The following is a 288,358-nucleotide window of genomic DNA, read 5'->3' as shown; positions in this document are numbered from 1 at the left end:
AGTTTCCAGATACCTACATCTAAATCAGCATTGGAAAGTTCCTCTGCCTCCTTTCTCCTGCATGAAGCACAATTATATATTTTGTTTGAGGTATACCATTGTACATTTTTATACTGTAGCCATTGCCATGTAGAAGAAATGTCATCCTGTGATTCTGAAATGTGTCTGTGCAGAATGACGTTGCAAAATTTAGAGAAGATAATTAAAATAAAATAAAGGACAACAACAACAACAAATAAACCAGACACGTGGTAGATATCAGTAGTTGTTTGGGATATTTTTTGGTGGTTTTCCGGTCTTGCTCAGAATAGTTAGACACCAAAAATCACAGGTTCACATAAGCTGACCATCCTAAGCAGTGATTTGCCATAACGGATTATCACATGCTATATAGAGAGGGAGAAGGAGGTATTTATTACACCTGCAGAAACATTCTGCCAACAATAGCATGTGTGGATCCAGGTTTGATCTGGCCACTCATATTTCTTCAGTGCCTTAAAAATTCATATTCTGTGAATGGCACTCAGTCTGTGAAAGAACCTTTTGTATCAACAGCCAAATAAATGTTCTGATAAGTGATCTGAGAATTCCTTGTGGGCAGAATTGCTGGGACTGGAAGATGTTTTTGTTCACACTCTGGGGAAATGCTATAGCACCTGAAGTGGATTCCAGGATGTGAAGGTTGACTGTATGTGGGCAATCCCATGCGGGGCTTGATACTAAATTATTTGCATGCACAAATTCCCTGTGAATTTGAACACAGGACTCATAAAAAATTTAAGTTTCTGCCACAAAAAAGAAAAATTGCCCTTTAAAATTTATAATAGTCCTGTTGCCAATGTCATAACCTTGTGATCAAGTCAACATAAAATCAGCAAATATGGTGATGATCAGTACTGAAATGCAAGCTCTTCTTATGGATCACACCCTTTCTGCTTTTCAGTTCTCTCTGCACCATAAGCATAGTTTATTTACAAAATACCACTGTTCCCATATATTCCTTTTTGAGTTTATGGGCAAATGATACTTTGACGTTTTTGTCTTTAGCATTTCTTTTCCCTTTCTGGTCAACAATAGCACAAAACTGCCTTAGAAGATAATTTTATTGCTTTCTTTCTGAATGGCAGTAAAAATAATCAAAAAGTAGTTGACTCACCTGTAAGGCACATCAGCAGCTATAGAGGGTCACACTAACCCAAACGCAGCTTACAACAAATCATTTCAGTGCAAAAAGGAGCAATGAATAATGGCATGAATGTCATTAACATTATCGTAATTTCAAATGTTAATACACTTTTCCAGTTTCGTTTATGGAGCTATAGAACAGCATGCCAAGACTCTGCTGAAATGCTACAACTTTAAAGACAAAAAACTAAGGACAAGGAACCTGATTCTGTTAGATACTGAAGTCATTCAGCCCACCGGTTGTTGTGGATGCTGAGCACCTTTCCAAGGGATGCCTAGTGCTTGATAGGATCAGTCCATAGAAGCACTGCTGCAGTAAGCTCTTGGAGTTTCTGTCATATAGGCAATAGAAAAATGTGATAAAGTGTGTTTAGATGAAATATAGCAACCTAGTCAGCTGTTAATACTGGCAGTGGTGAGTCAATTTGAACTCATAGCTGAAAGGATTCCAGCACTAAAATTGAAAAAGTTTTGGATCGATATAGGTAAATAAGAACACAGTAGACTTACAGAGGAACAGACCTTCCAGTTTTAAGTCTATGAAAAGTAAAGGAATTGGAATGTCAAGATTACTCTGTTTAGTTGGCCCTGCAAAGTCTTCCAGTGTTCTAAAAACTATTTGTCCTCTTTAGGCGAGATGTGTAAAACGGCATTGGCTAGCATTTTTATTTTCATTATATTTGTTTTCTTTATGCTTGACTGCTCTATACAATGCCATTCCCTATAATACTGAGCAATCTAGCTTGCAATTTTAAAAGCATCATTCACAATAAATAAATGTATCTGTCAGATCTCAGAGAGAAACACAAATGTGCCGTGTTTTCTATGAGAGAAATGTACAATTGAAAAACTCCCCAAAGTAATTTTCTCCCAGGTCTATCATATACTCTTATTTAATAGGCTTTTTGACCCAGATGGCTATAGTTAGGCCTTGGATTTTTGTATTAGAAATTCTGCATAGCATATATAGGAAACAAATTTACTAGAACAATGATATGAACTTTGTATCAAAAACATAGCATATCTGATTTTCACATGGTATTTCTTTTCTTTCTAACTTTACTTCCAAATCTCCTTGACCCAAATATGCCGAGCATGCGCCCAAGAGTAACCAGCTGCCAAGTGCCTAATGTATACATGCCTGTATATCACCTGAGCCCTTCTTTCTGCTGGCAAACACTTGTAAAAAGAAAAACAAATAAACATCCTAATTTTGGGTCCACGGTATATTAGATCCAGAATAAAGTAGAATTCAAGATGATAACAATACTTTCTTCCTTTAAATATGAATTCAAAGCAAACACTGAGTTAAGGATCACCTGGAAGAGAAAACAACAACAAAAACAAGACATGAACACTGTAGTTCCCCCTGTACTGCTGAATATAGATGGAGTTCTTCTCAGTTTTAATTGAGATGTGTTCTTTGTTTCAGAACCGATAGCAATGACACAGTCTTCCGTATGTACTCGTTCAGGGAACTTCCACCTCTCTGCTGCCCTGAGCAAAGAGACGTTGGACCCATGAAATAGTAAAGGGATTTGACATCCTAAATCTTTTAGTCACATTAGGAACTGCAAGGTTTCCAGGAATCCATCACCATGACCTTAATCCTTACTGAGAATCTGACAAGACCCACCGAAAGGAACCACTATTGTGGCACTTTTTGTACACTTTGTGTCCTCTCCCATTATCTAAGTGGTCTGGCACTGAGGTGACTGAACAAGTAGCAAGAGAATTATTCTCACAGGTATGATAAGTACTGCTACTTCTCTTTTGCAGTTGAGGATCTGAATGACAGGCAGAGATAGCCATAAAGCAGTGAAACACTTAAATATATGCTAACCTTCACACATCTGAGAAGCCTGGTTTGCAAAAATGAAAGCCAAGAATACATTTGAGAATGATGATGGTAAACGAATGAATGATGGTAAAATGTTTTAACCACAGGTTCCCCTTCTGCAAGTATGTAGAAAGCTCTTTATAAGACCAAATCTTTACAATAAAACTGTTAAAATCCATTGAATTTCTTGTCTGACAGGTGTTTTATAACCTAGAGACAGAATTTGATTGATAGCTGAAACAAAATCTAAAGTTATCTGGCAAAGAAAGATGAGGAAAATTCCATTATATAAAGTAATGCCCTTCTGTTGGCCATTTTTCTGTTACAGGTATTATTGTCTCACTTTCCAGTGATGGGAAAAACATATACGTCTTGCTATATGTGTCAGATATAAGGACTTATTTGATATCACTTTATCTCACTTTTTATAAAAAAATTAAATTCTGCAGAAGAAAAAAAAAATTCTCTTTTATTTTGAATAAACATCATAGTAAAGGTAAAATGCACAAGGATTAAAACAGACTTGAAAAGTTACTTTTAACAGTATTTCATTGTAAGCAATCTAAGGGGTTTTGGATAAGGAACGAATAGCAGATTTCAGTTTGGGTTAAGATGACTATATTTTCCCCTCCTGACCACATTACATGCCAACAAAAGATAAATGTTTCAGGGGTAATCATTATTTTAAAAATCTTTATTCAAAACTGTTTAGCCGAAGATCATTTTGCTTTTAGCAATCAATGTCTCAATCCCTTCAAGATATGCTGAAAAATACTGATGAGCTTTCATAGATGTCAAAAGGTTACAAGTCACTTGGACATCAAAATTCAATTGGTAAGCCAACATTTGAGTATATTCATAATAAAATATGTTTTATATACATTCAAACATGAAACTTGAACCACAGATGGTCTGCGTAACAAATCTTTTCCTTAAATGTCCTGGTTTGAGGTAAAACAGAACCAATTTTCTATTCAGTAATTTTACTTTTTAGCTCAGCCTCTTTTAACCAATGAAGCTCTCTGAAATTAACAGCATATCGTAGAGAGTTTCATGAACCTTACCCTAAACAAAAGTCCTCGCATTCAGGGAATAGCTTAGCTTTATAATTGATTGTGGTTAGAAATATTAAGAAAGAGAACAGATTCTGTGGCTTTTCATCAGAAAAAAACATTAGAGAATCAACTACAGCAGACTATTTCCTTCCAAGATTAAAAATGTGTTGACACTAAGAAATAATAAATGAATGAGTTGTATGTATCTATGTCATCTTGTTACTCCTCGTATAGTATCTCCAATCTTTCCTGTGTTCTTGCTTGTCATATTGCATCTCTCTCTGTGCTTTGAGAGGACCAAATTTCCTTATATTCCCAGGTATGCACGCCATGGGAAAGTTTTGAGAAAGTTTGTAGTTTGGTGACCTATTTTCCACATACCTTTTCCTACTGATGATTTGTCAACACAGTGTGAAAAGCAAGGGTCAGAACTCGCAGTGAATATATCTTGTTCTTTGCTGTTTAAGTTTAACCAAAGGTATCAAATTAACCGCAACTGGAAAGAAGAATACTGAATAAAAAGAGTTCAAGTGAATTTCATATGTGACTGCTATGAAAGTCAGGGCTTTATTTATTTTTCTTACTTTGGGACATTTTTATAAAAAGAAACTACTTAACAGAAAAAAAAAGAACCCACAGAACCAAACCCTTAAAAATTCACAGCAACCTGATCTATAATGTGTTTTCTTTTGCTGAAAAATATTACAAGTTAAATTATGAAATATAATAAGCTGTGTTTAAAGAGGGACTGTTAAATGTAGTAGTTTTATGACAAAAATGAGACCTATAGAAAGAAATTTTGCTTTGCACTTACTTTTTTTTCCTTGTATTTATTTACTCTGTAGTAACAGAAATTTAATAACATTACCTCTCTTCCTTTTACATACTGATCACTTGACGTGATATAGATATAAAAAGTTAAAATAGTCTTCACCTGTGATGAAGTAATCTGAGAGTCCTGTGGATTCTTAGCTATTAGTAGCACAGTCTGAGTTTCCAAAGATGATGCTGTTGGAAATCTCTATTGCCCTAGAAACAGTGTGTTTCTGTTGCTGTTGTCAGGCCTTGACATAACACATCCTGGGCTGCATCAAAAGACGAATGGCTGAAAGCAGGTCGACGGAGGTGATTCTACCCCTCCACTCTGGTGAGCCCCACCTGGAGTACTGCGTCCAGCTCTGGAGTCCTCAGCACAAGAAGGACATGGACCTGTTGGAACAGGTCCAGAGGAGGGCCATGAAGATGATCAGAGGCCTGGAGCACCTCTGCTGTGAAGACAGGCTGAGAGAGCTGGCGTTGTTCAGCCTGGAGAAGAGAAAGCTCCTGGGAGACCTTATAGCAACCTTCCAGTACCTAAAGGGGGCTCACAGAAAATGAGGAGAGGGATTCTTTATGAGGGAGGATAGTGATAGGATGAGGGTTTTAAACTGAAAGAGGGGAGATTTAGATTAGGTATTAGGAAGAAATTATTTACTGTGAGGGTGGTGAAGCACTGTTAACAGTTGCCCAGAGAAGTTGTCAATGCCCCATCCCTGGAATGGGGATGTTACCTCTGTGCTGTTTATTGGGAAAGGTCCTTGGCCTGAACTATCTCCTGAAAAAGGTGGGGAAAATGCCATAATTTCGTGATATACAAATTTCCAATTGTTTCTGACTGCACTGCAGAACCCAGTCGTTCGTCCTAGTCCTGCTTAGCCACTCCAACACACATACAATAGTGTTTTTCTTCGTGTATGTTATGCTGAACCCCTTCAGGAAAAAAACCCACCAAACCTGAAACAGATGAAAAAACCCGAACAAACCTTACACACATTTTTGAATGTGGCTAGAAAGATTCTTGGAAACATGACTAGTCCTCCTTTCATAAGCTGAAATAGCTGGAAGCACATGGCATCAATGGCCAAGGATTCTCTTACTCTACCTTATACCGCTTTGGATCTGCAATATGTAACAATTTTTAGGTGTTTTTAAAATTCGTCTTGGGCATGTTATGAGAAAAATATATTAATAATGAATAATGACAGAAAACCTGTTTATTTATACTGAAAAATACAGGTACAGATAGCCCCTGAAAGGCCGTAAAGTTGTGTGAAAAGTAAGGTTTGTTGGAATGTCACTGATGCAGAGAAAAGAAACCAAAATGGCACAAACATGTTCCTACCACTGACTGAACTGGTCAATAAACTGATCTATTAGCAAACCACTGCCAAACACTGCTTCGGGAGAGACCATTTTGTCTGTGCCAGGAACAGTCTAGCATGCACGGAGTACGGACAATGGACTAACAAGGTTTGGGAGCAGAACAGCAGGTGATTCAAACAGCCCATGTAGATGCACAAACATTTAAACATTTAGCTGTGTATCTCTTTTTTTTTTCCTTTTTTTTTTTTTTTTTAAATCTGCCACTTGACAGCTTAATTGGATGCTTCTACTTCTTGTATCCTATAACCCCTTATGATTCTCTTTGTGAATCAGCATGGAGGCAGGACTTTATCTGTCACTGCTAGTCACCATAAGGCTTTCCTCTATGCATCTGTGCAAACTGTATTCATTCAGATGCAATTTGGTTAGTGGACTATGGAGGCTTATACAGATACAGGATATACAGACCTGATATTTCTGGCAGAATCTAATGTTAATTCCTTTTCTTCTGTTCTCTATCGTTCCTTTGTGTCGAATGAAGCAGATGCTTATGATGTTTGTGTTGTGAGTAGGAGCTGTAGAAACTCAACTGCTCGACTTCTTGTCAATGCTTTAGTCTCTGTATACTTCCAGATGAATACATCACATTCTGGAATTCTATGGCTTCTTTTGGGTACTTGTGTATTACAACAGTCAAGTGACAGATATATCTTTTCCAGAACTATCTTTCCCCTGCAAACACTGAGACGTTCTCACTGTGTAATAAAAATAGGGAGAAGAGAGAAAATTTTAGTTTAGTACAGTAAATGGAAAGCATAAAATAAAAAAAATGAAATCATTGTGGTCTGAAGCTTTTTAGAAGATGCTATAAACAATGATGAACACTACAAACATATACACTGATACATAAATGTCTGACAAAGCCATCTTAAGAAGTTATTTGGACTTCACACTGACCTGCAGTAAAATGATGGCACACAATTTATGAAATATTGAAGAAGTTCAGATGTGAACAACTGAAGAGGATTAAATCCAGGGCAACAAAAGAGTCAGCAAATAAAAATGAACTAGACATTCTTTCAATTTAGTGGAACACAATATATTTTTTTTTTCAAATAAAGCTAAGTTTCACTCTAACTTAGTATTTCTAGAGCATATTTTACACTGCATTCATCCTATGTGGTGTTTCATCAGCTTAGGCTACCCTTATGCCCCATATGATTCTCGTTTACAGTAAATCCTGTTGTCAAGTGTAAAGAGGCGTTACTGTTTAGTAAATGTAATAACCAGGTTATTTTAAATTGCCAAAATAGAATGTAAAATGAATAAACAAGAACATCTTAAAATTGCTTCATTTATAAGCGGGAGCAACCCCTTTATCAAGAAATAATGCAAAAGATAGAGCTAATAATCTTCTGTCATCATAAATTATATGAAGCATCTGCTAGTACCAAGAATCAGTGTAACAGAGATTTTCTTTCCTTATAATATTGCGAAGATACAGTTAATACCTTGAGTAACTAATAACAAAACTGTAGCCAAATATTTCTTCAGGGAAAAAAAAGGGCCTTATTTTCACACTGTTCTTGTGATTGGATTAAGGGTATCAAGAAAGGAAACAAGGCTGGCTTTAAGCCACTTCGGGGCTTCCTAGGGCTTTCCAAGAATCTATTGCCTACATAAATGTCAGCGGCTTTGGAGTATCTCTATATTCTGCTTTCTACAGTTTTGTGAGAAAAATAATGACAATCTAGATTCCTATGTCCTTGACGTAGACTGGTTTGTTACCTGCACTGAAGTTCAACCCTACTGATTTCGTGGTAGCTGACAGCTGTTGGGGATACTCTGAGTGATGTGGATGGCTAAAAAAGACCTCAGTACAACTAAGTATTAAAAATTCAATACAAAAATTATTTCATTTGTCAGACTTACGGTTTGAAAACTTAAGGTTTTTTAGTTTCTGCCTGTAAGATGCAGATTTAAGTGTCAAAATTACCTACTGACTACTAATGTTCCTCTCTGGAAGGTTTCTGTTTGATGATGAATTTTCTCGTCATGCTTTTCCTCTATGAACAGCTGTAAATTTGGCAAAGACGTATATTTACAGCCCTGAAGAGTTTATTTGGCAGCTGGCTTTTTTTTTTTTTACAGCTTGCTCTCTCTTAGACAGTAAATATTCCTCTGTCTTCTTTCCCTCTGTGATTCTGTATGTGACACAGATATCTATTTTGTAAATTCAAATTAATATTATGTCCACTTTGTATATATGTAGTTCTCTGTAATTGCTCTTACTGAAATTTCTGAATATTAACAGTATTATCCTTTAAAGTCTGCCAGTTGTTTTTTTCTTATACATACTCACCATGCCTTACTCTAAATGTTAAGACTAGAAATGTTGGACTATCTGATTCAGAGGAGTCTACACCCTTCCTTCTCTCTTGCCTTGTAGTAGAAACACTAGTGAAGCAGATGGTCCAAATGCACCCAGCATACCTCAGTGAAACAGTGCAAGTGGCCTCATGAGGGGCACACCCACCCAAGATTTGCTATCACATAACCTCAGAGAATATCACAGCCACCTTCACCAAATTATGTTTCCTGCTCATGGCAAAAAACAATTCAGCAAATCTGACATCCAGTTCACAGCCTTATACCAGCATCACACAAACTTAATTGAAGAATATTTGTTTTCTAATCTATGTTTTTGAAGATACCTACCAGTATACACAATAGGATAGGTGTCACCATATTGCCAGTTCTTTGGTTATATCTCTTTCCATCTCTCCCAAAGACTAAACAAAGAGATAATATGAATGAAATAATCTTTTTTTGATTCAACAGTGATGATTACAAAGAAAGAAAAAAAAAATCTTAGATAGTATTAAACACCATTGTGAATACAACTTCAAAATGAACAGGTGTCCTTGAAGTTACACAGTGGAAGCCATGTTCTACACCATAAAAATTGTTTTTGCACAACTGGATGCTCATTATCATGGCATATTCTGGACAGTGCATTTTCTCAGATTAGTCTCCAGTGATCCCCTTTACTTACAAAACTGATGCCATTTGCATCTGGCATGATAACTACTCTATACTGTGGCATGTAAAGACAGTTATTATTCTGTATTTATACTGATTTCGGAAAGGTAGAGTTGTGCTGTTGTATCTTGAGGCAAAAATGTATGTCTCTTGAATCGGTTTTGTAAAACTTTTCACTAAAACTAGAATGACATCGTAAACATTAGTGCTCTGAAACATGATTTTTTGTGTCATAATTCATATACGTTTACAGTAAAATAGAGAAATAGATTCATGTAGTGAAACAGGTTTATATATTCATATTTGAGCTTGGGATTATGAATAAAAAACAGTTTGGATCATGAAACATCCAATCCCCATGAATCTTTTGGGACAACTTCAGTGTCAGAGCTTTATTTTCCACAGGCTTTTACTAAATCAGCTAAAGAAGAGGCAAAGCGACTCATATCACAAACACAGCTACAGAGCTCCAGGTAGGAAAAGACCTGCTCCCTAGAATACTATTCACCTGTGATTGCAGAAATATTTTGAGAGACCTGCACCTGGCACATTTATGCGGCTGGAATTCACATCAATGTATTTCAATTTCTGTTCACATTTTGCATTGTTCAGATTTTAATTAAATCAGTTTTCAGCTATTTCTAAATAATTTTTGAAGGGTGTTGTAATGACAGGTTAAATCCACTGCATAATAAGACTGAGAAATATTCTCTAGTACAATAGTATGTCCCTGATAGAGTTTAATATCCACCACTTTCACTGGTTTATACATAGTGGTGATTGAATTTCACTCTTAACTCAGGTAACTCCAAGTTGCTTAATGCAGTTGATGCAGAATCTGTTGAAACATATCCGTAAGAAATCATAATATAAATCCCAAGAGTTATATAAATATGAGAAAGCCCATTCATAGTCTCACATGAACTGGCATAAGGAAAGTCACTGTAAGGTAAGTAGTGAATTTGTATCAAATTACTGCAAAGTAACCACTTTCCTGGTTTGTTTTCTCATGGCAAACGGGAGGTACAGCAATTTACTCCCTTTGGCTGATGGGTATTCTACTGCACCTTTGCTAAGGAGTAAAATGATGCATATAGATATTCTAACAGAGTAGATTGCATGATGTAAGTCCACACTTATCACACCATAACCCTGCGACAGACCTTGAAGTTAATAGAAGTGTTCCTCCTTTATTAGGTATAATTTTGATACCCAGGTTAATGCCGATTTTCAGTCAATTAGATCCTGGTACCAGCTTTGGTGAACTTCTGACAAAGTATATATTTTCAGCAAAGTAGAACTGGCCCAATATCTTATGTTATTCATATAATGCTTTTACCTGCCTCTTCCTACCTGCCTCCCTCCCTACCAACAAGGTCACTGACACAGGCAAGGCAACGAGAAAGGGATCATGACTGCTCCAGAAACCATCTCTCAGCTATTCCGATGGAGACAGCTGCAGGAAGTCAAACTGGCTGAGCATCAGTGTCCTTTACAATATCAAGTTCTTTGAATGTTCCAGGTTTACCAGATATGCAGTACAATTTTTCTTATATAAAATTGTATTTAATTCTTTGGAATCGTGTTGATTTCTGACACAAATTAGTTAGCCACACCTGAGGGAAAATCTACCCAGACTTAGCTAAACTTCCATTTCAGTGGCAGATATAATTCAAATTGAATTCCAAAATTTCCTTTAAATCAGGACCGAGAAGTGCAACCCTGATCTTAATGAAGTCAAAACAAAATACCTCTTGCCTTCCAGGTGGAGCCTGGGTTTCACACACGGTAGTAGTTTTGAACCAAATGGGTAAATTAAAACTTAAAATAACTTTTATCTTCTGTTTGTTTCTTTGGTACTTTTTCCTCCTGGCTTTGTTGCTTTGTGTCATTAGGGGATGACTTTGGGAACTTCTCTCATGTGTTTAAGGAAAGTTTTCCAGGGTTTTTACACATACCATAGCAATATTAGTTAACACATCATCCTTCCCCAGCCATAGAAAGGAGCAGGGAATTGGCTCTGCATTGGAATTCATTCAAATCTTTTCTAGCTAACAAGTCTTCCAGCTCCACCTACTCCCCTGTCTCCTGGCAGAGATGACAAAAACGCTGAGATCCAAACACAGAAAAATATAAGCAGAACTAAAGGGATCTCAGAGGGAAACGGAATCCTAACATATTTAGTCTAGGATTGATGTCTTGTTATATTTGAAAAGAGATCAGAAAATATAGGAATGAAAATATAAAAACAGAGCACTGTACACACATTGTAAAAATTGAAAAAGATTCAGCAATAGAACTGAGAAAATAGAACTTTTTCCCTTATATAGTCTTACAATGACTCGAGTATGATATGAAGTTAACCTCACTATGCCTGAGATAATAAAAAAAATAATTTTTTACTGTGATACCTTTGTGACTGACAAAGAATTTGAACCTCTTTTCTTTTCTTTTTTTTTTTTTCTGTTAGAAATTGTTCCCCTCATAAAGCCTGCATCTTGCCAAGAGATTTCTTTGGGCTTGGATGTCGTCAGTTTGTTTGCTTGCTTTTTTTGTTTGGTTGGTTGGTTTTTGTTTTGTTTGCTTGTTTGTTTTCAGTGTGTTATTAGTGTAGAGATTTTCTTACATATTGTCAGTTCCAGGCTACTTAAACTTATTTCCACCTTTATACAAGCATTCAGTATATAGCTGGATAAGAAATTACCAAAATTCATAACCTCCCAGAAGGAAGAAATATTTTAAATACATGTGAAAAAGCTACTATTATACATTAATTTTTTTTTTCAATAAATATTCAGAATACTAGAATACACTACACCCAAATGAATTAATGGCAGGTGATTTGTTTCTTTTCCAATTGGTTCCTTAGCTTTATTATGCATTAAGGATATTCCATGGTAATTACTAATACAGCTTCTTTCTGTATGATTACACATTGTCTACGTCTGAGCAAGTATACATAACACATTCTGAATATTGTGAGAGCTGCCTGTTCTTATGACTCATCTGAATATGGCAGTCTGAATTCCCATAAAGTTGTTCACTGATCCGTGCTTAGCCCATGCAAATCACAGGAAGTCACAACAACATTGATGTTGCTGCATCTTCATGCCAGAATGCTCTGTTGAGCCTTGGCTTGTTTACCACTGAATTCCCTTCAAAGAGCAGACTTGAGTATATAAACAATGAAGACCTTAATATATAATTAATGTGCTTTCTAATTAAATAGTAACCAAGTACGTTGTAACATTTCAATTAAGAGTATTGAAAATAATTAATTATCATCTTAAATACTTAATGTGAGCATACCAATTAACAAAATGCCACTACTATAATTTAAAAATTGTGCTTGGCCCAATTTCAAACTAACTATAAATTTTTAGTGGTAAATTTTATGGTTTTTTTCAAGGCAGGGCTTGTTTTTTTCAAGACAGGGCTTTTTTTTTTTTTTTTTTCCAGGACAGGGACGTGTTAAGTTTATCAATATAGATACAGTCTTTTGAGTCTAACTAATTTCATACACAGTAAACCAGTATAATTTAAACAACTATAATAATTTTACTTTAAAAAAACCCCACCAACTATTATTTTTATCATAAAACTTATTTGGAAGTGAATGGTGTAAAATTCCCTTGTTAGTTATTATTTCAATGATATTTACTGTTTGTAAAAAGTGGTATGCTTTAGGTATATGATCAATGCATTTCATTTCCTCTGCCTAACAAGAGGTAAAATGGTATTAAAGTCCCTGGAACTAAAGTATCAGTTCCAGACGGATTTTAGCCTTTGAAGGAATCTTTTGAGTCTCAGCTTTAAACATTGCATGTCACTGGAGACAACTCAAAGCCACAACAATTTAGCAGGAGCAGGGCAGAAGACACATTACAATATTTGGATTTCTTCAAGAGGTGTTACTTTAAATTCATTGCTGCCTTTTTTCTTCTTTTTTTAGTGTTAGCAGTGAGGTATTCCAATGCCCCAAAATGAGTAATAACAGCAGTTCAACTCACACTCTGCATAAAGACCTACACAGAAAGGTAGGATGGGTAGCAGTGTTTGCAGTCACCGTCTGTCTCTATGAAAATAAGCTTGGCATTTTCCACTCATTGCATTCAAAGGTAATAAACATTTCCTGCAATGCAATATAGAATTGGTAAAGTTTAGAGATGGGTAGATTCTTTGGATCATTGTGGTGATAGTGTTGATTGAAAAATAGAGTCTGGAAGCACATTTTAAGAATCACCACAACGCTGCCATTGGTGTCTAAAATAAGAATAGAATGCCATATTTAGGCACTCCACTGGAAGGCAGCTTGACTATTACTTGTCCCATTTCCTTATATTTAGAGAAAGTCAATGGAAGCCCGAGTTTTGTGAGCTCTGTAATGTCTAGAAAACATGTGTTTGAAGCTTCTATGCAAGATTCCTCCAAAAGAGTCTAGCCTGAAGTTTTTAATCCTGAATGGAAAGAATGCAACAGAAAAGAATAAAAAAAAAATTGTTGGGTACTCATCTTGTGAAGTTCTGAAACTACAAAGTTTGGAGAGTTGTGTGATCATCCACCACTTAAATGGATCTCTGAAATGTAATGCAAAAAAGTTATTGAAAGCAAAACATAGGTTAGCCCTTCACTTATTCTGTAAAACAGTTTATTACTTGCTTATTTCTGTAAATATAATATAGACAGATTGTTTATCTTGAGGATTGTCATGCACTATTTCAAGGCATAAAGTCTAACAGTATTAATTATAAATGCCACCTTAAATTAATAATAGGCCTAACAATAATGGTAAACAAACCAAGTATTTAATATACTTCTGTATTTCAATGGAGCATAATGCATCAGTACATAGGTTACTGCCTTTTATAGTTATTTAACATTGACCAAGGTTATATACGTTATAACTGTTATGAAATAATGTAATTATATCATAGTTTTAGCGCAACCACAGTACCTATGTTTAGAGGATAATTTAAATGACAGTTCGTTTGCACATTATGAATACTCTAGCCCTCCTTTTGTGTCATTCTAATTTACCGCAGAAAAGCCTTCATATGTAAGAAGTATTCAAATGCACATGGGATTTCTTTTCATATCATATATGTCTTATTTTCCAGTGCTTAATACTGAACTGTGTAGCACGAAACATTACCCATTATGCTTGGTTTCCTGTACAAGGTTCCCTTTAACTTTTCACTGCATGACTGGTTGGAATGTGCAAATTATAACTTGCAGCAGAGTATTCTGAGGGAATAATATTTGCCTTAGGAGTAGTGTGGTCACATTTTATTTTCAAGGCAGAATGCAACACTGAACTACCTGCCCCGACAGAGTTCATTCATTACCAGGAGCTATGCTATGGTAGAGGTCAGAGCAGTAGCAATTCCCCATTTTACAAAGAGGCGGCACAGTTCTTTAACGACACTTAAACAAAGTGCTGAAATTCTATTCTCAGGGTTTATGTTCTTTATCTTCAGGGAAAATTAATATGTTTAACATCTAAAGATAGGAATTCATATTCGTCTAGTTACTTGAAGACATAAACCAAGGTCCAATTAATCAACTTGAAAAGTTCCATACAGAAAAATTGTTCTTTTTCTGTCCACTGCTTGATTTTTGTGTCTTCCTGTCAAGTATCTCTTGTATACTTCTGTCAGAGATCAGTTATTGAGACAAGTAGATGGATCAGTGGCCCTTCACACTGTAATGTTTGTAATAATTTAAGGGTATGATTCCTTTCATGTAATGTTAATGATTACAGTTAGGTGTCAAGCTAATCATCTAGGTTCCCTCTGCAGTCCCTGAAGCTAAGACCCTCTGAAGGCAAATTACAAACTCCCAAAAGGCAATTCATCACCACTGCCTTTGATATCTGTTCTGGGATAGACAGAAACACCCTCTGGAAGAATGTGTCTCTTCATTGTCTACACAGAAAGCTAAGACATTTCATTTTTGATGGCCAAATTTACATAAAAGCAATCTCAGGCTTAATCAATTACTTAATATAAATCTATCACTTGAAGAAGGAAGTACTTTAGAGTAATGAATACAACAAGTTTTCATAAGGACATTGAGTACAAACAAGACCCAGCAGGTCTGAGATCCTTCTCAGTTCTCACATGTATGAAATCTGTGTTGCATAGAAGTCAGTAATATCTCTTGTCCAGATTTTTAACTTATATTGGGTATCTGCAATGCAGACAGGTACATTGTGAAATTTTTAAAAAATAGATTTAGTCATATTAAAAACCCAAAGAAAACATATTTATGTCTTCAGGCTCATAAATATCCTTATATAGTGATCCTTAGATGAACAAAAATATTAGGAAAAAACCAGCTTCTACACTATCACTGAAATAGTTTGCTTGAAAATGGTCTGAAAGAATACTAATCTGTCTTCGTATGTGTCCATGGGTCTTTGGATTCCCTACAATAACGGGAACAGTGAACATCTGGAAGTCATTTACTAAGAGAATTTGAGGACTTTATCATTATCAATTCATTCAGCATTCATTGCAAAGTCACTAATAAATCTCTTTAGTGTTCTTAGGGATCTCACTTAACATTCAATTGTTCTTATGGATCTAGCTTGCCATTCAATCGCAGTACATTTGTGCTCAGATTTGTCTCTAGATAACAAATTCATTTGCCACTTTGGGGTTTCTTATTTTCTTTGCCTTTTTATTTGGTTTGGGGACTTTCTTGAATTTTAGAGTTGTTCTTGTGCTGCTGCTTTTTTAAACTGAGCAGTTCCCACAGAGACTCTAGTCTTTACACCAAACACATTGTTAATAATCTTTTAACATAACCTTTTAAAGGATGCCATGTAGCTTTCTCTCTTCTTCGCCACTTTTTCACAAAATTGGAAAAGAACATGAAGGCAGAAGGTTAGTTTCCAACTCAAGAGAAGCAGCATGATTTTTTTTTTCTTTAACACCACTGCCAGAAGTAATTATAAGTATGTTTAATTCTTAGGAGTTTAGCACTTTCAACTGTTAGTCTCTCTGCAAAGTTTAAACTCACAGAAGAAAAAAACCCAATGAATAACATTTTACAGGCTCCCTAAAACTTGGCATATACTACACATTTTATGCTGTCAGGAAGTTCCTCTAAAATATTTAATTTCAGAATTTTCCTTCATAGGAGATGGAACAGTCTTGGAAAAAAAATGAAAACAACTATATTTTTTTTACTTTCTGTGTGCTGAGAACACAGGAGATTTAAGGCCCTGTTTCAAAATTGTTACAGTTCATCTTTTTTTTATTTACGTACTGCATTTCGTATACATAGTTCACACTCTGCAAATTCTTTTGTATATGAACAATCTATTTCTCTGATCTTAGCACTCCTGCTGGAAGCTGTGTAATGGGACCAGTTGTGTTATATTGCCATATGGAAAAGAATTGGGGAAAGGACAGTGTAGGCAGAGAGGACAGACGAGGTTCTTTTCTCTCCTTCAGCCTCTGAACCCAGTTTCTAGTTGGCTCTCATTACAAAAATATTAAGTTCTAAGCTAGTTTTTGTCTCATTTCTCGTAAGTCGCTCACTTTTGTGTCTACAAAACTGTAATTGCTTCTACCCTTATGCCCACTGCAAGCCCACACCTCCTGCATTAGCATATGGCCACTCTCCTACCCATTATAGTGGATGTTCCAGATAACCTTACAGGTGTTTTTTTAATAGACTATGATTTTAAAACGTAATGTAGTGTCCATTTTATTTTTAATTCCAAGTTACTTAAAAATAAAACTTTATCCACTATGGTGAAGTAACTTGGGTGTCATAAATTGAAAAACTTGACATTCTGCAGAATATTAAGTACCTCATTATTCAGCAGTGCATGGCACTACCTTTGCAAAACACATCCAGTATCATGAAGCCTTATATGTTCCTATGGAGAATCTGCAGCAGACTGTCACTGAAATGATAAGACAGTTTAGCAGCAGTAACAAAGGCTTTATAAATAAGCTTTTTAAAAATGTAATCAGGAAATATTTCAAGAAAGATATTTTTTTTAATCCACTGTAGAATGAGGCTATGTACTGAAATGTTAGTAATGTGGCTATTTATTGCTGTAGATATACTATTAATTTGTGTATATTATGTGTGAAAATGCACTAAAAAATACTGAAAGTGAAAATAGTGTATCATTTGTCTTTACAACTGTCAGACAAAATTCCGGCATAACCATTGTCTCAGGCAACAACAGCAACAACAAAACATTTTAAAAAAACCCATGCTATGTGTGTCAATCACAACAATGGTTGTGGCTTATTGCCACAAGAGGGAGTGAATCCCAAAGACAATGATCCTATGATCCTCCTTTGATAGCCCAACTTCCAGGACACCAACTGGAGGGACTGAGAGCCAAAGTATTCAAGCTGGTCATAATAGCACATATTAGAAAAGATAAATGACATCTGAGATAGTCTGGTCAATGCCACTGAGGGGTTTTATATGGTCTACAACACCTACAGTTGCATTAGAAACGAAATTGGATGATAGCTTTTTTTGTTACCAGCTTCCCCTGCTGAAGTGCTCTGAAAAGTTATTACAACAAGGCCTGAAAATGATTCTCTACAGTGAATTATTCAACCACTAAATCCAAAAAATAAGTGGACTGTCAGATTTGTAAAAGACCCTCTACAGTGAAGAGCAGACTGCAACTATCCAATTATCTGCTCCCTTGGTTACCTAACTGATCTATGAAATCAAATTAAACACCAATCTGCAGACTTAATATTTCAGTGCTAAAGGACCTGGACCAAATTTACTGAAACAATGAGGAATACCTAAGTCCTCTTGTGGTTTCCAAATGGAAGTTAGGCAATCTTGAGTGGTTAAAATCTAGAATTAGTTATTCCGTTTTCTACAATTGACCGTTAATAACCTGAATAACACTTTATAACACTTTATTTACTAAATAACACTTTATTTACTAAAATCACAACTCTATTCACTCTATCCCATCTGCAGCAATAAGCAAGCAATGGAGCATACCAAAGAGGATAGTTAACAGTCCTGTTTATTTTTGTACAAGCTGTTATGGGTTTCCTTTTCTTGTTGTTGTTTGTTTTGCTTTTGTTTTTGGTTTTTCCTTGCCTTAAATTAGTCAGATATTTGCAGGGACCAGATACTGTAGTGATGAGGAAACTGAGAACTATTCTGTCCTCTCTTCACCGACTTTCTTTTCTCTCTGTTCCCTTCTTCTACCTATTTTTCCTTATGTGTGTTCTGCCAAGAAAAAACTGCTAAGCATTTTCAGCAGCAACTAGAATCAAGGTGAAATCCTTAGGCATTCTCTGTTATTCCAGCTTTACAGGAACATCACGGAACAATACTTTTCCCTTGAGGACGTTTTCACTCGAAAGGGAAAAGGGAAAAGGGAAAACGGAAAACGGAAAACGGAAAATGGAAAAGACTGATTTAAGAAAATATATGACTAAGCATCTCTCTCTTTATGTGTATAGTCATTTCCAGTGTGTCTTTTCTCAATATTTCCCTACTAGTGAGGGAGGTTGTAAAATATCCCTTCCAACTCTCTCTTATTCCCTCTTCTTGTCAGAATGTGGCACTCACAGGTTGAGGTTATTACGCTGAAAGGAATTAGTATTTTTGTTCTTCCGATTATCTGAGATCTCAGCACCCCTCTTCTTTAAGGAGAGGAGACTGGAGACAGTCTTCAATTTTGCTGTCAGTATGCAGTCTCCAGCTGCTGCTACATCACTGCTTATGCCAAGACTAGACCTCAGTCACCACCACTTCAGCTAACTACAATCATTTAAGCTGTGTGAGCAACAGTGAACACATGCAATGGAAAGGATGATGTATTCTAGATTTAGCTAGATGAAGGAACTTTTCTACCACATTCTCGGCCCTTTAGGGTACCTCTGTGGGGAGTCTGTCAGTGATGAAGATGATAGATTGTTGCCCAGAAGCTCTCCTATACCCATTTGAGCTAGATGTACCTGGAGAACTGCTGTCATATTCAGGGTAGAAATCAGCTTCAAAGTTAGATACCTAAATTTGGGTGGCTGCATATATATTATGGACACAGATGTCCATGTATGGTTTTCTTCTGCTATTAGAATGGCACAGGGTATTTGAGACATTTACAAAAGTCTGGTAGATAAAACATGTAATCTATGAGAGCCTCATGCCCTTCTGCAGAAGCATAGAGGCTAAGCATTCTCCAGCCTTTGAACATTATGAGATTCTAGCATATAGCACCTGTCAGCACCTCTCTAAAGGCATCCAAATCTAGGTATGTTAGTTTTAAACTGAACTTCAGACTCGACATCTGGCAGGAAATTGGGATCCTGTTAGACATGAACTATGCTGCACTTAGTACAAGAGAGGCATACTTGGCTTCTTATGGGGTGTATTCTATGCTGAACATCTGAAAAATGCCCTGAGATGCAGATCATATAGGTCAAATTGTAATATTTAGCAAATCCTGTACATACTTATTTGTAGGACTCTTCCTAGCATATCCATTTTCAGCATTGTACCATTTCCCTGCCATCTGTGATGACAAAATTTGGTCTAGGTCTTAAAAACTTTTGAACTAGAAACAGAAAATTTAGCTATTATTGAGTACCGGCAGCACAGTTCTGGGCCTTTGGACTTTTTTGTCTTAAACACAGAAATAATATATACCAGACATCATAAGTACTTAGTCTGCTTCTTATTTAATTCAGTTTCATCATTAAATTGTGAAAGGCGATTGCTTAAGGTTTTGGATGGTGCTGGAGTCCTTGCAATTGGTATTTGGTCCTTCTAATAAATAAGAATTCATGAAGTTTTTTCAACCCCCATACCATCTTGCTTCTATCTGAGACCTGCTACCAAATACACACAACTGAAGTTTAAACATCTGAGCTCTTCATTTAGAAGATATTAAGTTCAGTTCTACAGCTTGTTAGTCACACAGATTAATGACAGTACTTGTAGAGATCATTTGTCACTAAAATATAAACTTTAATCAAAATAATCAAAACCTTTGCACAAGACATAGTGTATGTCGGCAGATAACGCCTATCTGCTGAAAGCAATATTGCTTATGAGATCAGTTTTGACAAATCTATTCCTTTGGATATTTTAATTGCAAAAATGTCTTGTTGGTTTGAAAACAAAAATAATATTTGTTTTCTGTTTTAATATGTTTTTTCCAAGAAGTCAAATAATTAAACTGATTTTTTAAAATGAAAGGCTTAATTAAAAAAAACATAAAAATATTTTTAACATATTGAATGACCAAATGGCTTTACTTTGCATGGACAGTTGTTGAGCATTTTTTTTTCTTAAAAATTTGGATGTTTGGCCTCATTTAGGATTAGGGAAAAAAAATAATTTCTGAGTATTTTTCCAAAAGGGCAAAGACTTTTTTCCCAAGTCTAATAACGGCATTTATGAAAAAGTTTTCCAAGGGCACACTAATGACATAATGACTGTTGTTGCTGAGAAAGAGGTAGAAAGGAGGTAGAAATGGATGACAACTCCCCATGGATTCCACTGCTCTGTTATCCCAGCAACTGTGGTATCTTAAATATACAGTTCAATTTACTGGGATGCTGATCTCCATCGAAACATTCTTTAAGAAGTAAAACAAGCAAATAAATATGACCTGGACTGTTTACAGAAATAACCTTTCACAAGCTCTTTGTTGAAGGTAGATTTGTGTTCTGTTCTGCACAGTTGTTGCAAGGAAGAATATGCTTCCAATTGTGATATTAAAATATGATTTATTTGATTTTAAACCTTAAATTTCTAGTCTATACAATAATCATACCTACAAGTGAACCATCTACACTGGGGTTTTGTTTTGATTTGTTGTGTTTTGTTTTGTTTAGAAATGCCCATTTTACTGTGATGTTTATTTGGAAATTAGTATATTAAGAACTGCATGAGTGAAATAGCCAATGGCACAAAGACACAGTCATTACTCAGTTCAATTATCACTTTAACTGTGCGTGCCCATATAATATGAAGAGTATACACATTTAATCACAGTTCCATTCCCCTGTTGCTTACCTGTTCTGATCTGTTGTCCCTAATAGCCAGGTTTTTCTGCAATGAGGCCATGGATTGCCTGTCTCTGGGAAGGGAACATATTTTTGTGTATGACTTCATAATACATAGCAGAAATGTAACAGGACTGTTGAAATAATCTTGCTGTGGATAAACTTGCCTTTCCTCTGACCCAAATAATATTCTTTGAAAGATACAGATTTTCCCTATGATTTTAAGGAAAAAATTCCCATCATTTTCTGCTGCTATATTATTCTTCTGAATTTTTAACCTGATGTCAAGATAGCTGGTTGTCTAACCCTTGAAGACAGAACCTCCAGAGTAACAGGCTACGTTTTTTCTTCCTTTTCCGTTCTACTTGGTTACTGAAAATTACTGTTACTTCACATCACCTTCTTTATTTGAGAGTATTTCTAGTTCTAATTGATTGATTATTCTGGAATCACAGAATCACAGTATCACAGAATTATAGGGGTTGGAAGGGACCTTTGGAGATCATATAGTCCAACTCCCCTACCAAAGCAGGTTCACCTAGAGTAGGCTGGATGGGAACATATCCAGGCAGGTTATGAATATCTCCAGAGGAGGAGACTCAACAGCCTCTCTGGGCAGTCTGTTCCAGTGCTCTGGCACCCTCAAAGTAAAAAAAGTTTTTCCTTATGTTGAGGTGGAATTTCCTGTGCTCCGGTTTGTGTCCATTACCTCTTGTCCTGTCACCAGGCACCACTGAAAAGAGTCTGGCTCCATCCTCCTGGGAGAAGATCTTTGAAGAGGCCAAAGTCAACTCTCCTAAAGTTCAGGATTGTAATTTTACTTTTTGGCCTTCTTCTTCCACACAGGATCCTGAACTCCACCATCTCATGGTTACTGCAGCCAAGGCTACCCTTGACCTTCCCATCCCCAATTTCTTTGTTTATTAGCACAAGGTCCAGCAGAGCACCTCTCCTCATTCGTTCCTCCACCACCTGTGTCAAGAAGTTATCATCAATACCCTGCAGAAACATCCCTGAATTGTGCATGCCTGGCTGTGTTGTCTTTCCAGGAAATATAAGGGTAGTTGAAGTCACCCATGAGAACCACAGCCTGTGATTGTGAGGCTATCTCCAGCTTTTTGTAGAAGGCCTCATCAACTTCCTCTTCCTAATCCAATGGTGTATAGTAAACACCCACAAGCTGGACCTGGACAAGCTAGAGAGGTGGGCCCATGCAAACCTCATGAAGTTCAACAAGGCCAAGTGCAAGGCCCTGAACTTGGGTCGGGAGCATCCTCATTATCACTATAGGCTGGGGGATGATGTGATAGAGAACAGCCCTGCGGAAAAGGACTTGGAGGTACTGGTAAATGAAAAGCTGGACATGAGCCAACAATGTGCACTTGTAGCCCAGAAGGTCAATAGCATCCTGGGCTGCATCAAAAGAACTGTGGCCAGCAGATTGAGAGAGGTGATTCTCCCCCTCTGCTCTGCTCTCGTGAGACCCCACCTGGAGTACTGCATCCAGCTCTGGAGTACTCAGCACAAGAAGGACATGGACCTGTTGGAGTGAGTCCAGAGGAGGGCCACGAAGATGATCAAAGAGCTGGAGCACCTCTCCTATGAGGACAGGCTGAGAAAGTTGTGGTTGTTCAGCCTGGAGAAGAGAAGGCTCCGGGGAGACCTCATAGTGGCCTTCCAGTACCTGAAGGGGGCCTCTAAGAAAGCTGGAGAGGGGCTGTTTGCAAGGGCATGTAGTGATAGGATGAGGGGAAATGGTTTTAAACTAGAGCAGGGTAGGTTTAGATTAGACATTAGGATGAAGTTCTTTACAATGAGGGTGGCGAGACACTGGCACAGGTGGCCCAGAGAGGTGGTGGAGGCCCCATCCCTGGAGACATTCAAGGCCGGGCTTGATGAGGCTCTGAGCAACCTGATCTAGTTGACCTTTAAAGGTCCCTTCCAACCCAACACATGCTATGATTCTATGATTCTAATAGTGTCTCCCATATTGGCCTGTCCCTTAATTCTCAATCCGTCCCTTAATCTCTCAACATGTTCTTCATCCACCCATAGACAGAACCCACTGCATTCCATTTCCTTTCTCACATAGAGAACAACTCCACCACCAGTGGTCTCCCCTGCTTTTTATTATGTGTCTTCTCACACCTTGTGAATAATAAATTGCAAACAGAATCATATACCTTTGAATATGTGTTTTTACATTATTTACTGTCAGTGGGAACATGTCTGTGGTAAACTTCCACATGTAGCTCTTATTCACAGAGTTTCTGTCAAAGCAAAGTGCAATGCCTGCAGCAGCACAGCACTAAAGTGTGCCCTAAAATTCTCTGACTTGTTTAGTTTTTCTGTTTTTCTTGCCCTGTATTACGCATAAACACACACACAGCTAAGAAAATCTTGAGGTATATTTGGTCCTGCAACATTATATAAAAAGATGAAGAATGCATTATTTCTTAAATATCTGAACTATGGTGATTCTGGGTTTGTGTGTTCTTTTTTCCCAAACGAAAGCTTTTGTATACAGTCCATAATTACATTCAGATGCAAATCTTTGAAAATAATTCCATATATTTAAAAACTATCTTCATAATACTTTGTATCTAGCAATAAAAAGAAAAATATCTCATGCTACAAATCAGGATTTAAAAACAAAAGCAAAACAAAATCTTCTGTACAATTGCGTTAATTATACATAGATTAGTAACTTTCACCACAATTACTCTGGGTTTAGGCTAATACCATAGCAAAAATGACTTTGCTTAATGTTAAGTGGACCACCAAGGTGCCTGTTCCCCTTCTTAATCAGAGATTGAGTAATTACAAAAGATTGTAGTACAGAGTTGAGAGTTCTTCCTGTGGAATGCTTTTCTTTTAATTTTACAGCACAAACCAGGATAATATTTTCTGACGCTACTTTTCATTTGAAAAACAAAAAAAAATCCCTGGTAATTTATAGTTGATGTGATTTTCTAGGTTCTTAGATTCTATTATAAGAAAAAAATATGTCTATATCTATTTAAAGATAGTCTGCAAAAGATTCAAATAAATTTGGAACATTAACTTTTATTATTAATCACTTAAGACAGGAGAACATTTTCCCGTTCTACCAGATGACTTGGGTAAGTATATATGAAATTTAAAGTTAAATTAAGGTTATAAGTAGTACCTGTTGAAGTTAATGGAAGAGCTGCCAATTGGTTTCAGAGAGGTTGAGACTGCATTCTTGATGACCATTTGAACATCATACAGATCTGATTTGGATAGTCATATTAAGATCCTTGAGAGGGATTTTTCAGAACTAAGCTTTGACATAATAACAAGGTATCATATTTTCACATTTGCATAAGGTGGGATATATACTCTGGATGTATATATATATTTAGATATACACAGAGTAAAATTTTTACATGTAATGAGATGATGTAGTAAAAATATGTTATTGCGATTCATTTGGGATAAGAAAATTACTGATGAATCTGCATCACTCACAGATTCATAAATACAAGCTTTCAGAACAGGAAGGATTTATGGTCACATACTATGACCTTCCACTTAACTCAGGCCATAGATTTCATATATGTCAACCAAGAGTTATCAACTCTTTGTTTAAGGTGGAAAAGGAGAATTCAATACATCGCTGGATAAGGTTATTTAAATTCATGATAGGAAAATCTACACCTTATACATTAAAAAAGCCCAAACAGATAAAAAAAGGCAAAGTGAAAAAACAACCCAAACCAAAGCCAAGCCCTTTTATCAATTCCCCACTACAAGTTTTTATTTTCCTTTGAAAGAAAACTGGTAATCATAAAGAATAAGTGCGAAAGGAAACCTGCTCTCCCCATAGACATGTGTTGAACATGCTGAATTGCCTCACAGACTTATCTGTGATAAGTAAAGTAGGTAGTTCATCTCACTGTAATGTGTTTTTTTTCACGTTTTGAATTGTACTTATATATGATTCTGCTGAGCTCTTTCCAACTTGTCAGGAACATATTTAAAATACAGCTTATCTCAAGCGGTTATCAATAAAGCCTTTCTGACATTTGCAGAGGCATTTTTTTTTATGTTGATGTTTTATTTTTATTTCCCACAGCTGAAAAAGCCATCTACTTCAGTTTAATGAGTACCATTTTCCAGCTTTGAAAGGAGAGGGAAAATTCTAAACAATTTAAAAATATTTCCTCCTTTTAACAAGAATGTTGAACGTTAAAGGCAGAAACCTTTTAGAATACACATACAGTAAGAAATACCTTATTCCATTGTAGAAGAAGCTTTCAAATTGTAATCAAACAACTCTTATTTTAGACAGTCATGACATATTGTACCTTTTTACCTAAAATCCAGTGTTCAAGCCCTAGGTTTCAGGCAACTCCACATTTCTTTGTTGAAACTTCTAACATTCCAGTCCACTGAGCAGCTGCAATCATCCATCAAAAAAATAATAAAACAAAGACAGGGTAGGGCGCTAAAACATATGAGGCGATCAAAGGTACATGATATATGAAATTTACCACAAAAGACTTAAGTGTGCACCATGCACATCAACACCGTACATATGTTAAACATCATAATAGTTATATTCAGATGCTTATGTCATCTTTGAGATTTAGATGCCTTTCTAAACATAAAGTTGTATGTTTATCTTCTAATTGTCCTATTCATATATAACTCAGACTTTATAACAAAAGCATGACTAATTTTCTCCAGCTTTGTACAAACAAAGAAGCAACTTGTAAAAGCTGTGGGCGAAAAAAGGGATTTTTTGATAGAGAGAGAAACTGGCATGCCTGATACAAAGCATCTGCATCTGCCATTCAGACTGCTGTTTGAGAACCTGGAAGAGTGGATTTGGAGAACAAATAAGAAATGGAAACTTTTGAATTATTTTGATTTATTTGTCATTTTCAGAACGCAACATTACAGACCACCTTCTAGAAGCACACATAAGGCTCCATGTCATTAAGCACTCTCTGAATAAGCTTTCCAACTCAGCAGTAATGATTCCAGTGAATTGCATGTCCTAAGTAAATTAATGCCTACTATTCATACTTGTTGAATTCTGATGTTCCATTATACATCATTCCTCAAAAAAAAAAAAAGTGCTAATGTTTAACTCAGATATGGTAGTGCTAACTTTTTAATCAGTTCCATTTCCTTCTCTCTTATAAACTCTCAAGATTTTTTATTTAAAATAAAATACCATTTATGGATGGAGATACATGACATTTTTCAGGGATCCCATTTCCGTCTGAGTCTTCTAAATTGCATGCAGGGCTCTATGAAAAAGGGGAGATAATATGAGGGTATGAAGGTTTATTTCAGACAAAACACAAAAAGAAGATTATATGCCAGACTGATGAAATCAACGTTGTTTATGGTTATCTGATTTCTATTTTTTTTGACATTTTGTTTTTAAAATGTTAGTTATTTAAAGATCATAAATTGCAGGGAATTAGTAACTCATATGTTAACTATCTGATTGGTGTCTAAAGAATATTGTTAGCAATGGGATAACGACAGGAGCAACCAAGGTTTAGTAAAAGAATAATCATGCCTGGAAGTTATAGACCCATCAAAAGAGGTGATCAAGACATAAAAACATTGGATTGCTAAAAACAGAAACCAGACAAAACATAGAAGTGGAATTAAGAAATTTAACTAATACATTAAATACAGGAACAATCTTCTAGCAAAGCAGTGCATCAACCATGACCTAGGGCCAATAACATCTGTCATTCTTTAAAAAAACCAACAACCTGACATAATCCAGGTATAAGTTTGGCCACCGCAGTAGTCTTCCCAGGCTTTAGAGTCTATGTGATACATATAAATCACACGTTCATAATCTATGAAGATAAAAGTATGTTCTTCAGTGCCCTCAATATACTAGTAGTGCAATTCTGCATACAACCAATTATTGTCATTCAGTGTTCTTCAAGAATTTTTTGCCTTCAGGAGTCAGAAAATTTGGAAATAGGGATAAATTTTTGTCCACAGCCAGATGACAGAAATGTTGCAGTCTTTTTTTTTTTTTTCTTTTTGAAGCAAAGTACAAAAATCACCTTGTACATTCCTCAACTATTTTTCATCAACTTTGTTGGCCAGTGCCAGTCTGTGACACTTACCACTTCAGGCACCCAAGTACCAAAATGCTTGGTTTAACTCAAGTTACATGGCTCCAAAGAGTACATGGGTGAAAGTTAACAATTTATGACATGCCATAGATTAGTATAGAAGATTTATTGGGTTCCTGTGGCCTTAAATACTCTAAAGTACAAAACATAAACTTGTACCTGTTGGCTTGTGAGGTTGCCCATATGAGTAAACTGACTTACAAGTTAAGTACTGGCATAGCTGGGGGACTCCAGAGACTCGCTAGATAAAATCATCAGTACACCTGAAGCCACTGTCAAAGTCCCTACTGGACTCAGTAAGCTCAATTTACTATATAAGTGGGAACCTCTCTGAGAGGTATTTATCTGGGTACTGAGTCCTGGCAGTCCCAGCTGCGGTTTCTTCCTGGCCGGAGTACTCAGAGCACCTCAGGGCCAAGCCTTTCACACAGCATGCAATGAACACCACCTTCGTTCACCAGAGAAGTTTGAGAGCTGTGTGAAAAAACTCCTCATGTAAATTGAAACCAGTGCAATTCATTTTTTGACTTCCAAAGAATGGAGAGAGTAAAAATGAAAAGAAATTCCCTTGTGTCTTTGCATGTGATCAAAACCAGTTTTTGACAGTAAACACTGTCTCTCATTGGCAATCTGGGTAGGGAGAAGAGGTGGAAGATAATGGTCACAGTTCAAACTCTGTCTCAATGTTTCCCACATGATTGTTAACAGTAACCCAACTATTACCAGTATGATTAGCATAATTCCTTCAAAATGGGCAAACCTTTAATAAGTAGGAGGGTGTTTTAAGGTTAAAAGAAAGCTCAAAACCGAGCAGCATCCCTATCACTCTGTTGTCCCCCGCCACACAACATACACACTCAGAGTCTTTTTTTCCCTCAGTATAGCAGTGGCTGAGATTCCCTGTGCCTCTCGTCTGCATAATCCCTGCTAACTTTTGCCAGGGACAAGCATCTGACAAACAGCAGCTTCTGGAAACGTGTAAAGAACCAAATGGAGACGGCAACAACCTTCAGGCCAGATCCTCAGCCAAGGCAGAGTTACCCCTAACAGACTGCTTAGGAATCTGACTTCCGGTGTCTGCTTATATTAAATCATTCAACACGAGAGAGAGATAGATTTGGAGGAGACCTTTTCAATGCACAAGCCACCAGTGCACCATATGTTATTTAATAATTCCTAGATGCGATTTATTTTAAGCAGTAGCCATTCAGAACTCTGGGTTTCCTGTAGCCCAACTCATAATTTATGGTTAAGAGCTCTTCTCATTCCTGTTCTTCTTTGTACCCCACTACTACATTATAATCTTATACCACTGCAGCGTGTAACCCTGCAGTACCACCCCCTTTCCAAATTCAGCCACCTGCCTCAAAATAAAGAAAAAAGGAGTAAAGAAAAAAGCATAAAGATAAAAGGATCCCCATAGTGAATAATAAAGGATAACAAATCAAAGATCCGAAGGATTGGTGAGGAAAGGCACCATATTTAGCATCTGGAGCTTTTTCACTAGGAATATTGTACTGGCAGATTCCTCTGCTGATCCCAGAGAGCTGCAGCTCTTGACGCAAGGTGAAAGGAATCCAAGTAACTTACTTTCAATTAATAGGACTACAGAAGGTCATTACATTGAACTCTGCTGAGAAGTGAACCAGACTAAGGCTTGAAAAAAGCTGCGTTTCTGACCCTCACATTCTGATCTTTAAGCTGGAAAGGTAAATCATCTGGGTAACTAACTTTTAAATAGTGCATGAAGTGGATTGCACATATTCTCTTTCAGTTTTGCTGGCAACAGGATTTGATGTAATTGAAGATATTAGAAGAGATATGTAACGAAAAGTATGGAGAATAACTATGAAAATGAACAGCTCAAAGCTCTTTTGAGACCGAAATGTTTAAAAAACAGGGACATATTCTGACTCAGTGCAAATTTAAAGTCAGTGCACTCAACTTGGATTGATCCACATTTGCACTGGAGAGCGTGAAGGAGATCAAAACCTGGAACCGGAGATCACTGCAGTAATCCATTGCAGACACGGGCAGGATGACTTCCCTCGTTACTGTGGGCACAAGCTTATCATCATGTGAAATCGATCATCTGCTCTATAAGAACGTCATCTGAGTTCTTTGGCCTCTCTCCTTACCTTCAGTGAGGAGCAATTTCTACAGAAGAAAAGCTAAAAAAGAAGAAAGGCAGCAAAGCCACCTGGTTAAAGAATACATATAACCTACAACTGAAGGATGCCTCTTTTACGTATCTCTATTGTTTCATTTTAAAGAGGAAATAGTTTAAGATTATTTTTTTTTAAATGGAGGTGTTTCTTTATTTCTTTTTATTTATTGAGATCACAAATATACAGTATTAAAATACATAGCACATTTGTCTTGTATATGCTTTTAATTGCATTATAACTATATTTAGTGGGTTTATATGTGTGTGTAGCTAACAAAGATCCAATTCTCAATGGTAACAAATGTGAAAAGAAAAACAAAAAACAAAACCAAACAAAGGCCAACTAATGCTAGTTCCAGAGAAAATTTGCAGACTCTGAACCATCAGTTTTCCATTTTAGTTACTTGCCCAGGGCTAGGTAAAGGCTATTTATTTTAGCATGGGATTCTTTTTTAATCGTTGTTTTTAAGTTTGGTATGGAGTGGAACAGCATATTTCATTGTCATTTTGTCTTAATGAAGGTGTGTTTCAGTTCTCCTCTGACTGCCTCCTCCTTCCGAAACACCTACACACATATTCACACACTCCTGAAAGAGGAAATCCTGCCTGAGTACTCAAGTCGTAATTCATCTCAAGAAAGGGGTGAGGGGACTGAGAGTATTCTTTCACAAGAGGAAGAAAAACCTGATTAACATTTTAGAGAAATTATTATCCTTGTATTTGTTGCAAGTTTAGGCAAAAGATTGTGAGCACCATATGACATTCAGGACATTGAGAGTCTAGAGCAGCCATCTCATGGAAATAATAGACACAAAAGCAGCAAAGGCTTGGCTGAGTTGTCTACACACAGCTGCTTACTCTAATTTGACATACCTGCATGTGGACACCTAAATCTAGGTGGCTTGATCTTGAATTTAATTTTACCCTTGCAGTTGTCTACAGGTGTGACAGATGCTTATTGTAGACACTTAGGCCACTATTCAGTTGTCTGTGATGACCACACATGGGATTTCTCAGGGTATCTGAGACGTCTGCACAGTAGGGACAGATATGACACAAAACCTGTGGGAGATTAGAGTCCTTCTGGGAGAGTAGCTGCAGGCATTCCAAATGGCACTGGATGCCTGTGTGTGGGCAACTGGACAACCTCCAACTCAGCTGCTCCACTGAGTCTCTCTGATGAAAAAGTATTTATTGTCTGAGTCAGTCACTTAATCTGATTTAGCCAATTCAATACTCCTCACAACTTCAAATTATACTAAGCCTTTGAACTCAAAGAATGGTGCCACCAGTCATAAAAATTATTAAGATCTAGACTCAGATCCAAATGTTTATGGCACCTGCATGTGTCCAGTCCAAGGTTTTGCTTCGGTCACGGAGAGAGGAAACTGAGTCAGGTATAAATACTGGATCTGAACTGAGACTTTCCAAAGGGTAGATGAACTTCAGGTTTTGTTTCAGGTTTATTGCCGGTTTGATATCTTTTGTTCTGAAAATCAGTGGGTGGAGGCATTTGCACAAAGAGGCATGAACCGAAGGAGAATAACACAGCAAACACAGGGCATGTCTGCACTAGGTAACATACCGATGACACAGCACCTGCTGGCAAGCTCCGAGCTGTTGGATGCTAGGCAGATGCGCCAGCTTGCTCAAAGACAGTACAGAGGTCCTTGCACAACACTCCACCATGTGAGGTAGACATGCCTCTTGGGGGAAAATTTTCAGCAGATATAAATAGCTTTTGTGAACGGCTGGTGAGTTTTGTATCCAAGGGATTTGGAGTTCTAAAATGTAAGTTTTAAAACAAAGAAATGGTAGGAGACACATTCTTTCTCTGCCTTTTGCTCTTTTTTTCTACATTGTGAGGTGAATATAAAGGGATATATACTCAGACAGCTCAAGAAGAGTTTATAAGCAGAAATTCACATATTAATCTAGAAATATTTCCCTGCAAATCAGCTTTAGATTTGGAAATCTGGGAGTTAGATGGGTCAGTACCTTGACATATAACCTGTAATTTCTCTGCTATTGTTTTAAATCTTGTATCTGTTACTTAAGGAAAACTCTTCCACTATGGTTTACTAAATGCATTGAAACATTTAACTTTTGTAAATATATATGCATTCTTTAAATGGGAAACTCTGGATTTTCACACGTGAAAACTGAATATTAGGCACCTAAATAAAAGGAAATGGCCTGTTTCAAAGGCATTAATTACCATAAACATGTTATATAGTAGATTAAAATTTAATTTATATTTGACATATTTGGCTTGGAATGTTATTTACTTCTTAACAGACACAATTTTTACACACACTTATATTGAAAATACATGGAAATAATTTTATCATAATTTACTATCAGAATGTATCAGTGTGTTAAAATCAAGACAGGCTATATCATTTTTTAGGCTATTGACGACAATTTTTGTGCAAAGGCTAATGTTGATGAAGGAAATTATTTATTCATTAGACATAACATTTTCTTACCCACAATAGTTTATTCTGGCATTGGTTCTGCCAGTAGTGGTACACATGCAGAACTTACTTAAGACCGAGAAACTACCCACTGAAATATGTGCATGGAATTATTTCAGTTGAATTTCTGCTACTCTATTAATTTGGATGATACTACTCAGGGAAAACAAACAGCATGATGACTGAAATCCACTTACCTTTTGTGTTAAGAAGTAGGATTTTTGACACATGCCTGGTAATACTTAATTTTGGCAAGGAATGTCAGCAAGGCAGATCTTGCTACGAAACAATTACTAGTCACTTCTTGTGGGAGAAGGGTAGGAGAGGTGATCCTTGGGAAATAAGTCTTAAGAAAAAAATACTATTCCCCTCAGTAAATGAAAAATTTTGGTAAGAAAAAGAGTATCAGGTGAATTCCATGCACACAATTTATAACATCACTTAGTATCATAGAATAGAGTCATAGAATAACCTAGGTTGCAAGGGACCTTTAAGACCATTGAGTTCAACCATAAACCTAACACTGCCAAAAACGCCACTGAACCATGTCCCTAAGCACCACATCTACCTATCTTTTAGATACCTCCAGGGATGATAATTCCACTGCTTCCCTGGACAGCCTATTCCAGTGTTTGATAACCATTTCTGTGAAGAAATTTTTCATAATATCCAATCTAAACCTCTCCTGGCACAATTTGAGGCCATTTCCTCTTGTTCTAATTTCCTGTTGCTTGGGAGAAGAGACCAATCCCTGCCTCTCTACATCCTCCTTTCAGGTAGTTGTAGTGATAAGGTCTCCCCTCAGCCTCCTTTTCTGCAGACTAAACAACCACAACTCCCTCAGCCACTCCTCATAAGATTTGTGCTCTAGACCCCTCACCAGCTTTGTTGCCCTTCTCTGGACATGCTTGATTGACCTTTAGTTTTCTTTCCTTTTCTACTAAGAGATGTAGTTTCCTTAATGTAGGATGACAACATTTTAAGACTTCAAAAATAAAAATATTAAGTCTCCTTTTAATAACATTTGCAATCATCAGCATAGGAGCAGCCTGTACCATGAATGAACTTCAAAAGTGGAAAACCAAAGTAGCTCAAATAGTACTAGTCTTTCTCTAATTTGTGCCAAGAGAACTGACTTTAAATAAGGACCGTTATAAAGTATTAATAAATCAGGACAATACAAAATTAGGAATTTAATGTTAAATAACGAGGAGATTATTTCATGCTATTTATTTCTTTTTGTCAAGCTTTGGTTTTGCCCTCATCTTTTGAAACAGTTCCTAAAAGTAGTGTTCTGACCACCACTCTTAGTATCTGAAACAAAGTACTAACGAACATGATTAGTCAATATTGTGATGAAGTTCCTTTGACTTTAGTCATTACATGCAAAAAAAAGATGCAGACAAAGTGTTAAATCTGAGTCATGGTTTTAAATTTTACTAAATCTAGGTTTAACCAGGAATTTGTATTTTATCCTATTTTCTTGGCCAGAAAATTTGTTACAGGTGCAGACTGTGGCTCAGTAGGATTCTCCCTTCATTCAATTTTACAGGAGGTCTCTTAATTTATTCATAAATTTACCTTTACACAGTATCTTCCAGTGATAAAGACACCTTTTTATCCATCGGAATGAAAAACACTTATTTACCTTGAAACAAAATATGACTTTGCCTTTTTGCTCTATAATCCCGAAATAAGTTTTGGTGTTTGGTGCTCTTCCATCTTATTCCACCTATACAAGACTCTAATTTATAAGGGGTTTCGTGATGTGCACAAAATAATGTTTTATTGACAATTAAGCATTTAAATTCATAGAATCATAGAATACCTGGTTGGAAGGGACCTCAAGGGTCCTCTGGTCCAATCTTTCTTGTCAAAAGCACAGTCCAGGTAAGATGGCCCAGCACCCTGTCTACCTGAATCTTAAAAGTGTCCAATAATGGGGAATCCACCACTTCCCTGGGGAGATTATTCCAATGGCTGACTGTTCACATTGTGAAAAATTTTCCTCTTGTGTCCAATCAGAATGTCCCCAGCAGTAACTTGTACCCATTACCCCTCATCTTTTCTATATGAATCCTTGTAAAAAGGGAATCTCCATCTTCTTTGTAACCACTCTTTAAATACTGGAACAAGGTGATAAGGTCTCCCCTAAGCCTTCTTTTCTCATGGCTGAAAAAAACTAATTCTCTCAGCCTTTCCTCATACGGCAGCCTTCCCAGTCCTTTGATCAACTCTTTGGCCCTTCTGTGGACCCTCTCCAGCTTGTCCACATCTTTTTTGTATAGCAGGGACCAAAACTGAACACTGTATTCCAGGTGTGGCCTGCCAATTGCTGAATTGAGTGGGAAAATTACTTCTTTATTTCTGCTGGTGATGCCCTTGTTGGTGCAACCCAGCACGCTGTTGGCTTTCTTTGCCGCAGCAGTACTCTGTTCGCTCATATTGAGCTTGCTGTCCCCCAGGTCCCTTTCCACAGAGCTGCACCCCAGCCAGGTACACCCCAGCCTGTGTTGCACTCATAGATTATGCTTTCCCAGCTGCAAGACCTTACGCTTGTCCTTGTTGAACTTCATAAGGTTCTTGTTAGTGTGCTCTTCCAGCCTATCCAGGTCTTCCTGCAGGGTGGTTCTCTCTTCCGAAGTGTCCACTTACCCACTCAGTTTGGTGTCATCAGCAAACTTTGTCAGGGTACATTTGATCGCATCATTCAGATCACTTATGATCACAAATTATTTTAAGATAAAAGATACCCACAGGCCAGTCTTAGTTGTTGTTACAGCTTGTTTCCCAAGATGATGTGACCTTTCTCTTCTTTTGAATGTTATGTATCTATTTGTTTAATAACACTAAATCCCTGCTACACTGCATTACAGAAACTTGAAGAATTAACATTGTCTCAATTTAGGTTTCTCTGGTGATATCAAAAAACTAAAAGATATAAAAGTATGTAAATTACCTAACATTGGATGTTCTGATTCTCAAAATTACTGCATTATCATGTCTTTAGTACTTATGGGCATCCCAAAAATCCAAAGAAAAACATGTTCCAGTGCAGTGTACTCTGTTTACTTCTTTATAACTTCATTCTTCTGTCCTATTTTTCCCATCTGTAAAAAAAGAATTATAAAATTCGTTTCATTTTAAAGCACTATCTATATGGCCCAGGAATTACATTAAACAGTAAATACTAACTTCAATAATTTTAGCAAGTCATAATACCTTCCACACTTTCTTTACTTACTATTGCCAATTTTTCTTTTCCTTCTCAATTATATCAGTATTTTTATAACACTATCCAAGCGCTCTAAATTGCAGGTCTTATACACTAAATGGAGCAAGGTATTTGCAAAAAGTGAAGGCAGAGCAGGTGTTTAGTAGCTTGAAAAATCAGACAGCCACAAGTGGGATAAGCAAAATCTTTATTATTCCCATTTTATGGACCAAAAGCTGAGGTCAAAAGGATTAAATTATTTGCTTAACATTCACAAAGTTTTGCTAAAAAAGCTGAAAAAAGGGATGTTCACAGCCACCTTTAAAGAACCAAACATCTTTGTTATCTTACTGACATGCCAAAGATATTTTCCAGGAACAGTCAAAACTTTCTCATTTCAGTAATTCTGCCTTAAAACAGAGGGAAGATTCCTCTTTTTATAAAGCACTAAAATTATCTATAATAAAATCCATATCAGACATCTTATATGAACCAGAGGACATGTTTTATTACTATTATTATTTTCTATAGCACACTGAGGAAAAATAAGAGAATAAAGAAAGAAACTGAGGCTACAGCCTGCTGAATAGGCAGTGCATTAATCCTACATAATCTCCCATTCAGTAGAGGATTTATACTGATTACACTGACAGAGATGCTGAATGGATATCATATAGAGCAAAGGAGGAAAAGAAGATACCAGAATAACATAGTAGAAACCTGAAGGAGATTTCATATGCACTGATCATGAGTTTACCACTCCCTCACTGCTTTCCTCCTGGCTAAATCTTGTTAGTAAATTAAATTGTATGAGGAATCATTCCCTGGCTTTGAAATCATACTAATATCCGGTCATTCACCCAGTTACTTCTCTGAAGTGACCCCTAGCATGCTTTTGTCCTCAGAGAAGTAGGACTATCAAACTATTTCCAGGTACCTTTCAGAAGTTAGCATGGGGTGGGGACAATTGCTAACAGGCAATTTGCATGCGGACAGTGATTATGACTTTGTAGTGTAATAAGACAGTGTTTAAGATATTGTTCTTACGTTTGCCTCACCGCGTCTGAAAGGAAATAGCAGTTTAACCATCAGATGTTAGAATAAGTGGTCAATGTGAGCTCATGATCAATTATTTTCAATGAAATATCTGTGAACACTGCATGTGGTAGCGTTAGTAAGGTGTCTGTATGTACTTAGTTGATGAGTATTTCAGAGTACAGCTGAAAGACAGGGAAGCGAAAAACATCTGACCTTCTGAAAATCTTGGTACACCAAGCAGCCTCTTTTGGGGTCTAAAAACAATCATTTCTCTTGGCTTTACTCCTACTGTCCTTGGACCGTAATGTTAGCTGTTCTCTCGGTTAAACCAAAGACTGTTTTCCCATTAAGTCAGGACTCTTTAGTCTAGTCATTCCCTGGCTTCTACTAGTAGCAATGAATAAATTGAGTTACCATTTCCATGGAATCTCATGAATTCAATTCACTATCCCTGTGGAAGAGGAAAAGATAATACAGTAGTTCTACATAAATGGCCCAAGACATTAGTTTAAAGACATTATTTCGTTTATTGGTACTCTGAGACTCCTTTATACTTACATACAATAATACAAGTCTGCAACTGTTATCAAATACTATTTGTCCCACTTTTCTGTGTGCATAAGCATCATTTCTCCTTTTGAAAAGAAAATACCTTCTTGGTTACCTTTATATTTACAAGCTTCTTAGTTTTTAATCTCATCTGGAAACAGGACCTTAATCCAGTTTAGTAGTGACAAGGATCCTGAGGGTTTAACTGAAACATTATAGAGAAAGGAAAGAAAGAAAGAAAGTAAGAAAAAATCTTAATCATAGAAGCATTTTTGTAGTAAATACTGAATCCTGACAAGTTCTAGCGGGATTTGTACATCCAATATCTCTATGTAGCATAAGCATAAGGGTTATATTCTACACATTCTGAAGGCATTAGCACCCGAAAAATTCCACTTTGATTTAAAGTGAAAATATTAGTTGGCCTATAGTAGGGTGACTGACCTAAATCAAATCTAATTGTATGCACTTAGAGCAGCTTGAGTCTAAATTATCTACGCTGTACTGCACCAAAAGGCACTAAAAAAAAAGGGTTTAGAAGCATTTAGTTTTACTCTCTCACATTTTAAATCTGCAATTTACATGTAAATCTTTGCTGTGAATAATATCAGACAAATGAAGAATTAAGAGCAGGATGGAAAAGAATACTTGGTTTCTTGTGATTTTATATGGATAATTTTAAATTACTCTGAAACATTGCCACAGATGGTCTTCTGAAATGGCTAGTTGCTGTTTTCCTATACTCTTTTTATTTGCTGTTGTACTTGTTCTTTTATTGAGTAATAGCTCACAAGTGTGATAGGCAATTGACTGAATTGATTATTAGCATAGAACAGAGGTTTTTAACTCTAAAATGTTGTCACTAATGGGATAATATATGTTTATTTTTTACTTTGAAAGTTAGTGGGTTCATGTTCATGAAAAATACTGACACACATTAATATTTAAACAACCAAGACACTAAGATAATAATTAAGAAACTTTGTTGGCAAAGTACGATATGAAATAGGCTATTTGTGTGGCACATTTCTAGTGGCTTTCAAAAGTCAGAAGCCCTGGAAGTAGGTAAGAATATCTGTAGCTGTACTTTCTGTCTCCTTCCTATCGTTCCTTTGCCTTTCCTTTTCTTTTACTCTTTCACACATATACCTTTATTTCTATATAACTTCTTCTTCAATGTATGATTAGATATTTTTTCTTTTAAGCACGTATATGGAGAGGCAAAGCTTTCAAATGTATACATTGATACATATAAGTGCACATGCATCCTTATTCATCTCTATTAATATTTTCATACATACACAAATCGAAACAAGGAGAGGAACTGAGGTCTTACTCCTTACTGGGAAATTTAAAGAATGTATTCATCTCCTCAGAAGTGACCCAAGGCCTTGCAGTCATCCCAAATCATAAATGTTCCCTCTAGTTTGAAGAAATCAAGAGAAGTTACTACACTCAGAATTAAAAAAAAACATTATAATGAATCAGATAATGAAACTAAATAAAAAACATGATGACTCTTTTTAAATCTTAGCAATGTTGCAATAATGCAATGAGTTGTGTTTATTGCATAGCTGAATTAAAATAAAAACGTCCCTTTCGGTGGTTAAAATGGAAGTTTAGCTTCTTAAGAAAAAAAAGCATGTCATTTCTGAAGTTGAAGGAAGTGACAAGTTATGCTTATTGTTTTAAAGACAAGTGTTTCTGCCTAGAGAGGGTAGTAGATGTACCCATCAGCTTTCGTAATAATACCAATTGCATAACAGATTTGTTATTTAATTGAGAATATTTGATACATTGTATTAAAACCACAAAGCATGGTGTCAAAAAAAAGTATTTTGGAACATAATTATAGCTTTACCGACATTTGGAATTTTTAAAATGTGAAATCCAAGCTAATGCAGAACACCTACACACATCTTTTAATACATATTTTAAGTGTTAAAAAGGTGGTTGTGTGCTTTGTTCCAATGTTAGTTTCAGCTGAATTTATTTACAAAGTTCTTATTCTAGTTTCTTTTCCATCCCTGAATACAGTGGCAAAATCACTTAATAGGTGAAAAATATTTTCATTATGGTCTAGTAATGTAAGCAGGCATTTTAGGTGGCTTATGTGACTCTCCCATCCAAAACAGAGAGACAGATTTTATTTCTATAGCCCTAGGCAAAACTGAAAGGAATGAAGGAGGACAGGTCCATAAGGCAACCAACATGGCTACATCAGAGGAAACACCGTGATTTGGAAGCCTGTGCCTGTGTGCCTGGGCAAAGTCGAACAGGAGGAAGGCCAGCAGAGGTGGGAGGGAGTAAAGCTCCCACACCTCTGCCTGCTCAGCCCACTCCCTGCATAAGGAAATTTACTCCCTCCTTTCCTTTTCCATCTCTGGTTTACATAATAGCATTGCAGGTAATTAACATAAGTCAGTTTAAAATGCATTTACTTAGGGTGATACAAATGCTGAGGCAGATCATCTCATTTTAGTCTAACTCTTTTAAGAATTAATTTTTATTTGGGTTAAGTTTGAGGAACCCATGGAACCTACAGAAGTCTTATGTTAGACAAGCACAAACACCTACCCTTGCTGGAAAAGGTTATGTGTAGACATCACCTTGTTTCTTACTGAAAGCAGTTAAGATAAATTATGGGATCCAAAAATGGTAATCAATTGTCTGCTCATGATTACTTTCTCATAGAAGCAATAGATCACAAGTGTCTAACTCTGTTTGCATGAGGCATTTAAATTATGTAGTGAGACTGAGGCCATACTGAATACCATGACTACCATGATATCATTAATAATCATTCGCGCTGTGGTTAGGAATGACAGGATTGCCAAGAAAAGTAGTTAAGCAAATAGCATTATTTGTTGGCCTGTAAAGTAATCGGATAACTTCTCAGGATTTTTAAGTAATCCATTAATGTAAGCCATTGCTTAACAGTTATTTGACTCCATGTAACCATCATTTAATTTCTTCACAACACTTAAAAGGGCGGGGAGTGCAATGCTGCCTTGGTGCCAAATGTCAGTCACTGTATATTTTAATCAGTACCTTTTACACTCTAGCACCAACCATAATAAGCAGACTCAGTCACCTACCTGCACAGCCACCTTTTAGAAACCGACATTCAGAATGCCATTTTTGCAGATCCTTCGTATGTTAATTTACCCGTATAAGTGTACATGTGTCCATACATACACATATGTATTTATGTACATGCATTTTTGAAAGCTCTGTTTCCATATCTCTGCACTATGGAGAAATGGAGAAGGTATCTAACATGTATTAAGGAAGCTTCCAAGTTGGGGAAGAGAGAAAGAGTGGAAAAGGGAAAAAGAAGTTAAAGTGTATGGTGGAAAGATAAATATGAAGTGATGAGAATAGGAAAGGATAAAGAGATACGCCACAGTACATATGACTTCTTAGGTTCTCAGCAATCCTGAAGCCAGACTTTCACTTCAATCAGCCTGCATAACTGAAGGAATCACTTCATACTGATAGCTTTTATTCAGACCAAGCCTGTTCAGCATCTTAGACTCAGTAAAATATCTGCCTTGCATCCACATTATTGTTTATAAGCAGCATTTTGTTGGGAAGCAGCAATGATTTACAAAAGGCTTTACATTTTTTCTTAGAACTTTCTTAAGATCCTTTGCATTCTTTCTTTCAACAGGCTTCAATATGGAGAGCTGGTAGAGAAGGATTATCATAGTTTAACAAAGTGAAAAACTAATTGAATCATTAACTGGCCATTCAGATTCAAATATCTTCCTCTCATTTGCACCCTTGTTTATACTTCTGCTTTGCTCCTGCACATATCTCTTTATTTTGCCTTGTTTGTAAAACTCCTTAGATTGTAGCTCTACCCTAAAGAGGTCATGTGAAAATGCACATCAAAACGCGAGTGAAAGTCAAGGCTTTCTATGTTATTAGTCGTACGGTTTTTTTTCCAGTAAGACTTTTGCTCTTAGTGATTGAAAACACACCAAAAAAAGTGCTTAAGATTTTACAACTCTATTAATTTATACAACTTTTTGCTTCATACAGTTCTCCACTTCCCATGAATAATGTACATCGTTGAACAAAATGTATGATTAAAAACAATATTCATATGAATCAAACAAATAATGATTATGATTTTGCAAATTAAAAATGTTCCCTTTCAGTGTACATTAAGTTCTTGCTTATTATCTACCTTGGTTGTTGCAGTGATAAATTGCAGAACGGTTTTCTCTTTTCATTCCAAATCATCCCTTAACAACAGCAATAAAAAAAATAATAATAAAAAAGATTTATATATACAGTTAAGGGATCTTATTGGTAGAGTTCTAACATGTTTCTGCAATGGTCTGACAACAATTTTTGTTTCAAGTTTCAGATCTCTTGTCTAAATACCCTGTTAAATCTCCCACTGTGAGATTTTTTAGTGCCTAAAACCAAGTCAACCTAGTATATTAGTCAACATACAGATTAAAGAGTAGGTTCTATGATTCTCAGATTTGAGATGCAAACTTATGTAGACTTTTTTCGCTATGGTCAAGTGCTATTTTGGATTTGAAAGTGAAAATAAACTTTGGTTCTCTAATGTGACAATGGCTGGATGAATTAACAGCTGGTCAAATTTCAAGGGCACTATTAACTCTACTTTTATGAAATATGTTAATGTACTTAGGGTTAGCAGCAAACATCAGTCTGGGGTCAATATGTGTATGAACATACATGCAAAGGCAGAAACTACAGTGCATTTCCTTTCAGAAATGCAGCATGATTTTCTTCCAGGAGTCATCAACATTACTGGAAAAGCAAATATTGATTGTATCTTTGTATTTGCCTACATGCAGAATGCATTTATATGTCTTTTCAATTTTACTTTCTTAACTTGCTCTGTCATTCGTACATGAAAGAGACAGAAACTGTAGACGTAAGAAGGTTGATGCCAGAACAGCGTATCCATTCACACATACATAGGTGTGCATATTTTAATCCAGTTGACTCATATTTAATTACTTCTGTAGCCCTTGTGGTGGATCAAAGGAAAGCTCTAAGTATAAAGGTTAAGATGCAACATGCACTGCAATTTCACTTAAAAAAAAAATTAAAAAATCAGGCATATTCAAGTAAAATTTCATTCATTTTTAGGGTAAGAACAACTTTCTGAAAAATGGTCATTTTTTTTTTTTTTAAAGACAAGAAATTAATTAGGTTAGAGAGCTGAGAAGAGGAAAAAACAGATCTATAGTATCCAGCTGAGGCTACTGCAGTACCCTGAAAATTCCCTACCCCCCAGTCCAAACCATTGGGCTCTCTTCAACCCTTCTTGCAAACCTGCCTAAAAGGTGACCAACTTCACCCAGTTTACCTACCTCTGATGGCTGTCTGCTGCTCCTACCTACCCGTAGCCTTTTCCACCACCACTGACCAGCCTCGGTTCTCTAGAGCTCCTGCTGTACTGTTATTTTGTATTACAAGTACCAATACAGAAGGAAAACCCTTGAATTTAACCATAATAAATTTTCGTTAAAGACAAAGAGCAGTTTGATCACTCTTTCTTGTGTGATAATGTCCATTTAGCTTAAACAGGCCAATATTTTGCATAGCACCTGTCACCCATGTAGATGAGGGCCCCTTGGCTGTCCTCTCCTTATACTTGCCAAGTACTATGGGGCAGGGAGCTCCTTCACTTCCCGTTTGCAGGTCACATACTTCTTCTCAATATTGAGGCTATGCTGGAAAGGATTTTTGGTCAGCAAAATCATAAATTATTCCTGATGGGGCAGCTAAGAATGGATGTCTTGCCCCTCATCACCTCTTTTCTTTCTCCATCCGAGGAGCTGTATCACCCATGTGCAACTTACACACACATACACAAATCTATCTCTCACACTCCCTATGTGCACCCCAGAGGTTCCCCGATCACAGGATGGGTTTCTTATTGGTTCAGCAGTGTAGGCTGGGTCAATGTAACAGCTATGTGAAAAGGCAAAATCAAAGCCCATCGTCTTGTAAGAATTTGGTCCTCAGTAAAGACACTATATCCATGGTGAATTTGTCATATTGCACATATTTCCCAGTTACTCCTGGTTTCTGTAGCAAGATAATAACATATAACATTGTGGGCATTTTCAGGGACCAATATATTACAGACAGGTTCAGATCTATGTAACGGCGAAGTCTGGAAAATCCATATCTACCCATCTATCCATCTATCTATCCACCTATCTATCTATCCAAGTCCACAAGACAAATTTCAGTTTCTAAAGAACAAAAGATCAGGTATAATGTCTGCAATTTTGACTTAAAGGAATGGGTTTCACTATTTTTCATCTTATATTTTTTAAGCTGAACTCATGATGTCTTAAATAAATCATAAAAGATAAGAAATTAAAAGTCAGGGTTTTTTTTCATGGGCTAATGAATATGATGCGAATGGCAGTTAATACATTCTTATCAACTAATTATACAGGATTTTGAAATTCCTCACAAAATTCATCAGTATCAGAAGTAGGCAGCTATTTTAACATGAGAAAAATGGCCTTTTCCCAGTGAACAATTAATCCTAAAATAAAATGAAAAGTTTGTGAAGTCTGTAACAGCTTTTCATAATGCTGTTTAAAAGTTTAAAAGTCCTTGTCACTTGATAACCTACAAGGTTTAAATTTGCTGCATGCTCTTATACTTTATTAAGATGCAGTCTTGCTGGCATTTACATATTGTTGTTTTTTAATCCTTATATAGCACTTGGAGTAGGAAAAGAAATTTTAAAGGGGACAGCAGACCAAGTGAGAATTATGTTTGGGACCATGTAAGCAGTTACATGGAAATTGTAAGTTATGTGTCCTCTCTGTCCTTCAAAGGTGTTTTCAGGGCAATGTATGATTCTGTCTGACTTGATTCTCACTCACCACATTTTGCACTTGTGGCAGGGTGAGGGCAGAGAATTTGGGACGTGGCAGAGAGTAGTAGTCCAGTTTATCTGGCTTTCACTTCCTTGCAGCAACTTCCACAGTCAGTTAAAAACATAAGAATTGAAATCAAACAAATGAAGAAACTAAAATTTCCAAGGAAATCGGAGTGGTTTTATTTTTTTTACTTCAAGAGGTTCATAGAATCATAGAATGGTTAGAGTTTGAAGGGAACTTAAAAATCATCTAATTCTAACCCCCCTGCCATGGGCAGAGACATCTTCCACTAGATCAGGTTGCTCAAAGCCCCATCCAACCTGCCCTTGAAGACTTCCAGGGAAAGGGCACCTACAGCTTCTCTGGGCAACCTGTTCCAGTGTCTCACCACCCTCACAGTAAAGAATTTCTTCCTAAGATCTAATCTAAATCTCCCCTCTTTCAGTTAAAAACTGTTACCCATCATCCTATCACTCCACTCCCTGGTAAATAGTCCCTCCCCATCTCTCCTGTAGGCCCCCTTTAGGTACTGGAAGGCCTCTGTAAGGTCTCCCCGGAGCCTTCTCTTCTCCAGGCTGAACAACCCCAACTCTCTCAGCCTGTCCTCATAGGAGAGGTGCTCCAGGCCTCCGATCATCTTCGTGGCCCTCCTCTGGACTCGCTCTAATGTTTTTCGGTCAAAACCCACTTTTCCATTATAGACCAGATTAAAGGAAGATAATAATCATAATGAAAAAAAAAGACTATCCTAACTGGGCAAATTGGATTTATCCAACATAACAAATATTTTTACTTTTCCTTTAACCCAGCTATCGCAATAGAAAAAATGGAAATCTCTTTGCATTATCTGAGTAGACATCTGTTGCACAGACTCTGAAATGAAAGAATTTTAAAAGTTTTATTTTCATGCTAAATTTTCCTTTTTCCTAGAAAATCTGTGAACCTGAAAAGATGGGAAAATTATTTTAAATGAGCCATTTAAAAAAAAAAAAAAGTTTTATAAAAACAATTCACTGTTAGTCATGTTACCACACCTTTAAGTTGAAATGACTGTCAATGAATCTTTCCTACAAACTGTTCTAAGAGAAAAAAAAAGTTATTTGGATCATTCTTATTACTATCATCTAAAGCACAGTAACACCTTGAATAGCATCAAACCATTCTTCCTAACTGCATTCAAACAAATAAGAAGGAAATTCTCCCTGCTGCAAAGAACTTGCCATCTCATTATAAGACGATAGACAACAGATGGATGCAGCAAACAGATGGAGGAAGAATAAGGTAGCAATGAGATGATTATAATCAGCATGATAAGCAGTGATGCATACCAGCAAACTGGCTGCCTAGCTATTATCTATGTGTGTGCGCATGCATGTAAAATTAACATAACTACCATTTGTGTGATATTAACTAGTTCAGAATGTCTGATATTGTCAGCTTAGAACAACAAGGAATGCAGACTCAGGCAGCAAGACCTTGATGATCCTCAAGTAACATTAGGAAAAAGTATTAGAGATGCCTGATGACACTAGCTGATGAAAGGGCCAAAAGGACTTTGTGTCAGTAACTGGTTTGCTGAGCTTTTGCAAAGTGATCGTTTCCTTGTTACTGTGAATTATAAGGTGAAGAAGGGAGCTCAGGTCAGAAAGACTCATCCTTCTAGGTTTTGTGTTAGTATTCTTTCTAAATCAAAGTAAAGGAAATGAGTACTAGAGATAGATAAATGTGTCTTGGATAGGAGATAGGAGGCACAGTCTGAAAGGCCTGATTGCTAAACATCTGAGCCCATTTTCCTCACAGTTAAAACAGAATTTCAAACAGATTATTCTACTCATAACAGCAGAATTATTTTGGACGAAACTGGAATAGCCTTGGGAAATATTTGATCCATATTCTCTCTCTCAGAAAAACAAAAAAAAAGTTTAAAAAAGTTTCTTCTAATATTTAAGACCTGATCTTCCACAAATATTCAGAGGGCAAATACTAGTGGAGAAATACAGTTGTATCTCATGCTCTTTGTTGTTGCAAAGGTATATGTCTAAAGGTGGAAATATAAATTTAAATGTAAATGTATATTTAAATTTATATTTATATGAAGCAGATAATTCTGCTTACTCAATTGATTTCTCTGTGTTATACAAGTAATTGTCAGGAACAGTGAGCTGTAGCCACCTCTGGCCTCATGACAGCTTTACTATCAGAGGATGGCTGAGCATCAAAAAATATTATGAAAATGGCAAAGTTCTGCAAACTGCAGCACATATTTTTGTAATTAATTAAACAGTGAAAACCTACATTGAAAGTGCACTACAGAAATTATTTGCAAAAGGTGTTCCATGCTGAAGTAGACTATATTTTTCCCAGTGTGGCATTCAAGGAATGACTTGAAGGGTGTTACTGTTACTTTTTTTTTTTTCATTCCTATACAAATATGCAATAATATAGATTTGAAACAGACCTTCTGGTGATTAAAGTATTGTATTTGTATTTCCAAGATGGATGGCAATGAACAGAAGAAGAGCTACTTTTAATTTTTCACACAGTTTTAATTCTGACTGCTTAAACAAGCAAATATTCTCATAGGTACTTTAGGACTCTGAGTGTTAATGTTGTTAAACTTCATCCCTTTACTTAAATTAAGCCAGGTTATTCATTAAAAAAAAAAAAAAAAAAAAGAGACTATATGGAAATTAATTTCTAGTCCATTGCAAACAAATTAAAAGCAAACTTTTCAAATGGATTGTTATTAATATTGTTTTATTAATGTAATCTGTTGCCAGTGATTGTATTTTTTATCAAGATTCTTTATCCAAAAATTATCATTTTTTCTACAGTGTATTTAATTTTACCTGTAGATATAGGTATAACTGATTTTAATAGCCATAACTACAAAGAAATAATTACTTTCAAACAAAGGGATTCTTTAAAGAAGTGTCGCTTTAATAAAGTCTTCACAGATTAACATGATGGGGACATGTGAACACCTACTAAAAGCACAAAGGTATTAAGAAAGCTTTCTGTAAAAAAAAAAAAAAGGTAGGTAGTTGCTTCCTTTACACATGCAAATGAAAGTAACTCAGTCATCCTGCCACAGTTATTTGACTTCACTGAATTAAATAGATAATTATGCATACCCTAGCAGCCACTGATCTGAAGGAGGGCAAGCTGGAAATTGCAAAAGGTGGCCCAGACCTACCTGAACACCGTGAATGGTTCTTTGCTTATGACAGGATTGTATCCACTAGAGTCTTCTGTAAATGTCCATAGCATTTCTGAAGACATGTAGGTTAATTAAGCAGGTTCTTTAATGAAGCTTTCAGTTTCTTGCCTGATACATTTACTAGATTATTATGCTTGATGGCTTTGAGATCCAGATGTCAGTCATTATTCAGGTGAAGTGAAAAGATCATTAGAAGTATTAAAAGTTAAGAAGATGTTAATGTCAAAATTTTGTAATGCTCACACAATTTCACTAAAATAAAAATTACCTTATTTTTTGATGTAGTGGTATCCAAAGTAATAGGCTATATTAGAAAACAGCACCATGTCTTTTATTTGAAAAATTAAAACACTTTTACCACTTCATTGCTTTGACATTTTGCTTTCCATGTTTTCAATATTTATGTCCTTTTAGAACACTAAATATTAATATGACTTTTGTAAATGCCTCTTGTTCCCCAAACCCAGAGAATATAATCAAAGATCTTATACCACAAAAAAAAAAAAAAAAAAAAAAAAGGAAGGAAAAACTAATAACTGGTAAAGAAAGTAGATGAATGAATAACAGTAAGGATGAAAAAATACACTTTTTTTCAGTAAGGAAGAGAAGGACAGGAACATTCCTGAATATTCAGTTTTATGGAAATACTGTACAAGAGACTACTGTAACATCCAGGTTTTTAATTCCAGCTGCTGCTACAGTTTGAATATACATTGCTGAAATGGATGATTGCCTTCTCTATGAAGGGGATACAATACTATAAAGCATTCCACCATTTCTGGATTGTGTTGAAGGAGGAAGAATATTTTTAGTTGAAGCAATATACCTCTCTACTGTTCAGGGATGTTGTAAAAAGTAGTGGGTTTTTAACCCTTCTCTACATACATAGTTCATGCCATCCAGGTGAAATAAATCCCAAGTCATTCCAGACCAAGGAACTGAAGTGGAATGGAACAGTGTCTTTTCTCACAATGTCTCTGGCATATCTTTATGGATTAACATTTTAGGTTAATTTCCTTGTGACTCTGCTGAGAGACAGTAGAATTGTGAGTGCCCTTTAGTAAGCATAACACATCCTTTCTGAAGTTATTCATAGTTATAGATCCTTCATAACTTTTCTTGTCAGATATTTCTGAAGGTAAATTTAATAAATTAAAATATTTCATTGATAATTTCCGTTATTCACGTAAGTCTAATATCAGTTGTAGTTAATTCAAACTTGATTTTCTGTTTCAAATCTCTCGAAGAATTCTCATCTTTTGTATATCTGAAGAAAGAGAAAAGATAGAAGGTAATGAAAAACTTATCAAGATTTTCTCATATGTTTTCTCTCTCACATTTTAAAACTTATTTTACAGATTATTGACTTTTTAAAAATTCATCAGCTTGAACAAGAACAAATTAACTCAATTGGAAATATTTGATATCTTACAGTTTTGCTGACTACATTGCTTACATGTCATGTTTCTGACTGTTTGATATAAATCTGATAAAATCAGATCACCTAAAGAGTCTATTAATTACCATGGCTAACGTATTGCAAAGAATAAAAGGTACCAAATGAAAGGAAGCAATTGCAGATATTCAAACATGAATGAAAAATGTTTTGCAATATTCAACCAGGGCTACAGAGGTTTGTTTTGCTTTTGCTTTCTAAAGGGAGCACTAAAACTGCTGTAAAAATGTTAATCTGATGAACATTTGGTTTAGTGACATAAACCACAGCGTCTGGAGATTTAGGACATTAAGATGACAAACCATTTCATGGACACTTAGAATAGAAGCTAGAACAACAGTTCTGAGTGCTGTATATTCAATTATGTTTTCCTTCTCTATTTTTTATTGTTCCTAATGACATACTCAGTCTATTGATATTCCACAGTGATATCTGAGAAATTCTTTTTCTTTCTATTTTTTTTTAAATTTGAGAGTATTTTAATTATTCCAGACTAATTTGGAATATAAATCTAATTTGCCTATTCTAAGCAAGTACCATCATGTGTTTCCTCTTGTTAATTTTTGTCGATAGTAAGCATATGATTATAATAAAAAATGGAAGAACAGGAACACAAACAGGAAAACATACCCCGTCTGTTGTCAGGTCTGAGCATTGACAGATTAAAAAGATAACTGGACAGTGCTGAGAGTCATGACACCTAGCAGTTAAATGTCTCAAACTCTTAACACCAAGTTAGGCTCTCAGGCTGCCTATATATTGTAGGATTGTTGCTGGGTACCTAGGAATGAAACGTACAGCTGATACGTCAAGCAGAGAAATGACCAGGTGAGACAACAAAGCCATGTCTATAATTCTGCCTTTGCTGGACTGTTCTGTAGATGGAGCCCTCAGTAAGACGTCCGTGGGAAACTGAAAATCCCTTCTGAAAATGGAGATCTCTTCTCAGAGTAAGGACTTAAATCATGCTACTGAGCAGAACTGAGCAACACTTACTTTCTGTGGAAAAATAGTACGAGAAAAGAAGGGAGTGGCTGAGTGACAACTACTGCCTGATAGGTGAGTATAGAGAAAACCTGCTGTGAGAGCAGGGAGTTGAAATATTACATGCTATTTGTCCCAAGGATGTACGACCAGCTGCAGAAGGATGAGTTAGCATACTCTACCTGGCTCACCATACTGCATGCACTGCCTGCTAAAGCTTGGGAGCCAAGGAAGAGAAGGTCACAGGAGCAGCGAGGATAGCTCTACATCCTCATAATCAGGACTTTCACTTCAGAGACAGGAAACCTCTCAGTTTTGTCAGAAATGCTCCTTCACCAAAGGAGCCTGAACCTAAAAAAGTGGTGCCTGACCTGTGAATGCACTGTGGCGCAGATATTGCAAGACAAGGGCAGTAGTGGGCCCTGCCCAGCCCCTCCCAAGGGCTTCCCTCACTCTGCCCATGGCCGAGGACCCCATTTCAGCTCTCCAGAGCCATCAGCCCCTGCCCCAGCCATGCCACAGCAGGGCCCATCTCCAGCTACCCACAACCCTGCCCTGCCTGGACACAGGCCCTGTCAAGCTGGGCCCATCTGGAGGCCCCCATGCCAGCTGGGCCTTGGCCCATGCCCTTCCCCAACCAGGGAGGTGCCCAGTGACCATGGCTGTGGCTGCTCTGGTGCCCCCAGCTGCCCTGCTCCCGGCTGGGCTAGTGGGACAGGCCATGGCTGGTATCCCTTGGACACCCCAGCGTCCAGAAGGCCCTGATGGGGAGCACATCTGGACTAGGTTATACTTTAAGTGAAACAGCTGTCAAACACCAGCTGGCCTTGGAATGTCTATAAAATTGGATATCGGTAACTATTTTTAATGTCGGTTTTGTGCTGTTTTGAAAGTGAAAGTTGAGAATTTGTGACCCCATGTGCCAAGAAGGGAACTGCCCTAGTCATCCTTCCCAGAGGAGCATGCCGGATAGATACACGAAGCTCCTACACTGAAGTCAGACTTCCTTCACCGGACTTCTCTTTTTGGTGAATTTGACCATGGCTGCTGTATTTTGTACTGCTGGAGTGCATTAGTCCAGGTCACCCGAGGAGTGTGCTGGGCACAAGGCTGAAGAGCTGTAGATCTCAGACGGCTTAAGCAGCTGGTGAGCACCTAGATACTCACATCCGATAAGAGGCAAATGCTTCAGGGCCTGATTTGTAGCAGAATCTTAAGTGCCTAAGCAATTTGTGAGGTAAAAATATGCTCCCTGAACAGGATAAGTGGTGGTTTTACAGACTTAGAGATCTAAATCTTGTTTTGGATTTTGCCCTCAATTCATACCTTTAAAACACTAAATGGTCTGTATCCAGGATAGCTGTTCTTCAAGAGACACATCACTGCTGACAACTCTAATCCTCATGTCCAGACAAAAATCTCCAAAAAGAAAACTCTGCTCTCCTAGAGAGATAAAACTTGAACAAAGCTGATCAAGTTAATTACTGTAATTATTCTTCAAAAGGAGTTTGCTAGAACCATTTCCCATGGGAAAGAAAACTCACTTTTTCAGCCTTCTCCTTCTTAACATAAATATGCATAGTGATAATATACTTAAATGGGAAAAATATCCCCACATAGTTTTGTTCTTGAGAGGCAGATGGTGAAACAAAGGTGATTTCTAACTTAATGCACTTATAGAAGTTTCTCAGTTGTTGTACTTAGTCTGTGTAACTGTCTCAGTTGGATGCAACAGCCGTAATGATTTATCTACTGAACAGTGATCTAAACCAAGTGTATCTGGTAAATGTATTTGTATACAGGCAGATGTAAAAGGGAAGAGAAGAGAAGAGAAGAGAAGAGAAGAGAAGAGAAGAGAAGAGAAGAGAAGAGAAGAGAAGAGAAGAGAAGAGAAGAGAAGAGAAGAGAAGAGAAGAGAAGAGAAGAGAAGAGAAGAGAAGAGAAGAGAAGAGAAGAGAAGAGAAGAGAAGAGAAGACTATTTTAGTTGGAAGGGATCTATGATGATCATCTAGTCCAACTGCCTGACCAATTCAGGGCTGACCAAAAGTTAAAGCATAGTAAGGGTGTTGTCCAAATGCTTCTAAAACGCTGACAGGCATGGGGCTTTGACCACCTGTCAAGGAAGCCTGTTCCAGTGTCTGACCACCCTGTCAGTAAAGAAATGCTTCCTAATGTCTAGCCTAAACCTCCCCAAGTGCAGTTTTGAACCATTCCTACATGTCCTATCACTGGATACCAGGTGAAAGAGCTCAGCATCTGTCTCTCCACTTCTCCTGAGGAATCTGTAGAGAGCTATGAAGTTGGCCCTCAGTCTCCTTTTCTCCAAACCAGATAAGACCAAAACCACTCCTCATAGGACACCCCTTCCAGCCTTTTCTCCATATTTGTTGCTTTAAGGTGGATGTATAAGAATAAATGCCTCAATGAGACTGGCAGATTGGTGGATTTAGAATCAGAGAATCACAGAATCACAGAATGGTAGGATTTGGAAGGGACCTTCAGAGATCATCTGCTAAAGCAGGTTCACCTAGACCAGGCTGGACAGGAATGCATCCAGGCAGGCTATGAATATCTCCAGAGAAGGAGACACCACAACCTCTCTGGGCAGCCTGTTCCAGTGCTCTGGCACCCTCGAAGTTAAAAAAGTTTTTCCTCATGTTGAGACAGAATTTCCTGTGTTCCTGTTTGTGCCCATTACCTGTTGTTCTGTCACCAGGCACCACTGAAAAGAGTCTGGCCCCATCCTCCTGCCACCCGCCCTTTAGATATTTATAAGCATCGATGAGATCCCCTCTCAGTCTTCTCTTCTCCAGGCTAAACACACCCAGGTCTCTCAGCCTTTCCTCATAAGAGAGGTGCTCCAGTCCCTTGACCAGATTTGTAGCCCTCTCCTGGACTCTCTCCAGTAGTTCCCTGTCCTTCTTGAACTGGGGAGACCAGATCTGGACACAGTACTCCAGATGTGGCCTCACCAAGGCAGAGTAGAGGGGGAGGATGACCTCCCTTGACTTGCTGACCATGCTCTTTTTAATGCACCTCAGGAGACCATTGGCCTTCTTGGCCACAAGGCCACATTGCTGCCTCTTTATCAACTTGTTGTCCAACAGGACTCCCAGGTCCCTCTCTGCAGAGCTGCTTTCCAGCAGGTCAGGCCCTAACCGGTATTGGTGCATGGGGTTGTTCCTCCCTAGGTGCAGGACCCTACACTTGCCTTTGTTGAATTTCGTTAGGTTCCTTCCGCCCAACTCTCCAGCCCGTCCAGTTCTCACTGTATGGCAGCACAGCCTTCTGGTGTGTCAGTCGCTCCTCCCAGATTTGTAGCATCAAACCTGATGAGGGTACACTCTGTCCCCGCATCCGGGTCATCAATGAATATATTGAACAAGACTGGACCCAGTACTGACACCTGGGGAACACCACTAGTTACAGGCCTCCAACTGGACTCTGGCCACTGATCACAACCCTCTGAGCTCTGCCGTTCAGCCAGTTCTCAATCCACCTCGCTATCCACTCCTCCAACCCACATTCCCTAAGCTTACCTATGAGGTAGTTATGGGAGACAGTGTCAAGCTGGGCAATGTTTCAAAAAGTTAATTGTTTCAACAACTACTGAACCCTGTGGATGCCTTTGGAAAGTTGGTAGATCATAGGATCATTTCAGGCGTGAATAAGAGGATGGGAATTAGTCAAATCCAGGTGACAGGTAAACAGAAGCCTGTTAAAACAGTGGTATAAGGCATAGAAACATAGGAAATGGAGTAGAGGGAGAAAAGAAATCTCTGCAGTGTTTGTTCCCTGGAATATGATCCAAACTGCTAGAGGAAATGAAACTTCAAGCCTTTCAGTACTTGTTTATTGCTGTTACTAGTGACAGGATAGAGGCAGAATGATCAGTAAAGGAAAATATTACTAGCTCAGATATTTGTTTAATTTAAAGATGCAAAGATTTATCTAAAAAAGCATTCTCTTTCATGTACACTCCAGGTAGTTTAAATCTTTGCTAAAGAAGAAAGCTTTTCTTCAGGCAATCTTTCTTTAGACATAACCATACCTTCTGTCATCCTTTTAGACAGAGCCTCAGCAAGAGAAAAGTTTGCTTCTGAACCTCCTAACATATTCTTCACCCTTATTAAAAAAAAACAAAACAAACAAACAAAAAAATAATTAGGAGCTGAAATTCTTAAACAACACAAAAGGGTTTCTTTTTTTATAGTAATAACCTCATGTGTAAATGCAGACTAGTGAGCAAAAAGCCCATTAAGAAGCTGAGTGCTAAGAAGATTTGTGATCGACTCCATTTACCCTTGAAGGACAGATGATTCTCCACAGAATACATTGACCCCTTCTAGGCTCCAGAAGCTCATTCAGCAGTCTTAAACATGTCTGTTTGGAAGTTCCTTCCCACCAATATAGCTTAGGAGCTGAGGGGGAAAAGGCAAGGCATCTTTGTCTAAGGCTTCGATGCACTTAGACTTACCACAATTATTTTCCTATTTAGTTTGTTCAGTTGTTAGATAGCTCAGTAGGTAAAGCCAAGGATTAAAAAGCAAGAAAGAAAATAAGAGGTGGTCTGAGATAGGCTGAGCTGTAGTCTAAACAAGGAGAGAGTGACTGTGCATTATCATCATGTGAATGGAGATTCCTGGGATAATGCTTATGGCTCTTAACTGCAAAAAAAAGACTTTACCAATAGCCACCCATTGTCCTGCTTTTGTCAAGACTGAAATAAGAGAAGACGGGCTTTTCAGGTCCAGTCTGTGAGGATGGCAGGATGGAATGCAGTTGGATTCCAGCTGAGTGTTTGATGTCTTCATTTTTGAGCCCTACTCTGAAAAAGAGCTGGCAGGAAAGTGTGGCCTTACATAGAAAAAGGGCAAGTCCTGGAGCAAGTCGCTTCCCTAGTAATGAGTAGACATCCAATTCTATTATAATAATGTGCTTTCATTGCCACAGTGGAGCTAATAGAGTTGTGGTGACTTCACACCTGCTGCAGCCTGGCAAAAAAAAAAAAAGTCACCATGAAATCTCCCAGAAGGCTACTGCTGTCTACGGGCAAGAGTGCAAGTGACAGATAAAGTGTCTGGCAATGACATATTGCTTCAGGACTGCAGCGAAACGACTATAATGCTGTAGTATAATCTCCAACTTCCCTGCCTCTGAAAAATAAGAAAAAGGCAAAGAAATGATACATACAATGAAACGTTACCATTTCTTTTCCTGATTATCTGTGGAAGCACTGGTACTCCACCTGAGAAGTTTAATTGAGATTTGAACTCCTCAAGACCATGTATCCCTATTCAATTCCATACCTGCTTTTATTACTGTTAGAAAAAACCCTGTTCCAGTCTTATAGTTTAGATTCACTTTCAAATAACAATTTGTTTTTAAAAAATGTTGAGATCAATGGAAATGTTTCCAATGGCACAGGGCTGCTTTGTTGCTTTTCTCCAGATTCCACTGATAAACACGAGCTTGGTTTTCTTAAACAGTAAGATGCCATCTTTTTGACAGATACAATATGTAGTTATGTCACAGTATTATGATAAACCTTATAGGCAAGACACAGCAGGGTCAGAGAGTTTCTACATTCCCAGCACAGTTTCCATGAAAGGAATGTTTACATGACCTGCAGCGCAAAGTTTAAATATATGCAGCAGTTTTGCTGTTAACTCCCTGAACTTGCTTGCTGAGCAGCCCGCGACCAGCAAAATTCTGCTCGACTTGTTGTTACGGTGTTAGTGTTAACATTTTCCTGTCTTGTCAGCTGTTTTGGACATCTGCTGTGCTCTATAAAATGTCTGCACAGGGGTGGTTGGGGGGTTTTGTTTGGTCTGTTTGAGCGGCTGAGGAACATAAATATTAGTCTGTCCTTTTGTTTATGTTGGTTGAGGGTAGATGAGAGAAGAGGAGGAAATCTTGGATATCAAGCCAATGAAAATGAGCAAGATTCTTGCTTGACAAGTGCTGTATTTGCCTTTTGCGACTCCTTTTCAAATCTGTAACATATACGTACACAAAGCACAGGGTAGGTATGACCTAATGTTTTGTTAACATGTGGTTTTACAGGACTGATTCAGAACTCATTTTAGTCATACAGGTTTTTCATAATCACAGTTAATATCTTTTGGCTTAGATGGGATTGCTTTATGCATCAGGAGCCTGCTATACACTGGAGAAATTAAACTGGCTGAAGTGCCTTGAATGCTTACAGAGCATTTTACATTATTCTCAACAAGGCCTATTAAAGCAAGAAGGCAGAATAGATAGGATACTAACCAGTGACTGCTTGAAATTTATGCACAGAACATAGCCCACACCCAATTGTGTTTGCTCCTCATGCTAGAAAATCTTATTTTCCCCTCAAACGTTCTGAGAATATTCTGTCAGTTTATATCCGTAGCCTTTAAAGCAATTTTACAAGGGATCTGCTTGTTCCTAGTCTACAAATGGCAAAACTGGAAAATGGCACGGAGAAAAGCAATTATTTCTCAATTCTGAATGGTAGACCTAAGAGAGCAATTCAACACTAAGTCTGAAGTGTTGGCCACAGTAGGATCAAGTCCATATTCACTGACTAGTTTAAAACTGGTTAAAGCATTAGAAGCCACAAGAACACATAGATGAGTGTGGGCTTCAAAACTGCCAATAAATCATGGCTGTAAGCTCAAAATAGCTTTGTTATTGCTGTGGTTAAACTATTAGAGGTGCCTACATTACCCTGTTTAAAGCTAACCTGATTATGCTTATAACATATTACCCTTGCTTTTTGTGACTGATATTCCAATTACTGTCCACAGAAGAATGTTGCTTCCTTAGGAGCTTTAATTAGATTGCAAGTTTTGAAGGACTTCTGGAACAAAACTCTGGGGAACTGCTCATCACAACCCTAATTTTGTGTCATTGTTCAAAACTTTCAAAAGTTTTTTAAAAGAAAGACTGATTACGATTGCAAATAACTAACAGAGCATACTTGAAGACTAAAACATTATGGCTTTGTTTTATTAGAAGTTTCTCAGTTGAAGCATTTGACCTTACTTGGAGGCTTTTTTTTTTTTTTTACTTGCTGGCCTGCAGTTAAATTCAAGTGTGTTTCATGCATTTGCAAATACTGATATGATAAGGGTGGTATTCATAGGGTGATGTCTAGTGTCTTAGATGTGCCTATTAAAGAAGGGTGAGTTTTCAAAATGTGATCTCTGTTGCCTCTTTAAAGTAGTTTGTTTTCAAATATGAAGTAAATTCTTCCTGTTTCCTTTTCCTTTGCATGACTTTATATGGTAATTATCTCAAACAAGACAAGCTACATGCAATTTTTTCCCCTTTTTGCATTGACTGTATTTGAAGCGTCTTCAGTAGCTATATAGAAACTGCAACTCAGCTAATCAAACACATTGTGTTGATCCTTCTCTCCAAACATAAATTTCACTAGGATTGTCTCTTTAGTTATTAGGAGCTCTCTCTATATGCATATTATTACTCCATTGCAGGCTTGAGGTCTTTAACAACTTAAAATAAATTAAAAAAATGTGCTCCATGACTCACCTTTTTAAACATTCTGCACTGAATCAGCCATATCTGAAGTAATGAAAATTAAACAAACATTTATTCATCTGAATGCAAATTCTGAACGAATGTCAATGGATACATTCTTCCCCACAGTAAAAATTGTAAGGTAGCAACTCAGTCGTGCAGTCAAGATATTGACAAGATAGGCTGAAAGCTCAGCAGTCAGATATGAGGGAAATGAGGCAGAGGATAAATCTCAGTCTTGAGAATGAATTAGCTTAGCAACAGAAGGGAGGGACTGGCTATTCTTTATGACAAAAATGTCAGAGATGGTCAAAGGAATGCTGCCAAGGAGCATTCCTACAGACGGCACAGCACAACAGTAGCGACACTGAGACAACTGCCTGGCCAGTTGCTAAAGGTGAGCAGAAAGCACAACAGGAAAAATGAACATTTTTCACAATCACTTTTGAAAGAAAAGCATAAATGTTTTTCTTGCTCTGCAATGTTTCCTGCCATACGCCTGTCTCAGACCTGCCAAATTACCTGGATTCATCCTGTGCTCACTTAGATTTGTTCATTTAGATCTCTGGTACTTCAGGGACTGTTAATCCTGGAAGCTCACAGGGAATCTCAGGTTTTGATCTCTCCACCCTTTCAGCATGTCCTACAGATGGATATGACAGCTGTTTGCATCTGACAGATTAAATCTGGTAACTGAACTTGCTGTGTGTGCACTCAGCCAGTCCTCGAACCAGAACCCTGGGGGTGTATAGAAAGCAGGTTTACCAAGTGAGTCAAAAGGGAGCCTTCCACTAATAGCTGTGCTAAGCTTCTCTCAGTTTGAAGTCAGTTATTTGCAAGTCTTACAGCAGTTCTTTGACAAGGGAGATTTTTTTCCTGTGATGAAACAAGAAACAGAGCCGATGTTAATAAGAGAGATGCTACACTTTGCCACACTGAAATTATGTGTCTGGTTTATTGCAGCAGGCTCATGGCTACAAATGATGTCATTAGTGCCTCACTATAGAGATGTGACTTGTAACAGGACTTGAGAAGGAAAGAGGTTGAGGGGTTGCTTTTTTTTCCTCCATTTAATTAAGTGAACTCAGTCATAGAATTTTTAAACAAGACAAAGAGCTTCTGTCTTTCTTATCTGATAAAATCTGGACAAGGCTGGTAGAAACCCAAACTATTCGCTACAGAGGTGCAGCTATCTACCTTAGTTGAAGCAATACTGGGGCCAAGAAGAAATTAATAATTTTAAAAAATAAAGCCTACTGCTAATTCCCTGAAATTGTCCTTTCAGGTGCGTTTTGGCATCTCTGTCAGAGCTTTAAAGGAAAATGTTTCCTCTAACCTAGGAAGAAATGCCAATGTTTTGACCTAACACCTTCAGTGATGAACGCTGTTGGGTTATCCACCCTATTCTCACATTTTACATACATGAAAAGCATCTAAAATATGACGATGTTGCTTAAATTTTTCCAAGAAAAATACATGCTCAACTCCAGCCAAAGCAATGTTGCCTTTTTTTATCTTTGGCCTCACCTGCCTGACAAGGAAGCTACATGTTATAGAAGAGCAGGAAGCTTAACTGGAATGATTTCTCTCTCTGCATTCTTCTCGTAGTTAATGTAAACTCAGGGCAGGGTATCTGAACAGTGCCTCTGTAGCAGCCGTGTAGTTGTGAACCTAGCTTCTCCTTAAAGGTCTTGCTTTACCTCATAAAATCTGCAGGAATTGGCTTATGCTTCTAAACAGATTTCTGGCAACTAATAAGATGGACTTTTGTGACTATTTTGATGTTTTTCAACTATCCACTTAGGAATGTTTCTTAGGGGTTTGAGTTTTATGTTGTATAATCCCTAGACACTAAACTGGTGAATGGACAAATATTTTTTAGTAGTTTGTTTTGTTTGTTTTGTTTTATTTTGTGTTGGTTTTTAACTGGTATAAAAAAAAAAAAGAAAGGAAATAGAAAATACAGTTTTCTGGGAGTACATAGCTACATACAGCATTGGTAAGGCTGGTATTAGAAAACTGTGTGCAATTTCAGTATTCACAACTTTGAAAGGGGGTTAAGAGTGAAGATGAGGTAGCTAAATCCATAGAAACTACTTGCAGTCTAGAGAAAATGTCTCACAGGGAGAAATGTACAGCAAGAGATGTGCTGAATTTTTTTTTTAAGGGCTTTTTTAACTTACAGATATCATCATAGATGGGGAATATAGAGTACTGAGGACTTTAAAATCTAGTAAAGAAAGCCATAACAAGATTTATGTCTGCAAGAAGAAGCCAGACAAATAAAAATTAGGAATAAGGCATTTTTTTAAAAAACAAATGGCCATGATTAATGAATGGAATAACTCAGCAGAGAAATGAATTCTCTGCCTCTCAACATCTTCAAATCAAGAGAGTATACCTTTTGGAATCTATGCTTTTACTAAATACAGGGCACGTTTTAGTCAAGCAAGGACTGTTGGCTTCAGTACAGGGGTAAAGGGTGAAATTTAATGACCTGTAATAAATGAGTAAGGCTAGATGATCCAATGTTCCCTCCAGCCTAGTTTTTATTAATCTCTTATTCTCTCCGATTTGTGTTTAAGAAAAAAAAGATAGATCAAACTATGCTTCTAAATCTCATTCTGGTTTTTTATTTTATTACGAGCATCTTCTGGAACTAGGTGTAACTCTTTTTTTTTTTTTTCTTTTTTTTTATATGTATACACACTGTATTTCAGTAGATGTAATAGAACAAAACTGAGTTTTGATTTTCCCAAACCAAAAACAAATTCAGAAAATACAGCATCTCTTTGCTCACACATATTTTTTAATCTGCAATCTGCAGACAATTATTATCTGGAACAATAGAGACAGTCATAATATGTGCAAGTTGTTGGGTTTTTGTGTTTTTTGTTTTAATTTGTGAAATGCTGGATGCTTGCTCTCCTCATTATTGCATTAAGTTGTCTAGTGTAGATGTACATTCAACATCAGGTCATAGTCAGATCTACAGCTGACTTGTCACATCATTAGGTTTGCTAAACCTCTGCTGTGTTTTTAAGCATGGCCACTGTGCAGAGGATTCAAAAAGATGAAGACAAAGCCTGATGGCCAGGATTTTCTAAAGTACACTACAGTGTTGGCCTAACTGTGGTTTGTTTGAAGTCAATTGAAGTTGTACTATTGATATCATAGACAGTATCTTCAGGCTGATGCCGAATACTTTTAATAATCTTAAACAGCAGTTCTGCAGCATCTTCCTTATTTTTGAACTGTATAGTATTAAATGACAATAACGTATTAGAGGGAAATTATGACTAACTGTAAATGAGTACATTTATTGAATTAAAAGGAACTAGAGTAGTGATACGATGGCAAGCACAAATGTAAACCAGTAATTCCACACTGACTCTCTGAGATTGAAACCACTATTACTGTAAGCACCAGAACAATGTCTTCTTTTCCCCTGAGTTTTAAGTGGAGGGAGACTGAAAAGTTATCACCACTAATTCAAAAACACCTTACCTTTTTCTCTCCTCTCTATTGTTCTCCTATACAGTCAGCAGGAGAGATAATAACATGGAAGCTTGCCTCTATGACAAGAAATCCTTTTAAAGACAGTTAATTGATGATACAAGTCAAGAGATAAACATTGCCCTGTTCCTCTCAACTTTGGGTTATAGATAACTCTTATTAGATACTTACTATCCCACAAAACTCTGGCTTTCACCTGTTTTCTAGGCCAGACATTTCTTCCTGTGCTCCTCTGTTAACTTTCTTTTGTCACAGTAAAATTCTCAGAGCACTGGATTCATCATTCTTGACAATTTTAATAATAAGCAATTATTGCCAATGAGTAGAAATTGCTCTGTGTTCATGAACTTGCTTTTTGATGCTCTCATCTCGCTAAATGAATGTGTGCTTTTTATGTCAGTTCTGGTCGCAGGTCATCCTGATAAAGACTGTGATATGAAAGCAAGAAATCTTAAGAATAAAATGTATACAGAATCCTTATTAGCAACAACAAAAATACAATATCAACAAGGAAAAAAATTGAGCTACTTCTATCTATTTTTAAGGTGTAATGAAGGGTGACATTTTAATGCTTTACAGTTCAGTTACACAGGTAAAGATGTTCTGATCAGCTGTGGCTCGATAAGGCATAAAGGCATAAAAAGAAATTATTCTGCAGAGAAATAGATAATGTGCAATCTATTTAGGAAGAGCAATCAGTTGGGTAAGGCCTTGATCATTGATTATAATTCAGCAAAAATCTAATTTAGGTATTTCATTTGAGGGGCAAAATTGTTCTCTCAAGGTTTTTCTGTGAAATTAATTTTTTGGAAGTGACCAAATCACCTACGAACCCAAATCTCTTGGTTTATGTAACTAAACAACCCATGTGCCTCTGAAAATATTAGCCAGGGATGTTAAGGAAGTGCCTTTTCTGTATTTGTTATACATTTCAGTTCAGCTTCTTTTTCTTTAATATGCCCATACTGAGACACAAGTACTGAATTCTATAAGCCTTTTGTTATTGCCAGGGCAAATATAATAAGATTTAATAATACTTGGAAACCAATTTTTATGTATGTGGCAACATAAAAGAACAAATTTTTACATAAAAGGCAGCATGTTTAAAATAAAAACACAAATAGTAAGAGTAGATTATAATGAAGTGTCTGGAGGGAATCATGCTTCCTTTTGATCATTTTTTAGATGAGGCTTTCCTCTGAATCACAAATAAAAATATTTGAATTGTTATTCTGTGGTCCTCCTTCACTAGCCTCATGGTCAGTCACATTTAAATATTCCAACCTCTTGTCAGCACTTCAGCTGAACACTTCCGTTGCATCTGCGAACAGCGAGGATGATAATCATTTGCTTACATGCCCTATCAACAGAAAAAAATGTCAGACGTTTCCCTGCATCTGGGGTAAGGGACACAGGGGACCTATGCATACTACTTTCTGCTGATGATGTTAATGCTAAATGATTAATGAAGAGATTAGTCACGCATCTATCGGGAATGGGGTAAATACATTTGGAGCTGAAAGATAGCGTAGGTGATTCCTCAAGGTTCTTTCCAGATCTATCTTCTGTTGTTCTATGATAACACATAAGTCCTTCCTCTCTTGCTGTTTTAGGCTTTTCTCTAAGGGAACTTTTCTCTAAGGGGATTTTTCTCAAGGTCACTTCTCTAGAATGGTATGCCCCATGATTAATTGCCCTTAAATAGTACTAAACTGGCTGAAAGTGGAAGTATATAGGCCAAGAAATTCAGCTACAAAGTAGGGTGCTTCTGCTCACTTCCCTGGAGCTGTTGCAGTTCATAGCAACTGAGGATATGGTTCTCATACTTCAACTTTCACCTCCAAAATGTAGTGAGCTCATTCTCAACATTTCAAGTGCCAGTGTGGATGAATTCCAACACTGGAAGCACATTTGAACTGGCAAACAGTAAATGGCTGCCATCAGGCATAAGCACTTGTTATATCAAAGCTTTGGCACATTATTTATGGAAGACTTACTCTAATGAATTCCATCCACACCTACCAGATGTGCAATCCAGGATTATGCCAGCTGTTTACCAGAATACTTGATGTCCAATAACATCATGACTATAACATGACATTCAATTTCAATGTTGCTGAATAAGGAAACTTTGTCTTAATATCTTTGTAGAAAATGAAAAAGCAAGGTTCTCACATATCCTGATTCAAAATGTTAGCGAAATGTAAGCTGGCCCAGCCCTTGTGTAAACACATGCGTTTCTGTGCATACGGCCAACCCCAATTGAGTCTGCACAAGGCTCTCTGGTACTCATAACAAACAAACCTCATATATAAAATCTGGGGAACAATAAACCACCAAACAAACGATAAAGGAATCTGACTAGCTGAACAGCATTCACCATGATCTGCTTATTTAAAGGTACTTGCAGGAACAAAAGCACGATTTCTATTAATATTGAATGATTTTGATTCACATCGGGAAGTCTTCCTCTCCATCAGTGATCCCATTAAAATTAGTGGTATCTCTGACAAATTCTAGTGTTACCAAACATCTGTGAAGACAACAGAAACTAATTCTGCCTTTTTTATTATGTGATACATACAGAAAAATTATTTCCTTATTTTTATCTTGTTTATTTGTTTTGTATAGAACTATGCCCTACCTAAAATGGTATTCTGTCATAGAACACTGAAATAAATTGATATTAATCATTTAGCTTCTTGGGCAGGAGGATTTCATTTTCATGTTCATCGCTTGTGATGCATTGGCTTCTTGGTCAGCGTGTTTACAAATACAATAATTTACCAATGAGAAGAATAATTCATTATTTTAAGATCTATTTAAAGCTGGGAAAGCACCAAAGACTTCTTGAAAGTGTTATGCTTTCTGGGATGATAAATATTTGTCATAACTTGTTTGGCTTTATAACCACATAAGCCACTGACATATCAAATTAGGAAGAAATATAATGTGTTGATAACAACACAAATATACACATATGTTAAAACTTTACAACTTATTTGCAAAAAAATTTGTTTATACATCTTTATTTAGATAATGAAAAATACAAACAATTCACACAAGAACTGCTCTCACAGGAAAAAATCAAAGCATGGTGTCAGTTTACTGTACTCCTTTTGTAAAAGTGAATTTATTTTTAATTAGCTATGAGGCAGGTCTTTTAAAATTTTATTTTCCCTCAAACTGCTTATCAAATTACGACTTAGTAAGTCTCGATCTCAGAAAATAGTCACACAATTCATCTTTTGTGGTTCAAGTATCGCTAAATGTGCTAACATTTCCTGCCCGGGTCTTCGATTTGTTAAATTATCTACTGCTCTGAATACATATTGTTAATGAGAAATACTAACTCTGATGATGATGAAAATTCTAGTTTCTAATATTCCAGCTTGCTATTCCTAGAAGTAAAGCATCACACAATGTAATGCTGTAGCAGTGTGGTGGGTGTATGTGTATTGTAGTTGTTCAAAGACAGGGCATGAAGACAGTTATAAAATATTACTTTGTTTATCTTTTCTTGTAGAATAGTAGTAATACTTGTAATCTATTTTTCAAGTCTTCTTTATTTCCCCTGTGGGTCTGATTCTATATCAGACCCGTAGGTTGGTATCTCGAAAACAGCTTCAGATTAACATTTCTGTGTTGAAGTATACCATTCCTAGTCTTTCATCTGTAAAAGCATTGTTAGAATTCCTGCATTTCAATGGTGTTTGATAGATGGACAATACTTGGCAATGCGTATCAACGTCTTTTATTCTGCTTCTTGTTGCAAATATACATGCGGAAAAAAGTAAGAGATCTTGGCATGAAAAATATCTTTCATTGTCAAAACAGAATTTCCTCACCCCTCTCTGAATGAGCTTTATTCATCAGTCTTTTCCATTGTTTCATTGACAGCTCTGGTCCAAAACTTACTGAAGTCAGTAGGTTTTGAACTGCTTCTTAATGTTCCAAGGTCATGAACATCTTTTCTATTTTTAAATCTCATTTAAAAAAAAAAAAAGAGTACTGTATATTAAAAAAAATCTTAACCAAAACCCAAAATAAATAAACAAAAAGATTGAAGGTAAACGTAAATCCACTCATCGGAAAATTCAGTTAAACTATACATTATACTTCACTCTCCAGTGTTACCATCTTAGAGAAAGTACTTACTTCTACCACTACCACTTCTACCTGCTTTTCAGTCATAATTAAATAGTTATGTTTGTTCAATTTCTGCAAAGCACTTTGAAATATGACATCAGTGCTTTCAGGCTTATTGGAGAATGTTATGATTTCCCTACTTTGTTGAATAAGGAGCACTGTGCCTTTCCTGAGGAAACATCCAAAAATATGGATGCGTATATGATCTTAGTAGAATAACATTTGCGTTTAACAGTGAATGCATTTTTATTGCTTGAGTTTTGGTTAACATCATTGGTCTTTTAAGAACAAGATGACACCCAGGATAATAAATTCTGAATAAAAAAGTAAGAGCAGGTTGAATAACATCTTGCTGGTAGATTTTGAGAACAGAAACTGAGTGAATGAAGACTGGGGGGAGGGAGGGTAGGGGAAGGGAATGTGGTTTGCAAGGTATTTCCTATTACTATTATTAGTGCACCCATGTAATGAGTTCCTGATTGTCTCTATCCATTTCAGCAGGTTGCCTGGAGACAACTTAACCCGTCCTAAAGACCTATATACGATCTGTGTCCAAACACAAAAGCTTCAAGCTCACTTCGAACTCTCCAGGAATACTGGCAGGCAGTCCTTATTTGCTAATCATACCATATGCAGGTAAAAAGTTGCCAAGAGCTAGACCAGAGCAGAAGTATCTCCCAGTCAATTATGTGCTTTCACAGCACTCATTTTTAGAAGCCAAATTTTAATAAACAAATTGTTTTGCCATTTGTCCCCATCGACTTTGCTCAGTCTTAACAATGCGAAAACTATCCCTTTCCTAAAACTTCTCTCTTTGGACACATCTCCAGATCTCTGACATGTAATAGCAACTCATTATTCATTCTTGTTTCATTGGCAAGTACATCTGCTGACAGCAGCCAGGGAGAACTGGAGCTTCCTGTCCTCATGAACTTTCCAAGTGTCTGCTGAAAGACAGCATACTCTCCCATATTTAGATATTACCAATCATATCCAAGAATATAATAAAAAATAATGAGTGTAACAACAAACAGGAGGAACTGTTGTACCTTATATGACCTTAGTTAAAAAGTTGTTCTGTCTTCTTCTTGAAAGGGTTACAAAAGGTAATGCAATTTAATAGGCTTCGGAATGTTTTTGCCACTTCATGGTGGAGACAAAGTTGACTTAATAAGTTAGGTGTATCACTGCGCATTTTAACTAGATACAAAATTGTTGTGATCAACAGAAAAACATCTAGCCTTTTGACAGTAAGATATATAGTGTGGACTTAAAAGTAGTGCACTTGAAACCTGAAAGCAGGCTCACAGCTTTATGGCATATCTATATAGATACAACCAGTGCTTCTAAGAATTGTCACCAGGACACTGTTTATATGTGCTTTTATCTAGCTTTTATCTGTTATTTATAGCACCTTTATCTTTGTATATGCATGTATGTGTGTGGTATGTGTATAGAGAAGAAGAGAGAGAAAGAATATGGTCTAAGCTTACACAGTTACACAGTTACAGTGAAGTCTCATAATCTTTTATTAATATCTCAGCAGTTATATATTTCCCAAAGGTACTTGTATCAAAAAAAAAGAAAAAAAAGAAGGAAAACAGGAAAGCAGCAAGAAAGAAAGCAAACAGACACACTATGACAATTTTTATAAAAACTTAGAGGAGGCTCTGTCTTCCATAAAAATGAAACAATAACTTGATAGAAACTACATGCCTGTCGACACTTAACATTTCCAAGGAAGTATTTATTGTATAGTCACTGTGAAAACTTCATTTGTATATTCATTTGCTCTGTCATGAGTCTGAGCTGCAGCTTACTATAGAAAAGAAACATTCTCTGCCCATTTATTTAGATTACATTGTGCCTCCTTTGTATGCAGCCCAGTCATATAAATATCATGATTCTAGAGTTAAAGTATTGCCAATAAGTATGAATTGTGTCACCTATAACGAAGAAGGTTAATCTTTTTTAGAAGAAGGAATGTATTAAGCCCTCCATAAAGCCAGTGTTAAACACAAAAAGCAAAGTAGTACACCTGAAAGTAGCTTCCTAAGCTTGGGGCTGGATCAGGGTTAAGTTGATGCTGTTTCCAGGCTTAACCAAAACCCACTGATGAGTGGGATATGTGTAGTCATTCACAAATTAATATAGACACTTCTTCACTATCTTTTTCTCTTACATAGGGAAAAAGAGGTTTACAGATTTGTAAACGTTAACAGCTTCACAGGTGAAGAGGATTGCAGTTTTTCACTACCATCTAACCTCTCTGCACCATTTTCACCACTTTCATTTAATATGCAGCTGATTAGAGAAATATTTACTTGGTTTAGGAATGGACCAGTGAGGAAGTATTGATTTATTTATTATTTTAGTTGCTGGGGAAAAAAAAAAAAAAAAGAAATCTGAAAGTGATTCCAAAGGAAAAATAATTCTTTTGTGTGGTGAAATTTAAAGCTTAAAAAATGTTCCTTATCATGCAGATTGACACTTAGACTGCCTAATTCCCTCTAAACTGATACTCAGATAGAATATAAAGCATTTATGTCTAAACTCGATCCATTCCACCTGAGCTGGTGGCATGAAAATCTGGACACCTTTGTTTTGGAAGATAAAGCTCATAATGTGCTTAAAACTAAGCTCTAACATATGTTCGAAAGTAGCACCTGGTTTCCACCTAACCCCCTTTATGATTCACAGATGGGCTGGGAAACAGCTACTCATTTGGAATTCCCAATATGTAAGATATGATCTTTGCAAGACAATACACTCAGACAGTCTAGAGTTTTAATTAAAAGCTACAGCCAGATGAAGAATCTTATAGCAATTAATTCTGATAATTCAAATGCTTACCCAGAAAGATATGAATGCGCATACTATAACTTCAGCACTGTGAGTGATGTCAGAGCTACAGCTGCTGCAACCAGGAGAGGGACTTAAGCACCGAAGAGCAGGGTAGGCAGGACCAGCTTCATCTGCATCCACCTGATGAGACTGAGCTACTCTGGGGGAATGACTGCAAGAACTAGTGATTCAAAGAGCAAAACAGAAAGTGTGGTCGGTAGTCTAATCCTTAAGGCACTTACTTCAGGTTAGGGACACCTGGGCTCAAATCCGTTTCCAAAGAACATTTATATATTTTAAAGAATGATTCTGTAATGTAAGAAAAGTATGAATCCTTAAATATATGTTAAAATTTAAGTCACTACTTTCTATCCTTACTCCACTAAAGCAGACTCTTTAATGATTTCACAGTTGTGTTCAGATTTACGCCTTGGCTACTGTGCAGAAGAAAGTTATTGTAATAGGATTACCTCTTTAGTTTTTTCCTCCCGCATCTGGGTTTTCAAAGAAAATGGCAGACACTTCTGCATTCTCTGAAGTGCAGGTTTCCTAATATAGCTGTACAGTGGACTCAAGCAGAGAAAAAAATTGCTTTCTAGATTTTGATTGGGTTTAAGAAGTAAAGCTGCTCTGGCACATAAAAATAGAAACTATGCTGGGAATGCAGAGGCACCTGAGGAATGTTCATTTCAAGCACTAACGTGTCTATACGCTTTGGCACTCCAACAATCAGGTATCAGTTGAATGTGGGTTTTCAGCATCATAAATTTGGACCTAGACACACCATTCCTGGTTTATAGCCTTTTCACGTCTTACCTTGTGAAAACGTTGCCCACAGCTGTAAGGAAAAAAAAACCACAAAACTTTCCCTGACATTTATATCCCAGTATTATTAGGAATGTTGATTAAAGTGATTCTCCAGTTCGATTTTTTAAAAAACCTTTCTTTTAATTAATTAAACACATTTACCCTTTTTGTTTCCAGTCATATAAAGTTTCTTTCTTAGATAAATAACATGTCATCTTACATGTTTATTTACAAGAAGATATTACTGACCACCTCATTTCATCAATGAATACTATTATGAAGTCAAATCTGAAAATAGTTGAATTACTTGAAACGAAGAGTCCAATTTAGCACTTAATATACTACTGTGCAAGTTTCTTTGATGAAAAATATTTTGCTTTCTCTGAAAGAAAAACGTATAATCCCAAACTGCAATCACTGAAAATTACTACAATTCCATTTAATGCACTTAGTTTCAAAGCTGGAAAAATGAAAGAGATTCCTTTCGACAGGTTCTATTCTAAGTTAAAAGACTTATTCCAATTTAGAAAACATGAGCATTCTTTCAGAAGGAAAGGAAGAGCTCAGAGAAAAAGCACAACATATCATGCCATAATGCACCATTGTCTTAATACCATCAAAATAATACCAGAAGCCACTCGAGGATACTCTGCTGAGCTGAAGAGGCTTGCTCACCCATCGCTAAACATTCAAATGGAAGAAAGAAATCCCTCTAAGACCAGCTAAAAGGCTGTGAATTATCCTTCCTTTCATCTGACAGACTTGTCTTGGACAGGAAATGCTGAAATGGATCTGAAAAATAACAGAAAGCTGCACCCTTACCTTTGAAAGTTACATATGTACGTATATATTATATGTGCATGTAGGTATATATATATGGAAGCTGGGTCAGGCATCGCACTGAACTGCCTCTCTGCCTGCCTTACCTTGGCTACTGAGCTAGATTTTGTGACCTCCAAAAGTGCTATGTGCTTTCTTGAAGGTCTTGTCTGTGGAAATACAAAGGGAAAGAGGGAACAGATTTATCAAATACATGAACTGAAAGCACACAAGGGCACTGGGCTGATACTCTCATCTCAGACAAAACTTGGTCTTTGCTGTCAACCAACTGAGATGATGTCGAAGCCAATGTTTCAAGCAAATCAGTTAGCAGACAGTGTATAGGCACTGGTCAACAGCTTCCTAGTCATGCTTCCCTCATCAGCCCACATATCATCATTCTGCCCTTGGCTTTGCTAGCTTTTTTACTACAGGCTGGGGGTAAGGGAAGTTCTAGACGTACCGCTCTGTTTTCCAGCCTGGAAGCAGTCAAATGCGGGTAAGTCTGTGGGGAAAAGCACTATGGCTTCTTGTTTCATCGCGAGCCATGATACAGCTCTGCGTTTTGGACATAAACGATAAGTGTGTCAAACACATTTGTAAGCATGCCTTCGCAGCTCGCTTGAGAACTTAAAAGCTACTTGACGCCTGTATATGGAATAGCCTTTTTTCATTATTTGTACCATTGGCCTTAATCCAGTTCCCTGCTGTTACCTTTCTTTTCCCTTCCTGACTGTTGGACAGATATTTACAGATAATGTCTTCTGATGGTATACTAGCTCTTGCAGTTCATTTTAATGTTGATCTTAGGAATCCCTGACCATACAAGCAGTTAAAAGTCTGATAAGGACACACAACGGGGGCAGAAAATGGGAATACTCACTTCCACAATGCTACCTGCTCACTTTGCTGTTATTAAATTGCTTTATACAAGTTTTTTCCAAATAATTCTGTGATGAACTTATAATGGAATCATATTCTTAAGTCCCTTCAGACTTGGAAATAATTGTCATCTGTGAAGTTTTTTAATGAAATTTAACCAGTCTAAAAGTCTGTGTTCTTCCTTTCTTTTTTTTTTTGTTTTTTCCCCAGTCAGATTTTTATAAGAGTAAGACTTACGAGTGGTGGTAGAGAAAACTTTTATTTTTTAATAGAAGGGGAAGAAAAGAATAAATTGAATGAACTACCTTTGCAAACAGATCTCTCATTACAGTTGATGCTCTGGGACTATCACTAGTGTTAAGACTAATAAACAATTTGCCAATACTAAGGCAAGTTCTAACTCTCTAGCTGCTAATTTTAGGTAGAAAAATTGTTTTCATTTCTAATATACTTTTCTTTCACTTATGTGCTTTTGATATCCTTTGCTGAGTGAAAAGGTAAAAATGTGCTCCATTTAAGTCTAAATAGGTAATTTTACTGTATTTTTAATCCTTTGCTCAGTATTTATTGCCTAATTTTCACTTTAATTATCTTGTTTCATATTTGAATAAGAGAAGAAGTAAAATAAATTCCAACATTAAGACTAGAGTTATCTTACGTGATACTAAGGGAAAAAAGCTTTATTTAGATCTCACATTTTTTAACCATGTGACTGGAGCTAGGCTTTTTTTTTTTTTTTTAATATAGTTTCAGTTAGCTATATTTGTACTGTGGGGAAAAATACTAAAAGAAACACATCAACAACAGTCTTCAGATTTAGGTTCCTCAATTTTTCAATGCCTCGTGAAATCTCAGCTATTTTTCAGATATGCTGAGCTTCCAGTAAATCAGTAACAGGGTAACCTGTGAACACCAAAAAAAAAAAAAATTTACTTGAATGATGTCTTCCCACTAACATAGAAACCAGTTTTGTATCATTTGTTGTCTCCTTGTCTGTGTTCACTTTTAAAAACAATAATAATGAAATAAAGCATAAAAACAGACAAAAAAAATGTTTACTTGCAGTAACTAGAAGGTGTTGTTTATATTTAGAATAAGAAATTCTCTTGTACATAGTCTGTAAAACGGTGTCAGGAACATTAGTTAGCTGATGTTTGTAAAGCTCTATACAAGTGCTGGGTGTTATCTAAATATTCATAGTCATAGAGAGCCTGATGAATTTTTGGTTTTAGAAAAAAAATGAAGATTTATTAATGACTCAGATATCTAACCTGGCAGAGAGACTGCAAGGTAGATCTACAGAAGAATGGTTTTCTGACACATTTTTAATGGACTGGGAAGGACAACATACCTCAAAAAGGGAATGCATAGCCAGGGAAGGCATTGTGGTGGAGACAAAGAAGGACAAAATCATGGAGTTGTTCCTCAGAATAATAATGCACATTGCCATTGGCCCCCCCCCCCGGCCCTGTACTCCCGCCATCGTTGGTGGGAATGCCACTGTGCTTGATGACAGTTGCAAAATGTGCAACTGCGACAATAGCCAACTGAAGGAGTCCAGGATACTTTCCTGCAGACAAGCATCCAGAACCATTTGAGAAGCCGTATTTTTGCTCATACCCAGCTTCCATCCACTGCTGCAGGAAGGCATGTGTTTTCCATGGACGCTGTGTTACATCTGACAGCAGATGTGAGTGTCTCAGCTAAAGAGAGAAATAGTGTATTACATATCCAATGCATTTGCATGGGCTGGCAGATATGTCATGAGACCTATGGATTATCATATTCCTGAATGGTTACTAGGTACTCCAGTGCTCCTAAAGTGCCTCCAGACACCTGTATTTTAGCAATAGCTAGCAATCTAGTCTAAACTTAGCAGAATCATTCAGCTCCTCTAAGTGCACTCACAAGATTTCCATTGAGTGTAATACAGTCTTGTGGTCTACATGTGATATAAACACCTCAAGACAGACACCTAGATTTAGGTGTCTTAGTCCCAAAATGAATCCCACCCAAAGAGTTTCTTCCTTGACTGAATGATCCATTGGATATCCAGTACACAGTTACTCACGCAGACACAGATTTTTTGTCTCATCTTTGTTGTTGAATCATAATAAAAGAATAAGTGTTATTAATAGAGCTCCCCTATGCAGCTTTTTTCCTGCTGGCTGCTGGCAGAGTTGTCCTGCACAGCATTTTCTGTTTAGCTGACCACCTAAGGTTTCTGTGTAATCTCCAAATCTGCTGGGTACTATAGTTCTTGGCTGCTCTGTGTGAATACTTTCTTGGTTGAACACCAGGACATGCATGAAGTCAAAGGATTTCACAATGGGTTCCTGGGCACCAGCCATGCTAGCTTATCTGCTCAATGTATTTTTTTTTTTTTTTTTTTAAATTCTTTGTGGAGAATTATCAGCTATAGCAGCCTTTAGTAAGAGTCAAGTTGCTTGCAAAAATGCTGTCATATTCTTATAGTGTTCTTACAGGTATGAAAAATGTTTCCAGAGGTTCTGTTTTCATCTTTTTGTCCACTATTATTTTGTCAGCACTTCTGGGCTTTGACTTGCCTATTGGGGCTGCTTTCAAAGTACCTATATGCTTCAACTATTCAAACAATATTTTATAGAAGTCTGGCTTCTAATTATTCTTCTTGAGATATGCCTGCTCATGATGGCAATCTTTGGCTAATTATAAGATTATATATAACTATTTGGGAGGATGAAGCTGCTAGAATGGGTAAGCCCTGTATTATTCACTCATGTCATATATTATAAAGGACCTGGACCTAAAAATTTGTAAGCAAAGGAACTACATCGAAAGATGAATAGGCTAAAGTGAATGTGCAGTGCGAGAGAAAGGAGAGGCTGGAGGTCTGACAAAAGTTGAATAGTTAGGAATATGTCTGCACATACCTTAGAACAAACAAACTCATTTTGAGGCGCCCATGCTCTTACTCCAATATATAAACTAATTTAAAAAAAATATTAAAAAAAAAGTTATGTGTAATAGCAAGACAGTGACTATCTAAAAAAGACTTAAACATTTTTAAATAGATCTGTAATTATCCTATTAGTCTTCACACAGATATTAAAGCCTTATCTTTGTTGTTGTGTATGTGTAAATAGGAAGTAAAAAATCTCTTTTTTTTTTTTTTTAAATAGATCATAAGCAATCACCTTTTGTGTGGAGTAGGGAGAAGGTGTGTGAAGAGGTATGAAGAGGGAGAAGGCATAGAGGTGAGGAAGAGGAATCTACCAGAAACAGAGATACAGCCAAAGAATTATATGTAGAAAGAGTAATGTAGAAATGCTGAGACAGTGAAAAAACAGAGGAATTATTTTTTTTCTTCTCTTTCGCTAACTGAAAAAAACACCTCTCTAGTTAATTAGAAGAGAGGCACAACATCTAATAGCCAAAAACTCCCAAGTTCCAAACCTGTATCTGAAAATGACTTTGCTGCAGCAATGGGTAATTCACTTTACTCTCTGAGTTTTCCCACGTGTAATTTTGAGATAAGTATTTATCCACCTCCTAAGAGTTGTATGAGGAAAATTAGTAAATATATGTGTGTAGCTTGATGTTGAAAACTATTTTGATTTTTAAGCAGGAGTTTGTTATTTTGTCTTATACGTATTGTCTTATACGTATTGAATGTTTTTACTGTGGTTGGTGTAAACATAGTTGTGGTGTCAGACATTCTGAACCAAAACCCTCCCACAGGAACTTTTAAATGAGATTTAAATTAACTAAAGGGGATCAAACATTGTCCTCTGAATGTAATAATCTCTGCCTTGTAGAATTATGGAAAAGTAATTAAAAAGCTGAATATAAGGATCCCACATCATGTTTCCCAGTTCATTCTTGCATGTAACATTTCATGCAAATCAGATTATGTTGTTTGATTTAAAAATTACTGGGCCAGATTCTCAGCTGAACTGAAATCAGTGGAGTGGAGCTGATTTACACAAGCTGTTGGTCTGATCCATGGCATTTATTTAACTTATTCAGAAGTCAAAAAAAAAAAAAAATAAAGGGAATTTTCTTTTAATTTTACGTTTTTCTTTTTCCCCTTCAAAGTAAGATTATAGCTGTCATTCACGTAAGCAACTTTTAACTAATGAGATCCATGCAAAACTGCAAAGGGCTGGAATTTGACTTCAGGCATAACTCTGAGTAAAGAGTGTGCCCACTCCCCCCACAGCCACAGGAGGCATTGTACCTCACAGACCCAATTCCTTCCCTGTTTCCTTTTACATCCTAGGGGTTCATAACTTATTACTAGTGAGGCTCAAAACCCAATACCTTTGCTCCCACTGTGTGTTGGCTTATTTTGGCTAGGGAAAAGGGGAACTGAACCACTCTACTTCATCATGCTGTCATCATATATCACTAGTTGAGAACCAGGCTCAGGAACGATGTAGAAAAATCAGTCGGAAAAAGGGAATTTGACCCTGACTGTTCTTCAGCTTCTCTGGGTTTTATTGTCGTCTTCAGATTCTATTGAAATTGAAGGATCATTATCATAGAGATTTTGGAGGGAAACAGCAAATTAGGGTCAAGTTCCCTACATGTTCCTAGAATTTAAACTCCATTTCGAAATTTGCTTTCATAATTACTGTGACTTTAATTATCATAATTTAATGGAAGAAACAAGGGGGTCCATATTGGTTAGGTGAGTTACAGAGAGAGCAAAAAAATCACATTTTGGCTTCTGGAAAATGAATAAATTCTTTATTGGATACATGTATTTCTACCTCACTTACCCAACCCACCTCCAGTGGGATATCTTAATTATCAAAAACCACTTTTAATAAAATGTTTGTCATCCAAACATTTCCTAGTTTTGCTTTTTTTTACCTTTTTTTTTTTCCTATGGGGCATCTCTTTCTCTAAGTTTGACTGTGTTGTTTTAGCTAACAGCTAGAGACAAGTTCAACAGCTGGTGAGCAAATTTTATTTTGTGGAACATCATGTAAGTATTGTTCTTGCTTTGCTTCTGCATAAAAGTTACATGGCAATAACTCCTATTAAACCACAGTGAGGAGCATCTACATTTGTTCATCAGATGGCAGTGAAAAGCAGGAGGACCTCAAATCCATTAACTGAAGAAATGAATGTATAAAATTTACTCAGAAACTACTCACTGGTTTTTTGATCAATTTAAAAGGAACATTTATAGAAGCAGACATTTCTAGCTCAGAAACAGGGAAGCCTAATGAATCAAACATAAGATGCAGAGATAGAAGTTCATAAATTCGAATCCATGTTTTCTTGAGACAAATTAAAGAAAATTAGACAGGTATCTGTCCAGACTTCATTTGGAAAATATATTTTTGAAGATTCTGGGTCTTCCTGTATTCCACTTACTCTGCTGTATTTGGATTAAGACAAGTAGAAAATCTTTTGTTCCAAATTATTCAACATGTCCATATGTTCTCTCCACAAAATCTTAGCGTTTCTGTATTTTACTATTGTGGGAAAACTGGGAAGTACTTCTTATTAGTTTTATCCTAAAATGGGGGATTGCACTGGGAAAGGAAATCAATATATATAGGTATGAATCTTCACGTAAATCTGTTAGAATAGAGAACAATCTGCATGTATATTTTCACGTTGAGAGCTATGGAGTTCACACAGCTGAATGAAATACTTCTGGAATGTATTTGTAAATAAAAACAATTTTCTTATGAACTGTATGTCAAGTAGTAGCTTGAATGTAATTATACTGATTGCTACCTCTGGAATTTAATTTCCCTGAAATATATTTTTTTTTTTCTGTCAGACTGTGAAGTACAGTTGCAGCACCAAGAAGGAATGATTTCTGGACCATGTCTGAACCTAGGGACCGATCGGTGCATCTGAGCTCATGGTGCATGCTGTGGCCATGTCACCCACCCACCCTCTATATCCTGGCTGTTACAAGAAAGAAACATGGATATCATTGACTCATAGAATCATGGAATAGTTTGGGTTGGAAGGGACCTTTAGAGGTCATCTAGTCCAACCTCCCCTGCAATGAGCAGGGACATCTGCAACTAGATCAGGCTGCTCAGAGCCCTGTCCAGTCTGACTGAATGTTTCCAGGGGTGGCGTGTCTACCATCTCTCTGGGAAACTCATTCCAGTGTTCAAGGCTTTTTCTTAAGCAGGTCCTCATGGAGACAGCCAGCCTGGTTCATCAGGAAAGTTTCCAGGGTTGTTCCTGTAATTTGGAGGTGAATGAAAATCTCAAATCCACTAGACAGGGACGTAGAATAGTTGTAGTTGTTTAGATTTGCTCTGAAACACCAATTAAGTAATTGTAACCTCTTCATGTCTTAATTGTAACCTCTTCATGTCTCAAAGTTCAACGCAGAAATAGGAATAGCAGTAATAGCTTTCTCTCTGTTTTGTCTTTTCTCTGTATTTAAACAGTTACCTTAAGATTTTGTATCCAGAGGAGCATGCATATGTGTGTGTATGCTCATATGCGTGCATAGGGCTAGAATAATAGTGCTGCAGCAGACATTTTTAGAAATCAAATTAGATAGAAATATTTATTAGTATGGGAAACAAATAATTTTTGTCCAATTGTAAAAAGTGCTTTTTGTACTGACTGTTGGTACTTTGGCCACATGAGGTAGATCCATGTTAGTAAGATGAACATGGCACAGACTTGTGCAGTGGTGTTGAATCATGCATATAGGTTTCTTAAAGACCTTGTAAGGATTCATCCTTACACATTTGTGGAACCATATACTGTTCTAATGGCACTGTCCTTGCTTTAGGTAAAAATAGTAGAAAAAAAAAAATACATCTTTTGAAGAGTATTTATTATCTTGTTTGTCTTGGAAAACAATTTTTCCTACAGCCGTCACAGTTACAAAAATAGTAAATGATTGTACTCATACCACCTACTAGAGGTGTCAAATATAAGCATTACAGATATTTTTTCACCCCAAGTCAAATTAAGAATGAGATTTCTGGATTGCCTTGGCTAATATTTGCATACCTGGCCTGCTATACTCTACTGTCAGTGAAAAGAAAAACATTCAAAACCTAAATCAAGCAAACAGCAAACAGCTTACTTTGGGAGTCTAACTTAAATATCACTCTTGTTCTCTCCATTGACTCCAGAGTCAGTAGATAAGCCAAGTTGAAAGACTTTTTTCCCAGAAATCTGTCATCAGATGCTTAACTAAAACATCTTCAAAAGACTAAATACCATCTATGACAACTTTTCTTCCTGCCTAAGGGCTTTTTGAGTTTTGTTTTAAATTATTTTTTAATAATCTGGTTATGGCATGCCTCATATTAGCTGGAACACTGACAAATGCCCAGTTCCTGAGTTTTAATCTTCCCAGGCAAATCACTGGTATGTACAGGAAAAAATAGCACAGTTATTTTCTTATTTATAGTAAAGCAATAATTTCATTCAATACAGAATGATTTGCATTTAACTAAAAATGTTTTAAAATGTGTAAATTCTACTGACATTTCTCTTCTTAATTTTGATGTTAAAACCTTGTCTTTAGGAGAATCACATAGCTCGTTTCCTCCTATTTTTGTGGAGTACACACTATTGTTTGCTACTAAAAAGAAAAGCTGGATGGTTGATCCAGCTGTTAAATCATGTCTACAACGTATCATAAACAGCCAAAAGACATAAAGCAAGAATCTAATTGACCAATACTTGGGTAGTGTGTGACATTATGTAGCTGTTTTAGCTGGCCTTGTAACATCATAGAAATCTATAACTTCATACTTCATGAGTCAGAATCAATAAACTTGCCATTACAGACTCCAAAATCAATCTTGCCTTACATGCTCCCCTCCTTTACTTCTTCCTCTTTTTCCTTTTACTTCCAGCAAAAAATTCAATCTGCTATGAGAATTTAAAATCTTTTGATCCAAGTAAAACAGATTAATTAGGAAAGTGGTTTCTATGGGCAAAATCACTTACCACCCTCTTCAGGGCAGAGTGTTGAAACAATACTTCAGAGCTGGCATCTGCTCCCAATTCCATTGTAGCCATAGGTCCTCATTCCTCTTTCATTTTTTATGCTATTGTGGCTTAAGTTTAACATTCTCAGCTTTAGGCAAATGAAGATTTCAAGTAAAACTGAGAAGCCAAGCCCTAATTTATCCTGTAATGTCTGCAATTTCTCTGTTCTTTCTGAGAACTCATTTTACAATCCTGATCTCCAATATTATGATCTCTATCTTTCCCATACTACTGTACTTTTTACCCTCCCCCCTCTGCCTCCCCCAGTTCAGGACTCCAACCTGAAGGTGTTACACTTCATCTACTTACCTCCTTAACAATGTACCCAGATGTCTTAAAGCCTCTACCATACAAATGCCATTGATCTACCCCAAGAATTTCATAGGCTCATTGAAAAAGCAACGCTTTTCAAAAGTATTGAAAAGCTGCTGTCATTCTAAAAATGTTACTACAGTAGTTGTGTCATGAGAACAATTTGTGTAATGTCTCTTTGACCTTGTAGCACATGCTAGATGATTTTAAATCCTTACCCTTTCAGGAAGGAGTAAGCTCCTTCAGAGCTATAGAGAAAGAGGACATTCATGGGAAGAGCATCCCTGGATCTTTGGAAGTCCAAGAATTCACTTACCCCCATATTCTTAAGGTTTGTCCTGGTTATCAAAGAAAAAGGGAAAGAAAAAAGTGAATATTGCCACCATTTAAATGACTAAAATGATGGTAAAAACTACACGTATGTTCCTTTCATAGGGGATTTTGCTGTTCACTCAGAGCAAATCTAGTTATTTTGTTGCTAATGGCTTGGCTTGCCATTTAAGTGTCTGAAAGAATAAGCTCCAAGGAAGTATATGAACTATATATGAAAACAGTTTTAACAGGTATAAATGTGGTTAAAAAAAAGGTAACCTGTTTGAATAGGATAAGCCAAAATCTAAAAAGCAGACAAGAAAGATGATATGATCTTCGATTTGATTTACTTATAAAGTATGTAATTTCAGTATTCTTCACTAAAGCAATTCTGATAACGGATCTAAGATTTTATCTTGCACAATGAATTTACAAATAGTATGCTTTGTACATCATATAGCTCCTGGCACTAACTGAACCCCAACAATCTGAATACTAATCTCTTCTCAGCACAGATTTCCTGTATTTTCCTCATTATTTATTTATATTTCCAAATAGCCCAGGCACCACTTGGGATGTGGTTTAATAACCCTAGCTCATACTATTGAGCTATTAGTGTTCTTGTAGAGAGCGTTTTTTGGCATCCATTTTGCTGTGTCAACCCACTGGAGCACTTAACAAAGGTTGGTAAATGAGAAGTTTGAGAAGGGAAGGAGAACAGTTAGCAGGTGTCATGCATTTGCAGAACTGCACTTGCTACACTGAACATGTAATCTGAGAAAGATATTTGCTTAAAATGGCAGAGAAGAATGAAAAAAATTATGATATATGGCAATTATATTTTTTTCTTGGCATTTTTTCACAGGTTCTGGCATCAATTTTGACCATTTATAGGGAGGGCAGAGCAGTTCCTCCACACAAGATGCCGTGTCATCCTTAATTGGCTTTTCTGATCTTTCCGAAAAGGGGATGTGGATTCTTTCCAAGATTAATGACTGTGCATCTGTTAGTATAACACTGAGGCAGATTTGTGATCAATAGACCTACACATGTATCTGAAGAGATCAGTGAATGAATCTAATCACATAATTACAAAAAATGGGCCATTCTACAAGTCATCTGTGTCTCTTAATTTTGATGGTATTTGATTCTGCTATGATGTTTTAAATGCTCGAAATATCATCCTTCCCTTCCCTTCCCTTCCCTTCCCTTCCCTCCCCCTCCTCCTTCCCCTTCCCCTTCCCATTCCCCTTCCCCTTCTCCTTCCCCTTCCCCTTTCCTTCCCTTTCTCCAAAGCTATTTCTTAACGAGAGAGAATAACTAATGAAAGAACAGTCATAAATCATGACTTCCTATAGCTGAACAAACAATTGAAAGAAAATTGCAGAGCATTTAATGAATTTTTGAAATTCTCTCTCCTGTCTGATAGAAAGATTGCCTTGAGAATGGCTCCATGTCTTATAATTTCTGGATTGTCTGACTTCCCTTCCTCTAATTGTACACCAATAGTAGTACTGGGGTTGCTATACAGATTTCTAAAAGTGAAAACTATATTGACAAAAGACTCTGATGTGTTTTGAGCTTTCTTTATTGTGACAATATCTGAAAGCTAGAGGAAGTATGATTCTAGTCAAATTAAATGAAAGATCTCTACTTAATTGCATGAACACAGAGCAGAACTTGTACCAACCAGTCCTCAGTGGACCACAAGCAGGTTCTCCTTTAAACCACTATGGAAGCTCTTCGGATTATAGAAAAATTTTAGTACAGACCACGTTTGTTCTATTTTCAGTTGTGCTACCAAATACTGGCAATGCAAGCATAGAAAAAGAAGGAACAGTGTAACACTGTACATTTTAACAGCAACGTATGCAACAAGATTAATTTTAAAAAATGACGAGAAGTCTTGCTCTCTTATGTATGATACTATGGACTCTGTGCAAATAAAATTGCCACTGAAGTACACTGCCTGAGAAACAACTTCAGAGAACTTCACTGCCAACTCACACCTATACTTCCATTTGGTATGAATCATTCCTTTCTTGCACAGAAGAGGAAAGTGCTAAAATAAAGTTTTGTCTTAATGCTGTAGGGATGAACTAATTGTCTACATTGGATTAAAAATCTGAGCTCAAAGAGAGCAAAAGGCGCTTGCAGATCTCAATATTTTCCCTTCACACCAAAACACAAACCATCACTAGTTATGGTCACCAGACAATAACTTTAGATGTTTTCCCACTCTGTTAGTAATGTGAGAAAAAGCCTTTGAAAACACATCTCTAACCTTACACGTACATACTAAAGGCAATGAACCAACATGGCTAAGCAATAGGTATTTTGTTTCTTTCAAGACACTTAATGGTTTTGTGAAAAAAAATACCGTCATCTCACTTTGCACAGGAGGAGGAGGCAATTATGCTTTTCAGTCAATGAATACATGAGAAACTGCATATGTATATGAATTCTGATATTCCTTGTGAGTTGTTTTGGCCACAGAAAAGGGTTAATTTATACCCAAATGAACATACTATGCCACTAACAGTGACTTATCTGCTTGTAAGAAACAATAATTCAAAGGAGGCAAAGAACAGGTCCAGCCGAGCATTCTGAAGCTGTTATCACTAATTAAATAATAGTATTAAGCTAGAGTCATTTGTCAGATTATAAAACGGTAAACCCACTGACATAACACCAGTAAGAAAAAGGTCAACGGGACAAGTAAAACTGAATTATAAGGGAGTAGTTTGTTTTTTTTCTCCAGTACTACACAGCAAGGCTTTTCAGTGAGGCTAATCTTTATCATCTTTTCACAACATGAGGAACCTTTTATTTTTATGCCAGCTGTACTGATACCTTGTACCAAGGTTTGATAAAACCTTAACTACTTTCAAGAACAGCAAGCATTTGGCCTCTGTGCGTTATTTTTTTGACCCCTTGTGGTGGCCGGCTTTTAACTTATAACCACGGTTCTTCAGAGTAGTGTATCAGTTTTCTTATGTTTGGGGGAGAATCTTGATGAGAGTGAAGTTTCATCACTTCTCCCTGAGGATCTGGCTTTTTTCAAAATGTAAGTTATAATGCTTCACACGTTGTCCCTGGCAGGACATTTCCTGAAGAAAAATGTCAAGATTTGCAATATGAAAACAGTTTCCCACCTATTGAAATTGCAGTGTTGAAGACATGAAAAATATTTCACTTGTCAGAGAAATCATATAGAGAGATTCTCTTTGCCAGTGGTAGGTTCAGATTTGTAAGCGTGTGAGTAACTGCTGCTGACCTTCCTGAGCCTGCTCAGGAACTCAAAGGTCAGCATGGGTTTATGTGCTACACAGAGTAACTGATACCTACCAAGATAACTGTAGCGGCTTATTTTTTACTTAATACCTACAACTTGTACTCTATATCTTCATTTTTTTCAGAACAGTATCCCTGCACAACTGTATGAAAAGAGGAACTGCCTCTCTGATTCTCATCTGGGAGGAGTTAATATTTTCATTCTTCCTCCCGCATCATTTTGTCAAATGAGCCATTAAAATGACATGCAAGAGCTTAAAGTTAGAAGTGCTCTAAATTATGTATTTCCAGTGATACTGCTCTGCACAGCTGCCTGGGAGATATGAGCTTGATTTCACATCCCAGTCTCATATTCCTGCCCATTTAAACAGAAAACCCATGAATAGTAACTAGTAATTAATAATCCTCTCCAACTTGTCATCTCCCTCAGTCCCTGAGAGAGATATTGCTTCCCCCATCAGCACAATAGAAACTGTAAAGAAACAAAAATACAGTTGTGGATGGTATTATCTTTTCTGTGGCACAAGTTATTGCTTGAAGTTGAAGAAAAACCTCTGACCATAAAATGAGTTAATGTGTCCTCCCTTCTTCTCCCCTATTACCCCTCCGCCTCCCTACTAAGACCCTCATTGGGTCTGAAGAGTTAATATAGAAGAAAACTCCACACTTTTTTTCTCAGAGAAGCAGGTTTTGGGTGCCATTTATGGTAATGAGAGACCGGGTTTTGATCTGCCTCATTGATCTACCCATTCTTGTTCCAGTATTAGATATTGGTCCCCAGCACCAATGTCTGTGGTATCCTGCAACTATGCAACTATGTCATCATGGGAGAAACTCTATTCCAGAATATAAAACAGACCCAGAACAGACCAAACACTTTCTGTCCAAGTATGGTAAGACTAAAACTCCAAATATGTCACTGACTACCCTACTTTTCTGAAGACCACCAAATCCGAAGGAAGGTTTGAGCTTGTATTGCTAGTTCACAAAAACAGTAGCTTGCAATACTGAATGATTATTCTTCATAGGTAGATGTAAGCACATTTGAACATTGCAAGGTAATTATTATGTTTTTAAAGGAAAAAAACTTCTTTGTTGTATGCAATATAAATACTTATATATATTGGTTTTTATATATAAATATTTATTAATGTGTATAAAGGTCGTAGGATGCTGGCTTGTGCTGTCATCAGGTTCATTCTTATCATGTTGCATGGTCCACAACTGAATTTTCAATAGATTTCTCTGCTGAATGTTTTGAGCCATGTACCACTGGGATTCCATATGTATACAGCAGTCTGCCAATGCACAGTGAATTGCAAATTTGGGAATTTAATAAGACCATCATGAAATTGCAGGGAATATTTCATGAAAAAGACTCACTATTTAAGAACCACATCATGCCCACAATATTTTACATATTTGTGAAAAAGGTGATTTGGGTATGAAAATATATCATGCTGTAACATTTTGAAAAATTCTGACTGAAAAAAGTATGAGTTGAATAGATAGTCCTAAATTTAGCAATAATATATAGATTTTTGGCAAAAAATGGAGCAAAGAAAAAGAGTGTACCTTTAAGAATATTTATCACATCTGCCTTATTTTTCATTTCAAGGTCTCAAAGTGGTTTATAAACATCAATTAAATCACACTTGTCTCCTCGTCTACTTCAAATGACTAAAGTGAAGTTCAGAGAGACTAAAGGGTTTATTTATAATAAAATAGTAAATCAGTGGTAGAGCTAAAAATAGAATTCAAGAGTTTGGATGAGAAGAACGTATTATGCAAAATTTTCATAATGAAATAAAAAATGTCTTAAATAACAAGGAGTTTGTTTGTTATAGATTCGTAATTGGATCCAATCTAGTGAAAACAACATTTACATGCTAGTGGGAACAAAATTTATCTTTGTGATGGAAGTATTCAAATCATATTTGGGACTGTTTTCCAGTAATAACATGCCTGTTTGTGGGTGAAAATAGATTCTTGAAACTAGTTTGTACATCAAAGAACAAGTGAGAATTTATGGGTTTATATATCCATATCTATGTATATATGTACCAATATATTTATAATTATATATACATATAGCCAATAAAATCCTGTTAGTAAAGCTACAAATACAGAAAGAACAATGGGACTGAAAATGTTACAAGACAAGGACGATTTTCATGCAAAACTACATCAAATCAAAACGGCAAATGTAATCCAGCTGTAATCCTGACCATGAACCCAGAGAGAGAAACTGATAAACTGCGTTATTTCAATTGAAAACTTATTTCAGTTTTCAGACATGTGACCAGTTGTTTTGTAATAGCTATGATTTCTTTTTAGAGAGAGCATTCGTTCTGCAAGTAATGGCAAGTAATGGCTGAAATTAAAACAATATTTAGAAAAAAAACCCCAATATTTAGGATAAAAAAATATTTAGAATATTTATTGTTTTCTATACTGACAACACCAAAACCCACTGAAACCTTTGGTGAACTTAAAACTAAAGTTTCAGCATTTCACAAGCTTCATGATGTTTTTGTTCTTGGAGATTTATTTGGCTATATTATATCTGGCACTAGGTGGTGAACAACTAACAACATAGCACAGTGGTGACTGCACGACGCTGTCTCTGTTCTCACTGTGAGCTGGGCAAAGATTCCTATTTTATGCATCCTTGACAATTTATTCCGGTGTTGGAAAAATAGTCTACTAAACTTGTCACACACTGACAACAACGAAAATAATATTCATCAAGAAATCTTTCCGTCTTGTTAGTTTTGGAAAGTTATCTGAGAAGTTAGATGTGTAAAGCGGACGTCTTGGTGATTGTGTGGGCTTATCTCATCGAGGCCTCCCGGAGTCAGCTCAGCACCCGAGTGTCAATGGCCTCAGCTGCAGATACTGGGTAAGGATTTCAGTGTGTTATATTACAATCTCCCTTACACCTTGTCATTTCTATCTTTCACACATTTTGCTTGTTTCATATCTCAGTAAAATTTCAGCTTCCCAGGCAAGTGCCAGCTGCTGCTGCAATATGGCTGGCACCGTCAGCCTGATCCCACCACAGTCAATGAGAAGATTCTCATTGATTTCATGAAAATCTGGATCAAGGTTTTAGTGTGGAACAAAGCTCATTCGAGACCATCTTCTGTAACACCCCCAGTAAATTCCTCTGCCATACTCTTGGTTAGATAGCAAGCTCAAAATCAAATTCCTGCTTCCCAGACCCAAACAGCTGGACACAAGACATTTCTGATCCACCTGCAAAACTCAGCAGAAGTCAGTAACGTTTCTTTACAGGGGCAGGAAAGTGAACAGATGTGTTGGTTTTTTGGTTTTGTTTTTCTTTGCTGCTGCCTGCAAGTCTTTGTCAATTTAATCAACTAATTATTATTATAGGTTATTTGATAATATCCAGAAGAAGAGGTTGGTATGTTTCAAGGGTCCCAGGTGAGTCTTGTTCTACATGAAGGGAAATATATAGAATCATAGAACGGTTCGGGTTGGAAGGGACCTTAAAGATCACCTAGTTCCAACCCCCTGCCACAGGCAGGGACACCTCCCACTAGACCAGGCTGCTCAAAGCCTCATCCAGCCTGGCCTTGAACACGTCCAGGGATGGGGCATTGACAATTTCCCTGGGCAACCTGTTCCAGCGCCTCACCACCCTTACCGTAAAGAATTTCTTCCTGATATCCAATCTAAATCTACCTTCTTTCAGTTTAAAACTGTTACCCTGTGTCCTATCATTACACTCCCTGAACACACACTTCTACCATGACAGTCCTTCCATTAGCAAAGAATGAGGAGGTAACTTTCTTCATAAGAAAGCATTGGGAATTCTCACTCTGAAACTTGCTGTGTCTTTCATTCATGTGGGCAGAATTATTTTCATCTACCTTCAGCCATCTACAAGCTTAGCCAAGTCACCTGGGGTTATCTATAGCCACAAGAAAGAAAAGCAATGCATCCAGTTCTAAAACAAGAAACTCAGGTAAATGGAATGAATTAACCTCACCTTTTAATAACCCTTGTCTTTCTGCATTAATTATAGTGCCTAAATAATTAATTTAAGCTAAACACATAGATTCTTTGTCCCACTACTCATTTTTTCTTCAAAAGAATTCTAAAGACAAACTTCAATAAAGCTATGAATGCATAAATGTACGTATATGCCTAAAAGTATACGTAAACATGAAATATATAATACATAAGTGTGTACATAGATGTGCAAATACAAAATACACATAAATGCACATATACATAGATTTATATACACATATACACACATATTACACCCATACCTTCCGTGTGTCATCAGGTTTTTCAGATTATTTTCTAAACCAGTCATTCAGTTTCCTTAAATACCAGTAAATAACCTATGCACCTGTCCTTGTGGCCTCCTAGATATTGCATTAAGAAAATTATATCAACAATTAAGAAAGTCTGAACTTGTTATCTTTTTCAACTGATCTTTTAAAAAATAAATTAACTCACAATTTATTACTTGTCTGTTTGCTTCCTCACTATATTGTATTCAAAATTATCAGCTACGTTTGTCTTTAAAAAAAAAAAAAGATTTAAAATCTTGGAAAGTTTTCCTTTCAATTTTCTAATATTCAGTACATTTTAAAAAATATGATTTGCTACTTTTTGTAGAGACGTCAACAGATAAAGTGTTGCTAGATTCATTTTAATGACACCTGTGCTCTTAAGCAGCCATAATAAGGTCTTAAAGTTCATCTTTTGTTGAGGAAATTCTCATGACAGTGGAAGAAACAGCTCATTAGCAGGATGATAGAGAGGGAGAGTAAATGCACTGTAAAATAGCAGTCAGTTTTACTTTCAAATTGGTATTAATTTTGTACCAGAGAAAATGATTCCTTTCAAAGTGATTTTATCCAGTGGTTTTTCATTTTCAGTTTTGTATTTGGGTTAGATTTGAACCTGACATACCAGAGAGTTGCTGAGACACTGCAGTTAAAATTTCCTGTAAATGTATTTAAATTCAGTCTTGCATCTTTTTTTGGCTTGCATTTTTTCCTCCAGATAAATGCTAACCTTTTACGAGATTGTTATCGTTACCAGTAATTGTTAACAATAATATTGTTAATACTAATTAGCAAAAATGCTCCTACACCCAGAGGAAAAGTAGGCACAGCTAAAAATGCAGGCGAGGTGCTTGTTAGAAACCTGATCAAACAAGCTTAATTATGACCCCCAGATAAAGGCACTGCCATTAAGCCATTAAATTATCACAGATAAGACAGACTCTCAGTCACTGTCTGATGATAAATCGCAGCTAACAACAGCAAGGAAATCAGAGCTTCAGCTGCTAATCCTTTTGAGGTTTGTGATGAGCACCAGTTCCCCTACTGTTTTGCATCTATTTATATTGCACTTCGAACCCCCAAATGGCCGCTGCTTATCTGCAGCTCTAGATAATTTATGCCTATTGGTGTGTCACCTCACAGCAGAGGCTGTTATCAGGAAAGAGGAGTTTTAGGAAATCTGATCCCTTGAAATGCTACTCCTCTGGAGATCACTGCACATAAACAAGTTTTCTGCCGTGATTTACTTTTGTTTATTGGTAGCAGAGATTAGCACTTTACGATTGCCATTTAAGACAGCTACTTAGTTCGGGAATAAACTGATCGTTTAATGTGCAAGATTTTCACATTTGAAGCTGTCCTGAGTCTAGCACTCAAAAGGCAAGATAATAATTTTTATTTATATGTCATCTCTTAAAAAGATTTGTAAATATTTTTACTGCATGAAAGGCTGGTCTTAAATACCTCATTCCCTAGACCCTAAATCAGAAAAGCACCTACATTTCTGTGTAATTTTAATCATGTGGGTGATCATAGTAACTTTGATGGGATATTCTTGTATTTACATTCTAGGTGTGCTTAAGCGCTTTGCTGGATCAGACCCCAGCAATGAGACATTCTCTGGTCTCATTCAGCTACGATGGGTACTTTCTATGCTGAAATGGTTACTAATGAGAAAGGATATACGATTAGGAATTTTATTAAAAAGCTTTTCCCCTGTCTTAATGCTGTTGAACTGCTAAGAAATCTTGTCTTTTAGCATTCGATGGGGTTATTTGGCTGGTAGTTAAATGTCTTGCTTCTTCGTGCTACAGAATATTCCTAAAAGAATAACTACCAAAACCATCAAATTCAAACATGTCTATTGGTGTAGCATAATGAAAGCTTGAACTGCAAGCACATCATGCTGCTGAAAATAAGTGGACTAAAAGCACAGTTGCTAAGAGTTTCCAATTTCCTTTTTTGTTGTACTCAGGTCCGATAGTCAGACTGGATGAGATCACACCAAGTGACATGACTGATTACTAATTAGCCAGGCGTTCTGATGGTAGCTGTTGGTGGCAGCTACTGAGATACGGTACTATGTGTCAGAGAGATAAGGAGAGGCAAGAAATTAAGCTGACCTTGAGATTTCATTACATTTAATGTCACCTAATAGCACCTGATATTTTTAATCCTTGTTACATTACCCTTACCAAATCCATTCCTACTGGCAATCATGATTAAAAAAAAAAAAAAAAAAAAAAAGAGTTTCAGGACTTCTGCACTGTTTTCTTCCTTGGGAATACTTCAGTATAAAACACATATGAGGGCAGCCTGGAGGGAAGGAAGCGTGGAAAGTAGTGCCCCTTATTTTCAAGGGTGACAGAGGGACTATTTCATTACTTTAAAACACACACATTAATATATGATTTTGAGGTTTTTTCCTAGGTCCCTTGGGGGAATGCAGGTAATCAGCGATTCTGTTAGTTTTCTCCAAAAGCACAGGAGCGAGGGAGTGGAAAGTAAAGATATTCTCAAAATAAAAGCAAAAGACGGACATGCAGATAGGCAAGTAAAAATGCAGATTACATCTCTGAGTGCTTGGTTTTGTTGGATTTCAGAAAATTACACATGAAGGTTTCTGTGTAATTTCAATTCAGATATCATGCAAAGGCAAAGTTTTCCTTAAAAAGTTGTTTAAGTCCGAACATGCCTCCAGTTCCTGAGTAGAAGAAACAAAGATAAGACCTTTTGACTGGCGTCTGCACATCTATTTGTACATATGTGCTTGAATATCTGTGTGCACCCAGGGTAGGTAGAGAAATATTCTGGTAAACTTAGAGCCAGACCTTTTTAGCTTTTGCCCAAGAATTTGGTCTAGACCTACCTAAAGATTTATGCACAGCTTTGGTGATAAATAGAATATGATGACACAAGTATCTAAATCCTTCATTTTCTTTTCTCTATTCAGCCATCAAAATGGATGTATGCTTGTTGATCACTGTACAGATAAATTATTATATTGAATGGACTAGTATAACAATTCCTATCTTTTTATTTGGCAGAGATGGACAATGTTAATATGTTGTACTACCTTTAGATTTAATTTGATTCATCTACAGAAGTCTGCTCTTTTCTTTCACTGTAAACCTTGTCTATTGTTTCTATAAGTTATGCTTAAACTGTGTTTTCAACAGATGTTAGAAAATACTCCAGCATGAAGTTTTCAGAAAGAATGTGCTCCAAGTTATTTTTAGATTAGTTGTAAAGTTCTTAACAATATAAATATTTTACAGTAAGAAAATTGGAGATCTTAAGTTGCTTAAAGAAATTTCTGCTGGCTTTAGTTATTGAGATACAATGTTGAAAAACGGTATTATTGTTCTGTGGATAGTTATTTCAACAGTGAACCACAGCAGGGTTAGAAATATTCTTGTCCAAATTAGTATTAATTATCGTTGATAACACTGCATCTTCTTTTAAGTTTCACTTAGCTGAAATATTTAATGAAGCATATAACCAACTCCTTGTATTTATCAGAAAACCTGCTTCCAAACTGACCATTTCAATTTGTTTTCCTTGATACTTCAGCTTTGATAGGAATTTCTGTCCACTTGAAAGTTTATTTGTAATATTAAAATGGTGACTGCCCTGGCTAGTCAGGAAAGTGCAGACATATGTGTATGCTTTTATAAGAAAGACAGAGCTTGAGCACAAAATAAAATAAGGCCCTAAAATGTCAAAGAAATGGCACTGAGTTAGGCTGTTTCTTTTTTTTTAAATACTTTTTTTTTTTTTTAAATACTTTTTTTTTTTTTTTTTTAAAGATATCTCCACAGTTTGTAATAAACTGAGAATTCCTGCATTTCAGAGGTTTGGAAATCAGTACTTAAAAAAAAATATTTATATTTCCATAATGGGTTTCAAGTTAAGTTCCAAACTTTTGGAAACCTTGGTGGGTGCAAAGTTAACTTACGGGAGGAGATTTCATTTTACAGAACTAGAGAAGATGATTCTTTTTTTTTTTTTTTCCTTTAAAAATCCAATCATTTCTCACTTCCTAAATTCTAGGGGTTTGGAATAGAAGAAAAGATTGAACAAAGTCTATCTTTCATTAATGTAAGTATAGTCTACATTCAAAATGCAACTAAAAAAATAAAAAAATATTAAATAAACCTAAGGCCAACAACCAACAACCTGAAGCAAGAACAAGTCCAAGTGAAGGTAAAAGAAGGGCCAGAGGCTGTACTGAGTAAGGCAGTGGATAACCCAGTCTACTTAGAAAGAAAAGAGCTAGAAAGGACTGGTGAGATGGGCTGTGAACAAGGAGTGAGCATTCCTAAAGGACCTGGTGTGAACACGCAACTCCAGAACTGGCAAAAAAGTTCATCAACTTGAAGTCAGTACGTAGAATTTTTTGACCAAGTTTAAAGCCACAACCTTTCTATCTGTTTCTTCCTTTGTGTCACTGAGTGTCTTAGATCTCCTAGAAATAGCTTTACTGTTATTTGGTATCAGTGCATAAAAAAACACTCTCTTTGCCATTTTGGCATTGTATATAAAAAGACCTGTACCTGCCCAGTACATACCAGGAAAGACTGTCTGACCTGGGATTTGCTATGAATTTTCCTGTAATTCTAGATTTCCGTTCACTGCTTTTTATTTTATTGCTGCCTGCCATTGTTACTCAATATCTGTCCATTAAAAAGCAGAACCCAGTAAAGTTAATGGCAGCAATACAAAAAAATGCTGACGCAGTGGAGACACTGGGATGACATGTATGTCTAATAAACTGAGAAAGTAAGAAATTAATTATAAATATAGGAACTAGCCTATATCAATATAGATACTTAAATATAGGTGATGATAGAGATAGCAGTCTTTCAGGGTTTACTCATTTTTAAAACATTGCATGGCAGTTTGATTTGATAGTTTCAGAAGTCTCTTAATTTTTGGCTTATTAGTTCCCAAAGTTCTACTGATTCAGAGAAAGATTTACAGGCATCTACACTGTAATGGAACAGATGCAAATTCATAACACTTTCAAGAGGAACATCACAAATCTCCTCTGACAGCTAGTTCTCTTTCGTCACTGACCAGCTGAGTATAGCTATAGCTTTTCAAAAAATTACTTCTATAATTACAGAAAAATATTTCTGTATTTTTTTAATACAGGCAAGTGGAGTTGTTTCTAAAAAATCAAATAAATAAATACAAAAGCTCTTAATTCCTCCTCTCAAATATCCAAGATGTAACTCAGTTTGGGAAACACTGAATGTCAGTCATCATCCACTTATTTCCCTTATTTCCCCCCACTGTGTAAGATTTCTGGTATGTTATGAATACTAACAGATAACAGGTTTTGGAGAATTACTAAATCGCCATTTCAGTGAAGCTAAGATATGGGACAAACAGAAGTGATTTCTTTTTACACAAGCAAGTTTAAGAGATTTGCTAAGTCAGGGTTCAAATTGTTCTCACTGCTTTCACTGGCATCGTAACACAGACCCCACCTTAGACCTGCAATGAAGCAGAAGTGGCTAAATGCAGCTTTGGGTGCTCACACTGACAGGGCAGTTCCCCAAACTCCACTCAGTTGCTGCTTAACCCTGAAAGTTCAATATTTACTGGGACAGAGAGAAAGAAAGGGGTTGGCACTTCAGCGTTGTAGTTTGAGGCTAGAACTCACTGCAGGGAAGAGTGGGATAAATAAGAGGAACAGCTACTGTGGGAGAGATGCCCACCTCACAACACCCTCTAGTCCCATGAGTAAGGCAGTGTTGAAAAATATACCAATATCAGTACACCATTCGCTTGTTTTATTTCCCCCATCTGGCTGTTTCTCCAGTTCACTCAGGCTGTTCCCTGCTCGGTATGCCAGAGCTGTGGAAGCTGTTGCTGAATACCCAGCTGTCCTCTTGCGGTGTAGAGGGATGTGCCTAATCTGGGTTTATAGCTTCCACGAGAAGGCAGGACATCTAAGAGGCTAAAGGCTATTCCTAAATGCACTTTATGGATCTAGCCCTTTGCCATTTTTCACTCTGAAGGTAGTAAAACCACTCTGTCAGAACCAATAGGCAATAAGAAGGTCTAAATTCTACTTTTAAGGTTTCCAATTAATAAAATGTAAATGACAACAGCTTGAAGGCCTCCCTCCCCCATCCTGAAAAATGCAGAAGTGAATTATAGCAACTGGGCACTTAAGTGTGTGCAAAGCTTTCTGGAGTGAGGCATGAATTAAAACGAAGGATTTAAGCAAAAGTACTTTTATTAGTAGTAAAGGGAAATGTGATATCTAAGAACTGTCAGATGAGAAAGTTTGATACAAAATGATTTTTAAAAGTTAAATCAGAAGCTGCCTGTAAGGAACTGTAAAATGATTTCACAATTTTGAATGCCATTTGCAATAAAGTGGTGATGAAATTTGATAAAACAGAAAGAAATGCACAAGAGAAAAGTAAGTCTAACCATACATTCACAGGCAGGGACTACAAATTAACTATTGCTTGAGAAGAAAAAATTATGAATTAATATTAGACAGCTCTCTGAAAACATCAAGTCAAGCACTCAGTATCAAGTAAAAATGTGAAACAGGATATTTGGATGATTAAGAAAGAAACTGTAAACAAAATAGAAAACATATATATATCACCGTATAAATACACTGTATCGCTATATCACTGTATAAATACATCGTACACTCTTATGTTGAATAATTCATGCAGCCCTGGTCATTCTATTTCAGAAGAAAGAAGGGCAAGACAGAGAGAGAAAGAGAGACAGAAGGAGAAAGTAAATTCACAGGATCTAGGACAAATTCAGACTATTAAACATAGCGCACCCCCTGGATTAGGAAGCATTTGAACTGTACATATTGGATACAGAGCCCTGAAGATGACTGGAAGTCAACAGCTGAAGGTGTCCCTAATCTGTAGGGGACAGTGGAGGCCTTATAACAGCATGACTGTACCCCTATCGAGGCAGGGCACCTGCCAGGTACGCAGGGCTACGTGGACTTGTGGTTTGAGTCAGTGCAGCTATTCTTACTTTATGCACAACCAAGTGTCTTCTTGGAAAAGCTGATAGATAACAATAGGAAAGGACTGGCAGGAAAAGTATAGGCAAGGTTTAAAAATAAATAAATAAAATTGTAGGCAAAATAACCATGCTGTCCTTCACTCCCAGGATACATTATAATACTCTTTTTTTTTTTTTTTTTTTCTCTCCTCTCCTCCCCCAGCCTTTTCCTTTAACACCACATGGCTACTGAGGTAGCTGGTATTAAATGCCTTCCCAAATCATGCATCCAGTTCAATGTCTGAACTCAGAAGGTAGGTCAAACTGCAGTTTTCGGAGGATATGCCACCTTTTCCAATGGAAATTATCTTTTTTTTTTTTTCGGTAGCAGGTGGTGGGAAGATGCCACACAGTGGAGTCCTCTCCCAGGGCCAAAAAATAGGTACACACATCTTCTATATCTGCTATCATGCCAGAAGCAGGTGCAAAATTACGCAAAATCTGGAGCTTGGCTAAATGTAATTGGTAGAAATATTAACTGTGTTTTGATATTGCTTTATGCTGAGTCTATTATTGCAAAAAGTTGTAGGCATGTATGACTTAATGGACTTCTTTCAAATATCTAAAAATTATATGTAAAAAATTCTGTATTATGGGGAGACACCATGACACGGTTTTGCAAACTCTTTTTTTTATTTTTTTAAATGATATGTGGACTGTTATAAAACGTTGAGCTACATTTGATTATAAAAGGAATTTAAGCAGGGTAGATTTTGTAAATTGACACCATGGCTATATGATTTGAATCCAGTATTATTTCAATAACGATGGAGATAAATTACTGAGGTGGGCCTGATTGTTCAAGCACTGCTAGGCATTGTGTCAACTCTCTAGACCTGGTATGTTCTTTAGTAGCTGAAGTTTCTACATTGGCAGAATAGGTCCTGTAAACCTCATTGCTAAAATGGCATCCTCAGGTGATGAGAGTTTAATTAACTTAAGCAAAGTTCAAACTGAAGACGATAAAAAAAATTGTACTCGGCGGTGCTGCCATTTGAGAATCCAGTAAGCCACCATTTAACAAAATCTTAAAGCAAATAATGGACAAACCCAACCAGTTAAGGATTTTTGGTAATATTTCAGTTATGACTTTCAATTGTCTCCTCCTCACCTAGTTGAATTATTTGAAACCTATCCAGAGTCACCAAGATGTTCTTAAACGAGGCCGTTGTCTCCACTAGAAAGTACTTAAATCATTCCACTGCTAGGAGACTAAAAATGGGCATCATATTGATAAGGTGTCACAACAACTAACTTGATATCACGATGGTGTACATTCAAGATGAATGACTCATGCAAAGCTGCGTTACCCTGAAGGAGAAGAAAAATTTATCCAGTGCTATCCTCTAAAACTTATAAGAAAAAATAGAACGGCTAAGTACCTGTGGTACCCTAAACATAAATACTTTGTAGTCAGAAGTACCAAGCAAAAAGTGCCTATATATGCCAAAGTAATAGAGTACTCCATTACCAGCAATAGTCTCTCAGATGTCATACCAGTACATCTGCCACTCTATAACTATGTCTAAAAACAGTTTCACTGCAGACAGAAAGATCCGAGCCTTTCCAGTGTGCTTTCTGATAAACTTTCCCAGGGAAAATGGAAGAGCTGTGAGGAGGATTTAAATGGAGACATAGTCTGCAGAAAAAAAAAAAAAAAAAAAAAAAAAAAAGAAGTGGCTTCCTGTAAGCAGATCTAGTTAATAATTCTTAAAGAAATTGGCAAAATGCCTTTTCTCAGGGAGACATAGCAACTGGTTTTGCTCTTTGCAGCCTAATCATTAGACATGTCTGATCACTGAAGCAGAGGAGAAGGAAGTGAGGAAGAGATTAGACTGGCTGCTTTGCCGCTTTCTTACTCCTGAAGAATTCTTACCTTGGAAATCAGGGTAGTTTAAAACATCTGACAGACTGAAAATGGCAGTTTTCCAGTTTCCTTCTAAAAACAACACTGATTTTCTAGGGGGAAAAAAAAGCCAATCCAATATAAGTAAACAATTCCCAAACTTATTAGAAATTTTCATGAAAAGTTATAAAATATATTTTTTTTCAATGAGAAAAATCCCCCTTATATTTTTCTGTAATATTGAAATGATTATTTTCAGCTTTAAAAGAAACTGGTCAAATATTTTTCTTCCCTGTTTCCATTTCACTGTGATTGTTATCATTTCTGCTTCTTTCTGATCTAGAATGTAAGAACATTTTAAAATGTCCTGGATTGGCTGGATTGTCATAATTTTGCTGAGTAATTCTCAGCAAGGCCTATTTGTACGTAGTGGTAATGGCTCCCATTGACTTGTCTGTATGAGAAAGTCTAACAGGATGCTCTCTGCCACTTGCTACCAGCAGCAGCATCAGTAGGAGTAAATCTGTATCATCCCAGTTTAAACTTCTTCCCCAGCAGGACCTTTGGAAATGTTTGACTTAGCTGCTTCTCCTTCTCCTTTGCTCTTCTATATACATATTTTGTGTATTAGAGGGGAGCTAGAAGGAAGATGGGGAAGCAGGGTTATATTAGTGTGAGGAGCTTCCAGGGCAGGCTTCCAGGGCAGCTTTGCTGGCTCTTCTCTCCCTAGCAGCATCGCCATGTCCTGTTTCGCCATCCTCCTGAAATCATCATGCTCTTCAGATGTGGTCTTTCATTCTTGGCATTAGTCATAATCCTCAGTTTGTCAGGTGTGTGTTCTGGCCTCTCCCATACACCTCTGTTTACTCTTCCTCCTGTTGCCAGTCTGTTCCTCCCTTCTTCTCCATTCCTTTCCATGCTTCTTTTCTACATTTCCATTCTCTAATCCCAACTACAGTCCTTATGCGCTTTAAAAAAATGCCTCATAGCGTTCACTGTGCCTCCAAACCAATCTCATGATCTTATGGTTATAACTCTTGTTTTGCTTCCCCTTTCTGCTTCCTTTGTCTCCTGACATTATGTCATTTCTATTCAGGCTGTCATCTCTTCTGGAAAGGGATTTTTCTTGTTCTCTGTTTTGCAAAGCACCTGGCATGTTTTTGATTCTGTCAAACAAATAATAACAACAGATATGAAATTGGCAGTGCAGCAGAATCCTGGTATCAGGAAGTAATAGAGGCAAATTACACTCTCATTGTCATTGCCATGTATACACCACTACTTGACAAAAATTCTCATCGACTAGCTAGGTAAACATCAATAAACCCCAAGATTCCCAAGCAAACACCTCTAACGTAAAGGAAATGTACTTGTGTTTCACGTTGGATCTCAATGAGCTACAGGGTTATACTTGAACATTTCAGTATTCGAAATAAAGGAAATAAATGAATGAGGTGCAGTTTTTCAGATGGGTGTCTGGGTACAAAAATAAGGACTGGGAGAAGATGTAGATAACTCTTTGAAACAGAGAAGCAGGAAAAGGGTGGAATGGGTGTGTTCAATTTCACCTCTGCTTAATTAAAAAAGCATACACATGGTAGGTAGCTCCTAGCACGTAAACTAATAAAGCAGACTCTCCTTTAGCCTAACTGACGTTATCAGAAGCTCTCAGTATTGTGAAGAAGCTTATAAAACATTTTAACTGACTTGTCTCAGTCATTACATGACATCAGGCACCCCAAGACAATGTTTATGTTATCTGTGTTGCCAAAAAAATCCCCAAAGCTTAACACAAAAAAAAAAGGAAAGAAAAAAATGTAGATTTTACTGTACATTTAGTGATAGGCTAGCCATATGAAATCTTTAAAACAATATAGCTTCAGGACTAATGGATGCAGGCCAGGACTGAGCAGAAATTATTTTACATATAGTTAGTAATATCTTAACGAAATTATTTGAAAATTCCTGAGAGAAAAGCAATTTGTTACAAACGTTGAGACAAGCCAATATAACGCTAATACTAAAGAAAAATAAACTGGCAGAGGAATGTCCCCCTGCCATACCAACCAATATTCTTAAAGTTGATTCCGAAGTAGTATCTGTCATTTCGGCACATGGATTAGATTATTTAACAGTGTGAATCAAAGGGAAGATACTCATTCAAGAGAAGAGCATTATTAATACCTTGTAGCATGCCATACATCTCTGTCACCAAAGTGGACAAAATGGGAGCAGATGTTTTATGATAAACTGAGAAGAGGATCTGACAATATTAATAGCCATAATATCTGAGGTTTAGCAAAAAAAAAAAAAAAAGTTAGAGGAAGCAATCTAATGGAGGGACAGAATGCTTTTTTTCTGTCTCTAGTGTGTTGTCCTAGGCACTAATTTTAAATGAAGGGAAGATATTAACTAAGCTAAATCTCGCTTCTATGAGGTTTTTTTGCACCTGCCCTTTGAAACCCTAGTAATGCAAAGAATGCGTGAGAAAAGAATGCAGCAAAAAAGAACTCTGAGGAGAAATCCTTTCCAAAAGGAAGACTTTTTTGACTCTGATGGTTTCTTTTTACTATTTCGAAGGCAAGTAAATCTTTGAATTAGCAAAAATGATTGACGTGTGAATTTATTCAAAACTAAAGGCAAATGGTAGTCACAAATAGCACTTAGATACATAGGTATTTAAATCCTCAGGTTACATTTATATTGGCTGTGTCTCTACTGACATTTTTCAGACAGCACCCGGGTGAAGGTCTCCAGATCAAGAGATTCCTGAGATAGTGTACATATACCCTGGACTGTAGCATGGCTTTGCTCTGGGCTGCAGCTGGCTCACGTTGCCAAGTACTGGGTTCACCAGAGCAGAGACCAGGTGCAAGCTAACAAGTATGAAACATCAAGAAATGGGAGATGAGGATCCCTGTGTGACACATGGTAAATTGATTTGATACTTTTCTTGCATCTGTATGACCTAGCTATTCATTATCGTAACTCTTCATTTCTAGCTGCCCTGCTGTGTGTTGCCATTCCAGGCCTGAATTAGATATTCTGTCTTCCTGGGAAGAGATAGAAACCTAAAATGGTTATGAGAAATTGAGGGACAGTCAAAGACAGTGGATAAGCCAGCTGACAAGCTCTGCTGAGGTGAGGATAGGGCTTGGTTGGGATATCTGTATAGTCGGATTTAGTACTCATTTATCCAGTCTCTGATGCATGCCAAGGCCATACCTGTGGTCAACAGTGGGACAAAACCAAAACACACATGAGTTACCACCCACACCTTAACTTCCACAGCAAGGAAACTCAACAAGAACTAGTACTCAACGCACTTAGGAGGGTCCTGGGTATACAACCACGTATCCCAGAAGTAAATCTGGACAAGGACAGTCCTGAGGAAACTATTTTCAGGAACTCACAGCCCCAAACCTTCTCTGAAAGTAGATGCCTAAATTCACCTTTTCAACAGGAAACACACTTAAAAGAAGCATACAAGAGATTACACACATTTTACCTACCAGTGGAGCAATGGCAGAATGACATGGGAAAATATGGTGCCTGCAGACCAAAGTATTAGCTCTTCTGGGACATAACAGGCACCACAACCTCTTCCATGAAAAAAAGTCCATTTTACTCAGGACAACAGCCTCCTTGTTCCCTGAGAAGTGGTCTAAACACCAATTTCAGAGTAAGAGGGAGGGGACTGTTGGAAGGGAAAGGTGCTTCAGGAAGGGAAGAGACTACACAGTGCAGGTGGGAATTACGGAGGTAATTTTGGATTAGGTTTAGCCTAACCAACTTTTCTCCCAGGCAAGCAGCTACAGCTCAAAGTGTTTGGCAATATATGAGTACCTACAGAGTATCTCCCTTCCCACACAGAGGTTGAAAGTATCATGTCAGTCTTCTTGTACTACCTTCCCACAGCCCAAAGCTGTAGAGTCAGTCTTACTCTGTCTATGCCTTTCTCACCCAAGAAATATGTAAAATTTCCATGTGTTCTCCGAAAAGGAGTAGGCCATTCATCAAATCACAAAACAAATAAGGTGACCCTTCCTAGAAACAGAGGTAAAAGAATGCCAGTGAGGTGTTACATTTCCATGTATCCTGAACTATGGGTAGCCATGATTCAGCTGTCAATAAGCCTGAGGTTAGTCAGTCTGTTGGGTTGCTCTGGCATTTACGGTAGACAAGGAGAAAGAGTGAGTTCAGTAACAGGTCTGTGAGATATCTCCATACTTTCAGCAAATGGCTTCTACCAATTTACATCATGTTCTTCTGCTTACTAAAGCTCACTGACCTTAGCTAACAAGGACTTCCATCACCAAAAGGTCTTAAATAGAAAAACAATAGCAACGACACAATAAAACTCATGATCTAAGTGCTACCAAATAAAATACCCTGTTTTGCAAAAGTTTGCTACAATAGCTCAATGACAGACATGCAGATGCATAACTGTACGGTAAGATACGTGGTTTCTGTTTCTCTGTTATCTAAAGTGAAGTATTCTTAATTTAGACCTGAAAATTCAACCTTAAATATCATGCAACCACTTGTAAAAGCATTATGGAATATATAATATCCATTCCTCTAGGATTTTAAATAACTTGTGAGCATCCAAAGTTAAAAAAAAAAAAAAACGAAAAAACATAAATTCAGCTTTACACAATCCTGTTTCAATTACAAGTGTAAAAATGGTATTAGCTGCTTTGAAGGCTTACTTTATAAGGAGATTATTTTTCCTTTTCCATAATTATTAAGACATTTTGCTATACTGAAAGCAGGTAATATTTCCAGGGACTATTTTCACTCTTTTTCAGCAAATAATTCAGAAGCAGATAACACAGGTAAAGTATTAGTTTCCATATGGTTTTCATTAATCCAGCTATATTAATTTAATAAAATCCATAAGAAATGTGTTTATAATAGTATAAAAGAATGAGAAGAGACTTTTCTCCCATTCATTATGGGGAGTATAAAACCACAGAAGGTACCTCTTTCATCCCACTGCCCTGAAACAGTCCCCTCACCAGGTGTTTTGATTTCTGCCATTCAGGTCCCTCTTAGATTGTACTGCCAATAGAAAGATTTTTATATTATTTTAAACGTACTCCATTAGCTTGTATCATTGGTGTTACTGGGCAGTTCAGATGTAAGCCTGGCTGATTCAGCTTTTCTGTATTCAACCCCCTCCTCTCCCACTTTTTGCTTTGTTTTGACCAACGCTAATGACTTCTGCGCTCAGAGTGCAGACCACTTGGAGTGATCTCCCTGACCTGTAGTTTGTTGGTCGTTGATAGACGTTGCATTTGTTGTTGCTGCGGTACTAAATGTTCCTTCCTCAGTGTCATCTTCTACTTACCTCCCAATGAAGCACGGGTGCTGCTAGGTAGGTTTTAATGGGTAATGCCAGCTGGGGAGAAAGGGAGGCAGAACAAAGCACAAAAAATAGTTTCCCTCCTCATGGCTGGGGAAACATCCCTCAAAAGCCAGAGATATCACTGCACAAGGAAACAAACATGGACACCTACAGAGGGACTTTGGTGTGATACTCAAGTAACCACCACAAGAAAGATACCGTTTGGGGGTATGTTAGACAAGCAGTTTCATGGGAGAGGAGGCAGTTTATGACAGATTTGCTGCAGGAAGCACACAGTCCATCTGGGATGCGTTTGCCAGCAAGTAGGAAGCATCAAAGAGGATTTGTTTCTTGCACAAGTTTAGGTAATGTGAGCATTGAGACAATTATTTCTCTTGAAAAGAGCACTACAAAGAAGTGCCTGAAAGCTTTTTTTTTTCCCTCTTCCCCACTCCCCTTCCTGCTCTTGGCAGTAGATGAACCAGAGTGTGTCGGGCATAGTAAGGTGCAGCCTTTTTCTCCACAATAGCAATCACTCGTCCATAGTACCGGTGGCCAGTAATATTAAAGAAAAAATCTCATTAGGAATCCCTCTCAGTGCCTCACTGGCCCAGTTTCTTCCTGTAGGCATATTGGCCTGTATTTGAATCCTCCTGTCTTCATCTCCAGCAGCCAATGAGGCTACAAACACTGGCTACTGGGAAAGAAGATGCTGCTCTTTTGTACAGAGTAATATAAGGGAGGACTTAAAGGGCTACTCCAGTAAAGGAGCCAGGAGATAGACCTAGGATGAAATGGGCTGAAGGCAAGGGCTCTGCACCACAAAGATCCTGAAAGAGAAATACAAAGATTGCCCAAAGTCAGATCCAACACCTCGTCTCAGCCTCTAGCTCCATCCAATCCCATTCTCCTCTTCTATTGCCTGGACCCACTTTGCTCTTCCACTGACCTCACATGGGAGCACCAGTGCTGCCAAGACCAAACCAAATAAATGGTAAAGTCTTGGTTTAATTCTGTTACAGAATTAATTTCTTATTTGTTTACTCTTATGAACTCATAAATTTTGCTTTTGCGGTCTAGTTTCAATGACAGTGACAGAGAATACCTGCCACCCAGAAAGCTCCATACTTTGGTAAGTAGAGTTTTTTACGGGGTGTGAAGGCTGCAAACACAGACTGCCCATAGACCCACCTCTTTAACTTTCTGAACAAAATCCTAACCACCGCTTAAAAACTGTCATTTCTGAGTGGTCTTCAGGAGGTATTCGGACGATTTTACTAGAGTTTATTTCAAGCAAGTCAGGCTTCTTATGCAATTTACTATGTGCGACTTCAGTGGGAAAACACATTTAATTTATGACTACGGCTGAAAATAACACCCTGGAGAGAACTAATCTGAGATTCCTGCACCTTCTTACTCTCATGCTACACATGCATTCTTGGCATAGGGTGGTTGGTCCCTGAGGAAAGGAAATTGAAACATGTTTTCCTGCAGTCATTTTAAAAATGGACATGCAGCCCTTAAGGAAGCCAGTGGCAGCTGGCATAGTAAGACAGGTTGAATGATAGTCAAGAAATTGCCTGAGTAATGTTTCTACAGACATGAAATGTGAGGGATCAACGTGAATGCATTCTATCTATCATTCTTCAGTCTAGCCTTTTTCAAGCCAAATTTGGATGTCCTAGTAAAACTAACAGACTATGTTCCTTCTCAGTGAGACTGTATCTTTGGAGCACAGAGTTTGTTTCCTAATGTAAGAGATAAACTCATGGTTTTCTTGGTAATTCTAAGGAAATAATCAGAAGATAATTTCTATTGCACTCGATAGACCTTATGGACTCCTCAGCACTCTTTTTTTTTTATTATTTGTCAGAGAAGAGGAAGGCTTTAGTTATGGATTTTGGGTTACAATGTCTCCGGTTTATAAATGACTTGAAATGCTCAGAGTCATGGAACTCTAATAGCAATAGCACACATAAGTCTTTGGGCATAGCTATGGCTTAAGCACTGAGTGTGTTTTTCAGTGTTATCTATATTACAATTCATCACATGACCCCTAAGTTGTGGTTTTTCATTATTAGTATTAATTATCATTAGCAGCAGAGTTCTACAATTGGTTATTCAGTTGAATTAAATACAGAAGTCTTGGTCCATGGATGAATAGATTTTCTGCTCCTGATTTAGCTTTCTGGCACTAGGCATTACGTCTTGTTTTGTCCAAGATTCATTTGGCTGGCTACACAAGTTTCGCATGGCTGTATCACATCTTTTTCACAGTCTATCAAGACATCAACTATTTTTTGACTTGTGGTTCTTTTTGGTCACTCTAATTAGACATTAATTTCACCCATTTTATATAGAATCAGTGCAAAAATCTGCTATCATTACCCTAGACTTAAAGAAAGCTACTCTAAAGCCTTCTGAGAGTAAATATCATCAGAGTTCATGTTTTATTTTCAGGCTTTTAATGTAAAATTCTCCTTTCATGTCTCTTTCAAGTCTGCTCGAATGAGCTGTGTATTACCAGTTGCTTTCCCATCTGTCTCAATTTAGTCTCTTTGACAAATTCCAATCTGGCCCGAGGAAAAATCACAGTACTGAAACCACTCCACGCTAGATTATTAGGTATATTTTATTAACACTGTCTCTTTACTTAAACAAAAAAAATTCGACACTCTTTAACTCCCTTGCCAGCCATGTCTTGCAGAGCCCTACGACTTAGACTCACACATTCTGGATGGCTTCACACCCCTCTCTTTCCATGTGCTCCCATCTTCTGACTTTTCACTAGGTACAAAAGTGCGGGTTTTCCTCTTTAACCTTGATCCTTTCATAATCTCGCTGGACATAACCTACACGGTCTGTACAGCATATAAACTCCACACGACTCCTTTCACTTTCAAGCTGCCTGACCCACACCCACCCTGAAAGTGCACTGAGAATTTCATGGATATTATAGACCCACTAATTTTTTCTCTTAGCCTGTCCCAACAGACTTTACTCTAAATGCATGCGTTAATTATCCTAACTTAAAAACCTCACAAAACCAAATCCAGAGAGGAAAAAACTCTCACAAATGTAGCTTGCATTCTGCCATTACTCTTTTGTCAGGATATTGAAGATTTTATGCCTATGATTTAATCTCTTCTATTTTTCGAATTCCTATATGGAATGTGTTAGAAAAATGATGAGCCCAGTCATACTTTAGGTTTCACAGGTCATTTGCTGGATTGGGTTTTTCTTTCTTTGTTCTTTTTTTTTTTTTTCCCCAAACTTTTGTATTCCCTCCCCTCTCCCTCATCCCTCCCCAATCCTTTCTGCAGGAAATTTAATTACAGGACTGCCTATTCCCAAGTAAATAGAGGGCTGCACTATGCAAACAATAAAGATCTCTGTTTAAAAGTAGTTGTTGGCTGCACTTGACAACCCTTAAGGGAATAGGAGAGAAAATATAGGCTGCTGCCCAGAATTTCTTGTTTTACTAGAAATTAGTTTGAGGATAAGACTTTTGAACAGCCTTATGAATCCTGTCTACCATCTGCAAGTCCATTCCAAGTTAGGGGGGGAAAAAATTCGCCTGTTTCTACATATCAGTTAATTCACCAGAAGTACAATCCTAACAGGTCCCGAACATGCAGAAACCCTGCCGAGCTGGTTGCTCAGCGAATCATAGCACCAACTGCCTCAATACCCCTGCAGCACCTGCTGCCAGTATCACTGTTAGGCAAGAATTTTTATTGTACTTCTCTTAAACAGGCTTGTCATCCTGTCTGGGAACTGTTCTCTTCCACAAGCACCCCAAATGTTACTCATTTAAAATAAAACAAATAAACAAACAAACAAACAAATGAACAAAACCCACCAAGAAACCATATGCATATAATAAACATAACAGTTTCTATCTGCATGCAGGGAATGAATGCATTAAGGATACGTTAGCTCTAACATGTCACATATATATTTTTAAAAGGTGAAATGACCCTTTTTTGGCTGAGTTGGCCTTCACTCCTCGCACACAGCCAGTGGACTGCTTCATGCCATTACTGGGCAACAGAATGCCAGCTGAACCCACCCCTGTGGCAGGGCGTCTCAGCATCACTTGGTATTATGGCTGGAGAGACATGATCACCATCTCAGTAATAACCCGAAAGTCGCAGAATTTAAATAATTCTCAAAATTGCTATATATGAATTATTTAGAAAGTTAAGGACAAATTATTATTTTTTTTTATTTCAACTACTAACCAATAAATGTAAAAAAATACCAACAACAAAACAAAAATAAACCCCTTCATCCCCCACATTAAAGCAATAGTTTTTGTAACATTCAAAACAGTGGAAACTATTTACCGTATATTACTATTAGTGGAGAAAAGCAAATTTAATTTAAAATCATTTTTTTCAAACTCCCTCAGTGGATGCCAGATAACTCCAGCTTAAACAAATAAAACCCCCTCATTTTAAATGGAGAATAATACAGACAGAGCTCAATTATTGAGATATTAAGGGCAACATTCAATTTGAGATACATTTAAGCATCTTTGCCTCCTGGAGATTTTTACATGACAAGGCTTTAGATAAACATGGTTTTGCAAACAGCAACTATCATATCTGATCACATAACCTCTGGACTGAAGCAGTATGTCAGCAAAAATTTCTGATTATTTAAAATAGCAAATAACTGTAATTTACTAGGCAGGTCTTCCTCAGAACAATCACAATTTTTTTCAAGAATTAATACTTATATACAAAAAGCATTTAGATGGTCTGTTACAAATCTCCAAATATTAAAAAAAAAAACCAACAAAAGTCACCTCTCTGTAATAAAGCCCAGTTTAAATACATTCTGGGGCATTCTAGTAGTGGAGGAGCTGCCTTTCTACGACACTCAGCTTGCGGGGGAAACTGTAGCAGCCAAGGACATACAGGGTAGGAATCACCTCACCTAACTTTAACTAGATATTTAATTAGATATTAGACGCCTAATTTAAGCTCATCATCTGGGTTCCCTCTACAGGTAATGGAGATAAGCATTCCCAGAGGGAGATTCATCCTGCTTGTCTTAGGCATCTCTCTTTTAGATGCTTGTAGATGGATAAAATCAAGAAAGATCAACCTCACTGACAGCCTGATAATCTGTCTTCGTTAGCAATGCACAATTTCCAGATTCAATGAAATTAAGCTAGAATTGAGATGTTTTCTTTGTTTCACCATTCAGCCTTTAATTCTCCCTCTGACCCAACTTTTTCTTCGGTTCCTCCCATGACCATCAATTTTCTCTGGCACTCGACTTTTCTTACACTGGACTGTGTTTTCCTGGAACCCGGGGAACTGCAACCGATGTCAATATGTTGCTGCTCTACCAGTTACAAATCCGTTTACATGCATGTGCTCTAAATCGCAGTAATGTTCTGAACAGATAGATACGACAGGAGTATTGATAGCGATTGTGCTTTCCGGGTCTACTCTACCACTTTCAAATATGTAAAAATCTGTGGCAACATTAAGGCAGTCAAGGTATATAAATGAATGCTAAAATATATTTACTATTCAAAGAAGATGGCTTAAATCAAACCAGGAAAAATAAGGAAGAAATACCATTAGGGCCCTCACCTTTACATGTGTGAGCCCAGGTCACCACACATGCTTCGAGGCCTCTGTGCTTCAGAATATTGAACAAATCCTAAAGGCGAAGCCTGGCCTCAGCTCTCTTGCATTTCTGGTTTGTAGGTTCTCAGCAATACCAGCATTGCTGCATCGCACCTTTAATCACCAAGCCCTTAGAAACAATAGCCGAGATTTATAAGGAAGCAGGTGTCTGAACTTAGACTCCTAAATTCATAGCTGGGTGCCTAGAGCAGCAGCAAAACTGACAAGCACCCTGTGCAGTAGCCCACAGATGCTACCCCAGTAGTGAGGCACTTAGCATTTATTATAACACAAAATGGATGTTTATTAATTAAGAGTGTTCCAACGGCTACTTGAAGTGCCTTGGCCGAGTGCTTGCGTGCACTAATTTCAATATTGGGCATGCAGTCTACTCTGTGTCTTACTTCTACGGCATTTCTAGAAAATTAATTTTAATAGTTAAAAAACCATCTTGAGCTGCATACATGAAAATAACTCCATTTCTACTGAATGACAATCTAATACGAAATAAGAATATTCACCTTTTTTTCTTACTTTGCCCAAATCCAGGCAATAAATTAGGCTTCTCAGCATGACTGTAAAGTGCTGTGAATTGTATAAACAATCATATATGGACACTGAAAAATAACCCTTATGCACATTGCATTATAGTTCCAAAAATATATTTACAGTCTATTACAAAGATTACAAATGGAAGTGTCTATGTAACGGGATTATGCTAGTTAAAAGCTTTTTACAGATTTTCTTCAACAAAGGCAGGGGGGGGACAAAAAATTAGTATAACCAAACTGATTTTTCTAATGAAACAAATAAATAAAATGACAAATATAACACTGTACAGTGATCTAAAAAGGGGGAGAAAAAAGGAGGGGGAAAATGATGCATTTAAGTTTTTGATAACTATCTTTGGTCCTAAATGTGGGAAAACACATTATGTAGCACTGAATATACATGTTTGTTTGTGATGCTCTGCAAGTAAAATAGAAAAATATAGTGCATTTTCAATGTATTCAGAGCTCACTACACATAAATGTGTGTACAAAACAAGACAGTATAAATAAAATTTACAAGTTTTACAAAGGAACATTTACAGGGTTTCTCTTTTGTTTTTATTTTTTTTGTGTGGATGCCCACATTATCAAACAAGACCAATTTATGACTGATCCCTGGGATCTTTCTCTATCAAAATCAATAGAAGCAGCCCAATTCTCTTTGGAAGTACAGCATTTCATTGCTGGGGTAGTTCACAATTTTCAGATTTTTTTTAAAGCATTTCTCTCTGGTTCATATACATTCCTGCAATATCTGTAAAGACACCTTTCATTATTGCTTATGGTAGTTAAATATTTTAATCAAACAAAATTCATATATAAGAAAATGGTGTAAAAAGATATTCCATTGAGTAACTACTCTTGCATCTGTGTTCCTGATGAATGACTGTTGTGTCTGTGTGAGCACACACACGCGTGTTTGTTCAGAGCAGCAAAAGCTTGTAAAAAACTTGAAAATTCTGAACTGCCCCTTGCCTCATGCTCTACAGTTCTCATATAAAAATCTATGTCTTTATTCTGACAGCTGGACTGCATACGGCTTAAACTCATATAAAAGATGTGCCAGCTATTTCTCTCAGATTTGCTAATGCAGAGTATTGAAAAAAATGTGATGTGCTCAGATTAAATGGTTTAGGTAACACTGGAGAACTGCACCCATGTTCTGAGACACTCCTACAATCACTCGTCCATTCAATGCAGTGTCTCAACAGGTTTACAGTTGTAGATCTATGTCTTAGAATATATCTCACTTTAACTGTAGTCCATTAAAATCATCTTGCAAATAATTTGCTAAAAGTGCCTAGAACTACTTAGGGGTCATTATTGCTTTTCTTTTTTCTTTTCTTTTTTTTTTTTTTCTCTTTTATTTTCTTTTAAAAGATAGTATATGTGTAACCTTAAAAAATTCTTTAAAAAATATCAGAGCTCTTGGCAACTTGCATTTTCCTGACTCCCTGCCAATTAGCTAGCCATGTCAATACGGTGTTGATTTAACAAAAGTAAATGGCACAAAAGGATACCAAACTTCGGACAGATATACATTGCTTGGTCATGCTTCTTATATCTCTAGGAACTCAAATAATCCTTCAGAGGTACCCAGTGTAGTAATGTGTCATAGAATTAGCACTAAAAAGGTCCAAAGATATAAACATCATACTAAAAGAAAGTCTTTATGAAGAATAAACACAAATGATTAAAAAAAGATTCAGAAATCACAGATTTAAGGAAAATATTTTGTTGAATTCAACAATAATATCATGATTTTATCTGACAAATATATTCTTTTTTAAATTTTTATGTACAATTAAAAAGTCTATTAGATAAAAAGGAGGTTAGAGAGCTCAAGGTGTTTGTATGTTTATTCAGGTAGTACTTTGTTTATTGTCACTGCTGTTTTCCTTGCCACCACTGGTGGATCCTAATTCCCTTTTCATAAATTCTGGTGGCACTTAGGAGTTCAAGTCTGTAGGTGCTTCTTGTAGCTCTTCTATTCACTGCAGGAAGGACCCAGGAAATCAAGTGTCTTCTAGCAGCACTTCATATATACTGAAGGCCAGTGCTGTTCTCTCAGTCTGTCACCTCCCTCATAAGGGAGAAATGTCTATCACACTTGGATGCCAGTGCCGTGTAAATGTAGCATTTGTGCTCTCATAGTCTGAATGCTGCTCATGATTTTCTTTTGATGACCAACCAACGTGATCCCTAAACTCATCACATCCCTGGGGAAGATAAATGCGTACATTGTTAATTTTTCAACTTAGACTGCTATTGTATGGTATTCAACTGTGAGTCAAAGCTACATAGTGGTCTGGGCTACAGGTTTCTAATATTGAAACCTGGAACTATTCTAACATTGACACACTGGAACCTCAGCTCAGTACTGTGAAGTTCATATAGGTGCTCTTCAACTCAGCGAGGAGTGCAATTACATGGCAAATGTCATGTAATTACACGGCAAGTGTCATGTAATTACACTGCATGTGTCTCCACATCTGAGAATGAGGCTAGTATGTTTCGCACTACGATAATCTTTTATCGTGGCTTTTAAGAACACCCGAAGAAAGAGACACCTCACTTGTAAAATACTTTGGGTGGCTTTAAGGACAAAGTTATGTATAAATACAAGATTTTGGGGATCACATTCTGCTTCCTAAAAAGATGCCTAGAGAAACCCTTTGCATATTGACCCATCATCCAAACGAAAGAGGAGCAGCTGTTTCAATTCTGCTACTAGTGCTACTGATCTAGTAGGAGTTTGTGGGCTCTGATGACAGATCCCAAGCTACAGGCTGAGACCCCTAGTGATACCAGGCAGATAAGATTAGGGTTGCAAACTCAAGAATATTGTTTAGAAACTTGTTTAGGAAAACACTGCTCTCTGTAAGAGGTATTACCTGTGTTTGGCAACCACCAGGACAAAAACATTGTTTGCAGGGTGCCAAGAAGACCTGTTTAATATGGCGGTACCAGTACAGGCCACGCTCGCCTTCAGAAAATTGCTTTGCTTCTATAGACTTTTATCTTGATGCAAAATCATTTCTTGCAAGATAAAGACAGCCCCCAGCCAATTAGAAGAAAATTCCACATCTTCCTAGTACATGTCTGGAAAAAGGTACCAATTAGATAGTGGAGGTAAAGTTGTTCTTTTCCTCTACATACATACTTTGAAATGAGCCACATTCTCCCTCAAATTCTAGCCCCTTGGTGTTATTTCAATTGGTCTCAAAAGCAGGGTAAAAAAGTGATGCCACACATAGGTAGCAGGGCATTTGCCCTTTCATGGGATGCTCTGGTACAACATCATCAGTTTCTAAACCATCTGGCTTAACCCCAAGTACCATGTTTGTACTCAGAGTAGAGGTTTGGAATTTAACGTTGTGTATTATTTTACCTAGAAATTCCCTAAATGCAAGTTAAACATGTCCAGTACTAACTTACTCAATAGTCATCCTGGCAACTGATTCAAGAGAGTTGTAGCCTGCTGCTGTGAAATTATCCTTATATCTTTCCATCTTAATAGCTTGTAACCATTCGCCTACGGAGCAGAAAGTGGTAAAATCGGGAGTGTTCTGGTCCAGAAGAGGGCTAATTGGTCTACGGAGAAGGAAAAAGGAAAGTAAGTTGTTTCCAAAGAGAGCAAAACATCAGGGAGTATTTAGCAAGGTGAGAGTCAAATAAGTTTGGGGTATTAAAAATGTTAAGAGTATAAAGTAATAGGCCTTTATACACAGTTTGGATTATGCTGTGAATAGCTCTTAACTACTCTATAGCTCACAATATGTATTTCCTAAGTTTATTCACATAAAAGATGAAAGGTCAGAGTGAGCAAAATCAGCCTAATGGAATATTGTTACCAACGGAAAACCAGCCTTATTACCTAGCATGACAGCAGCTGCAACTGAAGTTGCTAAGTAAAATAAAGATGCTATTCTTTTAAGCATCTTAGAAAATACAGTAGTAGCTATTCCCATTATTCAATCAGATGGGACAAAACAAAGACAAGGAAGAGCAGAGACACAAAATCAGTTGTTTAAGGTCACACAGCAAATCAGTCAGGAGAAGAACCAGGAGCAGAACACGGGCCAGTTGACTCCCTAGTGCAGTGATCTAACTAGCGGATCAAAGATTACCATGATTAAATAATTCACCTGAAATTTATGAAGAAGTCATTAAAAGCTACACCATGAAACACAATGAGATGCAATCGCTGAAAGGAGTTAAAGCCAGAAAAATGAAAGATAAAAATCTAGAGTGTAGCGATGTCAAAGTACATTGGCCAAGCATGAGCATTATTAATTACTATTTCTACTGTAGCAGTTCCTAGGGCAAGGGATGCATCATATAAAACTACAGTAGATGATGATCCTTGCCCTCCAGACTTCATAATTTTAAGAAACAAGGAAAACAAAGACTGCTAGTGATGAGAGTGTGGAAAGAGTGACGAGCAGGCAGCAGTTTACTGAGAAGTGTGTTAGTTCCATGATATTTAATTTCTTTATTTTGGTTATTTTTTAAGAAAGTCCTTTTGGGCTTTGTTCAGCATGGTAAAAAAGAAGGGCAGATGAGGGAAGGGAAGAAGGGGGAACAGGAGGAAGGAGGAACTGAGAGACACATGGAGTAAGTGTGAACTGGAACCAGCCACCAAGCAGAACATCCAGAACCCAGCCACGCACACCATCACACGAATGCACACTAAAGCTTTTCTTACCTGCTACAGGTTCCCAGTGGGGTTTTCAAGCTGTTTGGGTTTCTAATCATTTTGTCCAGAATACCAACTATCTGCTCAAACTTCGGCCTTTCACCACGTTCCTTCTGCCAACAATCTAGCATCAGCTGGTGCAGTCCTGCTGGGCAATCCATGGGTGCTGGCAAACGATAGCCTTCTTCGATTGCTTTTATAACCTAGTAGCCAACATAGTTAATCATTTTTCATCAAGGAATATTTAAGAAATATACAGTGCCACCAAGTTCAAGAAATAAAAGAAGGAAAAAAAAAAATCAATAAACTTAAATTTGCCATTTGTAGTGTTGCAAAAATATGAGTCTGTTGTTTTGACACTAGCCTTCACGTTTTCAAATTATTTCCCTGACTTTATCTTTGGGATTATTAAGCATATTGTTCTATATGTGCAGAACATAGCTATATTACCTAGTCAAGTGAGCAGCAGGGAGCAACAATTAAATTCACCAGAGGAGCAACAGATAGATTGATAAATGGAGTTATTTCAGAAAGCATTATTACTTGCCCCAAGGCTTTTATGAAAGAGTGTGTGGTAGAAGCAACTGACTTGTAAATGGATAGGGATCTGTGCATGCACATGTAAAATAAAAAAAGCCTGAACAGATTATAAAAGGATCCAAGAAAAATGTTTAGCAGCCAGAAATTGTTAGGGAAAAAAGTTGTGTTCTATGCCTAGCCATGTTACAGTAATGATAAAGTAGCAGAAATGTGCCACATGAGAGAGGAAGACCTGGCTGAATGGTATTTTAATATATCACCTAAACAGAAAGTTAGATGTAATAAGAGATGCTGCTAGATGATGATATGATCAAAGGAGAGCATAAATGTCTGAACCAAGAATTACACCCACCCGTTGACTTCCTTAGCAAGTCCATTTGGATTTAAGTAAAAAATAAAAATGGGTAAAGTAAAATCACAGGAAACTGCTGTAAACCTTGAGGGCAGGATAAAAAAGCACATCAGGAAGCAAGGCAGATAAGAAAGGCTTGCGAAAAAGGGCTAAAACACTGTTCATGAGGGATTTCAAGTATACTGACATTGACTGACATAGCAGTATTAGAATTGCTAAGGAAGGGTGCTTGTTCCTGAAGGGCGGGCAGTGCATAGGACTGTCTTCTCCCTCAGTTTGTACAGAAAGCAAGATCAGAAGCTGTTCTGGATGTAGCCCTAGGAAGTAGATCTGGTATGATAAATGAAGTTGGTGAATATCCAGGGTTTACTGAAAATAATAACCTCAGATAAAAAAATATTCCACAGGTTGTGTGAGAAAATGCAAAAGCAGTGGATTGCAAAGGAGATAGAACTGCAAAGAATACAAAATGACCTTCAAAAAGCTGGCTGAAATCCATGCTTGTATCAAAACCTTTTGCAGAAAAGAATCTTTGTGAAAAGAGGCGACATAGCCCAGTGGTAGGGCACTTGCTGCAGGTTTGTGTCACAGAATGTCCTTCCGACCTCAAGGAAGTTGCCTCATCTCCCTGGCTCTCAGCTTTCTATCTGAACATTTAGAATGACAGTACTGTTCTACAACTCAAAAATGACTGACAAATATTCAGTTCCTGCTGTAACATCCACACCTTGAAGAATGAGTGCAGTGACCTTTTAGAGACAGTGAAATTATCTGTCAGATAGGGTGGGGAGAGAGGATTTCTGTAGAAGAACAGGGAATTTGAAAAAACAGTACCATATAGGAAAGAAAACATGAAAAGTAAAATGTACTAAGAGGAAAAACAAAGGAACAGCTCCTTACGCTTAGAAGTAGCGGTGGAATAAAAGTAAAAAATAAGCTACAGTGTGTATAGGACAACTGGTGTGCTATCAAAAGTAATGCAGAAATTTATGATCTTCTAAAAGGTAAAAGGTATTTTACCTTTATGCATACTAGATATGATTTACTACAAACGAAGCAGTCACTTAAGAGGTCAGAATGCAAAGACAACCAATGAGGAATGAAAAAGTAGATAACAGACTGAGAGAGTTGGGGTTGTTCAGTCTGGACAAAAGAAGGCTCTGAGGAGACCTTATAGTGGCCTACCAGTACCTTAAAGGGGCCTACAAGAAAGCTGGTGAGGGACTTTTTAGGATGTTGGGTAATGGCAGGACTAGAGGGAATGGATTAAAACTAGAGATGGGTCAATTCAGACTGGATGTTAGGACGAAGTTCTTCACCATGAGGGTGGTGAGGCACTGGAACAGGTTGCCCAGAGAGGTGGTGGAAGCCCCATCCCTGGAAGTTTTTAAGGGCTTTGGATGGGGCTTTGAGCAGCCTGGTCTAGTGGGAGGTGTCCCTGCCCACAGCAGGGGGGCTGGAACTAGATGATCTTTAAGGTCCCTTCCAAACCTAACAATTCTATGATTATATGATTCTGACATCAACAGCAACATAACCACCAAAATAGCTAAGACCCTTAGAACTGGCAAACCATCTACATAAGACTATACAAGAACGTAAGGGATAGTGAAAACATGAATGAACAGATCATGAACAGGACTTTTCCACGTTCACTACAATCTGCAGAGAAACTGGAGAAGAGGTGGGAATCAAGTTGATGACATTATTTTTAAAAGGCTTTGGGGATACTGCAGAATCGCCTTCTTTGATGTGTGTTCTGAGTAAGAAGGATCAAACTGGGAAATAAAAAATAATGAGTTAGCTAGAGATGGATGAAATTGCTTGGAATATCCCAATCATTTAAAAACCTTTCAAAAAAACATTGATAAGGAAAGTGTTTTGGGTTTTTGGGTTGGTTTTTTTGTGTGTTTTTTTTTTTTTTTTTTAATTTATACAAAATTCAGGCACTATGAAGGCTACTACAAGTGTCTACTCTGCTAAGAAAGGTTTGGGGGTGGGTTTGCAGAAATGAGTACTTGGAGATAACGAAATAGATGCAGGAAATTGTTTTTTTAAATAAGCAAAGCTACAAAGAGAACACAGCTGCAGTTCTTACTAATAGAATTGATTTATATTATTTACAACTCCCACAATTTGTTTTTCAAATTCTGCTTTCGCTGTAAAAAAAAGAAAAAAGGAATACTGTTAAAAGTCAAGTATGCTTTTATCACAATCAGGCTATCTGGGGATGTAAAGTAGATTAGAAGAGTGACAGATCTGTTAACTGTATGTACTGGTTGCCAACAAAGAAGTATTAAATACGGGTAACTGGACAATGTAATGTTATCTCTCTGGTTCTGGGTATATAATAATAATACAAATTAATAATCATAAGAAAGGTCATAAATACAGGACTACACCAAAGAAAAAAAATATGCAAACCTAAGCTCTTGCCCTTTTCTGAAGAACTAATCTGCACTAAGGTCAGTAACCGAATGAGAGCAAGAACTAGCAAACACCAGCAGCATAATAGGGGAACAGGGTAAAGTGCCGCGGTTTGCAGGCTACTGTTACCAGCAAGGATTGAGCTGAGGGGAGCCCACTGCTCAGAGAAATTGGGGGGAATCTGTGTATCATCTGTGCTGAGTCCACTGTGCCTCTGCAGGGAGCTTGTAGGACAAGCGTTCTGGTGCACCCTAGCTCCAGGTTGCTGCTAAAAGGAGGACTTTTGCTTAAAAAGAGATCACAGCACAAATTTCTATCCTTCATCAATCTGAAACACTGACTTAAAGGAAGAGGGACAGAATTAAAGATGTGCCATCTAAAGATACAAAGTCAGGGAGACATACTTTTTAGGAGATCTGTTCTGGTCTGTCATTACACCCACATCCACTTTTAGGCAAAATGATACACTTAAGATATATAAACTGCCTGAGTGTATATGCAAAATTAGAAGAGACACATCTAGCATTTTTTTATTCCAGTTAAATACTCCCATTGGTAACTTTGAAGGAGAATAAATAACAAATCATAAGATGATTCTAAATTTTTGCATCACAGCTTTATCTATGGGATTGGTAGGATGCCTTTATGTTTTGGGAGGAATGTTTCAGGACACACTTGAAGATCACAGCATACTAAAATATTTGAAATTACTTTACCAAGCAATTGATGCATCTTTTAACTATATGCTATTGAAGATTATTATGTAAGATGCTAAAAAGAGATGAAACTGCAAGAAGCGGTAATTAGCTGTTTTATGAAAAAGGTTCATTCATGCACTTTGCTTGCAGTTTTTGATAGAGGAAATACTTTTCAAAATCCAACAAGAAGCCTGAAGATAACAAAATTTCTCCCCTATTTAAAAGTTTTCCCTTATTGTTCCCTGAAAGATAGGTAAGGTTTGCCTTTGAGGCATCTTATATTCCTGTCAGACTACTTTTATGTTTGAATTTAGTACAGAAGGAAGGTGTCAAAAGAAATGAAACTCTACTGGGTGTCTAGGGAATGTAAATATTTCTCTTTCTCTGCCCCAAGGACTTGTTTGCCCATATTTTGACAGTCCATGAAATCTTTGACACTGAGACCTGTCAAATATTAACAACTTTGCACTGTGCCAAACTGACTCATCATTTACACTTTTATCTTTTTTTTTTCAACTTTGATGTCGATCACTCAATCAAAAAATAAAATAATAATAAAAAAACCTCTCAAGTCCCCGACCTGAAGAACTTTAAATGAGAGTCTTTCTGACGTCTTTCTCACCTGCATGGCTTTTTCCTATGTACTTTCTCTACTTTTGTCAGAAATCAAGATTAACACCCATCTGTTCTATTACTGCTGACCTGTTGCCCTGGGTCATATTTTATGCAAACAAGGGTATTGTTAAATCAGCATAATTAACTTGAAAAAGCCAAAGTAGGTCATTAACTGCCACTCAGATTTTTAACAACTTTTTTCAACTGATTAATCATTGCTCTGAGGTCAGAAACCTCAGAATTATTTTTATTGGAAAAAATTAATTCCTTCTATGCCTAAGTGTAATAAAGTGAAGAGCACATATTACTATTTTTGATGTTCCAATTTTACTTAATACTTGGGACAGAAACCTACAACATTCACATGGCAGAAGAACAATTTAGATACTTATGTAAAAAGTGAACTCTCCGTAACTTTTTAATTTTGTGAGAACCTTACAGTACTTTGATAAATCTTATGTCTAAACCAACATTTTATGCATGTACAGTGAAACACATCTGTGCATGTTTACAATATGTAATTTTTGTTCTTCTGACACGCGCACACACACGCTCACAAACAGATAAAGTATAACCTACATCTTGATTTGACATGTCCCAGTAAGGCCTCTCTCCATAAGACATTACTTCCCACATAACTATTCCATAACTCCACACATCGCTGGCTGATGTAAATTTGCGGTACTGGATGGCCTCTGGAGCTGTCCATCTCACTGGAATTTTGCCACCCTATGGAAAAAAAAAAAAGGAAAGAAGAAAGTTTTATTTTTTTCTCCACAAAATTTCAAATCATCTTCCATGGAGTGCATTTATAATCATTTCCATCAACATCAAAAGCAGCACTTATAACATCTACTACAGTTGACCGATCGTGGAATTTTCAAAGGAGTCTAAGGAAGTTTAGGCTCTTAAAACACTTGGACCATAGAAAATTAGACACGTGCCTAAGCTAAGTTGGATTCATTTCTCCGGAAGTGCTCATCTCTGCATTGATTTTAAGGGGCTGCTTAGATGTCTGATTTACACTAGTCATTTAACTCCCAGCTGGCTGAAGGCAGGGGAGGGGGATCTCACCCTGTGCATATAAATCCCATTGAACTGTCATACAGCTCCTCTGAAATCTCGGTCTGACATTTTTAAACGAGGATCTCACTTACAGCCCAGCAGCAGGACTGACAGCTGTGAACGCTGGTGTGGTTTCCCGGATCCTGCCTGTTGGAGCAGATTCCAGGGGCCCCTCCTTCCCTCAGCATGAGAAAATAGGTATAGCGAGGCCCCATGGGTGGGAAAGGGGAGCTGGCTCAACAAAAGAATAAAGAGCATAGTGTGCCCAATGAATGCTTATTTAAGAAAACCGTCCCACCCAAAAGCAAGGGAGCCGAGCTTTGTCACTGTCTAGCCTCAAGCTAGTCAACTTTTTGGTGAGATAAAATCTAGTCTGAAAAACAGTAATAGCCTACAAATATTTTAATTGACTGATAGTAAATGAGATGATTATAATTTTTATGGGTAAAACTTCCATATTTGTTCAAAAAGAAAATCATGAGGAAGGGAATAATGAAGATACTGTGCAAAATGTTTCGAACTTTACCAAATAAAAATGCAGGTTCTTACAAAAATATTAATCCCTAATTAGAGCCAGATTTCTGCAGAGACTCGTTTCCTTTTGACTGGTTAACATTTCTCAAGCAATGAATAGATTTCTCTTATCTATAGTCTCTAGAAGATATGCTGCTTCTTAATAACCACATCTCAAAACTACTAAAACCCATCGATTTCTCTTACGGTAGTAGTGTAGACAGCCTCTGGATCATCTTCTATAACTCTGGAAAGGCCAAAATCTGACACTTTACAAACAAGGTTGCTGTTGACAAGAATATTGCGTGCTGCAAGATCCCTGTGTACATATCCCATATCGGCCAAATATCTCATTCCAGCAGCAATTCCTCTCAACATTCCCACTAGCTGAATGACTGTAAATTGCCCATCATGTTTCTGGAGGGAAGAAAGGAGCAGCAATTCTTGTTAGTATAGCTGAGAAGAGAAATAAGAATTAGTTTTACAACTTTAGCTTTCTACTTATTTACTGCTTCTGTGGCAATTCATCCTGGGGCAAAGCAACTCACTTCAAACACAAGTTTTATTTTCTTCAGAGATAAAGCAGTACATCCAGTTAGGAAATGTGTGAGTAGTTAATGTACTAGAAGTAACAAAACTTATTAATCACTATAAATTTCTGGCTAAGTTGTGGCAAGTCTCTTCTAAGAGAGATTACCTGATGCACAGCTGTTTATAGTTTGCCTCTACCCCCTTCATCTCTCAACATAATTATTTGTATCAAGAAAATAAGAACTATTTCCTTTTGGAACCTTAGCTAATTTCATTCATAGCTTGGAGATTGTCAAACAAACATAATCTTTCTGTTCTCTATAGAGTGTTTATACATCATCTCATACCATCTTGTACAGCTGGTAAGGAGTCAGAACTGGCAGTTCAGAACATGCACTCAAAAATTGCTAAATTGTTGTGAACTTGCATTTCTTTTTCCTTATAGTGGCCTTCCAGTACCAACAGGAAAGATGGGGAGGGACTCCTTACAAGGGAGTATAGCAATAGGACAAGGGGTAACAGTTTTAAACTGAAAGAGGGTAGATTTAGATTAGCTATTAGGAAAACATTCTCTGCTTTGAGGATGGTGAGACACTGGAATGGGCTGCCCGGAGAAGTTGTGGATGCCCCATCCCTGTAAGTCTTCAAGGCCAAGTTGGATGGTGCCTTGAGCAACCTGGTCTAGTGGGAGGTGTCCCTGCCAATGGCAGGGGGGTTGGAATGAGATGATCTTTAAGGTCCCTTCCAACTCTAATCACTGTATGATTCTATGATTTGTTCTCTTAAACACAACCTTCATTCATTTAGGAATTGTTGTATGCTGATTTCAGCTATGCTGACACAATAAAATTCTGCTTCCAAAAGACAGAAGATTGGGCTTCAGGTATCAGTGGTTTTAACTTCAGCTGGTGGCAATAATAAAACCCACCATGTCTATGCCACATTAAATGACTTAAACTCCTAGAATGTTCCCGTGTGATCCTGCCTGGTCCTCTCATTTCTGATCCGGTTTTGCTGAAATAATGTAGATCATTACCAGTATTTGTCAGGATCCATTTCAGCCTGAAAACCATTTTAATTACATGAATATCATGCATGTATACATATATGTACACACATATATAAAATCATATCTTAAAATGTGACAATATGTAACATAATATATATGTCACATGTTTATATATGTTTTCATTTTGGTACTCACCCTAAGAAATGCATCTAAGGCCCCATTCTCCATGTATTCTATTACTATCATGACTGGTTTCCCTGAAAGAAAAGAAGACAGATTTTGTCTGAGAAACTGTAACACAAATGGAGTGCCTTTTTTGATAAAACACATGTTATTCCTTTGAAGGACTGAATCATTGAGACAACGAACATTTCTGTGGCTGCCAGCACTGTTACTGAGCTCTAATAAGTTCTTAAATGCCCGCATGGAACGTGGTCATGATTCACAAAATTAAACCATACAAATCAAAATGTCAGTGTGTTCTCCTAACTCCTGCTGTGTGAACAGGACTCTGGAATAATGACACTTCAGATAATATGAAAGGACATAAGAAACCTTATCTCTCTGCATGGTCTTTGAGGCTAAATGAAACTAGAAAAATAATATATTTCAAAGTACTTCATCTTTTAATCATGCATGCATCTTAATTTTTTTCCTCAGGTTGTAGAATAAAGTAAGTATTGTTTTAGTTAGTTACGCATCAGGAGAAAATCCATTAGGAGTGTGCAGCCTGTTTATAATTTGAATCTTTGACCATGAATAAGCTAAAGTAATTTCTGCCATTATGTTGTTATTTGACTGACAGATCGAGCCGCTGCTTACCTCTGGTAACGACCCCTTCTAAGTGAACAACATTGGGGTGGTCAAACTGTCCCATGATGCTTGCTTCACACAGGAAATCTCTCCTTTGCTTTTCAGTGTAGCCAACTTTCAGAGTTTTTATGGCTACTGCAACATCTCTTTTGCCAGGAAGCTTTAGACGCCCACTGCACACTTCACCAAACTCTCCTAAAATGAAGTATATCAATGCTGAATTACTCCAACTATAATACCAATATTCTTTCTAGGCCTTGATTCAACTAGCCGCCTAAGTGTGTGTTTAAATTTAATATGTGAATGTTCACACTTTAAATGGGTTACTTAGAAACACAAAGACAGGCACGTACCTTAAATGAATTGCTGATTGAGTACCTTACGGAGTAAACACTTCACGTTAAGCCAATCTATAGGACTGTTATTTGAATCTTTTAAAAGACTTTTTAATAATTTGTTACATTTTTTCATAAATGGGAAATAAATATGAAGTAGCTTTCATAAGAAAATACTATTACAGAAATAGTAATACTGTTTCCAAGTGAAAATGACATTCTGTTCTACGGGCTTCCATGCTATCTTTAGATCCAATGGGTTTTTTTCTTTCAAAAGGCAGCTCTTTCAGAGCTGCTTTTAATTTAACATCATTATGGTGTTAAATGAAGCACTACATTATTACCTTCAAGCAGGATAATTTACTTTGCAGATTATGAAATGAAAGGTGTGACTTATAATAATTTTGTAACATTAAACAAACACAAGCAAACACTGGAAGTTTGTAAAAGGCTTCTAAACTAACAGACAATTGGAACTTGAAGAAGCATGTGAAAAAAATGGCCAAAAAGCCAGCAAGAATACAAAAAAAGCCTCAACAACCATAATCTGGGAGAGAAGAAATTGGACTCCATCAGACAAGAAAGAGGATGGAAGCATGCAAGATGTGGAGCTGAATGGCAAAACATCTCCCTCATTATTATTGAGATTGTGAAAGTTTTAAGGATTGTCCCTTGTCTCACAGCCATGCCAGCAGAGAGAGAGAGAGAGAGACCTCCTATTCTGTATCCAGGAGAAAAAATCTCTTGGGATGTATAGGAGAAAAGAGTAGTAATATATCTTGTAACATCTCTTTAAAAAAAGAAAGATTCATTGCAAAAGAACATCTTTTTAAAAAGAGAAAGATTCATCACAAAAATATTTAATAATCTGGTATTTTGCAAATTTATCTGGAGTATGGGAGATACAGATCCAAGTCCCTCCTCCAAATCAAATCAAGTCTGAAATTTATCTCCTGCATACCTGTGGAGTGCCTTAACTTTAAGCTATTGAGTATACCCAAGTATGCAGGCACACCTACATGCAAGACACGTTTTAGGGTGAGTGCTGAAAAAAAGGATTGAATTAGGAAAGACTGACACAGAGTTTGATTAGTGAATCCCTTTAGGACATATACTGAGGTTCTGAGAAACCTGTTGGGATCAGGACTTAAGTGCACATACACACTGGCAAGGCATCTGGCTGTCAGTGGGGAGAGGTATGCTTGGAAAAGGGGGTGAATGCCTGAAGAGGTAGATGTAATTGTCCTAATGGATGAGTTCTGAGAAACCTTGTTTAGGACACTGTCACCATACCAACACTACTGTTCTCCTGTCACCCCAACAGCAGAGGTTAGAGAAGGAAAAAAAGCAGTACCTGGGCCTCAGCTTCACAGTTCTCCAAGCGTAGAACTTTGACCAGATGTTAATATTGCCAGCTGACTTGTTTGGGCAAATCTCCACTCAGCATGGCTCATTTTACGGATCTCACAGAAGATGACTGCATATTGAATCAAATTCCTCTTGCTCCTGTTCTATGCTAGCTGAATTAAGGTTAGCACCAATCAGCTCCATATACCTCTTTTAACACTGTACTGTACCTGAGCTGATTGGCCAGGCAGAGTACAACTGTTCCTGCCAGCACAGGTGAGGCATTAGCCCCAACCATCCTTGGGCACCGGAGTCGTGGTCTGAATATACACATCATAGCTATGAATACCATGAGGCAAGGACATACGTAACAACCAGCTGCTCATGCCCTTAGCTTGGTGCCTTAACCTCCTTCCTGCACTTCAGCGGCAATATGGGTGACTATTAATGAATTCACCACTCACCTCACTCACTGCTCCTAGCCACAAGAACTTACTAAAGGATAAAAATTTTCTCTAGCGGTACCTTACAAAATTATTTTTGTTACACACTGAAAACAAGACGTGAGTATAAGTGTGTGTGTCTATGCAATACTTCAGAGCCAGGTAATTAGGTTACTTGGCACAGGAGACACTAAGGCTTAACTCCTTTCCAGCTCCCTGTGATCTGATTTTGATTGATTTCCAAAAGCAGATCACTCACACTCAGGCAAACCAGAAACTTGAACTCGTATGCTATGCCTTTCAGGCCGGGATGCTAGCCAATGAACTACTTTTATTCACAAGAAAATAGTATATTCATCTGAAATGATGCCCAGAAAGGATCCAGAAAATATGACAACAAGAGTGGGAATAGTGCGCAGCTACACAGCCACTAGCTCAGCATGTCAACAAGGAAGAGGCATAAACAAAGGATGTGTGATACGAACCAGGACTCAACATAGTGGACACCATATTCTGTATCTGACAGGTGGCCGCAGCAGGATGGTAATGAAAATGTTGGCAAGGAAAGCACATATCCCTCATGTAAATTGAGCACAAGCATACTTGCACCCTGTTTGTCTGAGAGAGACATGGCATTACTCAATAGTTGATGTGGCCAGCATTGCTGGTGCGTATTGAGACTGCTAAGTGGCTTTTCTGGTGCTGTCACTAGTAGAAATTCTATATTCTTCTTTGATGTATGAGTTTCAGCTGCTTCTTTGGGTCTTTAACATTCTGTTGTTCCTGAACTACATTTCATTGCACTCCTATTTGCTACCTACATAAACAGGTTAAAGCCATAGCTAAACCACATACACAACACGCTTTCATGACAGCACTTCTAATTAACTTTCTGCAGAAGGACCACTAACACACGTTAGTTTTTTTGCTATCAGTTATACTCATTAAAAACAAGAACAAATTAATCTGCAGTCAACAAGATTAACATTCTGGAATTAGTCTGTCATAACAGTGAAAATACGTTTTAAACTGTATACTCTGCAACTGAAGCGTTTTCAGTGTTTTGCTCAGAAGGCATTGGCAAAGTCCAACTGAATATGTCTTTGTGCTCTGAATTGTTGCTATGCTGGTAGTTTTTTAACCCAAAGCAAAAGATAAAGCTCAGTGTTTTTTCTGTGCTAATCTTGAGTTTAAATCTTATATGTTGTGTACTTGTTAGAAGAGACGCTGCCATTCTAGCATCACAAAAATTACTAGTTAGCAAGGGCTGGATTCTTATGCTCTTACGCATCTGAAGAAATAATTTGCTCAGCAGTGTCATTAATTTCAATGCTACTACTCCTTGATTAACACATGATTCAACATGAGTGAGATTACTTTAAAGAGGCATTGTGAATTCTAAGAGTGAAGATTTCTTTACAGGTAAACTAGCTTATTTTAGAGAAACTTCTCTTTTAAAATAATACCACAGTATGTAATTTACAGTGCATGCCAAACTACAGGGTGATTTTAAAAGTATTCTACTAATACTTTTATAAAACAACAGGAAAGCAAAAGAACATTTCCTCCAGGAATCCAAAGTATTTGATATTTTTCTTACCCACGGAAACTTAATTTCACTACATGGAGTGGTGCAATAAAAATGTCACATATCTTATTAATGCAAACAAATGAAACTGCCTTTTTAGAGCATGAACACCATGGCTTAAGTAGGTGGTAGACAGTTCAAGAGGAAGAAAAGCAATGTAATGCTGGTGCAATTACAATCAGTCATGAGAAGTTAAACAATAACTTTTTGTATTCATAAAATATCAAAAAGAAAAATGGTAGAACAAAAAACAGCCTTAGGGAAGATTTTGTTATACAGAAACAAGACCTTCCAAGTCTCTATTTAAGATTTTGTGCTGCAGCCAGTTTTTCTTACTCACATGAACAAAAATTCCGAGGTCAAAAAGCCCTCTTGCAAAAGGAAAGCGAGCAGAATTTGCACTCATGCCTAACGCCTTTACTCTGACAGTAAATAATAGGCAGCAAAACTGCCCCCCTCCCCGCAATTACATTTTTAACAGCAGACACAGAATTAGAAACCCACAAGCTTTCAATGTCAAGCAAGACTCTTCATTTACTTATTTATTTGGGGGTTTTATTGGTTTTTTTTCCCCCTATTTGTTTCTACATTTTAGAAGCCAGTGCAGCTTCATTGCTCTTAACCACTCTGGCAAATGCAAAAATTCTTCTATACTCGAGGTATAATTATTCGCCTGTCATTATGATGTATGAGTTTCGATCCCGGCTAAATGGAACAGTTGAATCAGGAAGCCACGGCAGCCTTACCTGCACCGATCACACGCTCGATTTTAATACAAGAGGCATCTAGCTCCTTGGCGAATTGATGGACAGCTCTATTTGGGTCCTCGTAGGTTTCAGGGTCAATGTAGGTTTTGGTGCCTGGAAATTTAACTGTAATGATGTAAGAAAGCATGACTGTGATGAAGCAAAGGCACTTATTGTGCAGTCAGCCCAGGAATTTCATTATGCAGAGTGCTCCTTGGAAGACTGAACCTGCTTCCACACTGCCTGAGTCAGAGCCGTTCTGAGAGGCAACTTTAGTTTTAGGCATCATCTGCAAGCATGCTGACACAAGTACACAACCCCATCTCTAAAAATGACTAACATTAGCACCTGCATCTCCACCTTGAAGTGAAAGAAATAATAAATATTAAGTAGTGCTCAATGGAATAAAATGCAAGGGTTGAGTGGGAGTGAAAATAAAGCAGGGGAAGGGGTAAAGGACCAACAGAGGAAGGTGAAACTTTCTCTTCTGTGTAAGGACAGCTTATTCTCTTTTCCCAGGTTGCGTAACCATCATTTTTTTATGTTATCTCTGTCTTCTCGCAGGATTAGAAAGGCTTCTCCACCTACTTCAATTTGCTTAAACTGCTGAATATTATTTACAGACTGTGTCAATAGCCAAGCTAAATGTTTCTTGCACTAAAATATGAACATGAGAAACACTTGTAGCCAACTTCTAAAGGCTGTTGGGAAGGGAAACTGGGCTCTGTGGCACAATTATTCCCTCTCTCAAGCACCTAAGTGAATAATACGCAGCAGTCTGGGTTTTGCTCCCTCTTTCTGTCTTCCACTTGGTGCAACTCAGGCACTCTCTGGCACTCCGGCCAGCATGTAGGTTTTTTCCCTCAGTTTGCTGCAGAGTCAGGAAATTTACTTTTTGCTCTTCTGGTGAAAGTAGCAACTTCTGGTGAAAGTAGAGCAACCCTGGAAATCTATTAATCAAGCATTTTTTATGAAATAAATTCAGCTCACAAGGATTACAGTCCTGAGCTTTAATTAAATCAGTGAATTAAAACTCAACTTGAAAATGCAAGAATGTTCCTCTGCTAATTGATATACTGATACACACGAATAGGATCAAAAGTCAATACAAAACATATATCATTATGGTTGCTTTGTAATCTTTTAATTGAACAAAAAATATTTTAAATTTGAAAATATATTGAAAACTAGCTTAGTAATCATGTGTATTTATGCTTCAGATGATATTACTGACTGAAAAATCCTCAAACCCTCATAAGAAGGAAAAAGCCAGAGAAATTGTTTGAGTAATCTAATGAATTTACATCCAGAGAAATTATTTGAAGTGTTGCCCAGATGTTATTATCTGCCATATTATGTATTTTAATAGTTGTTCTTCCAATTGCTTTGATAATACCACACATTTTTAAAGTGACAGATATTTATTTCTTAAAACCAAAAATGACTAGAGAAAACGAGAAGAAAGCAATAGGTTAACCTCCTATAATAGTGCTTTTAGGCAGGGAGATGGAGAAGGAACCATCCTCTTGTGTTTGTGATAAGGGGCTTGGATTGGAGGTAACCTTGCGAATCTCAAGTGGCCCTCTGATGGTTCGTTATTCAAGCTGTCACAAAACATTTTGACAGGCCAGGGCTATCCTGGCATACCAACGTGAAATAATGCTGGCCTAGATTTGAAGACATTGTTAGAAGAAAATGGTAGGAGGAAACCAAATATAAATCTGAATTGCTTGACTAAACTCCTCCATTGTACTTGTATCTTCAAGTGTAGCGCTCGAGGTCACAGAGAGTTGAGGGGGACTGAAATTAAATATATGATACTCTATTAAATACAGTGCTTTGGAACCTGGTTTAAAAAAAATGGTTACTTGTAAGTTTTTATGTTAAGTAAGTGCTTCTTGTAAGTTACGTTTTTGAGAATCCAATCTGGTACCTCAGCACGGAAGGTTGTCTAGATGTTACAGAGCAAAAGGACGCGGCACTGGTGTTTACAGCTCAGTGACCAATCTGGTGACCACAGCACTGGGTTCCATCTAATTCTGTACGTGGTTGCCCAATAAAATTAAACACTATACCTTCAATCAGCAGATGATGAAAAAGTAGCTTGACAAACAGTGACTTATATTTTGTACTATGATTTTAAGAAGACTGTGTATGCTAACTGTTCTGAGTGATTTGCTGGATAACCAGATTTCTTGAAAGCAAAACGAGGGAAATGAGCACTTATAAAATCTCACCATTTCTAGATCAACTATTAATCATCAAGTAGAAGCTTTCATATTAATTCATTTACACTTTCACTGAAACAAAAAATGTCACAGATAATGGAGACGAGGCAAGGAATTATTTAGCTAGCATATTCCTTTTGTTTGTATACTGAAATACAGGAATACGTAGCTGATCTTTTCTTTCAAGGACATAATGAGGACTTTAACAGTGAAAGCAGTAGCTCTTCTGAAGACATGAAAAGCTTATAATGCATCCATGAGAGCAAATTTCAAATCCATCACTCCCAGAATAATAACATTTAAGTAACATCAGATTTTTTGATGAATTCTTTAAAATCAGCTGCACTGCAAAGTGCACGATAAATAATTCTTATCCCATTATTATTTTCCACCTTTCTTGCACAGATTATGAATTGATTGACTAAAGCTGCAATAATGTCACTACTAAGTTTAACACACTGCATTTAAACGAAATCATTTAGGTAGCAACACACCCAAACTCAGGGAGCATGAACAAATACCAGCTGATCTGATTTTTTCAGGGCAGAAAGGTGAAACAGAAACCTTGATCCGAATTTGAGTGGAGCTTTGGCTAGAACTACTCATTTAAAGAGACATGCATTGAGAAGATGCTACAAATTTCTGACTAGTGGCTACTTCGCTCTCCATGTGACATTACTTTCTGAAAATAGCTCATGATTTTAAAGTATGTAAAATAAGATAAACCATATTGCTTTCATTAAAAAAATCCAAACTGATGGATTTAAGCTACAGCTGCAATTATCGTTAGACAACAAAGGCTACATACAGCATAGCATGACTAAATTGCAAGTTCTGTTGATATCTGGAAACCCATACATTGTTCTGTGTCAGAATTTAGATTCAGTTTAATTCTATTTACGTGATTTTGCAATTTTGGATGCTCAAAGTCATTCTGCAACTTAGTTTTACCATATTTCCTGAGTTAATGACTGATTCTAGGAGAAATGAAAACGCTTTCAAATTCTTATGTCAAAATGATATTACAACTGAAATGAGAAAAGGCTAAAATAAGAAAGTTTTTAAACAATATTTTGATAAAACTGAAACTATTTTTGCATAAGTCTTCCTCTCCCCTTTAATTTTCAATTGTAATTAACGCAAGAAAGATGTTTTTTTATTGAATTTTCCCAGGGTTCTAGCACAAATTCATATGGTAGCTGTGATTTTAACAAGAGAGGCTTTAGGTGCTATTCTTCGCTAGGCAAGTGGTCTAGAATAGAGAACAGTAACGAAGTAGCTGACCTTTCTTCTCATATTAAATATTCTGGTTTTAAGGACATTATGTTTTGTAAATATTGATGCTATGGTATTCACAGTAGCAGAAAGCAGCTTCTGAGCAGATTGGCTTCATTGTTAGGGTGATGCAGGGACCCACACTTTCTTAATCTAAAGTTTGCCTGAGGTAAAGATCATCTAGTCACTTAGCCAAAGGTCTCTCAAATGCTGCACCTCAGAGGGATCATTAGGACAGTGTGAAACATATTCAAAGCAACCAAAAGAACAAAAAAAAAAAAGCAGAATGAAAACAACAGTATATTATACACATGTATAGAAATAAAACTGTCTGTGTGAGAAACATTGACTTTAATCTGCATTCGTTTTTTGTAGGTCACATTTTTACACTGCTTAACTTCCCACTTGTTGTTTACACAGCATTTTTAAATTTTTTATGGCTTTGTCTTTCATAGAGGGTTGTTTTTATATTGTTTACACAATTGCAGTTGGGAATTTTTGAAAGGGGGGAAAAAAAAGCAAAACACTTACAATGAAAGTAAAGTTCTTCATCCCCTTCTTGATCAGCTTTGCTGTAGCCACAATGCCTGAAAAGAAAGACTCCAGTTTTACTGGTAAATAATGATTTACTTCCTCACATCTAAAGTCCTGACATCAGCTTTGCAGGATGGGATTTTCAGGCACTGAGCACCTAACTCCTGTAGGCCCTTTGAAAGTTTCAGCTATAATTCTCTTGACAGCAGAGTTTTAAATAAATCATGAACAGATGCAATCAAAAGGCTTTTGTATCAAATACCAGTTGGGACAGGTTCTAAAGAGAAAATTCTAGTTCTGGTGAAAAGCTTCTATGGATAAAACAGAGGATTAAAGAACTTGAAAGTAGAACACTGTTTTACATGAGGATATTCTTAAACTTACTGCTGTGCCTCTTTTTCTTGAATGTAAAGTCATTTAAAGGCTGATCAGATAAAGTGTCAGACTTCTCCATATGAGAAAACTGAACAGAAAGAGGGACTTTGAGGAGTACAGGTAAAGAACCTGCTAGGGGTTCCTTTTACAGCACATTTACATAGGACAAAAAGAACACCTTGATTTAAGTGTGTCTTGCCAAAGTAAGACGACGAACTGAATAATTGATAACAGGATTTAAATAAAAATTGTCCGTACTAAAAACGACTTCTGTTTCAGTTTTGCAAATTACTATCCCAGATTAGACTGTGTCTCAAGAGTTCACAAGAGTGGGGCCAGATGTGCTTATGCCAATGTAAGGTGCAATACCTTCGCCCAATGATGAATCCAAACACCATGAAGACCAGAATGATGGTTCCTGCCACAGCAACCACAGCTATGATAATAACAGGATTCTGTTCACTGGAAACAGCCGTGGCTACAAACACAACACAGAGCAGAGATTAGTTTAAAATTATTCCCTACAAAGGAGCTGCAAAAAACTAAGTCAACTGCCAGGATTTGCAGACTGTTAGTTTACCTTTGCCTGAAACTATTACATTGATAAAGTTCATCTAAAGAAGGGCCTCCACTGGAAATTAATCCAAGTGCTGGATGAGTTAACGATCTTCTACAGGGAATAAAAAGGAGCTACGCTGTAACTGACTTGGTCAAAATGGTACAGCCATTAGCCGAAAGCCAGCACCGGCCAATTCCACTCCCTCCTATTGCTGCCCTGCCTTCTGTTCTGCTCAGTGGTTGAGTCCTTCCTAAAAGGGAATACCTGGATATCCCTGTAAGGGGGGACAGTAGGAGAATAATCCCCAAAGAGCTCTGCTTGTAGCCTCCCCTCTAAAACTGTTTGATATGACTTTGGTGACACCCAAGGAAATAGTATCTTCAGTATAAGAATGTTAGAGATGAAACACTACCTATTAACACAGCTTTCTTAGCATATTTCTATCTCTTACTGCTATTAATCATTGTAAATTGCTATATTAATTATCATTTGTTTCTGTTAGCAACAAAAAGGTACTTCCACATATACAAAATGGAATTCTCCACGCTTCAGAGAATTTACATGCTAAAATATCCACCCATTATCGCTCTTTTTATTCAGATATGCCAATGCTATTAATATATGCAAATGTATGCATGTCACATTAATATAAACTGAGGATGTAAATACTTAGCCTGAGAAACCTCGAGGTTTGTTAAATACATTGCTTGCCCAACATCTAATGAGGGCGGCCATGTACTCAGTTGCGTTAAATGAGCACAGCTCTACTGAACTCTATGGAGCTACGCTGGTTTGTAACAGTGAGGATCTAGCCCACGAGACTGAGAATAGAGGAGGACACATCAGGCAGCGATGCTGAGCAAGGGACTGTGAAAGTGTGAGTCATCTGGAAGCAGCAGAGAGATGAAAGGGAAAAAAAATAAAATAGGAAACTGAACTGATAGCTGATTAACTGAATTGTAGATGGTATGTTAATATGGTTAACTGCTGGTAGTGGTAACTGAACAGGAATGTCTACACGAGGATTTTATGAATTCCACAGAATCAGGTTCCTGTTGCAGACTTCACAGGTTCCCATAGAAACAAGTAAGCCAGTCTTTTCTTTGCTCTGTCTTGGGAGGAGTGAGCTAATCAACACGATTTATTTTGTCACCGACACTGACCTGTACCAACTGCTTCCCCCTCAAAATAACTAACCCCTTTCTATACTGCACAGATATCGTATAATCTGCACTGGAGGGAAATCCCCCGCCTCCACTTCCTCCCCATCCCACCCCCTCAATTTTATTTCCTAAAGAAACTGTGTAATTTTTCTGTGTTCTATCCCATGCAGGTGAGGAAGATCTCATTATTCATATTGGTCTTTAACTGAAAAGAACAAATGCTTATCTTTGAGTAGCTATAACTTTCTGAGATACCCAGGTCAGCAGGATGCTACCGCAGACCTGCATATATCCCACCTGTGGAACTTTTAGGAAATCAGTGGTCACTATCTCATGCAATAAGTAATGTCTCAGGCATAACTAGTATAACTCAGTTCCTGTAGCATCATCAGGCCATCAAAGCAGACAATCCTAAGCATGGGAATGTCAAATTTATGTAAAATACAGCATTTCCTAAAACTGTTCCCTTATGTCTTTGAACTTCAGTGCAAACCTCACTTGGAAGTCGAGAAGAGGCAGCATCCTGTCACAAGGGCCAGGGCGCAAAGCTGCATCCATCTAAGAGAGTCTGGAAAAATATCCATCCCAGCCTGTCACCTAATCTAGCAGCCAAATTGAATGCATAGGGGTTGACATATGTGAGGGGGTTGCTCTGCATAAGTGCCTCACAGATTCTGGTTACTGGCACATTCTGGAAGCAGGCCGAGAATGAAATGTGGTCTCTGGAAAATCCTGGGTGCATGGTACACTGGGCAACCGGTAAAATAGGCAGCATGCAATGTGTGATGTATTTTTACGTCTTCTAGAAAAAAAGGGCATGATTGTGGGCATGGTCTGGTATGATTTCAGTGACAGCAGTGTAAGACATCTGCCCCTGTTGAGGTACTCTGTGCTGCTTCTCCCTTCTGTGTGACGAACTCATTCTGTTAGTGTGTGATTCAAAAACCAACTTCTGTAATGATCATTGGGGTTTGGCAGAAATAAAGACCCTAGATTGTCCTTAGAGGAACTATTTTGGGGTGCAGATGATCCTTTCAGGGGGTCCACGGCATGGTTACCTGTCACTGGTGCTGCCACACCGTTGATGGCAAGGAACCACCAGCAGGACAGGGAAGTCTGCCCTTACCTCTGCTTACGCTGTGCTCAGACCCAGAGGGCGAGACAGGGACCTAGTACTCGGGCAATCAGCTACAGGTGATACCTAATCTTATGATTATGTTGTTCGCATATCCAAATAGCATAATGTTATGGTATTTGCATATCCAAATGAATGAGGCAATACTCATAATACTCAATAAAGGAGTCAAACCCACTTTTTAAGTACATGGTTGGAGGGATGGGGAATGGATATCCAAACACCCTGGAGGATTTAAAAAAGGAGATCAGGTCTGAAAGCTGCGCAGCTCCTCCAGCAACATTTTCTCATGCAAGCAGCCTGAAATGTATGATTTGCAGAAAAGAATTCCTGATGAAGTCCACCATGAAAGTTTTAATGATAAACTGGATTCATGTAGGCCAAATATCACTTTCTTAAATATTATTCTTTGTGTTTTCTATAAAAATTTGTAGTAGTGTTATTTCAGGCATTAGGAATAAATTTTTACATTTACATATTACTTCAACCTTTCTTGATTTAAACCGATTAATGGCAAAAGGAAAAAGCAAAATCTTCACGACAGGTTGTGCTAACAGTGAGAGCTGTAACGAGTGGCAAACCCTTTCAATTACAAAAAGCGCAGGATCATCTTTAGATCCACTGGCTACAAGTCATTTAACACAACTTTTAAATACTTCAGTGAATCTAAAGATAACATTACCACTTAAGTGCTATTCTATGGATTTATATTTTCTTCCTTGAGGAACTTGTGCCTCTAATAACCAGCAATGATTCCAGTAAAAAAAAAAAAAAGTAATGATTAAAGTACTTTGATCTGTGGCAAACACAGAATGGAATAGAAATATCCTGCCTTATAAAGCATTTTTACTTCATAAATTTGAAAGTTTTACATAAATATGTATGCAATGCATGTACAATATGTGCAAATACAGGTATAAAATATGCATATTTTACATATCAGGAAATATTAATATAAAAGACATCGTTCCTCAAATATTGAAAAGTGGCCATGCCACAATTCAGAATCACAATTCAGAAACCAGAGCATAATACGAAAATCTACTTAATCAACAGCACCAACCTAAAGGTGCCAACCAGTTGAAGTGCCAGGAGAAATTCGGGTAGGCAACATGACTAGCTGACTGAGATGGTCACTATATACATGTTTTTACATATATATATAAACATATTCTTAAAATACTTTGTCATATTTAAAAGCTACATTCAGAAATTCACTGGAATAATGAAAAGCCAATGCCTCTTAACTGTAGCATAACACTGGTTTACTGCTCACCTGTACAGTACTTCACTTGAGGTATATTTCCTAAAAATGACCCAATAAAGGTCTTCCTTTAAAATGTTAACAAAAGCCTAATTTGATTAGCCTGCAGGTTCTGATAAAACTATAAATAACGTATGAGAAACAAATATTTTTGTGTAAAAGAATTCTGGAAGAATTTAATGAAAATTTAATGAATATTTTACCAACATTTCAATTATTTCTGAAGACCATGTACAGAAAATTGTGGATGTTTATCCTTGATGGGAATTATATTCTATAGTGTCCTATCAAGATAATGGAAAATATTCCCCTTTTAAAATTTTCTGTGACAAGAGAAAAATCTGCTGTGCATACTGGCTGGTATGTCATTGGTTTATATGCAATTTTTCATCACCCAAGTCAGAAAAAGGCTACGTGAGCATGGTCAGTGATGGATTTATTCTAGGATTTCCTGATCTTCCATATGTTTACCTCTGAAATTATCTTTGCTACTCCTGGTGGCTACCAGTATGCTTACTGTCATTATATAAAAAATACTCAGGTAATTAAGGAAACGTTGGGAAAACATTTTGGTTTACTAATTTTAAACCACTATGGACAACAAATTAGCTAATTAGCAGAAACTTATGACTTATTATGACAGACTTCCAATTTGTTTTCCAGAAATCTACTCAAAATAAGAAGTGTACCTCAGGCTGTACCTCAGGTTCCCATGCTGCAAAATGGGGATTCTGCTACTGACTCTTTCTAAAGCAGAACTCGATGGATGGAAAGCATGTTATCAGACACAGAGCTAATAATATTAGTAATAACAGTTTATTGCTGCTATTATGATAATTACTATTTCAATTATGTCTGTTAGATATGTGGTATTATTCATTATTGATAGTTTTCATATTCCATGTGGAACCAAGGTGGAATCAAGACCTAACTACTTTGTTTTGAGAATACCCACAAATTGTTCAGGCGGCACCTGGCTGCAATTAATAAGAAGCACTAGTGTGTGTCCGCACCTTAGATATGCTGCATAAAGTGCTGAGAGCAGAGTTGGCATCCGTACCCTTTGAACCTGTAGGCTGTGTACTCTCAGCTCCAAATCTGGTTGACCTGCTGTCAGGCAGCTCAACCTGAAGGAAATGACTCAAATCAGAGTAACCAAATTTGGGTCTGCAACAAAGCAGTGAAGCAGGCGGGGACACAGGCAGTTCCCGTAAATGGGCTCACGGCTGCCAGGTCTCAGGGATGTAAGAGTTTCTTTCTGAAGACCCAAAATGCGGCAGATTTTCTCTAAGCATGCATGCACATATCTACCTTGATGAGGAAAAAAGGTATCAGTGTGATTTTTAGACAAATAAGGGCACAAGATTGGTTTCAGCATCGAGGAAAGAGCAAGCTCTCACAAAATGTCATCCCTCTGTTGAGATGTCACAGCCAGATTCTCTGGTGTACTGTACTGAGAGAGCTTGTACTTCAGCTTCATACTTTCCATTGTGGGGGTTTTTGAGAGGTTGTTTTTCCCTTACACAACTCACAACTTATTATGTGAGCCTTGAAGAAACCTAGTATCTTTGCGACTTCTGTTTCTTTACTAAATCAAGTTGAAACTAGCCAATGAACTCAAAAAACACTAAGGATGGACATACAGCTTATGTATACAGCTTACAACAAGACACACAAATAAAAAAAACCCCAAACTATAAAGTTTTTTTTTTCAGGGAGAAAATGACCTGTAGAAACCTCTGTGGGCTGAAATCTCCTCTTCCTTCCTCTTCCCTGTTAGAGAAGAATCTAGTAAGGTTATTTGCTACTACTCGCTTCTCTTGTGGGGGGAAAAGAGGTGTGTATTTGAATGAAAAAAATAATAAATTCTTTGTGTTTCAAGGACATCAGAAGAAAATAACCTCACATGTTACATATATGGCTAATTTTAAGAGTGTAATTTGTAGTTCTATGGTAAAACAACAAATTGAAGCTCATCCTTCAAAATACAATGCCAAAAATCTACCTTCACATAGAATTTCATTCTTTCTAGTTTTAATAATATTGCCTATGTCTATTTCCTTTCTTGCTTACTTACTACTTCTACTGAAAGTGTTAATTTCCTATACATCTAACCATTTACCTGTGGCTTCTTCTAGCGTGGCAACGTCCAGTCTGGGGCTATAATTTCCATAACCAGCAGCAGTAAAAGCACGGATCTGGAAAACATACACTGTTCCTGGCTTTAGGTTATTAATAGAAGCCGAAGTGGACTTGGTTTTCACTGTTGAATAGGTCCTCTCCCTTTGATCCTGGAAACAATAAGACAAAAGATTAAATGACATTTACAGGTCAGATTTTATCGTGGTTGCACATCAGCAACTGACAGCCAGCCTGGGTAGTTTATTCTAATTTGTTGAATGCTTTTTTCACCAACGTTAAAAATAAAGGATACTCTGTGGAGTATTACAAAACACTGTCAATGCAATGAGGAGCTCTAAGTGTAACATAAAATTCAAATGGGATGCTCGTGTTGTTATTCATAAAACACCCAGACATAAAATGATTGCTTCTTTGGCTCTGATTACATTTTGTGAAATTTGGAAGAGAAAATAGCTTGACCACAGCTTTCCAGGGGAATCTGCAGGGTCTAAATAGTTCAAGGACAGGGAAATCTGTTTTTTCATGATCAGAACACCTTCCCTTGTTAGCTTCCAACACCAATACAATACTGCCAATGTATAACTGGCTTGATTTTGCACCAAATTCTGAGGTACTTAACTCAGTTTTCACTTAGATTTTTTCGTCTGGCTTTTAGTCTTTTCTCAGGTTTTGACTCTAAAGCATCAAGAATAATCCAGGGAAAGAAGCTCAGTGTGACACCCCCAAAATTTGAAGCTGCAAGATTACAAACCCTATGAGTAATAACTCACTTTCAAATACTACAAAAGCTGTATCACAGATCATTACAGTATTCAAAAAGCTCTACTTATTCATCACATTTACTGATCCAGATTATCTTTCAGCATAGATATGTGCAGCCCTGTTGATTTTCGGTGCCAGATGCAACCCTGATTTGAAGGGCAGAGAGATGAATTAACTAACCATCTGAATGCACCACATGACCAGAGAAGCAGGAGCCGTACGAGACAGTGCTAATGAGACAGATACAGAAGGAAGGAATAAATCTGTAACTCATTTCAATAGCACTTCACCAGCTAAAAATGATGGAGAACCTTCCCCTTCGCAGCCAGTAAAGCAGCAAAGGCTTTTGCTGAACTACAGGGTTAAATACAACATATATGATTTCTTTTCTGAGATTCAGTAATGGCTTCTCCTGGGTCTTGCCCAGTCTGTCATTTGAGCAAGCCTGTCGGCTCCTCTAGCAGCAATTTTTCATATCTTCTCCAAGAGGGTTTAAATCATCCGTAAGTGAGGACCATGGTGGAATGTATGTTGGTATGTGAGAAAGAACAAGAATGCTTGAGAGATGAGAAACAAGTGTTAAGAAAAGTGTAAACAGTCAGGTTTGGGATTGTAAGCCACAGTGGAATTTCAGAGTTTGGGTTCTGATGCATAAATGAGGCTTATTTGAATTTTCAACAGTTCTTGCATTCAAAATAAATAAATAAAAAAAGAAACAAAAATAACCTGCACTAGAAATCTCACAGGACAGGCTTACTTGGGAGATCTCAGGCAGTTTCCATTCCAGCCCTAGCCAGAAGTGAGAGGTGAAAAAAGCACTTATCAGAATATTTCAAAACCACAAAAATGTTTGATTTAATTTGGCTCTAAAAAGAGCTGAAAGTTCTGAACTTTTTTTTTTCTTTTAAACTAATGGAACGAAACTTAAGCTGCCTCTCTCATTCTGAGCAAGAAGCTTATGAAGTACTTTTCAAGCCAAACAGCATTATTTTGGAAGGAAGGCAAGCATTTAAGCATTTGTGTTAAAATTGTCTCACTGAATTAAAGGTATATAGTTCAGTTTATTCGTGACTGTTCATAGGATAAGCTTCTTTTCTTTTATTAATTTCACTGTAATAATAAGTGAAATTAATTTCACTATAATAAGTATAATACTGGTAGGTTTCCTTCCATTACAAAAGAAGTTTAACATCTGTTCTTGTCTTTGCAAACATCGGAAACTGGCAATGAAATTCTGCTGATTATTTCAAGTAATAAGAATGTATAGGGAAAATATTAAAAGCTACATTCTAAAAGTTATAATTTTATGAAAAGTCTATCTTGTGCATTTTTCTGTCATCTTCCGGTACCTATTTAAATTATGTATTTCATTTTAACAGACTAAGAACTATTTCGCATATAAAAAGAAACATCTTTTTTTTGTTTGAAATTTGGGTTTTGAGGTTGATATTGTGTGGAGAATTGTTTTGCTCTTGGTAAATATATAATTTTTTTTTTTTAAATGCATGGACTTTATTTGTGTGCGTGTGTGCATAAATAAATGCTTGAGGAAGAAAAATGTCCTGCTAAAATTAGTAAAATTCTTTAAAAATATTGTTTAGCTATCTGTACATATCTGGTAAATTTTGTTATAAGAGTCATTGAAGTGAACAACTTAAACTGGGACAATTTATTGACAAATAAACATTTTATTCCCTTCCCAAATCATATGAAGATCTTTTGATAATTATATTTGTGTAATTCAATACTGAGAATTAGATGTGACACTTGATATTAGATCCAATCTGGTTTGAATTTACCTAATTCTACGTTACCTAGTAAGCTGACGTGCTCTTTTTGATATAGAGGTACTATTACCTTGTTTGAAGAGATGAAATGTCTTCACAAATGATCACAAAGGAGCTCCTTTGTTCATTTCTTTGCATTTTAATTCTTTCTTTTTTCTCACAGAATGTTTTTTTTAAAAATTAGGAATATGTTATGTGCTACAGAAAATTTCCCAGGGAATGTGGAGGAGCCACACTTAGTCCGGGTCCCATGACAAACATGTAGCTACACAACCTGCCTTCACTCTGCTTTCATCCAGCTTACGGTTGCATGTGGCCCTACTTATATGCTTGTCAGAATTTTTTTATTCCGGAGTACTTCAAAGTTATCCTGAATGAAGCCCTAGACACGCTGAAATGAATGGGAAAACTCTGACTGACATCAATAAGATTGCAATTTCACTCTACCAGAAACAGAGATCACTTCATGTACTATTGAAAAGCAGCCCTCGATTCATTATTGTGTTGAGAGAACAATTGGAAAATAAATTTCCCAATGCTGGGACTTCTTAAAAGGACAAATAAGGACTATTTATCAGCTGAAACTGTAGGAAGTGCTTTGGAAGTTTTCAAACATCAGGTCGAAGCTGCCCAGCTCATAAGGAAATACCAAATGCAGACAAGAGTTGTATTTGATATATCATCTCAAGACTGGATTACAGTGACAGAGAAGTAAATGAAAGAAGCTTTAAACACAATGTAGAAAAGACAGAAAAATCACAACTATCATGGTAAAATATCTAAGTCCAACTTAATAATTAAACAAAAAAAGTGGAAAAAAAAAGCAGATTTCAAGTGCATGTTTCATTTTTAGGATGCCAAAATACAACATATGAGATATATGACAACAATAATAATTGCAGGGATTCGCTAGTTATTAAAAACGAGCAAAATCACTGTGACTTTGAAGAGACAGGATAGTTGATAGCTGATGGCTTTAACATTGTTCCACAACACAGCAAGGCAACACGAAGCACACAGCACATTGTTGTACATTACAGATAATCTTAGCACTTACTTTCTCATAATACTTGATTTCATATTCAGTAATGACTCCATTGGGATGTTCTGGTTCCTGCCAGGAAAGCTCCACGCTCCTCTGCAGCACTCTCTCTTTCATTACTCCACTAACTTGCGAGGGAGCTGTTTGGACAAGAAGTGTCAATAAATAAAAAGCAAATTTGTTGGATGCTAAAATCAAATGTCATTACTGATCTGCCCCATGCTGAGCCACTTTCATTAAGGTAAAAGAAAGCACCTTTTCATAGCTCACAATTCAAAGCTAATGAATATTCAAGCAGGACCCTATTACTGTTCATAAACTTAGAATAGAAATCAAATTAAAGTGCAAACAGCAAAAACTGGCATTGTTCAACTTGGTGCAAAACTGAGATTGATGGGATAGGAATAACAACTAAGCAAATTAATTCTGATTAAGATAGGAAAGTAGATTTTTAGATTGATGTGTGGTAAATTAAGAGTCTAAATATTTATTGCATATGCTTCTGAAATGCGCATAACAAGAAAAATAATGTTTTAGAGACAAAATCACGTTTTATGCTGATTTCATGTAACTGATTCCAATTCTGTTTAAAAAATAATCTGTCACACTGATTATTACACGACTGGGTGATGAAAACAACTTTGTTAAGAGACTAAACCCCCTCTTTTTCATTAGTTCGAACCTTTCCAGGACATTGTCTCTTTAGAGCTGAAGTTTCCATATTTGGTCTTGGCATTTTTTGAAAGTGTGAGACAATTTAAGACATAGATCTTATGAAATAAATGAGACACTGTCTTCCTCTACCTTACTTTACAGAGATATACATACATGCACACTTGCATTCATGCACATATACACACAGAATTTCCTAATAAACATCACCCACAAACAAGAACCTTTTGAAATTAAAAACAAACAAACAAACAAACCACAATGTACCAGCATTATAGAGCCATTGACTCTTGTTTAAAAGACTGTGTAATAAAATGTCAGAGACTTCAAAAGTAACTTGCTTTATCAGTTTAGCTCATGTTTAATAAAAAAGAAAGACAGCAGATTTCCTGCTGATGTGAAGTTCCAAAGGAGGCCCAACATCAACACTTTTCTTCAAACATACATAAATGCCTATATGCCTACTGGAGCACAGAAGTCCTGTAAAACTATAGCTCTTCAAAAAACAACTAATGCATTGAAACCATGCAAACTTTGCCTTGTTCACTTTCAATTCAATAGAAATAAATCCAGGGTGTAACACTGTTCATGCAAAAGATAGATAAAGAGAGGACCTGATCCGCAGGCCCCTGCAGTTAAAAGCAGGAATTTGATCATACTCAGAGAGCAGATTCGGACACAGGAGAGGAAATGAAAATTAGAGATAAATTTATTTATATCTTTTTCAAGTATATAATCTAGTACTGATTCTATACTTGAATGTTTGAACAAAAATTTGGAAAATTTTAATTTTTTTCTAGGTTAAAAAAAAGAACAACCTTATTTCAGAACTGTATATAAAGCTTTCACTATGTAAAATGATGTGCAGTCTTCAGATAATGGGATTCCTATCCCATGCTAAAAGCAGGTGAAGTTTCTCTGTTATTTAAATATGGGATATTTTTATATGGGATTATTATATATAGGATATATTTATTTATGGGATTCCTATCCCATGCAAAAAGCAGGTGAACTTTCTCTGTTATTTTTCACTTTCTCTGTTACCATTCACCTTGAAGTCTAATTAGAATAATTACTATTCTAATATTCTTTAGCACATGCACTTTCCTCTATTTAATTTAAAGAGCATAGAAATAAAACACCTAGAATGCACACTCCTTTAACATTAAGGATAAAAATATAATGATAAAAAAATATGTAGAACACAATCAAGACAATAATCCTCTAAAACCATAAAATGTGATTGTTAACTTCTTATTTGAATTCTGAAGTTTCTAGCCTTTTTTATTATAACATGTATATTCATGTAGGTTCTTAAATTAAATTTATTTACATTTCATTAGAGGCTCCAAGAGTCCATGAAAATTAAGAATTGAAACCATGCATGATAATTTTCATTATGAACCATTACGCTGTATATAATCAATACAATCAAAGTTGAAGACCCCTTAATGTAGGCTGCCTAACTGATAAAAATAATAAAATTATATCATGAAAACCCCATGGGTTGATACACCATTCCAAAGCCAGGATCTCTCTCTTTCGCTCTTCTTGCATTCTCTTTCTAAAAGCTTAGACTATTTTCACTCTCTAATTAGTGAAATATATTCTTTTTCGTAGCTATGAGTCTGGAATGCAGCAAACTAATTTACTCTGTCTAGTTTTCTTTGCCGTGATTAACTAGTTGTCTTCTTTGTCTAAATGAGTACCACAGCATCCTGGCTGAATTTCAGAGAGCTCATTATGTTTCATGTATAATGTTCTATCTCATCCAGATAAATGTTTTCAAATTGCTAATTTTACGTTTTTAGATGTCCAAAATTGTTAATGTTCAGACTTATCTTGAAACAGTTTTATATTACCTAGGTCAGTGGAGTTTGTTCTCAACATTTGCTGCCTTTTGTTTTAGCTTATCAAATTTTTTCATTCCGTTGGTCATAGCATTCTTTTTTTTAAGCAGTGAAGCACAATGAACTCGCTTCCTCTGTGTTAGTTAACTCTGCGTATGTGGGGAAGGAACAGCATGCAGGGAAGGTGGAACAGAGAAAGGGGAAGATTTTAAGCATGTAAATGAAATACACTGTGTGAGATTCCTACTTAATATCTGTACAAAGTACACCACAAACAAGCATATTGCATTCTTAAGGAATTTCCTTTCAACACAAAATCTCAGTGATTTATCAACATTGCAAGACAGTATTCAAAAATCCTAAATAAATGCAGTCTTAAATACATTTCCTGTCAATTAATATTTTTTTTATTCAAGAGGGGTCAGATTAAAAACTGGTTTGGGGTTTTTTTTTGTTTGTTTTGTCTTCCCCTCCCCCCCCCCAACTAAAAATGTTGTGCAACTTTTCATTGGTAGAAGAACCACATGAGGAAGAAGAGAAAGTTCAGCCCTGCAGTCTGTATACGTTGGTAGCTCTGAAGATCTTAAAGATGTATACAATTACCATACCACATGATATTCCTAAAATGCAGTAATGTAAGCTTATTTTGTGTCCCCATAAGAAGGGAATCATCAAATTGGTTAAAGCCAGAGCATCCTCCTCTGGCAAGGTACGCCAGCCTGTTGTTACTGCAAGGAAATCTCTGCAAACTAGAGCAAACACGTAAGACAATTTATTGACGTGAGAGGCTAGATGTATGTGCTATCTTTATCCTGCCTTTTGGGTTGCATTTCTTGATCTGTGCTTAATGAGAGCATACAGGTCAGAAGCATTTTGTTCTTTATTCTAGTATAATCGTTTATTCCGTATTCTCTCTGTGACTTTCTTACAGACTGGTTTGCATTCATGTTTTATTTCTTCTGGCTTCCTGACACCTCCATTTAAACCTTTAGCCCGCTTCTCATTGCCTATACGAGTTAATTAATTGACAACCTATTTATGGTTTTGAAACAACTATGTCTGATCAAGCTTGAAAATTAGTTAAAGCATACAATTCATCCACAAATACAAGATAAAATATGGTATTAAATTATACACAAAAAGATAACTCTATAAAAACAGAACTAAAAATATAATTTTTGTTCCCATTGCTAGCTAAACCATAATAATAATAATAACACCAATATCACAATAATAATAAGAGGCAACTGTTCCAGGTATTTTTTTCTTTCAGTAACCTAGTTCTTGTCACTGCATCTGTAACAAAGTTGCTCGTGATGAAGACACTTCTTACAGCATTTCTAGACAACTAAGTACCCAGTCCTGAATGACTTGAGCATGCATAATCCCTACTGTATCACTTCAGGTTACAAAGAAGCGTCACTTGTCAGAATCATTATTTCCATAATAGATTACACTGGGGGATACAGGCTGTTCAAAACACCATTTGCTATCAACTTTCTTTCTGATATACCTCATCTCTTCTTTTTCTCCTTCCTGCTGACACAACATCCAATGCATCAAACACACACAGCCTCTCAGGGCTAACAGGCGGGTGTACCTACACATGCTGCATAAGAAAGTACTTCGAGAATGACAGGCCCTCAGCACACTCATTCACCTTTTTTAAATGCTTCAAATATACCATTCAGCAAAAGGAAAAATTGATTTTTCACCAGGTTTCAACATCACAGCAACAGAGAAATATAACTGTGCTGGGCTTTACTGATAAAGCCTTCAAGTTATATAGATTTCAAGCTGGTCATCATTTTCAGATCAAGCTATAGAAAAAGTTAAAACTGAGGTGTCAAAAAGAGCAGGATATTCCAAGGAAATATTCTGGTCCAGAGAGAATATTGCATCTGGTAGACTGATGTGTTACACCCATACTGCTAAGCCAAGCATATGGTATATTATTAATATGTGCAAATATTTAGGTACAGAAAACTGTGGTGATTATTTTGCAAGGCATTGCTTTTAGTCCAGAGTCCTCTGAAAATGTTATAACATAATATTGCTCATGCCTTTAATCTCTGTCCTTAGCTTTTCCCTGGTTCTCATGCCTAATATTTCCCTTGATCCACAGTGTGTTTTCCAAAGGACAAAGGCAGATGCAAAATTAAATCTTTTGCACTTCGTATCAGAAAAAAAACAACCTTGGAAAAAAAGCACAAAATACTAAAACAAAACAATAAAAAATGAAAAACGAAAACAGGTGAAGCTGGATTTTCACATATAAGAGGAACTAGGCATAATGCACTCATTGCTAGCACAAAATCAACTGTAACACCTTTTTATTGAAAAAAAGATAACTCAGCAAAAGAAACATACCTAGGTATTTGTCTGAGATTTCTTAAAGTCCTGCAGCTTGAATGTGTCTCAATTCCATCAACAGCATCAGTCATGGAGACTTTTAATTTGATACTTTTAAAAAGTCTCTCTAGAAGCAGCATTCCGGGTGTTTAGTACTTCATGTGTATAAAAGAAACTATTAAAAAGTGTCAGAAATAAGGGTTTCAATCCTGCAGTCCCACTTCATGCAGAAAGTTTCACATCAAACATGAGTAAATGCTCCCAGCGCAAGACCAAGCCCCGTATTAATAAATGCTACCAAATCGATGTTTGCAGCTCCAGTTCCATCATTTGTTACACAAAGACAAATGAATGAACGGGCTATCAGCCTTCCTTAATCATCCTTTTTATATTTCTTTATGTTATAATAGTAATAATGTGCACAATCAGTGCACATCAACAGTAACACTTTCATTTTCATAGCACAGGACCCTTACAGCACTTCCCGAAGGACATAAACTCTTGGCTTTTGGCCTCTCTTTTTCATATCGTGAAGATATGCAGCAATCACTCCAAACCACCAGCTTTTCATACAGCAACAAAGAGATCAGTTTTCACAGCCCTGTAAAACTGTATGTTAAGGCCCAACGTAAGTTTTACATTACATGAAGCATTAACACCATTTTTCTGCAACAGTGTTCGACAGCAGTTGGGGGGTGTTTTGGGTATTCACCCTGAAGGGGACATTGCTAGCAGGCGCAAACCGTGGAAAAACAGAGATATCGGCATCTCAATGGTTATGACCTATTCTATTATTTCTTTTTTAAATGTCTTCTCTGTCTCCTTTCTTGGCAGAAATCTTTAGATAACAGAGTTGCTTTGACTCTACGTCTATTTTAAGTGAGACTGGAATCTGGCGTCTTACCAACAACAAATGCAAAATGAACCCATGTATGTATATAGGAAAATAGTAGCAGAAAATTATACTGGTCTTAGCTCTTAAATGGTTGTTTGGGATGAGAATACGAAACTCCCTATACTCTATTAACAGTCCTGCACTGACATTACCCAAATGACTCCCTTCTGCACCGACTTGCGTACTAATTTGCTCCCAAGAGAAAGCATGTAAATGAAGTCATAACTTGGTGTCCCACCGTGCTCTGGTTTGCTCTGAAGGGAAACTTGGGCATCAGAATTGCCGAAATCACTAAATCAGAACGGTAGGCAAATAGATTATACACCTTGAGGAATTGCAGCTGCCACTGTCAGGGGCTTGGGGTCAGCATGTGGCACCAGGCTGGTTTTTATGCTGGTCTGAAGCAGTATGCCTCAGGACACATGCCCTCGCTCCCTTCTAAGGAGCTTTCTGATGTACACAGATGCCACTTGAAACAAAACCTTGACAGGGGTTTGCAGGGACTGAGCAGATTTTAAGACTTTATCGTGTGGATATTTCCCTTATTTGTTTATTCTGTTTCCTATAAAGATACAAAGGCTTTGTGTTAAAAGCAAATAAATAATTAAAGATAAAAGTCTTATATATTTAAAAAAATATTATGTCCATATAAATTGTTTATTATATTTATTATAATACTAAAATTATTAAAATTTTCAGATCACCATAACACGGCAGTCCACTCAAGCCGTGATAGAGATCTGCCACAGTTTGTCCTTTGAAGGCTTGGGAAAAGAGGTTTAAATACACTAATATTTACACTAATATGTATCATAATTTGCATGTTATTTTGCATGAATAGTTCATGCAAAAAGACAACAGAAAGGAATACGATAGTTCTTAAACTGAACATTATTAAGTGGATAGATGGAAATTCGTAAGATTTTCTTTTTTGTTACAGTGTATTTCTTTCCCCTCCGTTAAGTCTCCACATGACAAAGCAGCCCATGATAAAAGGTTATTGAGTACCACTGTATTATGCCATTAGTACCCATTGCTTTGGATCAATGTCAGAGAAATTCCCCACTGTGTTTACAAGCTGCAGCATTCAAAAAGAGACCCAAATAAATCAGATATTTTACACTAACAATATCCTACAGAGAAGCCATTTTAACTTCCTCTCTGACACACTTTACTTTCCGGCTCATAAATATAACACAGTGTGCTTACAATGCTCTGTAAGCCATGAGCAGAGGCACACACAACTCTCTGTGCCAATTGGGGATGTCCTGAGTACATGGTAACAGGCAATGGAGTCAAGTAATACTTGGCTGCATTACTCCATTACATTTTTTGCCATTGCTTTTGTGGTTGAGAAACTCTCAAATTACCTGCTGATCTACAGAGAGGAACAGAAGCAGTGGTTACCCGAATATTTTTGCAAATCAATTAATAAACGTAAGTGAAAAAATGAGGAAAAACAATAAATGCATTCTGATCTCCCCTAATATTACAAGCGAAGTTCTAAGAAAGCTTATGCTCACATAACGTTCTTACAAAATATGTAGTGATTTACTACTTGTCCATATCTTTTATATATCTGATGCATTTAAAATAGTTAATGGTTTGGTAATTCCTTCATCAAGCTCAAAACTCCCCAGCTGGATCAGTTTTATATGCTGTCTACTCTGGCAAAATTCTGGGGAGGGAAACCAATAAAAAGAAAGAAAAAACTTAACAGAAAGAAATGAAACAGTTTAGAAAGATTAGGGCTGACAGTTTGTCTATCATGTTTTTTCTGGTCAGAGTCTATGTCTAGACCCATTCTATGAACTCCCCTGTTTCTCCTGCCTGACATTTGGTACAAATATTATTGTCATGTCTGTATCCCATTTCTTCCAAAACTGGCGGCTTGGGCATCAATCAGTGCTGAACGGATGCTGAGTTGCGTAACAAGTGACAACATCGACTCCCAAGGTATCCACAACTCTTGCTTTGTGAATAAGTTTTGACATGTCAGGCACAAACCTGATTCTTACAAATGTGTTAGAGTAACAAACCAGCCTTACAAATAACAGAGAGGGGCTTTTGTTCTCTTGAAGCATTTGTTTTCCTTTGCAGGAGAAATATTTCTATGTTAATTAGATTTTTCTTTTGTCCTGCCTTCTTTTGTGATTCATCTTTCATAACTTTTTTTTTTTTTTTTTTTTCAGAAACATCTGCCACCAGCCTTGCAGTAAATCCTTGGCACACAGGTATTATTCTTCATTAAAGCAAACAAAACACCACAAAACTCCCAAAGATGAGGATACTCTTTTCCCTGGTGGGCTACTCAGACACATTATGTTCTCCTTCTGTCTCCAGTCATCTCTGCTGGCAAGTGTCAATTACAGACACAGGTTTTAGGGAACGGAAGGATAAAGCACAATTTACAAATACTTTCCTCTGGAAGCAGACAGGTGTAATGACTGAGACTGTTTGCTGTAATTGAATTTCATGCTGTCATCTATTCAGTCACAAAAAGATGGCAGCTTCAAGGATGCTACTCATGGGGAAAAAAAAACCAAAAAACAGCAAACCAACCAAAAACCCCGTAATATATTCTCATTGCTACTGTATAGCTAATATTGCCACCCTAGTTAGACTTCTTTAAAAGTAAAAGTTGCTTTTGCTGGACAGTACGAGGTGATTATAACTGTGGCTTTGGAGGCCTAGGAACCAGTACGATTATGTTTATTTAGTGTAGGATGTCCAAGAGACAATTGAATTGATTCCAGCCCCATAACAAAGAATTTTGTTTCAGACATAGCCAACAAAAATCTGGAAACAGTGCCATGCCAAAAAAAATAAAAACAGTTGATCAAATATTAACAGAAAAGCATATAAATATTCTATAAAGATGTCAGCACAAAACAATAATTATAACTGTGCCAGAGGTTTGATCAAACTGACGCTTTCAAAGACATAATTGTTCAGTGGGGAAAAAATATTACTCTACTAACATTCCTAAAATGTGTACAACTTCTGTTCCAGCCTTCCAAATTCCTGTGAAATGTATTATAATGGCACTTCTAATGATGGGCATATTTCTGAAAGCAGCATGGGTGGTATTCCCAGCAAACACAAGAAGAATTCCTCGTAAAAACAGCTTGTGTATTGGGTGGGTTTTTTTTGTATTATGACCCTGTACTACTTCTCCCAAAGAGCATTAAATCTCTAGGATTTAAGGAGATAGATAAATATCCATCTGGGAATCTCTTCTACGGTGATAAACATGAGAAGTAACAAGCCTGAAGTTAGTGGCTATGCACAGGAGTGAAAGTCATGTCCATGAGAGGGAGGTCAGGCACAGCAGTCAGCCTCCGACTCCCTCGGTCAGAGCTTGCGGAGGAAGCAGTTGCACTGACCAGAGTGAGGTCACTGCTGTGGAGAACTGCCACTGACATAAATACAATATTCAGAATCTCCCTTGAAGTATAAAAATTCACATACTTTCCGACAACTGAGAAAAGATCCATTTGATACAATGCCGATTGTCTCAAATGAAGTAATTCTGGGAGTATGCAGGAGCTGTTAAAAAAAAATAGTCATGCGAAAGCAGAAGGAAAACCCATCACCTTAGAGGGAACATATTTTGTAAAGTTAAGCTAGTTGATTGATTTGAATATACAACATAAATTAACACCTGCCTCTTAAACAGCAATAATTACTTAAGAAATAATGCACATATTTACTTAATAATAAAACACACAGAATTTGTATGAAAATATTTTCAGTTTCTGTATATTTTCTCTTTTTTGCAACCAATAATATTAAAACTTGTAACAGGAATAACACATTTCTAGGAATTATGCAACCATGTTCAATAAATTGGCATAATTTAAAAAAAAAAAAAAGTATCCATACCATCTATTACATAAACAGTAAACTCTAAACATAACTTCCAAAAGACCTTAAATAGTCTTGACTTTGAGTAGACATTGGTTCCTAAATCTACATATTACTTAAAATAGCTTTTGATTTGGAGGGGATTTTTTTTTTGTTATTTGAGAACATGCTACTGTTCAACACTTCTCCAGCTTTTGCTCACAAGAAAACTTTGCACAAAGACCTGTCTGATTCAAAAACATATTAAACTGGAAAGACATCAGTCATTTAATGAAAGAATTTATTACGTGGTTTTAGAAGCTGTGCAAAATCATCATCTTTTTACAGACTTTCTTGTGGCTTCACTTCCCTGAATCCTAGGAGGCTCTGAAGGAAACCCAAGTTCTATATCCAAAGGTTAACTTCTTGGAGATTTAGATTACGAAAATGTCAATTGCACAAATTATAAACCCATTTAGCTTTCTGATTAGTTCCACTTTTAGCATACCATTTAGGGCTCAATTCTGACCTCTCATCAATTATATTTTAGCTTAGCTGCATTGATTTTATCTAAGTTATCCTTGCTTTATACCAATGGAAATAAGATCAGAATCAGGTCCTAAGGGTAAAGTAATTACAAATGTAATTACTGCAACTGATCACGCAACGTAGCTACATCATTAATTGGTTACTGTGTTTTTGTTTTTTTTTTTTTTTTTTTTTTTAACAAAAAGATTAAAAATTCTTTGCCAATTTCACAGAGATAGGTTTTTACTCTTTTATTTCAGATATAGTTCTGGATGGGATCAAGACAATCTAATTTAGGCACCTGGGTGCAGCTACCCTTTAGGCTACTACAGCTCTCCTGAATTAAGTGCTTAAGTTCCCCCAAATAGCTTTGCTCCCTGGGACAGAGATGTAAATGTATTGGAAAGATCGAGAAAGAGATCCTGCCTGTTTAAACTGAGACCCATAAATTTGAAAACATCTTCATTTTAAGGCCTTTGAAAAACTTTCTCCACTGACTACATAGTGAATTTAAGGCACTGATTTTAGAAGAAACAGATAACCTGGTACACCAAATAAACCTGACACGTAACATTTAGATATTTTTTAGGTGAGGCAGACCCCATCTTCCTCACATGCTATCTAGAATTTCTTCCTATCTCCTAAATTTTCCTTATGAATTTAAGGAGTTGTATTCCTTAATCCTTAAAGTACCTTAAGGTAACTGGTTTGGAGTCTGCTCTGTCTTACCTCTCAAGCAAATCTTGTAGGATCCAGGTTTCTACATACAAGAGTATAAGTCTAATTCTTGATGAGATTAAAGATATTTTAGGAAGCTGCTAGCTAAATGCTGTGACTATTTACATAACTTCAACTTCACAATTGTAGGTAATCAATTTAATGCTGAAGATATTCATAAGGAGAATTAAAGTGTGAACCAACGTTTTTGCAAGAAAAACAACAAAACCACAAAACAACAAAATCAGAACAAGGGCTTCTGGATCTGATTCTCTTTCAATTTTTAATGGTGTGAATAAGTAGTGACTGCATTGACTCCTGGATGTTGAGCTTTAATCAATATCCAGGATGAAGGAGATGAAAATGGAGCTCTTTGCAGTAACAGAAGGCCATGCAACATTTAGTCAGAAAGGTTAAACTTTAAAAAAAGAGATACAAAGCTGTTTCTGGTTTAATGTAGAATTACTCGATATATTGGAAAAATAAGCAAAATTGTGTAAGTATCCTCGAATAGTTTATTATTCTTCTATTTAACCTAAATCATAAACTTTAGATTTGATTCTGTTTCCTCACTCATAGTGAAGGTATTGGGAGAGGGCAGTGTTGGTCTCTCTTTCAGACTGCATGCAACATATGCTGTCATGTTATGTAGAAGTATGGAAAAATAGTGTCTACACATCTTACAAGTCCTTCCAGGTTGTAAAGGATACAGCAAAAAGACAGTAAAACTGGAATGTCACAAAAGAAATTAAACTTGAGTCACAATCACAGCACTGTCCTGTGTTTTAAAGAAAATTACTGCTTTCCTGCACTGACTGTGTAGACCATTTTTCAATTACTATTTTTCTATGAGAGGCTACAAGTCTACAGTAGAAATTATTGCTACCTACATGTATATAGAGCACAAAAGTTGTATTCACCACCAACATCAGACTTAAATTTAGTGATTCCGAGGCACATCACCAATAGAGCAACTTAATTTATGTGAGTGAGCACAGTATACAATATGGCTCACATGTAGATTAGACAAAAAATACGACATCATTTAGACCAATAGTGTATTAAATACCAGAATGTGCAAGGTTGTACAGTACATAAACAGAAAGAGAAATAGCACTATATCATCTGAATATCAGTCTATTGCCTTATTCATTTGAAAAAGCTCTAGTGTAATTATTTACGCTTATGAATGTATTATAATACACATATTAAGATGGATATACATCAGAATCATGGACATCTATAGCTTGTTTTCTTAATGTATATGGTCTCGGCACTGCTTACTGTACAAAATGAAAAAAAACCCTCAATCATTGGTACTGGAATTTCCCATGATAATAAATATATTGAATGTTTATTACTCTCTCTTAAATGTGCACGTAAAAAACCTACCTTAGAATACAGCTATGCTAAAACACTTAGAAACTCTTCTCGTGATCATCCGATGATAAAAATACTTAACCTACTTATTACCTAGATATGAGTTTCTGTAGCTCTTTACGTAAACCCCACTGAAAAAGGTGGAATAGTAGAGAGGTTACTTAGCTAAACAAAGCTGTACTGCACACATGCTCATGGACAATAAAAAAGTTCTGATTATCCAACAGTGGTTGAATTAGTCATAAAATAAAGCTGGCAATGATAAGGGCATGTCTTATTTTAAATCTCTACTTGAAGGGTTTTTCTTTTTTTAACCTTGTAATTTCTCTAATCCAAGCTAAATTAAAGGTTTATGAAATACGCATGTAAAGTCAGATAATATAAAGACTCATGGCACTTTCATAATAACATTTGTACCTCACAGGAACTAATCAGAGCTTCATATGTGCAGTACGTATGCAGATTAAACAGCATAGATGCCTTCAAACGGCCATGATTGCAAAATGATTTTAGGAGTGGAGCACCCAAAAGGCTTATCTTTATTAAAAGAGCATTTACTATATACTGGCTGCATATGTTGCAATATTTAAGGTAGTGTACGATTTATAAATAAATACAGTTCGGCTTATCTGAAGACAAATTTCACCCTTTCCCTAAGGGTGTAGTACCTGCCTGGACTGATACCATCTAATTTTGCATCTGAGATATTAAAATACAAGTGTAGCCTCCTTAAGGTCCTTTCAGTTAGTGGAGAAAGAGACCCTGACGGTCATTTTGATCTTATGGTAAGCAAGCCTTAGGTGGGCCTTTAAGTTAGATTTTTGTTGCTCCAGATATGTCCTGAGAGGGAACCTACATCACTTGACTGATGGCACTATTTTTGCGCGCTACATCTTTTATAGGGTTTGGGTTTTTTTATTATTGTGTTATCACTATTCAGTTTTAAATGGTTAGTCTAATATTTGTTTTCTGGGATAGAAATACGGAGATTCTAGTTTATGGTATTTGTGTCAATTTATTACCCATAGTTGGGAACTAGACTCCCTAATTTAAACTCTTGAGTCTATGCAGTAGATGCTTAATGAAAAACTCTCCCAAGAAGAAACCTAATCAAGGAAAGGGGCTGCCCTAAAAGGCCTCCAGAGAGACATCCTATCTGGTACAGCTCTGGCACCCAGCAAGAGAGGCAGGACTTCCCTCTGAGGAACCTTGCAAGCATCTGCCACTCTTCAAGAGGTAAACGAGGCATGTCCTTTAAGGAATCTGGTTTACTCAGAGCTTAAAATTTGTGTTGATATGCAATATTTAGCAAAGTTTGGCAGATGGAGTCTACCATCCACCTACCTTTCTGCTGCAATCATTAATTTTTCTCCAGGATCCCTAGAAACCACTCTCAGCCCATAGATACAAACAGACCTTTGAGTTTCTTCAATTAATTTCCACAAGATTGTATGCTATGAAACACACGTAAAAGGTATGTAGATATACATGATAAATTAGGATTGTGATTAATGCAGGTTTGTGATGTGTAACACGCAAACAGCTATCCAGCTGACCTACAGCACAACAGCCATATATATGTGTCTTAAGTGATTGAGCTTGGGCTGAAGATACAGGATCACTCAAAACTGTGCTTAAACCCTACATTTTACTGTACAGCCAGTCGATCCAGATGACATACTCTAATGTTAAGTATGTACTTCTCCTCCCCTTTTCAACTCTGCGGTAATCTGCTGGCAAAAGAATTTAAAAACTAAAAGACATCATCAATACGGTATCTTAAAATACTTAGAATATATTTTTATATGTCTATATATTTAACAACAAGGTAGGTCTCAACCATCCTCCACCCCCCCAAAAAAAACCCAAAACAAATCAGGAAAGAAAATCCAAATCTGCAGCATTTTTGCACAAGATGGATTCGATTAGTGTGAAATTATCCTATTTGCTCCTTTCCTTCGGTTTTCATACTAGTCCACAGCTCAGGGAATATGGCACGAGCAGGAAGGGAAAAGGGAAAAGGGAAAAGGGAAAAGGGAAAAGGGAAAAGGGAAAAGGGAAAAGGGAAAAGGGAAAAGGGAAAAGGGAAAAGGGAAAAGGGAAAAAAAGGGAAAAGGGAGTGCTTTCTTTCAGTCAGTGCTTTCTTTCTGAGAAATCATATGCCTGCATCTGCCTTGTTGACTTTAAAATGAAGAAAGCAAAATCTGGGAAAAATTCCGGCCCAGCCCTGACTGTATAACAGCAAGTGAAGTGCCATGACTGGTTTTGAGTACTGGCTCAGTACTTCCAGAAGGTCAGGAATGCAAGCAGTTGGCTAGAGTTTAAAGGAGGCTTAACTGTTGGGGGGCGGGGGGAAGCCATTTTAATGACTTATCAGAGTCTCAGAGCAGGTTAAGCTGTCTGCATAGATACAAACAATGACAATAAAAATGTTAGACTAAAGAAATTCTCCTTACTTATAGAATATCAATGTTTATCAGGGGAACTTTATCTTGTTCTGAACAAGTTGAATCATGCAAAAACAAGATCAATAAGGGAGGATGTCTTTAAAACTCCACTGTTGCATAATGGAAATTACTTTGAAGAGCTGCCTGTGTGTTCATGGAGAGTTAGCAAACTGTCCCTGCAGGCGCTGGTGACATTAGGCAGCTCAAAATACAGTATTTCACTTGAAGCATATCTGACTCATTCTATTGGCATAAACATCACATGTTTAGTATTAACCGCTTTTACAACCTGCTTTATAAATATATTTTGCTTCCCCTTCCAACGGTTGTCTTCTCCTTTCTTTTGTGGCAAATATTTTTGCTTTTTACTTTTACCTCTGACAGTTTGACGGTTATTACCTTAAGACATTGCAGGTGTTCTTTAGTTCTTTTCAAAGAATCATCTAAGTACCTAAAGCTTTCAGCATATTAACAGGTGACTAATTTTTAATGGTACACCTAAAAGAATAAAGCTCAAAGACAGAAAATACAAATAAAAATAAAATGGCGACAGGAGCACTTAATGTTTTTTAAAAATACAGTGGTATTATTTTTAAGCTGAAATGAAGAATAGTCTAATCACTGGCACTTTATAACATGGCACTGCAACACTCAGGTTGTAACAAATGGAACACACTACCCTCTTAATTAGGCTATTAATCAGCGGAGTGAAAGGTGGACCAACAGTGTTACCATTTGCTCCAGACACAGATTTCTAGACTGCCAGTGGTTATCGTGATAGTGGTAGATTTGCAGGAATGCTATTTTTGCTTAAATAGCACCCTTTGCCCCAGCCATTGTGGGACTGAGAGTAAATCTCCGTCCCACAAAATTCATTTGTCTCCACAGCAAAGTCCGTTTGCCAGGAATCAGGATTTTGGAAGAGAATAATTTCATTTGAGAACCAAATTTACGAGTTTAAAGTTCAGAAACGTCCACTAGTCTGCATGAACAACTTCTGGATAGAGCCACAGTCTTTTCTGAATGAAAGTTGAGAGGGGCAAGCCTCTCTTTTTCTTTCCAAAATAATGCAGACAAGAGAAGAAGAAAGGACAGCCTTCCGCCCGTATATCTGTTATCCTATTATCTCTTTGCTATGAATGCCTGATAAGACTCATCTGATTTTTTTTTTCTCTATAGACTTCCCGTCTTCATTCCGTCTTTTCTTGTTTTGTCTGTATTGAAAAGTGAAAACAATGACAAAGTGTTTCTAGTATTGACTCAACTATCATTTATGGTAGTTATGTTTCATGCACTTTAAATGCATTCAAAGATTTAACATAAAGGTATGGAGTTTGAATAACAAAATGGTAGAGCTTAATGAAACCTAAATTCCACAGAATTTGCAATATGAAATGGGGACAAAGACTTTAAATATCTGTACTGATAGATGAGCCAAAGATCATGGAAAAGGCAAACGTCTTAAATATAGCAAAATAGAAGCATTGTTAAGGAAGGCTATACCAAGCCACTTGAAGTATGGGTATGAGAGGTGACTCAAATTTACATATAGGTTAGCGCAATCTTAGGAAATTATACTTCTAGTTCTCTAATACTGCTACAGAAAACTTTTACTTAACTATAACTTAACTGAAACTTACCTAGCTTTTACTTACTACAGAAAATCTTAACTACAAAAGACTTTTCTGTGATCTTTGCCCACAGCAGTTGAAGAAGAGGATGAAAAGTTATGTAAGTAAAACAGGGATGTACTGGTGTTGAGTGGTTCATTTAAGAGACAACTAAGTTTGAACGGAGACTGTCCAAATTGCTCTTTTTTACATCTTATTATTATCTTTCATCCTTTGAATTGTAAATGCTAAATTCACTTTAAAATAATAAATAGGACACAGTACCACTCTCCATCCCTCTCGGTTTTGGCACAATGACCTAAATCTAGCCAGTAGATAGGATCTCTACTACTAGTCTGTATCCCCTGTGGGACTCGAAGGTAAGTGGTGTGTACCTCTTGAGAGCGAGTCCCCAAGAGCAGAATGCTGCTGGAAACACAAATTGTCTTTTAATCACTGGAATCATCTGGTCTTGTGTTAAATCACAGGATAAAACAGAGATCTTAATGAAATTCATTTTTGTCCTTTTTCTTCCTGACTGTTATAGTATTCAAACACAGTTTTTGTTTTTCAAGTTAGTTATTTTGAAATTGCCAGCCTTAACAATGGTTTATTTAATGTACTCTGTAAAACTATTTCTCTCTTGGACATATACTTTTATTTACTGACTTGGTGTTTCCATCTCTCGTTTTGACTTTCTAAGTTTATTTTACTGCTTGCATTCTTTCACAGCCCTGAGGTAAGCAACAACCTCACTTATGTGTCTATCAGGATACAGCTTTTTAACTCAAACTTTCTTCACATTGAAAGCTGTGCTATGGGCTTTCATTCAAGACCTATCACCTGGCACTTTTTTTGTTTGGTTGGTTTATTTATTTTCTAGCCTATCTATCTGATTCATTGCAAGATCAACCATGAATAGAAGCTAATACACCTGGTTTGCTTTAACTGCTCACCAGTTAAATAATTCTACTCACCAGAAACAATCAATACTACAAATGACTTGTGCATTAATGGCATATAAGAAACAAAAAAGTGTTAAACTGTTGACCCTCTAATTACCACATCTTTATTGAGGCAATGGCAGCATATTTATAAGTGCTGTTGGATTTTTGTATTGCCAGGACATTGATTTTTGCCAATTAATGAATCTTTGTATCCTGAGAGAATACTATTCTTTCTTGGGCTAGATACAGATCTCTGATTACACATAGAGATGTTCTTGGGAAAACACTGTAGTTTTTCATTTTAATGTTCTTTTATTCATGAGAAATAGTGAACTGAATTTTCTGGGATAATTATCACCCCCAAACATAACAAAAATAAATATTACAAAACAACCAACCAGCCAAACAAAATCCATCCAAATGCTGCTGATAATAAAACAAATCACTACATTATGTTTCCCTGACAAAAAAAAAAAAAAAATGGAAATATGCCTGTATGAAGGCAAGCCTGAGTTTTGCAATGCAGGTTTTACAGCAACCGAGCGCTACCATAACCAGTTTAAAATATATTAATACTTGCTATCTCATTTAATGATCTAAATTTTCTCAGTCATAATTCCATTTAAAATATGTATTGTTTATTAACATTTATTAAAATGTTCTGTGAAATATTACTTTTGAAGCATGTTGATTAAAAAAAGTACAGGAAAAAAGAAGCTTCAGTACTAACAGAAATACAGCCTTCTTAGATGTCATAGATTGCCATCTAAAATGGAGCTGAGGAACTGAAGAACCTTAAGCACCAGCATCTGCTCCAGTGACTGGAAGGTGTCTGGGTGCCTCATTCTCTAATGGTGACTAGCTCTGGACCAGAAAATCCAGGTTCGTCATCACATGATTTTAGGCACTAAGTGGCATATCAAAGTCTCCAAGATTCCTTAGAGCGAAGACACATTCCAATCTAGCATCCCTACATCTTGCTGTTGGATTTAGGAGATGTAAAAAAAAAAACAAACCAAAAACTTTTATCACTAGCATACAGACTTCTGGTTAGGTGCTAAACTGAAAAGGATTAAAACTAGGCCTTAGTCCTTACCTAGAAAGTATATGTGTCTGAACTTACACAGATATATTGTCCCAGGGAGGTCCAGAAAAGCAGGTTTTTGATCAAAATATGATCTACTATGCAATTCCAAAGCTTGACACAAAGGTCAGCAAAGTTACCATATGGGATAAAACAAAGCAAAACAAAACATTGAATAACAGCCTAACAAAAAGATACATCAGACTGGAATTAACAGTGCTTACTTGCTCATTTTTTTGTTTCCTTACTCCTTCATTCTTAACTGTGGAAATGGTGACATGCCTTTCTAAAACAAGGTGAGAGGAGAATTCAGGGCACTCAATTCACAGTGACGTTCCTGCTAAAAGCTGGGTCCGTTCAAGTGTAAACATCAATCTAGTGATATATGCTAACAAAATGCAGGAAAACAAGATCATGAGCTGGCTGTATACCTCTTCCAAATAGATTTCTCCTCTGTATATCTCGGGCTTGGCCACAGTTCAAGGAGAAAATGCTCCCGTCATTCAAAGCAGCCTGTCTCAGAAATGTCATTCTAACATTTACTGCTTGTATGATTTTAACTTACACAATCCTGAATATTAAACGCTCGGTTGTTACTTATTAATTGCACCCATTTATTCTTTCTATTTCCTTTTACAGGTTAAAGCCAATTGATAATAAAATCACTACAAGTCCTTCATTGCCAAGAAAACTTATGACATGTTTTAGCAACTACTGGTACTGCCTGTGAGAATCATTCTGTAAAAGAAAGGACGAGTTGACACCGAGCGTGAGGAGCTGGAGTATCTCAGGCACCAGCGAGTGGGTGGGTGAGATGCACTTCCATATCACAGCTCTGTATGAAGTACCTTCCCTTAATTATTATCATTACAACTCCCTTTATTCACCAAAAATGAATCTTGCTCTTGAGATTTGGCCACCTGATACAGAAGAGACTTTCCAAGGCAGGAGAAAAAGTGACTGCTATCATTTAATTTTAAAAGTGACAACTTCAGGGATACTTTTTCATCTTTTTTTTTTTTTTTAGTATAGACCTTTGCCATGGGAATATAAGGTTAGGTTTTTAACTGGCACAAATCAGTAGAGTGGCAGGGAATACTATACCTTAATTTCTATTTATGTATTACATCTGTAAATTTTCAGTTTTCTGCACAGTAAACAAAATTAAGCCCATTGTTATACATCTTCCTTGATTGACTAATTCACCAGAATTTAAGTTCACATATTTTGATGTTACACATAAGATTTTTTTTTTTCTTCATTGCAATATCAACTAAAATGTAAAAAAAAAAATAATACAGCAATATAACTTAAACCTCTTTAGAAGTAATTTGGTGTGTTTTGTTAATAAGGCATACATCTGTTACACACGTATACATTGAAACACTAGGGTACTCTTTGAAAAGAAAATTCTGTACTAATATAAGTCAAATGATTCCTAATACTAAGATTAAAAAATCAGCACTATAGAAGATAATCATATAGCAATGAGTATGTATTCCAATATATATTATATTATTGTCGCTATATAATACAACCTGGAATATATAATGTATATAGAATATATGTAATGAATAATATTTGTTTAAAATACAGGAATGAATAACAGAGTTATAAATGCATTGACAAAAATATCTATTAATCATTTATTTATTTGGGTTTAGCCATCCCCTGCCCCCCCGCAAAAAAACCAAACAAACACCAAAAGCAATACCACTTAATCCTTTGCAATATATCTGTTTTCAGCCAAGTTCTCATTGTCATGATGATATTTTCCTGGCAATTATTTTGACTATTTTAATATTAGAACGGTTTCTAATATTAGAACTGTTTCTTCTAAAAAACACAACAATCAAAAATGACTAACATAATGACTTGCTTGGAAAGCACAAATATATTTTTCTGGGTTTTACTGTAAGGTTTTTAGCCTGAAGTCTGGTTAAATGTGTACTTCATCAATCTTCTAGAGAAGTGATATTTTAACTACTCTAGATCACAAAAATGTGCTGGATTAAACTTTTCCAAGCCCCAGAAATTTCACATAACACATACATCAATTCCACCTCAAATAAACCTGCACACACTCAAGTAACTTTTGACTGCTTTTCCTAATCTAAAGTTCAAACGCTGTGTAACATTTTCTCTGTCATGCCTAATAAAAAAAAATAAAAATTCTATGGCAGAGATTTAGGAAAGAAGACATGGGAAATGTGTGTTGAACCAGCAGATAAAGATTTTCATCTAAAACGGTGGAAAGAAATTTGAAGAATCCACATTGTTTCCCGGACAGAACCATTGTAAATTGGCATAATAAATGAGCATGTCCTAATTACTCAGGAAGTTTCAGAAATTAGAATCATAAAGCTGTCCTTCAGAGTAAGGACATTTGTCCACTTCACCACACAGAACATTGGAACGAGTGCTAAACAGGACATTAGCATTTCACCTTGTCCATGGCAAAGCATGCCATTGTTACTTAGAGTAAAAGCTTTTTGGGTTAGAGAACGCATTTTTATATGTGTATCCAGTGACTAATGTAGTCAGTCTGAAGTCTGATGGGAGCCTTTCAACACTATTCTAAAAGAACAGAAAAAACAGTATGCAAAGAAACGCTGATAATGACACTGTCTTTCAGCTAGCTTAGTAGTAAAGTTTTATATGGCCCTGCAGATGAGAGGTAATTTTAAGTATACTTCCAAAAATAAGGTGAAAAATCCAGTGATTCCATGGATTTAATAAGGCACATTCATAGCAGAAAAATAACATAATTATATCTATTTTCCCTTGCTTTATACATCACTCCTTGCCATTCTCTTCCTTCATCAGAAATAGCTGTATGAAACAAGATAGGCTTCCTCTATTTTCATCCTGGTTAGCAGGACTCAGTCCTGCAGAAAAATCATGAAGTTGATCTGTGACATCACAAACGTTCAGTGTAACAGGCCTTATCACGGACTTTGGAGTAAAGATTCTTTGAACAATAAACCAGGAAAAGATGGGTCACGAGCAGAAAAAGCATAAAAAATATCTAAAAAAATTATGAAAATGGAGCAGCAAATGGGATAAACAATAATTTGAAGGTAGTTCCAATAAAGGCATGCTTTCCAAAACTGCGTACCACAAGTATGCTACGAGAACTCATATTCCATTTCTCTGAATATTTATAATGTACTTGCAGTATTGCCTTTCTTATTCTACCATTAATAATCAATAATGTCAGTGATAATCCAGACAGTGATATTACTAGTAGTGCATGGTAATGCAATAGCAATGGAATAAATATTTTACTATTACAATAATGATTGTTTCCAGTAGCTCCTAAAGTGTGTTTAATATTATATAAACAATAAGGGCATGGTAGCATATGTGCAATATTTAAAATTTTCCATTATCCTTGCATTTGCCAGAATTCATCCACATGAATGTTAATGAACAGCTACATAACACTCAATAAGGTATACCTCCATAAATGGTACATGGAAAATGTATACCATCCAAAGGCTTATGATTATGCCAGATTAAAATTGAATTTCAACAGAATATTAGGAAAAAACAAACAACAAAAGAATAAGAAATCACTATTTCCTTGCCAAAACTCCAACTCACTATTCTTGGCTATTTTGTTGCAAGTGTGGTTCAAATAAATATGCATATATAAGTTAGTCATTAAAAAAAAAAAACACACACACCCTTTTGGTTTTCACTTAATACAAAAGTCCAGTTTTCTTCTTCCACAAACTACTAGGCCAAAAAACAGAAATCCCATCAGTCTGAAAAATTTTAGACAAATATTAAGAGCTGGAATGGAAATGCTTAAGGAACTATAAGCCTAATTGACTTTGCTCTATCTCAATTCTATCTGTATCCACATCTAGGCTAGGATTATCATGAAACTAAATATGATTAAGGCAGCTTTGGTTTCATAAAACCAGTCTTACTTGGAGATGCTTGGCATTGATCCTGCAGCAACAAGTGATTTAAACTTTTGTCATTTAAGGAGTATATACATCTATGGTCATACTTAATCGTAAACACAGCAATTAGGTACAGAAAGAAAACCTTTCTTCTTACTACACAGAGTACAGAAAAAGAAAAAAATGATTTTTTTAAAAAAAGAAATATTAAAAAACCTGTTAATTTTCATTAACTGGACCTAGTTTTACTTGACAAGTCAAGTGTATGTGAAATTATATAAAACCATGTAAATCACAAGTAAAAATGATAGTGTTCGTTAGCTAGTAAGCTTTACTTGCTACTCTGAAGAGCTGCTGAAAGGAGAGGTATTTTAGAGGAGACAAAAGTCCACCATATGGTGCAAGGAAAGATGCATAATAATTAACCCTTAACAAGGGAGCGCGCTATCGGTTTATGAATTCTCTTCACATTAGCTAGATTTCAAATGCCGGCATAGTTTTAAACAAAGAGAAATCTGGAAATGTCCCAGCAGTCAGTCCTCCTAAGGAGCACTGTGGCTCTGACACCACTCTGTGGATCAACGTCTCCCTCTCTCCTTCCAGGCTTTGAGGCTGGGGTGAAAGATTTGGATTTTTACATCTGCCAAAACTTCCGCGCAAATGTTTTTTTTTGACTCTGTAGAGTAGACGGGTGGAAAAGAGGAGTACAATGAAGAAGAGGAATGCTTAACCAGCCTTTTGAGCATGCTGCAGTTCAGTGGTCTGCCTGCCTCCATGTGCAAACAGAGGGGCAGGAACAGGACCCCCAGGACGTGGGCTGCCAAGTGGGCCACGCTCCTGTTTCCTGCCTTTGTCTGCTAACACGCTTATCGAAGGTATGTGTGCTCCTGGACCAAAACACAGTTGTTTGCATGGGAATCCAGAGAGGATTAAACGATCCCTGCTACTCCTTACCTCAGGATGACATCTAGGGCACAACGCAACATTGTGAAAAAAAGTTCTTTGCAATACACGTGCAAATACAAATGCATTATCGTGTCCTCACTTCATTTAGACACTTCAAATATAAGTTTTCAGGATTTCTCTGAGATTCCAATATTACAAGCCAGAGTCTAAGAGAAGGAAATCTGAATGTGTCAAGGTATTAAAATTAAAATATGTGCAGTAACATTAAATGTGTAAAACTTAATAAAGTTTTGCATAGCATGCACAGATTATTAGTACAAATGAAAAGTCATGCTAGTCAACTCTAGCAAACACTCTACAATTACTGCTATAAAAAGATATACATAGTTTCTTACTAGTTTTCTGATGTCTACCGTGAGGGATATGCTTTCTGGAAAGCAAGTGTATGCACTTTGACAGATGGGAAGGAGAACACTTTTTTAAGAGGATGAAGATTCTTTGTATTTATTTTTTTTTCAACACGAGAATGTTGAAAACCTTTTAGTAGCTCTAAAATTTCAGCATTTTTTCCTTATGAATGTTGAAGAGGATTTTTTTTAGGGGGTGAGATCTCATTTCAGACAGCATAAATGGACAAAGTGAGGAAGAAGCTTTCTAAAGATATTGTTTTAAAGGAGAGACAAGAAAACAGGATTGAAGGCACAAAGAAAGTTGAAGGGGTGCAAGTATACAATATATTCTTTATCTTCCATGAAATGGTCACTGTTTTGAAGCCTTTGAGGCTTAATCACTAATGAGTGATGTGCCATATGATAACTCAAAGCTCCATCTCAGGATCTACCCACACCAAACCTTTATTGCTCCTGAAAACTACAACCTATTTCTCAATGACTCACTGAATTGAACTCACATGCACTCTTCATCACCTGCTCTGGTAAGTGTCGAGAGCTTTGAATAAACCCAAAGAAAGAACTAACCAAGTTCTTTTATTAGCAGGAAGCTTTAGAAAAAATAATGTGACTTCCATTACACCTTCAAACTGGATCAAAATTAATCCACTTAGTTTTGAAGCTGAAGAGGAAAAAAAAAAATATGGGGGGAAAGGGAAGGAGGAAGGGAAAGGAGAAAGGGGCAATGGAAGAGAGGGGAGAGAGAAGAGAGATGTGGAATCAGCAAAGCTTGTAGCTGGAAAATGCTAGCTTGCAGATTAATCTAGCCCAATCTGCAATAAATTCAGGATGTGATCTGCTCCAGCCTCAACAATGAAATCAGTTTGAATGTTACTTTATAAATCATTCAGTCATTCTTTAACAAGATGAACGTCTGGCAAGATTCTTTCCCTCCCTGCCTCCTGGAAGAGATTACATTTTGAAAAGCTTTAATTTCTGAAAGTCTTCAATATGCTAAAGTATGGGCTGCTCCAAAAAGCAGCTTTAGCTCTGTATTTCAACAAACGAATTGACAGTGAACACACAAAGAGAAAGATGATTTACACTCACCATCTCTCCCAGATTAGTGCGGGCAAAAAATAAACGAACAAATAAATAAATAAACTCCAAATCACCCTTTTTTCTACATAAGCCTTGTTACTTTGCCGAAATGCTAATTCTAATACAAACTATCACAGAGAATGTTGGCTGAATCAATGCTTTGCTACGCATTCTTCCAGGAATGAGCGATACTTTACAGCTAAATTCATCCTGATACAGCTCTGGGTTATACTAGATTCGATTCTGAGCTGCTTCGAATCAATCATTTACCTGAAATGAGTCACAAAGCCAGAGAAAGGGTTTTCTGCTTTTGACTTTTTTTTCTTTGTTTCCATTTTCTTCCTGAAGGATAGTGCAGATAGAAAATAAATCATATATTTAGCAGTTATCCCATTCTAAACAAATATTTTCATTTTCTCATTCTGAAATTGTTTAATCTGATGCAAGAAATAGGTAGGAGAGGTAAACATATTTTTAACCAGCCCATCTGTCAGTGAATGCTTTGACAGGCTTCAATTCTGTAAATTCTGAAAGCCTGTGCTTAACTTTAGACATTGAGACAATTAAAGTCAATGAGATTTAAGAATATGCTGACTTTTGCTAACCTATTTTGTTAAAAGGGGTATTTTGTGGGATCGAGTCCAAGCTAAATGACCCACCCATAGCCAACTACCTACTTTAAATCTATTCCGCTACATTCCCATACTCTCACTACATTTAAGATGAATGAACATAAAGCAGATATATTTGTCATTTATATTTGGATCCTTTGCAGACAAAGGATTAAAAACTATATTTTAACTATGTGTAATGAATACTAGGCAAACTGTGCTCAGGCAAATTCTCAATTAAGTTACTCAGTTAAGAGTCCAGTTCTTGCAGTTTGCTTCATGTTTCATGAGTCTCATACATGCTGCAGAGGGGAACAGTACAGATGTAATCCATCTAGAAATGAAGACACCTGTTGCCACATTAACTTCAAGGTGAATTTTCATGTGGTTTGTCCTTCCTTAGCTCTCCCTTTCAAGCCTCAGGCCTTGGAAGGAAGAACAGTGGAGTCTTGGAGGCATTTTTACATACAAATTCTTGTGAATAAATACTTAGGCCAAACCAGGAATCCTACAAAGACGACAATTTTTCATTAAATAGTTTCACATTTATAAATTTTACCTAAGAAATAAGACAATCTGTGAAATTTCCTATATAACCTGGGCATACTACTCTTATTTTGGGAAGATCTATTTTGTAGGCAAAGGCAGTCAATTCTTCAGGAATCCTATACAATAGCAAGGATTTATCAATACGACATATATTTATCCATTTCAGGTCTTAGTATCTGTCTGTATGTGGTCCTAGATGCTTCAAATTAAGTAGATTAGTGGACTGTTCTTGCTCTCACAATCAGCTTTTTAATTATTTAGAAAACTTTATCTATACATGTTCTCAAGCTGTCCCAATATTTTTAAAGACACAAAATAAACAACAAGAACAAAACCCCAAATCTGGTCTTAAACCACTGAGGTTTATAAAGAATTTAAATCAAACCTATTTTGATTCAGTTCAATTTAAGTTACACTGAGAAAGTTTCTTTTACAATAGCCACAAAGGGATGTATGCAGATACATAAATTCTCACCTACGTAATTATAATTTAGAAGAACAGATCCATGCCATGAAATTCTTATGGGTTAGTCTTGAGCATACTTTTGGGTTTCCTCGGTTTACACTCCACAAATGTGAGATCAAATTAATTCTCTCTTCATTTCATTTTCCTTGACTTTTTTAGATGTGAAATGGCATCAAGCACAATACTTTAAACATGGTTTGAAAATATACTGTAAGAAAATGTGGAATTCATTGCCTAAGTTCCCATGACAAACTCCCAGAGGATATGACTGGTAATTTTGAGGGTTTAAGGTTTTTTTTAGTTCTAATCAAACCCACAGGGGCTGACCTCTGTGCCGTGCTGTAGCATCAATTCCAGCAGCGTGACATGCTCTGTCTCCAACAAGATATGCAACAAAATCCTGATATCATAATCAGGCCCCATGATTCTTACTGTCAGTAATGTTTTGAGTTTAACTCAATACATAAAATGTTGTACCCGACTAGCTTTAAGTAAATCAACATTACGAACGTTTATAGTGTGAAATTACCCTTCCACAGTCGTAATCTTACAGGTTTTTATTCTGAGTAACCTAAAGAAACTAAAAGTCATAACTGACGTTCAGAGGGGAATAAGTACAGACAGAAGAACATTTTTGAAGCAGCAGGGTATAGATTTATTAATTCAGCCTACGTGGCTTGTAAGAAGACCCTGTCTAGTGTTAACAGGGCTCCCACCCCTGAGAACTGCTTGACTGAGTTCATTTAAAGATTCAGACCAATCTTTAAACTCTTTCATCCTTCTTCTTGAGGGCAGTAGAAGGTATTCAAGAAGGAATTCAATTGTCAGAATCCTTTGTTCTGTGCTTCTCACAGGAAAAAGCTCAACTACTAAAACACCAGGTCTCCTCTATCAAGATGAGTCTCCAGTTGTTTGCACACAGCAGACATGAGTCACAAGCTGAACTAACTAAACACACAGATTTGGTTATTCACTTCTAATCAACTGTTCTTCACCCCTCCTCCTCAGCGTCCCCAGAATGTTATGAGGAATGAAATAAAAATTTTCTAAATTTCTCGACTCTTGTCATTCCCTCTTAAGCCTCAGGAAACAGGGATTGGTCATAGCTGCAATGTCCCAAACAAAGTTTCTGCATTACAAGAAATGCGAATGGGACGAAGAAACACAGAGACAATTAAAAAACACAAAGTTCAGATTACTGAACAGAGAAAGTGACACCCATATGTCAGCTCTCTGTGTCACTCCATGAAATGCACAAATCTTTTGGAGCAGAAAGTGCATGTTCCTTGTCTTCCTCCACAAAGCTCTTTTACAAATAAAGAACACTGAGCCTCCCTTCTCATAATGCGGGTTCAAATATTATACCAAAACCAAAATTGTTAAAAACGTCTGCACTGTTAGTTCAAAGAGCTGCACATAATGCAAAAACTTAAAGAAGTTTAACCATGTTGTTCCATCCCTTAAATTGCTGCATTTGTATAGGAAGGATGGATGGTTGCATATCAGAAAAAACTTCCTTGTTGTAATTGCAGCCCTCTGATATTTGAGCATAATGTTCTCAGGATATTGTTGAGAATAAAACTATTTTGCTGTGATGGCCAATAAAAATTATCTATGGAGTAAATAGACTTTAAATGAAGAAAAGAATTAGAGAGCACAGAAAAATAGAGACTATTAAATATACTACTATGATGTTGGGAAGCAGAAAAAAACAAAAAGAATATTTAAGATCCCATATAGTCATATTGAGTTTAATTTAGTTTGGCTTTAGAGGAAATAGAATTCTTTAACAGAGGTATTCCTTAAACTTGTCTTTTCTAGTATGTCATACCAAATGTAAATCGATGGTACTATCTGAAGTTTAAATCTATGTGAAAGTGACCCTTGAGGCATATGTTCTATCTTCCCTCTGCGAATCTATTTCTTCCGGCAAGCCCTGGTTTCCTCTGCCAGCTAAGGTCCTTCCATGTTTCTCAGCTTCCCTGCTTTATTCTCTTGCAAGCTATCTGGTAAACTTATTTGACAACTATTCCAGGGCTTTGTTTATTTATCATTATTATTACTAATTTGTTTTGCCTTTCTCTGGTCTCCTTTCTTCTCTCTTAAACTGACAGAGATTCTCTCTCTGTCCTAAAACTAAATAAAGGAAGAAAAAATGAGGAAGCTCATTGCAAATACTATTTTTCCATCTCCTGGATGAAACTTTGGAAGGAGCAATTATTTTAGCTGGAGAACTTAGACTAAGGAGTAACTGAGATTATACCTCAGACCCCCAAAACAGTGGCAACACTTGTAGATTTAGCTAAAATTAACAGGAACAGAGGAAGACAACTGCAATTATGGTTACTGATGGGACAAAGCTCAAGTACAAGGACTGAAAAAGTGCATAAAAAAACCCAAATGAAAAACTGGATATCCAAGTTAAATTTCTTATAGTGGCTGGAACTCCTGAGAAGTTAAAATGCCTGCTCAAAAGATGTTGAACCAAATACTGCTTCAAAGCAACCAAAACTGTATTGTCTCCTGATTGCTGTCGATACAAGACTCTGACACACCAGGACTCTGAGTGTCTTTCGTTTCTTCAGAAACCTTTCTTCAGATCAGGAGTTGTTCAAAAAGAAGTCTCAGACACTGCTATTGCAACCATATAGTTTCTATGGAGTGAGCATTTTATATTCTTTTTGACAGAAGGCATGAATTTGCCTTTCTTGCTATCATGTTCACATAGTCTGACCAATAACATTCTTATCAGTCTTTGGTTAGGTCTTCAATATAAACTATTTCCTTTGAAATGCTGAACATCTGAATTAAAAATATTTTATTTTTCTCTACTTTTTTTTTTTTATGTCCTCTAAAATCCAGGCAATATCGGTGTTTCTGGTCACAATGGATGAACATTTTAAGAAATGACGTTTCCCTTGAGAGTCACAGATTGATTTACATATTCTGATTTGGGAAGTTCTCTATCCCTAATGGAACAGGCAAAGATAATCTGGAGACACGTCTGTTTGCCTGACACGCTTCCTAGGTTCTTTCTGTTCTTGCTCTATTTGGTAATATGTTATTCAATTTTTGGAATTTCTAGGAGTCAGTAAATAAATCTTACCTGACAAGTCATCAGACTTAGGTGATTGGAAAGAGATGTCTGGGTCATAAAGCTTAATCCTCTGTTAACTACACTGCAGATAACATTATGCGGTCAGGATATCAAGATGCAAAACACCAGGGTGTTTGCTGCTTTTTTGACTGGAAGATTGTTTCCAGAATGAGATACACACATCGTTAACTTATGAGCATTTCCTATCTGCCCTTCTCTTGCTAAACAAGCTAGGTATTTTCATTTCACATCACCTGGGTGAGGCAAAATGCATACTTGTAACATCCCTAAAACATTTAGGGAGGAGCCACTAAACAAGTTTTTAGGTAGGAGAGAAATTTGAGTTGGGGAGAAATGTTGCCTAAGAAGCCTGACGCTAAAAGTGGTGAGGTGAAGGGGTAGGAAGTAGAAGTGACAATGGGAGGGAAAGGAAGTGAAGGAAGCAGTATAATGCAAAATCTGAACTCTACCTTCTTTAGGAGACCCAAACCCCTGTGGTATGTGATATAGCCCAAACAGAAGTACTTTTACAAAGCTGTTTTCTGGACAATCCACTGACAAACATAGTTCTGTTGAAGGCAAGTTTAGTAACACATCCCAAAGAAGTGAAGGCAGACTCACTCCTTTTTCTCTTCTTACTGCCTTGGGTTATTGCAACACAGGCTTTTCCAATGGTGAAGAGAAATGGAATATATCCAGGAAAATTACAGTTCCCTTTCTCTGCACAGCATGCCAGCTGCAGAGCTGAAGTGGCCAGGATGCTTCTGAAGTCTGTTCAAGCTCTGAGAGTTTCCCTTGGAGAATCTGCCCTATGAGTAGAACAAACATCTGCCAACATCAATGCAGTGATAGAGGGGATAATGCTGCTTTAGCTGTGCACACAACTCTCTCCTTCCTGATCTTGGCCTGGTCTTGGCTGCCAGGTGGCTCTTGATCCACTGTATGAAGGATAAAATAGACAGACTATTCAGAACAGGTGAGAAAAAAGATAGAGAATAAAATCAAGAAAAGAAAATCGGAATAGAGATGAAGGAATTTTTGCTGAAAGAAAGTGTACAGCGTTTCCAGGTGTCAAAACATGAATCATGTATCATCCAGATTGCCTTCCTATTTCTAACAGTTTAGGTGAATGCAGTCTGTGTGTGTAGTTTAGCCAGACAATGCCATAAGAAAAAAAGTAATTACATAATAAATTAGCCACAAAGCTCGCATTAAGTAATCAGTATGATTAAATTATTAAGGAACAAAACTTGGAGTTAAGGTGTTTGGATTCTTTTCTATACTCTGCCAATGATTTCCTTTCAAATCTTCAGTAACACTTGATATCTCTCCATCAGACATTTCTACTGCAACATTGGATAATAATTCTTACCCGTATTTATGGTGCATATGAAGATTAGAAAATAATCAGTATGTCATATTTTTCTAGGGATTTTCCTATACTTAGGACATGAACCCTACAAGGCATATCTCCGTGAAAACATAATGTAATTATTGCATTAAACCAAAAGGTCATTCACTGACCCAACTCTGTCTATTTAATAAGAACATTTCTGCAAAGATAAGACTATTACTGCTATTTGTATTTAGCAACAGTGTGTGAGGCAGTGAGATTATTCTTGCCTCTCTACACCCACCAGCAATTTTTCTTCTCCCAGAGATGACAACCATGAAAAAGACTTGCTTTGTAATACAAGACAATCTTCTGATTTATTTATTATTATTTAGCTTTTGAAAAAAACTGTATTAGCTATAGGCTCTATCATGACTAGCTGATAATAAATACATAAATCTGAAAGTATGAGATTTATTAAATTCATTACATTTTAACAGACTGATTTTCTAATTGCAGCAGTAGTAGATAGGAGCAGCTGGTTCCAGAAACTGCAAATGAATGAATCCATCATGCCACGATTGGTAGGGTGTGAAAAGGCTGTTTACTATTATAAAAATCTTTGTTTATCAAAACAAAAGCAAACTATACTAACCAAGGTGCAGAAGAAGCTTCCTTCAATTTTGTCCCAAATTAACATTTCATTTTATGTAGATGGATATATTTAATGTCACAACTAAGTGTGCTGACACGTACAACAACAGCAACAGATACTGTGGTTGAAATCCAGTCCAATAAAACTACTACGAGAAAAATCAACGTTCATTAATCTAAAGTGGATGACCAGGACCAGGAAAGAAGAAGGAAGATACAGGAATACCAGTATAAAATACCTTTAAAATAACTTTTTCTTTTTGTACATCAAAAATAAACACATCAAAGACTTTCTGGTTTTATGTTATTGATGCCTATTTCTTCTTCACAATATATAAAAGGAGTTAAACAAGTTGTTTTGATTTGGCAAACAGAGAGAAGTGATGAAGAATGAAAAAAACTATTCTAAACAAACAAAATGTTAATATGAAAGATCAAATTTACCGAAACTACCTATGACCTTGGCTTCTCAAAACACAAGTAAACACACTGCAAACCAGCCCCAGGCTTACCCTTACAAGCCAGTGAAAATGTGAAGGCAGCTGTACTTGGTAACTCAAATCTGCACTTGCCTGTATCTCTTGCATTCAAAAGAAGTTCGCTCAAACTGTTTGCTTTGAAGAAAGCAGAGGATATGGAGACAACAGTGTCTCAAGGTTCAAGCAACAGGAGAAAAATGTGCAGTCTCTGTTTTATTGGCTACAAGTTCAGATATACATTAAGACTTTTAATTAGCAGACTGTTTTCCTTTATCCACTGACTTTCATTGTTTTTTCCCCACTGTTGTATCATTAATGTCCCCATAGCAATGGTAAGTCAAGTGTATCAGCGTACGTTTGTAGAAGTAAAATAAATTGCTATGTCTTTGCTAGGACTACAGCGTCCCTTGCAATAATGTTTTTATGTAAAGCATTTTCTTCCTCAGAACACATTCATATTCATTTCTTTATGCATTGCTAAATTAAATTTTACTTTTCAGCTCCTAATCATTACAAACAGATTATGCAAGGACTTTTATTGTTTCTCTGTTTATAACAGCTGCACCTTCCACTGCTCTAGCCTGTTTTTCTCACTTGCAGTCCAATATTTCCACCTATTTATAGAACTCCAGTGGAATACAACCATTTTCCTAATTTAGATAATTCTTATTGCCTCTGCTATCCACTATTTTGGAATACACTTCTGATTTTGATACCATACTGAAGAGGCTAAATCCTGCTGGCATACTGTATACAAAAGCTTGCGTGAAGAAAGATATGGTCCTAAATCTCAGATATATATTTTCTTATCTATTTATACTTTAATATTCACCACCAGTTGTTAGTGAAAACTGCATCTGGATTTAGCATGAAGTCCATCTGCTAAATTTCAGTTTGATGTATGCCATGATCTGCCACGAAAATAAAGTAGAGAGATGCAGCTGAGACTAGAAAATTCCTTTTTTTCCACATCTGCCTTTAAAAAATACTGGTTGATTAAACGCTGCGTTTCACTAGAAATTAAGAGCAAGTGAGTTTTTAATATTGTGAAATTTTAGTAAGAGTATATATTAATTTTAGTGAAAATGTGTGTATGTAATCATTTTCTCCATTGAAAAAGGAGTTCCAAAAGATGAGCTTTATGTATCTATGCTGTACCCTGGGGACTAAAACCAGTTATATTAGCTTTTTTAAAAGAAGGCCATTAGTGTATAAAGCATTTTTGTCGAGTTCATTATACGAGGTAAGAACACATCCCCTAAATTTTCATTATAATTAGATGTCATATAATATAATTTTTGTAATTAGGTGCTATGATGGCTATATGCTCTTGAAAAATTAACATAAAGCTCAAATTGAGAAATAAAGTCAGATACTTTCCAGTTTTCAGATTTATCTATGATATACTAAAATGCATACATACAAGTCTAAAAGTATTTTTTGACCAAAGCTTGCATACTAGTGGTAACACTTAGTGCTCTGAAGCCACTATGGTCCAATACAATTAGTAAAGCCCTGAGACAGCATTAAAAAGCTGAAAGTTGTGATAAGAATAAGCTTACTGACTTATATGTCCCCAAAAGAATCTGGACATAACTAGGAGATACTCCTGCTTGTAAGGGGTTCCACACGTCTCTGAACACTGTACTACAGAAACTGTATTTTCCATCCTGTGAAATTAGCAAGAGTTAATGTGTAACAAACCCATTGCCTTATAAAACACCATGGCTGTTTCTCTCACAATGATGATGAAACAATACTACTTTAAGTTTGCATAATTATAACTTCATTTTATGCTATCGCCCTGCCGTTGGGCGAGTGCATTGGAGTGCATGAGTGCATATATGCTTTAAAAATGGACATCACTGCTCTTTAAAATGGGACATCACCAATTTGAATGTTCAACTAATTTTTTTCAGGTACTATGATGATTGAAACATCTTTAAATGTTGCTACATAATTATTTTATTACTCTACTTTCCAACAAGGAAGAAACGTGGCACCTGAATTCTGTACAACCCTGTACATTTTTAAGAAGCCCAGTTCAGTGAAATGTAGGATTAGGATGCTTTTCTGACACTTTTTCATATTTCCCAGGCTGAAGTATGATGGAAATTGGAACGGGGTCCAGGAGATGACAGCTGAGGGGGGCTTTCTGTATTATAGCAGACTCCAAGGATGCCCTAAGGTAAGCAGAATTGCTCAGAGTTTGCACAATGCCACATGCTGTTATTCTGCTGTTGAAGGCACCGTTACATTTTAGTACACTGTGCATTCACAACCCACCGGCAAAGAGGTGACAGGCATCACTGGTCATCTAGTAAAGCAGTTTGGTTCCCTTTAGATTGTCATTCATAATGCAGCCACTTTATGTGCCCGGAGAGATACTTTTTTTCTGCAACCTGTGCAATGACAACAAACGAAGGAGTCTGCTTCAGAACATCACATGCCAAAAATGAGGCAAAAATCCTTTGCCGCCTACAGGATAGAAATATATGTGAATAAATCTCACTTTCTGTACGTTACCCCATATGTACGGGAATGCCACTGGAACAGATCTCTACAGTGCCAGTGGTATCAAATGCTGTGTATTATGGAGAGAAACACACTCCGTTCTTCTTCAGAATCCAACATGCATCTATGACATTTTGGAAAAGAGTTGCACAGGGGGAACAATTGTACTGGGAAAAATAATCATACAGGGGCGAAAAAAAATAATAAACTTTAAATACGCCTGAAATCAGGGGTCCAAATGCATCCCTGATATAAATGTATGCAATATTATTAACCTAAACAGAGTCTACTTCTGTCACTTGCTCATATTAAGATTGTCCTAAGGAGCATTAAGCTGAAATCCTTGTTTGAAATGAAGTTTTCAGTGTCTGAATCTGTCCTCTTCCTTTAGAGTCCCTGGCAGAGGGACTCTCCCCCACTGTTTGTACAGTGCCTAGCACAATGGGACATCGAACCTCATTGTGTGAATTAGACACAACTGTAAAATCATTATCCTCTACACGTATCTGTTCTGTTCCTTTGGTTGCTCACTGTTATTCATGTGCCCTCTCCTCTCCCAAACTTCCAGCTGAATGTTCTCATGTGTGAAACAAGAGATTACATTGGTAAATATGAACTATGCAGATTCTGAAATCTGCCAGCAAAGCATACATGATAATTAAACATCAGCAGATGCATGTTATTTGCTAACTAGGTCTTAAACATCAATACGTTCTGGGTTATGTTCTGCACTCTTCAGGCTATTTATTAAAGCACAGTAATAGCAAATGTTTACCTATTTTGACATATTTTTTAATTTTAGTTTTAAATGTTTAACTTCCCGCTGGATTAAAATTATTCTTATGAGGCCAAAGTACTAAAAATTAAAGAAATTTGCTCCTAGCTGAGCTGATAAAGTACCATCTCAGCTTCCAGTCATTCCTGCTTTTTAGCATCTTTGAGCCTGACATCAGTTTTGGATGCAGCTAAATGCCAACTATCCCGATAAACATGTACACTACCAGCTGTGGCTCCATCTGCTCAACTAAACATTTTCACACCAAATCTGCCGGGGAAAAAAAAAAAATATTGTTTTTGGAGTTGGTTTGTAACAACTGAAATATTAAAATCTTAACTCCAGGTGGCCCTTCACTTTTCTATTCCTCTGATGAATATATTTAGAAGAAACAAAACCATCTATTTATAGTCTGCCTCCAACCCACGAAATCCAATGGAAGGAATTTGGTGCAAAAAGAACAGATAAATAAAACAGAAATCCAGAGATGATAAAACTCCACTTTGTCTCTTGCAGAGCCCCTGCAAATGCCTACGTGACTGCGAGACCTGGCGGATGTGCTATAAATGCTGCTATAAATAGCTGCTGGTCCCTCTGTCCCACCCCGGAGGCAGGCAAGGCTGGTGTGTTTGTCAGCCTGCTCCCAAAGCGCTGCAGTTGCAAACCCAGAGTCGAAATTGGTACTTCTGTAAACGGGTATGATAGCTGCAGTGCTTCAGAGCCTTTTACGAGAACAACAGATGCTCTTTTTTTTTTGTGAGCAGAGATACCTGTAGGAGCAGTGAAGCCAATATCCCACCCAAGTCCTCCATGTACTACTAGTCTGAATTGACTTCCACAAGTGCAACATGCTCTGAAGTACATGCCTTTATATCAGATAGAGATTTATCCTCACTACTGTGGGTCTTCTCTTTTTGCATTTAAACAGTCAGATATTCTTGAGCAAAGAAATAGAAGTCCTTAAGAAAAGGCAAAGCAATACTGTGAACATCGTTCTTGCTTAAACTGTCAAAATCATTTTAGAAAGTTCAGTGTGGTAAGGTCAGGTACTAGGAACAAAACCTGACACTGTGCTAGGGCAATAATCATAATATACTAAGTCTGAACAGGGATCAACATTTAAATTGCACTAAGCAAGTGCTTTTCACTTTCCCCTCCCCCGTGTGGGGCAGCCCCAGTTCACAGAATATCAGAATGGTTCGGGTTGGAAGGGACCTTAAAGATCATCTAGTTCCAACCCCCCTGCCATGGGCAGGGACACCTCCCACTAGACCAGGCTGCTCAAAGCCCCATCCAGCCTGGCCTTGAACACTTCCAGGGATGGGGCATCCACAGCTTCTCTGGGCAGCCTGTACCAGTGTCTCAGCACCCTCACAGGAAAGAATTTCTTCCTGGATATCCAATCTAAATCTACCCTCTTTCAGTTTGAAGCTGTTACCCCATGTCCTATCATTACACTCCCTGACAAAGAGTCCCTCCCCATCCTTCCTGTAGGCCCCCTTTAGGTACTGGAAGGCTGCTATAAGGTCTCCCCAAAGCCTTCTCTTCTCCAGGCTGAACAACACCAACTCTCTCAGCCTGTCCTCATAGTGTAGGTGCTCCAGCCCTTTGACCATCTTCATGGCCCTCCTCTGGACCCATTCCAACAGGTCCCTGTCCTTCTGGTGTTGAGGGCTCCAGAGCTGGACTCAGTACTCCAGGTGGGGTCTCACCAGAGCAGAGTAGAGGGGCAGAATCACCTCCCTCAACCTGCTGGCCATGCTTCTTTTGATGGAGCCCAGGATGCAGTTGGCTTTCTGGGCTGCAAGTGCTCACTGCCTGCTCATGTTGAGCTTCTCGTCTACCAGCATCCCTAGGTCCTTCTCCTCAGGGCTGCTTTCAAGCCATTCTCCGCCCAACCTGTATTTGTGCTTGGGATTGCCACGACCCAAGTGCAGGATCTTGCAGTTCAGTCGCTGTGAAAGCCTGAGTGGCTGTTGTGAAACAGGAATAGCACAACAGCTGAGCAGAAGGAAAGACTAATCCTAGCCACAAGAAGCTCAAGAATATTTTTCCTGCTATACCTGCTAGGACCTGTAAATTGCTCCTTCTGAGAGTCCTCAACTGTGTATGCCACACTCCTGAGATAATCTTATACCTTTTTTAACAACAATTTGAAAATAATGGATACACTTCTATTTAACTTGAAAGACCATCTGATTCAGACCGGCATTTGTTTTGCACAGTATTATCTTAAAAGCAAAACAAAAACACCTCCCCACCCCACTTAGGGCTTTTAAACAGTTGCAGTGAGAAAACAGCAAAATAATGGATGAACAGACTATATATCATGGTTTAAAATTCAGACATCCTAGTGGAAACTTAAGAAGGATGAAAAAGTGTGATGCTTCTGTAACTTAAGTTCATGAAAGTCAAGAGTAATTTAACTGAATTGAATGGAGTAATGTCAAAATTTTCATACTATGAGACATCAGACCCATTTGGCTCCGAAGTACTCCTTGACAACTGAATACATTTCCGCTTTAGAAAGTTAAATTGTATTTTGGATATTACACCTTATTCTATTCTGGTATGTATGTTCCTCATAAAAATGAAAGAAAAAAAATCTTGCTAAGTGTAATAATTTCTTCTAATTAAAAAAATGTCACCCAGGAATGTGCTTTAAATAGATGTGGCAAGCAATTAACAGTTTAGATTCCACTTCAGAGACTTCTGAGCCTTTTTGATATAGCTTTCTAATGATTTCATTCTGAGTTTATTCTTACTACTAAAGTCTAGTAGATAGGAAATCCAGAAAGTTTTTCCAACTGATGAAATTAATTAACACAAACTAAAATAGTCATGAGAAAGGTATCTAAATTCTGCGTAAAGATTTAGATTTATACATTTTGTCCTTTCTGGTTCACTCAGCAATGCCTTGTCTATCTGCATGAATAGAAATGTACCAGTAGAAAAGGAGTTTGGGCTAGAACAATGTGCTATATTATGTTGAATAAATGTATCACCTATCAGTTCTTACTAATGAACATGTTGCAATCTAATACTTAGTTCTGTTGTATCTAGCAAGTTAATACAATTAAACTGTGAAAAATAAATACCTGTCTTTCTTTCCCTTCTCGTTTTTAACTTAAGTAACATTACAAAGAATCCCAGTAATAAACCAAGTTGAAAGACATGAGTTCCAGAAATAAGGCACATATTATGAAGTTACGTGCAAAGCCACATGTAGGTAATCCATTTTACTATCTTCTGTATATTGAGGTTTTCTGAAAGAAGTACTATTAGCATCAGTTGGAGAATAATGAAGCAGAGAAGAATTTAAAAAAAATAAGATCAACATCCAGAATTGTACACAAATAAATTGGGTTTTCTATTGCTCAGTATCCAGTATCTCTGGCTACTGGCTAACAGGAAGGAATAATATTAAAAGAATAATCATATATTATAACATTTATTTAATTATTTTATCATTTAACTTCAGTGTAGATATTGCATTGTTATCTATGTCAACAAAACAAAAAGCAGTCTAGCAACTTCTTTAGAATAAAAGTTTATGAGCCATATAATCTTAATTCTAATAATGATTTCCCATTTATATATTCATCTGTTATAATTTGGCATATTTTCTCTCTAGTCCTTTGAGCTGTAATAGTTTATCGAGTTAGGGATTTTTACAAATGCAGAAGCATATAAATATAATATATATTTTGCATCCTTTCTCAAGGACTAGAGGAAAGAGTAACTGAACATCTAAGTTGTAAAGTGCCTTTTTGTTCTACTACGGCTGTTTCTGTGTAACTGTATCAAGATAGAGGCAAGTCCAAGAAATTTGCATCACACAGAGAAATAAGGCAATATTTCGATAGTCATCAGATTCCTTGGGAATTAACTTGGAGACTTTGATGCAAACTGCACTGCTGTATGCTCTCTCCTACAGATAAGCCTTATATTTACTGTGAAGAAATCTACTGGACAACTTCCAGCAGTGAAGCTATCAAGTACTGGGGCTTGAGATAGCCTTTTAGATATGTGAGCCCAGGCCAGAGAGTCTTGAAGATAAGAGTGGAGACTGAAGTTAAGCTTAATTCTCTGAAAAGCCAATGTAAGGCAGTCTGATGTGCTCATTGTAGTCTGAGTTGCTGCAACCTTTCATATTAGATAAGTTTTCCTACCCAGAAGGACCTTTATGCTGAGGTATACTCTGCTGCTATCATCCAAGGGAGAAGCAGTAAATGCACAAATAACTGCAGCCAGTTCAACATCACAGAATCATAGAATAGTTTGGGTTGGAAGGGACCTTTAAAGGTCATCTAGTCCAACCTCCCTGCAATGAGCAGGGACACCTTCAATTACATCAGGTTGGTCAGAGCCCCTTCCAACCTGACCTTGAATGTTTCCAGGGATGAAAACATCCAGCGTGATGAGGCAAACTATCTTACCCAAAGAGGAAAGACAGACAGTTTTATTTACCAGATGTAACTCTGTGGCAGCTTAGTGCAAACAGAGAATACAGAAGTACTCCTAAATTATGGACTGCATTAATCAAAAGAAAATGTATAACTTTCACTAGTAGCTACTATCCTGGTCTCGGAAACTCACTGACTTGCCATTTTCTTCTTGCCAGTACCACATCTGCCTCATTTGGGTTCGGTTTCAACCGACTGTTCTTCATCTCTGTGCTGTTTTCTTGCAATCAGTTGCCACTACAGTGAATCCGGAATGATTACAGGTCTCAAAGTACAAAGGGAAATGTATATGATCTGCATATTTCTTGAACATACCGTCCAACCTGCTCGCACAGCAGCTGAGTACAGATGCTAAAGAGAGCTATCAATAAAACTGATTCTTGAAGGACATCGAATGAAGAACAGAGAGCCTGTCTGCCCCAACTACTTGTTGCCTGTGTTTGCCTGGGAAGAATGCCAACCATTTTAGTGTATTGCTTTGGATCCTGCTACCCCTCTCTCAAGCAAGAAAGTACTATCTCATGATCAACTGTGTTAAATGATTCAGATATGTCTAAAGTGATGAGAATAGATGTCTGTCCTCTCTCCATTGACAGGAGCAGATTACTTATTACACATGCCACTAACGCCATTCCACGCCCTGGTTTAAATTCAGGTTGTGTTGGATCTAGAATTTTATCTTAATTTAGTTAATGCAGTTGGCCTTTGGCTAGCTTCTCTATGAGCCTGCAAAGAGTTTCACAATTATTCTGTGTCTGTATGTGGGGACAGACAAAGAAAGATGATTATAGTTAGCTCTAGGGTGAAATGTGGAAACTGTTATAGAGCACATGGAAATGCTACACAAAGGTTTGGGACAGGAAATGAATAGCTAATCCAACTGAAGCTACAGGGGGAATGACAGGGATGTGAGACATAATTACTCAAACTGGAATTTGCTCAGAACACTGAGGTTAGCACCTCTCCTCTTGCAAATTGTACCAAGGCTACAGCTGACAGGGCTGCAGGTTTTTTTATTTCATTTGAAAAGCAATGAATCCAATCGCAAAATTCTTTTTCCCACAAGGGACAATGGGTTTGGCATAAAACAGTGAGAAAAAAAACTGTCTTCTGAATCATCCTTAGCACTTCTTTCAACATCTGAATTCTCACTGCAGGTATCCCGTTCACATAATGATACCCTCAGTATAACCCAACTCCTGATAGATGAAGAGAAACAGGTTAAAGAAGTATAGCTACAGTGACCAGAAGTCAAATATTCATGTAATTTAACCTCGACAACTAACTAACAAACTGAGTAACAACACACAGTGAACTAAACACTGGAGAATACATAACTGGAAATCTTCTAGGTTATTACTTTAAGGTCAAACAAGAGTGGTAAGTCGAGGAATGCAGGTTATTAAACCCCATATAAATGTACACGTTCTCACACATATAAAAGAATCAATTTTATGATGTTCAAAAGCTGTATAAAAACTACTATGTCTTTGCGGGATTTTGCTGATCTTTCAAGAATGACAGATCAATCTGTTAAAGGAAGAAAAATGGATTGAAAACCCACAATGTTTTAAAAAGCAATTCCTTTCAGAGCTCTACTTTTTTGATAAATTAACTATGATCAGCAATGGAGAAATCCATTTTCTTTTCTATCTAAGCTTCAAATAATGATATATAACAAAAAAAGATGTACATAAGCAATTCATATCAATGCTCAAATTTTTCCGAAGTAGCCCCCACTTTTAAATTCCTTTGGTTTTGTACCTCAAATCATGATTTCCAGAGACAATAATTGCCCACAAGTCCAGTGGCACTTCAGCTATGCAGTAAATACTCCTGCCAAGGAGTCTGGCAGGTGTCTGCTTTGTTGTGTCCCTGAAGCCTGACTGAGCATCTTGGTGCAAGGTGAACTTGCGTCCTATCCCCTTCTGCCTTCCTGAGCCTTTAAAAGGAACAGTTCCCCACAGTAATCACTGCTGCAAATCAGGCCGTGGGCATTAGTCAGTGGGCATCCAGCACCTGAAGCATTCAGAGAAACCACATTTTAAAACCTTGGTCGTATTTCTACACCATCAGGCAATTATGTCGTTACTTATAATCTGTAACCTTAAAGAACCTCCTCCAGGGGTTTCATGCCACGGAGCAAGTTAATGACCCATTGCAAAGTACCTCCTTAAAATGGAATTCAAAACTTCATTTTAGCACCTTGATTATGAATGACGTGCTTCTTGTTTCACTGCCAGTGAGGTGCTGAGTCATTAGCAGCACAACATATGAAAGCAGAAGCTTTTCAGATGTTAGATATGTAACATTAACAAAGCTAGGATAAACACAATCTTCCAAAGAGTCCCCTAAACCTAGACACTACATAAGACTACACTATTATTATCTGTAGCAGAAAAGCCTTTTAGCATCTCGGTTTTGTGCAACACAAAGTAAGGCAAAACTTCTTTAAAATGCATCATAAGAATCAGTTACTATTAAGGATCATAAATTTGTCTTCTGCCTTTGAACCGTTGATGGCATAATAAAAAAAAATTTTAAACAAATATCTAATTTTAACTCATTTAACTGTAGCACCAATGTAAAGCAATATTTTAGAGTACCCCCTTTACTGATAACAACATGATTTGTTTTCCCACAAATTACAAAAAAAGCATTTTGAGTAAGAAATGGTGAAGTCAGAATACAGTCAAATGTGGTTTTAGTATCAATGATGCAGAATTTACAGATCCTAAAAGGTTAACAAATGCAACAGCCTTTTAAAAGTAAACAAACTGGGGATAAGTCTTTGCTTGCCTTCTAAATTTACACTATCCAATGAAGGAACACTTACTCTATGCTTTATCAGTCTTGACATCAATATTAAAACAGCTATACAAACTGCCATAATTGTTTATACATCCCTTCCAGCCGTTTCAATGTGAACAGTGTCCTCCTTGTTTCATACCCTACATGCAGCTATTTCATCATCTCTAGTTCACGTATCAATTACCAGACTTCTGCAATCTCAACAAAGATTTTTCTTTTCCATGTCCAACCTCTCTTAAGCAATAAAAAAATACCACCATCAAATTACAGGTGAAACGCTTCTGAGAAACCAGAGAACATAAAAAAATATAAAGTATTTTCCTAATTAAGAAGGTAGGAGTGGAAGGGTACTTTGGGATCACTGTGTCCAGTCACCTAACTTCTCAGGCAACCACGTGATCCCGTTCCTTCGAAAAGAATGGCCAAGCTCCATTTTAAAATCAGATTATGTCTCCCACTACTCCCATCAAAAAGCTGCTCCAGAATCTCACTGGTCTGATGGCTAGAAAACTTATAATTTTCAGCCTAAATATCTCATGTTACAAAATCAACCATTTGTTTTCGCTTCAGTACTAGCTATTCCATTTTTTCCCCACATTTCCTCCCTATGTATTTCTGAATACTTGTGAAATTTGAGGACAGCAAGGAGCCTCTCTCTGTTTTTCCTGTTGAATCTCCACCACGTGAAAGGCAACAGGAGAGGAAGAAAATTAGTCACTACACATAAACGTGACTCTGTGGCCTAAAAATTGGGTTACTCCTAGAGAAATGGAAGAAGCGGAGTTAAACTCATCAGTTACAGAAGGGAACTGAACCTGACTCTCCCATTTCACAGGCTACAGCATAATGCTGGAGCAGCATTTCTGAGCCATAGCACTCCATTTCAACAGAAGGCTGAACCTGTTCTTCTCTCAAAAAAAATCATGAATACTGGCACACTCACCTCTGGACAGGTTTTCTGGCTCTCAATCCCACATACACTCCAGTGCCAAACTAAAGGCAGAAGGAAAGGAGCTACATTTTCAGCTAACCAGGTCCAACAGCTTTTCCTCCAGCATGTTTCTCCTGAACTCTTCTCCTGAGGCACCTGACTTTCTACAAGCAGAGAGTGAAATTTCACGCTATTCTTGATTGCTCCTAATAAAGGGCTACTGATAAAATATTCCTGTTCTCCTGTGCTCAAAACCACACTATTCCACCATTTCCTTTACATGACATCTGTGGAACCACAGCTGAAAGTAAGAGGAAACTGCTCTCTTGCCTTCCTAACACCGGGGTCTGGATTACGAATGCAGGACCTCAGCACTCAGGTCCTTTCAAGTACTTTGCATCTTTTCTTTTTCACCTGTAAAATGGAGATAATTAGCACCTTTTAATGTAAGATTAAACTACCTATTTGAGGTTTCTCCAGGCTCACATGTGATCATGGTGCTGAAGCAATACAATGAGGGTCATCTTTGATGGAGTCTAGGTTGTACTCATACTGAAAACTATTGTACTTATACTGAAGACTAAGTCTTATTTTCCAAGTGGCTACTCTTGGACTTTTCAGAAGCAAATTCTTTTGTTAAACCCTAAAATATAAATGACTTCATACTTACTAAAAATAAACCAAATCTATTTTTTTGAAACTAAATCTAAAGTATAGATGATTTCATGCCTGTTTTTAAAAAATGATCTGTAGTTCATTAATCATACAGCCATTACCCAACTTCTAATTTCAAAAAGCTTTTTTTTTTTTAAGATCAGTTGAAGACAACAAAGCAGCAACAACAATACAGCACCTAATGCCACAAAGGTGAAGAATTTGCTTTCAACTCTTATAGGAGTCTGAGCCTTTTCTGTTTCATTTTTTATCACAGTTAATCTCTGCAGATATTACACTATATTAAATCTGTACCACAGCCATATTTATCTTGAGCTCTTCTGTTATATGTATGTTCATGACAAAAACAAACAAAAAAACCCTAAATCAAAATTCTCCAAGATGTTTCATGTGATGTGGACATAAGCGTGCATTTCGTTTAATTCACAACCAGTTACAAAAATCTAACTACTTTCATATTTTGCAGTACATGATCTGTCTGGTAGTACTTCAAATTTATAAACTCCAACAAAAAATTTAAGTATTTTATCTACTGTAACACTTGTAATCACCTTACCTTACTACTTTTTCTTTTTTTCCTTCACACCCCTCCCCCAAAACAGAATTAATAAAACAATTAGCGCTGGTGACCTAACAGGATCATTTCCTCAAAGGTTAAAACACATAATTTCATGTGTTCCTACTATGAAATTACATTAGAGACAAGTCAGTTCAATAATCTATAAATCTGTATAGCAGATATGTGTCCAGATATTCCAACACTAGCCTGCATTACAGTGCAATCTGTGGGCAACAGAAATTGGGAGCAGTTTTATGTTCAGACTTTCTAGAGTACAATAAAACAATTAGTATTCTAAGTCAAAATGGATACAAACTACAAGCAAAAAAATGAAAACCCTTTAGAGAATTCCCCTGGAAAAAAAAAATAAAATGGTGTAACAAAAGATTCTCTAAGATTTTTAATGTTTTGCATGTATGCAAATAATAATTACTGATGTCTATGAAATCATTAATAATATTGTGAAACAGAAAATAATGTTTGTAGTTGAACAGATTTTTCTTAAAAAATTAAGAAATGATAGCATCTACTCACTTCAAGGTTAAAAGAGTAATGCAAATTCATATGGGTCCCTGATGATCCAGGTAGGATTAACATATTTTCACCTTCTCTAATAGAACTGCCTTGGTACAAAATACATTGTTCTGCACTGTCATGATGTATGGCTCATATTTAGAAATCTGACAGTTTAGGAGTGCATTATGGCATTCCATTAAACTGAATACATTTTTGTGCTGCACAGGAAAAGATAAAGAGGCCACAATTCCTGTCTTCTTTTTAAAAAATAATGGCTTTTCTCACTACAGTAGCAAAAATTTTAGAAAATGTGGTATTTACTGGACTGGGAAGTTCTATTCTCTGTGTTTCAAAAACCATGAGGAAGATATAAAGTCTTTATTTCATATAAATCCTAACTGCTTTACAAGAACATGAACTATATTAATTGATAGAGATGTCAGCTAAAACCATCATTTACAACCGCAATAACAGTAATTTTGAAAACCTTGGGAATTTGACCTGTAAGTGGACTGTGATGTTTCAACTTCTGAGTGATATTAATGACTTAAGTAATTGTAAAATGCCAGCAATATTGGTGATGCACTATTATTTCACAGAACAACTCTGTCACCCAGACAAGAAGGAAGGGAAAGAGAAGGGGCAAGAAGAGGGGCTTGAGAAGGGAAAGGAAAAAGGACTACAAAAACACCAGTGAAACTTCAGGTTAGGACATACACGTGCAAGGACTCTTTATTATCACGGTGCCAGGACGGTGCAAAGTTGTCTATAAATCCCTGGAATGTATACAAGACATTCATTTAAGACCTTTATCTATTCTTAATACACATTTGGGGTTGTAGGTGTTATTAGCCCATTGTCCAAATGCCTGAAATTTCCTTCACAGCAACAAGAATCTAGAGGATGCTTTTAAAACACTTTATCAGTTGACTTTTTTCTTCAGCAGTACACATTTTACCTTCCCTCTAGTCTTGTACCCAAAGTTTTCAAAATCAAGGTGAAGAAAAAAACAGCTTCCTGAAGATCCCTGTTTCCCATAGTGAGAATCATTTAAGTTAATTGATCGTGAAGAAAAGCAAAATGGTAGTACTCGGCCAGCACAGCAGAATATACCCAGGAGTGGGAGTCCTTTCATCACAGGACCCAGAAAGGTTGCACTCTCGAAGCTTCAGCTGAGCATTTGAGCTTCTCTCTTCCCTTATGGCTGGATCAACAAAATGTAATGTGGAGTAAAAAGGTGTCAAAGTGATCTCAGAATCACACTTCAAATGTGTGAGGGAGGATGGTGGCTTTGATAAAGCGTGGAAGAGAAACCAGGAGGCCAAGGTTTGATGGTTCTGCCTTTGCTCACCATCATCTGGAGCTGTGGGAAATTGTCTTCAGTGTTTGTACTTACTCTGTGATTACCTTCTTATTAATGGTTTGAATTTGCTGAAGGTCTGTTGCTTTATTTCTGGACAATGAGTGATTGTAATTATATTTCAAATCAAAATAAAAATGACAAAATTGGTTCCCAAAGTTTAGTATCCTCTGTTGTCCCTTACTCCTACTACTTTTGTGTAATCTTTGAAGACCATCAGATTTAAAATTGCCTGCCCTGGAGCTATTAGAACAGAAGCTAAAAAAACTTATGCCCATACATCTGAACAACCTCTTGAGCTTTAATGATGTTGTAATGTGGCAGAAAGGTGACACCTAAGTTTTAGAACACTTCTAATATAAACCAAACCTAAGATCTTTTCACACAGAAGATAAAGAGTAATAGTGCTGGTCTCCATAAAATTATTCCTCTCATTTGGAGTAGTGGGGTGAGAAAAAACATGAGCCATGAAAAGGCACTTTAATGTGGCCAATCTTGTTATTTTAGAGTACTGGGTGAACAGCTTATTAACTGCAACAAGAACCAGATCTTCCCAGGTGCAATTAGGGAATGGAGGAATGCATCAATGTTACAGTCTAAAAACTGCTATATTAAAGACCTGCTTTTGTCCCATGAGAGACTTACCTAGAACACTGCAGAAAGATTCACAAGGGTTAGGTTGCCAAAAAAATGTCACAATGATTAGTGATTAAAAGCAAAGTTCCAGCAAGAGCAAACTATTTCAGAAAGGTCACAATCTCCGGATTTTTTTAATAAGCAAATATATTATTAAAACATCCTTAAGGGCTAACCCCGCTACCTGCTCACTGTCTGAGAACTTGGAGATTCCTGGTGAGATTTGTTTCTCTTTCATATGCAATACTGGCAGTTACCCAGTGCATCCAGCAGAGCTGCAGGAGACCCAAGCCTTTTTAAGAAGCTGGTGATATACTGGATTAGTCCTGTTTACAATCTCTCTTGCATTACAGTTCTCAGGGAGAATATAGAGGAATAAAAAAGCCTGTTAGGGGAGGTTTACGGAATTCCAGTCAAGAAGAATTTCGCCAGTTGCTGAACAAAGAAGACCAACAGCTCTAGATTAACATGAAAACAAGGGCTTAATTCTATTACACATTTTAACCAGAAAGGAAAAAAAGAACAACACAGGAAGATAGATAACTTTAACCTCTCTTAGTACTTATATAGCCACTAGCAAAATAGTATCTAAACGCCTCACAGTCACTAATGGATTTTTCTTCACAATGCTCCTTTGATGCAAGGAAGTCCTATTATCCTCATTCTTCTCGTGAAGAACAGCGCCATGGAGAGATTAAGTCATTTATCCAATGTAACACAAGATGCCTATGGGAATGACTATGTAATTTATCATGGATCTCCAGAGCCCCAGTTCAGTGCCTGAACCAGTAGACCATTCTCTTCTCAACAGACAAGAGCTGCTGTACAGTACCTTAAATGACCTTTCAAAATGGCTAATTTTTATATTTTTTGTTCTTTCACCATTCTCAAGAAAGTTTTTAAAGAAAGGGAGTTTGAGAAAGCTTGATTAAGCACCCTGTATCTTGTCTCAACATCAGCTGTGAAACTTGGGAACACAAATACTTTTCAGACCAAATATTACATTTCTCTTCAAAGTCAGCAGCAAAGCTAAAGCTCAGCAGCTTGGCAGCTGGCAAAGATCCTTCATGTTCTGCAAATGACCATACTTTAATAAAGTCCTTTGCAGGTGTTGTTCAAGGCTTTTTATATTCCTGTGACTGAAAACAGCTACTCTACCAGCAATATGTAAGACTGAATATATGGCAGAAGCCATTCAGTAAGTACCAAAATATGTTCTGACCTGGCAAACTGCAAATGAAACTGAAGAGATTAGTTTATCATTTGGTAAAGCTGCTTAAAAACAAAAGGAAGCCAATTGTTTTCTTTTTATATTCAATGAATGGTTTTAGTTTGAATGTAATTCAAGCTGCAGGAGAATCCATGAGACTGGCATTCTGGCGCATAGGGTCAGTATCTGCTTCTAAATATTCAAATTAATTAAAATACGATATTTAAAGAAAAAAATACTGAAGTTCTCTCTTTATCCAGAGAATGAGTACAATTCATATCAGCAATCTAAAATTCTCCAGCCAGTATGTTCACCTGAAGGGATCATGACCAGGAGTGAAAAGTTTAGTAGGTCACGCTCCTTTAATCTTACCTTTTTTGGGTGACTGCCAAAAGCTCTGCTTATGATGATGTTTATGAAAAAGAAAATGAACTGAGATCATCATTTAAATTCCACACAGTTCACAAACAACTTTCATATGGTAACAATTTTTGGTCACTGCTTGGGTTGACTGAATTTGAATTGGTGACCTAAAGGTGAAAGATTCTGCATTCCAGGATCAATCTCCATGCCGTTCATTGTTCCCATTTTCTGAAGTTCAAAGTGGTAGAAGCGAGAGTTACATGGTTAAACACAGTTGCCTCCACTTTTCATCCAGTTAAATATTTTCAGATTTTTTCCCTTAAAATTATTCTAGGCATAAGCCACAATTATACAAAATTTTGTCATGCATAGAGAACATCTGTTAAAAAAAAACAAACAAAAAACAAAAAACAAAACAAAACCCAACCTCCATTAAATAAGAAAATACTCTTCTGGCAGATAATCGAATTTTGATATTAAAGAAGTCCTGCAAACAGTAAAGAAAAAACAGCGTTAAAAGTTCAATTGTGCCTTTGTAAAACTGTCTGCATATTTCAAGGGATTTTAGCTAAGGCTATCAAACAGCCTGCTTTAGCTAACTTAAAAATTATGACAACAAAGAAAAAACCCGCCATCTTAAGACTTCATCATGTCCTGCACAAATCTTCATACTTCCTTTAAAAAAGTTTTTCCGATCCAGCAATTCTGTTCTGTACTCAAAACATGAAACTTAACTAACACACACATTCTTATCAGCTTCAGTGATAAAGCGAGTAAATTTATTTCCAGGAATTGGACTTGTGAAAATTCTCAAGGAATTCTCAGCTGTATCTGGAGTAAGAGGTTTCTGTCAAACCCTTGTAAAATTTAACCTGTTAGAATTTTTCTTCGGGGAATGGGAAGGGAATTGAGAGGAAACAGAGAAGAAAGAAACACTTTCAGAAAAATTACAAAGGAATTTCCAAAATAGACACAGAGTGTCTAAAGTGTAGGCAACTGAATGAAAGATTCACACTATGTTATTATTTTTTTTTAACCCACCGAGACAGCATTTTTGTTCAGCTTTCCAAATAGCTTAACTCGTCACCATTTTTAATGACGGGCATAAGAAAAAAGAATAATTTCTTGTACAAATTTATTACCATGTTATTTAATCTGCTCATTCAACAGTACATTTTTAAAGGTCTATCTTTCACCCACAGAGCAATGAAACAGAAAACTGAATACAATTGCAAATCCCTAATCTGATACTGGGAGGATGACTACAAATTTATCCTCTGGATAAACCGGCTCTACAAAGTAACTCTTCAGCATACAGAGTTCCTACTGTAAAAGCTATACATTATTCAAGAGCAAAAAATTATTATTTTCAGTACCTATTTTCCCAACCTGGTAACTATTTCTTCAGAGACTGATCGACTTTTATGATCTGTACTATTTTAATTCTTTTTGTATTGGCCACCATTTTCTAACAGTGCACTTTCCTGCTACACATTGTTCAAATCCCAAAGAAACTAGATCACATCCTTACAGACACATTAAAAAAAAAAAAAAAAACAAACAAAAAAAACCCAAAAAAACCACAACCACCAAAAAAAAAACCAGAGGAAAAAAGAGGGACCCAAAATTTGTTTCATGGCCTATTTGGTTTAACAACAGACCCAATGCCCATTGAAGCACATATAATTCAGAAGGCCTGCCTGCCAGCAATAAAGACTGAAATTGGATACTTCGTGAGATTAATTACCTAGATAGGGCATGATAATGCTAGTCAAATGGGAAGGTAATTAAAGTGCACCTTCCATGAAAATTATTCATTGGTGATGGATCAGGTGACAGATAAATCAAAAGGCACTTAAAAAAGCTACAGGTTAACTTGTGGAAGGCGTTCCTCCCTGGAAGTCGCAGTAACCCCGGCTGCTTTTTCCCATCATAAGACAAAAGGCGGGAGGGTAACGCAGCCTCCGAGAAAGAGGAACCCAGAGAAAAGTTATCAGCATTGTGCCTGCAGACAAAGGGTCAGCTAGAGTGGAACCAGTCGGCTGGCAGCCTTCGGATTACTAGATCTCTCTGCTTGTACGCCATAAAGGAGTATTGCAACCGTAAAAGGCGGCAAGTGATGAATTAATAAGTTGACTAGTCCCCCGGGTGCAATCCTTACAGGCGGAGGACATGCTGCGGTAATCAAACGGGGTTATAAATTGTGTACATTGAATGGCACAAAATGCATCTCACTTCATCACCGTTAAGTCAAGACTTCCTGAATTTGTCATTAACTCTTTACCTTCAATATATTTATTTAAACACTGAAAGTAAGAGAAAGAGCTTACAATAACAAAAGGGCAACTGATACTACCCAGCGGGATATACAGTCTAATGGAAATCACTGACTCTTACTTTCTACAGCTACAGGGGTCAAACTGCACTCCTTTTACACCAAAGCTCCCCTTGAGATGTACTGATTAAGTTCAAAACACACCATTAAATGCATTTCTGAATGCAGAAAAAAAACCCAAACCCAACCAAAACCCCAAACCAGGATCAAGTCATTTTTTACAGCTAGTTTATGCAAAATCATAAGCATTTATTCCCTACTAAAAAAAAAAAAAAAAATAAGAGTTATTTACATGGGTAAGCATTTCCCAGATCCCATATTTTTACAGAAAATTTCAAGATGACCTTATTTTGGATGTAACAGCTGATTATTAAAATGTATGAAAATGGATAGTTGAATAATTATGGATAGTTGAATAATTACCACCTTCTCTCAGTGTTTGTTTTTTTGGTTTTGATTTTTTTTTTTTTTTAATGTGTACTAACTCTCTCTAGGTTGTGATATTAGGATAATTCTGACTGTTCAGTGGAATTTAAATGGAAAGCAACTTTGTGCCACCATTTTTATCTTTAATAATAGTAAATATCCATTTTCAAGGGCTTAGATAGTGACAAGGTTTAAAAGAAAACTTACCACTGAGTTTGAATCAGAGCATAAATAGGCAAGAAGATAATTTTTTTAAAATCCTTTACTGAATTTCTTCTCCAAAAAATATACTTTGTGTTTTCCCACATTTTGAAACAACAGTTCCGCATGTTTTATAAATAAATTCAAAACTGTTTTCTGCATCCTCTGAATGTTTTTCCCTTCCCTAGGCTTCATGGTGAGAACTGGAAATGAAAATTTAAGTGAGTACTGAAAACGGATGTAAACTTCAAAAATGCGAACTCCAAACTGGAGCCCTTTCTGTGTGCCCAATGGAAAGCATAACCTTTTTTAAAGACAAAATTTATGATACCAGCCATGACTGTTCCCCGTCTGGGGGAGTATTTTATATTCACAGAAGTTTATATGATCATGTGACAAAAAGAGGCATGGTTCTAGTTTACCGAATTCACCGCAGTTGGCAGCTTGGCTCTTCACCCAGAAAAGGAGCTGTGCTAACTTTCTGAATAGTTTTATCACATTGAGATTAGCCTATTACAATATTTTATAAGAAATCAAATTTTGTAGACCTTCTAAACTGTGAATATAGCTCAATAAACTTAATAAACTTAATCTAGGAAAGTAAAATGTGATAGAGTTGAGGATAGAGTATGAACACCTGCTTGTCCGTACTATTAATTTGTTAGCATGGTTAGCTAGTTGGGCATAGTTGTGGCAATCTCAATGTGGGCACCCTGTTCCGGGAGATAAAGAAGTTTAACTTTGCAAGCGCAAACCCTGACATGCCAAGAACAAAGGATGGACCCTGATCCCTTTTGTGTAGGCACAGCTTTGGTAAACGGGGAACACACATTAGCTTCTTTAGAGTCTCACTGCCTGCCTACTAGTATCCAAGTGGAGTTTGAGCTATTGATTTAGATCTATAGATTGCTAAATGTGATGAGACCTGTCTGTCTGAGAAATCACTTCCATCCTTTACCCCTGCTGTAGTCAGCAGAGGTGTTAAGGGTAGTTTCCTCTTTGCCATCTAGAAATTACTCTCCAAAGCATCATGAATGTGATAATATTCTGAGAACCTGGGGTACCTGTGAGGCCAAAGGTTGAGAAACGGCTCCCAGGAGGACAGTGAAGGAGTTCACTTGCTCTATTTATTGCTCATCGAAGGTTATCTGTTTGTAATGGTTCTGTGTCGCTGCACGGCTGAGTTAATTTATTGCTTACACAAAAGTATATAACACTGATGAGTGGTGATCAGTGCATTATTGTAGGCAAGATAAACTGCAAAGCACCTGCAGCCCTCCTGATGGGGACTCTTAACTAGCATTAAAGTAAAAAGAAAGCATAGAACAAGTATTATACATTTTTAACATTAATGCAATTTAACATTAACTGCAATCAAGTGAAATATCCCTGTTTTTAAGACACACCTGTATATGTATATCCTCACTAAGCACCTTAGTTAATCAGTCAATGGTAAAAAGCTTCGACAAGTCTTAATAACATGAACTACTAATAGGACAAGCAAGTTATTTTTAAGGAGTTTTAAAACCCTGAAGAAAATAAATTATTTTTAAATTTGCTTCCTTGGTTAGTATTTTCTTGAAAATAAATAGAAGCATGTAAATATTTAATGTTAACATTGTGGCAGAAAATAACATTTGCATATGCGGGGGTGGGAGGAAGAGGGCATTCATGTCATCAACTTTTGGCAGTTAATTTAGGTGGCTAAATAGGGAAGGTAATCTAAAGCTTCCTCTGTAATTAAGGACGAGTCAATGCACAATTCCTAAATTTGGCTCCTGTTCCAAATCACTCCCTAAAGAAACCTATCAATCTCCACTGACTACAACAATGTAAATATCCACCAAAGATTTAAATGCTAATGTTTAATGCCAACATCAAAGAGCAGAACGTTTAGCCCTAAAATGCTTCATGTGATTAACTCTACATAACAGAGCAATGACACCTCTCCCTCTTCATTACCGTTAAGCTGTAACACAAAAAATTAGAACTAAGGGTGAAATTTTGATCTCAGCTACACAAGGGAATATTTGGAATAATTCCACAGGAGGTCCACAGAGACAGATCATTAGAGTATTGGCTCTGAAATATTAACATCCAATTCCTCATTTCACAGCCATGATTAGAGGCTCTATGAACTTAAATAGACTCTTTAGTGAAGTAAATGGCATTTCTCCACATAAGCATCCAGCTTTACTAGCTCTGAATCCGGCCTGCTGACTCAGCCACTACTGCCTGAAAGGAGCTTGGGCACTACAGAAAAAAAAAACAAGTGCTCCGTGATGCATTAGGAAATAAAGTACTCAAAAAAGAGGAATCCTTAGGTGACAAACAGACAGAAAAGGTTGAAAGGAGAGATGGTAAATAGATCCATCAGCAGGTATGAGATGGGAGATACAGGAACTGAAGGGTCTGCTGCTGCAAATGCATACTTGTGAGAGGTAACCATGGATTCAATGGCTAATTGTGTACAAGAAGTTGTTGAAATGTAGGTAAACGTTTAGGAGGCTCATCTTTAAAAAGAAAAGCTAAAACTCACAGTGACAGGACCTGGTCCCTTACAGTCTTAAACTCACTTCAGAGGAAGTGAGATCTGGCTTAAAAATTCTGAAAAATACATTAACAGGCTAGAAGAAAGTAAGATTAAAAAGAGATTAAGCTACATGTGTGCATGTGTATGTGTGCATGTGTGTGCACATCTCTCCCTCTCTTTTCCTTTCTGTGTCCCTGTATATGGCAGAAACCAGACAGAAGATACGAAACATCCCATTCTGCACTTCTAAGATTTCTTTCATTAACATTAGAAAACTACCAGCAGCTCTGTGAATAATTTTTCTGACAGTTTTCTGTGTTTCAGCACATGTGGATCCTGAAAATGTAAATGTAGAGACGAAAAAAGCAGCAAGTTTCAACTACAGCTGTCATTAAAGCCTGCTTTACTTTGTGGGTTGCTATCACAAACAACCTACCTTATGGAAACACAAAATGCAGCTTGTTATAAGCTCGAATTTAGGACACTCGTATTGGTCCCACAATAAGAAGATTTCTGGGTCATTATCATGAGCGTGATTTAGTTGACTTATGTTCACATGCAGACACCGTTATGTAACACGTAGCTCACGACAAATGGCTCTGTTCTTGATCTTCCCTATTCTACTGTAGTTAATGACCAAATATTGTTAAAAATTGGGACAGTAATTATCTGATGTCGACATGTTATGGATAATTAAGAATTGCTCACTCTGAAGCCATGCTAATTGTTTTTCACAGGTCTCCTTCTCTTGTCCTTGTGTCCTCAACAAGGCAAGCAGCTACAGGTTTACGCGTACATCTCTGTCACGTACTTTGTCACAGAACATACATCATCCTTTCTGGCTCATCCCCGATTAATTTTGCTGGCTTGCAGCAATTATCTCTCCCTTTGTGACTGACCTCCTGGTAAATGGAGTGCATGATAGCTGGGCAATTTTTTCCTGCGTATTTTGCTACATAATTGATCCTTGTTGGCTGCCTACAATAGAATATACTAAACTTAAGTCATAAAATGGTTGAAATTGAGAGAAAGTGGTAACCATGTTTTAGCAATTGTAGTTGACAGCTGTAAAAATCAGATCTTGATAATGTTCTCTCATTTACCCTATTACTTGGATCAGTTGGTTAAAGCTGTTAATGATCCTCTTGGATCAATGTCTTTTGCTTGTAGCTATAATTTACTGCATTGGTGGATTAGTACAGATGTTTTCATAGATAGCTCTGCATCATTCCACCAGATTGCTGTCTGCATCAAATTTGCTTCCATTCATCACTAACGAAGCAAAGAAAAAGATAATCAGCATCTCCTATCTTAACATTAACTATTGAACTCGGGATAACACTTTTATTGTTGTCAATTTGCAGCCTTCAACCATGGCTTCCTCAGCAAATTGCCCTGAGAATTTCCTCTGGAAATAGATTCAATGATATATTTTGACTATCATGGGGAAAGACTACAGAAATGCCAAACTGTAAAAAAACAATTCATACACTGAAGAGTAGTAGATATAACTGTTCCATTAGGACTATGCCCTATGGAGGCAGGGCTGGTTCTGTCACAAGCAAAGCAGAAGAAACTACATAGGGCAGCAACGTGTCAGAGATGGCAAAAACTATCCAGACTTATTAATTACCCAGACTATTCCAGCACTGAAAAATCTGCTGCCACCCATGGAGCTGTCATAGTGTGTAAGTTAGAAATGGCTACTTCTGTTAGGGAAGATGTCCCCTCTTCTCATTACTCCAGTAGCATTAGAAAGATCAAGCCTAGCTCTTCACAGACCTTTATTTTGCCCTGACTTTCCAAACCATCTCAGCTATCTTCACCCTTACCTGCCAGAAGTGAACCATTCATTCTTGGGCCACTAATACTCCCTAAACTGCCAGAAGGCCACAGGCCAGAAAGGGGAGATTTGTATTTTTCACCTGAGGGCCCGTTTAGCCAAAACTCCATTTTTCCTTCTAAAAAAAGCAGGCTTGCTGGCATATGCAATAAATGAAAAAATAAGTAACTGGATAAAATACGATCTGTTTTAAAAGAGCAGCAGCGGAATCTCTGACTCTGTTTCTAATGAGAATACGTATATAAAGCAAACTGGAAATACACTGTCTTAAAATGCTGGACAAATCTACATGGCATCTCTTTCTAGACAGTTAATTATGAGACTGAACCTCATCCCTAGAGCGGTGGGCTTGAAACTTGCTTTAAGGAAGCTCTTGATTCAAGATGTTCTTCATCCCTTCCTGCAGTGCATTTTTGGCATACTAACCACACTAGCTGTGATAGACTCACCACAAAGGTCTTCCAGCTGTTAAATAGGAACTAGTGTGAGGAATCTCTCCCATCTAGAAGTTGCACGTTTAGCTATTCCATCATTTAAGCTTAATGGAGAAACTTCTTTAGCTCTCCTTGTACAAGCTATCTTTTCTCTTTTAAAGATTACCACAGGAGTCATTACAACAGGCTGGCTCCATGCCATGCTGTCATCAAATGCTTCACTCTATAGAGATGTTAGTGTTAAAGAATTTTTTTTTTAATTTACTACATACAACCTCAATTAGGATTTCACATTTAGTGGCACTTCTGCACTTGCAATAGTGCCTTTCAGTAGTGATGCTCCTTTCTCATAGAAAAAGCATCTGTGCGCTTAGAGGGTTTTGTTTGTTGTAATGACAATGGTACTTGAATGCTTCAAAAGGTCTGAAACAAACCAGGAAATATTGGGAAATTCAGGAACAAAACTTCTAATGTCTGTCTGTGCCACAAATACGATCACACTTACTTTCTTTGATTTTTTTTCTCTTTCTAGGCAAAATAACAAAGAAATGAAACACCTTGATACTAAATTACACTGTACTGAAGTAAGATCTCAGAACTCATGAGAACAGTGGGTATTGGCTAGATTAATTAAAAAACTATGTATTATTCCGTACTAACAATATCAATATATCACAGTTTTGTTCACTGAAGGAGTTTAAATCTGTTTTGTAAATACTGAAAACCAAATCTTCCTTCTGCTTTTATGAGGCCAGCTATGTGTTGTTATTATCTACAAATAGGAAACAGAAAGCTCAACCAACCAAACAAAAGATATCATTGAGCAATATATGACAGAATCAGAGCAGGCCTTTCTTTTGGCCAGCTTTCACACTGTATTTGTCTTTTACTCTTAGGTCTCAGTATCATGCCGATAGTGTTTCACCAAAAAATTCCTATGGAATTCACCACGAATTTCCTATAGAAATTCTAAAGTTTCCAGACAAATAATTGCCTACATTTCATACTCTTCATAATGACATTATTTTGGTAAGAGAATGATACGTGTGGCCAATATACCAAACAAATAACACTGAGTTCATGAGATCCTACTGATGGTGTTCAGCACTTATCTAAATCCACATCCGGTTACCATAGTACAGTTCACAGGAAGCAGAAAAAGGAAGATCTGAGACACAGTTCTGCTGTATCTCAGATCAAAAAACCAAAGGTCTATGGAATTATTCTTTCTTTGCACATGACTTAATTAGCACTAGACTGTGAATCACCGTGCATAAAAGTATCAAGCGATTTCTCGCCTTTGTACTCCACGTATCTTAAAAGTCTTTGGGGTCAGCCAGCTCTTTGCAGAACTATGTGTAAGAGTCACCAAAGAGTGCTATAAAGCTCAAGGACTACTATTTAGTTTCTACTCTGTTCAAAAGGACTTATGGCCACAAGAAATAATCTAACTATAGATGAAGTGAAAGAAGAAACCAGGCATATTTATGAGGGGTTAAAAACCCACACAGCAGGTGTCACAAGCAGAGCTTTTTTATTTTTCAAACCTGTCTGGGATTGGCCACAGAAAATGTGATGTTAACACACATATTTTCTTTTCAAGGTCAGGATTAATTTTTCGTCACTACTTTTAAGAAGACAATTAGCGTAACTCATAAACATTGAGGAGATGTCCAGCCCGCATTTGTAACATTAGAAGAAAAAGTGGTTCCTAGTCCTTTGTGTCACATTAGCAAACCAATCTCTCCTTCCTTTGCCTAAATTGTACTTTATATCACTCATTTTCTTCTTCAAGTACATAGTTATTAGTTGTGTAGCTGGTGAAATTATGCTTTAGTAGTGTACATTTGACTGCAGTGACATAATCTGCTATTTCAACAGCTTAGCGCACAGGGAAGTTAATAGCCCTGTGCTGTCATGTTTCTCCTAGCAGGTTGCTACCAAACATTTAACATACTTAGAAGCTTAAATTGACCACTTCTAATTCAGAGCTTTGGTTCTGCGAAGGGGAAGCTTTATTTTGTCTTTGTACATTACAGTGTACACTAGAGTGTAGCCTCCCACTATTTTTATTTCTAAATATTGTAAAAATCACATAGTCTTTACTAGAAAAACTTCCTTATTTTCTTAGTAAAAATGATTACATCTGTTTCTAAAAATCTTTTATGGTAGAGCTGGACAAGCAAGAGTTCTGATACCCATTTGGAAAAAAAAATCATATTCTTAGTATACTAAAAAAATAATAATAATTTGAATGGCATTCAGCCACAAACTGATGTGCAAAAACCTGCTACAGTCAGAATCAAAATGCGATATGAGATTAAAGTTTCTTTTCAGGATGACAGAGTGCCCATTGCTTTGGTTCCTGTGTGTTCTGAGAGAGCATAAGGTTCAAATCCTGCTCCTATTGAAGTCAATGACAAAACCTCCATTGACTTCAGCGGTGCAGGATCAGACCCTAAGCAACACAGCTAACATCTGCTTTCTTGCTTTCTCTTATCTTTCAACGAAAAATATTAGAAAAAAAAATAGACCTAGATATTAGAAAAAATTACTTGCTACCACTTGGCTTTTCTGCAGTAAGTTTTCTGGTAAAACACATTGCTTGCCATTATAAATTTATATATATATAATATATTCTGTATAGGTATCATATAAAATATTATCAAAGCTGTCAAATATCATGTATGCCATACCACATTTTATCCTATACAGATGATTACTTCTTTGTGAAAATCTTAAAAAAAATTAACATTTAGCAATCTTACAATAATGCCCCAACCTAGCAATTCTACAGTATCTCTATAACCTTGTGGATTTCACTGCATTAAATATGACCTGATACGATCAATGGATGAACAAACTGCTTTCCCTGATCTGATGGTATTTGCTGTACAGAGACTGGAATTCTTATCAAGTTTTTATCCATCAGTTTAATTCAGGCACAAATTCAGTTACTGCCTCCCATCAAAATATCTGTTATATTAGCCCAGGGTAATGTGTTTGCAGATCAATAGGCAGTCTTAGCTCCACAGAAATAACCCAATCCATTTTTTAAATGTACTGAAAAGACATGTAAAAAACTGGAAGAATAATAACTACCACATGTAATTAATTTCTATTCTAGTTTTACCCTTTTCAGTTGGTGGCCATGGAGTACAGAACACTTACAGAACTATGCTGCCTGCTTGCTGGTCTAGAAAGTAGTTAAAACAGATTAAAATGTATCTTAAATATTATTAATAACAAGTACTGACTTCTTTGCAGCTCCCATTAAATAAACCAAGCAAAATGGTAAACCAAAATACAGTCATTGTAACATATATGTTTCTAAAAACCACGGTTTCATGAAAGCAGTTAGGGAATATTAGTTTTGAAAAGTGACTTTTTATATAAAATAGTTCTCCCAGCTCAACAGGTGGAACACATTTGGTAAAACAAGAAAAGAAAAACATTATTTTTATATTGCAATTCTTTGTACATAAAACATTGTTTTTAAATACATATACAGATGATGTAGCCATATCAATGTGGGAAAGCTGATCTACAGTTGAAGGCTAGAAGATGAGGTATAGCTCAAAAAGTAAAGTCACTAGCAGGAAATATCAAACGAAACCTGAAGCTAAAGGAAGTCCATTGAAATGGGAAAACATAGAAGCAATGTTCGGTTGAACGCTGAAGCTATTTGTAATAAGCCGTCACGTATCACCAGCAGTGAACATTGGATGGAAGGCGTAGATGAAGGTAGATTAAAACAACTTGGCGACAGAATGGGAAGACACCAAAATGGTTTGGAGAAAGGTGAGAAGTGAGAAGAGAACTAGAATGGTAAGGTCAAAGCGACTGGGGAAGCCACAGGCATAAATCTTCTTGATTGCTGCCTCTGCTGGGGGACAGCTCATCGCTGAGGAAAAGTCAGGCTTAAGTGAGACTGACAGGGAACAGGAAACAAGTAGGTGGTCAATAGTGCAGAGACTATGAAAGAGGAGACTTTAAAAAATGAGTACAGATAATTGAGAGCTGGGGAAACTGCAAAGTGAAGCAAAGAAGAGAAAAAATGATGAGGAGCAACAACGGAAGGAGAATGTAGAACAGAGGAGAATGCGAAGTGTCTCGCCTGTGTAGAAAGACTTCGGAAGTACCTAAGAAAGGCAGAACCCATCACACAGCTTTACATAAGGGATGGCTTGTTTCCTTCATGCATTCAAACATTTCTTCTTGCTGTGTAAAGCAACAGTACTGGTGCTAACAATCATGATTTTATAGCATGTAATGTGAGGTTTGTTTGTCCAAGTTCCAGTGACAATACAACTTTGAAAAACTCAGTTCCTTTTGTTTTTGTTTTTTTTTTTTAAACTGTAAATATGGGGATCTGGTTTTTTGGTTTTTTGGGTTTTTTTTCTTTTTTTTTGTAGGAAAAGGTCTGAAAATTGAACTCTAAGATGTAAAAAAAATGGAAAAGCAAATCAACATATACAAAATAAATTGTTACTAAAAAACGTTTTTCAAGAGTAAGCCTTGATTCAGGGTTTTTTAACTACTTCAACTTGTCAGCATTAAGTGCATCTGAAGGCACACCATCACCTAAGAGTGCTGTGGGGCACCTTTCTCTTGCTGTGAAGCAGCAGCGAGCATTAGCAAATGCTCCCTGCATAACAACAGAGAGTGCATTTAGGAACAGGTATTGGCATTACATTTTAACTTTTGTTTGTCATGTTTGGTTACGGTAATAAGACATGATGAGCGTCCCCATGGATATGATTTTTTCTTTCCGTTGACTATAAAGGCAACTCAAACTGGCTCAGGATAGACACTTAAATTTTCTCAAACCCTGATAAACGTTGGGATTCATCCAGCCTATCTTAAGTTTTCTTAAAGTCAGGCTAGGTTGGGTGAATATCACCCTTTATCACAGACCAGGCCGCTGTCCATTCAGATAAATTCCAGAGGAAAAGATGTAGAAAAATATTTTTAAAAACACACTATCTTTGCAAAAGTGTCAACTGAAAAAATATACATTTGTTATTGGAACATATTTTTTTAAAGGTTTGAAAGTGCATAAATGCCAAAATCCACAAATATTCATCTGCTGTGAAACCCACTTGATTCCATTAGCCTTTTGAGTGTTGTATGGAAAAAATGTAAAATTTGGAAAATAATTTGATGGATCAAAAGGAATTACCAGTACCACCGAAAGGTGAGTGTCTTATTACGGAAGTGGTAAATTTTATCTTTGGTAAACAACCATTCAATAAGCTTGCAAAGGTAGTGTTTGTCAGCTGTTTGCCAGGTGCAGCTCTACAGTACATTCACCTGTTATAACTGGGGCTTAGTCACATTTAAATCTGAATTCTACAAGGATGCAGGAGTTCACATAGATCAGCTTGCAATACTGGCATGACATCCTGTATTCTTTATGTGATGTTGGATAGGCAAGATATGAAACAAGATGGTTTACTCCTGGGGGACTTAGCGCACTTAATCTTTTACCTCTGATTCCAGCTCAGTTCTTTCATGCTTTTGTCAAAAAACAAAACAAAGCAAAACAAAAAGCCTCATAGTTCTTGGCTGCAGCATAAAAAATATGCCATATGACAACTGATAGCCTAGTCACAAAGTCTTTTTAACACAAGGAATGAATAGCGATGTGTCATATGTATATATGTGAGCAATGCGAAATGCTACCTACCCACTTGCAGTCATTTTATTGTATTATTTCCACAAACATAAATAGTTTTTTATCAACCACCTGGCTCTTTTCTGTGACATGCTCTCTTTGTCTCATCAGAAGCTTGTTACATGTGGGTGAAGAAACACTGAATATATTCCATAACGCCATTCTTTTATCAATAATTTCCTGTTATCATTACACAATGATTTGAATTTTGTGAATATAGCCACAAAGGATCAATTCAATTAAACCAAAACTACAAAGGGAAAATCTCACTGCAAGCCTCTGTGCAACTGGTGAACCCAGTAATTATATATAGCCACCTATTGTGCTAGCATAATAACATGTGAAGAAGGTTTAGTTAGACACATTTACACACATAAAAAGCAATATGGGCATAGAAAAAGTCATTTTTGCCAAAAGTATAGAACAGTCACACAGTAACAAATGAGAGCTGCATGAATCCTAGTTTACTTGGCTATAAATAAATCCAACATTTTCTTTCTCTCCATGGTAAAATAAAACAGGAGCACAGAAGCATAACAGTCTCCTTTGAGCAACCAGTCTCTTTCTGTTCAATTATAGTCATCAATCTGTTCCACCTAAAATATTTTCCTCCTTGAGAAACCAAAGAAATCAGCATTACGATCCAAAACATGCTGTTGCAAAAATAATGTAAAAGAGGTCTTTCCTTTTGGTGAATGCATTTTTTTCTGAAAGACTGTATTTTCTTTAACATGAATTTTGTAACCCATGGTGAAAAAAATGCTGCATTTATATGTAACTTTTAATCAGAAAGTCTTGAAGAGCTTGGTTAGGAAAGGTAAGGGTTACCTTCATTTTACAGACAGAGAAAACTGCAACAGAGAGAGCTTAAAGCCATTTGCCACCACCCCTACCCCCACCCCCCGAAAAAAAATAAAATCTGTTTCCTATGTATATTCCTTTTAGATGCCCAACTGGAAGCCTTTAAATCCTGATATTCAGAAGTGCAAAACAGACAAAGATTCAGTTGTACGAGTACCCTTTCTCTCAACAGTGATAGCGTCAGCTTCTGTAGCACAGGGAAACGCTCGCCTGTGCATAATCCCCCAGCAAACTGGAGAGCAGGGAAGGAACAGTCAAGTCTCCTGCTTCCTGCTGCACGCTCTTACAATACTCATGTAGGTGAAGGTTTTTCCATTACTTGAAATCACTAGGTAAAGTCTAGTTGTTGTCTCTAATATACATGCTAGCTATAGTTTCACTAACATCTTTGGCCTTGATGTGAGGATCATTTCACAAAATCATGTAGCTTGTGTTACTTATAGGATAACACAGGACAACGGTATTATGTCTTCCGGCCTGAAAAACCCTATAAATCTATGACTATGAGAACACGAGAGAATTAACTATAATGAATTGTCTTGGGGATAACACAACAAACTTCTGATTAAGGCTTTTTCATCTCCCTGAGATGTGATACTAGCCACCACATTGCACAGCCTCTTCCTTTACCCTGTGTGTCATTGAACAATCAAAGCACATAAAGTCAAGTCAATTTGATTTAGCTAAATACGAAAAAGTCCAAATCCTCTTCTTTGTGTGGTAGTTTTCTACAGACATCCACAGAGAGGAGAACACTGTCCCACTGTGCATGTCTGAAAAATTATGGAGAATTATTTTAAAGATGAAAAATCAAGGTGCCAAAATAATACAATCTGTGGTGCAAAAATAGTTTCAGGGTAAGTTCTCTGTGCGCAAAATCTCATCGTAAACTCCAAGAACTGAATGAGCACAGAGACCAATCCTTTCAGTCGCGGGGATGGTTCCAAAATAATATAAAATGTGCATTTGGTATCCAGGAAAGCACTATGGGGAAATTAAATATCCCATAAATATTCCAGCCTAACTTTAACAATTATATGAACCGTTCTAGGTTTGTAGGGGGGGAGGGAAGGGTTTGAAGTAAATTTCTTGTGCTTTTTTTCTTTTTTTCTTTTTTTTTTTTTGAGATGACCATCTTGAAAGTGCAAAATAACTACAGTTTTTCCTATCTACTCATTGCCCTTGTACAGTGAGTTTGTCCTCAGTTCAAAGCATTACAATAGGGGTTCATTTCTACTGCACTAAAAAAAGAATAGCTTGATCACAATAAGTAAAATTTGTTCCAAAATGTAAGTATGAAGTATCCTTTAAAATGTTGGTTAGCTGTTCTTACAGCAAGAATCAGTTATTCACATATTTTCTTTTAAGGTATTTCTTCAGAAGCCAGATCTTGCAATTAATGTTCAGTTTAAGATCTTTTGTTCGATGTATAAAAGGTTAGTTTTACTATCCTCTCTTAAAGCCCACAGCGCGCTGTTGTAGATTCAGAGGCCTGTAATTTTTATCAGCAAGCAACTCGTCATTTCAGAAACCTAAATGAGAGAATTCTTTTTTTTTTCACTCAGCATGCAGACAACTAATGCCCTTTTTTCCCCTGGGGTGATATGCTAGTTTGATTTTATTTTCCCTGACATTTCACCTGTCAGATTATGATAAGTAGAAGAAACAAAGAATAATCATCACATTCTTACTGAATCTCATAATCAAATATCTGGAAATATAAGATAAATTAGAAACATTATCTTGAGGGAAAATATTAACACTGAAAACACCATCAGATATCCAAATCATCTTCCAGTGACCTAGGACTCCCATACAGGTTTAAAAAATTCAGAATGGAAGCCTGCACAGGACTGTCACATGTACTTTTTTTTTCTTCAAATACTAGGGAATGACTTAAAATGACGTAAGGAAAAAAAAAAAAGTTGTAGAGTTAAGAAAATCTATTTAGTAACAAAGCTGTATGTCTTCTTTAAGTCTTTCGTGAATGCATTCTGAAAGTAATCCTGAGGCCAAGAAACAGGACAGGTTATCATGAAATAGTATAAACTCAAATTAAGTAGTTGGCAAGGTGAAAAGATTAATGAGCCAGAACACACCAAACATGCTCCTTATTTACTGCATCTGTAGTTTGCATGTTCCCAGTTTCTCTCAGTCTCACAGTGTTGAGATTCATAAGTGATGAAAACTTACCTGCTTGACCGGTGGTAATACTGACAGCTGCAAAAAGCCTCTGGGAACGACTCAAGTCAGAAACCCCATTCACAGCTTCAACTTCAAACGTGTAGTTAGCATGAGCTAGCAGGTCCATGACAGTGACATAGTTATCTACTAATCCAGTTTGCTGGGGCATATATCCAATGTTACTCCCACAGGGAACACATTCGCCCTGCTCCCAGCTGCACCTCTTGCACAAAACACGGTAGGTCACATCATTTCTTCCCCCGTTGTCAGCAGGAGGACTCCACTCCAAACTTACAGTCGTCTGGTTGATATTGAAAATGAGGTTCTGTGGTGCAGATGGAGGTCCTATGTAACACACAAAAAAGCCCAGGGTAATTGCACAGAACCACAGTGGGCCATGTAGTTTTTTAATTACTGAGACAGAAAATAGTTGAAGCATTTTTCTTCGCATAAACATTTCATTGTTTTTAGTACAGGCTGCGTAAAAGCTTCCTTGAACTCACTTGGCAAGGGATTTATTTATTTTCCATTAAGGCATCAGAATAACAATTGTCCGTATATTTACTGCAACTGACTTTAGCCATTTTTCTTCTGTGCAATTAAAAGGATTGGTTAATGTACCTTAAAGTTTGCCTTTTATAGTTTTCCCAACTGTGGGATTTGTTTGTCTCTTCTACGTGTACTGCAGCAACTGCATCTGGTCCTTTGTTATCAGCTCTGATATGATTTAGAGACATTTGGTGCTGCTTTGGATTTAGGAGGCTTCCACTATTTGAACCACCAACCTGTGTAGGCTAGTCTATTTGCAGCTAGAAGGTTAAGCCAGATCCAATTACAGTTCAATCAAAGCTCAGATCCACACAGGTTACTTTTCATTTTTCATGTTACTCATTTTGGTATTTTATCACATAAAGCACATTGTCTACAACAATTTTACAGCCATGGGAAGACTATGCCTGTATTCTACCTATTACGATGAATTACACACTTACCCAACACGCAATGTTTTCCAATGTTATATCAAGCAAATACGAAAATTATATTTATGCTGATTCTATATTCACTGTCAACTTTTTTCCCCTGTGCCTTTCAATCTCATTTACTGTTGTAAATGTATTTTTCAAATATAGGAAAAGCCGACCGAAACTACCAGCTACAAGTGGCTGCACCTGGTTGGTTAAGCAACGTCCTTTACGATTAAATTCATGACTGACTCACTTGTGCATGCGACATATGGTGGATCAGAAGGTGCTCTATAATAGCTATCTTCACAATCGCATCTTGAAGATCCTTCCTTGTCAGAGAAGCTGTGAGTAGGGCAGCGGGAGCACTGCAGATCTTGTGAGGAGGATTTGTAGAACCCACGGCCACAAGCTAAGGCAGAACAAAACAAATTAAGGTTTAGATTTGCATTGACTGCTATTCTGATCTTTTTTGTCTCTGTCACATGAGGTACACATTCCTGTAAACATCTAAACTACCCATTCTGTTATGCTGGAGCAAGATACTATGCTCACAATTTCTTTTTCTTCAGTTGATGTTGTTAATGATTTTGTGGCATTTTTATGAGTTCAAGCATGCACTACAAATACCTCAGCAGTTGGCAGCACAATATTTTAACACACAGGGCCACAGAAATATAACAAGCATCTGTTTCTCACCAAAGAAGAGTACAATAATGGTGAGAAACAGCTGGATGCCTGCAATGGGCCTAAACAAGGGAAAAACAGTCTGGAGAAGTTCTGCTCTAAGGCCACTGAAGTGTTTCTGCTATCTGAACTAGCTGATTTGGAATTAATAGAGTAAAAGTTACACTCCCCTGATCTGAAAAACCCAAAGAAATTGTAACCCATCAGTGAACTCTGATCCTGAGGAAAGAATGAGGCGTGAACACTTGTTGGACAGACGACACTGGTAGGAGCAAGCAGAAAGAGGAGGAGGGGAGACAGCATTAGCTGCACAGTTGGTTTTTCCAGTTTCACAACTAGGCTGAAATGAATTTACTGAAACTTTCAAGGGAAATTTAAAAGGTAGATAGTTGGAAATATGCCTATAAGAACATTTCATACTTTGGTTTGCCTGCTTTGAACACACTTAGGTAAAAAATGTGTTGTGTTGCGTTCCCCAACTGATGTTTAGAAATACTTCCCTCGGCTACTGGCAGTTCCCAAAGCAGAAACACCCGTAAAGCACACCTATAATGGTTCCTACAAGCAGAGAACTGCAACCTAGGCAGCTAGCTTGAGAATGGATAAACTATGAGAGCTGTAGGGGACAAGGAAGAGGGAAGTGGCCTTCCCGTACCTAAAGGGGGCCTACAGGAAGGATGGGGAGGGGCTCTTTATCGGGGAGTGTAATGACATTAGGAAAAAATTCTTCACAGAAAGAGTGGTCAGACACTGGAATAAGCTGCCCAGGGAGGTGGTGGAGTCACCATCCCTGAATGTGTTTAAGACTCGTTTAGATGTGGTGTTAAGGGATATGGTGTAGGGGAGAACTTTGTAGAGTGGAGTTGATGGTTGGACTCGATGATCCCAAGGGTCTTTTCCAACATAAATGATTCTATGATTCTATGATAGGACACAGGATAACGGCCTCAAACTGAAAGAAGGTAGATTTAGATTGGATATCAGGAAGAAATTCTTTCCCGTGAGGGTGGTGAGGCACTGGAACACGTTGCCCAGGGAAGCTGTGGATGCCCCATCCCTGGAGGTGTTCAAGGCCAGGCTGGATGGGGCTTTGAGCAGCCTGGTCTAGTGGGAGGTGTCCCTGCCCATGGCAGGGGGGTTGGAACTAGGTGATCTTTAAGGTCCCTTCCAACCCGAACCATTCTGTGATTCGGTGATTCTGTGAAGTGGGGATCAGACAATGCTAAAATTGGAAACAGATTAAGACTCCATTTCAGCACTGAGGTTATGGGCAAACTTACAAACACTGTCAACATGAAAAATAGAACATAAAAGTCCTCCAGAACTTTCTAATATAGCAGAGGCTTTTCCAACCACACTATTTTATTCTCTTTTTCCAACCCTAACAGACAGTCTAACCTTCTTAAGCCGTCACCTGTATGCAAAGAAAAGGGGTCAGAGAGTGAAACTTAGTATTGGGTATCAAAATATTAAAGCTAGTTAAATAGTCATTCTGAATTCAGAGAGAGAGAATTTACTTTGGTTATATTCATATTTGCTTGGATATTTTCTCAGAACAGAAATGCAAAGTATCCAAAGACACTGATATTTGGAACAGTTATTTCAGTTGTCTGGTACCGCAGTGATGGAAAGAGCATGAAAACAATGAGCTTTATGCAAATCACACTGAAGTCAATGAAGAGCATCTGACTTTAGTAGCTGTTGGACTGGACCTACAGTGTAGCTACAGCGACATGACTCTTATTAATCTGATGAATTTTCTGCAACTAGAGAATAAAATGGTGGTAATACTTAAGATAACAGTAGATTAAAGCTGATGAATTAGGTAAACCAACAGTGGATCATACCAGTATAAAATGATCGGAAATTCTGGCCCTCTGTTACTGTGCATCAACATACTAACTTTCAAAAGAAAAATATGCCTAAAGGACAGAAATCGCCATAACATTTAGAGTTTGTCGTGCTGAAAAAAACAGTAGATGGAAGCTAAATTACCTGGCAGAGAAAATTAGTAGGCAAAGCATGTATCCTTTGACTTTGACAAAGGGGCACAAATTTGCATTAGAAGAAAATCTAGCCCTGCTTGTAAAACATGCTATAGTTTGATTCTACTATATTGATTCTATAGTTTGATTCTTCTATATACAGTCACTGTTATATATGCTATTTAGAAAAGAAGACAGAAAGAATTTTGGACAAAAACTTCAGATAAACATGACCTGTAAATTCATAGTTGTGGCAAATTTAACTCAGAAATATCTTTTTATACCTTCATTCAAGATTGTTTCAGAATTCCAGGACCAAAGACAAAGAGCACTAAAGCTGAACTAATTTGTATGCGTGTACCTTACGACATATATTTAAACTTCTGTCTGCTTTTTCAGTACTTTCAATTGAAATGTGGCTAAAATTACCAAATAATAGTTTCCTGTCTTTCTTAAATAGTCATGTTCCTCTCATACTGAGCAAAACACTGGACAAATACACCGGGTCTTCCAGCACACAGCCCTCTGCAAAGCAAAGAGCAGCTTAAAAGGCAAAGATCCCTACTGTGTTTCCAGTCTGTCCTTCTCAGCAGGGAACATTACAAAGCAAAGATGCAGAGAGTAAAATAGAGATTTCAGACAGAAATAACAAAACGTAAACAGAAAACCCCTTTTCATTTTTTTTCTGATTACTTGATCAAGACATTTATATGCTCAGTCACTTACTATTTAAAGTAAGTCTGCATTTCTTATTAGAGTTCAAAGGATCTGAATGTCTGTGACTAGTTTACATGACTGAAAGCCATTTATTCTCCTGCACAGCATACCACAGGCGGCAGGTTCAGGCACTTGTACCGTGCTACAATTCCATTAGCCTTTTTTCCAATAAGAGGCTTGTGACGACATCTGATAACCATCCTTTCAACTCATACACCCCATAAATATAAAGGGCAGAATACTCCAGCATTGAAATTTTTAACAGTATGAAATAGTGCTTTTAAAAAGGATTTTTAAAAACTTTATAGTTCTTTAGAAAGGAGGGTAGGCAAAAGTACGCATCATAATTGAAAGTACTCATTGGAGGAATCAAATTATTTTCCCATTTTTCTTCATACATTTAAATTTGTCATAAAAATTTGTTTTTTCAGCCTAGCAGTGGAATACTTCTGTTGCTTAAAAATTGTGGAGTTATGAATCTTTTTCTGTTTTTAATATATATCACTGTCCTTGCCAAAAAACTTACAACTGACAACTCTACCAAGACAGGGTGTTGGACGGACCACTTATGAAGGTGTGATAACTTGCCAGTGAGCTATTACGGATCTCAGGTGGGAAAGAACCATTCAAAAATATTTTTTTTACTCCTTTTTTTCCTCCCTTTTGTCCTATCTTGCCAAATTGCCATGGTGATTTTTTTTTTTAATATTACGAGTAATTTAAATACATTGTTTTGCTCTACACTGTTTTAAATCAAGCTATTTTGATCCAATTTAGTTCTTCATGTAATATTTTTAAGATTATAAGGACAGGTGGTATAAAATCCCCACTGCCTCCATAAGCAACATTAAAAAGATGTTAATTGTAAAAAAAAAAACAAAACAACACACATTAGGCAAACGTTACTTGGAGCTCTGTACATGCAAATCTAAAGGTGATAAATACAGGTACTGTTCCACGGAAGTATTTAATGGCAAAGCTTGAGGCAACTCAAATTGTTGAGTTGATCACATCCATTTTAATATCTCAATTCATTAGTGCAGGAGAGCACTCATCAGCAGCACTTCTTCCCTATAAAGGGAGCCTATACTGTAAATCAAGGTACAGGACTCAAGCAATGATGATAGATATGCAGGAGGGTATAACTGGCGAGGCAGCATTCTGATGTTGTAGCCATAATCCTCATTATTGTTCATCTGAGTAAAATGTGAACTCATTTTATCTTCCTCAAGCAAGTTAAAACCCAGGAGTACTTTTGCTTCTGAAGGGCTTCTGGGGTACTGGAAAAGACGGGGAGTGGGAGGGAAAGGGAAGAAAGCCAGCACAAAATAAATTTACTTCCATTCACTGTGGTGTGTCATTTACAGCTGCTAATTTAATAGAACAGCTCTACCCAGATGAAGCTCCCATTTTTGTTCAAACAGCTGCTCCACAGTCTTATGCGTTCCAGAAAAAGGTTTCAAACCAAGAACAGTCAACTTTACTGACAGCACAAAGACACAGAAAAACAGCAACCAGCCTAACCTAAACGAGTCTTGAAATAATGCAAAAATTAGTTACTAATTTTTCCCCCACATATTACAAAATCAACAATAAATACAGAAGAAAGCTCTGCTTCAACCAAGGCGCAATTCTTTGCTTAATATCTTAGCCTCTGTCAGGGACTGACCACCAGTGACTCCCCCAGGGCCACCCAGCGCCTTGGGTTTGTTTACTTGTCTGCGACAGCCACGGCTGCTCCTCACAGAAAATCTTCCCACCTCCTCTGTGAAGCAAAGAGGTTTCTCTTGTTGGGAAGCTGGCAGAGTTCCACCGTGAAATATAAAGATGATGTGAACGGCCCTTGGATGAGAGAGCCTTCTTACACCGTGGAGCTGCGGCTTGAAACTGAGCAAGGCATTGTCGTTTCATTTTTGAACTTCCTTGCCTGCAAGGCCTAGATAAAGACCTACACTATTCTGTCTGTATACGATGAAAGACCCCGCTGAAGACGACACTAGAAGTCTTTCTTGGCTTGGACAACGTTGCTTCCTTCTTGTACCTCCAGCAGCACTCAGCCGTGACAAGGACGTATCGTGACAGTAGGGTCTGGTACACGACTGGGCAAGGTTGTGGCGTCAGTGCGTGGTACTCGCTTGAATACACGTTCAGCACATGCCACTGCAGTCAGTGCAATCGCAAACATTTTGAGCCAGTGTGTTTGGTATCACTTAAGGGCCTACAGAAATACTGCAAATAATGGAATATTGCAAAGCCACAAGTAAATACTGAGGAATTAACACACACTACTAAGAACTATGATGCCACATCTGTGGCACAACAAGGCATTAGCTGTTGTAACTAGAGATGCTGACTGCAGCTTATATAGAAAAATAGCAGCTTCTCTGCTGTGAGCTCATCACGTGCCTTAGTGGCCTGGTAGAGATCAAATAATGTATATTTTTCTTTTCATATTTATAACAAAAAAAAAATCCAAGAAACTCTGGAAGGGGGAACGGAGGCAGATGTAGAGAGCAGCAAACAGCAGCCTGGAGTCCCACTTGTGGGACAGGAAAAAGGAAAAAAGGGACGTGTTAAGTATTGTTCAATTTTATGTAACCTTTTCACTATAAACACTATGGAGATTCATTTTGCTTCTAGGAGAGCTAGGGAACTTAAGCTGGGAGGGATGATGGAAATACGGTAAGGGCTATGAGTGACATGTGTAACAACCGATGTTTATATAACCAAAGGAGAAAGAGTAAACAGTCGTAGGGCAGTGACACATTAATCAAGAAAATTATTTGCTACTACAATAATACAAACAAATTTAAGAAAGAAATCTCCATTTGTAGAAGCGCAAGGCTTCTAGGTGGCATATCAGCTTAAATCTGAAAGGGCACGCAATTGTTTCAGCATGTTAGACACTTGATTGAACATGGCTTTTGATAATAATTTTTCAGTTTATATGAAAATAACGAAACATAATGAGTTGCAAGGAGGTGACTGCACTAATTACTGTTTGATCCCATTATAAGAAGTAGACTGGTGTGAGGGGAGAAAAATAAAGATGACATACTGTGCCAGCAGGGAAAGAGAGCTTGTCTGTTTATTCTGGTTTGCTCCCCTTTCCCTGAGTTTATCGCCATGAGTAAGTTTTAGTGGTGTTCATGCCATAGTTTCGTGCACGCTGAAGAAGATGAAATTAATGTTTAAAAACTGATACTTTTTCAAAGTCGGTGTCAAAGGATGGCAAAGGAATAAACACAGAGTTTCAACAACAGCATATTACTTACCAACCTGGGGTAACAGCCTGGACCCACTGAGAGCCACAGCAAAATGACTGCCCACCTCGGGAGAGCTCAGGTTTTCCCCGGGTTCCTCCCTCCTCTTCACATGAATAAAGTAAGTTGACTATATGTTAAAGTGATCCTATACATTGTATTTTTTCATACAGGCAGTGGCTAGAATTTGTTGTGTATCTTTGTGGAAATAAGCCTCCATTCTTGTGACTTGTTTTGTGTTATCTTAATCAACTCCCTACCTTTCTACCCTCCCCAAGCCTGTAACCATTAAAGACAATTCAGCTAACCTGCTTTTCACAGAAATTATGTGCACACAAGGAGTTTGTGCAGATGTTTCCTGGATGAAGTTATGCAGCTGCAAAGACTTTATTAATTATAAGATGCAAAATGGATTGTTCTGTAATTGAAACTCTCTGGGGCTCTGATACATTTGAAAATTAACATACATATATGTATGGTCAGGACATAGATGGATGCTGTTAGATTATTTATTACAGATGGATATTTTAGCTAATACAGAAAAAAGGCTGGTCTTTCTCTACTGGAGCTTTCAAATACTTTCTTCATATTAATGTCTACGGTTCCATAAGTCAGGACTGAAAGCACAGCTTGCAGAAACAGTACTCCCACTGCTAGTGTTGCTGACCTCATCTACGATGGACAGGTCCAGAATCTTTATTTTAATCCCATTGACAATGCCTCAGTGGGAGTAATTATAACAGTCGGCCACAAATCCAGACCTCCTGTCACTGATACATTAGGGTTTTTCACAATGAAAATGAGCAGCACACAAGGAGGATGAAAACAACATGGGGTAGTGATTATAGCAAGATTTGTCAACCCCCTTCTGTATTAACCTGCTACAAACATATGACAATTTGGCATGGGAGACACCAGAAATACAAAATGTTTAATCCTCCACAGTATCCAAAGTAAAATTTTGAAAATAATTTGGGGGGCATTTTTCTCTTACAAGATACTTGGCTGGTAGATCACGTCATCCATAGCCACTTTTTAGCCAACGTATCTGAAGTTTAGATAAACTGAAAGCAGACCATTATAAAATAATTCCCAAATGTAGATTTCAATGTGAAATATTAGACATAAGAAATCCAGTAACAAAAGGAGACTTTATAACCTCTGATCCCCTTTTCCAATAATTTGTGTATGTTCAAGTCATGACTATGTTTGAAACTGTAAATTACTTTTATAGTGAGAGATGGCATCTGTTATGCCTTCTCTGGCACCTAATATATATTGTTTTATAAGGGGCTTAGACTGAAGTATTTTATTTGTCTAACTACTTTGCAATGATAAATGTCTAGCTGAAAAAGATGTTTATTTTAGCTTGATTTTTAAACTGCAATAGCATCTAAAGATTATTCATGTTTCAACCAAGGAATTATGTTGTATGGTTTAGCCAGAGTAAACTCATGACTCTTAATGGTGCCTCAACTATAGTGTGAATGACATATCTAAATAGGGCTGTCCCGTGGCTGCATAACATCATCCACCCAATGTTTGCTGTTGCCTGTCAGGAATCTCTCAGACCTCGTATTCATTTCCTAAGCCTAATATGCCCTTGTTGTCCAAAGTCCTGCTAATGTCTTTGGAGAGTTGTTCACATACTGCTGTTCACACAAATAGAGATCCAGAAATAGACTGCTTGCTAAGTAATAGTAACTTATTCTGATTTTTCCACTGCATGAAGTGAAACTTTTACCTCTCTACAAATCTGCTTAAACTGCTCCCCTCCAAAAAAAAAAAAAAACAAAAACAAGAAACCAACCTAAGTATGTAATCACATGTGCCCTTTTAACTTATCTAGTTGCAAAGAAACATAGGCACATAGGCACAAAGAAATATTTTAGTGTTTTCCTGGCTAATTTATACACAAGGACAAGGTAATCAGGTTGAAGAACACATCCCACAAATCAAAGAATACCCAATGTCACTATACCATAACCGCAAAATTACTTTGAATCTAGTGATTCTCAATAAGTACATAAAAGACTTCATTTAAATGGCAATTAAAGAAACTCTAGCATAGTCTGAGCAGAATTAATTAACTGTGTGAGTTAAAAGTTGTGCATTGAGGCTATGACATAATGTTTCTCTACATTTTCAGAATCTGCGAGAACTCGGGCACGTGCCTCTCATTAACCTTCTTGGGAACCACAAATATAAAGCCATCATGAAAATTTGGGAGAAATTAACATGTGAGAGATACAAAGACATAAAAATGCAGACAGATGCAACTCCGTTACTGAACAGAGTTCAAAAGTGAAAGATCAGTTAGAGAAATGAAAGGAGAAAAGATATTCCGGCTTTCTGGCTTTCCTGTTCATTCTTTGCCTTTTTTTCTTCTTTTCTTTTTCCTTTCACCATGCCCTTCCCTCAAGATTAGGTTTGCAAGGTGCTCGAGTACCTTCTGTGCAGAGTTGAATGACAGCTTCACTGATTAGCCAGATTGGGAGCAAGCGCTCCACACTTTGCAGGACATGGTGTAGGCTCATGACAAAAAAAAATAAAAATGAATCCATGCCTGCAGTTTTGTCAGCAGTAGGAATTTTATCTGTCTTCTTCAGAAGGTTCTCAACCAGTCAGAGAATTAATGGAAAAATGCATTTGATTTGCTCATAGCTTCTGCATCTTTGGGGTTTGGTTTTTGTTTTGGTTTGGTTTGGTTTTTTTTTCCTCTTTTATTGACTTGATAATACTTAATTATGAACTTTTAATTTTTACTAAAAAATCTGTTAAAACTACAGTGACTAAGAATTCAGCAAATCTGAGACCACCAACTCATTTATGTTACGGAAGTTGTAATGTTCTTATAGGAAAGTTGTATGACTTTAATTAAGCGGAATAACACACCCCTTAGATGCATCAGCAGACAACAGACATTACTGCAATGAAAAGAAATTGCCTATGCAAACTACAGTGTAAGTGGTGCTATTTTTTCTAAACAGATGTATGAAAAATTTATGCTAAATTTGTCTCATTCCTGTATTAATGTCTTTGAGGATTTTTTTGGTTTGGTTTTGTTTTGTCATTTTCTTTTTTTAACTTGTACAAAATTCAACTCTAACAGCCACAAGAAAAGAAATAAATACTGGTAATGAAATTAATACAATAGATTGTTTCCATGAGCTTTTTCTTTAACTTCTTTGCTTCCCTATTCTTGGGGCGTAGCTCAATGAAGCACCAAAAAATTCTGTATAGTCTACAATGTAGTTAGCTTACTTTCTACAGTGTTGCCACTTAAATAGTCAACAGAGCTTGCCGAGTTCAGTCGGGACGTGGACAGTGGCAATGCTGAGACTCAACTCCTGTGACCTCATACGGGTTCTGTACAGCCTTACCTTGTCTGTCCATACACAAATGAACCCTTTGCGGTGTTTAATGCGTATTCGGGCTTTGTGATTGCCAACATGTCTTACGGAAGGTTTCCTTTTATTTTCTACAAAGAGCAGAATACTTAAAAAAAGGCTTCAAGCAGTAATGAAAATAACTTAATTCGTGGGGGAGGGTGGGTGTGGGTGTGATGTATTGTGGGTGTACTTGTTTTCTAAATAAAAATACTGTAAAATCCAATCACTGATAAATCATTTGGAAAATATAAAAATAATTTGAACAAATATCTTTGAATTTAAAGCCAATGAGATTCCCATGGTCTGCCTACCTGACCTTCCAATGTAGCAAAGGCCTTTGGGTTTAATGAACAAAATCTTTCACTGCCAATACTGTATTCAATTTTGGGCCCCTCGCTATAAGACATTGAGGTGCTGGAGTGTGTCCAAAGGAAAAACGGCGCTGTTGATGCATATGAAGCAAAGCAATGAAGCTAGTGAAGGGTCTAGAGCACAAGCCTTATGAGGAGCGGCTGAGGGAACTGGAGTTGTTCCGTCTGAAGAAAAGGAGGCTGAGGGGAGACCTTATCACCCTCTACCTGAAGGTAGTATCACTCTTGCCTGAAAGGAGGCTGTAGCGAGGTGGGTGTCAGTCTCTTCTCCCAAGTAACAAGAAGTAGGACAAGAGGAAATGGCCTCAAGTTGCACTGGGGGAGGTTTAGATTGGATATTAGGAAAAATTTCTTCACCAATAGGGTTGTCAAGCATTGGAACAGACTGCCCAGTGAAGTGGTTGAGTCACCATCCCTGGAGGTATTTAAAAGACGCGGTGTTCAGGGACATGGTTTAGTGGTGGACTTGGTAGTGTTAGGTGTACGCTTTGACTGTATGATTTTAAAGGTCTTTTCCAACCTAAATGATACTAGGATATTAAAGGTAGAAATGTACAGTGGAACCTGGAAGTACTGGCTACTAGGTAGGACCTGTTATCTTTTACTGATTTTTTTAAGCAACTCCATTATTTTAGAATCTTTTAGCCTCATTACCTCAAAGCAAACAAACTAAAAAAAGACCATCTCACTCTAAATAGCAACCTCACTACACAGCACCGCTACAACACAACTATGAGACGATGACCTTTTACACGGAGCAGTGGACATGTCCCCTGACATGAGCATCTCTAATGGCTATTAAGTCCCCCAAAGGCTTTAGTCTCCCTTGCCAAATGAACAGTCGTAATCTTGCCAGTTTGGCTGTCAGAGTCCTCTGATCATGAAATCACTGTAGTTTTCACCAAACCCCATAAAAGCAGCTTCCAAATATCTGAAAAAAACCCTCTCACTCCCTGGCTGCCCCTTTTTTCCCTTCCTGGGGGCAACACCAATAAAATTTCAGGAAAAGAACATGAACTGGTGAAGGGAAGACAAGTGATAGCTTTTCTGATGGAGTTACTTCTAAATTATCATCAGAGAGAGAGTGGAAATACGAGTAAGTTTCAGTCTATCATAGACATGTCAGCCATATCTGCCAGACAAAGAGATCTAGGTATGCAGAGATTGAAGTTTCCAACTTCCCCCTCATCCTTCAGAGCAGCTCCTCAACGGACAAGTCCCATGGCTGTGGGGGACAGACGGGTTATGCTACCACAGGAAGAGCAAATGCATTCAGCCAGGCACTTCTCAGGCTGCCTACAGCCTGAGATCTGCCCCTCTGAGACTTTCCAGGAGACTCCATGTGTTGACCTACCCGCCTGACCCCAACCATGAGCAGGCATGGGTGGGACAGTGTTGGCTCAGGCCAGCTGGAGGACGCCAGGTCAAGTTTTCCTTCCCAAGATGCCATGAAGTTCACCTAACACTTGTCTCTAAAAGCCTGGACACTCAGCCAGTTTGGTTTGGCTCAAAGGCTCAACACTGATGTCCAAAACACAATGTAGATGCACCTACACTGACAAAGGAGTTCCCCAACAGCAATTTACTTCTGCAAGACATAAAAAATACTTCACTATACAGGCACCATCATTCACATGTTATTAAAGCCTTATTTACAAAACCTTCTGACATACTACTGTAAAACTAACTTTGTGCTGTTAGTTTTCTTGGTTCCTCAATCCGGTTCAATCTACAGCCACTAAATGTCTGCCAAGATACAGTACAGGAGCAGGGGGCTGAGAAACAGTGGAACCACTTCTTTCATCAGCAATGCTTAATCAATGCATTAATAAAATGTAAAGTTAGTAAAAATATAACTTGAGTAGCTTCTTTTACTTCTGTGGAGAGAACAGTACTAGGTTTACTCGTTCTGTCTATCTTTATGCCTTAGATTCCCTCTTCACACAGATTACTCCCTTCTGATGCCCCAAAATCCTGCCTTACAGCAACTGTCCAGGTACAAATATAATGGGAGAGTTTCCTATTAAGGACTCAGATAATCTGAAGTCCTTTCATGAAATCGTTTTGTCCCCTGTGAAATAAGGGAGATCTTTTGGGGGAGTCTTAAATAGAATCATAGAATCATGGAATTGTTGAGGTTGGAAGGGACCTTTAAGATCATCGAGTCCAACCTTTAGCCTACCCTGACAAGAGCCACTTCTAAACCATGTCCCTCAGTGCCCCATCTACCCTTTTTTTAAACACCTCCAGAGATGGTGAATCCACCACCTCCCTGGGCAGCCTATTCCAATGTTTAATAACCCTTTCAGTGAAAAAATGTCTCCTAATATCTAATCTAAACCTCCCCTGACATAACTTGAACCCGTTTCCCCTCGTCCTATCACTTGTCACCAGGGACAAGAGGTCAGCCCCCATCTCTCTACAACCTCCTTTCAGGTAGTTGTAGAGGGTGATAAGGTCTCCCCTCAGCCTCCTCTTTTCCAGGCTGAACAACCCCAGCTCCCTCAGTCGTTCTTCATAAGGTTTGTCCTCCAGACCCCTCACCAGCTTTGTAGCCCTTCTCTGGACACGCTCCAACACCTCAATGTCCCTCTTGTAGCGAGGGGCCCAAAACTGAAGGCAGTACTCGAGGTGGGGCCTCACCAGTGCCGAGTACAGGGGGATGATCACTTCCCTAGTCCGGCTCACCACACTATTCCTGATACAGGCTAGGATGCTGTTGGCCTTCTTGGCCACCTGGGCACACTGCTGGCTCATATTCAGCCGGCTGTCAACCAACACTCCCAAGTCCTTTTCTGTCGAGCTGCTTTCAAGCCATTCTGCCCCAATCCTGTAGCGCTGCATGGGGTTATTGTGACCCAAGTGCAGGACCCGGCACTTGGCCTTGTTGAACCTCATACCATTGGTCTCAGCCCATCGGTCCAGCCTGTCCAGATCCCTCTGCAGAGCCAACCTCCCCTCAAGCAGATCAACACGCCCGCCCAGTTTAGTGTCATCTGCGAACTTACTGAGGGTGCATTCAATCCCTTCATCCAGATCATTGATAAAGATATTAAAGAGAACCGGCCCCAGCACCGAACCCTGGGGGACACCACTTGTGACTGGACACCAACTGGATTTAACTCCATTTACCACCACTCTCTGGGCACGGCCATCCAGCCAGTTTTTTACCCAGCGGAGGGTACACCTGTCCAGGCCATGAGCAGCCAGTTTCTCCAGGAGAATGCTGTGGGAAACAGTGTCAAAAGCTTTGCAAAAATCCAAGTAGATAACATCCACAGCTTTTCCCTCATCCACTAAGTGGGTCACCTTATCATAGAAGGATATTAGGTTTGATAGGCATGACCTGCCCTTCACAAACCCATGCTGACTGGGCCTGATCACCCTGTTCTCCTGCATGTGCCGTGTAATGGCACCGAGGAGGATCTGTTCCATGACCTTCCCAGGCACCGAGGTCAGACTGACTGGCCTGTAGTTCCCCGGATCCTCCTTCCGGCCCTTCTTGTGGATGGGTGTCATATGGTTCAAGGACAAAGTTCTCTGTAAAGTGGTGCAAATGGATCTGTTGCTGTAGGCTTCCTGAAGCTTTGAGGCAATCAACTTGATGTGGATATTTAATTTAATTTAACTGCAATGGTGCTTAATAATTGGCTGGCAAGAAATAAATCTGGAGGGCTTACTCATAAAATAGAACAGAAGCAGGCATCTCTATAAGCTTTCCAATTGAAATGAAATTAAAATAACTTAATAACACATTTTGTTTCCTTTGGACAATGACCTACCATTACCATTCCAGGCCTTAATCCAGAAGAAATTTTTCACGGGTTTCTGTAACACATTCCTCAAGGCCATCATTATACAGCAGGCAAATACACCCAAACAAAAGACTGGCTTCTAAAATCCCACAAGAGAGAAATTACTCCACTTCTACACAACATTGCTACAGAACTTAAAAATAACTATAGTTATTAGTCTCAGATATTCCTACATTTAATGTTGGTTGTCCTACTTAGAAAAATATGCTCATGCCTATCAATCCATTGCAGTGCTTTTGGATGAACTTTAATGCAAAAAAGCAACTGTTCTCCATAGTTACATTTGGCTTAGAATGGGAAGAAATATAAGTACTTCCGGAAAACAAAAAAAAAAAGAATACACTCTGATTTCTTTAAGAAGGGATTCCCTTCCAGGTTCACTAAAGCCTACAAAATTTTTATCAGTGCGTAGACTGGAAAATTAAACTGTCTGTGTAAGTATTTAGCTATAATCTTTCAAAATAAAAATGGATTTAACCTCTTTATCTAAAGATTAGAGTATCTATTTATTAAGAGATTACAAACACACAGCTCCCCTTTAACGAAAAAAAAAAATATATATAAAGGAAAAGCATTACCGTAGTAATTCACTGATACGAAACTGAACTGGAATAAAACATGAAGAAACTTTTTTCTGGGTTTGCTTCAGTATGTCTGTGGTAAGAAAAAACATGCTAACTCTGACAGATTTATCTGCTACAAGTTTTTATGAGAAAACTTCCCAGATTCACACAATGCTTTAATTCCAAATAGTACAGCATGAGTTGTGATACTGTGAAATGAAGTTGTCTTTACTAATTGCATACTCTGAGCAGAAGTGTGTCTTATAACAGTGAGCGTATCAAATCTGCCTGGCTGATCCTTATGATTTGGAAATGTCACTTTCTACTAAGCACAGAGAAAATAGGGAGGGGCAATAAAGCCGCTCAAAGATAGCAGCCATCCAAAAAGATAAAGGACACGCTGAGGAAAAGCAGACAACAGATTGCAGAGACAGAACAATCACAGATGGAGGCCAGGTGGGTGGGTCAAACAATTTTTTTAAAAAAGGTTTATTTTCATATTTAAACAGTACCCCGTTGTGTAAATGTTCAGCAAAGAACTGATAAGAAAATGGATTTGTAAGTGCGTTTGAACAAACAACATGTCTTATAGTCAAGAGGGGCTTAGTCGTATATAATTAAGGGATAACGTGCATGGTTGAAGAGCGTATGATATAACAAGCATTTTCTGCAAATGATTAAACCCCACTGCAAAACAAAGGAGCTAGATACCCAAGGAAGCTTTATGGAGCCAGCATGGAGTAATCTTAAAATGTTGAACTTCCTTTTTGCTGGAAAATACAAAAGGATATTCAACTAACCATACAAAAGATTTTTTCACTGAAAGTGCTGTGAACTTCTGTGCTGCTTCTGCCATCTAATCAAGCTCTTTAGCTAAGATTATCACACTTTCTGTTTCAGTGTACACTACTATTACATTTAATCCTTTAAACTTCCTAAGTGAATAGCTCTGTGCACGTACAATGCCCAGGTTCACTGGAACTGTGTGCAATCATAGTTCTCTGCAAATTTCCAAAAACTCAGTGCCATTACTCATCTGAGCAATTACAGCCCTGAGGGCTTGATCCAAACCCACCAAAGTAACGGGTGTCTTGGACTATGGATGACCTGAATCATGCAATAAAGACAAGGCAAATGAGGATGATCAAAGGTCCACCTAGACCACTGGCTTGTTTCTGGCCATGACCTGTGCCAGGTGCTTACAGAAGGAAAGAAAGAGCGGGGCAGAGGCAGAGGGGACCTGCATCCAACAACCAGGCACTAGCAATCGTGAACTATCAACCATCTCCATCTCTTTGCTTAATATCCCCTGACAGACTTTTCTTTCATGAATCTATCAAATTATTTTCATAAACTACCAGAGTTCATCCAAGTGACTATTCACCTGAATGTTAAAGCAAGTTTTATTTCTTTTGAGAAAGTATATATAGTGCCTGTTTCCACACAATTCCTTACATAGCCGTAGCTTGCACACGTACAGCCACACCAACACTGAACCTGTGTAATGCTGACAGTAATGCCACAGCAGAAACAGCAGAAAACTACTCTTGTGTGGCTTTGAAAAGCCCAAGAAGCTGAGTAAATAGCACATTCCAAACACCAACCATTGCAGGGGCTATGTGCAGGTGTCACTGACTTCATAGCAGCTTGGGTATGTCACAGCAGAGACTACAGCATAGACACGTGAACAATCCCCATTGTATCTGGCTGGCTGTCAGGTTATTCCAAGAATAACGATACTCCAAGGCATTCACAAAACTTGTAAGGATTTTCAAACCTAGAATTCCTATTTGTGTTTTTCATTATTGTTATGTATTTGTGTCTTGTGTTTCAACTTTTAAAAACTGAGAGGGAATAGAAAGAATGCTAATATAACATGAATGCATCCCCATTAGCACTTTGTTTGGATCCAGAGTGCACTTTTTAAGTGATTTCCCAGTCATCCCTGCTTACCATGTTTTGCTTCACATCAGAGTCATCTCAGAGCACGTGAACTGGTTTGCTTTCAGAGGAAAATAACCATAAGATGTGCTTGAAGAGTGAAACTAACACACTCCAACCACAATTGGATCAGATTAGGCCTACTCCAAATAAACCCCCCAAAAATGTATTTAGTATGGACATCAAGCCCTCAGGACTAACTATTTTGCTTTGCAGATTCACTCCTATTGTTCCATGCTCCTTGCTAGTGACACTATCACAAGGGGAAAACATGAATTCTTCATTTGGAGAAGCTTTAATTGTTGGCTTTGATTGACAAATCAGTACATAAATTATCTAACACACGTAGAACTGACTCAGCGTCCTAATTTTGAACAATTTGCAACTCAAATGATTTTTTTTCTGTGCAAGTAATTCTTCAAAGAGGCTCTGTGTAGCTTGTTAGAAAGACAAATTTATAGATGCTGGTTCCTCAGTGCTCAAGAAACTACACAATTCTTTGAAAAAGAGCAAGACTCTGAAACAGAAATAATGAAGGCAGCAAGTTGTTATAGTCACAAACAAAAAAAAAAAAAGAAAACAGGAAAAAAAAAGAAAAACAAAGATAATAAAAGCTGGTTTACAGAAGCAGGGGGAGAAAAAGCAGATTTATATAAAGTTCAGTAACAGGCAATGGGAACCAGTTTGTCCTTACATAACATGTATGCAGCTCCCAGAAGAAATTCTCTTCATGTTAGGGAAGTGCCCTCACAGCCCATGGTACAATTCAGTTTTCCACTTAGGGTGGAATTTAAGGCTTTCAATTAGGCAGTTCCCAGAAGAAATACTCTCTCCATGTTAGGGAATTGCCCTCACAGCCCATGGCAGAATTCAGTTTTCCACTTAGGGTGGAATTTAAAGCTTTCAATTAGGCAGGTCTATTCAAAAATCATTCATTCATTCTCAAAAGGATGGACTGCCAAGGAAGAAATAAAACATATCTCAAGAAGGCGTGAAAGTCATGGCAATAGCCCAGGGGACAGCAGGTATTGTCACTGATAGAAAGCATTCCCTAATATCTCCCTGGGCTCTAATACATTTCCCTCTTCAGTTCTGCTACACTACCCAAAAGAATACTGGTCTCCTAGTACCACTGTCCTTTTTTCCCCATTCTTGCAATTTTCTGCATTAAATATTAATGTTTTTTCTGAATGATAAAAACACAAATATATTTAAACTTTAACTAAAGTTAATTTTATAAGAAAAACAAAGATGGAACAAATTCAGAGTAGAGTGGCTGTGGAAGTCCACTAGGAGTCAAGGAATGGGGCTGAGCAATGGAAAACAAAACAGGCATGCAGTCCTTAGTCAGGGTCAGTTCCCCCCCTTCTCTTCCCAAGTTTTCTAATTGCTCAGCCAGACGAATTTCCATTACACAACCCAGCTCCTTATCACCAGCAAGCACACTAGTCCAACAGACCTACTGATCTCAAATGGGTCCCCTCTGAGACAGTGACAGGAAAGCTACACAAAAGAAAAAGGTTGGCCAACTCTGACACTGGATTCAAATACAAAGTCAGATTGGGATCTGGGCATCCTGAGTCTGCCATGAGGACTTCAGCAGGAAAAAGGGGCTATAGGGAGGGAAACATCTACAGAAACTGCAGCAATGTGATACAGAGCAGGAATATTATTAGAGAAGTCGTCCAAATTAATCCCCTGATCTCCGCTGCCTAGCTGACAATGGGCCACAGATTTAATATTCAGGATGTGATTTCTCCCAAGATTACAACACCTAAATTTCAGTGTCACTGAAGTTCTTGCATGTGTAATGAGTAGCTAAGCTCTCATTGGAGTCTATGGAGACTCAGGACTCAGTTCTGAGCTGCCTAAATGCAATTGCCTAGTCCAGCCTGAGAAAGGCTATCCTGTCAGGTCCCCACCTAATGGTCCAAAGGGGTACAGGTCTTCTGTGACTCCTGTATCACGTCTGCCAGCCCACACAGATGTCTTGCATACTATATACACACCACCTCAAACAAGACCAGACAAACAATGTTTATGAACCCAATCCCAGGCTCTTGCAAATGGCCAATGGAATGGCTCTCCAGGCGACAGCTTCAAAATAAATCCTGCTCTCAGTTACTTATCCTGACATGCCAACATATAAAGCATTCAGTCATAAAAATTACCAGTAATCCTCAAATGGCACCCAACTGCATAGCCTCATAAAATATCTCCTGTTTTCATATGCAAGCAGTTTATCTAGCATCCTTTGATAGGTGGGTAGCGATGAGAAATGAGAAGAGTAGATTATTCATAGTTCTCTATCGGACCTGCCTCTATCAAGTACCAAATAGATCCATATACATAGCGTTGTAGAGCTTTTTATAGCTTGCCACACAAAGTCTCAGTGACTGAACTGAAATGAGTAATGTATGCCTACAGGGAAGGAGATATCAAGCTGAGGTTGGCATATCTGAGCCATTGAGTAGAGAACTAGTGTACTGTAACTAGTTATCTAAATTCAAAATAAGAGACTGGTGAAGTTAAGTTGTTTATGACTGTATTAGGCTATGATGACATTTATGTGGAAGATGATGAAAATTAATTTGATATGAATGCAAATGTTAGCTGGAAATTTGCTGCATTACAGCAGCAGTATAGATAGAACACAGATTTGAAGAACCTTAGTTCTACACGAACAACGTGAGCACATCTATGTTTGTGGGCATGAATGTACACATGTGCATGCTTGACCAGCATTCATATTTCAATGACATAACCCTCTCTACTGGCCTATTATGCATCCAAAAACCAATGGTAGGAGTAGCAAATGGTTTGGGTGAAGCCAAGAACAAGTAAACATTCTCAGTTATTAGTGACTGCAGAAAGCTGAGTTACTGAAGACTTTATCAAGTACACATTGATTCTTAAAAGAAAAAAAAATCCTCTATTTGCCTTTCTATTCTCATCTTTCTTCAAACTTTGGAACAAACTAACATATGACATCACTGAAACAGCAGATGTAAAAGCCATATATTGGGGGTTTTGCCACTATATGCATGAAGCTGCAAAAAGCATTAGTTATGGACACTTCTGGGGGATCTGAGAATTTCTAATTAACATTCTACTTCCCGCACTACAAAAGGTGACAATTCCTTTGCCCAGCCGCTAATTCTCATGTTGAATTACATAGGCACTTCTGTGCGTTTTTGTGTCCTTCTGGTTTCCTTGTGCTATAAGGTCTACAAGTGGCCAAAACTCTATTCTGCATTTAATCTTCAGCTTTTAAGATGTTCGATAATTACTGATAACTTTGTCAAAATAAAACAAAATTCTATTCAAAGCAAGGAGCTCTAAGATGTAAAAGGAACACAAAGCTCACTGGAATCTTTCTCAAATGCAGGGACAGGTTTTGACTATGTGTATCCACAGCACATTTGACATTGGTGTCACACAGGGTGACTTTATAGTACATTTTTGCAAGAATGAGCCCAAATGTATATCAGCACTGCAGGCATACTGGTTTTAAACCAGTAAGGTTCTCAACAAGTATCTCTGGATAGACTTAAACCAATATATCCTCCCATCTGTCCTCTGCACTTATGCTTTTCCAGTAGTACCAGAGGTTTCAAACAGCCCATACGTTGTGCTGTATTTTCATTCATCCTCCTTCAGTCCTGAAGGTAGCACGTCTTGTGGATTAGCAATCAAAAAAAACCTGTTTCATCAAAGTCTGAAAATGGGAGCTAGTGGAAAAAGAAATGGAATTTAATGTGAAAATAGGTAATGCTAGGGTTGCTGTACTGATTGCTTTTTTCTTTTTTTTTCTTTTCTTTTTTCTTTTCTTTTTTTTTTTTAATACTGAATTCACTTACAGCTTCTGCTTTTTATTTGCACTTACAGCCTCTGCTTTTTATTTGTAGTGAAGCTGCTATAAAATTTTCCGTCAGCCGTAGCTGATTTGCAGAATTAAGGGCTACTGCTGTACAATTTAGAAATACAGATTCTTGACCTTTTCCATGATGATGTTTCTACAACATCCTTTGGCAGCAAAGCCCGTAGTCTAATCGATCGTATAGTAATTGTCCTAAAACTTAATATAAATTGTTCCTGACAGTGCTTAAGCACATAGCATTTTTATTTACGTCCACTGACATATGAAAATAAAATACTCCTTTTCTCTTTGTGACACTCTGTAACAGATTGGCAGACTTACGATCTGTTCTGCTTAAAAAAAACCATAACTAATCTAAACAATCCCCCCAAAAAAACCAAAATCTCAGAACCTTAAGAACGAAGGCAACAAATGCCAAGTCATGCTGCTAGATGAGGAGCTCCCACCTATATAAAAAAGTGAAACACCTCTTTCAGATGAGAAAATCAGAAGAGAACAGGGGACAAAGACAAACCTCAGACAGACTCAGAATGCAAGAAGATTAGGTAGGGTTTATGTGGTTTTACCCATAAATCAAATCCAATAACACAAAACTTCAGGAAGGGATTGACTTTTGGTATTATCTCAGTCTATATTGTTCAGCTAAAGATTTGACAGGTATATAGTCCATTTACATGCAGCTCTTTGCATATGCAGCAAAATTTATGTCTCCTGTTTAAGTTTTATACCAGTTCTGTTAAACTTAGAAGACTGATTGCACTGATGTTCTCTTGAAGGTCAAACAAGTAATGCAAACTTCTGCTGCTTTTAGTTCCTAAATTTCTGGAGAGTTGTCTTAATTCTGTGGGTTTTAGGTTTACTTTATTAAGGCTGTAGCCATGCTTAAATACTTCAGTGGGATGGGAAAAGGCAATTTTTCTGCATAAAAGAATAACATAACATTTGACAACCCATGCATCTGCATTATCTCCTTAATTTTCTCCTAGTGTAAAAATCAGATTAAAACTGCAGTCATTTTCTTTAAATAAAATTATTTTACATTTTCAATGAACTCAGGTAAATTTTCATTGAAGTACCTATTCCTTGAAAGAAGATGACCATTATAACTCATTGTCATGATGACTATCTATCTCATCTATCTTCTCATTTTCATATCAGAGAATCTGTATTCTTACGGGCTTTCCAGCATCTTACTACCTTGTCTTCTTCAGCCTGACTTCCTGGCACTGAGTACCGAACCTGTCTGCCAATTTTAACTAGGGAACATAACATACTTTTTCACTGGGTCTGTCTTCATAGGCCCTTACTCTGAAGTGACTGAGTCGACAACAATATATGTACAATGTCCTTACGTCGCATCATGAAAAGTGTTTAAAAAGAGAAGCTTAGTTGTTCTTTTCATACATTGTTCCAGCTGGTTGCATATGTTTAGACGTGAGCAAAACTCAAAATACTGGCTTTTCTTCAAAATTAATTTATTCAAATGTCTATAAGCCTAATGCTTATTTTTGTATCTTTCTCTTTCCTATGATAACCATCAAATTAGAAGTAGATTTCATAGGAAAAGCTGCAGAAAGGTGAAGACTCTACTCAGTTTCAACTTTCATTAATCATGATGAGGTACGGTAAAGCCTGAAAATTTAGGTTTTATGGCCTCTGTTCTGTTTTAAGCAGAGGTAAAAGTAGAAGTGGACCAAATCCACACCCAATTTTATTTCATTTTGAGATTTTATTCTACTACTCTATTAACTGCAACAGGTATTTGGCCAGTTTTGCAGGCTAAGCAGTCTTCTTCATAGAAGAAAATTATTTAGAAGTAGCATTGCTACAAGGGTACCAAGTTGAAATTTGTATCCATTCCCCACAGTGGCACTTAACAGCTTTGTGACTGCAGCCAACTCATTTAATTTCTTTTGTTTTCTCTGTCTTCTCTGGGTAAATAATGAACAATAGGAGCAAAGGGGAATACATTCCCACTCAGTGTGTAGACAGTAGCACCTCGGAATCAACTGATTTCTTGAGTCTGGTTGAAACATCTAGGCATTAACACACTAAACATCAACAACAGCCTTCAGTAAAATCTGTGCAATTTCACAAGAATTTAAACTGCTCAAAGGAAAATATCAATAGGATAGAGAATACTTTCTAACAGCTGATAGAATTAAATGGAAGAACTGACTCTGTTCTCTACAGCTCCACCAAAGCAAGCATAAAACGATAAAGTGGAAAAGAGACTATCAGCCACAGGATATACCTAACAGACAGGCACACTGAAGATAAATGCTTTATTCCTGAATCTTTTTTCTTGTGGATTTCAGGAGAGGGTTGTGGAGGTAAGGGGGTAGATAGACAAGGGGCTTTTATTGATTTTGTGTGCTATACTTGCTCTTGCTACTTATTAAGAGCTGTGGAAATTGCCCATAGCTATCTTTTTCCATGTTTTTTCTGGCTGCAATACTGTCACTCCTGTCTTTGTTCATGTCCTGGAAAAGCAGTTCCTCTAAGGACCACTGCTACAACAGGAGCAGACACCCAAGTCATATCAATGAAGATGGTAAGAGATGTGTAAACACTTTGCAATATTCTGAATTCTATTAATCAACACCACAGCCACTTAAAGAGCCCTTCAACCTACAATACCTATAGTTAAGACCGTCTAAAAGCACATGATGGCAAGAGAGATCCCATAGGATCAGGCTGTAAAAGACTGCCTTGTTTTTACTGCGGGTCCTTTTTTTCAACCAGATTAAGACTCATTGCAACTTTCCTTTAAGAATTTGCAATGGTGTCAACAACAGTGGCAGTAGAGACAGCAGCTTTCCAAGCATCTGTCGTGTCAGTGCTAGGGCCATCAGCATAAACAGATTGGGCTAGAGACAGTTGTCCCATGTGAATCAGTAAGACTCAGCCAATTCTCTCCATTCCGCACTGATCACTGATGAAAAGGGTTTTCTTTGAAGGATAAATGTTATAAGTTCCTTGTATGTAGAAAAAAAAAACAAAACCTCAGCATGTTTTATGCCTTACTTTCCCTGAATTTCTCCTGATAAATGCACACTCTAATCTGATAAATATTCCCTGAGGAGCACCATGCATTCTGACTGCTCAGACACACAGGGGAAAAAAAATAAATAAATTTAAAAAAATCAACCTATGGATGACTAAATATTGATGAATATGGTGTGAATTCTGAGGCAGGTTCTCCCCTCCTCTGTCTTCCACTTTCTAATTTACAGAGCCTGCAGTATTTAGAGTCACAATGTCAACCAAAGTCAGAAGAAATAGAATTCTAGAAAGCATTACAACCATCATTAGCACTCTCTATCCCGACTACTTATCAGACGCATATAAATCTTGATGCCTATGTGACTCACTATGATGAAATTAAATGAGAGCAAACAGAGCAAATGCATGTCTACTGCTTTTATCTCTAACCTACTCAGACAGTCATCAATATATTTGAGCTACAGCAATACATTTCGCAATATTTCAGAATGTTGTTATCATTTTATTAAACCAAATATCTTTAGTATTTGTTCCTTGTATACCTCCATAGTCTCCTAACAGATAAACCCTCTCCAGCACTGACTGGATGATCCAACATTTCATACAACAGACTCACGTGCTCACTTTTCTGAAAAAAAAAAAAAAAAAAAAAAAAAAAAAAAAAAAGGAAAAACAAAGACAACAACCAAACAACAAAATAAATAATTTCTTTTCAAATATACATTTAATCTATGCCTAATAGGATGCAAGGAGAACTAACATCAGCAGGCACAAAGGCAAGGAAGCAAAGCAGTTAGACTCAGTGAAAATGTTAAAGCACGTGGTATCCCTGTTCATAGCTGCATGCATCGTAAAAGCACAGAAGATGTACGTTCACACCAGATCAATCCTCCATTTACCCTGAAACATTTTAATCTGTTTCCTTAAAAGGACAGGTGCTGATAAAGATTTGAAACAGAGACTGAATTAAGAAAATGACAGGAAAAAAGAATCCCTGCTGGTACAAAACAGCACTCTCACCGGGATAGCATTTCTTGAATATTCTCCTTCAAGGAGAGGAGCGTATAATTTTTTATATTTAGCCAGGGAAGGTGACAGACTGAAATCAGAGTTGCTAAAACCAAGGCAGGTAGTGTGAAATCTAAGGAAGTATAGAATTGAAAACTTAAAAAGAGGAAAGGGGTTAAAATTCTTTTTCATCTTTAGAAAATCAGCACATTATTCCAACTGAGCTAACATGCTCAACTGTACCGCAGGATTACAAGGAAGCTGAAGACAAAGGTTTCATTCACAAGTCTACCCTTTTACAAGAGATAACCTCCTGCGCAGATGTAAAGTCAAGTCACGTCTGATTAAGTTCACTTCTCCTGTGACAGTGGACAACACTTTTGGAATCAAAATGGAAAGAGAAATCTTGATCCTGCATCGGTCAGTGCCCTGCGCATTCAGCTCAAAATTTAGTATAGCAAAGTGGCACGTGTAGATATTCACTGTAATTATGCTAAAAATAGTGAAGAAATTGACAATCTTCCTGTTCATTTTCCCCACTACCTCATAAAAATACCAACTCTTTCTAACAGCAAGTTGTGAAATACTTTTAAACATCACTGATTTTCCACCATTTATTTTCTTTTATTACAGGACCTGTTTAAAATAAATCATTATCTATGTTGCTTAGAAATGTACCTCCTCTTGATGTCTGTCTCACCTACAATGCTTCTGCTTTGTGACTTCACAATTAGCTGTCATGGAAATGAATATGAAGTAATAAGCAGAATACTTTGGGTCAACTCCTGGTCGAATTAAACTAAGATTCATGTCATTCACTTCAGCAAGGCCAAAATTCACCTTTTAACTTCCGCCAATGAAAACCCAGTGGGAATAGCTGAACAGAACACGGCATTCAGTTTTTATGCAACATTTGATAAATAAATTCAGCAGGAGGTTTGGCATTCATTTTCATGGAAACATGGATGAACCTATCTCATGCAAATCAGCCGTGGGGGCAGAAAAACTCGCATACATTGGAATATTTTGTAGGAAGTGATGTTTTTCATGCAAAGCTTATGATTTTAGGAACTTATTAGTTGTCCCAGTGGCCAAATTAAAAGGGGTCATTCTACAAATAGGCAGAAAATTATTTTGTTTGTCCCTGAATTACATATCATTTTGGTTTGTTCTGAATTTCTAGCAATGTGCTGTGAGATTATATTAACTCTTTGTGCTTACTGAGGCAGCAAAGAGTATGAGACTCCTGATCGTGTTAGAGGGGTTATCTTTTACTACATTGCTTCATTATGTAAGTTTGTCAAACTACGTTTAATCATTATTTCTAATTGAAAATAATAATGTAAAATGATTATACCCATATGATACACTAATTAGCACCTTTCTCAGAATTGTAGCAAGAGGAAAAAAAAAAAAGTAAAATGTAAGACAGAAAGCTGATGTTATAAATATGTTTAATCTGTTTCTGGCCTGATATGTTAATATTGTTCATTTGTCACAGAAAAGTAGCATGCGTGCTGACCTAGCACTGCAACTTTTTGCAAATGCACAATAGCCAGCTGCTAATGGCTTTGAATGCTATTAGTGCATTGTGGTGAGAATAAATGTATCAATGAGTTTTTAATGACTTTAAATGGGATGCCTCTGTGCAGCAGCAAGGACGGGCACAATCATAATACTCTGTGTTTTAGTAATAAAAGAACAACCATTTTTCCCTCCATCGAGATGATCCCCTTCAGGCTTGAAGTGCACTGTAGGTGATAGCTTTGTGACAAAAATAGAAAGACATTCTCTTAGTCCTAAAAGAATACTCCCTAGAAGGCATTACTTTCTTCCTCTGGAGTAAGCAGATTACTTTAGACTTTCACATAGCCCCAAACAAATAGCCCGCATATGAAAATCACATCTCAACAAAAAAATTTAAACTCCCTGCCTAATGAACGATGGGCATACAGAAAGGTTAACAACAGGAGGTCAATATCTACTTATTTGCTCTGGGGTCTTTAAAATGACCATTTCCATTTCCCTTTTTTGATTGCGCCTTATCACTTATTATCTTCTTTTAGTATCCTTAACTATGCAGCACTTGTCAAACATCAGAAGTATTTGACAGCTTACCCTCTAACAAATTCAAGAAAAGAAAACTGAAATATAGTTCTGCAAGAGCTGATACTGTACAGCAGCAAGTAGGCATAAAGCTCATGATAACACTGCAAGAGCTGGCAAGAGACACTTCACACAATGAGGCAAATTCAGACTTATTTTATAGTCCAGCATAACTTTACTGAATTCCTGCACTTTAGTTTTAGCACAGAGTTAAAAGTTACCCTCTCTATTTCTCCCCAGTGGCAAAAAGAAATTCAGTGAATGATGGAGTATCACCAGGACAGAACATTTTAGTTAATATGGCAGAGCAGGAGCTGATCGTTCCAGGAAGGTTAGATGTCATAACATAAATGAGCAGCAGCAGCAAGGCTGTAAACTTCTAGGGCTGTATACCGCGAGCACTGTGCATTACTTAAGTGGAAGTAAAAAATTACACGCAAAGTAGAAAACGCAATGAAAAACAGTTCTGAAATAATGAGGTCGGTATTGCTTATCCAACAATTTATTCCCATTTAGCAGTCAGTGGTAAAGAGGCCAGACATTGCAACTCATAGCTAAACATCTGATTTGCAAGCTGAGGATCACTGCGGTCTTCACATGCAGTTGTTCCTGATTAAATCCATGCAAACAGAATAAGACTTGTTCCTGTTTAGTTTAAATCACTTTTAAACCTAGATTCCCCTTGACATGCTTGTTCTTCACCAACAATTCCTGTTTTATCCCGCCCTCTTCAGCATGGAGGAACAGGTGTGCCCTGACCAGAAACCTTCTGCTGCTCAGTGTAGAAGGATATTTCCTTGCTCTTAACCTAAATTTTGCCCATAGGGAGACTCCAATTACGAAGACATTGGAATGCAAGTCCTGTGCTCCCTGATGTGCTGCACGCAAGGAGCTGTGAAAGAGCCAGACCTCGTGTGCTCAATGTCCTCTGCAGTCTGGCCATTGAGGGTATTTTATACAGGCAGGCTGTAGCAAGAAGTCATACGGGAGAAAGAGAACAGTCCATGCTTAACGGTCTGCTTGGTGAATTCTGCAGCAAATAAACTTAGTTTGCAAGAAAAAGGATGTTTTTGCTATTCACCAGAAATACAAACTAAGTCGTTACTTACCGACTTTCAAAGCCCCAAGGGACTTCTCTTCTGGGCATTCCTCATCAGTGGAAACAGTGTTTCCACAAGTTAAATAATGTCCTTGATTACACCTATGCAACAAGTACACATTCTCCCACACTTTGAGACACTTTGCCTACAATGGTTTTATACGGGTAAAAGCTACTTGAAGTCATTATGATTATGCTATCACAGCTTCCAAAGCAGTCCTGTTGCTGGTGTATGAGATGAACTAGGACCCTTGGCTTACGCTTTTGAGATACATTGATTCATCAAGACTAAAAGCATGTTTTACAAAACCAGCAAAAGAATCCCAAACTGATCTGACCGGATATGAAAAAAGAACTTTGCAGTTGTTTTAACTATGGGCTTTAACATGTGGACTTCAGAATCAAATATGCTTGAGTATATGAAGTTGCCAATTTTTTTATTTATTTATTTTTTATTCTTAATCCTAAGGCAATTAATTGATAATCTATTTTAAATTCCAGTTGTAAGAATCACATGGATTTGTTGCTATTGTTGTTTCTGAACAGCCATCTAAACTCTATCTTGAGAAAAAAAAATGGCTTCTAGTTCTTGCAGTTGTGGAAAATAGTTTGAAAAGATGACACAACTACATTTCAGAGACTGAACAGATGCAAACACAGACATTAAAGAATAATGATGATTTTAGACATTCTTGATTTTGTGGGGATCCGATTAATTTCATCTACATGAACTATGCAAGCCTGTCTAAAGGTTAAGAAGTTAAAAGAAAAAAAAAAAAGTAAATTCTCAGATTTGGAACCGTTCTTCTTCTAGTGAACTCATCTTTTAATTTCCAGTTTTGCAGGCGCTTAGGGATGGTGGGGAGAGAAAAGAGACATTCCAACTTGCTTAATGAGAAGCACAGAGCTCAATCGCCTTAGGTCCAGATCGTAAATTTAAATTGTATTTTTTTTTTCCCTAAAATTACATTACCCAGTTCCTGCCTCTTGCCGTGTGTATGAAACACAGTAAAGCCTTTTGTATGGGCAGTACAAAAACCTAACCTTTGTCACACCCTCTGCCATTCGAGGAGAAAGAGGAGCAGCAGCAGGGAAGAGAACGCACCTTATTCTCCTTCACTAAATAACAATATGGCCGTGCTTACAAACGAGCCCTTCTTTTTTTGTTATTTATGAAAGGTGTTTCCACAACATTTACCATTGATATTTAATCTATTCAAACGGCTTACATTTTTGTGTGTGAAAGGCGCTTTGAAAACTGTTATGAGAAAGACAAAACAGGAGCAGGAAGTAGGCCTTAGCTCTTATGAAAGACAAAGACAATCCCCCAGTCGCTTCAAGGGGACAAGGTCGGGCCTCACCTTCATTCTCATGCATTTGCATTATTGACTTTATGAAACAAAGGCAAAGCCCTAAGTAAAGAATTTGTTGTGCAAACCAAGGATGCCCGTGTGATCCTGTGTTATTAGCGATGGCAGCTCCCAGCCACCCACCACACGCTGGCCGAGACACCCACTATTTGCACAGCACTCAGATACCACTTTGCTGTGGTATGCAAACCATTAAATGATATGCCTACCACAGTGATGAAAACTCCTGCTTTACACTTGTATCCACCTGTTGAGACATCCACTGCCTGGCACTCCGAAGTACAGGGTAGAAGCTGAGAAACATCTCCATCCTCAAGCTCAGCCCCTGCCCGCAATCGTGCCCTCAGATTGCATCTCCTCACCTGTCCACAGTCCCTCCTCGTCAACACACCTTCCCCTTCCCTCTCTTCTAGGACATATCCCCAGGCTTCAGTTTGACAGCAGGTGCTTTAAGCAGTTCAGTGCTTTGTGTGGGTGGAATAAATTATGTTACTGACTTTAAAACAAAAAGCCAAACGGATAGCCTTGTTAGTATACAAAAGAATAAAGTGATATGTTTTATTGAGATTCTTTTTCCCCATATGGCAATTTTTTTTTCTTTTGTTGTAAAATCACATATTTCATTACTGGTGGATTATTTACAGTATTTCCGATCTGTCCAACAAAATGGTACATGGTTTAACTGTTCTCTTTCAGGTTATTCTTTATTAGTCATATAATCCATTTTTCTACTGATTAGGGAAGATGACTCAGAACTAAATATTCTGTCTCCTCATACAATTGATTTTTTGTGCTTTTTTCTTTCAATATTATTTTCTCCAACACAGATTTGCTGGTTAGTCCTTATTAGTATAAATCATCTACAGATGTGCTAGAGATTTCACACTACAGCTTCAAAGACTTCTTCTAGAAACTACAGAGAACAAAGCAATTTTTCATACCTAATTCTGTTCTTCTCTTCCCCACTGATGTAACTGTCAAAGAAAATCACAGCTATGCTGACAACGCAATACAGAATGAACTCGGATCCATACAGACTATTTCTACAGAGGCCCAGAGTCCAGAGGTGAAAATTATCTATTATTCTAAACAACAGAATGGGCCAAAAAAAACCAAATATCTGCTCTTGAAGACCTCACCCTTTACAGATGAGGTTAATCAGGAACAACATCAACTAGCTCCAAGCAAGAACACCAGATTCCCAGTACCTGCTAGGCTTCCTCCATGAAAGCAGCCAGACATGGCGACAATGTCACCAGCAAACCAGCTGCTGGTACTGCCGGGATTTTAGTCCTGCCTTCAGACAGCGAGAGAGACGCCACCAGCCACCTCCCTGCACCCCCGCAGCTCACAGCTAGCTGTGTCGCTACCCCCTAATGAATCTTCTGCTGACATTTAGTCCAAAGCTTCTTTTGTTTTGTTCTGCTTTGTTTAAAGGGGAAAAAAAAAAACAACAACAAAAAAACAACCCACAAACAAACAGGAAAATACATTAAACCAAACACTTTCAATTTACATTATTTTTGGATCACTTCCCTAGCCACCTGCCCATGCAAAGCTAGCATTTTGCAAACTTTCAACTAAAACAGCAACAATATTCAATACTGACAGGATGAAATGAATCAATCTGCCCATGGCTTAATTCACAAAGGCAAATTTCTCTTTCACAGTCTTGTCCCAGAAATGAAAAATAAACTTCTGTACCTCAGTATCCGTTTCTGCTGGAAGAGAGGGCAGAATTGGGTCAGTTTGATGGGTTTTTTTTGGCATTCTAGACTTTTCATAGGATGAAGCCTGACAAAAGTAGAAACTATCAAAACTGAGCCAGAAATGAATCGATTACAACAGTGTAGTAAAATCAAAATGTGACTCAATCTGGTTATTATTCAGTATAACTTACAGAATAAATGGGTCTTTGTAGTCTTAAACAAATTAATTTGCTTGCTTAGCAGACTTAGGGCTTGTTAAAGGCTCACTAAGGTGCCCCATTGCTTTCAGTGCTCTCTGCCTCATTGCTCTTTCCACACTGTTCAGTAGCTGGCTGTGATTCTGTACTCCAGAAATTTTCTTCTAACTTTAGGTAATTTCAGAATGACTGTAGAACAGACTGAACATAGGATTTGTGTGGGGGAGAAAAATCTGAATTAATCTATCATCTCGACAAAATAGTCCTATCAGATACCCCATTAAAATAGGTCCAAACTAAAAGTAGCCTTTTAATCATCTGAGCTACATGACCGAGCCATCATATGTCACAGCCAGCACACAAACAACCAGAACGTAATGAAATATGGTTCTGTACTTCAAACAAAACCAATCACTGATTTCTTTAAAACATCCAGAAACCTATTGAATTTATTTCTCTCTCTCCATTTCTGTTTTTTTTTTTTTTAATTCCCATCTGATGTGAGTTAATATCAAGCAAAGGCATACAGAGAAATCCCTAGCTGATGAGTCGCTAAGTAAATCTGTTACTACAGGAAACATGTTCACATCTTTAACAGGTACAAACAAACACAACTGATGGGAAGAACACAATCAATAAAATAGTTTCCAAAAATCCTAGGACTGTTTATCTTAAGATCAGATCTGAGTGATTTCAATTAGATGCAGATCTGTTCTGGTATTTCTCATCTTTGCCAGCTTGTCAGATAATTGCCTCCCAAGCAACCCCGGTGATCAGGCTTTCTCAGTTCAACCATTAACTCATTCCTTGACACACAAAAAAAGCCATGGCACTTTGAGTTCTTTTTCAAAAGGACAGGTATGGATTGCAGCCTGACAGGTGCTAACTATACTGCAGTCATCATTCCAATGTATTTTTAAAACTAATACTGTGGCATAATAGAGAGTTTTCTAGTTTTCTGTTACCTGCTGCTATGTTTTGTACACAGTGGGGAAAAACAAGGTTGTGCAAAGTTCATTGCTGGATACAGCTGAAAAAAAGTTTGATTAACAAGGACTACTCATCCTGCATCTGCACTTTATTATCATAAGCCATTATGCTCATCTCTCATAAGGTAAGCACATGTGAGCCAGAATTATAGCTAATTTACAAAAAAATAAATCCAAATCAAACTACTTTTCACTTCCCATGCTTATGTGCTTCCTTGAATCAGAACCACTGGCTGCTGAGAAGCACCACTGAGCCTTAAAAAAAGCCATAATGTGTCACCCCAGAGTTACAACAGATGTTTGGCATTGGCTTTTGCACAAGAGGAGTGTGGATGCGTTCAGTTCATAGAAGTCTGTGGAAGGTTCGGGGATCTACCTGGATGCAATGCACTGTATAAATATGCAGTTATCATCAGTACGCTTCTGTCTTGGATAAACTTCTGGCTAAATGGAACCTATCAAAATTGTTTAACTTTCTGTAATTAAAACAATATTAGAATAATCACGTTTTACCATGACAAAATATTACTGGAGACAAAGGAAGACCCTAACCATTGCTTTTAATAGGCATTTCAAAATAAAAACCATACCCATGAAAGCAGTATTATTTTTTTTTTACTTCTATGATATATTTCCTTTCATGACGGTATGTTGCAAAATAAACGCTATTCTTCATTGTGTTCTAAAAGTGTCTGCTTTGAACTATTTAAGCTATTTTAATTACTCACTGTTTTATCAGCATAAATAAAATTTGCTCACTGACACATATATTTCTGATCTAAGTGAACCGAGCTACTTCTCCCAGATCATTTAGTGCAGGTTAGCCAGGCTTTGTGAGCAGCATATAATGATATGCAAACTAAAACCATAACTATGTCAATTTAAGGTCAAAAAGGCCTATTTGTGGTTATTATGGAAATCAGTTTAAATGCGAGGTGGCTAAACAATGCGTCTTTGCGTACTGGCTCAGCAAAAAAAACACAAACAACCTGCCAACATCTGCTTTTTGAAGTGTCAGATAACATTATTTCCAGGATGACATCAAGGGCCTTCATTGGCTATGCATAAGGTCAGTGAATATTAACTTCATTTACACTTGGCTGAGAATTGGCTGGTGCCAACAATAGAGGTTTAGATCCTCTGCTGAGCAGGGTTAAAAACTGACAGAAAGCTGCCATTGAGGAAGATGGATGATCGTACTAGCTGACCCTATTCCTCCCCAAGTGTCACAGCTTCGGCCTCTTTTCTATCTCCGCAACAAAAGACCCTCTCTGAGCTTCCCAGTGGCCTTCAGCTTTATTGGCGCTAACAGGCCCAGACATTTTCATCGATTGGATTCTCTACCTCTTAAACACAAGAGCTTGCCCTCCCTGGCTAGCCAAACCTTGGCACAGATGTCTTTTTTTGTAATTGCTTCTCTGCTGTCTGTTGGGAAGGATGCAATCGGACAGGCGAACATCATGTCAACACAGAAAATGCTTCACCATTTATCTCAGTTTCCCAATGGCATTTTAAGGAAAGTGATACGCTGTTTGCCTGGGGGGGGGTTAACCCTTCAGTGGCTCAAAGTGTCTATAAATGCATAAGATGCTGTAACATTGCTGTAATAAAATTCTAGTGCATTTGTCCTATGCATAGTTCACAAATGATGAATTAGTTTTTCCAATCAAAATATTTGAAATACACATCTCTAAACGCACAGAAATCAGTTTAGTGTTGTTACTCAGTACGCTTCTACGTCAGATCCTCAAGGGGCTTTTCAGTCAAGTTCAAAGCATGCATTTCATAAATAATAAGGCTTGAATAGTTAATAATGTAAACATCTGTAGAATTTCCAGTCTATTTAAATCTGAGGCCACAAACTTAATAAAAATCACAAAAATTCATTAGGAGCTTAAATGGATTAGAACAGATCTATTATATGGAATGAAAACAATCAGACACCTTTTAACATTTGAATGACAGAATGACTGGAGAAAGGATATAAAGGAAATGTAACGGAGCTGTATAGAATGCTTTGGGGTTGAAGAAAAACAAAACTGATGTTCTTTTATCTTATCTTTCTTTCTTTTTTTTTTTTTTTTAACATCTGCTACTGGACATTGCTAGCAAGAGAGTAATGGATTTGACAAGCCACTTGTTTGATCCAATACAGCAATTCCTGTCTTTCTGCATACACCATGGAAACACCCAGCCTCCTATCATAATTTATATATTTTCCCAGATTCTGGGCAGCGCTGCGTGTGCTTTGTGCCAGACTGATTGTGCAGAGCCACCCTTAAAGGCATTATAGCTAGCCAGAGGACTGGTCTCCCACTGAGGCACAATCAACAGGATTTTAACAACCCTTGCTCTGCCTAACATAGGTTTATAGCCAGAAGCAAAGGAGTGTGGATTAAACGCCCCTACTAAAACCCATGGCTCAAGTTATATCTAGCAGGGACTGGCACAACTCTCAGAACTAAGGATGATCTAAAAACCACACATACGAAAACTGACGGAAAAAAATAAAATAAAATAGGCGGGGAGGGGGGCACCAAAACTGATTTTTTTACAGGCCTATGGGTTTTGTAGTAAATATTATGGAGTTATTCTCTGAAACATTAAGGTAGAAATGCCAAACACAAGGGAGGTCACAAAGGTGGGGAAAAAAAATGCAATCCAACCTGTCATTCCAGCCTATAAAGGTGAATAGAAGTATCAGCCACGAAAACTACCTCTCTGTCACAAAATAGTGTGGCAGGATGGATCAAATTATTTCAGTTTTCCAATAATGCTTGTAGTTATAACTGAGCGAGGGGGTTGGAGGGAGTGGGGGTGGTCATCAAGTAAAAAGGCAAACATTTTCTGCTGGGGGAGAGGGAAAAATGGCACCATTTTCAAACTAGCCATGATCAAAAAGGAAGTTTACCTCCAGTCATAAAAACAGTAGAAAAGAAAGCCCAGCCATAATTCAGCCATAAAACGAAAAGATGAACGATGAAAACATATGCGTGAAAGTAGCTGAAGTGATTTTTGAAAATACAGCAATACATGTATTTCTTGGAATGAGATGTTTATTGCATACAGCCTACCACAATATAAAATAACGCAATTGTGCGATTGTACACCAAGACTCATGATGCCTTTTTTTTTTTCTTTTTTTACACTATTGGTAGGGAATATTGCCACAGTAATGAGGAAAACACACATTTTTCGTATTTGTAGTAACTCCTATTAAACAAACTGCTTTTAGCAAGCGCTGCAAGACTGGGCCCTTGCTCTTTGTGTTAATAACAGATGGTTACGACATGGGGCCAATTCCTGTTTTTCTTACTCTCACAAGTAGTCCCAAGGGACTAATTTTTTTTTTTTTTTATTTTATTTTTTATGGATAAAGCAAGCAAGATTTTACCCAAGGGAAAATAAGCAGTTATGCAACAAAAAAGTTTGTGGTCCCCTTTTCCACTGGGTAAAAGTAGGAAGCTCTGCCTCTTCCGCACGTCCTGGCAGCCCCAAAGGAAGCGTTAAGGACCCCCAGTTGCAGGTACTTGGAAGGAACAAGGAGAGGGAGAACTGGCACGTAAGTATGAAATGATGACAGCTCTCAACAGATTTCCCCAATATGCTTCAGAAACTGCTATCAGAGATAGAGATTGGCAAAGGATCCCCAGCAGCACGCTAATTCCATCTGGACTGGGTGGAACTGTAGTGTCTCCCAAAGCAGATAGCTATGGGGATTTTAAAGAGGACAAGACAGATCCATTTGTTAACCTACAGAGATGTGTAATATAGCACAGGAGTTTTTCCCCCATGGATAATCACAGGAAAAAGGCTCCAGTCAGAAGATATTGTTTTCCACCACCTTAACAAACAGCCCTCCATCTCTTTTAGTTAACAAATCCAAGTCAACCATGATACAGTTGTAAGCACACTCAGAAAATTAAAATGAATAAAAATTATGACAAATAAGTACCTGTGAAGCAGGTGCTTATCATCTGCTGAAGGTGACCAGGCTGTTCATCTATACAGGGAAGTACCATCTCTCCATATGGGCTATACTGTTCATAAACTACCACACTGTGTTTCTTTAGCCAACTACAGCCATGGTTGTACAACCAGGTGTCCACCACAAGAAGCAGGAGGAGCAGAGCCACTGTCCTCATGGGGCAACACAGCCTAGCGCAAGTGCAATTTGTATGCAACAAACAAAGGGCTTTTTATATCCTCCTTGAAAAGGAGGTTTGAGGGTGCCACAAGTTGGGTCTTACTGACTCAGGGAACTGGGGACAACTGGTGTAACTGCAGAGATTTAAAACCCACTTCTGAAGAGATTGTAGGGATCGCACAATTGAAAACCCTCTTCCATCTCTACATTTCAATGTAATATAAATTAGAGTTGGGGGATTTTCTTCCTCCTAAAGAAGAAATTACATTAGTATATATCCATTATGTAAGTACATATAGCACTTTATAAAGCAGCATCCAAAAAATGCTGTTTCAACCCGAGTGCGTAAGCACCTCAGACACCCACAGCTAGAAACAGCGTGACGAGGTTACCCATATTTACCAGACCAAACTAGACTCTTCTTCACTGACGACCATGATGCTAGAAAGCTAAGGTTTAAACTTACAAATCAAGTGAATCTAGGATACACGGAAGGACATCATCCCTTTAGAAAGAAGGACAGCCCAAGCAAAAGATCTTTTTGTGTACGTGGAGCTGATCTGTGTTCAGATGACCTGAGCAGCCTGTTTGTGCATAGTCCCAGAACGCATCCGTCAATCAATGTCAACATTCTTCCAAGCTCCACTTTGACTGGCAACTGACAGTCAGTTATCTCCTGAATGTTAATTAATAATGAATACCCTTGTCACTGCTTAAATACACAAAATGTCTTTTAATGGTGGAATTTAAAAAATGGGGTTTGTTCTGTGAGAACAGGGATTGTATTTTTATTTAGCCCTTATATTAAAGGGAGAAATAAAATTCCTCATTTAAAGATTGCACATTGTTTATACCATCAACATTTGCTTTATTTTCTAAAAACCACTCACCTCTACTTCTGTCATGCAATTTTGAATCTTATGTTCCTGGAAAAATGATTTTTACAACGGTAATACACAATACAGTGACTGTGTAGCTCTACATATGACAGAAAATCTTTAAGATAAAAGATGAAAGTAGGCATGTCATTGTCTCCTCCCCTGTCGCACTCACCCAGGAAAAAGAAAAAGTGTGTTTTAAGATGATGTTATTTCTCTCCCTTGTTTACTGGAATTATTCACTAGCAGTTCCACGGAGAAGACTTTTTTAATAATAGGCCAAATAGAGACTTATTTCAACTGACAAACTAAAGCAGACAGACAAGCATACACATTGCAAAGCCAAAGAATCGCCCCTTTTAATCAGAAAATTAAGTGATATGCAACTAATGATAAGTGAAGGTGAACAGCAGAGACAGTCACAGATCACAGATTGAATATCCTATTCAATCTGCACTGGGGGACATGATTTTCAGTCCTGCTTATGATTTTAAGCATTTGATACTTTCACACTTCCCAGCAGCATGCTGCAGATTAAATCTGGCTGAGACTTCCATAGGTGAGATAATTAGGTAACAACGTGGAGCCTTGGGATTTGCTAACAGTTAAAACAGTGTCTGTTTCCTTTAGGTATCATTTGAGGGGACTTTATCAATACTTTTTTTCCTAGTTAGTGTCAATAAAGCTGACCACATTTTGAAAGTTTTCCACTTATCTGTATAAACATATTGTCCTTACATAATCAGCAAAAAACAAGGTCATAATTATAGTATACTCAAGAACGAAAATAACAAATGTTAATTTTTAGTGAAGAGCTACTGGTATAGAAAAAAACTTCTCAATAAATTGGACAAAAATGAAATGGAGAGTTATCTAATTTATTTACTGTGCAAATAAATTGACCAAGAAAAAATATATTGACATTTTGAAACATGAGATCAATGTTTGATTTCAGCTAAGAGACCATATCATGGGCCTGATCCAACACAACGAAATCAAGTAAGAATACCTTCTCTTCAATAGGATTCCAATCACATTCCAAAATTAACTCTCTGCAACAATTAAAATAGAAATACCGAAGATGATCTTAAAAAAAATAATCTGTCTCATGCAATCTTTTTCTTTCTAATTACATTTTCTTATTTGGTATTTTAAGACTCCAAACAAAACTATACGGTCTAACAGAAACAAGAAAAAAGATCAATATGTCTCCATTTGCTTTGACATACAAACAAATCACCTTTATAAACAAAAGAAAAATCAGTAGAGCATTTTCCCCAGTTCCATCATTCACTTCAGAAATATATGCATACATATATATTGTGCAAATAAATCAATCAAGGCAAAAATATGCTAACATTTTGAAATATGAGAGCTTAAACATCTAAGATTAAATGTTCTATATTTTGTATATGTGTGTCTTTTTTATATTTTTATATATGTGTGTGTGTGTATATATGTGTGTGTGTTTACATATATATATATATATATATATATATATAAAACAGAGTTCAGAACCTAAAAAACTGGAACTCATTGCTCCATATAAATGGTTCTAACTGCTAGACTATGGGAAGAGCAAGTTTCAGCAGGGGCGAATAAAATCTTCTAACAGTGACTGAATGTTGGTTAATAGGCATGCCCTATTTGAAGCAAGAGATCCGAGTTCAAATTCTCCTCAGCAAGAAAAATAATTGACCTAAGTCTGGAAAACTTGAGTTGAATGACATCATGTAGATATGATCCATGATCACAGCCACATGTTGCCCACTCAGACCATGTTCCACAGACAACTTTTTGAACACGTAAATTGTTCCAGCACCAACAGAGCTGAGCTGTTTGGCACATAAACTGCCAAACTTTTAGGAATACAATAAACTTTACTTACAGAATCTCAATTGCCAACATTCTTCAAGCATTTTCATGGTAGCTAAGCAATGGGTCCAAGATTTTGAATTAGAGATTTAATGAGTTTCTCAACACCAACTATGTCCCTCTGTAGACACAAATGGATTGATTCAACTAGAAACCACATAGACATTCATGAAATGTATCATTTGTTCTCAAAATCTACGCATATAATAGTCTTATGTAAAGAAAAAATGGTACATTCAGGAAGTTCAAAGAATACTATGTTTACTACTTATAAATGAAGACTAGCTAGGAAGCTGACAAACTGAGGGATTTGGATGGTTGGAGGCCACAGGCAGTACTAACTTTTCAGGTGGAGTGGATCAGGTCATTAATCCAAGCTCCGGACAACTGAGTTTTTCCTCGATAGTCCATCAGAAATGGATGGAGAACTCTGGCATCCTGTCCCTCTCCTACAGAGGGGGTTAAACTTCTACAGAGAAATACGCACACCTATGAGTAGAACAAAAGCATATACATGGTCAATTGAGGAAAATAAGCTCTATCAAGCATCAGGGGACAATTGCAATTTAATTACACCATGAGGACATATCCAGTAAGGTGAAGGGAATGTACAGCAGGTCATATGCATATGGCTACATAAGGCCACTGTATCAGTCACCTGCAAGAAGATCTCCAAGTATTGCTTTCAAGGGCCACCCTAGTTCAATCCTCTGTGTTCAATCTACTGGAAAAATGAACACCAGTCATCCAGGCTGGGTGATATTTCACATTCACTAAATGCAAGTGAAGAACAATAACAAGTTATAGCCACTAATTATGCTAGAGATTATACATCTCATGTACCATCAGTAGAGTTTTTGAGTTCCATTTATATCACTTCTCTGTACACGTTTATACCAGCACAATGCCTACAATTCAGAAAAACACATCTAATCAAGCATGCATTTAAATACATTTCATCAACTTAAGAGTTTTAGGTTTACGTATACGCCAACAGTTACTTAAAACTTTAGCACTTTCCTCAGCAGGAAAATATTAACACATGATGTTACCCTCACTGAGTTAACAAAATTCTTGCCATTAAGTCCTAGGGATGATGCCTCTGCCTGCAGTCCTACAGACAGTTTTCTGTGTTAGGCATTACTTCCTTAAAACAGTCATAACCTGTGTACTGAAAAGTATGAGCCCCTTTTTTATGCTTCCTACAGCATGTTTATTTATGGTAATACATACTATCAGAATTTTTTTTGTTCAAAACAAAACAAAAAAAAAACCAGCAGCCAGATAGCAAGCCAAGGCTCTAGACTTGCACCAGCTTCTCAAAATTGAACCCTTAACTTACTTCAGAATTACAGCAAGAAATAATATCTTCACATTTATGTGTATTAAATACATCACAAAATAATAACAGTAATTATATTTCTTAATCATGTACTTCCTTTTTATCCATCAATCACCCACATTTGAGGTATATCAGGTGTCAGAAAATACTAATAATTACAGTTAATTAGACTTTTATTAGAAAAAAGATTGATATTATTATTGCAGGAGAGCCATGTCTTGCCAAGAGTCACATGTAACTAATCCAAACCATAAAAATTAAGAAGTTAAAAAGTATCAATTTACCTTGGGTAAAAACCCCTAATGTTTCTTACAGATGTGAGCAACTTTATCCTCCTTAGGACAGGCAGCGGGGCCACCCAGCTGAATAAAGCTATACAGGTACGTGCATTGACAGGATCAGGACTCCAGCAGCACAATAATTGAGCCCAGTTCTTATCTCACGCAAGTTTTATACTTGGTTGCCTTTGCTACTTTGAATTATAACTTAGCTTAATATTAAGCCAAATTGCCTAAAATGCAGATAGCTTCTAAAAGACAATTTTTCCTAAAAGGAAAAATCTCTTCTTAATGGAGAAAAATAGAAGTAAGGAAAAAAGTGTTAAATTAAATACTAAACAGTCACTCTCCAGTGCGTTGGCATGTTGTTTTTAATAGGGAGACTTGATGAAGTCAGAAACAGTCACAAATGGAAAAGCACACAAGAATGCTGCTTCACCAGAGGCACTGGACATACTGCTGGTATGTCTGAGAACAAGAAATTAAATGTTAGATTCCCACAGAAAAGGTTTCTGCTGTGAACTGTTAGCTAGGATACTCTTCACTTTCACATATAAAACATATTTTTCATTAATATTAGGGACAAGAGAACTCACTGTGACAGATACAGGCAACAGAAAGAATAGGAAGTGCACAGGGATAGAAGCTTCTCTAAGTAAGGTGAATGCTGTTCAAAAAAATGTCTTAAATATATTTGCTTAAATATATTGTTATCTCAATAACGTAAGGCTATAGAAGAAATTAGATACACCATCCTGTAAAGAGAGGTTGCTTTTTATGAAAGTAAAGATGGGTAATGCTGAATTAAATGGGGAAACTGTGAAACTGTTTTGGTTTGGTTTGTTTTTTTTTCTGCTTGATGCCACAACATTCTATAAAGGCTTACAGTAGAAAACATCTACATATTTTTCCTGTCATGTGAACAATGTTTGGCTTTTAATAAACTCCCTGAACATACTTTTCTAATTCTTTTAAGGAGACCCCATACAAATCAGTTTATTCTTAACTTGGTATTTATAATATTTTGCAGGGGAAGGGAGGGACAAACAACACAATCATAACATAAACAAAGTGTATGCATCAAGTACACTTTGAAGGATCGATTTTGTCTTTGCAGATATTAATTTGAAAATGTTTTACTTGTTTTCAATTTAAAAAGTGTTAATCCACAAGCTGTGTACAGCTTATTGTTTTTAATAACTAAATTAGTATTGCAGACCGAGCTTGCACAGTACAGGGAAAACACCGAGATTTAACGGTGAGAAGTCAAGAAGGAACAATTAATTTTCACACTGTAGTTCAAGTGGTAATAAGCATGATACTAACTGAAAACCTAAGTTTCCCAAGTGAAATCAGACAGATATTCTTAAAGATCTAATACCGCTTAATATATACAAACTGTTGGGGCGAGAAAGGGCAAATATTTTCATAACAGAGGAAGTTTGGGATGCAGCAAATGTCAAAAGCTAATCTAGTTAAGCAAGCATTTTGTTCACATAATTTTTATCTTCTTTCAACTTCAGTACCAAACATGGATCTCTCTGTATGTTTGTCCCGTTTCTCGAATAAGAAGCTCCACTCCACTCCTTTGCCTAAGGCTCTGTTTTCAGAGAACAATTTCTACTTTGAACCGCACAGTTTGTTTGAACAACTTTGACCAGCATTTCACCATCCATAGAATAGATGTCTTACAGATACATAAAGTAGACTAATTAAACAATTATTTACATGTTTCTCTCTTTTCTGTGATCAGACCACTAAATGGTCTCTGCTTTCAGTTTTCTGTAACCTACCTCTCCTTTTTTCAGTTCCCAGAACCTTGTTTTCTGGTTGGATATTTGGGTTTTTGTTTTGTTTTGTTCTTAAAAAGCTAACAGTCATATTTAATGGAATGCATGTGCACTTGAGATTCCCCTAACAAGAATTATGTGTGTCACTTCTCCCATTTGTACTCAGAATAAAAATATTTAAATTAATTTTTAGTGGCTTAATTCTCAGAAGTTAACAGAAACCCTGGGGGGGGGGGGGCGGGGGGGAAAGAATTTCCAAGCAAGCCAGTTGCTTTTTGTCTACAAAAATCTTTTATACTTAGAAAATGACAACAGAATTGTTGCATGTCTATTGCACCTTTCACTAAAGATTTCTCGGCAGAAAAGTTTGTTTCAGAAGCAAGATGTATGGTTTTGGGCAACAGACTTGACACCACGAGATTCCATTTCCAAATACCAACTAAAGTTTCATTTAGAACAAAAAGAAGATAGACTTTATGGCTAAGGAGTTAACAGCCCAGCTGTTGAGCAACTGTAGCTAATTCAGCAGTGGCATCCCAGATCCGTAAAAAGACAGCTTTAGTGCTTCCTCTGTAACTAAAGGAGAAATTACTAAGATTCTGTTAGATTTCATTACTGGCTTTGTTTTGTTTTCAAAATCTGTGCACAGCAGTGAATCTGACAACAACAACAAAAAAAAAAGTACAGTGAATTTACTTTAAAAAACCTGGTATTCAGCAAAAGCCTAGCAAAACACAAAAATAAAATTAATTCCTGGAGACAACAGAATCTGGGAAGAGGAGCAGTGCAGGGGAAAGAAGAGAGGTTGGAGAAGAGAAAGAGCTCTACATTCAGTTACTTTATCCAACAATTTCAGTTCTAGCATCTGGGCTTCTGATTGCCCACCTGCATGTGCTAATTCACTCCTCACGGCTCTTCTGGAGAAAACCTTGGAAACTAAACCAGTGAGTAGCTCTGCAGTTAATTAATTTAGGAACCACTCTGAGGGCATCGTGAATGAGAACTAGCCAGTTTTGACTGTCTCCACCATGTGGTTCTCGATCATTTCAACTTAGCATCACTTTATATCTTCATGCCACACTTGAGAGAGGCTGTTGTATCACCAAAACTATGATGGTCTAGAATCATACTAATCAAACTAATTCAGACACTTCAGGCAAAGGGATGCTACAAAAAATAATTGTATCTTAGGGCCAGAAGGCAACCCAGAGGAGATTTGGAACAAACGTTACGAAGCATGAAGGCACTAGTTTCTTCAGGTGATGGCTAGCCCCAACCACTGAGATCACAAGCCATTTTGTATAATTTAACTTGGAAATAACTCCTCAAAGAGATACGTTTAACAGTAGATAGAGCTCCTCTCCCCTTCTTTTCTCTGTGTTGACACATCCAAAAGGCTGAAAGACATGAACAAAGTAGATCAAAGAAACGAGAATGACTTAGGGAGACTGACAAATTTGTGAAAATCATCCTCTTTAGACTGTTCTGAAAGAAAGATATAGCAAGAAAATGTATCTTGCCACCACATCTCCCTGACAAAAAGGGCAGTCAGAAGACTCCAGGGCGAGAGAAATCTAAGACACTTAACTTTCTAGAAATTCCAAAGGGGGCTGGAAACAGAAATCACAGCTCTGCATTTCATAGTAGAAACACCTTCAGTATTCTTGACCATCTAGCTAGAAGGTCTTACTTTCTCCTTAAAAGTAACTAGTATATTTTTCTGAACCTTGCTAGGATCCATTGGAAAGGCACTTACATGATTTTCATTTTAATCAAATAGCTCCTGTGCAGCTGTATCTGGGACCTGATACCAGATCACACTGACATTTCTTTAAAAAGGGAAAGAAAAATTATTTAATATGTTAGGTGATAAAAAGCGAAGGAGGCAGACACTCTCCTGTTGAACTTCAGAGAAAGTGGCTTCAGAGAAAATGGCAAGACTGCCATTCTCTGTTCTTGTTCAATTTGCTGAGAATAATTACATTCTCTTCCCTAGAGTAATTTTGGAGGCAAATAAAAGAAAGGTAACTCTTCTTCAAAAACCAAAACATTTAGAATCTTGATGATACAAATGCCGTTGAGAAAGTTTTCTACCATTTTGCCCCTTCTCCACAAAGCAAAACATTTTCAAGTTGAAAACGCAAGAATGTCAACATAGGTCACTCAAGCTGCAGGTCACCCACAGCTTCTGGGACACACTACCTGGGCTAAACTCTACACACAATTCACAATATGCGCAACTTGGACTTTTTAGAAGCACGGTAATATTTTTTTTAATGACAGCTTATTTACATTCCCCCCTTATCCATTGCCCTTTCCTAGTAAACTTGTAGCACATCAGCTCCTAGGTGGAGTAATATTTAAAAAAACAAAACAAAAACAACCCAAAAACAAAAAACAAAACGAAGGAAAAAGCAAAACCACACATACTTTACTGCAAACATGCCAAGCATAAGGCAAATTTGGTTTCTGGACCTGTTATCAAGTAATATTTCTCAAAGTCAAGAGATAAAAGTTTGTCCCAAGATGAAAAAAAGAAGGAACAGATGCAGCTTGCAGTCTGGCACAGGGTAAAGCACATGACAAAGTTTGGAAAGAAAAGCCTGTATCTCCCTTTTTACTTCACCAAGACAAAATGTACAAATAGCTATAATCCCCTCCCCATTTTGGGGCCAATAAAACAACTGTTAATGCATATGGTATTATAAAATGTTTAACAGTAAAATGCACCCATTTGGCTTTCCCTAGAATTCTGAATTTTTGGACTTGGTGCCAAATCGTCTATGTAATTTCTCAGTTCAGTCATATTAAGAGATGCTTCCTACCTTCTGAAATATCACTCTGCTGCTCCAATTGAATAAATTTATTTCTCTCACACCCCACCCCCAACTAACATGAAACAGATGGAAAATACATTACACTAGAAGTTCTCAAATAATTATTTTCTCCTTCAAATACCAATCACTGATCGCAGTGTGATCCTTACATGCATGACACATCAAGTGGACTCCACTGTGAGAAAAAAATCGAAGTTAGACCTATCGGGAGTCCACTACAGTTAGTGAGAATTGTATTGTTTTTTTCTGGTTGGGTTTTTCTGTTGCCAGAACAGATGAAATACATGATGTTGGAAGAAATTAATATTTCAAAGTACCTTTCTGGTACCTTGCTTGGTACCTTTCAAGACAATCCTTCCTAGTGCCACACACCAGATGACATAAGACCAAGGAGATAGCGTCCTTGCACATAAGCAAAAGAATCTGCAATTCAAAGTTCAGAGGCTCATCTAGTTTTCTCATGGTTGTTTCACCCAGCTTTAAGATTTTGCTTTAAATGACGACTGTGAGCTCTCTGGAATTTGGCTTTCTTACATATGTGTGTTATCAGGATAGATCACTGAGGTGGCACAGACTCCTTGGCACATCTATAAGTGAGAAGTAATCAGTGTACATCCAAAAAAAAAAGATTAATTCAGCTCAAAAGATCGAGAGCACTGAAGAAGGAACACATGGGAGCTCATTTTCCAGGTTATGTGTTTCACCGCTCATGATTGTTTTCTTCCTTATCCTCCCCAGCATTACCAGTTACTTATACTCATGCAACAAAAAAAAATAAAATAAAAAAAAAAATCTTCTGGCAACACATCCAGGGCAGAGTTGTATATAAATCAAAATTCAATTGTTTTAGTATCTGAACTCAATAAATTTCACACACAGGAGAGAAGCTGTATGCAAAAGGAACACATTCTTCAATCACAGCCAGCCAATCAAGCTAGCGTAACACAAATGAAAATCCCCACTGAGCTACAGGCTGAAGAGCTATTTGGAACTACAATGTGGCCATCTACTCCTACCTTTGCTACAACGCAGCCAGATAAGGTATTATTCTGTATCTTTAAAAGCCCTTCCTATTGTGTTAAGTTAATTCAGCTGAGCTATAGCGAGTGTGAGAGAGGAATCACAGACTTCTGCCCATCCTGACAGAGCACAATGCTTTCTGCCATGAGTAGTCCCAAAGAAGTCACGCAGCATGCCAGGTACAAAGTAGTTGCAGAAGTGAGCCCTCAGACAGGGCTATAAAAGCTCTGGGTTAAGGAAGCACACGCCAACTTGCTTCTGCTTGATCTGTTACACAGCTTGACAGTAACAGATAGCCAGTTGCATTAGTGTCAATGTTCAGATAAGTTTCTCTCAATATCTGTCACAAAAAACAGACGCGGTATCAGTGTGCCAGCTGTATTATCGGTCACTACATAGTTGATCATACCTAATAACATCCTCGAGCACAGACACAGCTAACAAGTATCACAGACAGCAATTACTATTGCGCACCACAGTCACCCAGATTGTTCTGACTCGGAGCTGCCAACTCCACGTTCGGCGAGCGCCTGCCTCCCACCTTTTCCCTCTCAAATACATTAACTTGCCTCAATATGGAGCCAGAGTTTGTTTTGAAACTCTTAACAGGATCACTGAAAGAAAAGAGGAAAAATACCATAAATGATCCTCTGGACTGTTTCCAGAGCGGCGTATTCTCTTAGCGATTGCTTTGGAAGCAAGCCAAAAATGGGAAGTGTTCTTGCAAATGAGCACGCTACTATACTCAAGTACAAGTTATCATTTAATTCTTTTGTCAACATCAGCGCGGTTAGAAATTAAGAAGCCTGTTTAATAAACAGGTTACTTGAATTCCAGTTACCAAACACCAGTTTCTTCTCTATTCACCTCCCCTCCCCGCTCACTCTACTCCTGTCCCCCGCCCACTTCCCAACATACACTGCTTTCTTTTTTTGGATACTTTCTCTCCTTTATTGAAAGTCAAATAAAATTAGTATATTAATTACATCAACCATGACTAGGTCTGTAATTGAGAGCAAGTTAACTAAGAAGAGGAAAAAAGTCAGTTGCTCCAAAAAATGTCAGTTGCAGGCTGCTATGGGACACAGCACTTAATATTTTTAACAGAGCTTTAATACAGTCTACTGAGTGGTTTCGTGGGGGCAGGTTTTCACATTATGATTACTTCTAATGAGATCACCCTCCGTAGCGTATAAGCCCCCATCCCTTCCCAACAGAACAATGAAAGATTTGTGCAAGGCTACAAAGGCCTCAGATCAACTCCCCGCACTTCACCTTGTACCAAATTTCCTCATAAAACCTCATCAAGAACGCAATCGTGTTTTTTTTCCGAGGACAAATTATTAATAATGAGATAGACTTTTTTTTTTAGGGTGCTTGTAATCCTTTATAGGGGACTTTGAAGTCCTCACACAGACGTCTCAGACTCACTGACTGCTGCTCGCTTTGGTTTTGAGATTCCGTAGGTTTCTCCTCTTCACAGATTTGTGGGGGTTTTTCCCAGTTTTTGACTTACAGCATTTCTCATCCACAAATGTCTGCCTATCTTACAATAAAAATGTGATGATATATAACTCCTTGCGTTATGATGGAAATGATAGATTTTGTGCTAAGTGTGCATGAAAATACCTGTCTTCAAACAAACTGCCTATTCTTTTGATTTTACTGTAAGCAAAGGCAATGAAACATCCTTTCTCACGCTAAGCAGAAATGTCTTGAGCAAGTAGCCCCAGTGACGGCAATGCTAAGTATTACTCCAAGAATATGGGTAACTGAATCAGTCTGAATTAGAAAGTACACCTCAGTAGTCTCTGACTTGCTCGTATTTTAAACTAATCACTATGATCCCACAGCAAGACAAAAGTTCAGAGTTAGTTTTATGCAAAAAAGATATTGTAGAAAGGAAAACATACTTTACTCCGGAAAGCTGATATTCTGTTTGAAAGATCTAAAATGATACTCTTGTGTCTGAATTTGTACACACTTCAGACACAAAACTCTAACTCAGTTTTCATTGTGTGTGTATTCTTACCATTACTAGCCACACCTCATTCTTCCTCAGTTTTAGTTTCCTTATAATTCTATCACAGACAATGTGAAAAAACAAGTTATTTAACTACTCATATCTGATACTATTAATACAATGTTCTGTGATAGGTATGACTTGCTCAGCAAGAGGTACAAGGAACATAACCTTAAGCGGTCTAAGATGCTAACCCTGAATCTATAGTTTTACTTCATACAACTTTAAAATTGATTGATTAACTTTTAAAATGCAGTACGCAATGGCTGATTTCCATATCCAGAAGAGCTGACTGCTTTGGATTAGCCGGTGCGAAGTTTACAGATTGAGGATCCAAAAACTTTAAAAGCAGACTGATGACATATTTCTCTTGCAAAAAAAAAAATAATAAAAATAAGCTGGTAGAACATTACTATAACATACATATCATAGCAAGTTGTATGTTTACTTACGTTCACACGTGTCTCCTTTTTGCTGGTATCCTGCTTTGCAGATACATTTTCCAATAGGCACTAACCATTCTCCCTCCGCGCTGCAGTGCATCTTCGGCGAGTTCTCTGCCTCCTCCTCTGCACTGCTGACACAAGTTCCTCGTACTTCAACTAAAGAGGAAAACTCTGAGCCAGTCACTGTGTCAGGAAAAATAGCTAAGTTCTCAATGATGGACCAGCACTTCTTGTAGTAGACTTTGACAGAGACCAAAGCAATGCAGGCCCCTACATCCTGAAACGCAAGATAGAATCCTTTTTTGGACAAAGGTCCAATTTCTCTCACCTCTGTGTTAAGTTTCATTTTTCTCTCCCCAAGATCACCCTGGGTAAAACTTTCATCTGCTGCAATAGTGTCTATTTTTACATATTGATTTTCTCGGATATTCCTGCCAGTGTCGTAGTCTGTTTCATAATAATACAAGTTAAAAGTTTCTTTACAAGTCCCCAGAACTCCAGGAAGACTGTTACAATCCCTCAGAGTGAATTTCAGTTCTACAAAAATCCTTTGTGCATTGCTTTTTGCAATCCAGTTAGTCCGAAGCCAGTTGTTTTGGTTTGATTCCATCACCTGGCATACCTGGTATGTTCGTATAGGAGTGTAGTTTTCATCCAGTCCACTAATTTCTTCCCACTAAAACAATAACAAACAGTTAGTAATACAAAGCTATACCACCAAATGTAACTACTGTGTATTTTAAAAGGCTTCACACAACTCAAGTCTCCCTCCTTTTTAACAGTATGGCTACATAAAAAGTAGATTATTGTTAAAATACTCTTAAGCACCCAAACGAGGAAAATACACATTAACACAGCTGTAGGGTCTCTCTCCTTCCGTGTCTTTCCGACACATAAATAACTTATAAAAATCATTGTTATATCACGAGCACAGTTGTAAAGTGGAAGCTTCAGAGAAGGCTGTTCGACGTACCAAGTTCTGATCACACACTGGCTTCTCCTGCATTTCATTAAGGTCATGACAGTTTTGGGTAAGCAAGCACCAAAAGGAGGGAGGCAGTTTCACTTCCAGAGAAACCTAAAATCAGTGAAGTCTTAGAAACTGGAATTGCCTAGTGTTACAGTACATAAAACTTGTGTACATAACACTTCCAGCGGAACTTGCAGTTGTACAGAAGGTATGGGACCAGGTCCTGAAAAGATTTTCAGGATAATTTTCACTCCTATATGATGAAAGTGGCATAGAGAGAGAGAGGGCGAGAGAAAACAGACAGAAATAAAAATTTGAAAGCAAGGAAACATTTTGATTGTCCTCTTTTTGTTCAGTCCAGCTCCTGTTCTACTTACAAACCAAAAGAAGGTAAGCAGGAGCTCCTCACCTCACATTTTGTTCAGTGGCTGCATCCATGCCAAAGGGAGCAAACTTCATTTAGCTGGGAGTTCAAATGAACCGTGAGATTACATACATAATTAAGAACAACCCACATGACTGAAAGTTCACTGGTTCAAAGCCTGATTTTTGTTGTTGTTACCTCTTTAGGGTACCAACTATGTAACAAACTGGTAAGCCTGTAACAGCCCCGCAGCCTTTTAACAGCCCCAGGTGGCGTGGGAATTTGCACCTCCCGGGCAATGGCAAACCTTCCACTGAAATCAGCCAGGCGGATCTCCCCAGGTGTAACCAAAACAATATCTGTCTCCCACCTTTTTTCACATCTCTTGTAACGTTTAATTCACTGCAGAAACCGCAGCTGTAATAAATTAGGGTTGGGTTTTTTTGAGCTATCCTCATCTGATGATATAGGCAACCATGACTTCCCCGTATGGCACTTAGCCCTCTGGCCCTGTGTCAATAATGCACTTAAGCTCACGCTTAAGATCAATGACAGTACTTATGAGCTTAATGGTAAGCATGTGCTTAAGTGCTTTGTGGGACTAGGGTACTCGGCACCTCTGCAGGATGGAGCACCCACTGACATTCCTTACACCCGTAACCAAGCGTGGAAGGCATTGGTTTCCCGGAGCAGGAGCCGTGCAGTATACAGTCCTTTGCAAGCCTATTTGACAGCAAATGAGATCATTTTAATGTTGGTCTACTGCTCCAAGAAAAAGCAGATGTGGCTGAACTGATGCTGGAAGTTATCACCACAAAATATATCACGGCTGCAGATGCTGAAATGCACAGAAGTTGTAAATATCAAAGTACACTTCAAAGACCTACAGTTAATATAGACATGGTGTGTATGGTATTATATATGCCTATGGTATTAAAATATTGAAATATGTTATTAAATGCTCATGGAGTTAACTGAACTGATTGCACATGGAAATGTATTAATCCCAGAACAGAAGAAAGTCTATCTTCATAATAGGTTTATTAGATCTGAATGAATAAGATTTTTTTTCCCCTCTATAAGAACTACTACCAAAAAAAAGGAAAAGAAAAAACAGGGACCCTGGACTGAGACTTTTGGCTCTGACACATTGAAAAAAAACACCAAAACCAAACCCCACATAACAAACAAAAAAAAAAAAAAAAAAAAAAAGAAAAGAAAACACAACCACACACACACACACCCCCAAACACAAAGATGACAAAAAAGGCAGGAAACCTAAAATTTTACTGATTTTTACATTCTCTGTTTCACATCAGGTAGTGATGTTTGGTTTTGGTTTTTTTGGGATGGCTTGGGTTTTTTTGTTCATTTTCTTTTTTATCTTGTGAAAACAATCCTCCCTCAAAACACCAAGCCAGACTCTGCAAGGAGATATTCCAGTTAGACAATATATCATATCTTTGAAGTGAAAGTAACTCTAATGCACCACACAAAACAATCTGACTCCTCGGGTTTTGATGTGGACTGCTCCACCAAAACAAACACCCACCTCAAAAAAAAAACCCACAACAACCCAGAAAGCAAATCAGAAAACCAACCAACCAACCAAACAAACAAAATACATTTAACAAAATCAAACAACTTTTTGTAATACAACACAAATGAGCCTTCTTGGAGTCAGAAGCCCAGTATATGAGGCTACAGTCAAGGAAAACAATACAAAACAATAAATTCAGGTAAGAAGTCCTACTTTATGTTATCCCTAGCTTTAAACACTGAAGTCTGTCTTTCCATATTTTTCCGAAGCCATGGAATAAGACTTTCTTAAAAAATAAAGGAAATATGATTTATGATTCAATTCTGTAATCACAGAGCTATTATTTCAAGTAGTCCATTGGAGGTGTACCTGCTTCTCTGTGGGGAAAAAAAATACATCAGTACTTCAGGATATGTTTTCACCTGTGCCTTTTGAGGTCACACCCCTTTAAACTCTTTTTAAAGCGATCAATTCCATGATAGCTTTTACAGCAAGAAAATTCAACTTTTCTTTGTCCTGCTGCAGCATATGGTGATATACATGCAATTCTATTTGAATGTGTCCTGTTCTATTGGTTTCAATATATGGTATTTTAACTTCTTAGTTATCTTAACAACGTTTGAGATCATTGTTAGATGTAACATTTGCAGTTGAATGAGGCATTTAACAAGTGTCTGGCTGATATATTCCATACTGTGATGATGCAGTAGTTTCTCTCAAGAAGAAGATTTTCTGTGTTTATTCCCATGAAGTCTTTATTGCATAGTAGAAAATTCAGTGATTAAAACTAGAAAAACACTTATTTTCAAAATTACATTATTTAAATGGTACTTTTATGCTAATATACAGGCAACTATTTCTGAACATTATTATGCACACAAATCCAGTCATTAGTTTTGATTCACTTCAAACTCCTGATTGAAATTGGCTTCTACCTCTGAAAGTCGCTTTTTACTATTTGTTGAATTTGACTCTACTTTCATCTTTCGGTATGCTGACATGTGTAACGTGTGTTGACATGTCTTTCATTATCTACAGGTTAGCCTAATATAATTGCCACCAAGCTAATCTTTCAAACACCTCTGGTAAAGGCTTCAATCAGTGCAAAACGCTAATGCCGAGGTTATTAGCCACCATGCGCACTGAGCTCGCATTACATTCTTTCTGAAGGCCTCAGATTCATTTCCAGTTTATGCTTGTATTGATTTTACGATCTGGCTTTTAAAGAAAGACACTTTCAGATTTTCATTCTTCTTATTTAAAGGATTTGTTACACTTTTATATCCCCACTCACACTTCACGCTCTTCTGGCTCCAGATTTCTTAATGTGCTGAAGATTAAGGGCCTGATCCCCGAAGTCCTTGTTCATGCAAGGAGCCGCAGTAGATTCAGCAAGACTGCTTCCATGAGTAAGAACTGTCCATATAATTTATGATTCGTCCAACTGAGTTAAGGTAGGACTGAGACAAGGTAGGACAACATACCCATTATATCTTTCTGAAAATGTTCTCCCTCAAGTCTTGAGCAACAAGGGTTTTTATATCACTTCTTTTAATTCAGACTGAAAGCAGCATTTCTCAACTTTACGTATATAATAAATAAGACAATAACAACAATGTTTCTAAACTTCTCATTTTTTATAATGATGTACTTTACAATGGTACATTTCATGGAGTACCATGAGATTAATTTGTAAGCAAGCTGGAGGTGGCCATAACCACATAATTGGTGCCTAGTTCCAGATATCAAGCTCCTCGAGACTTGGGGATGTTTCAAGTTTGGAATGTCATTTCAAACACATCTGCAGTATAAATGTTTTTATTTTAGAGCACTTCAATCTGTGCTATTCAATTACAAAGAAAACATCGTAAACAAATTTATGATCACCCATTATACAGAAAATGAAAAACATATTTTTAGAAAGTTTCCACACAGAAGTAAATCTGCTGTTTCTAAAGGAAGAAGGAAAAAGTGATTTAAAATACCGTGTTATAAATATACAGACCTTTCTGGCACAGCACAAAAGATTACGCTACAAAACATAAAGCTACTGAAAACATTTAGGTGAGTTTCTGAAGACACTCTTCCTTTTAATTAGCTTGTGCATTTGTACACTGTAACCTGAAGTACGCTTCTTTCCATTCTAAAACTGAAAAAGCCATAAACACTTGGTACTATTACTGAGAGAAATATGAGGGGGAGCGAGTTTAAAGCAAGTCTTTCAATTCCTTTGGTAAAATAACTGCTCATCTTCAGGAACTTAATTTTTGCCTGGAGTACTTACCCCATTGGGAGGAGAGGAAATCCATTCCAACTCTGTCTGTTGTGCTTTAGAGTCCAGCAATATTACTAAAAAAGAAAAAAAAAGAGAATTTCCACTGTTTGTTAAATATAGTAAGTGGGAATATAAAACCAAAGCACAAAGTCTGGAAAAAAAAAAAAGTTGTAAAAAGAATGCATTTTTTGTACAAATTAATATTTTTTTCTTCACGTTATTAAAAAAAAAAAATCTGCAACCACAATTATCTGCATTTACTTGTAAATAGATCATTAAATGATTATGTACCATACACATATAAGGAGATAAGACATTCATCTTAACAATTTCATTGCTTAAATCAAAATGTATTGTTTTTCTTTGTGCTCTAAAGTGTTACTAATCAGTCATTAAGATACATGCTCCCTTCATCTCCTTTGTCATAAGACGGACGTTTCCCATATGCTGGTTATTACAATGAGCCTAAAACAAACAAATAACACAACATTTCAACACTTTTCCAAACCAATTTACACAGGACCATTCTATACCTTACTGGGAGTTGCACTGCAAAGCCAATGGTCTTTTTCAGTTTAAAAGAAAAAAATACATCCCTCAGGTGATAAAGCAGTAATTCTATAAATAAATGACACCCAGGCATACAGAAAATAAGACTCTGCAATTACTTCACACTTTGCATACACAAAATACTACATACACAAAATCAGACTAATTCACTTTATGGTAATGGCTTACTGAAATCTTCATGTCATTATACCCCAGTGACACTTCTAAACAAAAAGACATCGGTTCTCGTAGCACTGCAATTATTTTCAGCTAAATATAAACCCGTCTCTAAAACTGGTTAATCACAGCCTAATAAACCAACTCTTACATATTTCACAGTACATATTGAAGTTTATATTACTGATGTGCTGTTACTTCCAAACATATATTTCTATATATGTCTTATATTTCCATTATAGCTATAAGCTTCTTTCTTAACATATTAGTGTAAGTTTCTCTAAGACTTTCAAATGGTACATGTGCTAATCTGTGATGCCCAAAAAAAAAAAAAAAAAAAAAAGTTAAACAATTTGCTGTAATACCTTCGTTGCAACAGTCAAAGCTGTAGAGTGATCAACCATATATCTAGGTTTGGTACACTTTGAAGATTCCTTCTTCAGAGCTGCACATTTAACTTCATACGTCTATTTGATTAAATAAAAAATAACATTTCTAATTTAAAACTATTCAGTATATTTTTAGCTATGAAGCTATTTATAAATTTCTACACAGCATTTAAGTACTGATATTTCATTGTATGATTTAAGGCTGTAACCTGAAGCAACTTTTGACGGGTCTTTTGGAAAAGTTATAATTCTGGCTTTGGCCCTTTCTCCTAGTAGAATTTTAAACAAAATTTCAGTGAATTGCTAGAAAGATGAGATGACTGAAAAAAGTTATTTAAAGGTTCATACAGTAATATCTGAATACAAAACGGTGGCTTCCAGGCCTGTATTTCAGTAATAAAGCTACTACTTATTAAAGAGTTTTGATACTTCTTCATTAAAGAAGTTTGATAGTCTCTCTCTAGAAAGATTACCTGCGTATTTCATTACGCTTGGATTCAAGGGGCTTTACTTTGTAACACTTTCTATAGAAAACCAGGTGGTGTATGTGGTGGTTTGTCAAACAAGAACATTTATAGTGGCCCTGGAAAAAAAAAAAAGGTACCACAAAAAATTTAACCTTTTCGGCACCAGCACGATGTCCCATGACTGCAATTCATGATACGTTTTGTTTGGCATCAATTCGCCATCACATAGTAACCGGCGGGCTCATCCCAGAAAGAAAAGACAACAAGCAAACAAGTAAACATAAACATAAACAAACCCCTGGCTCTGCAAACACCCCTCGAGAAGGAAACGTGGCGTTTCCCTGGGGCACCGAAAGTTACCGGGGAGCAGCTATTCCGGCGGCTGGTGCGCTGCTCCCAGCCCAGGTTGTTCAGCGCCGGGATACGATACGGGGCGGGGATGGTGCCGTGGCTCCGCGGGGGCGCAGCGCTCCGCGCTACGGGGAGACGCGGCTCGGGGGCCCCCCTCGGCAGCGCGGCGGGACAAGAGAGAGAAAGGAGGCGTAAAACCGGCGGGGCGAAGCGCGGGGGCGGGGAAGGGGCTCCGCGGGGCACCGCGCAGGCGGAGAGCAGCGGCCTCTCGCCTCCGCGGGGAGCCGCAGCCGGGCAGCGCCCCCCCACCGGGCGCTGCGCCTCCGCGCTGAGGAGCGGATTTGGCGGCCTAGCGGTCGCCCCCTCCACACACACCCCTCTCACCCCACCCCGAGGCGCCGGTTTGCGGGGGGCAGCGCCCGGGACGGCCGCCCCGGGAAGTCTCCCCGAGGGCTCGCAGCCACGGGGCGGAGGGATGGGACATCCCCCCGCCCGGGGGAGCGGTCCGCGGCGTCCCCCGCCTCTGCGCTCGTCCGGAGGGTCCCGGGCGCGGCGCTGGCAGAGCGCTCCGCAGGTAAGGCGGTCACCCCCTCGCTTGGGGAGCCAGGCGGACCCTGCCCCGCTCCGCTCCAGCATCTCACCGCGGCTTTTATTAAGCTACAGAAAGGAAACTCGGAAAACTTTTCAGCCGCCCCCCAACCCTCTTCCGTACCCAGCGGGGAGCGGTGGGAAACCACGCGGGGCTGCTGCCGCCACCGGCCCTTCGGCGAGGCCGGGGGCTGGGGGGGAAGCTGCAAAGTTACTTTTGGGTTGTTTTCTTTTTCCTCCCTCAGTCTTTCTTCCGCGGGAGTTTTCTGCGCTTGCAGCAGGTAGCCGCTATCAATCCCCGTCTGCCGCTCGCCCCCTCCTGACCCTCCTTTGGCTAGTTTGATTTTCCCCAAAATATACACGCATTATACGCACACACTTACATGTATAGATGCATATATATATACACACACATCTATACAAGTATTACGCACACAAACACGAGGCAGACTACCGCCGGGAGGCACCCGGCGTAGCTCCAATCGCCGCGCAATCTGCAGGGCAGAGCGGGGCAGCCAGCCCGCACCCTGCCTGCCTCCCTGCCTGCCTCCCTCTTCTCCGCTCCGCTCCGCACCCCACGGCCACGCGTTAGTGGCCCTGTCTGGGGGTCTCTGTGCTTTACAGCCCTTCCAAATAAACTTTCGAAATGCTGCTAAGGAAAAGCTATTCTCCTCTTTCCCTCTCTAACCTCGCCATCACCGCCTTCTCTTAAGGGCAGAGGACATTTTAATTGAGGGATTTTTTTTTTTAAGCTCCAGTTACAAGCTCGAAATGGTATATTGCTGCATGCCAACGGTTTGATGAAAAAATATTGACATATCCAGCTGAGGGGGGGAGGGAAACCCCCAAACGCATACATATGCGGAGACACCGAAAAAGCCCCTGACCCCCCCTTCCCTGTCGTGTGTCTCCCCCCCACCCCGCGAAGATGGAGACGGACCTTCGCCTTTGGCTGTCAAACGCGAGCAGGGCGCTCCTTTAAAGCATTTCAGATTTTCTGGACCTCAGAAAAGAGATTTCCAGATGGACTTTGTGAATTGATTTTATACTCCTCCATCAGTCTCTCATAGAAAACTGCCTGTTTTCTCTCAGTGCGCCGGGGAAACAAATGTCCGGGGTTCGCCCTACATAGATACCAGTGTTGGATTGATGGGAATCGGGAAGCCCCGCTGTGATACGCAGCTCGTGTAAAACATCCATCCCTAAACCTCTCCCTCTCGCCGGCGATGCCGGGGGAGAGCACACGCGTTGCAGAGACACGACGCCAGAATGCATGGACCTTCTAAATGCATGCCCAGCCTGCATGGCCGGGAGGTGTAAAACTGCACCCCGATGCTCCTTCCCACGGTCTGTGCACGGCCCCGCGGGGCCGGAGCGCTGCAGGCCCCCGGTGGGCAAGCAGGGGCGCGGAGCTGCCCCGCAGCCTCAGCCCCGCGCCGTGCCGTGCTTCCCCCGAAACGTCCCGAGCCCTGAAACTCTCCCCCCCAGCCCCGGCAACCCCCGCCCCGGGAGCAGCGAGGTAACCCGCCCTCCCCCGCACCTCGTCGGGAGGATCAAGGCTGCTACCGGAGAGTGAGGCTCCCCCGCAAGCATCCCCGGGCCGGGGGCTGTCTCCCCAGCCCCATGCCTTTTTCATCACGTGTAAATGCCTCGCAAACCTCATTCCTGAGAGCAGAGGCAGTTGTCCCAGTCTCTCACACATGCACACACCCTTCCCTCCCCCCCCAGTGAACGCCTTGCTCTTGCCTCCCTCCCACCTCAACTCAAAAACGTGTCTTTTTTTTTTTTTTTTTTTTTTAAGGGGGGGGCTGGCAAGCAGCTCGCAGTGGCTGGCAGGTCCTCCGCTAAGCTACCACACAAGACTTCGTGTGCAAAAGCAATAAATAAGCCCAAACTTTTGCTTTCCGCATCACCTTACCTTCTTTCGCAGCCTGTGCCTCCCCCGTGCGTGCAAAGCGAAACAGCCAGACGGAGCACAAAATAATCCAAGAAGGGAGCCTACTTTGGAAAACCATGGTGCAGGAGCGGGGTGATTTTATATTTTCTAGCTATATATTTCTAGACACTGCCGCTGCCGCCGCTTGGTGGGTGCTAGAGGACGGTGGAGAATTTTGCTCTGCTAGTCTCTGGCTCGGCGCTCGCTCGCTCCCTCCCGGCTGCCTTTTTTTTCTCCTCCTCCTCCTTCTTCTTCTTCTTTCTCCTCCGCCTCCTCCTCCGCGCCGCTTCCCGGCTCCCGCACCGGGCCGGCCGCCCGCCAGCCCCGACTGCAGCCCGGCCGCCCGCGCCGCGCTCCGATAATATCAATTAGGGCGAGGGGGCGGGACCGCAGCAGCGGGCCGGCCCGTCCTTCAACCTGATTGACGGCGCTAGCCGGCCAAACAGCAGCCACTCTCGGCGGCCGGCGGGCGGAGCCCCGCGTCTGATTCGTCGCGGCCTGGGGGGCGGGGTCGGCGGTGCCGCCCAATCGGCGTGCGGCGGTGTCGGGTTGCCGCCGGTGCTGGGGAGCCGTGGGCTGCGAGCGGGGCGACGGCAGCGGGACGGAGGGGCTGAGCCGGGACCGGGACCGGCCGGCACCCGGGGGCTGCCCGCCCGCCCGCCTTGAGGCGGCCGGTTGGCTCGCCTTCTGAGAGAGCGGAGCGGTCGGACGGTCCCCAGTGCTCCATCCGTTCTGCCGGGGCAGGGAGCCAGAGGGGGTCCCCGGTCGGGGCCCGGCCCCAACCCGTCGGAGTCACCGCCGACGGGTCCCGGCGCTGCTCCCGGCGCGGTGCCCGGCGGTGCCGGGCCGAGCGCGTACCTGGGCTGCTGCCACCGAAAGGGAAACTTTGGCAGGAGCTGCGGGACGGTGCCCCGGGACAGCCCTCTGCCAAAAGTCAAGTTCCGCGGGGCTGGCATTGCCTGGGCTCCCTTCCCTTTGTCTTATTCGGGTTTTCCGTCTCCCATTTCCCCCAAATAGGAAGGACGGGTTAATGACAATTTAGAACTTATTTTGAGGGGGAAGGGGCCGTTGCTTCATCCCCCCTCTCTGCCGGGTGTAACCTGAAGCGAGGGTAATCTGCTAACAATGAGACAACTTAAATAGGAGGAAAAAGAGAAGGAAAAAAAAAAAAAAAGGGAAGAAAAAAAAAAAACAAAAACAAACCCAAAAAACAACGAGGAAGAGAGGAACTTGCCAAATCTCTTTTGTCGCTAGGAGCCCGGGAGTGCTTTTCCCGGAGATCCAGTTATGCCCCCACCCCGCCGCTTTCCCTTCCTTGAACCTCCCCGCCCCCCCCCCCCCGCCAGCCCCTTCAGCGAGGGAAACGGCAGAGCGGCACAAAAACTTACCCTTCCTCGAGCGAGGGCGGCGCGACCGGCACGGTGTCCCCGCCGGCCTCGGTGGCAGCGCTCCTCTCCCCGGCCGCGGCGGGGCCGGGACGGCGCAGCCCCCGCGGCGGCAGGCGGCGGCCCCGCTCCCCGACCCCGGCTCCGCGCATCCCGCTCCGCGTCCCCCTGCGCAGCTCCTGCCCGGCCCCTGCCTCTAACTCTGCCCTGCGCACCTTCCCGCGGCTGATGCCGCGGCGGCGCGGCGCGGGTTTTGTCCAGCTCTGTTTAAAAGTGCGTCGCCGCGTCCCTTCCGGAGGAGAGAACCGCGATGTAAACGGAATAAAGTGATTATTGTCTCGTAAGCAGGCGAAGACAGCGAAGCGCAGGGGGTGTAATTGCCAATTCGGTGGCAAGATTATGCGAGAATCTGAAGCGATCCTTGCGCAAACGGGGGACGGTGATACAGAAAATGTTATGCCATAAATGGAGATTTAAATTGTGGGGGGATTTGTTTATGGGACCTTTAGATAGATAAAACAAATTTAGAAATAATAATAATAATAATAATAATAATAATAATAATAATAATAATAATAATAATAATAATAATAATAATAATTAATAATACGCTCAGCGTTGTCGGATAAACCGCCCCCATACTCCGGGCTTTGAGCACTTTCCCTGTGGTCTCCTCATTACTTTTGAGAATGGTGTGGAGGTAGCCTCAAAAATGCACTGTATTCCTTTCACAAGCCAAATAATTAATACTCAACGGCTTAGAATATGACACTTTTTGTGTTTCATTGAGAATGCTCTTTCGATATTCCAGATACCATGATGAGTGTAGGCACGGTACGTGCTCTTGATTCTCTCGTCCTCTCTCTCTCATCTGTCATTCCCATCCTCATGCGTGCGTACTCAGAAAGGGGAGCTGTATCGAACAGTGAGTTTACTTATCTTCTTTAAAAAGACTATTTTTTTAAAATACTTACATGCAGGTATTTTGTAACTTCCTTGCAAGTTTTCATAGGTAAAGTTAGTTTTCATGTGGCATATGTTGTAACAGTGATTAAAGCAGATGTAGGAAGTCCTTAACCTAGTTAGTTCTCTACAATTTCCTAGCATAAAGTGCAGGCGTTTCACTACAACATCAATAATCCCAAAAGACAATTTTTAACCTACAGAATATATTAAAAAAAACCCAAAACTTATTTGTATTGAGACACTGAATGACTATGCTCATAAAAACACAGGAACTTACTAAATGAACAAATTGACAGGAGAAACGCTCAAGTGGTAATGCGGTATATCTGTGTCCTGCATACAGTATTAGGCCAGACGCTTATTTTCATCATCACCTGCATTTATACAGGCTATATCATGCTATATTGTACAATCTGATATTGTAAGTGTATAATATGTGTATAGGGTCTGTACACAGATAAGAATACTTAAAATTATGTAAATATATTAACCACACAAGGAATGTATGTGTGCATGACTGAGTGTGTAAAGAAATTAAATAAGGGATTTCAAAAATAAGAAAGGTGTGTATTTCTCTTCCTGATCAGGGCATTTTAAATACCCTGTCTTCCTGATAATTGTTAATTGAGCTAAAGATGACATTATATGTACTGCTTCCTTAAAACAGTTGTGGATATGTTCACAGGTACATCAAAACAACCCATCTACATTGAGAGGGTATATTACAGTGTGGGTTTTTTTAATTGTGCTGCTTACACAATAAATCTTTGTGAAATTGACTCAGAATTTGAAATCCTTTTTAGTGAATTTGATTTTGTCCTTTTCCTCTGCTTCTTTTTAGCATTTTCTGATACTTCATTGTAATCTGTAGGTGCACAGCCCTGTATTGCATCTCATCTAGCTGAGTGTTGGATCTTTTGTGAACAAAACCAGAAAAGAGAAATATTACAACTGAACCAAAATACTCAAGCTAAATGGACCATAACTCTCAGATTTGGTATCAAAATCTCTGAGAGAAGAAAAAAAAATAGTCAACTGGGAACTTCATTCAACTCAATTGTTACATAGACACCATCAAAGTAAATGAAGTAAATGGTTAACTGGAACATGTAATCAAAGATACCAATGTTACTTTTTTGCTTTGTTTTGTTCTGTTCTGTCTTTTTTGTCTTACTCAAAATCTGTGGGCCAGATTCTGCCTTTTATTTAAACTTGTATGTAGTTAGAATGGCTTTCTCGATACTACCTAGCTTTCCTGTACTGAAACTAGCTTGACACTAGCCGAGCTTCCCTATAAAGAATTACAATGGTCTAAACAGGCTTTGAGGAAATATTTAAATAATTTTCTCCTTAAAATTGCCTAACTCTGTCTCCACCATGTAACTCCGTCTGAAATTGTCATACAAGAAATATGGGATGAATTCTAAGGCTATACAAGCATACATAAGGAAATGAGCATGGTTTGAAAGTAGTTATAAAATCCTGTCTTCACAAATTCCCTTTTTGCGGGATTTAAGCATTCTTTCTTGGCTACTCTGTGCAGGGCTGAAGCAAAATCCAAACAGCTTCACAAAGGTGTTGAAGGTTAGCCTCAGACACAGCTCATGAAAATGATACTGAGTTTTGGTTCTGTCCACACAAGAATGAGCCTTCAAACTGGTTTTGACCAAAAACATTACAATACTAAAAGAAGAAATTTGGCTTAAGTAATAGAAGAAGATTTTTTAAAGCCCAAATTTGGTAAATTTGTGATCATAATCTAAGTAACCCACAAAAAAATCCTTTACCTGTGCACAATATTTTCTGTGAACTATGCAGTACACATTTATGTAACAATTTTTGTTGAATTTTTGATGAATTTTTAATATAAAAATGCCATGGGATCATGACATTTGACTTTTAAGTAATATGTGTATCGCAAATCATTATATGTGACTGCATTTAGTCTTCCAGATGTAATGGCACTTACATTCCAAATCTGGACCAGAGATAAATTTTCTGTCTGGTGTTAATTTCAGATCTTCTGATGGATTTATAAATCTAAGACTAGCTCTACCATAGTAAAGAAGGCAATGCATTAAATAAATATTACCTTTTCATAAAGAAATTGTAGAGAAATGGCACTGGCTTGTTTGAAAAGCATGCTCATAGAAAAAGTCCATCGTATAGTTGAAATTTCAGTTTTGTTTTGTTGGCTTTTTTTAAAATATTTTAGTTAGCAGGAATCAGAAATAGTGCTATAAAGCTTCACACTTTCAAGTCTTCACATACATCAGAGTGGCAATAGTAATTCACTGTCAAATTTCCTCTCAGGGGATTTAAAGTTATACACTGTTAAATAGATACTTAGAATCTGTTTTTCAAACCTATGAATTTTCAATAAACTTGAAAAACACCATACAGAAATAGAGATAAAATAGCGTACCATCTTGCCATTTAATGGGAATGAAATGCGTTCTAGACAACGATACAAATTAAATGCACATTAAATACATATATGAACAAGAAATACCTCTGCCATTCCTGAGGAACAGTAGCAAAGAGTTGTATGGGGTCCAAAATTATGCTACATCTGGGTCCAGTAAGACTGCTTCCCATGATAAATCTGAATTTGAAAACTGTTTTATGGAGGAACAAGAGCTTTTGGAGAATAGACTGTCTCTGTGTTGATCACTCTTCAGAGTCTGTTAGTATATCTCACTGTGCTGTGGACCTTCCCCTGGGGAGCCTGAGCAGGACAAGCCACTGCCATCACCCTGCAATAACATCTGGAGATACTCTGAAAGGAGATAATTTCCATCACTCACCTATGAATTCAAGGAATGCCTTTGTGCTCAGGTGCAACAAGAAATAACTGCACACACAAGCACATCATTGACTTCAATAGTCTGTAAGATTCAAAGTTTTAATTTTCCTAGGATATTAGTCATACCAAAAATTGCACACCAAAGAGCCAGATCATAAGGGTAGCTAATTCTTATTTTAGTTAATTAGTTGTAAGTAGTAGATAAACTCTAGCAATATGCTCCAGTGAGGTTAGTATCTTCCTGTTCTTCCTCAGTATAAGTGACATCTGATCACTTCCATCTGCGACAGTCTTAGATTCTTCTTTCAGCCCAGCTGAGGTGAAAAATCAGACCCAGTAGATTTCCTGTTTCCATATATTACCTCCTCTTACAGTCAGTCTCAATCTTTCAGTTTCCTGATGGTGCTGTGAAAGAGCATGGAAGGGAAAAAAAAATAATTTAAAAAATCTCTCTTCTCAATCTCCCTTCTGTGTTAGGAGGTAGGAGGGGGAAGGATAAAAGAACAGATGCAATAACCCTTATTTAGTTCTGAAAGATAAACCACAGATTGCAATGGCAGGAGTTCCAGTGCTTTCACCTCTAGATCCAGGAAGTGTAGTGATGTGGAGCATCACTACTGACAGGAAAGGTGCCAAAGTGTATGGGAGAAGGTGTTCCATGAAGTAGAATAATTTAAGAATTGGATTCCTCGGGAGTACAACCCTCTTTGCCATCTTTCACATATTCTCATACTCTGTCAAGTTTCCATACACATATACTGCCACTTCTATCCTGGTCTGTAGATTTACTCCCCAAAAAAACTGATCTCTCATTATCCACTGCAAGTAAAACAGTTTTCTGACAAGTAAAACACATACTAATTTGTGGAAGTTTGCTTTGTCCTAAGATAGTTGATGCTTAGCAGATATGCTAAGTCAGAAGACCTTACATAATTTATTTTATCTCCTTAAATGGGGAAGTTCACGTGATGGTGAGTTTCACAGGTAAGCAAGGCTTTATTCAGAACACATTTACTTCTGACTTGAATTTACCAACTGTAGTTTCAGGATGTGATTTCTTTAGTATTTACTGTAGTGTGACAAAGGTTAATAGAAGTACCTAACAAACTGTCTTTTTACAGTCGACTCTGGTTTATCTAGAGTAATAATCTTGAAATACAAATGCAGGGGTGATGCAAATCCCCTGTAAAATTAAGCTACATGACTGTATAATGAAGAAAAAAGGTTTTGCTATATTCGACCCTAAAGGGCAAGCTAACACCTGCCTGGACCAGTAAATGCAGAGAGAAATAAATCACAGTATTGCAACACTGCCTCTGGACCCCTCCTGGCCTCATGCAACCAGATTATCTATCTCTGTATCCATGATAATGTGCATCACAAAATGGATAATTTCACCCCAGCCACCACTGAGTAGGTTCTTTTCTTTTAATTATTGTTATTTTGTATACACTTACCAAGTAATTTCTGTGTTGTCTCCTGTCTAAAGCCTCTGTTCAGATAATGTTTCCCTCTCATAAGCGGTTCCATTGATCTAGGTGAGAGTTAGGTGCTACTCAAGCTGAATGAGAGTGACACTCTTAGGTAAACACTAAGTATCTTTAAAGCTCCTTCAGATGGAAAACACTTCATTTCAAGAAATCCTTTATTTGTCCTATTGTACATGTTTTTCTTGAGTAGGTGATTTGAACTGTAAGCAGTAAGCAGAGTAAACTGATGTGGTTGGGGTGCTTGTTTGTACATTAATTTTTTTCAGGACCATAACTTTATTTTTTTCAAATTTTTTGTTGGTGTAGGTTTTTGAGGGGGGGTCGTTTCTTTGTTTTTTGGGGGTTGGTTTTTTATTTTTTTTTCTGTTTGTGGTTGTTTTGTTTTGTTTTGTTTTTTTCCCAATGATGGCACAATAAGCAGCTGTCACTGAGCTGTAGCGTTGCCAGTGACTTTCTCTTAAGTGGTTGCAATAAATTTAAACCCATCAATGTGATTGAATAGTTCTTTTTCTTTTTTCTTCTCTTCTTCTTTGTAGTGAATAACATGGCAGCAGTCTATAGTAATTCATGTGTCATTGTGTTGTCCAGTTGCTTAGAGGTAGAGTTTCTAATCCACTACATAACCTTTCTTAATCGTCGCTAACCTGAATAATCTTTTGCCACATCACCATCTAAGACACCTACAATAGGTAATAAATACATTAAACTGTGCTATTCATAACACATATCTTGGAGCGCCCTGTAATTTGCTTGGTTTTATGAGGAAATCAAACATTTATTTGTCAATGCACTTTGTTTTCCATCTCATAGCCAGACTGTAATTCTTGACAGATGTCTACCTCACACTCTGTAATTATTTAGGTCTTAACAGTCATCTTTGGGGAGGCTCAGCAGACTATCTCGTATCATTTTGTTTGAAATTTTATTTTTTCCCTTTTTAATATTATGATCCAAAACATTAAAACAAAAGGCAACTCTACTATATGAATTAACAGCATCTTCTGTTTCCCTTTGCTTTTTAATTTTGTTCTTTATCCCTTTTTCAAATATAACCAAATATTCAAATAACATTACATGAAAGGAAATGAATTGGTATAGCTGGAAGACTGAACCTTAAAAACAAAGAATTTAGAATTATGCTGTCTGTAAGGTAATATAATTTTGTGGGGTTTTTTCACATATTTTATTAGTTTACAAACTACCACACAAATTTCTATAACTGCTGTATGACAGTAGTAAGCCCCGCAGTAAGAAATCCACTTACCTAATTGAACTTCCAGTGTTAAGAAGGAAGAAAAAAAAAAAAAAGGTAGTCTTCCAGACCAGAACATCTGCCAAGGACATTTCAGAAGAAATCAGTTTCCTGAATTCTAGGAGAAAAACTCAACGCTACTTTTTCCTTCTTCAGTGTTAAGATTTATCTTCCTAATCATCCCATATGGGTAGTGGGAGTTTGTTTTTCCCCCAAAATGGGCACAGAGTTCTCAATGAATATTGCTGCACAAAAAAAAACCCAACAAAACCATAGCGCGCCTCTTACAATTTACAATCAAGGGGCATGGCAGGCTGAGAGAGCATGAAGTCACCTTCCTGTCTTTCTGATTTGATAAGATGAAAATGTCCTCAGTGTATCCAAAAGTGCTTGGTGTGTGTGTGTGTAACATTATGGCACGCGCCGAACTCAGGCTGCCTGGTGCACTGCGGGACCAGTTTTAGTCTCTGCCTTCTGCAGCCCTGCCCCAACCCACTCTTCCTTCCCCCAGCTTGCCCCTGGCTTTGCCCCTTGCCATGATTTGCAAGAGGATGCTTTGAAGGCTGTCTTCTAGCATACCTATGCAAAGGCTTTCCTCTCTCAGACAGAAACAGTGATTGTAGGGCTTTAATGTTATTCCAGCCTCTTTGTCCTGCCTTATAATGTGCCTTGCGTATAACCAGCTGTAGCATAATCAAGCTAGATTTTAGGTGCTTAATCAGGCTCAGCAAAATAACATAGTTTGTCACATTCCTTCCAGCTGAAGTCAGTACATCGCTTTAAGTCTGCACTGCCTCTGCTGTACCTGTGAGTAACTGCTGTCAGCTGGCAAAAGCTTCATCTGAATTCAGAGATTAATTTAAGATACTTTTCTTTCAAAACAAGTGCTGTACTGTATCTCTTCAGACTGAGACTTTTCAGTACATTTATTTGTAAAATATGCATATGTATGTGTCTACATACATAATTTCCTCATAAATTCAATAGTGGGAGATAAATGGAATGTAGAGACAATATAGTTCCGTGTATGCAATACTGTGTACAGAGGGCCAGTCCCTCATCTCCTGTGAATTGACATAATTGCAACAACATTATGCTAGTTGGGGCTTTTTGGCAAGAATTCATACCAGTTACATAATTCATTACAGCATATTCTAACCTACTAAAATCTATGCATATTTTTAGGCATATCTTGTACAGTCCCAGCGATTTCTGCTTGTGAATTCCCTTTGGACATGCCCTCAGGTTCCCCCTGAAAGTGCTTCTGTCACTGTGTCACTTTGAAAGTCACTGCTGCAAGTCTTCCATCTCTGCAGTTCTCATAGAAGTCAGCGCAGGATTTAGATGCACATAGGTAATAGGGCTGGGTGTTGGTCAAAGCACGGTAGATTCTGAGCTCTTCTAATAGTCCTCTGCACATGCTTCTCTCCATCTTATCTGATGTGAGCCACTGGAGTTAATGCCTTTATGCACCTGTTAAATTTCTACCTGATGGTGTTATACTACTTAAATCTTTCAAATGGTGTTAATATAGATATAAAAAAAAAAAGCCCTATAGTATAAAGTATCTGGATGATACTCGATTTTTTTTTTTTTTTTTTTTGGGAACAAGAATTCTGCAGGTTTTTGTGGGAATGGAGATCTCTCTCTCCACCTCTTCTCCCATTAGCTTCCCACCAGTCTGATTTTGCTAGGAGGCTGGGAATTGTTCCTGAAGAAATCTGCCGTGCAGTTGAGACAGTAATGTGCAGTGGGATTGGAGATGTTAGAACTGCTTTCCTCCTCGAGATATAGTACTGCCTGTCCCCAGGAAGCACCCTCTCTCACCTAAGGGCATGGCAGATCTACGTGACTCCGCTTGCTCACTGTTCTGGCTCTGTTTCAAGGCTGTGCTGGAGAAATGAGAGGCGTGAGAGAAGATGAAGAGGACAGCTTGCCTTCACCTCCACCTTCTCTCTGCTGAGCTGAGGAGAGAGACAGCTCAAGGAAGGAGACTAACAGAAGCAAAGCCACAAAAAGGGGAGGCTGCTGTTCTGTGCAGGGAGGTGTATCAGGATATCACTGTGGATACTCTGATAGTCACCTAAACAGGTTTTGTTACTGTTTGATGTAATTTCTGATGATGTCATTGGGTTTCTGATGTTGCCATCAGGTGTGGTGTATTACCCATGCCTTACCTTCTTTTCTCACCTTCAGTTTTGCTATTTTTAGGGAATTATCGAATTCTCAGAAAGGTGCAACTTTGATTTCAAAAGGTGTCTGTCCGTATGCAAATAATGGCAAGCCAGAAGAGTTCATAAGGAGGCTACAACAACAACATTATTTTAAAATGACGTTTGCTTATGATTTTAACTGTTATGTCTCTCTATCATGAAGATATGTGTGATAACTCCACTTAACTGACAGTTAGGTCACATTTATCAGGCTACTTCTATAACTGCTTCTTCCTACCTGCAACTGCAGATGGTTCTCCAAAGGAATTCCACACAGTTATGGCTGGTGTAGGGACAGGGCTAATTCGGCAGTGCTTCGCTCAGCTACATTAAGTTGTTTTGCTATATGGAAAGAATTTAATTAGTTCACATCAAAGCTACACCACCTTCGGTGACAGGTAAAATTGGTGTGTAGCAATATGAGCTGAATCAATGTGAACTGATATAAAACTCTGGAAACCGAGTTTTCAACGGACTCCTTAACGCAGCTCAGAAAAGCAAATCACTGCACAGTATAGCACGCAAAGTGAAATAAATGAATGAAAACTGCATGATTAAATGCTTTCATCTGGAAATTTCATTGCAATATTCAGAAACTCTACAAATTTTTCTAATTCATCATACTCTTTGTTTATTACTAATAAATTAATGTGCTGATGGAAGGAATTCATTACCCTTTCTACACACTTCACTAGTTGCAGGTCATTTATTAATCTGTGTTATCTGGTAAGACTAAAACCAGCTGTAATTACATTGTTAAACATTGATTAATAAGCAGCCCACATCACTAATATACGCAAGAAGCGAGATAAAAAGTCTTTTTAAAGATTTAGAGTGAAATTTTAACATTCCTTTGGGAATAAGGAAATCTGGATCATCATCAATATTCATTTTTGTAAGATTCCATTTGCTTGTACAGCTGTATCTCTAAACACCTTTTGGAAACAGATTAACAAGCAAATTCAATTACACTAGAGTAAACGAACTGCATTCACAAAGTGGTATTAATGCACTAAGTGAAACATTCAGAATGAAACATTTTTTTTAAATAGTTTTCAGCTAACCAGTCTTTTCTTGTTTTGCATTCTTCGTTCAATCATGTAATTAGGCACACGTCTATTTTAGAACCATTTGTATTTTACAGATTTAAAAATAATATAGCAATTTGAAATTCATTATTAAAACTAGTGCACTTTCCTGACACAACCCTGCTTTTGTGGGTTTTTCAATAGAATCAGTTTGATTGAAGTGACACACAGGAAATTATTACATGTCAGAAGCTTGGATTATCGTTAAGGGTAAATAAGCAGAATGTCTCTAGCACTTGACAAAATTGAGGAACTTAATTTTATGATATAGCTCTATGGGAAATAAAGCAGATGGAAAGAAGATGCTTTTAGAAAAGATGTTTTAAGACTGTCTTCAATTAATCATAAATGACAAATCTTATTACAGTATAGCATTATTGCTACGGGCCTGTCAGTATTTCCATTGCAAACCTATATTTCAAAGATTTATAAATGGGCTATAAAAATTAAGTCTGGGACAAAATTTGGAGTTCACACCGTTCACTATGGGATCACGTTTTCCTCAAATAACTTTAAGAAAATCTGTTTTACCTTTTTGAGTTGGAAGGCTGCAAAGGGACTGGAAGTGAGAAGTTTGGGATGACATGTTTGTTTGCATAACTTTAAAAAAGGACACATTTTAATAGATCAGAACTATGATTCAATGGCATAAAGGGTCTAACTTGCTTTTTTTTTTTAAATTATCCCTGAAAAATGGAGCAGCTTGTAATAAGGTTGCTGAGATTCTCCCCTCAGCCTTGTAACTCCTTTGGCTTACTTCTTCCAATTTTATTACTAACTAGGGATTTGACACCTGTTTTCCAGCTCACCCAAATTTATGCTAGAGGTTCTGCCACTGGGATCGCAAAGGTCTTTGAAGCAAAGTCTGTACTATTTCTGCAGAACTGATGATACAAATTAAAGTTAGCAGTTTTTGATGGTTTGATTAAATTACATTTTTTCATCTGTGTTCCTTTTGAAAGTTGAAGCTATTCTATAGGGTGCAAAATAACTTTCTAGTCCAACAAGCATAAGGCTCAGAAGTGCTGTAGTTCTTCAGTATTAGGGCTCAGGAAGGTAGAAGTCCTGTTAGGCTTTTGAAGTCTCTGACAGATATGGTGAGGATTTCTTAAGGGCATTTTGAGGAGGATCAGAACCGTGTTGTAAGACCCATGAGTACACACCCACTACCCAAGGATGTTAGAGGTGATGCAATAGTCTTTTGCTACTGTTCCATATCTGTGAGACAGGACTATCCACAGCATATGGAGAACACAATAAAGACAACAAGAAGGGCTTCTTCAAGTACATCAGCAGAAAAAGGAAGACTAGGGAAAATGTTGGCCCGCTGCTGAATGAGGTAGGTGCCCTGGTGACGGAGGATGCAGAGAAGGCAGAGATACTGACTGCCACCTTTATTTCAGTCTTTACTGATAAAGCTGGCCCTCAGGAACCCCAGACCCTGGAGGTAGAAGAGAGTGCCTGGACTAAGGAAGACTCTTCCTTAATTGAGGAAAATTGGGTTAGAGATCATTTAAGCAAACTTGACAAACCCAGATTTACGGGCCCTGATGGGATGCACCTGCAAGTGCTGAGGGAGCTGGCAGATGTTATTGTGAAGCCACTGTCCATCATCTTTGAAAGGTCGTGGGGAGCAGGAGAGGTGCCTGAGGACTGGAGGAAGGCTAATGTCATGCCAGTCTTCAAAAAGGGCAAGAAAGAGGACCTGGGAAACTACAAGCTGGTCAGCCTCACCTCAATCCCTGTAAGGTGATGGAGCAGTTCATTCTGGATTTCATCTCTAAGCATATAGAAGAAAAGATGGATTCACCAAGGAGAAATCATGCTTGACCAATCTCATAACCTTCTGTGATGGAATGACTGGGTGGATGAGGGGAGGTCGGTGGATGTTGTCTACCTTGACTTTAGCAAGGCTTTTGACACTGTCTCCCATAACATCCTCATACGTAAGCTTTGGAAATGAGTTAGATGAGTTAGATGAGTATGAGCTGGTCTGAGAACTGGCTGAATGGCAAAGCTCAGAGGGTTGTGATCAGTGGTGCAGAGCCCAGTTGGAGGCCTGTAACTAGCGGTGCTCCCCAGGGGTCAATACTGAATCTGGTCTTGTTCAACATATTAATCAATGAACTGAATGAAGGGATACAGTGCACCCTCAGCAAGTTTGCTAATGATAAAAAACTGGGAGGAGTGTCTGACACACCAGAAGGCTGTGCCACTATTCAGCGAGACCTGGACAGGCTTGAGAGTTGGGCAAAGAGGAACCAAATGAAATTCAACAAGGGCAAGCGTAGGGTCCTGCACCTAGGGAGGAATAACCCAATGCACCAGGACAGGTTAGAGGCTGACTTGCTGGAGAGCAGCTCTGTAGAGAGAGATCTGGGAGTCCTGGTGGACAACAAGTTGACCATGAGACACCAATGTGTCCTTGTGGCCAAGAAGGTCAATGGTCTCCTGGGGTGCATTTAAAAAAGCATGGCCAGCAGGTCGAGGGAAGTCATCCTCCCCCTTTACTCTGCTCTGGTGAGTCCAAATCTGGAGTATTGTGTCCAGATCTGGTCTCCCCAGTTCAAGCAGGACAGAGAACTGCTGGAGAGAGTCCAGCGGAGGGCTACAAAGGTGATCAAGGGACTGGAGCACCTCTCTTATGAGGAAAGGTTGAGAGACCTGGGTGTGTTTAGCCCGGAGGAAAGAAGACTGAGAGGGGATCTTATCAATGCTTATAAATATCTAAAGGGTGGGTGTCAAGAAGATGGGGTCAGACTCTTTTCAGTGGTGCTGAGTGACAGGACAAGGGGCAAAGGGCACAAGTTAGAACATGGGAAATTCCATCTCAACATGAGGAGGAACTTCTTTACTTTGAGGGTGCCAGAGCACTGGAAGAGTCAACCAGAGAGGCTGTGGAGTCTCCTTCTCTGGAGATATCTAAAACCTGCCTGGATGCTTTCCTGTTCAGCCTGCTTTAGGTGAACCTGCTTTGGCAGGGGGGTTGGACTAGATGGTCTCTGAAGGTCCCTTCCAAACCCAACCATTCTGCGATTCTGTGATTCTGTGAGATCCCAGTTTTCTGGGATCTGTCAGTGTTTTTTAGCCACTTCGACCAAGTCTGTCTTGGTGAGTCACATCTGTGGCTGTTTTCTGGCACTGGTCTTTTGATAGAGGAGATTCTGTATCCCACTCCTCAGCTGGCTGAAGCACCAGATGAGGCAGCCACATCCAGGCTGGCCATGGGGAATTGCACCTGCCCATGCCCAGGAATCATTTAGGAAAGTACTCTGTGGCCTGGCCAGATTCTGCTCTAATAGTGCAAATAAGCAGTGCCTGATGACATTTTCCCATGCTGTTTTATTTACTAATACAGACATTGACTTTGAGGCCATTCAAACTGACAAGATAGGTAGAGTTTGGTTTGGACTGAACTGAAATCTGAAATCAAGGTGAAGTTTGTCAGTAGTAAACAGGGGAATCCAGCTTTCGAGGGCCAGACCTTTCAGTTGAAGAAGGTCATGTTACCTGTGGAGCTGGTAGCCTTGAGTGACTGGTGCATAGATGTACGCTGATATCTGCACATCATATATCTAACAAATTCTTGCTATATTAGCAGGCAAAGGCACCATTTCAGGAGAGCTACAGTATTCATCCGGCTGTCCTGAGTGTGCTTTCATAAGAGAAGAATATCATACTCTTTCATCCGCTATTGCTGAAAAATTGTTTTCTTTTCGTAGTAGTAGCCTTGGAATAGGCTAAAGATCACTGCCTGCTACCTAGCAAATTAACCTACTGACTACTGCAAGTGAACCAGACAGTCTTTTCAGTGGCTGAATAAGAGGCTGGCCCGAGTGATTTATTTGTATGACAATATGGCACGTGCTTCCACTAAACACACCCCTCACTCCCTCTTGTATGGCAAGCTTGGCTGGCTGATGAGAAATAGGAACCCTAGAGCCAAAATTCAAGCTGAATTACCAAGAAACTGGATTTGAATAGGTAGTAAAAAAAAAAAAAAAAGAATGCTCACAGAAGGAAGATATTAAAAATACAATGTCATTATTATTGATGGCATTATTATTGTTGTGCTGAAAATTACAAACCCATTGTTTTTGTAGAAGACAGAAGATGTGAAGAACAAAATGCACGATCTTGTTTTTTACCTTATTTAGGAAATGATATTTTGAGAACTAAAGTCTAGTTTGATAACTTGCTCATTTCAGCAGTTGAGGCTTAAGGTATTGTGGAGAAATAGAAAATAAAACTTTCTGTTTTGGTCAGGAGTAAGTTAGTTAATATTTGAGTTTCTCTGCAGGTGGAGAGTAATTATATTGTGTTATTTTTTTCTTATATGCTGTTTGATTGTCTTTATATAACATTGGCCATGCTGAGGATGATAGACTGTCTAAAATATGATGTTATCATCTGAGAATATAAAAACTAAATCAAAAAGGTGAAAGTGAATAAAACGGTAATAAGGGCAAGTGGGTCATGGGAACACACAAATAAGTATTTAATAGAATTTTCTTTAGCAAGTATCCTCTTCTTTTCCAGTAATTTAAACAGTGGTATTTTGTTAAGAAAATAAATTACTGAACATCTGTAGAAGGTAAAATTGGACTACAGGCCTGTCTTTATTATGCAGTGGGTCTCTTCTGTGCTTTGAGGGGTAACCAGAAGCAGAGTGGTCAAACTAATTTTCATAAACATTCACAGGTGAATGTATGCTAACTTGTGATCTCTGATGATTTCTGAGACTGGAAGATGTGATGTGTGAAAAATGTAAAGGTTATCTGTGCAGATCCTTACTGATTTCAAAAATTAACTATATTTTAGCACATGTAAGTATTTAAAAAAAGGATTATTTCCCTTTATTCTGTTATTTCAACTGTGTCTGTCATGGAGCAGAATCAATACTGCAGGACTGGGGTGATCAGCCACTTACTGACAATATTGACTCATAGAAGTAACTTTGTAACATGGGTGAGGTTCACACACATCGCTTCTGTCCTAAAAATTATTGATTCATCCAAACTTTAACAAAAGCAGTCAGTGATTAAGAAGTCAAAACATACCTAAATGTTTGCAGACTATTGTTAACCAATAGCCTAATCAGCAGAAATGAAGAGGAGTTTCTGAGCAATGTTCCTCCTAAGCATCGCAGCTGCTTAATGACTCTCCAGCAAATGTTATCAAAAAGGTCATTTGGCTCATTCTTTCACTGCAGAGTTCATTTGAATATGCTGCATTTGAATTACTTTTTTTTTGATTAGGCTGCTTGAGTGAAGCTGTATATTACATAGTAGCAGCATGTCAGGGCTGGCCCCGTACTTGGTGTCTGTGATAGTAATTCTTTGGGGATGGAAACGTAAGTGCACCCAAAAGACTGAAGGAGAAATTGCTTCTTTCTTATAGATGTACAGAGAAAATTACAAGACACTGGAGATTTAGCAGACTTGACCACATTCGACTGTGTTGTCCCCAGCCTGGTTGTGTGAGTAGCTGCCGAGTTGTGTTTGTTTGAATCTTTGCCTGTATTATTTCTCAGCTTGAAAGCCTCAATGAGCATGTGTTAAAGGATTTCTTGCCTATGAATAGGACTAAAGTTGGGAGCAGAACTGGAATGAAACCATCCCTATAGGGTAGCTTGGAATGACAGGAAAGCATGATATCAGCTTGTGAGAATGTCTGGTTTCAGCTGATTTTGGTGCATAACCAGCAGGCTGGGCTGGATTTGCGTCTCTTCTCCCGCATGCACACTTGCGCATATCTACGGATACAGTGCTGTGTGGTGCAGGCTGAAGGCAGTTTACAGAAGACAGAAGCTTCGATGTGCCTTTGAAGAAAATACAGAAGATTCTCTGATTGTGCCTTCTGTTGCATGTTTTGAACAATAAAAGATGTTTAGATCACCACAGCTTTTACATGAGCCTCACAAGGACGTGGTATAACTGAACATGTTATGGTACAAACTCTGCTGGTTTGGTTATCTCACATTGTCTGATTTTCTGCTAGTATCATAGCCTGTCCTCTGTAACAGACCATGGGACCTAAACACAAAAATAACTGTTCTATCTTATGGTGGCATATTTGTAGGGAACCTGGTACTCTGCAGGATTTTCTGCACCTAGCTGATGGTTGTGAAGGAAAAGGAAGCTTTAGTTTGTGGTGAAAATTTCACATTTTTAGTTTTCTCATACTTTCTGTAGGAAAACTCAAAAGAAAAAATGAAAAAATTTTTATATTTGACGTGTTTTGGTGGTGGTGGGACTTCATTTTCTTTCAAAGAGAAACAAGAAAAATAAAATCAGATTTTTTTTTTTTCCCCAGAGAAAGTCCTTAGGTAGAAACTGTTTATCTGCTTATTTATTAATTTTCATAAAGAAACTCTGTTTCAAAAAAAAACCCCTAACCTACTCTAATTATATATTGAGCATTATAATGGGGGAAATGTTGCAAAAAGAATGGCTAAATTGTTATAAAGGTGATTTAAAAAATGATGCGACATCACCAAATATGTATGTAGCTTCTAGGCATGGCGGAAAACAACAAAAAAAAAGCCACATCCACGCTAATAAATACAAGAGGCCATGGCCTATTCTTTACTCTGAAATCAAGTGGCACAATGTGGTTTGTATCTCCTCTCTCCTGAAAGAGAGTGAACTTACTGACTCCTGCCAACAGTCCCGGCCACCTTGTCACCCAGACTGTGCCCAGAGTAGGCCGTGAGCTACTGCTGGCCGGCCCCGGGCAGCCCCATCTCAGAGTCCTTGCTGGCAATTATGAGTGTGGATGGAATAGAATATAGATGATCACAGCCCCCTGCTTAAATCCATGCCCTGGCCTTGCTTTCTTTCTTCGTACAGACGTAGCAAGGGGACCAGCTTTTTGCTAAAATTTTGGTATGAGCTTAATTTACCTGCTGGTCTTGATCTTCGGTGATTAGAGAGCTTTACTCATGTTGGGGAGCCTCACTGCTGCAGAGCGCAGCACAGGAAAGAGCTTTTGGCCTGAAATAGGAGTGGTCTGTTTTGAATGATCATTTTTAATAGAGTGTGAATCACCACCATGTCATCAAGAATATAGCAAAAACGCATGAGAAAATTCTGTCAATAGAATGCTATTTCCGTGGACTATTTTGTGTCATTACAAATTGCATTTGCTGTAATAAGTTACAAATGTAATTTATTATGAGTTAACATCAGGACTGAGACAAGTCATTAAAAATGTATAATACACACAATTTTGTTTCCCCTGATAAATGTAAAGTTTGCTAGGCTCAGCTCCCCTCATTAGTATGTGACAGTGCCAGGAGACACTTTGATCCAAAAGGCTAGATATACATGCTGTATGTCATAAATGCATTTTAGTTTTAATAACAGTCCAAGAAATTCAGCATATTGCTTAATAAAAGATCAATGCAATAATATGATTAACCACCCTGTGTTGCTTTCTTTCCGTTTGTGAGAAAAAGTAGATCAGGAGCTGCGTGGTGAATAGCAAAATGATCAATTGACAGGCAAAATGAAGGTTTCCCTAAGGGTTCCCCCCCTCCTCCCCGCCATCAGGGTTTTCTTTGTTGGTAGAACGCTGTTAGCTCTTTTGTTTAGGGTCTCTTACCTTTAAGCAGACTTGTGGAAGAGCTTTTCATATTTTTTAGCAGTAGATTTACTTGCTGAGTAAATATAGCTGATGAAAGAAAAGCTGGTGATCCATAAAAGACCAGGCTGCAGGGATCCTCATTAATCTTCCAATAGTTTTTGCTGTCATTCCTCTTTAAAGTTCCTTGCCTTGTAAAGTGTTTGTGGAAAAAGTAGGAGCACTTTTGCCTTCCACTAAGCAACGATATCCAGCCAGATCCCAACAAAAGCTTTTGCTCCCTTTCAACTAGTTTTAACTTCAGCCGTGTCATTGGGCAGGGTTCTCCACTATGAAAGGGAAAACACTGTTTAACTGAGTTTTACAAGAGAAGGACAAAGAAAAAAGCCAGAGAAAAAATAGTGTTCTTGTTGTCTGCTGATGGCAATGTGACTATATCATTAAATGGATAAGCTAAGTGGGATACTGTCGCACCCCACTCAGAAAAGAGGGGTTGATAAAATGAAAAAAATAAATAAATGAGTACGTTCAACCTTAAGTGACTGTCTTTTGGAAATCTTGGCTTCTCTTACAGAAATAATAAAGCACATGACATGAAAATGAGAAAGTTAATATAATTAGCTGTGATGGATTATGGCAGGATCATGAGAACATTAGGACAGGCCTACAGTTTAGAAGGTATTCCAAATTTGGGATGGCTGAGCTAATGGTCAATGAGCAGGGCTCAGAGCATGGTCTGCTTCTCCCGAGGGTGATTAAACTGACTTGTGTTCAGATTGCGCTTTCTACTAGCACTGTCCAGCATTTTAGTCCACCTATCAGATACGCCAGCAGTAAGTCTTTTGCCCAAGGAAGAAGTCATAGGGAATAATTCAACCGCTTTCACGGACAAGAGACAAAGGAATCGAAGGTTTTTAAAAGCTCTTATGGTTCAAAAGGTATGAAAGAATACAAACCACCAAAATGCTACTAGTTGGCATCAAACTAAGGGGAAATAGTTTTTGCTAAGGGGTCGAGAAGAGAGATACAATCTTAGATGTTATCTCCACATTTTCACTTGATTAGTGGAAAGTCTCCAAGAGAGAACACATTTTTGGTCCTCTTTCAGCTATATTTGGCACACTTATTTTCAGAGCTAGGTGAAAGTATTTTAATCAATCATTTTTCTAACCAAAAAGTAAAACCTTAGGGCATTGAAAAACATTCAAACTTGGATTAAGTTTAAAAAATGGTTTTTGCTGAAGAAAAAAAGAAAAAAAAGAAAGGAGAAAAAGAGACACTGAAATAATACAGTTCAGCATTCCTGACACAAATATTTTTTGGTGTGAGCACCATTCAGAAAATCAAGAAATTCCTTTTATGGCAGCAGTGGTGATACTTGCTTCTGGTAACCATACTGCTGAAGTCTTCTCTGGGACCTGGGAGGCCAAGGTTTTGATGTATTCTCTCTTTGAATTGAAACAGAAACATAAACTCTCTGGATATTGGCAATCCATTGCTCTTCCAGTTGTTACAGCTTTTCTCTTTTGTATATAGCACTGAAATTATCATCAAGGCACAAACTACAATTTAAAAGCAAGTTTTATGTGGCATAGTTTTAGACTGCTAAGCTGTAGGCATTTTGTTTAAACCATGTTCTAGGATCCTTGTGTAGTCAATGGCTGGTCAGAAAAGCAGGCTTAAGACTTATCAAAGGATCAGTTTGCCTCTGATGTGGTGAAGGAAGTTTAGATTATCACCTAAACCTAGTCTTTATGTAAGTAGGCCAAGGTTGGGTGAGATGAATCCCTGCTGGGGTGCCTCCTCTTCTAGCAGGTCCTAGACTTACTCTCATTTTTTTCTCTGTGGCCCAATGGATAGCTAATTATTTATACAATGGGCAACAATTCTAAAGAGCTATAGAAAAACACAACTCTAAGTGACTGGGGAACTTACATTCTTCTAGGACGATGAAGACAGTAAGAGGAAAATGTTACTGAATGCCCTAGAAGAAATACTTGTCCTTCTAGAACAAACTGTTAATTTGTCTCTGAAATTTGATTGTATTATCATTGAATTAACTATACAAACTATCTAACACCCCAATGCTGAAAATAAGGTTATATAATAAACATAGCAATATAAACATGTGTTCAAGAGTTGCTTAATAGATTTATCTGCCTTTGGCAATATATAAAATAACGATGGTCTTTTCTATTACTGGGCCTCAAAGTGATCTGGAAACTAAAGTTTCACTTTTCCTATGGAAAAGAAGTCAGATGAGTCAGATGTAGCAGTATATTTCGGGTTGTACAAGCAAGCCCTCAACAGTTACAAACATGGCTCTGTGGCAGACTGACTTATTCAGTGTATAGGTCAATCTTAGACAGATGGCTAGTCCCTGAGAAAGCCTTCAACAGTGAGTTACAGGACTGCCTGGGGCAAGCTCTCTTCATGGAAATGAGCTCACCTCTTCCTCCATTTCCAAATTCCTAATGCCTGGAAACACCTGTTCCTTAACCTGGGGCTGCTTAGCTCGAGAGAGTTATTTCAGCTCATTCTTTTGTAGCCTTGGCTTTGTATATATGTCTCTGCCTGTTGGGGAGAGATGGAGGGACCTTTCCATCAGGGAAGAAGGCATTGGCTGTCTGTGGTGGGATTTGGGGCTGTTTGTAAAGAACAAAACACACAGGCTCTGCTTGTAATTGAAAGTTGTTCCCACAATGCCAATAACATTAATCCTGTAGCAGAATAAACAAGCACAGATACTAGCATTAACCGCTATTTGTTACTATTATTATTGTGGAGCAGGACCTCCATGGTTAGGCACTGCATGATCATAAATGAAAGTCTGTGCCTCAAAGTCCTGTAGTCTATAGTCTAGAACCAAGGAACATCAAATAATGCCCACTGGAGTAATTGGTTTCATTTTAAAGGAATGAATGGTCTCGGAAAATCAAGTATGTTAACATAATCCAGTCACTAACAATGTTTAGGAAAGACCTATCACAGTCTTGATTTATATTATAAAAATCACCAAGGCAATAAGGCCTTTATATTATTTAAAGCTCTTTGAGCCAGAAAAACAAAACAAAACAAAACAACCCCAAACCAAAATCCCAAATCCCAAACAACAAAAAATAACCCAATCCCCACACCAAAAAAACAAGAAAATAATGGCTTTTTTCACCGTTCATTCTGAGGTAGACCAAATAGGACCCACAGGAAATTCAGGCTAAGTTTTATGCTATGTGAACAAGTCTAGTCTACTCTAGAGGAAGCTAGCTTTGAGCTGGGTGGATGTGAGTCACTCAGCACAACTTGGCTTGCAGGCCACGAATTGCTCTCTTGGGCAAGTTAGATATAGCCTCACGTTCTCATGGTGGAAAACATAGTATTGCCTCTGCTGGTGAATTTTTAATTAATGGTGTGATAATTCGCATTTTCATGTTTCACAAACACACAAATGAAAATAGAGATGGGACAGTAAAAGGTGGGTATAATAAATCTTTTAGACATCTGCCTTCGCAAGATGTTTTCAAGAGGATCAGTCAGTTCTAATATCAGAATTTCTGCTCCAGACTCTCCTCATTTAATCCCGGATGGTGTGTGACTGACCTGGACATGTCCATGTCCTTCACCGCTCTTGCTGAGGCTAGGCTGAAACATCTGGGCCATTCCACTTCTGCTAACATTGTGATTGCTCTCAGGATTAAAAGGCATAAAGGAAGTGAGTAAGAAAAGGAAGGACAGTAATACAAACGTAAGGAAAACACAGAAATGTGCTGAAGGAATGAAAGAGGATGAATATCTCTTTTTTTCTTTGTTTCCAACTGCATGAACAACTGGTCAGGTGTCCTTAGCATGTACATCCTGCTGATCACGAGTGCTTAATGGAAGAGTCTTCATGACAATGATGATAACAATAATAACAACAATAATAGCATCTTTTTTTTTTTTTTTCCCCAGACTCACCACTTAGTCCATTCAACAGGAAAAGATCTTCTTTTCAAAGCTCTGAGAAGTGAGGTTACAGATGGAATCTACCATTTCAGACTATTTCATTCAATATTTAGTCCTTTCTTTGTAATATTAGTTTTGGTTCATTGATTTTTCAGTGTTATAATTTTTGCATTTAATAAGCCCAATCTTCACAAAGGTGTTGAGCTTTATTATAGTTCCTTGCATTTGAATACATTATTTTTTTCCCACTTTCATACCACTTCCCTCTATTGTTTTATTAATTTTTGATCACTTTGAACAACTGAACTCACCATTAGGGAAAATATTCAAGCTCGGATTTTTACAATAGGAAAATAAGGAAACAATAAGACATATTGGTCAGCATGCAAGCAGTTGGCTCAGAGCTAGCAGACAGACAGTTGGGAGGTGTTTTGAAGGCATCAGGGAAAAGGAGAGTTTTAAGTTTTAAGGGAAGATAGTGAATTAGGATTGCAGATGTTCACAAGGTTACCTTTCCAAATATGACTAAGAAAAAAAAGAAAAAAAAAAAAGGACCTGACAGAAAAATTAAACAAACACATTTAGCAGAATGAAAATGGCTAAGAAAAGCCATGAAGGGCCCTTACTTGAATGTGAAAGCAGATACGCAAGAGTTCAGTGCAAGAGAGAAGGGAAACCAAGAGAAAGATACAAAGGGATGGTTTGAGGCGGTCAAAGTGCTGAACTATTGAAAAGATCTTTACGGAACCGTTTTGAATGTATTGAAAGAGAAAGATTAACTGCCTTAGGGTCTGGGAGAAGGATGCTGTGCTAACTGAAATGCTAGATGACAAGAACCAGCTGAAATAGATAGAAAGGATAGAAAAGGCTGTAACCAAGAAATATTTCAAAAGATTTAGACACAGTCTGGAAACAGAGATCTAGAGAAAAGTCTAAATTGGCCTAGAAGTGTCTATTAATCTTCATTGACTATTTAGGAAGCCTAAATGACTGCTCAGCTTTAATTGTCCATACCAGTGTCTGTGACAGCTAGGTGATAGATCTGATTGACAGGTAGGTCTTTGGTTGCTTTTGTCAACAGAAAGGAAATAAGGGAGGAAGTCTTTAAGAGGAAGAACAAGACCCCATTTTAGCCATATGGAGCCTGAGCTGATGACCAGATATCTTCAAGAATGTATGAGAGATGAAAGAGTATCTTGATTTGTACAGGAGAAGGCAGGTTTGACCAAGGTAGAACTGTGAGTTGTTATAGCAGAGAAAGAATAAAATCAGTTTGCATTTGAAAATAAAATTACCTGAGAAAGAATGAAAGAGAAAAAGAAGGTAATTCACAATATGTATATTCATAGAATCACAGAATCACAGAATGATAGGGGTTGGAAGGGACCTCTGGAGATCATCTAGTCCAACCCCCCTGCCAGAGCAGGGTCACCTAGAGCGGGTTGCACAGGAACGCGTCCAGGCGGGTTTTGAATGTCTCCAGAGACTCCACCACCTCTATGGGCAGCCTGTTCCAGTGCTCTGCCACCCTCAAAGGAAAGAAGTTCCTCCTTGTGATTAGGTGGAACTTCCTATCTTCAGGTTTGTGCCTGTTACCTCTTCTCCTGTCACTCACTGAGCACCACTGAAAAGAGCCTGGCCCCATCCTCCTGACACCCACCCTTTGCATATTTATAAACATTCACCACACTGAGGTTTCTCCTTTGTCAAATGTACTGAAAAGAATTAGAAGAGGATCCAGGAAAAACATCACAGAAGTTAAGTGAGACAAGATTTAAGGAAAGGTCAGTAATATCAAATACAGCTGACAGATTAAGATAGAAGAGGGTCTGGCAAAAAAGAATAATTAGAAACTATAGTGACAATTATTTCACTGTACATAAGAGGAAAAGCTGGAAAATAGAGCATTTAGACAGAAAGATTTTATAAACAGTGATCAATTAACTCAAAAGCACAAGAAAGTGAGATTGATTTTTTTTTTTAGAGGAAACATTAATGTTTGTGTCATTAGGAGAAAAACAAAATGGAATTGAGAGCTTGTGGACAACAGGAAGGAATAAAAATGAACGATAGGCTTATGGGATTGGAGGGTACCTATGATTCAAAAGGTGCACAGAAGAAAGGAGCTTCTTCTGAAACAAGGTAGTGGAAAGGTAGGTAGGCAGGAAGCCATGTTGTATTTTATCAGACGACATTCTGTATGGATATTGGTTCAAAATTATGTATATATGTTTAATTTTTCTTCAAACATAGATTACCTTAAGATAATCTCTTGGGATGTAAAAATTTTCTTGTATGGTACAATGAAGTATTTTGGAGAAATTTTACAAAAAGAGAAAAAAAAAAGGTATAGATACTGACTTTTACTTCCCACTCATTTATATATAACACACAGCCAGATGATTCTTAAAAAAAGATTTCTTCATAGCAAAAACATTTCTCAGAGTGCTGTGGCTTCACTGCAAAAGTGTGTTAGTAACACAGAAGTAGCTAGAAATGTTAGAGTATATACTATTCCTTGAAATCATGTCCTTAATTTTCATC

At 37.7% G+C, this 288,358-nt stretch overlaps 1 protein-coding gene across 10 annotated transcripts; it reads right to left on the bottom strand.

Moving 5' to 3' along the window:
* Positions 1-47,536: 47,536 nt before the first annotated feature.
* On the bottom strand, positions 47,537-264,605 carry EPHA7 (EPH receptor A7). Of its 10 annotated transcripts, none has more exons than XM_063329951.1 (17): positions 263,071-263,421; positions 258,641-258,705; positions 253,489-254,158; positions 205,005-205,160; positions 203,796-204,131; positions 138,665-138,789; positions 135,039-135,207; positions 129,165-129,273; positions 128,418-128,473; positions 124,384-124,509; positions 119,934-120,119; positions 119,307-119,368; positions 117,779-117,988; positions 116,573-116,722; positions 111,371-111,564; positions 110,101-110,256; positions 47,537-48,258 (listed from the first exon to the last, which is right to left on the bottom strand). In XM_063329951.1, the coding sequence occupies exons 1-17, from the start codon at positions 263,165-263,167 to the stop codon at positions 48,174-48,176; spliced, it is 2,952 nt and encodes a 983-aa protein (XP_063186021.1). In that variant the 5' UTR covers positions 263,168-263,421; the 3' UTR covers positions 47,537-48,173. The 10 variants fall into 10 exon arrangements, with proteins under 10 accessions (XP_063186021.1, XP_063186024.1, XP_063186026.1 ...); XM_063329954.1 differs by lacking the exon at positions 110,101-110,256 and adding an exon at positions 53,484-53,557 and having other exon boundaries at positions 48,123-48,258; XM_063329956.1 differs by lacking the exons at positions 47,537-48,258; positions 263,071-263,421 and adding exons at positions 92,470-96,279; positions 264,477-264,605.
* Positions 264,606-288,358: the final 23,753 nt, after the last annotated feature.

This window comes from Chroicocephalus ridibundus, chromosome 3, assembly GCF_963924245.1.
Source record: "Chroicocephalus ridibundus chromosome 3, bChrRid1.1, whole genome shotgun sequence".
Taxonomy (NCBI): Eukaryota; Metazoa; Chordata; class Aves; order Charadriiformes; family Laridae; genus Chroicocephalus; species Chroicocephalus ridibundus.
Note: the sequence above shows the minus strand (reverse complement) of the source record. Positions and strands in the feature narration are given on the sequence as shown.

What these genes read in the sequence shown, in the direction of transcription:
- EPHA7 (XM_063329947.1), bottom strand. Translation starts at nt 263,167, where the DNA reads ATGGTTTTCCAAAGTAGGCTCCCTTCTTGGATTATTTTGTGCTCCGTC. An exon ending in ACCATATGTCGCATGCACAA is followed by an intron (nt 204,132 to 205,004) that starts GTGAGTCAGTCA and finishes TGTGTTACATAG; the next exon opens with GACCTCCATCTGCACCACAG. An exon ending in TGAAGAACTTTACTTTCATT is followed by an intron (nt 124,510 to 128,417) that starts GTAAGTGTTTTG and finishes ACATCATTACAG; the next exon opens with TTAAATTTCCAGGCACCAAA.